We start from the raw sequence: 210,531 nt of genomic DNA on the forward strand, positions 1-210,531 counted from the left end.
GTGTGTCTGTATGTGTACGGCGTAACTTCGATAAGAAAGTAAGCCACACTTCTACTACGAGACCCAATAACCCACTGACATAATCGACAACACGATATAAAGCAGGAAACGGAAATGATTTCCATTTCTCTGCCTGGTTTGCGACGCGTCACGTGTACCTAATTTTAGAACCGAGTGACTTCGAATCGAGTTTATACCCCCCCTCCGAAATTACAAAGCCACTAAATTTCGTTTCAAATACCTTTATTTACAAACCATCAAAACACGGAACGAAACCAACAAGCTCGGGTGTGTATAAAACAAAAGGAATGTCATTCACAACACGAACTTTGACCCCCGTATCAGGCGCTCGTCGTCAGCTTCTCTCCATTAAAATTCAGCTCTCCCTCTTCATTAGCTGGATTGTCGGGTACAGTCAAGTAAGGAGTCTTTTTACGAGCGCTGACCCTTGAACCTATAGGTGGAAGAAGTATTTCGGTGTTAGGTGGCCTTAAAATCTCGTTATCCATCGAAGCGGTAGTTCTGGTGTCTCTGCTTATCTGTTCGCTGCTCTTGAAGAACTTGATGGTATCCCAACTGTCCGATAATTTACCCCTAGATTCCGATAAGCTTCTGCTTCCGGTGTCTAGGGGCCTGTACTTGTATCTTTGGGCCTTCCTTCTAGTGGAAGAACCCAGATCCCACTCCCACGAGTCTCCCGCTGTGAAAGACTTACCGACTTCACCAACGTGTTGTAGCGAGAGAAGAGGAAGGATTCGCGTTTTCGACTTGGGTTTCTCAATTTCTTTGTCTTCCACTTCCAGTCTTGGTGGCTCCGGTGTTTGTTCCAGTTTGGGCAAGTTGATCTCGGAATTTTCGGGTTGCAATACGGCTTTGTCCTCCAAAACGGGACTAGAAACGGAGACGTAATCTTCTATGACTATCTCCTGAAGGACCAGAGGGGTCTTCGTGTCCTTCCTGAGGAGTTCCACACAGTTTTCGTGGCCCGCCTCTTCTGCAGTTTCCAAGGCATTTCTACCTTCGTTGTTCTTCTGTTCGAGATTCAAATGCAACCCAAAATGGTGGGAAGTGTTGATGAAAACTCCAAAATGTCGTCGTATCCGTGTAGTGCTGCGTAGATGAGAGCAGTGTTACCATCGGGATCCTGAATACCCGTATCGATCGATTTCTAGAATTAAAAATTTAATTATTTTTTAAAGCAGCTATTATAATCACATACAATATTGTATGCAATGTTACTGATGGTATGCACTAACAGTTTGCGTGTTGCTTGTATATTTTATAAGCAGTATTTGCCGCTAGCGTAGCATTTCTGCCTATTGTTTTGCATATTTTGTACACACTAACATAATATATTTAAGTATTTATATACTAATGTGGAATTTCTGTGGTATATACACATTTTAATGCACTAAAAGAGCATATTCGTGCGCTGTTTGCGCGTTATACATACACAAACACAACGCATACATGTACTGTATTTTCGCTTTCTGCGTGCACTCGCATAACATATTTATATACTGTTTGCGTGTTTTAACCACTAATATGGCGTATTTATATATTTTATGCAGTTTTAATATACTAATGTAACATTTTTGAATCATCTACGTACTTGCAGGCTTGATTTATTCAATAATTTAGCATACCTGTATGCAATAATATTGAGATCCGTGTTACAGTAAGCACAACAGACGTCCCCTTTCGCAATACACTACAAAAAATGGTTCATACCATGCATACAAAACACGAATATAGATCGAAGTAAACAAATCGCAGCCATTTTTCTACTCTTTGTGACCTCATATCAAGCCTACGTGACGTTAAACTGTCGTTAAAGGGGGGTCAAAACGGCCTAAATTCCTTAAAAATCTCAGAGCACCTGCAAAAATTCGTTCTATTTAGTAGTATCCACAAGGTTAAACTCGTGAATTATTGATACAATATAGAATTTCCCAGAACAATTGGTTTATGACATCTCCCCGATGGACAATTAATCTAAAAAATAATATCGAGCCGTTCGGGGTGTTGTCGGGGTCACTCGAAAATTAATAATTAATTAATTTAAAGATCAGAAATGGTGTAAGGAGGCCTAATTTTTCGCTTTTTAAGCTCATTTTGCCGCTTAAAAGCTGGATAAATTCCTATTCTTTGTGTTCTTTAACGATTGTTTTGGCGCGGTTGCCAGGGTTGACAAGGCAACCTTCAGACTTGGCGGCCGCTTCCTATAAACAAAAGGTACAACTGTATAAAGTGTAGCGGGACCGAATCATTACTCCTGTAACGTAAAGAAGACCTAAGTGCAGTTTAGATGTTACAATAAATTACGCAACACAAAGCCCGGTGTTAAGGAGATTTATTGATATTATGTTCTTAAAATAAAAGTTTTAATAAATTACTTTTTGGTGTTGAAATATTTAATTAAGTTTAAATTTATGACGACTAAGCGAGAAGTAATTAATAATGTTCTTTTAAAATAGAAAATTGCGTAAATTCGGATAAAAATTTTGACGTCATGTTTATTTATTATTTTCTTCCGTTAGGTGGTATATTGATTAATCCGAAGCAAAAGTTTAACATTTATTTCTTTCGACAATTTATTATTTTTTATAAATAAATAATTGAAATTAATTTAATATACTTGAATATAATTAAACTTTATTCACTTGGATGAAATTAAATAAAGTCAAACACTGTTGCCAGATTAAATCGATTGATTTACGTCTGTTTTGCATAAAAAAATAATAAACTTTTTAAAAATAATGATCTGTGCTTTTTATTAATTTAAACAAGCAAAAAGTAATTTCAATTTGCTACAATCAGGGGGTCACAGACATAGTCTATCAATAATTTTGGTTTGATCACGTGATTCGTGTTTACTCCTATCACGTGATCCCATTTATTTACACAAAAAGACTCAAAATGGCGTCGTTGTCATGTGAGCAACTTAACAAATCGATTGCAATTTAATTCGTGCAGTCTTCTTTTATATAATTATTGTAAAACAAGATGAGCGAAATATAATGTATAGATCACTGTCGGGGTGGATAATATTAAAACGGCCTGCTTCAAAAATTTAAAAAAAAAAAAAAATTAGCGTTAATATGGCGGCATCATTAAACTATGCAAAAAAGTGAAATATGTATTAAAATGGGTCGGGAAAATTATGCAAATTAAATAAAGTTATAAATTAATTTTAATTACACATTGGTTAGTTAGTAGGTCGGAAATTCGTACAAACAAATCATCTTTTGCATAACTTTTTGACTGGTTTTCGTCATCCGCCGGGTTTCGGCAATGGTTTAATATTGTTCTGACGGGTTTAATAGTTCAATGACTCGGCTAAGTTCTCAGATAAGTTCAGAAATTTATGCAAATAGTTTTAAAAAGGGTCAATAATTTATGCTAAATGATAAAGCTATGCAAATACCCGAAAAATAAGTCAGAAATTCATGCGAACAGTAGAATGAAGAGTCAGTAATTTATGTACATTTGCATAGATGAAAACGATGCAGAAAGGTATGCAAATGAATCAAAAAAGAGTTAGTGGTTTAAGCAAATGAATTTATATTTATAAACCGACTTGGACTGTTGTATGGTTGAAAAGAATTTTCGAAGCTATACAATTGAAATTATGTTTCAGCAATTTATTCGGATTATATATATATATTATATATATAATATATAATTTAAAATAGGCCAAGAAAATTATGCAAATGAGAGCAAGCTTTCAACGAAATTCAACCATGTAATTGTTGCAAAAAGAATAGGAAAGTTACGCAAATAAAACTAAAGTAATTGAAATTGTGCAAATAAAATTATGCAGATAAGTTAAATTTTTAATCATTGTATGTCTCGCAAAAAGACCGCAACTTGACTTTCTTTTAATTTCCATAGCATGGCTGAAGTCTATCAGGGACTTCATAGCTCATGGGACTTCATAGCTCATGGGACTTCAGCCATGAAGTCCCATGAGCTATGCCATGTTATGGAATTTTAAAAAAAGCCTAGAAATTTGGATAAATGGAACTAAGGTCAGGTCAAGAACGTTATTTTGGGAGCGCAAAGGGGTAGATTTAATTTCCTATCGAGCGTTACATAAATGAATAAAATTCGATATTGTAGATGAAAGATAAAGCGTATTAAAGGGCCTTCTACGTAGGGCTGTTAAAAGAATAATTGTATAGAAAATGTCACGACAAACACCGATCGATGTTTGTTGACGTCAAAACGAAAGTGAAACATCGTCCGTCAATGCGGACAAGAAACTTTTTTTCCTATGGGATCGAATGTCCGTTTCGTTTTCATATGTCCGCAATCTTGGTTATTTTTAACATTTCTTCATTTTTAATTAATGCCGGGCGGATTGGGAAGTAATTAAAATAATTTAGGTACTGTATTTTTACTGTTCTTTTTTTCTCCTTCCGAAGCACTGGCTAACAATTGAAGGTTCCTCCTCTTTCGAATTAGACAATGGCTGTCATCACGTTTCTGCTGCAAAAATAGATAATGGTTATCAATGTAATAGTTTCTATGCCCTACTTTTAGGATTTCGTCTGTTGTAAGCTTTGTTAAATGATAGCTTTCGTAGAAAATTGTGCAATTGTGTGATTAAAAATAGAAAACCAAACGAACAACTTGAAGGATCTTCAGCAAAAAAGCGGTATCTTGTATCCTTATTTTTTATTTTTAAGTGTATTAAGCATTGTAAGGGCATTTTATTTATTTACTTATGAGGTAAACAATATTTTAATCGTTTATTGTTTAACAAGAAGTAGTTACTAAAGCCAAAATTTCACGTTTTTAGCTGCGAATTTTATGATTAAAAATATTGTCTTAAAATAGTTCGGGCGGTTTTAAAATGTCCTTTTTAAGAAAACTCGAGGAAAATGATTGTCTCTAAATATTTAAACGTTCGGAGGTTGTAGATCGTCATTAAATTCATTAATTCTGACATTTACGAGAAATCCTGAAGCATTTTAAGAGTATGGCGGTATCGAAGCTATTAAACAATTAGCAAATTATTGAGCAACTTAAAATATTCAAACTCAATCATGTTATAAGCGTTTTAGAAAGAATTTTAAAATATTTGCTAAATTAAAAGATTTATAGAAGTAGAAGCAAGAAGCAATGAAATTCTTCAAAAGCGTCGCCAAGCCTTACAAAGAAAAATAAAAATGGAATATTTAATGAGCAGCAAAACGTTTAAACAGTTAAAAATCAAGAAAAACAATACTTAAAACACTACTTACGCACTCTAATAGTATCAAAACCAAATCTGGTTGATCCTGTATAGCAGCATACATCAGAGCAGTTAATCCTCGATTATCCTGCAAATTAGGATTAGCTCCAGCATCTACGAACAACCTGGCGAATTTAATCCTAATTTTGACATCCTCCAGTTGTAGCGAAGTGCATATGAGGGGTGTTTCACCCTTTTCGTTTCTGCTATCGACGTTGACACCGGCCTCTACCAAAAGTTTCGCTTGGCGGTATCTCCTGTATTTGATCGCTTCGAAGAGGGAGAATTGCGCCGTTGTACGACCCTCCAAAAAATTATTCATGGGCTCGTTAAAGGGCACTATACCTGTCTCGGGATTTTTACCCGAGGCAGGTGGTTGCACGATCGACAGGTGCATCGACTAAACTAACTTTCATACCGAGTAGAACGAGATCACTGACCTTTTAAGTCCCTCCGCGTGTGTGTACAGCGTGTAACTTTGACAGCAGCTTACGTTCGACTGCTAAGCGTAACTACCAGGCGCTCATTGATTGGTGGGGAGGGGGAGGGATGGATTAGGTCACGTGACGCTCTTCCACCCCTCTTTTTTTATTACTAAGATGTGTTAAACTCATGTTTTTAATACGTTTCCAGCTGTAATGTACGGCTTTTTAGGGGGGTGCCAAAACAAATAAATGGACGTTTTAATTAGGTTGAAGGGGGTTCGCGATGATCTCTTTAAATTAATGAATTTACCTGATCCTATTTTGAGGAATAATACATTTTAAACGTAATTTTCAACAATAGTTAGGTGAACAAACAGTTCTATCGCGTGAAAGTAAGTCAAGTTTATTTTTTATTCTTATCCATGAGTCTGCTTACTTCTTCCATCAGAGATATATTCTCCTGAAATAATTATTTTATTATTCTTTTAAAAATAAATTCTAATTAATTTATAAAATTACATCATTTTAATTACCTTTCTTAAATGAGAACATTCTCTCTTATACCGTTTGCCCTGCCTTTCTAATTGCCTATTTAGAGTTTGGATGATGTTCTCTAATCTCTTTTCCTTTAAAGTGATATCCTTTGAAATTTAAGCTAATTAAAAATTAAAAAATTAATTAATTTTTTAATATTCTCAATGGATTTATGTACCTGTTCCTTCTTGGAATTGGTCTTCTTGAGATTTTTTCGATTTTGATTCGTTTTTTCACACTTAATCTAAGGAAAATTAATTAAAATTTTAATTTTATTCTAATTTTAACACAAATTTTATCTCGAAATAAGCATTACTGTATTTCTTCGTTATCTTCATTGGTAAGTAAACTCTCTTCTTCATCTCTTTGATGATGATCAAGGGCATTTAGGCCTATATCTTCACTGTCTGACTAAAATTATCATTTGTTGTTAATATTAAATTATTGAATAATTTACAGGAAAATCGATTTAAAATATTACGAGTATTGCTAGTTATTGGTATAATTTATTCGAAATGTTCTTATAAAATGTGGCACTAAAATTGAAAAACATATTCTTTTCCTTTACCTGTGCATCTTCATTCGTTACCACGTGTTCTTTGGCTTGTTTCTTATTAACAACTGCCACCGAAAGTTTATGTTCTAACTGAAACAAGCATTTTAACGTATACAACTTATTTACGCTTACATTTGTTACAATTTTTACCTCTTTGATTCTTTCTTCCAGCTGAATCTTCTCTTTTTTCAAAGGTTCCTGGCATTTTCTTTCTTCATTCAAACACTCCTCAAGAATATAATTTCGTTTTTCTAATTTTTCTATTGTTTTCTGTAATTTCAACAGCTTTTCTTCCTACGAACACAAAATTAAATGGTTAATTAATAAAATAAAATAAAATAAATTGAAAAACACTTTCATAAAAGCCACATTCAACGATGACTTTCAGGAAAGCCATACTGGCATATAATAAAGAACATGGAATATTTTGTAGTTTATAATCAGAACAAATGTGGGTGTTTGTTCTGAAGGAAAGTCCACCAGTGGTTGAGTAGATAAAGCCAGTAAACACTAGTCGTGGGTTAAGGTCTAACCACGTGGAGTTTTCCGGGTTTTCTTCACGTGTCTGACACCTGAATAAGGGTAAGTATCCGATAGAAAGTCCTTACTGGAATTACCTTCTTAGCAGATCGCTCACTTGTTGCGTTGCCTTATCTTATCAATTCTCCCAATCCATAGAATGTGCAAAGGATCCACAGAGTATCTTATCAAGCCACAGTTTCTGCAAAGAAAAATCATGCAATTTTCGTAGCTTCCGTGAAGAATTAAATGTGGCTTCGTTAGTGTTTATCAAAAAACAATATCTATATTAAATTACTCGTAATATGATACTCTTGTTTCTGTAATCGATTTCATTTTTATACACATCTTCCTTCTTAATCAGATCTTCAATGACGTCTTTTAAAGATCCTATTTCCTGTTCCTGTTTTTCGTTATGGATTCGATTATGTTCAATTTCGCTCTTGAGTGATGCAATCTAATCAAAACGACAAGAATAATCTCACAAATTAAGACCAAGAAAGCTGCAAATTTCGTAAAAAACCCGAATAGTGGCATTGTTCTAAGGGCCTAACTTACTCTGCTTTTCATAATATTAAGTTCAGTTCTATAAAGAAGTAAACTCTCTTTGCGTGTTTTCAATTGTTTGTCATAATCGGCCTTCATTTTGATGATTTCCTCGTTCAACTCCTGTTCCTTCTCGTCAATATACAGTTGCCACGTTCGCTCTTCTTCTTGTCGAATCTCCTTGATCTAAAGCAGAACAAATTGCGAATTACCGAGCTATGGATCCAAAAATTAATCTACTACTCACTTCTTTCAATTCTTCTTCGTATTTTTTCAGTTTCTTTTCATAATCTTCACACTTTCTTCTTGAAACTTCTTGCAGATCATTCATTGTTTTCTCAGATCTTTCTTTCACGTCTTGCAGCTCGTATTTGGATTGATTTTGGATCTTTTCTATTCTTTCATATTGAACTATCAACTTGCCACGATGTTCCTCCTCTAATCAAAACATTAAATGGTCGAGCTTCAAATTCCTTCTAATTTAAAATGCCATGGACTCACCTTGTTTTTCAAAATCTTTTCTGTGTTTCTCCTCCAAATCTACGATTTCTAATTCATGTTTCTTTTTCATCTCAGAGATTCCTTCAATTAGCTTCTGAACATTAAATAAATTATTAGCATAAATTGTAAGATTTTTGAAATTAATAGACTGAAAGATTTACCTCAATTTCTTTCTTCAGATTATCTATATCTTCAGTAAATTTCTTGGATAAGTTCGCGATATATTTATCATTTTGTTCGGATTTCTTCCTCAATTGGTAAGCTCTATCGATCCTCAGCTCTTCTATATAATTCTGAAGTTGATCAATCTTTTCTATCTAAAAATCGCACAAAAATAGACATCCTTGGACATCAGGATTAATGAAATGTGTTCTTGGTAGCTATTTCAGGCATCGGAATGACTTTAATTTATTAATTTTCCACAAAAATTTTCCAGAAGGCCTCAGAAGCTTCAGAAGACCAATTTAGAAGGCCTTCTGAATTTTCTACTATGGAGTTAGTAGATGGCACAGCTTCTACAAAGTCCAGTTTAGATAGTAATCAAATAATCTTAAGGAGAAATCAGCAGAATTTAGGACTGATTATGAATCTTTTATATCAATAATTACGTAATTAGTTTCAAAATTATTTCTTTATTCTTAAGTCTGATACCTAAATAAGGACCAGTTTTTCATAAAAATTATCCCGTGAGACATCTTCCCTTGGCAGATCGCCCGTGTGTTGCATTTCCTTATTCCATCAGCCTAAATACGATTCCAGATTTATGGGATAATCTGTGAAGGGACAGTTCTAACGCGAGACCCACTAAAATGTTTGCAAATCCTATAATCGTATACGACGACGTGTAGAAATTACGAAAATGTCTCTACATGTAATTATTGATCCGTGGCACCCGCCTGAGAGAACACTTAAAAAATCAATAAACGGTGAAGGTACAGGACAATAACATCCAAAAAAATCACTTTTTAAGATTTTTAAGGATACTTTCCAGGAGTCAATTATTAATCCTATACACGTTCACGTAAGATTAGATGTTTGAGAATTTATTTTTATCGCCTACGCTCATCAGTAACTAGAAAATTAATTGACGTATCAATATGACCCAATTCCTTCAACTTAAAAAAAACAAAGAGTAATAATAAATTCTGATATGAAAAGGCAGATTAAATGGATTTTTTGCAATCTAATTATAAAACTTATTGACTTTTTTTTAAATTTTAATTCTAAGAACGTCTCCGCTCTGAATGGAACCATGTAACTAGTTTTTTGGGGCGCGTTTTTTTTTCGATTAAATTCTGTAAATATGAGACTAGTAAAAGAGTTTAAGGCCATCTAATTTGCATCTCACGCACCCTAAAACCTAAAAATCTCAATTTCTTGTTTAAAAATTCAAAAATTTACATTAAATTTGTATACCCATTCGAGTATGGCCATTTTAAATCCTTAAATGGCCAAATTTTTAGCTTTCTAAACTTTTATAAACGATAAAAATTTTCAATTACCTGTTCCTGGACCTCTTCTTTTGTAGTGAAGGTAGCAGTGAAAAGAACTGTTTCTGGTTGAGCTTCGTGTTCTACCTGCCAGAAGCAAAGAGTTCCGTCGGCTCCTGATGAGGCAAGTAAAGTACCATCGTATGATAGCTTCATCTGAAAATTATCGGAAGCATCTTAATTTATCGTAATTGCCATTTTATTCGGTCGAGTATCATCATCTTTCTTCGTCCCTCATCAATCTATGTTTATTCCACCGCGGGCCAATCCCATTATATTAATCAATTTTGCCTCTCTGTATTCGAATCTTGTATCAATCTGGATTAATCAAGAGTAGTTCTAAATAGAGATGTCTTTCCTCGTCACTCATCATCTACGTACTTGACCCGTTGTGAACCATACCCAACAATAATAATATTATTCATAGAGTGTTTTATTTTCTTCATTATGCGTCTTGCGCCATTCCTTTTATAATTTCTTATTATATATCGAGAAACTCACCTTTGTTACTTCTCCCAAATGTGCCATATGCTCCTCACCCTCCAAAATCTCCTGAAGAGGTTGAGCTTCCATTCTTAAGTTACCTTCGCTCGTACCTAAATATATTTTTTTATTGCACAGACTTGGAATACAGCTGGTCACTAACGTATTGCACTCGATCGACCTCGAATTCTGCAAAGATCCAACATCAAATATACCCACTTCTAGATCTAGAAGTGGCCATTTTGGGGTTCTTACCTTAAAATTTTTCAGTTCTTTAATAGTTTTATCCGAACAAGTGATATAAACATTTCCATTTTCGGCAACGAACATGGCGTAATAGTTGCAACTCCTTTCCACGATATCCTGAACTCTTGTACCACTTTGTACGTTCCATTTATAGAATGCCCCGTCTTCTGCACAGGATAATATACTAGTATCTGCTTCTGTCCACAAAATGGATCTTACCTATATAATATATTATATTATAAGAACTTTATTTTACGCATAAAATATTTTTACTTTCATAATTTAGATTAAAATTTCTGAACTTTGAACAACACCCTCAGGAAGGATGATATATTGTACTATAATAGTGTCACGGAAATTAAGTTACTCTTGCTGTATCATCGTTAATTTGCATAATTACCGCTCCGAAATGTCCTTTAAGCTTAGCAATTATATCTAGAGTGATGGTTGAATAGATGCAGATCACGTAACCGGAAGTACAAGCGAACAGATGTCCACCCTCGCTGAATGAACACTGAAAATGGTTCTAAGTCAATATTCACAGGTGTTTTTTTTTTAATTAAAGAGAGTTTATTTTGTCATACCTGATCTGATTCTCTGATAGGATATTCTTTCAACGTTCTGAGTTCATTCAGAAACACTGCAAAGAAACGTAGTTTGTCACCACATCCTGCAACAACATAATTGCCTGAAGGATGAACGGACATGCTGAATAATTCTTGATGAATGAATTGTCTTAATTCTAACTTTCTGAAACACAAAAGAACATAAGGTAAAATAATCAGTTAACAGCATGTAGAATGCCATAAGGTAGAGCTTGGAAGTAAGATTTAATTTTGTTAAACATGAACTGGAACTAAACAGAAACTACGATTTCGTGCAATACTGTTTATTTCCTACTTACTGCTTTTTATAATCCCAAAAATGAAAGAAATTCGGGGTGCAGAAGGCTACTAACTGCTTCTGTATGCATACATCCAAATCACGGATGCCACCGACGAGATTCGGTTGTAGAAAGTTTAAAAATTTTTCACGAAAACACTAAAACATAAAGATTGAATTTCTATTCAAGAATTTATATTGTATAAAACCTCTGTCCTTACCTTTTCCCACTCTTCTGTTTCGAATGCAAAGCTGCATAAGCGTCCTTGATTAGTGTTAATTACTACTAACTTTCCCTTAGGATTAACGATCAGGTTCGTGATTTTTTCATCCTCATCCTCTTCCATTTCGTTCGATGGCAACTATTATGCAAAATTGTACCTTAAACTGTGTAATATTCTGCTAAATTTGCATATTACTCACCTCGATGACACCAAGAGGGATATGTTTGATAGTCGCTTTTTCAATTTCGTAAACCGCTACTAACCGATGCCCACAAAGAGCTAAGATTCTCTTATCTGTGGCAACAAGACGATTTATTGGATTTACATCATTAAGAACCCGTTCTAACAACTGGCGCCTTGCTAAACCACCTCTAAACAACATTCCTAATTAGGATTACAGTACATTTTAAAAAAATTTTTCTTTGTCTAATTGTAGACTTACTTGTTAGGATCCTGACAGTACTCGTCAGTGACAAGGATCTCATCGACTTCTTCATTGTTTTCTATTACCAGAATTCTTCCATCGTTACTTCCAATGGCGATTTTAGATTTAGAAAACCAAACGTGGCATAGATAATTCACTTCTTCTTCCTCGTAACGTTGGAAAATAAACTGCTTGAAGTTACCTCCACTTATACGATAAGTTCTGAGGGTCTTCTTCCCAACTGAGCACACTTGACTGAAGTCCTTTGGATGGAATGTTACCTAGAAGAAAACAACACATGAAATACAGCACTCGTTATGTTCACTAATAGTAAGGATTTTCTCACCTGGAAAATTTCGCAATCCTTTTTTAAATTTAAAGGTTCATAGACGCAGATAATGTCATTTTTATTCCAATCCCAAAGAATCATTTGCCAGTCAGGTGGCCCAGTTTGTGCCAGCACGTGCCTCCCATCGGGGGAAAAACAGAAGCAAACCATGGTTTTGGAGGTCATCCGGTCGTAACTAAGGCTGGCAACTCTCTCTAATGTTGAGAGGTTGAACAAGGCCACAAAGGCTCTCCTCTTGCCTGGGATGAGCAGGGCTAATAGCTTGGATTCCGAATCGAGAGCCGCGTAAAAAGCTTTGTTTAGTTTGTTGTCCTTCAGGAATTTTTGGGTGTTATTTTGAATATTGTGAAGAACATAGACATTTCCAGCAGGATACAACAAAGTATCCTCGGATAAGAAATGTATCGCATTTTCTATATCACAACGAAATCCAATAATAGAGTGCAATTTTGGGAGTGCCATCTGCAAAAATAATTTACACATCATTCCCTAATTACCCGAAACAGTAAAAAAAAATTCTAAATTAAGCATTCTTATACAAAGTCCTTTGACCTCAAACGTGCTAAAGATCGTAGGAATAATCCTCAGATTTCATACACGTGTTGAATTCAATATACTTACGCAACGGATAAAATAATAGAGCGTCAATGTCAAGGATACGTTGATATCCTATAATTATGATAAATCATGAACTATTATAATCGTGATGAAGTGTAACTTGGTTAGGACATGCAACCTGTTTATCTCGTAAACAGGTTACATTAATTCTGGAGATACTTGGCCACTTTACGATAAGTTCATGACTAGTATTAATCAGTAGTAATTGTATTTAATGAAAAATGCGTGAACAATTAGGAATTGAAGTAAATGTAGCCACCGTAATAGCATTTAGCTATGGGGGTTTCCTTTTGATATATTTGAGGGCGGATGGTCGAGGCAACTAAGGCGTCAACCTACCGTTCGGGGAGATCCGGAATCGAATCCGAGCGGTCGAAAAACCCCAGAAATTCTTCACGGGCGCTCTTGAATATATTGGGCCTCGTTCTTCATCACCCACCTGTCTCCATTGTGGCCCTGGCCGAACTCACCATGGGTACGGAAAAAATCTAGCAACGGCCTGCCTCCATCCAAATTGCTTAGTAATTATTTAGTCTTAATATTTCGATAAAGGAATCCGGCTGTTTGTTTGATGTTTAATGTTTTATAATTTACATTTAGTTAATAAATTTTTATAACAAAGTACTTTGTTATAAATATCCTCTATGATGCAATATCTGCGCAATGTTCAACCCCCCTTTTTTTCGTAGAATAAAGTTGGCAACTCTGCTCGTAGAGTTCTGTGGACCACGATTCTATTATAACACGTAATCGTATCGTTTTTCTAACCTTCTATAATATACGACTGAAGGTTTATCTTTAATGAGTAACGATAAATAAAAGAGTCGAGTTACCTTCTGAATGCTAATAAAGTTTATTGTGGACAAACGATCGAAAATTCATTAGAACAGAATTATTGAGCGTTTATTTATAGTTTCTCTTCGTGACCAAATATTCTAATAAACAGGAAATATTAAATCTTGTTTTCGTTTTTCCCAACCAATTAAATGTATTGAAAGTTAAAAAAAACTATTATCCCACTAAATTATGATAAATGTCAAATGTCGTGCCATTTAACAATGACGGAGGAAGCCGGTTTTGTGTTAAGGTTTAAAAATTGTGTAATTTTAAAGTTTACGTGACTTAAAAACTGCATCCATTAGATCTTTTCGGATTTGGGTGCGATTTTAATGATAACAAACTCTTTATAATCTGAAAATAACGCAAAAAAGTCGGGGTTCGTCCCCATTAAAGATCTAAAGTCGGTTCTTCTTAATGTAAGCAGACAATACCAATCGCTTAATAGTGCAAACTGATAATATTTACTAATTTAATTATTAATTTTAAAATATAATTAAACCTTTATGTCCCTATAAATTTTAATTTTAATAAATTTAAAATTAAATTTTGAAATATTTCACTAAAAAAATAAATAAAAATTTTTTCCAACTTGTGTCGCCAGAGGGCTTGTTAAAATTGTACCCTCTGGCGATGGAAATTATATAAATATTAATTTATAAAAAAGGAGGAATTTAATTCATTGTTATTTTATTAATTTATTAAATTGTGTGTTTTTAAATAAAATTTTATAGCAAAATCAAGAGATATTAAAAATAAAAAAAATTGCATGCGACATAACAAATTCAAAGTATAATAATAAAAAATATACTTTTTAACTTATATATCAAATTATTTTATACAAATTTGTCTTATTTAACTTTTTTAGTTAAAAAAAGTTTAAATTTTTAACATGTTATTTTATTTCGTATCAATCTTTGGGTGCTTCTATGTAGCAAGCAGCTAAGTAAACAAACCAATAGAATGAACCGTTTCACACGAAACGGAAACGGTTTGCCTATTAAGCTACTTCTCACTTATAAGCACGCAATCTTATTGGCTGTAACGGGTGACGTCTTTTGTCGAAAATTATATTATCAATTGACAATTTCAACGAGAATTTTACGAAATGGCAACATTGTTAACATATTTACTATTTATATTTATAATAAATTATTTTTTAAAATATATATAAATAACACGAAGTAAGAATTTAGTTTACTTTGCATTTTTAAGATCAATAAGTCACACAGAATATCATTATCATGTGCAAATTTTAAAGGGAAAAAAATCATAGCACGCCATCTTGTGTGACGGAAAGACAATCGTGCATTATTAATTTTCAGTAAATAGTTTATTATTGCACCTTTTGTTCATTAAATATTAATAATCACTATTTAAAAAACAAAGTGGTTAAGATTTTATAAGAAAATCTGCTTTTGTGAAAAATTTCTGTCGACACACGAAAAATTATTTCGATATCAAACCTTTTAATTCTATAAAAAAATTCGTTAAAAATTATATGCTTGTAATAAAAAGTTTTATAAATATTACAGAATTATTATATTAAAAAAAAAATTCTTTCTTTTGTAAATTTAAAAATTTAAATCGTAGTGACGTCATAAAACTTGATTAACAATGTTTTGTATTTTTAGCTACTTTGAATTCTTAATTATAAATACATAAATTATTCGATTTTTCTGGATCTAATAATTATGAAATTTTAAGAGTTATTAGTATTTATTTTAGTTTTACTAAAAGGAAAATCACTCACCTCCATTGTTTGTTTACGTTACCATGGTAACTGCGAATGATTTTAGCCCGAAAGGTGTCGCTTCGGTTTCCAAACCACGTGTTAATGTTGTGCTTCGTATTTGGTAACTTTAAAGATGCTTTTTAAGTTTTCAAAACTTTTATCGTGCAATTCTAGGATATTAAGTAGATATTTAATAAATTATAAAACGCAGAATTGTAAAAAATTATGTTGCATTGCTCCAGAAAAGCGCTCATCTACTACAGCATGCTTAGACTGTAGTGATGAAGACACTTTAAAGTTAATCCAAGATAATTTTAAAATTTATAATGAATTCTTAAGTGAGGAAGAAGAGAAATCTCTGGTAGAAGAAGCTGAGAAGCATTTAAAGAGACTGCGTTATCAATATGATCATTGGGACGACGTGAGTTCAACTATAATCTGTATTTTCTAGTTCGATAAATATACTAAAACTACACGTGCTCGTCACGTGCGACTAAAGAATTTTTGAATAGCTATTACCTTTTTATAACTAGAGATGGTGCAATATGCTTCAAACGTACGCTACCGTCATTTCGACGCCATGTTTGAAATGGGAAGCTCACCTACTTAAAGCGTTAGAGCCGATATCTCCATAATTGACAAAGCAAAATCAATTATGTTTATTGCTACGATTTTAAACGGCTATCTTATACATAATATGTATTTAAATTAATACATACAAGCTAAAATGTTAGCAGTAGCGTCTTGTATACTTGTGCTCTTCCTACTTCCAACATGGCGCCGACGCGATGGTAGAGCCATTTAAAACATTGCTCAATCTTTAATTATAAGAAGAGTAATAACATTTTGAGTTGTTATTAATCTTTATTTGCATGAGATAAACGTAAGAGTTGAAAAATATAGATTATTTTCCCTTAAAACTGCAGTCAGACATTACATTAACTTCAGTGACATAGTCCATTTCCCTCATGAGTTGAAGAACAGAATTGGTACCTTTCTTCACAATATTCCATATGCAACTCTTGCAGCAGTGACATGTGAAGTCCTGCAATATATACGACACTATGAACACAAAACAACACTTTGAGCGCAAGCATTGATGAATATTGTGTCATACTCACACTAGTCTCAACCTGACTGCATTAAACATCATTAAAGTCATTTACAATAAGTGATAGTTACCAATAACAATCATTATTGTGAAACAAAGAGGGGTGGTTTTTGTAATAATATAAGCACAAATAATGTGGTTGAGATTACTGGATGATCTCAATTTATTCTATAACCATTTACTGTTGAGACCTTGTGGATAATTATTGCTTTTAGAAAGATGCTTTTTACTCTACATATATACAAAGTAAGCAAATGAAATGAGAAGTTGTAAGTAGCGTAAGAGCCAAATGAATTGCCAAATTATCAGGATATAATATGGCTATGTAATTAATACTAAGCAATTTATTGTAGGGGTAGGCTGCCTACAGCAAGACAAATTATTTGGTACAGTAGACCCCCCTATAACATGGATTCGTATAATCGAGAAAATTGCGATTGTGTTTGTATAACACGCTAAGAGAGACTCGTATAACACGGTAAAACGTCATTGCCATCTCGTGTTGCGACAGGATTGGTCGAATCTGGACCAATAGCGGACATTGTACGAACTGTTGAGTTTAAATGAGCACTGGACCTACTAAAAACATTTATTATTCAATGGCCATAAAAATTATATTTTTATTAATTAATGATGTCTCCAAAGTTCAGGAAGCTGATCAGGAAGCATGTATCGCCGTTCAATGAGCCGCTTTGCAACGAAAACAAATTTAAGCAATGTGTCGTCGAATGGTGCACACTCAGTAAGTAATCCTACAATATTTTGTTTATAGCATAATTTATATGGATTATTCCCAAAAAATTATATGTGATTTGGAAATGTTGAGTCAAATTAGTCTAGAATCGATTAATTTTATGGAAGAAAACCTTTCAAACAGCCGTAGCCCCTAAACTACTTGTACAACACGAATTCATATAACGTGGAATGTATCTACTGTGTTATAGGGGGGTCTACTGTATTTAGTAATTAATTGCCCACCAGTGGCCGAGTGGTTCTGTCGCTAAACACTGGGAGTTCGGTCATGGGTTTGCGCCGCGCTCGGACAGGCTGGCCACGTGGAGTTTTCCAGGTTTTCTCCACATTTGTATCACCTGATTAGGGGCCAGTTTTTCTTACAAGATCTCCCAGAAGGCATTTTTCCTCCCGTAACATCGCGCACCAGAGAAGACAACAGGGAACCACTCTGGTTGTAACTTTCCCCAGGATACACCTTGGTGCCTTAACTAACCACTTATTAACCTGTGCCAGGTGCTTGCCGATGTCAGGATTTCTGATATGGCGCACACAGAGAGAGAGAGTAATTAATTACATAGCCATATTATAGCCCAAAATTCAGCAGTTCATTTGACTTTAAATATAAATCAAGTTTTAGAGTTGATATACATATATGTATAGTATAAGGAGTTTGATTATACCATAAGTCAAACTTTTGTTCGGCTGACAGAGCAGTTATGCCCATAACATCACCAAGCTCCATGCACTACTATTCATGAAGTTTTCTTTTATCACCTTGTATATATAAATATACAAAGTTTGTATTCTGTAACATGATCTTTAATGAAGATTGTGAAGAAAGTCAAACATAAATAAAGACGCTTATTCAGCTGAATTAATCAATTCTCTTTTAATAGTGGTGAAGTTTAAAGAATAGTGGTGTTTTGACCCTGTTAATGGGCTGTCTTCAGCTTAACTAAGATTGCATTGATTAATTCATCAAACTTAAAAGAAAATTGCAATGAGAAGGCCAAAGGGATGGCTAAGGTTGTCAAATAGGGAAGCTAGCTTCTCTGAGTCCAGAGAAATATTAAAGCAATGTAGTGGTTTCTACCCCCAGATAAAATTAATGTTACTTTTTACTAGCAGAAAATAAAATTTTTATTTCTTTAAGACTGTTTTTTATTAATATTCTATGTATTTCATTTGTTCAAAAAATGATACAGGTAGAGGCCTGCTAACACTCAAAAGGAGCCTGCTGTACTCCAATACAGGCTCTTGACAATCCTGCCAAAGCAACTAAGATATGTTACCTGCTATATCAACATCCCAATAACCCAACATATTAATAATCAACCAACCAACAGCCGAAATTATCCTACAAACATCTCTTGTATCCATGTTTATAGGATAATTTTGTCCATTGGTTGCTTGATTAGTAACCTGCCATTACTGAGGAAACTAGGTTCATGTCCAGATTGGATCCTCAGTAATTCTCATAAATAGGCTGGTCTAAATATGTTGGAGCCAAACCTTTCATTCATATAAAAATCCATCTTGGTGTCTGCAAGACAAGAAAAACAGATCTTCAAAGCTGAAAATTCAAATAACTTTATAAACAGAAATTTGTTACTATAATTGTGATAAGATACAAAGCCAAAGATGTGTAGTTTTGTTTGTATAAAGCAATGTAATACATGGGCAATCTGCTGAGATGATGGGAGGATTTTCTATGGGAAATTAACCACTGTTTAAATGTTACCAAACACAAAGAAAACCCAGAAAATGCCATATGACCAACTTTTTGGCAAGGTGTAAATCCACAACTGCCAGTCTTCAGAGGTGTTATCCATTTGTCCACTAGTGGGCACAAGGATTGCTTGCACAGTGTTGGATGATGAAATTATAACCATACACATCTATGGTACACTCGTCATCATCTGGCATTACTCTTGATATACATATGATCTTACTGGTCATGGGGGCAACTTAGCACCCATATCCCTCCATGATTTTCAATCAGCTTATGTTATATCCCAGCGTGGTGTGTGTATGGCCCTCCTCACTTAACAACTGCTCAGACTTATGACTGGTTCTCCAGTGCAGGGAATCCCCTTTCTTAAGTTAGTCGTAGTCTTATTCCCACAGTCAGTCAATCAGTATTTACTACTCAAAACATTTGCTTCTCCAAGATTACATATTTTGTTTTAAAATTGGTACTTTATTATGAACTTGCAAAGTAAAAGTTGTTGGTGAAAAGGAAGAAATGACTTCATCTGGAGAAAGCATCAAGAATTGAAGGAAGGGCAACAGAGTTGGAAGAGGAAAGAATGGAAGAAATACAAAAGCTTACTGTAAGAGTTAACTGGTGTGTTCTCAAAAGTTTCTTGAGCTATTAAGGCTAAATAATTACTAAATAATTTGGCAGGACGTGGGTGGTTAGGGTGTCTTCTTAAATTAATTATAAGGTCCAGGTAGCATAACCGGCAACATATCTGCATGGTAATGAAGTTACCATGCATTCGTTACCATGCAGATATGTTGCCATGAAGTGAACATATCAGAAGTTGTGGGTTAAAGTTCTGTTGTGGGCTATTCTTATCGTTTAGAATATCCTAAATTTTTTATAATCATTTGTAATGAACTTGGGAATTAATTGAATTACTTCGTATTTTAGGCCATACACGGTTACAGAGAAACAGAACAGAAGCATTGGAAAGAGAAGAACAAAGTAATTTTGCAGAGGGTGAGAGAATTAGCTTTTTGTCCAAACATCAATCACATAAACCAAGTACACATTTTGGACTTGGAGAAGACCGGTTACATAAAACCTCACATTGACAGTGTCAGATTCTGTGGCGACACCATTGCCGGTCTTAGCCTTCTTTCGGACTGCGTCATGAGACTGGTGCGAGAAGACGATCCCACTTCTCGGCTCGACGCTCTCTTGAAGAGACGATCGTTGTATGTGATGACGTGAGTAAATTTTCCATTTTACTACATAGAAATTAATGAAAACTGTTCTTCCAAGAGGATGAAAATGTTTCCTTAACCTGAACTTTCAACTAAACACACTATATATTCTTAATGTTAATTGCAGACTAAAGATAAATGCAATCAATTGAAATACTGTTTCACAAAAACAATTAATTTATTAATCACTAAATTCAATGTGAAATATAAATTGTCTCATATTAATGAGGTTAATGACTACAAAATTTCAGTTGTGCCACCACAAATTGTGATATAACTATAAAATTTTCAAGTAGAAACGTAACTTGCAAATTATCTAATTGGCTCTTCATCCCAAAGGTTTTCACACATAGTTTCTGCAGAAATGAGACCTATAATTTATTAATAAAGAGCGTAGGTATTTTGAACTCTATAATATTTTAGGACATCAAATATAGTTCAGTGGTTCCCTTTTCAATTCTTCCTATGGGCTATTGGTATTAATATATGTAGTTAAGGGCACAAAAGGCCACTGCCTTTCATGCCCTTAACAGGAGCAGTCATATGGTGCAGCCCAATGTATCTAGGTAAAACCACTGAAGGAAGACATTCAAACCTAGATTGTCTGTTGCACAGAAGATTCTTCCCCAGAAAGCAACAGATGTTTGTAACCCAAATCATTTTGAAAACATCTTCATAGCATTACAATACATTTTTAGTTAATTATAATAATGTAAATTGTATTTTCAGTGGCGTGGCCAGATACAAATATACCCATGAAGTGCTAAGTGAAGAAAACTCAATATTTAAAGATTTGCCTGTTCCCAGAGGTCGCCGGATATCCATTGTCTGTAGAAATGAACCGAACAATGAGGACATTCGATAGCATTTTGAAGAAGACAAAGCAATTTAGTGTATTGAACTGTAAATAGTATTTAATATAACTCTCTGATAATAAAGTTGTGATTCTTTATGAAATACAGTGGGTGATTGGTTAACGAACATAATCCATTCCAAGACTTTGTTTGTTAACTGATTATCAATTTACCATAGGTTTCTATGGGAATTTGATTAATTCATTCTGGAGACCCCAAAAAATAAGAAAGTATATATGTAATAATAAAAATACATATATATGCAGTCTTGCATTTTTATTAGTCATATTTTTCGTCTGTTTGTGGGGGCTAATTTAATCCTCTTTTTCAGAAGAAAACACATTTTGCCGAGTTTCTTGGTGTTCTTCTGTTGTCAGATCAGTTTCAGGTTCCATTATGAGCTCTCAAATGTGATTTTTGTTACTCCTTTAGCTGCTTGAGTCTTCTTGATTATACTGTATCTTTCTTAGATAAGATTGAACTGCAGCCTACTATAGACCTGTTCGAACCATACTGCCCAGCAACATCAGACATCTGTTCACTCTCTACCTTTGCTATTATACTCTCACCTTTCAAAAATAAAAACCGACACAAAACTTAACGAGTACCCGCACAACAGTCTCATGAATACTATAAAAGAATTGTTTTTGTCGGAAAAGTAAAGGCTGGAATTACAAGGGAGAGTTTCAAAGTTTGGAGGAATACTATCTGATCAGTATATACCGGGTCGATGTCGACGTCTCCCGTGCTCCAAAAAGTTTCAAATTGTTGCCTGAAGACAAGGGAAGACCAAATCGGTATTCATTATTTTATGTATTTGTTCCGTGAGGCGTTCGTTAAATATCACCCACTGTATATCGGTACAGAGGTATAACAATGTAACGATATTACTGACAGAGTTAAAAATCATTAAAGTTATTGATAAGTAACTGTCGGTGATTTTTTTTTCTCATTTTTCTATCTTAAAAGGTGTAGTTAGATAGATACCTACCATTTAGAGATTTAGAATCCTGCAAATTTTTGAGTTTCAACAGTGAGAGATGAAGCCCAGCATACAAGAGGGAAATACACATATTGAGCTATTTAACAGAATTTGGTCTGCCATTATAGGTAGACCAAATCCTGTTGAATCAGGCAAGAGAGGGGAAGTATAGTGTAATCCCCACGACCTGCTGTCCGTCCCCTTACAAGTCCACCATCCTGAATGAGCAAAGCCTGAACTCATGTCGATGCATTGTGAAAAAAATCCAGTCATTCTACTTACAATATCATTTTTGTATTATAAAACAAACAATTTTGTTACAAAAGTAAGTAAAAAATTTAATAAGAATTCATTACAGCTTCAAAATAATAAATTTTCAAAATTAAATGCTCTCTTTTATTGAGAATTTAAATCCTCTGATCAATTTCTTGGAATGTTCACAGAAGGAATGGAACAATTGCCTTTCTCTGCTTGGGATAGTCAGGAAAATCTTTTCGGTAATTTCGGTGTTTCTGCAGGGCCCACACGGCCATCTGGTAGAAACCGGCAAGAGCAAATAGAAATGCTGTGGAAGAAAACGTTAAGATTTAGTTCGTACGCAACATTTACATGCGGCAATTATTGTTCAATCGACGCCACTTACCAACAAGACACTGTGTCATTATAGAAAAAAAAATCCACGCGGAGACTTCGTAAAAATAATTTGGGCACGAGACATAATCAAAGGCAAGCGTAAATGGATTTGAAGTAGGTCTGGGTATTTTTCTTTCTCTAGAGCCTAAAATTTTTAAAGTTTTAAATAATTTGATACAGAAATAAGCAGGATAACGTATGGAAACCTTTACTTATACTTACCGGGAGGGCGCAAGTTTCTCAAAGCAATGTGAATGCTGAAATTTCCAATTTCACTAAGCTGCATTACAAAGAAGGTTATTAATATCAAAATTATGTCCCGACACTAATTTCCAACTTAACAATACAGTTACTTCACAAGTATAAACATTAATTTAAGAAATGTAGCATCAAATAACAAAGGAAAAAAATGGTACTTACAACAAATCCAATTAAACCAAAATGTACTTGAAGTTTTCCTAATGCTGGAAATGATAGTAAATTTTAAAATTTGAACAGATAAAATGTCTTGCATATTAAAAACACATCTGCCCAATTTGTCAATCTGCTTAATTTTGTTTAAACAAATTTATATCTAGTTTGTGATTTCTACAAAATACTCCCAACCTTATTACTCGGACAAGGGAGATGAAGAGCACATTGATCAAGAGCTGAGATGTGATGGCCAATCCGAATGCTTAGACCAGTGTTCCGCAACCGGTTGCCACGGCACACCAGTGTGCCGTCACAAGGTGAAAGCTGTGACGTGAACTTTTACATATTCTATTAATTGTCAAGTTTTATTTATATATTTTTATCATAGTTGCTGTGTTTCTTACGCTTGTATTTCATCCTCTGCCTCAGTACTCATGAAATAAGATGATGATCATTTATTATTTATTACAAGCCATGCATTCTTATGTATTCTAAGAAATTAAATGTAAAATAAATTTGCTCACAGGTGTTTTGTTACCCTTGCCAATTGTTTCCTCAACTTTATTATTCCGATTCACCGACCCATTGTTATACTTCCCTTTGAAGAATATAGGTCCTGCATCTTGCAAATATTTCAGTTCTATCTCAGCTGTGCTCTGAAGTAGTCCAAAAATTGTGATTGTTAGTCAATCTTATTGTTTTTCTATTATTACTACACAATTTAATCTTTTTCAAGATAGACAAATTCCTTGTACTCTGTCAATGAGTAGAAGTGGTGAAAGCATTGAGCCCGAAAAAAAGAAACAAAAATTAGTGCGCCAGCAGTATAGTGATAATTATTTATCTTATGGTTTTTTTTTTTTGTGTGGTGATAAAACATGCCCAATCCCCGAGTGTATTGTTTGTAGTGAAAACTTACTAATGCTGCTATGGTTCCAAGTAACTTGAAACGACATTTCTCAACAAAAACATTCTTCTCTGTCAAACAAAGATGTCAATTACTTTTGTCGGTTGTTGGAACAAAACAAAAAACAAAGCAAGCAGTATTCGTGACTACGACAATATGTGTTTCGGACAAAGTACAGGAAGCTAGCTATAAGATAGCCGAACTTATCGTAAATGCCAAAAAACCACATACAATAGCTGAAATGTTATTAATGCCTGCTTGTAAAGAGATGATGAAAATGGTCCTAGGTTCAGAAGCTGTTAGTGAAATATCAAAAATTCCCCTTTCTGCTGACACAATCAGTCGTCGAGTTTTTGAGATGTCCAGTGACATTGAAGACATTATGAAGGAGAAAATCAACAGCAGTCGAAAGTTCTCACTTCAGATCAACAAGTCTACTGATATTAGTGGCCATGCACAACTTGCTTATATTCAGTACATTGATGATAAGGGGCCATCCATAAATTATGTAAGGTATTTTGGGGTGGGTGGGGGTCAAGGATTTCTTACAATTTCTTACTCAAGGGTAGGGGGGTAATAGATCTCGTCTTACGTAATATTCTTATTTTTACCAATTAACTCTCTTGCCAAACCTTGTAACCGGTGCTGCCCAAAGTTCGTACGCTAACGTTTTCGGCCCCTCACTAGGTCCTTCTTCAAGCGAAAATTTATTCTATTTTCTTTTTTCGACCGTTAGATCGAAGAATATCCTCTTTCTGGATAAAAATTTGAACTGTCCGATTCCGTATCCATGGAAACCGCGTGCCATCAACATTCCAAACTTTACATAATACTATTGCGCGCTTATTTTAAACTATCAAAACGCAATCCAATCGCATTTTTATCCATGTCAGTTCCCTGTAATGGTCCCTCTAATCATTTTGCCTAAGTTGGTTCGAATCGCTGTCTTGAATTAGTGCCTGCCACGCCAAAGATAACTTCATCTCGTCCTTCGAATTGATTGGTTGGGTGTACTTGAAGGCTTTACATATCTCCATTTGCTCTAGCCATCGAAGGTGGTCCATGTGTCGTGTGGTGATGAGGAGTTTAGCGCTCGTGAAGTCCGCTGTTATTTCCTGATCTGATGTGTAAACCGCAAGCGCAGTGCTGTTTCTGTTACTTCTAATATCTTGCTGATGTTCTTTCCACCTAAACGTTAGCGTACGAACTTTGGGCAGCACCAGTTACAAGGTTTGGCAAGAGAGTTAATTGGTTTCACCCCGGTGTGTATAGGAGAATTGTATTCTTATTTTTATTTTTTTGATTTCATTGAGTAGTCTTCTTTTCAATTTGGTAGTTTCTATTAAGAACGCTCGTTGTACTAATGCCATCAAGTGTGACACAATATAATAATAACGCTAGCAGACACATTTTTTATCATGGGAGAAAGGTCGTGTAGTTGTCTCTCTCGTTTTTTTTATTTGAATAAGTACATTTCTCCTATGGGTGTATAACACTAAGAATACATAAACCAAAATACATGATACAAAGTAAACATAAATTAGTATTCAGTTTTTAGTGAAAACTAAAATGTAAAAAGCATCAAACAGTGGCTTCTGAACAAGCTTATCGAATGGATATGGCCTCCTGAAACCAAGCGTAAAGATTTCTAATTTCAGAATAAGTCTATCTTGATCGTAAATTGGAAAACAATAGATCATATGGTCGACGGTGTCTAGGTTTTCTGTAGAGCAAAAGCAAGAGGCAGTTTCTGCCCAGTTATACATGCTCAGTAAGTAGTTGAACAGTAGCAAACATTAAATCTCTGAGTGGTGATGAGAACCTGCATTCAACACTAGGAAAATAAAGTCTTCTAAAGTTATTCTACCAGTTTTACTGCTCAACTATTGTTGATTCCACCATTACACAGCATTGTAATAAATATAATTTTTAAGGCTGCTGCATGAGAGAGGGATGTGAGTGTGGTCCTTTGCAGCTGACATAGCCTCAATGTCGGCTTTTTCATTTCCTAGTATGCCAGTATGGCCACAAACAAACATAAAAATTATCTTATTTACAAGATTTTTAATATGGTGCTGGATATATGTGATTTTATTGCTATTGCAATTGGGATTTAATAGAGCTTTTAGGACAGACTAAGAATCATTGTAAATGTTGATAGACAAAGTTTTGTTTGGTAGTGAAGTGGCCCACTGAACAGCTTGGTAGTCAGCATCTTCTTCAGCTTAATATGTGGGGGTATCTGTACCTTCTAACATATTTTGGGCAAAATATGCCAGTTTTGAGGAGGATACAGATACTTGAGCATACACGAAGGGGGCTTTTGGACCCATCTGTGTGGTTATTAATGTCTGCATGGTTATCCATGGAGGAAGCAGATGACACCAAATGTACCCTGGGGATAACCTTGTTTACAGGGTGATGATCAGAGATAGGGTAATTGCAATATGGTAGCATGATCAGAGATAGGATAATTGAGTCTCGATGTTTGTAGTTTTAATGTAGAAGTTTAGAACCTTTTCTACAATACATAGTGGCAAAGGAAGGAGCTCTGCTAGAATCAGAGAGGCATTAGTACAAACAGTTCTACAGCATTTTGAAATTCTGATGGCAAACTGTCTTTGAAGAGAGAGTAATGTACTTGCTACTAAATTTTTACTAGTTACATGACCCCAGCTAGAGGTCGCATAGAGTAGCATTGGTTGTATTGCCCCATTATATAGAGTTTTATAAGCTTTATGATTTAGTCCCCTGGTGCCCCTAGCACATTTTATCAGCATGTAGTTTATTTTCTTGGCCTTAGCCAAAATGTAATTAATATGGCAATGGAATGTGGTTTCTATTCTCTCTTGTTTTATTTTGTATAACGTTTCTGTTTACATATGCTAGTCGATCTGTCAAAGTATTTTGCGTCATTTTGTGAAAATTAAAATTAATAAAAAAATGAATATTATGGTGTTGATTAATGATGATAATGATAAAAAGATTATTAATAATTAAAAAATAAAGTTCTTAAAATAAATTGTTCATTTGAATTCATTAAATTTTTATATTTTTAAATTTGTTCACATAAAGTCTTTTATAAATAATAGTACATATTAATTAACTAATTAATAATTATATATTTTGGACCTAAGATTTTTAGGGTTTCATTAAAAAATTTATTTTTGTTAAAATCTTTCTATAAAATTATGCCTAAATATTACGTGAGATAGGGAAGGGGAGGGGGGATCAAAAAAAATATTATGGTTTCTTACACGGGTGGGTGGGGGTCTAGAATGACCGAAATCACCCATACGCAATTTGTGGATGGCCCCTAATGTAATTGCAACTAATTTCCCAAGCGAGCCACTGGTGATGAAATATTTCGTGTGACTAACGAAAATGTGCTCCAAAATGAATTAAAATGAAAGGACTGTGTTAGTGTTTGTACAGATGGAGCCATAGCTATGACAGGCCGAATGAAAGAATTTGTGGCTCAAGTACGTGAAGTTAATCCTAACATACAATGCAATCATTATCTTATTCACCACGAAGCCATTGTTGCTAAATCTTTGCCACCTTCTCTGGAAGTTGTGCTGGATGTAGTAGTAAAAGTCGTAAACCTCGTCAAATAGCAACCCCTAAATTTGCGGCTATTTTCCATTTGGTGTCAGGAAGTGGGATCAGAACACACCACACTCCTGCTACATACAGAAGCATGGTGGTTATCACGAGGAAAAGTGTTAATGCGAATATTGGAACTTAAAGACAAGGTACATGCATTTTTGACTGTCAAGGAACATGAGTACATGGATGTATTTGCAGAAGATGAATGGATATGTAAGTTGGCATATCTTTCTGATATTTTCGTACACTTGAATGAGCTAAACAGAAAAATGCAAGGTAGGAATGAAAATATTCTTACTAGTAGGGATAAAATTCAAGGATTTGTGGATACAGAGAATTGAAAATGGTTTGTTTGAAATGTTCTGAACAGTATGGTCACTTACTTCTGGTAATAAAGTGATGATGGATCTAATTAAAGAACATTTACAAATCCTGCAGGGGTTCAAGAAGTATTTTGGAGACAGTGTTGAAGATATAGACTGGGTTTGTAATCCATTCGTTGCAATTTCACAATCTCTACCTATTAATTTACAAGAGGAACTCACGGAATTAAAAGCAGACAGAAAATTGAAATTAAAACTCCTCAAAGTGTCTTTGGATACATTTTAGTTGACAATAAGGAGTGAATAGCTAGCTATCTCTGAGATGACAGTTAATATGTTAATGCCATTTTAAGCCACATATTTGTGTGAACTGGGTTTCTCAATGTTGACTGAAATTAAAACATCAAAGAGGGAGAGACTCATATCTGTCAATGAAGAAATGAGTCTAGCATTGTCAACGATTCCACCACAGATCAGCCACTTGTGTGCAGCTAAGCAGGTGCAAATATCACATTGAAAAGATATGAGTAGAATTATTTATTTTAGTAGTAATAGAAAAGTGTATTTTCTACACTGTACACTCTACAGTGAATTAAAGTTCAAGAGTTTTAATAAATGAATGAGTTGATGTCTTTTTAATAATAATGATAATAATATTAATAAAACCGTTCCATGTAAAGATGGTGGGCGTGGCTTGATTGACATAGTTAACCTTCACTACAAACAAATACAGTCACTGTGAGAGTTTTTCTACAAAAAGCAAGAAACATCACAGTTACATAAAGCAGTAACTCTAGCAGATTCAAATAACACACCATTAAACTTACACTCACATCATATGGACACAACCAGTGGCGTAGTGTGGGTGTCAGCTGCTCGGGGTGAAGGAAAATTTCACCGCCCCCTTATTCAGGTATTATTATTATTTATTGTGAAATTTTGCCGTGCCCTTAAAGTGCCGCCCAAGGCGAGCCGCCTCCACTACGCTATGCCACTGGACACAACACAACATATAAAAAGCATAGACACCATTAAGTCATCATGGGCTTGAAAGGCACTCCATGGCAGGCATCCCTATGACTGGCCCAGGATTTTGTTGACAAAACTGCATCAAACAGCTGGTTAGCTCGAGGATGCCTCTTTGGGGAGACAGAAGGATTCACGATTGCCATACAGGATCAGATCATAAATACTAAAAACTACAGAAAACACATACTCAGAGATACAACACTCACAAATGATGCATGCAGAAAATGTCACATCATGCCAGAAACTATACAACACACCACTTCTGGTTGCAAGCTCTTGGCACAGACAGATTATTTACACAGGCATAATCAAGTAGCAAATATAATACACCAAGAGCTTGCAAACAAATACAAATTATTAGACATTTACGAACCATACTACAAATACATTCCACAGACAGTATTGGGAAACAACACGCACAAAATGTGCTATGACAGAGCCTTAATCACAGATAAAACAATTTACCACAACAGACTAGACATCACACTCATTGACAAACACAATAAAATCACATACCTTATAGACATATCCATTCCAAACACTCACAATATACAAAACACATGCACTGAAAAAAATTAGCAAGTACACAGAATTTGCACAGGAAATAAGGCATCTGTGGAGGATGGATAAAGTGCTTATTGTACCTGTTGTTCTCTCCTCTACAGGTGTGATACCATACACACTAAAGCCTGGGAACATAACAATTGAATAGAAATACATACATCACAGAAGGCCACTATATTGAATACATGCCACATTGTTAGGAAATTCCTGAATACAGACACTTGACACTGACACACTTATTTAATTTTAGTTTTGTTTTGGTTGTTATGCCCTGACTCTGGTCCAGCATAGTACACAGCCACTAGTGTCAACTGAGTATAACCCACTAAACCCAACATAATAATAATAGGTTAGTAGCAATACATAATTCTATTAATAGTATCATATACATTTTTGAGGGGAATAACATTTTGGTGTGCCGTATTGAGCCATGTTGAGTCATGGGTGTGCTGCAAGTAGAAAAAAGTTGCAGAACACTGGTTTAGACAATCTGATTTACAACATCCACTTTAAAAATAATCCGACATAATTGGAAACAAGAACCAAATATCATCGCTGTCAAACCGTAAAGCATTGTGATAAAGCAGGCAGATGCATTTTTTGCTACTACTTGATTACACTAGTAAAAACATTAATGACAATACTCACATGGTGGAGTGTACAGAGGATGATTAATGTAGTAGCCAATAAAAAATGCAAACATCCAATAATAGCTGCAGTTCTGAAAGTAGATAAGATTAATTAATTAGTTAATGCACGGAATGGTAATGCTATGATAGCTACAATCATAGCTGCAAAAGACAAGTAAGACCTACAACGGGGACAAGACAGCATCGAAAAGAAATGCAGAACAATGATCCGACCCATGCTACATTTCACAAATCACGGAATCTGAACTGAATTTGAACCGGGATCTCTAGATTACAGTGAACTTTCCTAAAATCTTAGGAGAGTTCACTGATTCGTAAAAGTCAAAATTAAAACTGATTTAAATCTGGAATGAAGCAAGACCGGGGTAGATCCAGATTTTATTAATGACGATAGCATCATTAACCTCGAGGTTGTACATAGCATATAAATCGAACTCACTTGTGCCTATTGACCGGTGTGAAATAAATAACTTCAATTCAACGAACGTTTTCTGGACGCCTTCCGTGTCCTTCTTCAGGTTAACTGCTGGATTCTATTATTTTTAAAAAACTGCGTTCCGATCTTTTAAGAACAAATTCAAATTTCTCTTGCATGTGTTCAGGAAATCCAGCCTTTCTCTTGCCTTAATAATAAAATAATAGGAATCCAGCAGTTAATCTGTGTAAAAATAATAGAATCCAGCAGTTAACCTGAAGAAGGACACGGAAGGCGTCCAGAAAACGTTCGTTGAATTGAAGTTATTTATTTCACACCGGTCAATAGGACAGCAAGACCGGGGTAGATCCAGATTTTATTAATGACGATAGCATCATTAACCTCGAGGTTGTACATAGCTTTATTAAAAGCTACCGTCAACCTCGATATTTATAACAGACTTCAATCCTTGGCCATTACTTTGTGAATCGGTCAATGGGACAGCCACATGTAGAAAAATTGCTATCCTTTTAAGAATTTATGGTTGGCATTATCTTCTTTATGAAATATTTGTACTTTTAAAATATAAAATCTGATTTGTCACTTAGAAATTTACTATAAAATGCCTGACTGTTCTATAGTCTCATATTCTCTGCAGTCCAGCATTTGTTCAGTTCCAAGAGTGTCAGATTGGTTACTACAGGTCAGATCTTTTTAATCAAAAGCAATGAATTATTGAGTATTAATGTTCAAAGGGTTTATCTGCATTTAACGTGATGGTATTCCAGTTAACTATTTTAATTTGATCTGGAAAAACTATTCGTTGACAACTCTTGACGATATTAATTTTATAAAAAAAAGCATTAAAATTTGAAAGAATGCTGTCTCAAACTATCATCGCCACACTTCCAACATACAGGAACTTTAACAATACTTAACTAGAACCTCAATGATTTTTGAAGTTTGAAAATGAACTATACATTTGATCTTAGAAGTTTCTGTATTCTTACTTATTCTAGAAATTTTTAAATCTAAAAAATAGTTTCAATTAATTCTCACCCTGAATAAGTTACGAATGGGCATGGTACCGTGAGAAAATCGATGTATGAAGAATGTCTCCAGAATTCTTTTGACGTAATGAACTGTCCAACACACAGCAGCTATTCTAAAAAGAAAAAAAATTTGGTTAACTTTGCCGAATAAATAACAAATGTTTTATTTGAAGCATGTGATCTTTATCGTGAAAACTTATAGGAAAACAAGCAATTATTTACTGTGACATCATCACAATGCCGAGCTGCAATTTTAATCATATTCTTAATTTATTTATTTTAAAATGTATGATCTCCATCTCAGATTAGTGTCTTACCTCTGTACTGTACATTGTACTATTCCTGTTACCAGTACAATTCTATTGCTAATTCCTTTCAGGAAAAGAAGTTCAAATTGAAATAATGTGACTTTCGTTGCAAACCAGAAGTTTGTATATAGTTAACCAGGGCCTCCTGCCCCTAAGCTTTCAATATCTGGTATTTGACTTTCAACTGTCTAACACTGTTCTGAAGATTAAGGAAGGACAGGTGGATGACAGTGGGAGATTATGGGTCTACAATTTTTTCAAATTGCAGCCTGATCAGTCTTTTGTGAAATGCTATTAATTTAAATTATAAAAGTTTAGAAATTCTTAATCGATTGGTTAATGCAAGATATTAGCACTTTAAGGTCATGTGGCTGGTGCAATTACACCAGTTACTGCAAGGCCCAAAACATGTGGAGTACCACGATAAATTATGTCTTTCTCCAATTCATAGTAAGATTCCCACAATGGTAAGTTGCATCTTTAAATGAAACTGTCTACCAGGTTAAAGTTTACCTAGGGAACCCCAATGGCCACGCTTCCGGTAATCTCGACAGCATGTGATATTAGAAATTCATTGTAGGTGGCACAATTTTCAAATTACACTATCATATGTAAATTTTTTTTTTTGCATGGCAGTAAGACTCCTGTGTGTGTTATTTTGACTAGTTAAACATTTATGAAGAAAAAGTGTTACTTTCTGTTATTTTTAATAGTAAATAGGTAAGTTTCTATTCGTTCTAGTTCTAATGTTGAAATGTGAAGCAAATTTAATAATTTTCTCATAATAATATCTGTTCATAGAAGTATTTTTTTGTGAGATAATGGCTACTGCTGACATTAATTTGGAAAAATTTTGGAATAATTGTACCTCTGGACAATTCTCTTGATTAATGTACTCTGGATTCGATGATTTAGCGACAGATAAGAAAATACCGAGTGATGTGAAATTTGTAATATTCTTGAATTTGCAACATGTAGAAGAAGAATTGTCCGAATCCTATTTGTATTCTTTTATGTATAAAAAATATCACAAATGGCAATTGAAATCAGCAGGGGAACGTTTTGAAATTTGGTTAATGTTACCTTAGGTGCCAAGATGGCGACTCGTCTGATTTCAGTAAGGAAACAGTGGGACACACGTTCTAACCTAACCTATTCTAATAATTTGGTTGCTAATAATTATGGTAATTTATTAGAATAGGTTAGGTCAGGTTAGGTTAGAACGTGCATCCCCACTGTTTCCTTGCTGGAATCAGAGACGAACTGCCATCTTGGCACCTAAGGTAACATTAACCTCAAATTTTTATAAAACATTTGAGCTTTATTTATCTCGGGTCTGGAATTGAGCCGAAATGGAAAGAACCGGAGTCTGTTCCAGCTGCTCCACAAAGAGATGAGTGTAAGAAGGTAAAAAAACAAAAGTAGATTCATGTGTTGAAATTAAAAAACGTGTAAAAATATCATGTAAAAAGAGAAAAATTAGTGATAAGGATTGTAAATCCAATAAAAGTGAGAAAAAATGAAAAGGAAATGTAAAAAAGCGTCAAACATGTGAGTAAAGATTTGTTTCATTTTATAGTTAGTGAAACTTGTAAAATAATCTTGAAACATTTATTATTTACTAATGTAATAATAATTTTTTCAATAAATTCTAAATACTAACTAATTTGCATAAGTTTTTAAACATAGTACGCGTGCATAGTACAGTAAACAAAATGGCGACCGGAAGCGTGGCCATTGGGGTTCCCTAGGTAAACTTTAACCGTCTACCAACCTCAGATAAAGTGAAATTATATATAAGGATGGAAAGAGTATGTTTGAATCGTTCATAAGCCCGCTATGTGAAGAAAATTAGTATGCCCGAGTGTTTTTATGGACCCCAAATGCCCAAATACTAGTTAAAAAGTGGATGAGAGTCTTCAAAGTTGAATTGGGTGTATGTGTGCATTAAGAAAAATTCAAATCTGCATCTTTTGATACAAGAAGTGAATGCAACACCATACACTTGAGTTGTAACTATATTTTCAAACCATCCAATATCAGATTTACATGAATGTGAGTGTGAAAAAGATCGAGAGGTGTTAGATTAATTTGGTTCCTTAAACTAATCTATCAGTCTACCTTTCTGTACATTTTTTTGTTGTTATAATACCACATCAGACAAACTAACTTGCGAGCATCGTGTGGCTCTTCCAAACCCTTATTGCGGCTCCCATAAAGCTATACAATTTCTTTTTTATAACTTGAGATTTTCTACTTACATGTACAGGTATACCTCAACTTACGTCGGTAATTGGTTCCAGGAGAGGCAACGTAAGTCGAATTTACTTGTGTAGGTACGATGTAAGTCGAAACTACGACTTACGTCGTAACTAAATGCCAATAATGGAGGAAACGCCAATAATGAGCACTTAAAGACCACTAAATAAGACGACAACACAGGAACACAGATGTTTTCATGTTTCATTCTCTAGAATTTATGATGATTATATTAACATTTACTGTAAATATACATATTTTAATATGATTTTATGTGCTTTTAACGCTTTTCTAGTGATATTACGACTTCAATGTTTGTGGCGGACGGATTTAAAGCTGAATAAAATGATTTAAACTTGATTTTTATTTTTCCATATACTTTTTTGACAAACGACGTAAAATCGGGAACGACGTAACTCGAGAGGGACGTAAATCGAGGTATACCTGTATGTTATATTGTATATTGTATTGTTATATGCAATACGGGAGCTGCACTAAGGATCCAGAAGAGCCATGTGCAGCTCATGAGCTGCAGTTTGGTCACCATGTTAGGTTATAACAGATCACAAATTCTATATATGCCAATTAAGACAACAAAATCTTACTTTACAACAGTTTCCATTTTCCTGGAGGCATCCTCTCCATACAGAAATCGAGGTCGAAAGTAACAGAGAAGATACATTAGAAGGGGTCCAAAATATTCCCAAAAGAACACCTTAAACAACACATCAAAAAGTTCAGCATATAAAAGCATATTGAAGGTTCTGGTTAATTTAATAATTTAATGAATCTACTTACAGTAGTCCATCCTATCTGAGGACCGAGGTCTTTGAAGTATAGCTCGCAATCACTCTTTAGATCCAACACCTGAAGTGAAATGCTATCTCCGAGTGACTTTCCCTCTGAAACAACATTTAGAGATTAAAACTTGGAATATTAAACTATTTAATAAATAAATTTACAACTAATACTCACTCGGTTCTAATCGTAGAGACTGGCGTTCGACATATAGATGAGGTTCTGTTTAAATAAAATGATTAATTAAACTACAATCAAATTTATAAAAAATTGTTTTGGGATACGAATGTATAGTTTAGATTGGATATTATAAAATACAAGTGTAATCATGAGCCTCCAAATATAAATACAAATAATGCAAATGGCAGCATTCACAATAGGCTTTCATTTTTTCTCATGGTGCAGGTATCATTCAAAGCAGATTTGCCCCTTCTTGGAAAACCAAATGACAACAATCTGGTGGTAAAGTTAGGTGTCTTGTTTCTAGTTTCCAAGGGCACAAGTATGCTTTTGGATGGAGTTTTTGTTGTTAGACTATAATAGAAATTTCTCTATGAAGAGCAAACTATACAACTGTGATTTAAGCATTGCCTTTATTCTACTCTATTATCACTAGATACATATGAACCCAAATTAGAATGCAAGAAATGAAAACAATAATTCAATTAATCAGTTTGGCTCCATTCACTGGCTGGATGACTGAGGTTAAGACTAAATTACTTAACAATTTACTGAACAGACAGAAAATATTCTTACTTTCTGTAGCCTACTGCTCTGGAGAGTCCAGGGCTAAAGTCTTAATTACTTTTGATGTTATCAAAGGTTTGTTATTCTACACATTCAAACACCAAGTGGGTCAGAAAATCCTGGGAATTTTTTGGGGGTGATCTGTCCAGACATGTTGGGCTCCATTCCCCACCATCCAGGTGTACTTTTAAAGCAAATTTAGTTTCTTTCCAATGAACTTAACATATAGCATACACCTCTTTACTTTCTTGAAGCTCAAAAACAAACTCACTCTCGGTCTCATCCCAAAAACTTTTGGACCTCTCAGTTCACTTTTTATCTATTAGAATTTGTTATGCATCCATCAGAAGGTGGATGCATAACAAATTATATCACTGAGGATGGACTGATAAGCTGGTAAAGTACTCTGATTAATAGGTAGATTTCATTTTTTAGTCTGTAAATTAGCTAAGAAGTGCACATGCAAATTAAAAAAGTAAATACTATCATATTAGAGGTTTTATATTTGTATTATGATAATATGTAACACCATATACCAATGTACCAAGAACTCTGATGCATTGAGAAAACACATTTGTGTATTTTATAAGCCTATTATTTTTTCATATTTATGTTTTTATTCTGCATTTATATCCTTAAACATACAATGCATCAAAACACAATTCATTTTATATTTTACTCTCATGGATCAGTAATTATATGTAACTATGAATTACACGTATTTATTAACTATGAATTATGCTTATGTACTTATCTAGAATGACTAGAGTAACTGTATTAGTAACAGATTAGTTTAAATGTCACCCGTGATCAACTGCACCAGTGTCAATACATTCAAATGTATTTTTCCAGACCAGCAATTGGGAAGTACTAGTATAGTCTATTATTCGTATATACTATATGTAACACAATTGTAATGTGATAACTATTTATGTATCTAAAACATATTTATACACAGAAAAGGTTAAGAAACATGGACCTAACTTGTCTAAATCCAGTTGGGAAGCCTTGGATAACCTACAAAGCCAATCATTAGCTACCTATTAGATAAATTATATGACTATATATGCTGCTTAATAGGATCTCATGTGCATTTTCTATTACATACAGGGACATGCTAGAATAGTAAAAGTTGTAATAAAATCTAATGAGACCTAGCTCTATTTGTTGGAGAACAATGGCAGCATAACTTGAAGCTGGAAAATTTTACATTTGTAACATCTTTTTTATGTTTTTATTATTATTACAAAATAGGACTTCTGATAATAACTCTTTATCCACTTTCTCTACTCTCTTATCATACATATAATGTATCATTACGACTAGTGACGACTAGTGTTGAGAAAAATGAGTTGCGCGTGTTATTCAAATGCATCTCAGAATTCATATTTGATGGAGTAGATTTTTCTCCATTATTATTATTATTATGTTGGGTTAAGTGAGATATACTCGGTTAACACCGGTGGCTGTGTACTATGCTGGACCAAAGACAAGGCATAGTAACCAAAACAGAAATTAAAGAAGTGTATCAGTGTGTGTGTCTGTATTCAGGAATTTTCTCACAATATGACATGTATTCAATATAGTGGCCTTCTGTAGTGTGATGTATGTGTTTCTATTCAATTCTAATGTGCCCAGGCTTTTGTGTAGTGTGTGTGGTATGACACCTGTAGAGGAGAGAACAACAGGTACAATAAGCACCCTATCCATCCTCCACAGATGCCTTATTTCCTGGGTGAGTTCTGTGTACTTGCTAATTTTTTCAGTGCATGCGTTTTGTATATTGTGAGTGTTAGGAACGGATATGTCTATAATGTATGCAATTTTATTGTGTTTGTCAATGAGTGTGATGTCTGGTCTGTTGTGGTAAATTGTTTTATCTGTGATTATGGCTCTGTCGTAGTACATTTTGTGCGTGTTGTTTTCCAATACTGTCTGTGGAATGTATTTGTAGTATGGTTTGTGGATGTCTACTAATTTGTGTTTCTTTGCAAGCTCTTGGTGTATTATATTTGCTACTTGATTATGTCTGTGTAAATAATCTGTCTGTGCCAAGAGCTTGCAACCAGAGGTGATGTGTTGTATAGTTTCTGGCATGATGTGACATTTTCTGCATGTGTCATTTGTGAGTGTTGCATCTTTGAGTATGTGTTTTCTGTAGTTTTTAGTATTTATGACCTGATCCTGTATGGCGATCATGAATCCTTCCGTCTCCCCAAAGAGGAATCCCCGAACTAACCAGCTGTTTGACGCAGTTTTGTCAACAAAATTCTGGGCCAGATCATAAGGATGCCTGCCATGGAGTGCCTTTCGAGCCCACGATTGCTTAATGGTGTCTATGCTTTTTATATGTTGTGTTGTGTCCATATGATGTGAGTGTAGGTTTAATGGTGTGTTATTCGAGTCTGCTAGAGTTACTGCTTTATGTAATTGTGATGTTTCTTGTTTTTTGTAGAAAAACTCTCGCAGTGACTGTATTTGTTTGTAGTGAAGGTTAACTGTGTCAATCAGGCCATGTCTTCCATCTTTACGTGAAAGGGTTAATCTTTCTGTGGCAGATTTAGGATGATGTTGTTTATGCTTAGTAAGTGTTGTTCTTGTTTTCCTTTGGAGTTGCTCAAGATCTATGTGAGTCCAATGTATAACTCCAAAAGAATATGTAAGTACTGGGATGACATATGTGTTTATTGCTTTGACTGTATGTTTTGCATTTAACTGTGTTCTGAGAATAGCATTTAACCTACTTTGGTATTCTTTAATTAATCTTTGCTTTATTTGTGTATGTTCTGTTAGTTTGGCCTGTTGGAATCCTAAATACTTGTAGAACTCGCCCTCTTCCATGGATTCAATAATGTCTCCATTTCCAAGTGCAAAATCTTCTTTCTTCAGGATTCCTTTTTCTATGTGAAGTGTTTTGCATTTATCTAGGCCAAATTCCATTTGTATGTCCTTGGTGTATGAATGTGTGATTTGTAGGAGTTGATGAAGTTGTTTTTGTGTGGATGCATAAAGTTTTATGTCATCCATGTACATGAGATGCGACAGTGTAAACTGTGTTGTTTTTTCATGTCTGATATTGTAACCATATTGCGTGTTGTTTAACATGTTGGATAATGGATTCAGAGCTAAGCAGAACCAGAGAGGACTCAAGGAATCTCCTTGAAAAATTCCTCGCCTAATAAAAATCTGGTTTGTTTGTATGGAAGTGTTATGAACCCTGAGATGTAGTGTTGTTCTCCAGTGCTGCATAGTGTTTTGAAAGAATGCAATGAGTGATGGATGTATTTTGTACATGTGTAGGATATGTAGCAGCCAACTGTGTGGAACACTGTCGAATGCTTTTCTGTAGTCTATATATGCCATGTGTATGTTTCTGTGTTGTTTGTGTGCTTGCCGTAGAATGACTGAATCTATGAGTAACTGTTCTTTGCATTCCCTGTGATTTCTACAACAACCTTTTTGTTGTTCTGTTAGAATGTCGTGTTCTTCAATATGTTTGTATATTTTGTTTGCAATACAGGATGTCAATAATTTGTAGAGTGTTGGAAGACAGGTAATTGGTCTGTATTGTGTGGGGTCTGTGGTATTGTTGTTTTTGGGTTTCATGTAGGTGATGCCCTGAGTAAGAAAATTTGGCATGTCTTGTGGATTGATGATGATGTGTGTTAGATGTTTAGCTAGTTCCTGGTGCAGTGATGTAAACTTTTTGTACCAGAAATTGTGAATGTTGTCTACACCAGCTGTCTTCCAGTTGTGTGCTCTGTTAACAGTGTATTGGAAATCATGTATGTTTATTTCAGCACAGGGCATAGTTGGTATGTTGTGCAAGTTTCTGTTCTCCTCCTCGATCCAGCCTGCATCAGCATTGTGCGTGACAGCACTGGACCAAAGAGAAGACCAATATGTTGTGAGTTCTTCTTCTGTTGGTGTGCCACTGTGCTGTGTATCAGTGTTTGCTTTGTTATTAATTTGTCTGTAAAAGAGTTTTTCATTGTTTGTAAATAATTTATTTTGTTGTTTTCGTAGTGTACATATTTTGTAGACGTTTAGTCTACAAAATATGTACACTATACACATTATAGACGTTTGAGTCTATGTGCTTTAGCAGCAAGTTTTTGTTTTAGTGTATCAATGTATTCTGTGATGCGTGTGTTGTGATGTTCGTGTTTTGTGTGTGTTTTTATTTTCTTGAAAATGTTTTTGAGCTGTTTCCTTAATTTGGGTGTTATGTTGCTTTTAGTGTATTGTGTCAGCCTGCCTAATTGCTGTCTAATGTCATTTATTTGTGTTTCTATTCTTCTCTGCCAGGCAGGCTTGTGATAGAATTGTGTTTTCTGTGTATTTGTCTGTGATTGTACTTTCAGTCCATGGTGTGTCACTACTGTGACTGCCCCAGCATAAACTAATGTATGAATGTCTGCGAGTGTAGAAATTGAATGAATGTAGTGTGGTATTAAGTGAGTGTTTACATAATTTAGTGTTTTTCCTACTTCCTTTGATGTGTTGATTTTTGGTATTCGTGGTCGTTGTGTGGGATCTGTGTCCTGTATATTTAGTGAGTGTTTCCTGAAATATATGTGAGAGCGTATTAACTAAATCCATGTCTATGTTATCAGTGATGGATGAGGAAGTGTCTATAGTATCATTAGTGGTAATTGTTGTATGTGTGTTATTATCAATGCTTGTTGCTGGATTATCCTGACAGGTTACATGATCTTCATTAATGTTAGATGTTTCTGTCTGTTGATGTATTTGATCAGCAACCTGTTGTTTGATAAGTTCAAGTGTTGTTTGTGGAATAAGGTTGTTGTGTATAATTGTTCTTTTTTGATCAACAACCCTTTGTTCGGTGACAGTGAGATGAGGATATTGTTGTGTGAATTTATGGTGTAGTTGTTGTCTGTATGCTGTCATGTTTGTTTCGAGTTTTGTGATCGTGTAATAAGTACGGATGATAAACTCGTTCATTTCTACTGTCCATTTCATCCGTTGGCGTGGTTTTCCAGCCTTTGTGGTCTGTGGATGCATTGCCACAGAAACACCAAGGCTGGGTTGGTTCCTCACATCTGTTGAGGGCATTGCAGTAGCCATGCTTGGGCCGGTGCTGCTTTCGCCACCGGTAACCAAGGGAGACTGTGGCCTATTTTTCGAACGTGAGCCTCTGCCTAACCCACGAACGCGGACCTTGTTAACCCGGGCGACGTCCGAGCCGGTATCACACTTTGATCTAGTTATTACCATAATAAATATCTCCACAGAATGTGGGTGTGGTCACTCTTAGCTTCATTTCTCCCCATAGACCTTACTGGCATGGGTGTCCCTACCAGGAGCTTGTGCTCCAGCCTGCATTGCCCTATGGATCAGTAAAATTACTGGGCTCTCCCACCACGACCAGGTGGTGACCACGGGAGAGTTATTATTATTATTATTATTATTATTATTATTATTATTTAATTTGTGAACACAAACCCTAATTATATTATTTTCTTATAAAAATAACCCTGTAATTTAGGAGTCATTCAAGTATTATATTGGTGGAAACTTGTCTTTTTTCGATCCCTTCCTCATCACCAATAATAATCAAAATTCAAGGTAATTCCTTCCCCTAATTATAGAATCACACCAGAGATATTATTTTCTGAAAGGTTTGTGATGACTGGGGAAAAAAATAAATGAGTGCAATCTTACATCATCAAAGACACCGTCCACATCGTCCTCAATCGTCGGATAAAAGTGACTCCCCTTCCTCCATAAACTGCTTAGTTAATTACTCAAATGATCCCTTGTAAGAAAATGGCTTATATAACTTATATACATTGCAATCTTATTTGTTATATCATGTTTTATGTTATCTTGTTACATGCTTTCTCAATGTTTCTTCAATACATTTTCAGTTCTTTATATTTTTAATTAGAAATAACCAAATAAATTAAAAGCAAGACACCTCCATTTATATGAGAATGTTAAGACCAAATTACTTAACAATTTACTGAACAGACATAGAAAATATTCTTACTTTCTTTAGCAATCAGCTTTTTGAGTTCTTCTATTGTCGAGGTTGGTTCAGCCTGTTCAAAATAAACATAATTTACCAATTAATTTACAAAAATAATTTAGATTACAAAAATTATCCTCGAACTCTTAATGCATTACAACATAAAATATAATTGCCGTAACGTATATTTTATTTATAAACTAGAGCATTCTGGTTTGCGTCACAACCTAAAAAAAAAACCCACAAAATATACATATCTGACCATAAGAAACATGTTTAGCAAATTATTTTATAATTTTCCTGGTACGAAAGGGCAAAATGTAGATAAATCTATACAAAAATGGCCGGAATTAAAATATATAACATGTTTTCCTGAAAATTTTACACACCAATGATTTTCTATATTAAATTCCTTTGACTCAATTTACAGAATTGTGTATATAACTTTTTTTTTTTTGTCGAACAGAAGCTATTTTTGTTTGGTTTTTCCTCTTTCGGTCAGAGTATGTGTATTTCCCACTTTCCTTTTCCTAAATTCTGCAATAGTTTTTAGCTTCGGAAAGGGATAAATTGCGACACGCGGCTTGCCTCCACCGCCGGAACGTCCAAAATTTGCTTACGTTAAGGACCACCAGCACCTTCTTGCTCGCCCCGCTCAATATTTGGACCTGGAAATAATAAATTATTATTAAAATACATACAATTATCTAGAATATTATGAAAAAACACTGATCTAGACTAAAGTAGTTCACCTAATTTGATGTCTTTTGCTTGTTTAAATGTTTAATAATGTATTTTAAAGCCTGTTAATTGAGTTTATACACATAAATCGTACTTAATTGGGTTTATAAGTGTTTAATATAGTTTTAAAGTTAATAAAAATAGGTACTTACCTTCATTTGCTGAGTAAATTGGAAGGGAAAATGAGGAGTAATGTACTGTACCACTGCAATGGAAACTAGTTTATTACTGTGGTGAGGAAAGTGTTGTGCAGTAAGCTGATCACGTGTTATTAGGAAACATTACACAAACAAAAAAAAATTAATTAATTTCAACAATAACTGGGAAAATTTATTGTATTTATTTATTCAAAACATAAATAATTAGCTTACAAATTTAAGGTTAAAATTATTTACTTTATAAACGAATTTTCTGAATTAAGAATGGTTCTTTTTTTATTTTTATCGATTACAAAAATTTAAATTCTCAAAATTAATCAATTCGCGCGTGACGTGTAACGTGGCCTTGAACTCTAACTCTCGTTGAAAACGGGAAAAATTTTCGCTTCGAAAGACTAAATCTCGGAACACCTCACTTTACGTCATCAATTTTATTATTTTAAAATTTTTAATGTTAATTAATGTATAATAATTTTTATGTTGTAAAATTAGTTTATAATTAAATTCGTAAACAATTTTTTATATATATCGATGTCGATGGACGAGCGGAGGAAACCGGAATACATCCCGGACGAGTCGAAAAATAGCCGGGAATTTTTCGGGGGTGGTCCATCCCGATGTGTAAGGCCGAACTCATAACGGGCATGCCAAAAAGATACCTTTGGGGCGGAAAGAGATTTTAAAAAATCGATGTCTATGAAAGCCGTGTACCTTCACAAAACATAAATGAAAGAAAATGTTTTTTAAATTAAATGATTAATCGTTTCTTTTCTCATTATAATTCAGAAAACAGGTTTTGGAGATTTTATACGTTTGGCTTTCAGGAAATATTTAATAAAAATTTTTATGGAGCATTTCGTAACTTTAAAAAAACATATATATAGTAGTGAATTGCCGGTATATTGCTACTGTAAAAAATACTATAATTTATTTTTTATTTCTTAACCAAAACACTCGATTTAAAGCTAAATTTGGAAGTACAGTATATGATACAAAACAATAAGCCACGGCGCTTTTAAGCGTTGAAATTAATGCGCTAAAACGTGAAAACCCCATTTTTCATGATTCGTATGAAATATGAAATATTTAAAAAATGGCGTAAATGTAGAGAAAAATTTGTTTTCAAAAAAATATAAGCTTTGTGTAATAATTTTATAAGTAAAAATAATCTTTTATAAAAAAAAAATAAATTTAAAATTTACTCAATTTATTTTAAGAATTTAATGCCGAATCCCTAAAGTAACGCATTCTTTTAAGCCGCGTGTCCGCCATATTTAGTCCAGTTGTTTATACTGTATTTAAAAAACAGTACAAGTTGTGATACTTCGTATCAAACAACCGTATCACTGCACCGTTATACAATAAATCCACAAATAAAACGTTATGATCAAACAGAACCTGTAAACGTTAGCAATACTAAAAGGGAATAAATATGGCTTTTTAAGATTTCTTTGCTTTTTATCAGTGGCGTGCCGTCATTGGAAGCGATGCAAGCGCCGATTCCACCTTCCAATGACCTTTTATTGTATTTTATAAAATATAAATTTTCATATTTTAACGTACTTTGCATTAATTAAAATTAATATTTTATTATAACTGCATTATGTATCTTTTACAAATTTCTATACTACATGTGAAAAAAACGATAAGATTGCTATTGTATATTCGAATAATTCGGTGGCGGAAGGAATGTCGAAACCGGGTCAGTTTCCAATCAGCCAGATTATATAGGCATTGGCACATGCGGTTTACAGAGCACCAACGTCACCCGGTTTAGCTGGTAGAAGCGACACACGCATAAAGAGTCCTACTTTATATCCCGGAGCGGTTGTGGGCTGTTAGCCGCCTGCTAGATATTCGGCCACCCTCGCCCTGATTATGTGAATCATGAGCAGACTAGATCAACGGCGGACAACCCCCGGCCCGCGGCCAGGACCATATAATGAAAAAGAAAACATTGTTAAAAAAAGAAAGACCAATGCCTAAATTAAATATAAATACGTCAACAAAAAATTTCGACATTTTGACGATAAAATTTATGACGAATGACGATTCTTTCGTAAAATTGAAGCAATTTGGAAATCAAAGCGGAATAGAATTTAACATTGGTAGACAATATAAAATAAATATTGAAAATTATAACGAGATAATTACGATTAATAGATATATCTAAATTAATAGATGTTTTATGTTTTTTCTCAAAGCGAGAATTGGCATTTAGAGGGCATAGGAAATTTATTGAATCTAATAACGGAGGTAATTACATTGAACTTTTTTATTAAGTACGTCAGATAATCTATTAAAAATACATTTAAAGAAGTATACGGTTTTTACTGGCTTATCGAACAAACGAATACGAACGGGCCCTGACGCGCAATTAATTGATTGCCCCTGTAAGTCGGCTTCTTACAGAAACACAGCTTCCCTATCATCAAATGTCACGGCACGCCACTGCTTTTTATGTAATCTGGTTAGCAGGCTTCGAGGCGATCCGCCATAATTCATAATTCCTTACATCTGCAAATGTAATAACAGAACGAGTGCTACCAACTTACGAAAGAGAAATTGCCATTAATTATCCCGTAATAAGAAAAAACAAATAAAAACAAAGTTATTAATAATTTCCTCCATTCAACTGTATTTATTACATTCTGAAAAATTATTTATTAAATAATAATATTATTATTACTTCTGTGATATTATCATCGAATTGCTGTGATTTATGCAAACGAAAACATTATTTTAGTGTAGATGTCAACAAAATATAACAATGTTTAAGCAGTCGACAGAATAAAACGGCAATTTGTCGGGCCTGGCGGCAATTTGCGGATTTTTCTCACAGATCGGCGCTGCTGTACGGCCTATTGCCTGCAATGAGACATGCGTCATACGAGTGAAAATTACTAATTTTTTCCCATTTTTTTGCGCCACTTTGTACCTAGAATAAATGAAAAATGTGCCAACCAACGAGCTAGAATATCTTACTCGTTGGTGTCAACTGATGAAATTAGAGGTATCAAAGAGATATGAAGGCAATTGAATCATAAATGAAACTGCTTGCAATCAGACCTTATAACATTATGCAGAACAATATTTGTTCTGTAACAATGGCCTACATTGGTGGGTACTCAGGGTTACAGTAGAGCATATTGATCGTTCTGGCTGCTCGGATATGATTGAATCAGTGAAGACTCCAGTTCCTTCTATAAATCTAAAAATCCCCGTTGTTGATTTTTTCGGACAGAAATTTTTTTCATTTGCAGAATATAAGTAGTGTTTTTGTGTTTTTATTATAGTTATAGTTTGAAAATTTTGGTTCCAACTTTTGAAAATATTTACAATGAAAAACTACATTATGAACTTTGTCATATTATGTGAATCACATTGTTGAATTTAAAATCCTTCTAAGAAGTAATAAGGAACTAACATTTGTGAAAAATGGAAGAAGTGTTGCATTTTCCCATCAAAAATAGATAAATAAAACATGTTAGTAAGTCAGACTGATATGTAGAAACTTCACTATATTAAGATGTGTACAAATTGTGCATTATATGCACCATTCTGGATAACAAAAGTATATTAACATAAACTAATCTTTTGTTTGTTATATTGTAGACAACAACCTGAACAATACTGAAGCCAAGAACCTGAAGAGGGATTGGAAAATTACCAACCCGAAATGCATTGTTAAATAGGCAAAATAAAGTGAACTATTTAAAAATCTTAGTCTTTGTTGAAACTCTTTTTTTCCTTCGGACACTTTTACACAACGAGCTAGAACATTCTAGCTCGTTTGTCTTTACACAACACAAATGGCACGTCTCTTTGACTAAAAAGAAAATGGCTGACGTGTATTCAATTCTTTTTAAACATGGCGTCGTTACAGCCATTCTATATATTATATTCTAACTCGTTGGAACATCAGATTCTAAGATGGGAACCACCATTTTTTTTATTGCATATTAACGATAAATAATACGTGAAAAACTTTTCCTGAAAGATGAAATTATCAGAAGTTTAGAGCATCTAAACTTTTAAAACGCTGTAACACTATGCATGCGTATATGAATATCTGCAAAGTCCATTTCATAGAAGAGAAATGACATAAATCAAAACAATGGCCCGTACGATCGCCGGACTCCATTTTGTCTGCCTTTTATTTTTATATTTAAAAAATTAACCAACTACTAAGATATAGTATGGAGAATTCGAACAGCTTATGAATAAAATATCATGCGTTTAATTGCTTAATTTAAATTTTCGTTAAGTTTAACTGATAAATGGAGGGAAAAACTAGAATTAACTTTTTCATATGGAATATTCCCTAGAGCAGAGATTTTTTAACAGAAAAAAGTTTTACTGTAGGGAATAATCCCCATTATTTTAATTAGAGCGTGATATGGAGAGAATGTAAAAAAATGCGTTTTATTGTGATCGTAAATTATCGATTTATTTACATAAAGCAATAATTCTGCTTAAGAAATTAAAAATGATTACAAATTAACAGTTTTTCGCCAAATATTTTCGTTTAAATTTTCAAATTCGTCATATTTATTATCATGATTAGCAAAATAGCGTATTATTTTGCTCATAACTTATGAAATCAACTTCAAATCATACTTATAAAAATTAAATTAATATTTTAGAATTAATTTCGGTTGTTTATAAGCCTTAAATGACGATTTACACCATAACATTAAAAAATCGCAATATTTAAATAATTAAGCAACAAAATTAATATTTTCTAAGAATTTCGTTGTAAAATTCCATACTTTATAACTATGCAATATAAAGTTTGTAAAATTCTTATAATTTATTGAAATAATCGTACATTTTATACAAATTCCACGCACATTTACCACATCGGGAGTGAATCACCGATAACCAAAGTTTATTTTTGTGTTCTTATATTTAAATAAATATTTAGAATGTTCTAAACGAGCAATTTGTATAAAAATATTTACGCAAAAATTAATTTTGTTGTAAATATTTTGAGTCGCAAATATTATTTTAGGTGAACCAATTCGCTTTCTAAATACTAAACAACTGTTCGAAGTTTTCAAATAATATTTTTTACTTGATTTAAAAATAAACAGTAATAAACAGACCATAAAAATAATATTAATTATTTTAAGATAAATGTAAGAAAAATTCCCTTTTTTAATTTAAACAATTTCTGTTTTTTTTTTTTTAAAGTATTTTCCTAACTATTCGGGAAAATTCAAAGCTATTAGGGAAATTTAATAAAATTGAATAATTGAAAAATTATTTAATAACAATAATTTATTACTATTATAAAATTATAAATTTAAAATATCAGTAATAATTCCGAAATTGCCCGTTAGCAGATAGCGCATTGAAGGACAATAAAATTGTTATTATTAATATTATTATTATATTCTGTTTAAATTATTTTCTTCCTTTATTCAGAGAATAATTTTTATTTTTTTATTTTTCTTTGAAGGAAGTAATAAATTAATTTCTTCAAAGATTTTTCAGTTAAAAAGGTTTATAATTAACTAAATTATTAAATGGAAGGCACTAGCGAAACTGATAAAAGTTCTCAGCTTTCTGACGTAATTCCTTATTTTAATTAATAAAATAATTAATTTAATAACAAATTCTGAAATTAATGACAATTTAAAATTATTTCGTGTTGCGATTTAACAAAGTGTAATTAAATAATTATTAATTTTAATGTGTACCAACAGATGGAAGCACAGGTAAAATTTGTTTAAAATTTAAAATAATTATAGCACAGGAAAAGTAAATATAAAAAGAACTTTCTAATGTTTAATTATGTATAAATTTAAACTAATTTTTAAAACAAATATTAACTCCAGACAAATTAAGTTACAAAAAAAAAATTCATTTTATTTCTTAGATTGGCTAGTAGATGGCACTACAATAATTCTTAAAATAACTGATAAAAAACATTTTAAAGGTTTGTTTTTTAAAATAGTTTTAAACACATTTATTTTATAATAAACTTATAAGAAATTAAATTTACTGGTTAAAAATTGAAACATTTATAAACATTTCAATTCGAAGCTTATAAAATTACGCGACAGATGGCGATGCGTCGAACTCGACATTTACGCACGGATAAAAATTATAACACTTATTCAATAAATTCCATTTACTATGTATTCGGCGATTATTTAAAGTCGTGTCGTAATTCCCGCGATAAAAAATACAAAAAAAAACTTATTGCTGGTAAGCCGATACGAAAATATATAATATTATCTATTATCAAAAGATGGCACCACCCATTACGGCTGGCGATGACGTCAATGTCGTCTCGTCATTTCTGGAACATTCGATGGCGATGTTATATATTTGATTGCGAGCGGTTCCGCCCGAGTTTATATTACGAATTTTAAGCGGTAAGAACGGACTATTCAACCCGAAATCGAATTAATTAAGCAAAGAAGACGACGGTAAGTGTCTTCCGCCTTAATTACTCCAGATATTTGTTGTTTTTGGATGTCGTTTGCTGTTTATTTAGTGGCCATACTTAATAAGGAAAACGACGACGTTCGAATGAACTAAATACCGCTTTTTTACCAACGTCGTAACACTTACCGTTTCGGTCTTCGTTTCTTGCTGTTACTTAACATATTTTCCGTCGGTCTCCTTAAATACTCGAGGAAATTTTTAAGAATTTGTTTAAAATGGCGTTTCTTTAATACGACACCCTCTCGAGTTATTTAGCGTCGACTCGGCCGATCCATGTTTTACTTAATTGCGATTATTGAATTGTTAATCCAGCGATTTGATTGCGTTTAGATGGTAAACTTACTACCTCGGCCTTTGCAGATTGTGAAGCTGAAGGGTGAGCATAAAAGTGTTTTGTGGCACTCTGCAGCATCACAAAGCATGCTTTCATCCATCAATTTCCATGGATTCAGCTTCACCCTTCTGTTTTCGTAGATCTATGGAAATTAATATCTTCTAACCTGATAACCGGTGTTAATAAACACTCAGATAAAGGTTCATTGAGTGGGAGTATCTATGGAAATAGATCCAGATTAACCCTTCACACCCATAGATCCAGCTTCACCCTTCAATTTCCTTAGGTCTAGCTTCACCTTCCAGCTTCATAAAGCCAACTTTCACAGATCCAGTTTCAAAAAGCCCTTTTTTACACGCCCATTTTGCCTTTCTTTTTGATCCGGCTTCATAAAGCCATCTTTCAGTAGTTAATTTTGCTATGATCATTCAAGTTTAAGGCTTATTTTAGCATTAAAATTGCTGTATTTGTGATTTGGGAAGTCAGCCGATTAAAGCATTCGAAAAGACAGCACCAAACAAAGAGAATTGGCAATAGATTAACTAAAGATCTCTACATTCACCGTTAAGGCAGCCCGATCGATAATTATTTAGTTTAAAGTCGTGTGGCATTTGATGGTTGATATATAAATATCGCCGCTTAAAATAGAATGTTTGTAGGTAAAGATCTGGATCTGTGGAGGTTCTCTCACCTGGTGTAACTTGGGATCTGTGCCATGTGTGACCAATCGTTTGGATATTATGAGTTACTTTAAGGTGGAAGCTAGTTAGTTTTCACTGTTTTGATATTATTAGGTTTCCTGGATGTAGACAGAGTGCAAAAAGTTAATGGCAGAAGGTATTTACTACTAACAAATGGAAATGTGTGTTTGGCTGTGACATTATGTAGTCTACCTGCACGCTAATGCATAAGTGGCCTGTAATTTGTGAAAGAAACACACAAGATGTTAACCGATGTCTGTTTTAAAGCCTCTTAATTGTATTCGTAGCTTATAGTACCTTCCCAAGCAGATATTTATTGCTTGGACTAACAGTACACGCGCCAACTGCATTTGTTTCTAAATAATACACGTGCTGTCGGAGAATATTTTAAAAAAATTCTTGGTATTGTTTATGTTACGTAGTCATATGGAAGTCTGTTTATTCTACGAATTGGTGTTTCGCTTTGTACATACTGCTTTGTGGATTGCCGTTTAAGGCAAATGATATTTCCAAAGCAACACTAATTTTGCTGTTTAGAATAGGTTTATAATAAATTAGAGAGATTTATCATCTCTAATTGTAATTAACAAGTTAACTTTTTTCGACTATTTTTAAAGGGAGTTAAGTCATTTTTCTTCCTCAAATTTGGAGTTGGAGGTTTATTTTTAGAACTTTAATAAGATAACTTAACAAAACTCGCAACACATTTCTAATTCATTTCTTAGGAATTTCTTGAAGTTCCAAAGGAAACTGTATCATTGCTTTAGTCATGAACTTCAAAATAATAAAGGTTAGAGGTCATTTGGTTGACTATTGTCTTCTCATAAATACTTTTTTAAAATTTAAGCTTGATGTTGGAGTGGTTTACATTTAGATTCAAGGACAGATAGTTTCAAGGTTAATGATATTTGTGACTTGTTTACAAAAAGTGGTGTGGAATTGGTTTTTTTTTGTTTCAATTATTACAATTGTTAATATTGAATTTTTTGTTTTGTTTTTGTTTAGAAACTGGTGATATCACAGAATGGGGAAAGATTATTATAAGATTCTTGGTTTGAGTAAAAATGCCAGCGAGGAAGACATCAAGAAGGCATACAAGAAGCTGGCACTGAAGTATCATCCCGACAAGAATAAGTCTCCGGAAGCAGAGGAGAAGTTCAAGGAGATTGCGGAAGCGTATGAGGTTCTTAGCGACAAAAAGAAGAGGGATGTTTACGATCAGTTCGGCGAAGAGGGTCTGAAAGGAGGTACTCCCGGTGGAGGAGGAATGGGAGGAGGACACGGATTCACTTACACTTTCCATGGCGATCCGAGAGCGACATTCGCGCAGTTCTTTGGCACGGACAATCCCTTTGAGTCTTTCTTCATGGGAGGGATAGGAGGACACGGTCAGGGAGGCAACATTTTCTTCATGGATGATGACATGGAAGTCGACACGGATCCTTTTGCCTCTCATTTCGGCACCAGGGCCAATCCGTTCAGGTCTCAGAGTTTTACGGCCGGCAGTCCGCACATGACGCGATCCAAACCGCAGAAACAGGATCCGCCTGTGGAACACGATCTTTACGTTTCTCTAGAAGACATATTTAAAGGATGCACTAAAAAGATGAAAATCAATCGTAAGGTTCTCAATCCGGATGGAAGGACCACCCGCAGGGAAGAGAAAGTATTAACCATCAACATCAAGCCGGGTTGGAAGGCGGGAACCAAAATCACCTTTCAGAAGGAAGGTGACCAGAGTCCAAATGCCATTCCTGCGGACATCGTGTTCGTCGTCAGAGACAAACCCCATCCCACCTTTAAACGAGAGGGCAGCGACATTAGATACATAGTCAAATTAACGCTCAGAGAGGTAAGTGTTGGATCTCAAACATACATTTCAGGCACACTCCTCTTTCTTGTACAAAATTCTAAGATTTTCTCATTACTTGCAGGCTCTCTGCGGAACCAAGGTGGACATCCCCACATTGACAGGAGAAAGGATAAGCCTCCGCCTGACTGACATAGTGAAACCGAACACTGTGAAGAGAGTGGCGGGACAGGGACTGCCGTACCCCAAGGATATAACCAAGCGGGGGGACCTCATAGTGGCCTTCGACATCAAGTTCCCGGACTACCTGAATGAACCCACCAAACAGATACTTTCAGATTGTCTTCCGTGAGAGATCGGACCACGTTTAACTTATTGTCATCAGTAGTATCTACGGATAGCTTGGCCGGTGGGGATCCGCAGACCCGAAGCAGGCGGCGAGGACCTGTCCGGCCGTGACTGTGCAAGAGGCACTCGCGACGCGAACTTTACTAATAGCTTGGCTCAAACTGTATATAAATTTGTGTAAATAAACGAGGGTGAAGTTTTTTAAACCTTGTGTGTGTATGGTTTTAACACGTCTCCAATGTTGCCAAATCTGTTAAAATACTACAGTTAAATATAGAACACCCCAGTTTTTCTCTAGTACACCAGCGGGGGGGGAAACGAAGGGTCAGTCACGTGTCGACCCACACAAACGGGCAAGGTCGAACCCACATCCTTATAAAAAACCCACGTTGACATCCAATCACGGTCGGGTCAAGGTATTTATTTAAAAGCAAGGATACGTTAACCCACGAATTTCTCGCGACGAAATCGAACCCGTTTGCTGTAGAAAGTAAAACGAGTTTTCGAGATTAGGTCAAGTCACGTGGGAGGAAAGATGTGGAATGGCACGTTCTAAATACGGAACGTGACGTCGCGGGCGCGTGGGTGGCCGGGGAAGTAAACCGACACCGCCTCGAGCTTACTCCACTTTTGAGTATCGACCCGCTTTTTATTTTTCCCCCTCCCTTTTTGAATCGAGATTTACGGATTAGACGACGTCAATCTTCTAAATATGGACGAGTCGCCCGTTCTTTTTTTGAGATGGCGCTGTTGACGGAAGTTTCCGTCTGCGTTTCTAATTTTAACGCGTGGCAATTATTATCGTTATTTTAACGGATATTTGCACGTTGAAGTTGCGAACGCCTGACGTATTTTACCGAGTGACGTAAGAGCGACGCCATTTCTAATCGGTCGGATGTTGCCAATTCTCGCAAACGGTGACATCACACAGAAAATAAGCCTCGCTAGGTAAGAATTTTTATTTCATATTACAGGGAATCCACTACAGTTTTGTTTGAGAGTATTTTTTTTCATTCCCAAACCAATAAAAACATAGTTCTGTACAAACAAACTTTTTCTTTTTAAAATAATTCTCTACTCAGAATACAACAAATTTATTATTCTTTTTTTTTTATTTTCCCAATTGTACTTCTGCATAATTTCAACAGTCACACCATTGGCCAATATAATAAGATGCTTCAACTTTTTTTTTATTGTTGTGCATTCCCATATCTGTCTGTGAATATAGTAGGAAAAACTTAACACGTATACAAAAATTTGTTTTTTTTTATACCTGTACTAATATAATCCCACAATCATTCTATCAGATATTCCAAAAATTTATACACAATATTAGTATTTTTTTTTCTTCACAAAATAAACAGTCCTAACTGTGTTTATAAAGGCAGGAGAGAGAAAAATCTATTAAATCTATATAACGCGGGCGGTACGTGTGTGTGTGTGTGTCGCCACCCGCTATATATTTCTTATATAAAAATTTTTTTTATCATATAATAATTTTTTCCATAAATACACAAACATTCCATTACAGAAAATAAAGAGCGTCGACGTCTTTACGGCACTGACCAAAAGAATGGGCTAAAATCAGGTGACCGAAATTAAGTATTTTGTACGTGTACGTGCGTGTGAGTGTTTCTGTGTTTGCGTGTGTCGTCTCGTGAGCCGGCGGATGAACGGGAGCACAGTGAGGTGCACCCGTCTCCGCCGGCCCTCTGCGGGTGCGTCCCGCCCGTCCGGAGATGTCTTGCCTGCAGAAGAAAGAGATCACGTGCAGCGTCTGAATGACGAGATACCGAAAGAGGACTCGTCGATTAAAAAATATCCGAATATAAAAATTGTCGTGGTGTTTTTGTGTGTGTGTATGTGTGTGTATGTTTGTGTGTTACGCTACTACTCAAATTAAATTTTCCTTTTTTTATTTTTTTTCCAGTTTTTGTTTTTCTTAGAAATTGAATAAAAACGCACCTGGTGGGTTCCGCGCGTGCCCGCCCATTAACGTCGGGAAGGGCACGACGCGAGGTTCTCGACACGAAAAGGCTACTTCTACGATTAACGTGTCGTCGTTTTTACTTTTTTTTCAATGGAGGATTAAAAAACACGCAGAAACATTTGGGAATTCTTAATGCCGTAGCTAAGAATTAGAGGGAAAAAGAGTTATAGATAGATAGAGATAGATAGAGAGAGAGAAAAAGAGAGAGCGTGTAAAATTCTCCCCCTGTTATGCATAAAAATCTAATTAATATATATATATATATATATATATATTTATGTGTGTGTGTGTATATATATATATATATATATATATATATTATTTATATATACTGGGGTTTGTTTTTCCTTAAGAAGTTCTAAAAAGCTGAAATTGGACTAGTGAAAAGTTTGTTTTTTTTTCTTAATAAGGCTAGGCCTGGGAAAAATCACAGCATGAAGAAAAATGACTGTACAATCCTAGAATCTTTTCCTATCCAAAGGAAAATTCATTTATTATTTGGCTCATATTTTTTATTTTATATATATATATATATATATATAAGTGTATGAATGTATATGTATATATATAATATGGGTATTTATATTATTTTTTCTTATGTATGTATCCAAATATGTTGTGCTTCCAAGCTATATCCTACAAAAGAGATTTGAAAAATGATTTTCACCTACTTCTATAAGAATGCATGCTCAATATATATATATATATATTTTATATATATATATATATATATATATATATATATATAATCCTGAGTATTGAAGGGAAAAAGGATTATCTTCCAGCGTTTGTAAACTTGGCTTCGTTGTTCCAACGGGTAAGGCCATTTCCCCGGAGGGTGACGAACGTTCACCTTGAATCTACGTGACTATAATTGGGGAGGAAAAAGATATACATATATATATATATATATATATATATACATACATACATATACACATATTTAAAAACAAAATTGTAATAACAAACTTGAACCGCATGCTGTTCCGCTTCGTCTCTTAAATGCCACGTTATATATATAAATAGATGATGACGATGATAATAATAATAATAATAAAATCTTAAGATTGTGGCAGATTCAAGAGACTATGCTACGTCTAAACTAATTAAAAAGACCAATTAAATTATTGGTAATGTTGGAGCCACGTCCAGTGGACAGTACCCTTTCAGCCTCAAAATAATAATAATAATAGAATATATATATATATTAAATCTAAACCTGTACAGGATCAAAAATTTGTTTGGTATTTTTCTTTTTTATATATACAAAATACATACAATTTAAATTAAATATTGTCGGAATCTCTATTTTCCTAGCAAAAATTTCACTTGTTTTCCATGATTTTCTTTACCTCTGTGACTATCATCTTATCTACATTACTTTTTATTATTATTATTTTATTTCTTTTACTTTTTAGGAAGACTGGAATATGAGAAAACATTATAGAAGAATGAAAAGCATAAAGCTGTGAATAGGAAGATTTTCAAAGTGTTTTATTATTATTATTATATTAATTATTAACTTTCACAAGAATTTTGATGGATTAATCTTTTATATATATATATATATATATATATATATGTGTATGTGTGTATATATATATGTATTATATATATATGTGTGTATATATGTAGGTATGGTATGGAGGTTTAGTAAAATGGCCTTGCATAGCTTATTATGAATCTAAGTTTTCAGCTACATGAAGAGAATTTATCTAGATGCAGTGTTGGCAAATAGTTTGTATTTTGAGCTATAAAAGTTAATTCTTACTATGCAAAAATGTTTTAACTATCTAAGTTCTCTATGTTTTTATTCTTTTTTTTTAAATCTAATCTTATGAGGATACATGCTGAACACAATCGGAAGATTTCGCTCTTTTTGCCTTCACGAGTCGTTCCGCTTCTATTTTGCCCGTTTGTTTCCTTTCGGCTGCAGTTGCTCCGAGACAGGGTCCGACGGAAATGAGGACCGGAAGCAAGAGAGAGAAAGGGGAGAGGATGCCCTCTGGAGGTTCGATCTGCATTGCCGTCGGAGAGAGAGAGAGAGAGACCCCGTCTCGTGCGCCGTGAGAGAAAAAGGAGAAGAAAAATTGTTCTAATAAATATTTTAAAAAATTTTCTTGCATCACAGAATTATTAAAAATCTCTCCTCTCTTTCCTCGTTTCTTTTCCTACCAATTGCAATGAATATAACAATTATGTTACAATATATATTCGATTATTGCTTTTTGTAATAATGACGAGCTATCCACCTGCGCTAACACTCGAGACTTAGGAGGAACAAACTGAGGTATTAACAGGAACTATCGCTTACTAAAGAACAGTAAATAGATTATATTTAAATTTAACATCTGTCTGATAACGTAGCAATAAGAATAAAATAATAATAATAAATCTACAAGGAACAAAAAAAAAATAATAATAATATAAACCGGAAAATCAAAATCTGCAATAAAATTACATTAATAACATGATTTCTATATATAATTTTTTTCTCTCTTAACATAGAAATAAAATTATTCCTGAGAATTAATAGTTTACCTAAAATTTCATATTAGGTATACTCTAACTTAGTAACCCTATGCTCTGACCAGAGAATATTTTCAATTAGGAGAACAACATGCTCATAACAATAACATGAATTAATTTACATTGCAATGAATTAAGTGAAATGATGATCGAATAAAAACAAAATACGTTGTTTTGTTTTTCTTTCTTTTTTTTAAAATCCTATCTTTTATCCCGAGCAGCCGATCGATTCTTGTCATTGCTGCCACACTTCTTCCCATTGCACTCTCCGTCGGTCCTTCGATGTTCTCAATACCCCGACATGGTCGACGATCGAAAGCAAACTATGAACTGTAAACTGTCAATATGACTTAATGAGAAAGCACTTGTATATTGCTCATAGGACAGCAGTAATTTTTATATTACACCATCTCTAGTAGTTGGCATGTCTTGAGCAAATGGACAAAGCAGAGTTTCCTTCCCACCTAAGAAGGCGGAGATTTATTTGGTGTAGAGGGTGCACTCCCGGTTTGGCTGCTGGCATCTATTGCTTCGCTGGTGTGAACGACTGAGAAGAATCGTTCTGCAGAATGAAAAATGAAGTGAGACGGATGAATGGGAAAGACCAAACAAAATTCTTAAAGATTTCTTACCGTCGGCACCAATGATGTGAGGAGGATCAGAATCTGGATTGGTACCGGGTATAAGGCCAGCCATCATGTTGTAATCTATATTTATGTTCTCATCCAGGGTCATGAAAGGACCGCTCCACCGTGGAATCGGTGTCGTTCGGGGAGTGGAACGGGGTGTCGTCACCGGTGACGTGAACATACTGAGGTTGGTGGGGCTGATGACTCCGCTCATGGCACTCACTGGACTAATGTTGGGGTAAGAGAACAGCTGAAACGAAAACAACTGATTGTTGGATTAAAACGAGGCAGTTCTAGGTTAACATCCTTGAATTTTATTTTGAACATAAAAAAAAAAAATTATCCGAAATTAATGCAAAAGAAATGAATAACTTTAAAATTTACCTGTGGAGCTTGAGGATGAATATGGGCAAATGTGTGTTCAGGTCGTGATAATGTCGTGAAGGGGCTACTCATGACCGATCTATTCACGGGTGAAGATTCTGCTGCACTGCTGACGTTTGAACCAACTGAAATATCGATAAAATTGCCAGATTTATTACAAAGTATAAATAAATCATTAGTTAAAACCTTAGAAAGGAATATATACTTTAGAATATTCATTTTTTCTATGTTATTTAAGTAGAAATAAACTGAATTCTAAGGTTAAACTGTCTTACTTTTCCACTTATTCTGATCCAAAAAATTATTTTTCCAACTCCATACTGACCTGTCACTACTACAGGTGGAGATGGAACTTGATCTCTGACATCCTGGCCTATTGTACTAGGTACAGATGTGTCTGGACCAGGAGTACCACTACTTCCGGTGGGTGTCGTCGTACCGGTAGGAGGACTAGGAGTGGAAGAGCTAAGATCTGATTAAAAAAAAAAAAAAACAGAAAATAACTCTTATGTTAAATTAACAGTTAGGAGGATTTGTGTGGAGATTGTTTCCTACCTGTTGACCTAATTATGGCAACGGGACGAGCCATTGGAGCGGGAGGTGGAGGCGGAAGCATGGAGCTCGTATAAAAGTGAGGCAATTTTGTCGGACTGCGTACTCCAGACTCCGAGCTCGACTGAAAACGTAATGACAAAACATGAGCAACTGAAAAATCCCTGCTTAGCTACAAAAAAAAAAGAAAACATTGACGATACCTGTGAATTCGTCCCTGAATTTTGAGCTTCCTGACAGACTAAGTTGACAAAATCAGACAAAGTGTCTCCATTTTCTTGATATTTTCCGGGCGAGATGTAGTATGGGCTGGAAGAAGATATCTGACTGGCAAGATTAGAAGTCGATGTTATAGTTATAGGCCCATGCTGCGGTAAACCTGTAGAATGTGGTTAACATTTACACAAGAATTTAAATATAGAAAATGCATCATTAAATGAATGTCTTAAAATAAGTTTTATATATTTTCTTAATGTGGTAGAATCTTGATTTGGAAACTTGGATAATATAAAATCTTGGTTAAACAAGGCAAACAGGAAGAATACAGTTAATAAACATAAAAGAATGGAGTATAGTGCAATTTATTTCACTAAAAACAAAACAAAGTAATGGAACAAAAACAAAGTAATTGTTCCAACAATATTTAGTTACATCTTTCTCTGAACGGTTTACTGATTGATTCTACACATTGTTTTATAAAAAGAATAATGTAATTTGCATTATTCTATAAAAAATTAGATAAATATTATATAGGACAACTATATTATAAAAATTCCTTCCTTATGTAAACAATCTCACTTCCTGCCAACACATTTTCCCACAGGTAGATCGACTACTCGACGCTCTCATTAACTTTACACACATTCCAGTTTCAGTTTCTCAGACTATGTCAAGGTTGATCTCTATTTCTGATAATATAGATTCGTATTCTGCCTATGAAAGTTCTTTAGAAATTCAGATAGTCCAGAAATTTTTAATAATTGTCACTGAAATATTGAAAGAAATACACAAAAAATTGTTTATACAGTTAGATTAATATTGGAGTACCACGAAGAAAGCTTAATTTTGAGGATAGGAATGGGTTTTATAAAAAAACTTGTAAGTGATAATAGCAAGGTTGAGGCTGAAGTTTTAAACATGAAAACGTGTACGTTGGACATTCAGTGCTGCTTTCCTGTAAGCCTAGAAGTTTGGCAATGGCATTTGGAAAGTCAGTGGAATCATGCTCAACATTCCAAAGGCCATTGAGAAACTTCTAGGCTTACAGGAAAGCGGTGCCGAACGTCTGACATACACATTTTCGCGTTTCAAACTTCAGCCCCAACCTCGCTAATAACCAGAAAAATTGTCATTAAGTCCAACTCTACTTGAGATACGACACACAACCCTCCTCATCTCCCTATGCTCTCAACCTTTAACTGCCAAAATTTTATAGCATCGATCCCTAACAGACAAACCTCCCTGCAAAATTTCAGAAATTTTTGACGAAAAGCACAGGAGTTCTTAAGCTTCAAAGAGGGTGAACAAAAGCAGGTTCCCCCACACACACTGATATTCATGTAATATATACAGAAAAAACTCCCCAAATTTTTTAATATTTTGATGCTTCAAGATGCCCAAAGTCCAAAATTTTAAAAATCTTCAAGGTTCGTTTTTTGACCGATTGCCATACTTTCTCTCTGTTATATATAACAGAGCCGAGAAAGTAAAAATATACAGGTGGTTTGTGTGTATGGTGGCCAAACTGTGGCTTATGGTGGTTCTTCTAGACCAGTGATTCTCAAAGTGGGGGTCGCGAAAAATATTTCGGGGGTCGCTGAAAAATTGATTCTAGATCAATTTTTTTCAAATATTTTATAAATTTACTATGGATTCATGTTTAGAAATAATAGAAATAACAACTATATAAAATAATTTTTACTTAAATAAATTGCACATATAAATAAAAAGAATATAAATATTTAAATACGAGCCTAACCCCCTCCATCCGGGATGTTTTTCGACACACTCATTCTTCGGGGGTCCTTTGAAATTTTTAAGTGCAGAAGGGGGGGTCGCGGTTGAAAAAGTTTGAGAAACACTGTTCTAGACCACTATATGGTGGACTTGTATAAAATACAGTTTCAATAGAGAGTGAGGCTTACGTATTTCTGATAAGTGATATGTGGCACCTGCTGTGACAAGATTTGATCAGCCCTGGGATATATCCTGTTTATATTCTCAATAAATATTATAAGATCTTCACACCATTTAGTTTATGTACTCGTCTACATAGACATATATCAGTTTATGGTTAGTTTTATATACAGTATATTAAGAAATTATTTCGGCAATTACAGGATATATTAATTATCAATTGCATCAAACTTGAGTCCACAGAGCAGTATCACCTGTTATTCAATGAACTATGGTTCAAATTCAGGTTGTCCGCCAATGACCAAGTGGATAAAACTACCGAATGTTAGTAGTTGGACAGTTTGTGCCCAACCAACACGCTGGTCGTGTGAAGTTTTGTATTTTCTTTGATATCTAACACTTAAGTAGTTGCCAGTTTCCCAAAGAAACTCCTCCCAGGAGGCACTTATTCCTTGCCAGATTGCTCACGTGTTGCATTGTCTTATTCTATCAATTAAATTCGAGTTGGGCCTTGGTAATTTTTGTGACTGTTTGACTCTCAATTAATCATATCCTAATGATTTTAAACACAAAAAAGATTAAAAATTATAAATGTACAGATGAAAGTGAATCACCAAAAAGTACAGCTTCATTATTAAATATTTTAATATTCTCTGAAATAATCAGTTATTTATATATTAGAGCTATCTCAAGTTAAGATGCAGGTAATTCTTATTTATTTATATCCATTATATCAGTCATGCAATTACTGTAATACATTTCCACTGATTCTATTTCTGATATTATAACAAATTACTCTTTCTGAGGGAGAGATGAATCAGGTGAGAGATGATACTACTAATCAGCACTTATTTTTAGGTAATACTGAGGTAAGATAAATGACTCAAGCTAGAAGAGTAAATACATGCAATGTGTTTTTGCTCTAGAATTGGTTAAAATGTACGACTGAAACACTTTCACGATAAAGTGCCGACAAAAGACGAACTCCATTTCTTCAAACTGGAAATTAAGTTGATTCCGAACTGACTGAAGATCAGTGGAAGTACTATTGTTGTATTTAGTGAAATTAATGCTTCGATAATGATGAAGGGAACAGAAATTTGAGACACTAACTGTGAGGTCCATTCTGTAAATTCACGATAAATACTTTTAGGCTGAACTTTCTAAAGAAAAATAGAAACTTCTAAAAAGGGAATGTGATAAATATCATTGGATTAAAAAAAAACAATGAGTAAAAAACAACAAGGTGAGTAAGACTGATAGAACAAAGCAGTACACACAAATGAAACAGGAAACTCTCCTTTGCCAGCCGAATCTCTATCTTTAATAAACAGTTTCAAAATAGAAGCAAAACTTCTACTCGTTACAATGTAACATTCATTCAAAGGATTGACATTACGTAAGGTAACTTTTTTGACTTGCATTTTTGTTTTTTATTTATGCCCGAAACAATTTCTTTAAGGATCTAGCAAAATTCTGGTAAGTCTCTTTAGCTCAATCTCTCTATTGTCTAATGAGATATACAAGTAAAAAATACACCACATGTCTAAGAACAACCATATCAAAATACTATCAACAAACAAATGACATATTGGATAGGAGTTTAAATGCTTTGCTGTTTTGTAGATAGTAAAATCCAGGAGATTTGTAAATGTCAAACTTTGTTGTTCTAATTCTAACTTGATACCCAATTTGATTTTATTTAAAAAATATAATTAAAACATGCCAGGACAAAATTTATACATTACAATATTAAATGCACAGAAGTAATCACAAAAGTGTCTTCTTTTAAATTTTAACGTCCTTTTCACTCTTTGGGAACTGTCTGTCTCTATGGCGGAGTTGACCTTCTTTTGTAGACTACTCTTCCGCCTCAATATGTAAAACACATTATAATTTAAAAGAAGACGCTTTTGTGATTACTTCTGTGCATTTAATATTGTAATGTTGATTTTATTTATTTATCTTTAAATCTTCCAACAACCCCTTTTCATGCCTATAATGATTATGATCCTGTATCTGTACTCATGTTGATGTAATATTTTAACAAATGTTTGAAAATTGCTTTTACCTAAAGAAATTCTCTTTGTCTTTCAGTCTCATTTCCCAAATCAAATTGTATTGATAGACATGTTGTCGATTTTTAAATATTACACAAATGTATTTTTTATTTATATTTTCTCTCTTTAATAATTAAATGTAAGGAGTTAACATCAGACAAATAGTATTTCAAAGTCCATGTCAAACTGCTTATAATACTAGATGTATACACTGTCGGACGGCATTAAAACCATTTTTTATAATGCAAGTACTTTCAACGATATAAAATGATCATTATCGGGCTAATGAATGTAGAATAGAATGCCACTGTATGCAATAGACCTATAACATTCTCAAAACTTAATAGGAAGTTAACATCAATGTCAATTCACTTTGTCGGCTCACAATGGATGTTCTCAATAATGCAAAAGCACTCAAACAGATTATTTCTAAATTTTTATAATTTTTCTTCATTAAAGTATCATTTGTTGAGCAGTTTTTTAAATAATTAAAAAATCTTGTAATGTAACCTGTTTTAGTAGCGACATAAAAATAGTCAATACATCATCTGAAATATTTTTCTGTACTTTCTTCTGATACACGTACTGCACCATCTCCTGTTTGAGACTGAGAAAAAACCAAAAATCAGTAATGTGCAGAATACAATAAACAGAAGTATTAAATGTACTACAGTGTAGCAGTTTAAAAAAAATATAGTTAATATAGTATTATATTTATAATATTGGAATTTCATTTTCAAGTGTCATAATTATATTTTTCAGAACTAGGGTCGGCAGAAGATGGAGAGGTGTACGTTTTCGAGGTCCTGGTACATTGAAAAAAAATCCAACAAGCTGTATAACTTTCGAGACAAAATAATTTAAATTTCATGTGGCACCACCCACTAAGCTTTTTGCCATTTTATAAAATAAAACATCATAATGGTAGAGACAAGTTACATAATAAAATTGTAAATGCTAATAATGAGTAAGTACGTCCTCACTTGAGATACGACACGTGATTTTCCACTCCCCCAACCTTTAACTGCCAAAATTTAATAGCATAGATCCCCCTAATGCACAAACTTCCCTGCAAAATTTTAGACATTTTCGACAAAAGGCACAAGAGTTGTTAAGTTTCAAACTGGGTAAACAAAATTGTGCCCCACCCACAAAAAGAAACAAACACAAAAACATCCATACATAAAGAAAAAAATTCCCAAATTTCTTTTGCATTTTACAGTTTGAGGTCTTCAAAGTCCAAAAATCACAGGAAACAACAATCAGCTTTTGCCACAACCACACTGCATATAAATTATTACATAATGGGAAAGATGATATAGATATATTGAAAGCACCCAGCATATACTACCCTTGTCACATGTGTGAGAGAGAGAGAGAGAGAGAGAGAGAGACCTCTCAGCTGTGACAGGGATCTAGTATACCAGTCTAGTATGCATTTGATTCATTAATAAATCACTAGCAAATAGTTTAAAAGATTGTTGATGTAACTAGTGACGAGACGATTAATCGGAATCGGAATATCTCGTCGTGATTTCTGATTCTTAAAACTATTCTTCTGCATTTTATAAGAATATGAATTATTTGTTTCAGTCAAAGATTAAAAATTTTTTTAAGTTATGATATTAACAATTAAATATTAGTTTATTGGAAAGCAGAGAGTATGCAATGTCCCTACATGAGGTGATGCCTGTTGTGGTGGACTTTTCTTTTGTATAGTCAGAGTGATGAGAGATCGGTCAGTACTAACCATGCTAATTTACTAACGAATGCATTCAAAAACGGTTAACTTGTGATGATAATATTTATTTATTCAGCTCATTGCATCATTTGCTGAACCTCATTTAGTATTACATACAATGGAGTTAAATCATTTATGAGACATGCCCATTGCAAGAAGCACGAAAAAAGTGCATCGCATCAGCCAACAAAGCAATTTCCAGAGACGGTAACCCTGCACGACACAATGGAATAGTTTGTTGAGTAAAAGGGTATTAACTGTAATTTCTTTTGGAGTAGTGTTGCAATATTAACCTTATCTGAAATAAGAATACAAATTTATTTTGTAGTATGCAACAAAAGCATGCATATCCACATATAAACGGAGAATTTTAATGTTTCTTTCGAGAGATCGATTCTGGATTTCCCAATTGTTTTTCATTCTTAAACTCAATATTTATTAATTAATGAATGTACTGAGTTTTTAATGTAAATCATTAATTTTTCTAAACTAAAATAAACTTTAGACGGTATCAAAAAGAATTGGAATCAAGAACAATTTTGGTGTCGTCCCATCACTAGATATAACATTAAAAAACCTGTCACTGCCTTAGCCACATTTTCCACAGAACTGGAAATAAAAGCAAATCTCAAAGAGTTGGAATTAATTTGTCGTAACTTTGACAAAGAACAGGCCATATCCTTATAAACTGGAGATATTCAAAGAGACATAAAAGAAGCACTTCCTCAATTTCATGGAGTGCGAAATGTTATTGGCAGCATGGTGATCATTTTACGATAACTACCGGACGATGCATAAACACAGTGGCCGGATACATTCGTATCTATATCCAGCCACCACTTTTAGGAAGAATTAATGTAATGTTCGGTTTGTTAATTTTAATATCTGTAGATGCCTTATGTTATTTTTGTTTAGACTCAATACTGGCTTGATAAAGTAGGCTAAAAATGTATCAGTGTACTGAATTTTTGCTGGAAAATAGAAATAAGGTTGTTTGTTGTAATGCGAGACCTTGTGACTTTCTTGGGCTTTCACAACAAGGCCTAATCAAACTTATTCTGTATGAAAATGTACATAAACTAAATTAATTTTTATATAGATATTCCCATATATTTGCTCACACATTATCCATTAATTTAATTAAAAATTTCCACTTGATAATCAAACTATGGTAAAATCTTGATAAATTAGACATTAAATTAGGTCTTAAGCAAAATAATAAGTTTTTAATAATTATAGCCATTGTAATATATTCTCAACAAACACGCAAGATCATGCAACAATATGAAATGTTAAAAATGTGTTTTATTTTTTAAAAAAATTAAATATATGTTTATTTTTACAACTCGCAGAAGCATAAATGGATTAAATACCAACATTTAAAAATAAATAAACAAACTTACATTTTCAAAAAACACAAAAAAGAGTATCAGAAAAAGCAAACTAACACTCACTATCTCTTGACCCCATAATTGTTTTTGGGGTGTGAGCAGTGTCGGGAGAAGCGATCATACCAACATCTTTGGGAGAGTGTGGCCCTAAATGACCTCCGCTCACGGGAATGAAACTACTCGGCGCTTCCGACTTTACTTTTGTCTGCTGTGAAATGTGCGGCGAGTGGATTGGACATGGATTTCCACTACCTGAAATCGAAAAATGAATTCATTTTAAAATTATAATGTTAATATTTGCTTAAATATAGTGTAGTAAACGATCGTAAAATGGAATCCAGTCAAACCTCGATTTAGCATTAACTTTTATTTGCCTCTGAGATTGGCACTAAATAAAATGCGGTGTTAAACATAAATACCTCAAACAATAGAAATTACATGTAGCAACGAGGTCTATGTCCAAGTTTGAATGTCACGTGACTTGGTAATAATGCCCTTTGTAATGCATAATTGTAATTTAATGACGTACAGTTCTTTATTTAATATTTACAGTAAAGATTTGTTTGCAAATATTCATTGGTACTTTATGAGGACAGAACGTCGAGATTTGACTGTATTTATTAAAATTTTCACATCCTTTTAATAAGTTTTTTAAAATATATGCTTCTTTAAAAGAATTCGTCAAGACATATTTAATAGAAATTTAATACAAATGAATGATCAAAATAAAGAAAAAAATTGTATATTTTTTAAAAACAAGCACTAGTCTTGGTAACATTGCAGTTCTGGATGAAGGATTTAAACCTCCCCTAGATGACCAATCAATTAAATAAACCTTATATCTAATTATGACTTATGGCAAGATATTCATCTCCAAAATTTTCTTAATCCAACCAGAAGTAGCTGATATAATGGATTTTCTTGTGTTTTATGAGCTTTTAGTTATCTCTAGTAAAGTGGAAAACAATTCATTCTAATTATTGTTTTAAGAAATGATTTTAGAATTTTTTTTTGCTTTTAACTCTTTAAGCTGGTTTAAGGTCTTAAATCTCTCTCTGTATGTGGAGATGAAACTGTTTTTACCCCTCAGGCTACAGGGGAAACTTGTATAGCAAAATTTTGGCTAATTTCAGGGCTACATCTTGCAAAGAGTTGTGCGAAGACTGTCAGTTTCTTTGACCTTTTCAGCCCGTAGGCACGGTCTGCGGCTCTGGTGAGGTCCCAACTGCTTCATTCAGAATTGCATTTGTATCCCAGTCTTTCATTGCAATCTACATGCTGATGACATTTTGAATGCAAAGTAAAAAAAATATATAATAGTAAAATTAATATTAAATGAAGTATAGTACTAGTGTAAAGATGAAAAAGAACTAAATCCCTGGTTCACTTGACTATCATGAAAACTAAAAATACAGTAAAACCTGTCTATGGCAACCACCCACGGTTCCTTCAAAAAGTGGTCTTTTAGACAGGTGGTCGTCCAACACAGGTGGTGCTGTAATACCGCATTTCCGTACGTATTTTGCGCACTTTTTAGCCATTTCCACTAAGCAAAACTCTGATGTGGGCAAAAATAAGCAAATTTTTTCAACAATAGAGCTATATTAGTATTGTATTTTATTCTTGTCGGATAACTCAATTTACAGGAGCCGTCGTAATTTTATAAGATAAATTTAATACCAATATTTTAAAGATTAATACAGTATTCACATTTTCTCGATTATAATACAAACTCTTTTTTCCGACTTAATTAATTCGACTTGGTTCTTTTCGTTTGCTCCTCAGTTACATGTATTACGACATCGATATACAAGCGCGTCATATCTTTCCATCACTTGGTTTTGGTTTTCGTTAGTTTAATCATATAAGATTAAACTAACGAAAACTAAACGAGTTATCGACAAGAATAAAATTAACTTCAAAAATACTGTATTTTTTAAATATTTAATATTTTCTTAAGTACAACAAGAAAAATTAATTAATTAATAATAAAATGATTTTATTATTTTTCTCATAATACAATTTCATTACATTCCGAATCGAAAAAGGAAGGTTGCCTGTAAAACTGATTTTTGCGTTAATGTGTTTATTGTTTCTTGAATATTTTGCGTGCGAAAGTTACTTGGATATTATTTCTCTAAAAATAAAGTGGAAATAAAGTAGGTTGATACACAAACTATTTATCGCACGCGTACTGTATATGAGCTTCAAAATAAATAAATATATAAATAAAATAAATTTTATCAAACGATGAGATCAGTTGATTAATTGTATCGAGTACAATATTTTATACTCAAGGAAAATACTGTAGGTGTATGGTAGAATAAATTTCATTTTCCCAGTTCCCTAATTGCCATCGTGATAAACCATTTTCACTTTCTCTGATAACTTTAACACGATCTTCTAACGACAGCACTTTGCATTTCTTTCGTTTTTCGGACAATTTCGAACAAACTGAAATAAATTTCCTTTGTTGCTAGACTAATTCATTAATACCTGCACCTAATTTCAAGGGTGGGAGAGTGGGTTCCAATAAGAGTTTAGACTAATTCATTATGTTAGGAGGGGGAAACGTTGTTCAGATGGGTTCGAACAATAGTTTAGACCAGATATATTCGCGGAAGTGGTCGCTTATTACAGTTGTGGTATGTTGTTTTAGACCAAAAATCGATGCCCACAGTCGCGTCACACAGGTGGTCGTTTAATACCGGTAACTTATACGAAGACTCTATGTATAAACTATTCTGTGCCAGAAATTTTTGCCTGTTTTGACAGGTGCCCGTTGAATGCAGGTGGTCGCCTAAGCAGTTTTTACTGTGTCTGTTTCATATTGTATCGTTAACCATTTCTAATGCATCAAATGCTTCACTAGGTGTAGACACTGAAACATCAGATGCATTAGAAATCTGTGATTCATTAGCAAGGTTGAGGCCGAAGTTTTAAATGCAAAAATGTGTACGTCAGATGTTCAGCTCCGCTTTCCTGTAAGCCTAGAAGTTTGACAATGGTGTTTGGAAAGTCAGTGGAATCATGCTCCACATTCCAAACTCCATTGTCAAACTTCTAGGCTTACAGGAAAGTAGCACTGAACGTCCGACGTACATGTTTTTGCGTTTAAAACTTCAGCCTCAACCTTGCTATTAATCATTGTTTTCTACTTGTAATACACAAAACATAAATACTAGCTCAATAGTGGGCCTACAGGACACTGACAATCATTATTATGTAAAAACTTTGTAATTTCTGCAGTTAGTAATTTTTGAATAACAATTCACAAGAAAATTTTAATGTAACTGTCTCAATATAACATGTGATAGATATAGAACAGTTATTAATAATAAAATTCTATATTATATTCTTTTGCTTGTATGAAGAGAATTAAGCATTATCATTTGAAAACAATAACCTTAAATTTAGTTGTATGTCTTCTACAAAGATAATATTAGGCAAAAGAAATGTGAGTTACATCAAAGAAAATATAATTTTTTAAATTAAATTAATAAAGTTCAAACTTTTTTGATACATGGCTAATGGTTATAGTAAAGTAGAATTTTAAAATACACTAAAAATGAACAATTATTGAAGGTCAAGTGGCTATAAATGGCTGGCAAAGTAGTAAGGATGAAGACTTACATCATTCATTAATAATACGGGATGTACAAAAAGTTACTGTGCAGTGGAAAAGGTTTAAGTAAAGTTTTACGCTTCTCCCATGACAAATGCCAGAAATGTCCTCGGAAACCTCAGAATTCAAGGGAGTGGGAGGCCAGATTCTGTGAAAAATTATACAATCAACAAAGAAGTCTTCTATAAACTCTAGTTCAAAAACTGGGATGTACGTGAGCGAGCAGTAATGCCAACTATTGCAAAATGGAAATGCAAGAAGTACGACTTATGGATCTCTAATGTAATGTTACAAATTTTTAAACTGCATAATAACTTTTCAGATACCCTGTATTATTCTACTAAAACTTTCAAGAGGAATCCGATACAAGTAACCACAGCATTCTTTTTCAGCATATAAGCTATATAACATTTTTTAAAATTCATACCAAACGTCAATTATATCAAAAATAAAGTACCATGTTCAATATCGCTGCCCCAAGAAGCTTGACTATGTAAACTAGCCGGACTGTGTCCATAATATCCACTGACGTCACCAGCCGACTTATCAACGTCATCTTCAGGCGACGATATTCGACGTAACCTTTTATTGCGTGGTTCGGGAGAAGAACTGGCGGAACAGTGCTGCGAAGGATGCGTGCTGTGGGTGGGCACCGAAGTTATGGATCCTCCTTGTGCCGAACTCAGCACCCTGTGATCTGGCGGAGATGAATAATTATTACAGTAGTAAGGGGGTGACTCCATCTTGATCAGATTGACAGGAGGCTGAGTACCATTGGAAGGCTGCATAATTGATGCTAGACAATTCAAAATATAATTTTTTATGATTAATTATACATAGTAATGAATATTTTTTCTTCGAAACAATTCATGAGGATTTAGCATTATTTAATAAAAATTGATAATCACTACATTAATTAACTCTTAATATATAATTTTCATATTTATTATATATAATATAGACAGGACGACTACAAATTAGTAGACAATTGGAAAACTTATAATTATATACTCTCAAATACATAAATGCAAACTTGTATTATAAAAATACAAGGTTTATTGTATAGATCAAAGTAGTATTTATTAGATTTTAGACATTCTCCTCTTCGGTTATTGGCTTTACAACACATCTAAATATGCCGTAGAGCAGAAAATCGAAATTAACTGGATTAACTAGTTCATAACTAGGCTAATTCTGTACGTAAATATATAGTAGTTTGGACTAAAGGTAGGCACCTTTAGTCCAAACTACTTTATACCTATATATTTAATTAGCTGAGTTATGACCCGAAGAATCCTGCAGTATTACTCGATTAATTTACGATTTCAAACTTAGTTTGCCATGTAATTCGATCCATACAATATTAAAAATAGAATACAAATTTACATATATAAGAAGTAATTAAATATAAAACTGCTTTTTTGAGTTTATTGTCATTTGAGTAAGTGCTTTTGAGCAATGCACTCAAGTACCGATTGAAAGCACTTGAATACGTGCTTTTATATCATAGAAGCTGTCTCCAAAAGTAAGTGATGCTATTGAAAATGAGTATCACACACTTAAGGGTAGCTAAGATTCTTGAACCCAAAAGAACAGTTTAATCTTTAGTTTAAACAGTTTACTTCTACAATACATTAAAAAAGTAACATGAACTATCTATTTGTAAATAGTGAGGTTGAGGCCGAAGTTTTAAACGCGAAAACGTGTACATCAGATGTTCGGCGCCGCTTCCTGTACACGTTTTCGCGTTTAAAACTTCGGCCTCAACCTCACTATTATACTTCTATCTATTACATATAATGAAAGTCAAACATTCTGAAAGTTATGAAAAAACAGTTTATTTAATATTTCAATTTTAAAAATCCAAATTAAAAATGCAATCTAAAAGCTCGTTCAGATGCATTTGGTAGTTTACTTGAGTGGCAAGTAATTTAGAACATAGTGTACAAACTGCAAAATTTAATCAAATAGTTTAGTACAAACATTTAATTCTATTTTTCTGGTTAAGTAGTTGTCCTACTGCTGTAAACAATTGAACATGTCTGGACAGAAAGTTTTGGTCAAGTTCATTAGTTCAATACTCCCCATAGCATTATTTGATGCCGTACAAATACGTCTACGTCTGTCCGTCTCGAAGCATGCCTGCACACACAAGTGTACTCAAGTCTGGGAACTTTTTATGAATTTGGTGCATCGACTAGCTTTTTTCATATATGAAATTGCTAATTCATTAGAAGTCTCTTTATTTAAATGTATTAAATGTTTTTTGTGCTTAATTCGGCTCACTTTCAGTTACATACTTAAAAACTCAACAGAACATTAGAGAATTTTTACTGGAAATTTGGAAAATATTCAAAAACTAATGTTCTGTTGAATTTTTAAGTATCTATCTGATCATGAGTCGAATTAAGCCCAAAAAAAATTTAACACAGTTAAATAAAAAGACCTCTGTAATTAATTATTCATTTTATATATGTGTAAAGATAGTTGTATAAGTTTTGTCGTGCCCTGTGCGAGATTTGATTGTTGACTCCTCTTTTTTTAGAGGTGAAAAAAGCAAATATGATAGAAACAATTGATAATTTTTTTTACTTCAGCCAAAAATGTTACGGAATTTGCCCCATGGCAGTAAAATTTTAAAATAAAAATATACTGATAATTTTTAACATAGCATTTTCAGGCCTCCATTCCAGACCATCTGCTCGTACACCTTGTTAAATTAAACTAAACATGGCTATTAAACACTCAACTAAATTACTAGACGTGTCCAAGTGGAACTTAACGCCAAGTCAAAATTTTGTTTAACAAAGTTGGAAGAAAATAAAACTAATAATACTGTTTTAGGAATCAAAAACTCAAGCCGAACGATCGCCCTAATTAATTAAGCTATTAATATGCTATAATTAATAATTAGGAACTAAGTAATTTGGCATTAGGCATCATCTCTTATCTAAATTAATAACGTAAGTAACCATGAATGATTATATCTGAATTTAAATACATCTGGAAGTGATTTGCTCGGGGTCTGGATGGCATAATTGGTAAGCAGAAGTTGTAAACCGCGGGTTTGAGTCCTGTTCCGGGCGAGTTCTTTTCTTCCAGAATGTTCTAAATTAATTAATAACTTATTTTATTTGTGAATTTATATAAGTAAAATAAAATAAGTTATTAATTAATTTAGAACATTCTGGAAGAAAAGAACTCGCCCGGAACAGGACTCGAACCCGCGGTCTGCAACTTCTGCTTACCAATTATGCCATCCAGACCCCGAGCAAATCGCTTCCAGATGTATTTAAATTCAGATGTAATCATTCATGGTTACTTACGTTATTAATTTAGATAAGAGATGATGCCTAATGCCAAATTACTTAGTTTCTAATTATTAATTACGGAAATCATTTAGCTTAGTATTGATACGTCAGGTTCGGGGAAGTCAATATATATCAAAAACCTAAACTATTAAATACACAGAACTCGTTTATCTGATTCTGTGTTAAAAAAGTATAAGCGGAAGACTTTTAGAGAAGGTCGCGATTGCACTAGGAACGAAGCAAGTACATTCAAAGCAAGATCTTAAGTGGCATTTATGCTCGCAAGTAACTTGTACACCAATGCTCTACTTGTACGTGTAAACATCATTTGTACATACAAATTACTTGTAATTGTAAACGGTGCTTTAATTGACCAATCTGCAAAAAATTTCAGAAGTAGCATAAGAACTTTATTTATAGTTATATTTGATTGCATTATTTTCCTTTTTATTTCTGTTACATTAATTCTGTTAAATCTCAACACTTCCCAGTTTATTAGCTCATTTGCATAATTGTGTTAATATAATATTGGAACTTCATTTCATGAGAGTATTTTTTATTTTTAATCAGCATTATTTTAATAAATAATTTATTTATTATTTGTACAAATTTACTTATTTATTATTAATACAGATTGATAAGATTTTTACAATGTTGTAAGACTATGTAAATTAGTATTATGTCATTAAAGTGCATAAATGCTTTTAAAGCTAACAATAGCATCATTTAACTCAGCTGATAAGAGCTTGGAGCTTTGTATTATAAGTTTATAAATTCTTAATTTCAGGAGAAGGAAAAACCCTTAATCAAGATTAGCTGTAATTTTTGTATTCTATTCTAATTATTGAATTTTGTATAGCAGTAATTATCAAAGTCCGAACTGGCAAGTAATTAGTTTTAGTAGTACTTTTCTCTAAGGATCCTCTAGTACAGTGATTCCCAACCAGTGGTTCGCGAACCCCTGGGGGTTCGCAAAAATAATATTGTAATGGCGGATTTTTTAAAACGCCATTAAAATCAAAAGCAAAAAAAAAAAAAACAAAACAAAAACACAAAAATTAAAGAACACACCCACTGTAAAACAGATTGTTTGCTGCCTGTTTGTTAAGAAATATATAATAAATTTCAATATTTTCATTTCTTTTTTCCTTATTTGTTTTTCAAAATTACTTCATCAATATCAAATTATATCAACAATTTTATACATTATAATTTATTCCTCTTATTCAAGTAATCAAATACTATTCTCTTTTTATTACAAACATTTGATAAAATGTTTTAAATATAAATAATGTGATTAGTATCATGTTCTGCTTTATATTTAAAATCATTGCAGCAGTTTTCCCTTCTATGTAATATTTTTTTACAATACAATTGGAAATAAATATCAAATTAAGGCAGTTTACTACAGATTTTAGAATTAGATACTTGTTCACAACCGGAAACTGGGAGAGTAGTGTTGTATTAACCGACGTTCATACATAGGCTTAGCACTTGTAAAGTTTGAGTGATAGTGATACTGTGACTGTCAAGTTCTCGTGTAAATGATTTAATAATTATTAATTTAATTATTATTATAGCTTATTTTTATTATGGATCGATGGTTAAAAACGGGTCGTTTAGAAACGAGACATGATAATCGAGATGATAGTACTGAAAGCTGTAGTGAGGTACCGTTTCACCAGACGAAAAACAAAGGAAATGAAAAGAAACCTTCTTCAGGCTTCGTCGAATAGGCCGGCCTATTCGACGAAGCCTGAAGAAGAGCCCAGGAGGGGCTATGAAAACGTTTGCTAATCTGTAAATAGAACGAAGCGATTCTAAAAATAGAACCACACCGGGTAAAAAAGGTTAGAAGGGTTTCTTTTATTATTACAAGTTCCGGTGAATAGAGAGATTATATAACAAAGGAAATGATGATAGAAAAGGGAAAAAGCGAAAATATGACAGGGACTATCTACAATTGGGTTTTCATTTTACTGGGGATGAGTCAGAACCTAAACCGCTTTGTGTTATATGTAACGAAGTTCTTGCCAATAGCAGTTTAAAACCATCACTCCTTCGTAGACATATTGAAACAAAACATCCGACACACAAAGATAAACCTCTTGAATATTTCAAAAGAAAATTAGCAGATATCAAAAAGTGTAGCCTTTCTTCTTTCTTGACTTCAAACGAAGATAGTAAAATGGCCCTTGAAGCATCATTTCAAGTAAGTTATAGAATTGCAAGATCTGGACAAGCGCATACAATAGCAGAAAATTTAATTGGACCATGTGCGAAAGATATTGCCAAATGTATGCTTCGGGAAAAGGCAGCAAAGAAAATTGAGCTAGTTCCCTTATCAAACAACATGGTGTCGCGTAGAATTAATGACTTGGCTAATTGTACTATTTGCAAGATGTACTATTTGCAAAACCTTTGAAAACCTACACAACTGGAGAAGCGATTTTCGATATGATCAATGGGTATTTTGAAAAGAATGGAATAAGCTGGTTTTATTGTGTGGGTGTGTGTACAGATGGTGCAAAATCAATGACAGGAAAATTTTCTGGTTTTGTGGCAAGGGTGAAGAAGATCAACGAGAAAATTCAATGGACTCATTGTTGTATTCATAGACAAGCTTTAGTATGTAAGCGTATTCCTGCAGAGTTATCTACTACTTTAAGTGATGCTGTGAAAATTGTGAACTTTATAAAATCGCGTGCTACAAATTGCCGTCCATTCCGTACGCTTTGTGAGGATTTTGGAAGTTTCCACGTTTCTTTACTACTTCACACAGAAGTTAGATGGCTTTCCCGTGGTAAAGTTTTGACGTGTTTGTTTGAATTGAAGTCTGAAGTTCAAGCATTTTTTATTGATCATCCGTTTCATTTGTCTTCTTGTATATCTGATGTTCTTTGGCTGCAAAAGCTTGCATATTTAGCTGACATTTTTTGTAAACTGAATGAATTAAATATGTCTTTACAAGGCGAGGGTGTCATCATTTTCAGTGTACATGATAGAATTGAGGCTATGTTGAAAAAGATCAATTTTTGGATTCAATGCCTGCAGATGAATGAGTATGGATGTTTTGATTCTGTCAGCACTTTTTTATCAGAAAATTCAATTAAACTTGACGAAAACATTACAAGGAGTATATGTGAACATCTGAACTATCTTCGATTAACTTTCGATGACTATTTTCCCAACAGATGCAAAATATCCATCTCAAACAACTGGATACGTAATCCATTTCAAGGAAATGTAAGTTCAGAAACCTCTCTAAATATACTAGAAAAAGAAAAACTCATACAGTTATCTTGTGACAGTTCTCTAGAAGCAATTTTTAAAGATCAATCTTTAATTGACTTCTGGCTCAGTATACAAAATGAATATCCTGTTCTGTCAAAAAAAGCCATTGAAGTTCTACTACCATTTTGCACAACAAATCTATGCGAGAAAGGATTTTCAACATATACTTATCTGAAAGATAAATACAGAAACAGGTTAAATGCAGAACCTGATCTAAGACTGAAATTGTCAGATATTGAGCCTAACTTTGAATTGCTTTGTTCTATCAAACGGCCACAAATATCCCATTAAGAGTTTTTCCAAATGTAAAACATAAGAACCAGTTTGTTAAATTTATCTTGTTTTCAACTTTTATAGCCATCATTTTAGTCTTATTAATGTTTTATTTAAATGTTTCACGATTAATATAATCAATTATTCTGCAATATGTAAAATATATATATTCTATCAAATTTTATTGCTTTTTTTTTACCTGTCATTAACAACTACATAGGGGGTTCGTCAAATTTTTTTGGACCTTTCTTTTGGTTCGCGAGGAAAAAAAGGTTGGGAAACACTGCTCTAGTACAATGATCCCCAAAAAATGTTTTTAATTCTTGCAAGTTTCTATGATATAAATTTTGGGTTTTAAGAGCTAATTTTGGATTAAGAAAAACAATTATATATTATTATCTTCCATTTATGTATCTCAAGTTAAACTTAAAAGTTTTTCTAAACTCACAATGTAAGACAAGCCAATTTTATAGTAATGCATCAAAGCTTACTCTATCATCGTAACGGTAAATAACAATTTTGATTAGCAAGATTTTACTCTAACTAAAGCTGTCTACGGGTTCCTGGCACAGTATGTAGCATTCTCCTTTTAATAGATCTGTAAGTCAATACTGTCAATACTTCTTAACTTATTTTCCCGTGTACTCTCCATCCTTTGATGGGCCCTTGATCTTCATTTTCTTATCTTGTCTGAATAGGGACAATTTAAAATAAACACCAAGACTCTGCCATTACAACCTTGTGTCGGCATCCTTTTACTGACACTACGTCTCTGGCATTCTGATTGGGACACAAGGGGGTGCCTTGAAAACCCATTCAAGTGTTCTATTGTATACAATTTTATAATCACTCTATAAATAGATTCACGAGAAAAACATGTTAACTCAGGTCTTCTTTGGCCTTTTTAAACTGATTCGACAAGGTTTTACTGTAAGAGATGATAATACTTAGTTCATAAAAATTAGATAAAGTCAATATTAGGATCCTCAATCTAGTCTTTTGTTCATCTCTCCATGTAATTTTGTTGATTCTCTTGTTTTCGAAGATAACAGTTGATTTTACCCCCCTTTTTTGTTAAATCATCATTATACAAGGTTACCTTATACTTAGCAAGACCTTCAGAAGTATCATCTGAATGTTTTTTTCTCATAACTGGAAGTGCAATTTAGAATATATGTTTTTCTTTTATTGGAAGCAAGTGTTTAATATCTGATAATTTGGAAATCGATAAAGATTCTACTCCTAGTATGATCAGGTTAAACAAACACGCTTTGCCTACATAGCAGTGGCGTGCCGTCTGCAATGGAAGCACCGCATCCACCTTCCAATGACCTACCCTTGTATTTTCTAAAATACAAATTTTGATATTTTAACATACTTTGAATTAATTAAAATTAATATTTTATTATAACTGCATTATGTATCTTATTAAAAAATTCTATACTATATGTGAAAAAAACGATAAGATTGCTATTATATATTCGAATGTCAGTGGCGGAATGGAAGCGCTTTTGAGACAGCTTTCATGGCGAGAATAACTGAATGGTTTAAGCAGCCAGAGGGCATTGTTGCATGCACTTTACAGAGCACCAACCTTACCCGGTTTAGCTGGTGGAAACTACACACATGTAATGCTTCCAACGATTCTATCCCTTAACCACTGGTAGAGAGCTATCTGACTAAGTGAATTGTTTAAGATTTAAAAAAATAGAGTATTCAATGTTATTTTTATGTACTTTTTATTGCAAAGTTATATTTAATTACAGTATAATTAAAAGAAAATTATAATTATATTGACAGATTTTCAGACATAAAATCTTTAGAATTTTTATCACTTTTAGATGTTTTTCATAATATTAAAATTATTAACAACTTTTCCGAGTGTGTTTTAATTCTTTAAATTTTGGGGAAATTTTTTGATTTATCTAAATTACGTAGCAAATCGCAATATTTATATTCGTGTCTGGACTATATTGACAAGTAATTCTTGGACGTAAAACATATAATTAATGTCGATCTGAACAAAGATGTACTAAAAGAATTATATAATTTAATATCATTAATTTTTACGGTACCAACTACCGGTGGGTCTGCTGAGCGCAGTTTTTCGACCATGAAGCAAATTCATACATTGGCCAGGAACACTCAGTGGGAGGAAAAATTGTCGTCGCTAGCGTTGCTTTCGATACAAAAAGTGCTTTTAAATACGTTGATGGAGTCGACGACCAGCGACTTTTATGATAAAGTAATTAACGACTTGGCAGAAAAAATTGCCGAATAGAGTTAGTTTATAAAAAAATTTAACAAGTTTTTCCATCATTGTTTGTATCGTATCAATTTATATTATGTATGTATTATTTGTATTTTAGAACAAAAATACATAAATTGTTTATTTTTGTCATTTCCGGTATTTGTTTAAAACTTTATGGAAATGTCATGTACCGGCCAGGTCTGACCCGTCATGAAAGATGCAAAAAAACGATTAATTTAGAGAAAAATTTATTAGTTAAAAAGAAAAAAAAGGGTAAAAGTCGTTTGTAGTCAAACACCCATTGTTTATATCAAACTGCCAGGCAGAAACCATAAATCGCAAAAGGAAGTTGTCCAATGATCAATGGAAGATCGAATTCATCTTAGATTTTGACTCTTCTCACTCTCCGGATAAGAGTCTCGTTACGTTTAGTAACCAGGGACCGACCACTCGGGAAGCGTGATTGAGGAAGAACGACCAATCAAAATGGATGAAAGAAAGAACGGAGATTGATATAATCTCCAACAATCGAGGACACCTGACACTCGGTTAATGTTCTGAATAACCAAAACGCCGCGTGTCAACGCGAAAAAAAAAAAAAAAAAAAAAAAAAAAAAAACAATTTCTCATCTATTTTGCTAACCCGTAACTCGTGCCACTTTGGACTAAGACAGTGTCCCCGACTCCAACAGACAAAGTCTCCCCATGCCTTACAGACTCCTCAACGCCACTGTCCCAGGGCCACCTTCGATCGACCATCAAAGAACCACATCGATGTTCAGGACGTTCAAACAGCCGATTGTCCTAAAGCAAACTATTTTGTACATAGTGTATGTTTATTTTATGTTAAAATAAACGGTTTTTGTCAGATACTTGTCGTCTTTGTCTCTACAGCCACCACCCATGTACGAATGGACCCTAGACCATTACTGACGTGCGATTAACTGATTGCACCTGGAAGTCGGCTTCTTACAGAAACACAGCTTCCCTATCATCAAATGTCACGGCACGCCACTGCTACATAGTTATTTAGTTGACTATTACTTTATTTTTCCAGTTAGTTGACTGGTTTTGTTTTACGTAACAACAAGATGTTCTTATTCTCAAATCTGTTTTGATGGGCTGCAATTTGAAAAAAATTATAGATTTATAAATTTCCACCATTAACCGTCTGTGTTTCTTTAATCTCAAGAATGCAGTCAGATAGACGAAATCTGAGACTGGATATGGAAAGCCTAGTGGCGGGAGGCCTCGATTAACTCTTAACTCTTATATGAACTACTTTTGATGCAAATCTGAAGTCACGTTAGTTCAATTTAAAAAACTTTCCCTCGTAAGGAGTTATAGGTGACAACATGACTGTTGCTAACAGGATGATTATTATATACAGGGGCAACACACTAACTTTTTTAATGTATAAGATTTCCATTCTAGTACTGTTCCACTCTATTTTAAGATTGCCATTCTATTTGACCATTATTATTAATAGCATAACCATCCCCCTCTGGGACTAAATTCCAGTACAGTCAAACCTGTTTTTGTGCGGTCTTTTTCTGTGCGATTTTTATTTGTGCGATTTTTTTTGTGCGGTATATGAAAATTTCAATCAAATTGGAACATAATTGACTCCTGTAAAATTTTTAAAAAAACTCTATTGGTTGTTTTCTATGACATCAGCAGGTCACATCAGCATTTTCATTTTTTATTCAGTAAAATTTTTTTCTCATACGTTTATTTCGGTCCCCTCTTATTTTAATAGCATAAAAACCATAAATATTATGTTATATTTGAACAGATGCCATAAGTTAGCTCCCCTCCAGCTTTAGACTGCAGGTGTGAAATTTCACACCTTGTTAAATGAAATAACACTTCCTGCAGCTATATTTATCAAATAAAATCATTATTTAACGATTATTTTTAACTTTTTAATGTTAGATTCGTATTTAAGTGGAAATAATTAATTAATATAAAAATTAAAATTCTTAGAGGATTTCTTCCCCATTAGGTGTTGCAGAAAAAGGCCCAAGGAGTTAAAAAAGCAATTCCTAGTTATTTCGTACGGTTTCGAGTTATTTTCTACGTGAGACTTTTTTTATGCGGTCCCTATTCACCGCATAAAAAAAAATATTTTTTTAATTGTGTTGCGAAAACTATTTTTTATAGCCACTCGTAAAGTTTTGCGCGATTTTTTTTAATGCATTTTTTCTTTTATGCGGTCCCTATCCCCCGCATAAAAACAGGTTTGACTGTATTTAATACCTAATTATGATGTCTAGTGCCGCAACTCTCGTAGCAATATTTTCTATAATGTAGTTTTCTTAATTTGACAGATTGAGAACCATTTTGCACGAAGACACTTTAAATCAAGATTATTAGACAAAAGTTAACTGTTCCATTCAACAAAAGTTAAATTTGTGAAATTGAAGGAAATTTTTCTTAGACAAAAGTAGATTAACTGTCCAAGGGGAAAGAAAATCCCTAATAGAGTAATTTACTGTACTCGTGACAATCTTTAAGGTATTTTATGGTTGTGTGGCAAGTTTGTAATCGGTCGGGTTAATAGTTTTCTTAATATCCAGTTGCAGACTCTGTGCATCTAATCTTCACGGAATTCTTTTTGATGGCGTAACTAATTTCATTCATTATAGGTTTTTTACTCACTAGAAATGGATAATCCGATCAAAAGTAAATAAGTTTAGATTAAAAAAATGCAGAGGCATATGGAATTCCTAATGTATAATTAACCTGTGGGAATATCAAAGAATGATTGCCATGCATTAGGTAGGGATTCTGAGTCTTTGTATTAAGTATAATTATATTTTCAATATGAAAACCGGGACTGTGGAATTGGAGTCGGAAAAAATGCGTCGACTCTGATTCCCACATTTTAAATTTACTTTAATGTTTTTTTTTTTTTTAAATGAAAGAAAAATTATATATTTATTAATTTTTAAAAATATCTTTTTGTATTTTGTTATAATTCATTTATTTTAAATACAAAATGCATCAATTTAATAAATTAAATATGTAGTATTTGTGTTTAGTAGTTAAATTATTTTGACCCAATTGAATTTGAATATTTTTGAATCATTCCTTTATTATCCCTGCTCTGAATGAGTACTCTATTTTTCTGAATGAGCCAGACTAATTGATCAGAGTACATATTTTTCTTTTCTGAACAAGGGGCTGAAGTAGCTAGCTGGATTGCACACTTTTTAGTTGGACTAATTCTTCTGGAAGGATGAAATATTAGACAGCATTTTCACTTCAATATGTAGATGTAAAATTTTATCACCTCCTTTTTCCTCTTATTAAATGTTTGTTAAAAATTAATTTTTTTTATACAAATAAATAATATTTTTAATATTTAACTTACATTAATAACTATAAAAATATTTGGGTAAATGCCCCAGGCTCCTTTTCAGAGTTCAGAGTAGGGTACCCTCCTACGAGTGCCTCTGCCCCATAAAATGACTTGGTATTTAATTTTACCAGAGTTGGAGTCGGCCTACTAAAATTATCAGGAGTCTGAGTCGAGTGTTTTTTTACCAACTCCGCAAACCTGGTGGAAACATCACCAAACGAAATAATCAGGCTATAACTCTGCTAATTTAATGATTGATACTAAGTAATTTGCTACAAGAGGTAACGTTAGGTGCCATCTCTTAACTAAATTAATAATTATAATTTAGAACCATCTGGAAGAAAAGAACTGACCCGGGACAAGGTTTGAACCCGCAACCTCCGCTTGCCGTGCGGTGCTCTTGCCAGTTGCACCACTTGGACCCCAAGCAAGCCTTCGCTTCCAGATGTACTTAAATTTTAGATATAACCTTGTGGTTAATCACTGTGCCAGCTGGGGACGATTCCTACACCACAAGTCCCTATTCTGTACTGTACACGCATTGTTTTGCTTTTACTCTTTTCTAATTGTTCTACAATCCAAAGGTTTTATTCAATACTAAGCACCAGGTGTTTTCATTTGAAATTTACCATTTTAACATTAACATTTTTTAGCCTTTTTTGTACAGCAGCGATTGTCTCGATAAATTGTCTATATTAAAATTTAAACAGAGAAAGCAAGTGAAACATTACAAGTGGACTTTCCAGCAAATGTAAGATACATCAAAAAGTATGGAATTTGAACATATCTCTGTTAATTGGCACGATCTGCTCCTAAAAAATCACATGCTTCTCTACAGGTATTCATTTTACCATTCTAATAACTGGTAATATTAACGTGGTACCAGCCCATAACTGTGAAATGAATTACAACAATAGAACTTCACTTTTAAATAAAAAAATAACTTGTTGGTTGTTTTGACCCTGCTTTTGTGTCTGTCAAATTCTGATTAACCAAAAACTAAATTACAAAAAATTTTTTTTTAAGATTTTATTATAATTTGCTTACAAATTTTTATTAATTTTTACTTTATTTATTAATTCTTTTGTTCTTTGGCAAATACTGTTGCTGCAATTACAAAAAGAACCAGGCTGTTTTGAAAATTAAATAATTCTTTTTCTTCCTTTGCCAGCTAAAACACAAAATATATTTTTTTTAATTATAATGCAATTATGTAAGTTCTTACATAAAATAGCTTTTTGTAGTAAGACAAAATTAATTTTGCTATAAAATATGAAATTCAGGCATTGTATAGAATTACCTGGGTAATCTACAGAACTTATAAAGTCAGTTAGCAGAGTATGAAATAAATACAATTATTACTTTTACTAGTCATTTTTTAGAAAGGCCAGACGCACTGCTGTAAAAGTAAGAGTACGAGAAGACTATTCATTTTATTCTTCCATCTTTTAATCAATTCATAAATACCTATCAATGACTGAAATTAATGCATTAAAATGTTATTGTTGAAATAACAGTAACTCTCACAAAAATTTACAAGAGGCTACAAAAAAGGGATTGGATTTTTAGATGGATACCGTGTGAAATAATTGCAAAAACATTATGAAGCGAATGTTTTACAGAGAGTTAAGAGTAGACGTATCTGCAAAGAACGGCATTTGTCTCGCAGATTACGAAACTAGTAAGAGAAGTGAATAACGGGGAAAAAATAACCAATGATGAAGAGATTCCTAATGTAAGTACAGCATATTAAGGGTGCAAAAAAAACTAAGCGAATAGAAGTAAAAACAGAGCAGTCAGATTCTACATTTCAGATGGCGAGTTATTCAATATACTTTACGACTCTTGCTTCTATTGCCAAAATTATGACAATAGAATACCATACTCGGTCTATCAACTGAGTGTAGTAAGAATATTTGGCTTGATATAGAACTTTTCTTTACAGCTCTGTGAACCCTGTCAACAGAAACAAACGTTGCAAAAAAGGTATTACAGTGAAATCATTGATTTTATAAGAATTTAATTCTTGCAGTCGAGTGAGTAGATAAAACTACCTAACACTGGTAACTGGTTATATTCTCACTTGGAAAACTTCAAACAACCAGACTGTTGGCAAAGTTCTCTTCATGTGTCTAGCACCTAATTTAGTAGATTGCCCAAGTATTGCATTGCCTTGTTCAACTAACCAATATAAAGTTTGAAAATTGTAGGTCCAACTTATCCTTATGGCAAATTTAAGTATATCTTTGATTAGAAAGAAAATCTAACAAGTGTGGTGTTACTCCTTATGTTTTATTGTTTTTTGTAAACTCTTTTGTCTACCCCTATATTTCTGATCTTGGATACCTGTTTCTTTCACTTCTAGGGTTATCCTCATTCTTCCTGTCTGATTGTGAAGAACTGGTTGGGTGAGTTTTGGAAAGTAGTTTCCAGGAAACGGAAGTGAAGCAAGGAGACTTAAACTTCTGGATGAAGGAAGAGTGACTACTTTTGGCTGAGAGAAAAGCCAGGTCAGACAGCAGTTCTCTCTTTTAGTAAGAGAAAAATTCTGTGGACTAGTGAAGGTGGTCATCAAAGGAAAGCATGTGGCGTCGAGGTCTTTGGGTCAAACCGACACATGGAGAACAAAGACCATGCTTTGTCTTCGAAGAGTGGATAGTTGAAATCATACCAGTAGATGCTACCTTACTGCATGGTATTCTATATTGGAATGTCTTTTTTTACAATTATACTTTTGACTTCTAGAACATTTTCTATCTCTAATTGTCCAGGACTGCTCTAATAGTGCTCATGTTGCCATCTCTTGGTACCAGTTGATTTTTTTGTAATAAATTGTTTGGGCATATTATCGTTTGGTGGAAATCCCTACTGGTTGATTATCCCGAGTCTAGTAGAGAAGTTTTCTTTATTAAAGACAATAAAACACATGTAAACAAAATACAAGAAGTTTGTGAGGGTATATTAATAGTTTGTTCAGGTCATGGACAAAGAATCTTAACATTTCACAAAGGTTTGTGGCATTAAGAGCTTTAAATTCAAGAAACTGAGGAAGTAGCATCATATTCTTGATACACTTACTCTTCTTGGTGCTCCATTAATACTTCAGATAACAGAAGAGTTGGAAAACAATATCAGTAGTTTGAAGAATTACTGATCAACTGAAAACTGTGCATAGAAAACCTGACAAGAAAACATGAAATGAATAAAACAAGATGTAAAGAACAATCACAACATGAATGCAGGGTAATCTTCATTGGAGTGAACATATATTTTTCATTCAGTCAATAAGGAATAGGGTCTATCATTCAGGTATTAAACCATCTCTAAGAGAGACATGCAAAATAAAAGTTGATTTGAACACTTCATATTTGCCAAAAGAAGTGTTGAACATTACAAAACAAGAACTGGAAGACATTTTAGATTCTATTAATGCTAAAAGGAACAATGAGTATAAAGGGAGAGTGAATTCACAGCTGCACATGAATATACAGTTGAAAATGCAGCAGTTTGAAGGCACAATTCTTAGTTTCTACTTTGATCCAAGGATTTGAAGTTCAAGACTTTATTTGCTGCAACTGTTTCTAAAATCAACTAGTAATGTCAATCGGTATCAAAAACGGACAAAGCATTCATGCCACGTGCGGAAATCATGTGTGAAAAGGGATTTGGTGTACCTCTTACTTGTCCTCTTTGTTTCAAAACTAAAAAATCTTAGTTCACAAACTAAAATCTAGAATTTCAGACAAAGAAACTCAGAGACTTAAAACAAGTTCCAACCTGCTGAACAATGTAGTTGCATTCCAGTCCCAGAAGTAGATCAGGATACAGGAGAAACTCACATCATCTTGGCTATTGTAATGTATGTGACTAATGATGGATGGATTTTATCAACTGGAAACAAAACAAGGTCTCTTGAAACAGTTATACTTGAAGATTGTAATTCATTATAGTGCTACATTCTGTGATAAACCTTTTGAAACAATGAACAAAATTAGCAGTACAATTAGCATTAGTTCATGCCTGCTTTTACATATAATAATCTCATCAAAAATAAAATGTTAGTATACACTATATAATAAAGTGTCTCAAACATCTCAAAAATCAGAATTATTTTATAGAATTCCTAGATTTTATGGAATGCCCAAGCAAAATGGAAAATAAAACTTTAGCTATATTAGACAATCTATAAAAACATTCATTCTATACAACATTTGAATTTCATACTTTGTCGGTAAAATATAAATAAAGTGAAAGATAAAATTTAAGTAATTATATCAAAAAATAAAGAGAACAATGATTTTGACCAGACGAGGGTTTGATAGTTATTATTTGCTTTATATTTGTGGTGTTACGTCAACATAAACACAGTGCAGTATTTGTTTTCTCTCTGCCTTCCTGTGTTGATATATGTATATATTTGTTTTGCTTTTCTTTTATTCCCTGGCTTGTCTTTTACATTTCTCCCTTCTGTACCACCAGTTGGCGTACCCTGGATGTGCATTTGGTCAATATAACAATGGCCTGGCAGGGGGCAAGGTCCAGATTGGTCAGGATGACAAAAGAAAGGACACGATGATGAGATAAATCTTTTTTTTCCCGGCAGAGTTCGTGTGCGTGCAGGGTCATATGTTTGTATATTTGTAATAGAACTTTTGTTATATATATGTATATATCTAGCTATAGTTAAGCATAACAGCAGTGCATATAAACTGTTTACTTGTTCCATTCGTGTGAGGAACTACATATTTTATACTCGTGCAAAACTACTTTATCAAAGTTTTTTTATTAGAAAAAACAACTCAAACCGATTATTAATCAAAGCCCAAGTACTTTTGAGCTCAGCAGCTGAAAGACAACAGCTTTGTGGGTCTGTAAAAGGGACCACATATCTGTGGTCCCTTTTACAGACCCACAAAGACCAGGATTTTTTCAGGCCAATTTAATAGAATAATGCAGTTCTACATACAGTATAAAACTGACAAAGCCCTAACTAAAATGATTGAGAAACTAAAGACAAGTTATTCTTGGCAGTTCATGTTCTATAGGCTTAGTTTGTATCTGTTTTCTTTGAAACTTGCTCTTTTAAGCATTACAAAGGGATGGAAGAACACAAAAAGGGATATACAAAAGGAATGCTTTGAAGAATTTTATATATCATTTGATTCATCTGTACCTGCATGAGATGAATATAGATACAGAAAGGTGATCTTTGAGATTGAATATATGATAAAATGCCTTTTTTTTTTTTATGAAAGTAGGAATTTCTAAAGGCCAAATTAAAACTCAGATGAATTGGCAAATCATGAGAATTATAAACCTCAAGTAATAAATGCACCAAATACTGATAATATACAAAATATTTACACAAACAAAAATCCAGATCATAAAATGCAAAATGATGGACAAAAATGAATGTTTTCAATTGTTTTCAGCAATCGTCATCAAGCTAAAAAACTTATTCGGAAACAAATATCAGAATACAGCGAGTTATGGAATGTAATAATTTAAAATATAAAAATGAACATTTGACTTCCAGTTGGATGTTCATTTTTATATTTTAAATTATTACATTTACATTCCTGACATTTACATCCCGACACAAACAGAAGATGCAGAAGTAATATTAAATATCCAATATCTGTTCATTTTTCTCTGTCATTTGATGTTTTACAAGCTGGATTATTGGTTGTGTAAGTTTTTTATAAACCTCGGAGGTTATGACAAAAAAGGTGTCTTTTTACATTGCAGACTCATGGGGCTTAAGCTTTTACCAAGCCTTAGAGATGACAAGATGATGATCGTACTTAAGAGGAACCTCCAAACTTTGTCTTAGAAAAAGAAAAGCAAAATCCAATAGAGAAATCCGGAGTATACATTGCCTGCTGAGAACATTAGTGACTTACTTCAGAAATTGTCGACGGTGAGAGTCTCATGGTATACACAACTCAATCATTTACAGTAGAATGTATATGTCATGTCAGTATTCCATCACAAAATCTTTCAATATCATTAAAATTTGAATTAGTTTTGGTGATGTAATTAAAATAGTGAGGTTGAGGACTTCAACCTCGCTATTTAATGCAAAAATGTGTATGTTGGACATTCGGCATCGTCTTCCTGTAAGTGAAGAAGTTTGACAATGGTGTTTGGAACATCAGTGGAATCATGCTAGACAGGAACGTCCGACGTACACATTGAAAACTTTGGCCTCAATCTCACTAATAAAAAAGAACTAGCTTTTTTTTTCCTTCCTCTTTCAAGTTCATACCTACCCCATGTTACTTGAAGGTGATCTAGCTACAAAGAAAAAAATCAATTTGATAACTTGAATAATTGAGAAGGAACGAAATATACATAATCGATTTTGAACTTTGACAAAAATTATCTCAAAATGGCAGTTTTGGAGTTATGTTACTAATGTTCTCAGCAGGCAATATGGTAATGATAGAAGAAAAATCAGGAAAACAAATGTTTTATGTCCGATCAATAAAGTGGCTTGTGTCTATCACGAGACATAGCTTGTACGTCAAAACACGCCCCCACATAGCTGCTAATAAGTCCACTTCTTTAAAATTAATTGCTATTCCCCTCCTAAATGCTTGACGTACAATAGATCTTGGTCAAGTTTGGTTTTTATATTTGACATAGCTTGTTGCTCATAGAACCATCACATATTCTTTTAGTGGTATATCTTTGTAGTATAACTTCAAATTTTTTGTGAAGTTCAATTTTGAAAGTTGAGATTCGGAAATTGGAACCTCAAATGCCAGTTAAGATATTCAGGTTCTAGAATTTGATCTGTAAAGACCCAGAGAAAGGCATTAAAACATGTAATCATCTGTATTGTGAATAAATTTGCCAACTTTAAGGTGTAATGACTGTTTTCGTTAATATAATCCAATTGAAAGTTAAGGTTTAACTTTTATCCCAATGCGACTTCACACAAACTTAGTTCCGTGACCTAACAGAAAATGGATAATCCCATCTATTTGAATGTATAAGCTGAAATAGCAGTGACATTACAATATAAAATTAACACAGTATTTGGGCCTGTACTAATTTATTATCAATAAAAATAATTTTAAAATAAAATATTCAATATTTTAAATACCAAATGTGTTAAACTGAAGTGCTACTGTGTAGAAAAATGCAGCAAAATTTGTTTTCAACAGTGTCAATCTGAAATTGTGCATTTAAAAATTATACCAGATAAACTGAGGTTCAGTGTACATTAAACGTAATTCTCTCTTTATAGAAATAATTATAGAATTTAAAATTCAATTTGAAGTGATTTTATAAACTGTTGTTAAAAATGTTAAAATAATTATTAATTTTAAAATTTAATTTTGGTTATTTAGAAGTACAAATAAGTTTTTACTTACTTTTCTCTGGTCTAAATCGATACGTAGGAGCAAACAACTCTGTTAATCATCTCACAATTCTTCCCGTAAAACTTTTAAGATTTGATTCTGTGAAATTATCATCCAATTTTTGTACATTCCTTTGCTTTCTGTTCTACGGTGATAACATTTAAAATTGTAAACACAATTTTTTCCTTTACATTTTCCTTTTTCAATGTTCAATTTAAATTTCCAGGTATCAGATGAATAGCTTTTTTATGTAAATAAAATCTCAGACCTAATAGTCAATTGATATGTCTATAATGTAAGTTTAAGAAGCCATTTGTATTTTGTGCACACACTATTCACATATTCGACGTGTTAGAATTTAACACAAGTTTGTATAATTAATTTTAAATTTGCTGGTGTAAAATTCAAAACACTGCTTGGTTCTTATGGCAAATTTGAGGCAATACGACATAGTAAAACTTCAGAATAAACAACTCTGATTGTTTGTGGCCACGAGAAATTCATATTCTTGTGTTGGACTGAAGTGCACAACTGGTTACAATGTAGAATAATGTACTGGTACAAGCTCCTCTAGTCAATGGTATTTTATGCATTCTAGAAGTTCCATAAACCCAAAGAATATTTGTTTGAAATTAATGTTTTGTGCAACAAAAGTGGAAAATTGATGACTACTTTCAAAGAAAAATGCTTCATGTTTACATTATGTTTACATCAGAAGAGAATGTGGACTGATTTATATCTTCAAAAGCAATGCAAAAACCAGAGGTAACGTCTATTGAATTTACTATTAATAAATATAATTATATAAAAGTTCTCATTCTATTTAACAGATCTACACAGGTTAACAAAAATGAAGTTTAGATAGCATTAGCTTTTGCAGCTATTTTGATAATTCTAAACAACTCAAGCTATAAATAATGAATATTCATCATTAATAAATTATTTGTGAATTCTGGAGGAAAAAAGAATAAAACTGATGAGGCATGCTTTGCGCTGGAGGGAAAGGCTACACAATAGCCTAAAAAGAATATAGTAATGTATGCCTTTATATGTGTTGTCAGCAATGAGAAATTTTAAAACTTTATGGTAGGAAAAATTTAATGTAAGGCTAATACTTTTGTTGAACATTTTTAATTAAATTTACAAAAGAAATACATTTAGCAATGAGAAAAGTGCACTCTAGTGCTGGCAAGCAAATAGTTCTAATAAAAAAAGCCTCGCATTAGAGGTCTTAATATTTTTTGAAATCTCTTATTTGGCAATATTTTGAATATACTGTAACGTAAAACTATCTGTTAAACAAGTCTGCTCATCAATTATTTTAAATCCTTTTGATTGGCACGTTCGACTATCATTACAGGAGTGTAGATAAGCGTATCAAAAGAGATGTACTGTTGCTGCATAGGCCTATATTGAAAAGATGTGGATGATAGGATATAAGATGTTTTAATTTTTCTCTCATTAACTGTGAGATCACTAATGTTAGTGCAAATTAACTAAGTAATGTTTAGGAAACCATTTAAATATCTGATTTTTGAATTAGAGAACAGGCTTTGTTCTCCAATTCTTTAGCATACATAGAAAATAAATGTATACATTTATTTTCTATGTATGCTAAAGAATTGGAGAAATAATTAGATATAAAAGAACAAAAAATTAGTTTTATAATTTTATACTAAATAGGTATTGGTATGAAGAATAAAACTTCTTCAGAACATTAAACAAAGCAATGTTATTTAACTCAATCACACAGAACCTTGAATAGCAGCAAAAAATGTTTATTCAACTGAATAAAAATACTCGACAATTCTTCAGGCTAGCGTACACACACAGTAGTAAAGTACTTAGTAGAACCAAAAATACTCAGTAAGTAATCCACGAAAAGAAACAAAAACATTAGTCCTTGTGATTATTTACTGGAGATTTTTTGGTTCTACAAGATGTTTTACTACTGGAAAAAACTAATGTTTTTTGATCACTTTTAAAGACTGTTAGCTATAAACATCACAAAGCCCAAGGTTTTTAATAATAAGCCAAAGGTGTAAAGTAGCCAAATTAATATGGCAATTGTTTGGCTTATTATTAAAGATTGTGTATTTACAAACATCAACCTGACAAACATTCAAGTTTTGAAGCAGATCCATTAAAAATAATCAAAGATGTTAGCTGTTATAAGGTCGTGTGTGATTGAGATATACTGAAGCAGTTACTTTACTAACATTATTTTATTTGGAGGTCCTTATTACTCGTAACAAAAACTTTTCATTATGAATTTGTAACAGATTCTTTACTTTAACATAAAATAATTAAGCAAGCTGTTTGATTATTTTAAATTATCTTACTGTAAAGATGAACAGAGAAGCACTTACTAACTTGATTCTGATTACAATACTTCAAAATAATGCTTTAATTGAGTTTAAGGGGAATTATATAAACATTTTAAGTTTTCACTTCTTAAAATTTAGTAAGTAAATGCAAAAATAAATAAAATGAGCAATTAAGCTTTCTGTATCTGGTCTTGAATTTTGTTTATCTAACACAGTTTGAGATTAAAGAAAGACGAACGGACGGAACATCAAAAACACACATACAAACATTTTAAACTTTGAACTAGTTTCTGAACATTTGTGTTATAAATACTTTTAGTCATTTTGATTTATTAAAAATATTATATAATAATTATAGTATTAATTTGATTCAATAGTTCATCCAATATTAATTATTTTTTCAAATTTAAAATCAAATTTTACTTTCAATAATTTATTGAAAACAAAAGTACCTATATTGACACTAAGGACATTTAGTAGTATAATTTGATTGTGCGCACACTATTGTGTGAAGTGGCTCAACATTATTATTATCCTAAAAGATCATCTTGCTTCGAATGTTTTGTATACTATCGTAATATTTGTATATATTCTCTTCTGTCCATTTTAAGTTAAGTTTTTATTAATAAAAATATAATAAACTTTGACGAACTTAAAATAAAGATATTTACAGGTAGTTTTTCTGATATGACAAAGAACATATTGTGTAAAGACTAGCCTATCTATATATATTCATTATACAAGGGTGTCCTGAAAGTTACTGCACAGTGAGAAATTTGTAATGGCATTAAAGTTATTAGTCTCTTTTGCAATATCATATGTATTATCCTGCATTCACACTTTGTGGTAAGTGCTCTCTCACAGGTGTTTTGGTTTTCAGAAGACTTTGCCAATCACACAGTCCCCATGGAATCTGGTCCACTAGGTCTCTGCACCTCACGCCCCCAAATTTTAAGACCTTCAATGACATTTCTGGCATTTTACATAAGAGAAACTGCAATGTCATATGTAAAACTTCACTTTTCATACTCTTAAGTTTTTTCCACTACACAATAATTTTTCGGACACTTTGTATAACTCTACATAGAAATAATAAATCATAGATTTTACAATTTTAGTGTTTCACTTGTCTCGTTTCGACGACTGCTTATACTTTTGGCATAATGTACTGTACCTGCGATTGAGTTAATTAATATTTTCAAAGTCTTAGTATTTCAAATTTTCTAAAATCTTTTATTAATCTACAGTCTTAAAGATGACTTATTTGAACAAAATCACTGAAAAACTAATTTATTTAAGATTGACTTTCCAAACTTCTGTACAGTTTTCTGTGTACAAAAGCAAAACAAAATTTATGATATAAAATAGTGTATTGAAAACTAAAAATTTCATTCATTTAATTTCAGTTCAATTTCTAAAAAGAGAAACATGATAGAAAGTAGTTTTTGGAAAGATCGTATCATTTGAAAATTATCGAGAATAGAAATATACATCCATAAGCCCAATTCTTAGATTAACGCTAAACAATTGCCGGGTTACATTGGCTATATTAATGCTACTAATTACTAATTAAATGTCAAGTAATTTGGCCTAGAGATAGATGTTATGCACTGTCTCCTAATAAATTTAATAATTAATTAATTTAGAAGGTTCTGGAAGAAAACAATCGGCACAAATTGGGACTTGAACTCAGGACTCCCACTTGCCACGTGGATGCATTGGCAGTAATGCTACCCAGACATCTGTCCGATCTATGCTTCCGGTTATAAGCCGTAGGCTCCATAATTGTTCCCAGTCGGCACCATGAATCCCGAGTACAGTTATATCTAAATTAATAGTTCTGGAAACAAAGATCAGACAGAAGTTTGGGTAGCACAACTGGCAATGCATCTACCTGCACAGCAAGTAAGAGTTACAGGCTTCGGTCCTGCTTCGGGCCTATATTTTTCTTCCAGCACCTTATAATTAATTAATTTAAAATTAAATTAATATTAAATTTATTAACCAATGGCTCCTAATACTTACCTCTAGGCCAAATTACTTAATGTTAATTAGTAATTAGTAGCATTAATATAGCTCGATGTAATCTGGCAATCATTTGGCATTCATCGAGAATAATTAGTCTATTTGTAACTCTTAACATAAAGCTAAGAAAAGTGTATGTTTCATACCTAGATTGTGTTTCCTTCATCGTCCATTAACTGTAACATTATTTTTCCCAATACTTATTTGCATGCTCTTTGTGACAAATGACTGTTAATTTGTAAACAATGCCTTGTAGAAATCTCCACAAACTTATAAATTTTGCCTTTATTTGCTCAAGAGCCCCAAGTTTAATAGCTCAACTTATCTCAACTTCACTGTAGAATAAACTACCATACTTTCCGGCGTATAAGACGACCCCTCTTCCAACGTACACCAAATAAAAGTAAAAAAGAAAAAAATCAGATTTGATTTCAATATGGTAATTTTAATTCAAATGCTTATGACATGCAGGTACTTGGGTTAAAAAGTCATCTTATATGCTGGAAAATACAGTAGATGACTTACTTTTCTAAAACTTATTTTATTGAATTCATGTTCTGGGATTATACAAAATAGTAACTAAGAAATGATGCTTATTCCGACACAAAATCAGAGTAAGAAATGATGTGGTCAGTACTACATCCTAGCTGCCTTTTACACTTCTGGGATCCACTTCAAATAATCTTTTTTAAATTGAAACCAAGTCTAAGCCACGCAGAGGCAGATTCTGAGGAAAAATTAGGCCTCTACCGAGATGTTTTTAATGCTTAAGGCAGGCAACCTTTATACAACTAATTGTTAAAAGACTTAATTTTAATAAATTAAAGAATTGTTTGAATAATTTATTGAAGTTATCCCAATTTTGTTGAATTTTATTTTTACTTCTTTAATACTTTCTGAACAGGTTCTCCTGTGATATAGTAGAACTATAATGTTAAATGTTTGTTAGTGCAAAGTAACAGTACACCGCGAATTAAATGCTGTGCTCCAACTATTTCTATTGTAGAACTGAAACGTAATAGAATCAACTACACAAGAAATATAGAATGATGCTAGTCTTTACTATGAAAAATAAGGAAAGAATCAAAACCTGGGGAGTAGGGGGTAGTCTTGCTCCCAATGTCAGCAATAATTATATATACAGGGTGTCCATAAAGTCAGTGTGCAATTTAAAAAAAATTTACAACTTTATTAGTATTTGTGATAAAAAAAACTTTAAGCTTTCTAATACTTCTTACAATGTTTCTAAAGTTTTTTCTATCACAAATACTAATAAAGTTGTAAATTTTTAAAGTTGCAGATGGACTTTATGGACACCCTGTACAAGGGTACTTTTGGAATTTAGAGAAATACAGAAGTACAAAGGAGGAGCACAAGGAATAAGCAGAATATGGAGGAGAGCCAGCATTCTTCTTGACTGGCATTTTGTGTGAACAATTGTTAGCAACCATAGTTATCAGTCGGCAAAATTAGTCTTGATGATAAATGTCTTTATATTAATTCTATGTGACTAGGTGGCTAATAATAATATTAAAGAATAAAGTAAGTGCTCTGATTATAAATCTTTAGAAAATTATATCAATTATATATATACACAATACACACACAATAAAAATTAAAAGCTTTGTTTAGATCTAATAAAGTGTTTTACATTCTTATCAAAATTTACAATATAATATACAAGTTGTAATTTCAAGTGAAATATCAAATTAATTGTCAAAAATCTTATTAAGTTTATCTTTTTCTAGTTCTAATTCTTCCACATTGTTTACTTGATCAAAAAGTAAGTTATTTTAATCATTTATTAGAATATAATTTTTAGAATAATTAATATTGGATGAACCATCAGGCAGTTTGGCCTTTCAAATATTTTATTTTAAAATACAACATGCAGGAATTTAATGAAACATTTCATCTTACGGCACAAAATATTTTGTATCCTCATTTTCTGAAATAAGTTAGTTGCATCTTTTGTAAACGCTTCATATAGATTTGAATGTAATCGCACGTAATGATCTAAAAAACATACCTCTGTTAAATATTATTAATTTTATAATCTAATGTCTCATTACGAGTGCGTCTCGAAAGAAAAAGATGCAAGTTCTCGTTCTCTTCTTACCGAAAGACGAAAAGTTCCCCCAATTCCTGTTCGTCCATCGACGGCTTTCACCAAGATGGCTCCAAATTATTAATTAACGTTTTGAAATATATATATCTATCCATTAACAACTTAGTAATAACAGTTAATTAAGAACATTTTTCAAGAATTTCACGGCTTAGTTTTTGTTAGTGGGAGGTATATTTACCTTTGGACAACCTGTACAGCTCTGTAGATGTGAATACACCAGTGGCTAGAATGGTATTGTTATCTGTAATGTATAAATATCAGCTCACAGTATTATGAGAGTTGAAAGTTGATACATTACAAATTACATGCTTTGCAATAGATATTTTATGTGAAAGGGGGGAAAATACCAATTGCAGAGCATACACTCAAGAACTACTTAAACATTGAAATGCTAGAAAGTTATATTGAAATTTAATGATAATTAATGCATGCATATGTTAAACAAGTTTTTAGTAGGTTATATACATGCTATACATTAACAGAATGTTATATTAAATTTATATAAATTTATCCAACATCTTCACAACAGACAAATACTACATAACATTTTACACAGAGAAAGATTTTTTCAATCAGTATGATGGAGCTCTCGACACTTCAGGAGACTTAATTGAAATATTTTCCCAGATAAAGTACAGGTTTGCATTTTATTGTATATAAACAATTATATACAATAACATGTATATACAGTACATTTTAAATAGCACATGTTATGAGTCTGTATTTGATGTTAATGTTGACAAATTTTATAAAATGTAATTTGTAAATATTTTCATAATACAGGGTGTTTGTAATTAAAGTTTACATTTCAGATGTGTATAACTTGAACTAATCGGTAGAATAATTTTACACTTCACAAGATGTCTGCGGTTGTGGAATTCTATTTGAAAATTAAAAAAATTAATTACAAAAATGTCCACTTGAGTGGTAAATGGTGATGCAATACCATTGTGACTATCTCAAAATGTCTCAAAACATCCCGAAGCCTGATGTTTTAGTAATATATGCCTACCTCTAGTACGAAATTATTTACAGCTATTATCTGTAAGCCCACCAGTGGCAGAGCAGTTCTGTCACTAAACACTGGGAGTTTGGTCGCGGGTTTGTGCCGTGCTTGGACGGGGCTGGCCACGTGGAGTTTTCTCCATGTTTGTAACACCTGAACAGGGGCCAGTTTCCCTTATAAGACCTCCCAGAAAGCATTTCCCCTCACGTAACATCGCACCCCAGAGAAGGCAATGGGAAACCACTCTGGCTGTAACTTTCCCTAGAAACACCTCGGCATATTACTAACTTACTAACCTATGCCAGGTGTTGCCGACATCAGGAATCTGATATGGCGTACACAGAAGAAGAATTATCTGTAAATAAATTTACAGATAATAGCTGTAAAAGTAGCTCGATTTAATCCAGCAATTATCTAGTATACAGTATGATGTGTTGTTAAGCATCAGCGTCAGCTCGATATGCCAAGAGTCCCCAGACTTTAAATTCTTAATTTCTACCTGTGGACACACGCATGCATAATTGAATCCATTGAAAGTGTGTAATATCTGATGTGTTAACAAAAATTCAGCTCAAACGAGAGAGACGTATCCATACGTACAATGCCTTAACTAGCTTTACATGCATCCTGTATATGATTTTATTTTGACTCCCTTCTTTTTTGGGGAAAAATACAATAGAAATTGTATGATTAAAGTTAACCCAACCATGTTATCCAGACCATGTGGCAGCAAAATTTAAAACTAAAAATATAATACTGATCCAAGTTTTTTGATACCCCATTTCAGGTCCTCCCTTTGTTCTGGATGCCATACCTGCACACCTGCCTAGTTACAACACTGCATATATATTTAGAAGAATGAATTATCTATACATGTTGGATTTCTGAGATTATAATGTCACATTTTTCAAGTAAGTGTTAAATATTCCAGTGTATTGCAACATTTAGAACACCCCGTATATGTACCGTATAAAAATTTCGACATGAATCCGAATCTAAAATACAAATCAGTAGTGCATAATGCAAATTTAAAATTTTGAAATTATCACAAATACATCTAGATACTTAGAAATCTTTAAATAATCACAAATTAATTTGCATTAAGATTTCTTCATTGTAACATTTCCTTTTTATGTATACAAGTACTTTATCCAGAAGAATATTTTGATTATCACTAGGAAAACTATGTATTATGGGATCATTCTTCACTGTTTGACCTTTATTGAGCAAATAAGTGACACTTTCCAAACATTTGACATTCTGAAAAGTTCATTTACATGTGATGTAAGAAGCAAATTAGAAACTTATTTATGTAATGTTTGGCACTGTAGAAAAAAGAACATTAAAAACAGTTTTAACATGACCATATCAAAATGCTTTTAACTTCTACTTATTTTTAAACTGTACTCCAATTGATATTGGCAAATGAGAAAAAGCATTTGGTTTTATGCTACTAGTTTAAGCAGTTCAGTTTATGTACTTAATTATAATATTTAATTAAAAAATATAATTAACTTTTTAATTTACATAAATGGAACATCTATATAAAATAAAATAGACTTTTCACAAGTGAACTTTTGCACAAAACAAGAAAATATAAAAGATAAATTGTCAAGAACTTGAGTAAAGTTTCTAAAATAGTAAAAGGCAAATTCTTTAAATCACTAGATTTTGGTGTAAATATTCTAATGGGACTGTATTAGAGTATTTTGAAAATAATTTATTCATTATATATTTTAATGTAAATATGCTATCAAGCATCTGTAAGCTCAATTATATTTGAGCTAGAATTAAAAAAATTATTAATCATTAGCCAATTAAATTGCAAAATTTATCTGGTTCTGAAATATTTGACTATTGGAAATTTTGTTGTTTACATTGTACACTCCCCAAAAGTGAAATCGCAACACAACGAAGAAATGTGCATAGCCAGATGCCAGATGCAAATTGCAGGATTGGTAGAAATGACAGATGTACAAATGATTACATTTGCACACACATCGGGTGATGATGTACCCAGTTTTGGACTATAAAGACCAACAGTTGGGTCAGGCCATAAATGTGATTATGGCAGATTAACTTTCAAAGAAACATTGAAAATGCCTTGGAGATGACAGCAAGCTAACTACCACCAATTAACAATGGGGTTAGAAACTGCACAACCTGAGTTTGTCAATGAGCACAGTTGCCACATCTGTTGGGCATAACATGAATATGATCAACAGTAATGCATGACAATGGATGCAGGAACATCTGTGAACATACTGAAGGAGGAGTGATTGCACTGACTGGCAGATTTGCCAAATGGCCTATCAGGACTCATTCTCCACAATACCTGACATCCAAAGCCACCCATTGCTGTCAACAGGTGCATCTGCGTCCATTTAAGCCATTTGCAACAGGTTTTATAAAGTCAGGCTGCATGCATGGCAACCATCAACTGGTGCCATTAACCACTCAACACAGGGCTGCATGCTTGGCATGTTGTTCAGTAGTCCAGTTGTGATGATAAACTGGACTACTGAATGGCATCCAGTATTGTTTACAGATGAATCCTGCTTCTGTTTGTGGAGAAATAATGGCCATGGACAACTGTGATGGTATCCTGGGGAATGTTCCCCAAGACCTTTTCACCTAGCCCTTTTCACCAAGTGCCACACTGATCGCACACCAGGCATCATGGTTTGGGAAGCATCGTGTTCAATCAGCAAATAGCCCCAGTGCACATTTCTGGTATTCTGATAGCAGACCAGCACATTAAAAGACTTGTGGGGCCTGTGGTTTGGCTACAGGTGCAGTACAATGGAAATACAACGCCCAACTGCATGTCACGCAGCAAACTGTCACCAACATGAATGGAATTCACATTCTTCTCTTATCAGCAGTTTCTACAGATCTCTCTTCCATCAAAACACCCGTGGGACGTCATCTGACATGAGGTGCCCTGGGGATCACCGTCACATACCATAGAGTCTATGGTATGTGACGGTGATCACCAGGGCACCTCATCTAATACGACGTATATATCGTCTATGGCATAGACAATATATACACCATATTAGATGCAGCTTGGCAAAAGAAATCTAAGGCAATCATTAATTGCCTCATTGATAGTATTCCTTCCCATATAGCAGCTTGTGGGGGCCTTATTCATTACTGAATAAACAGGTGTCTGTTGCATATCTTTGTTCTTTTAATCATTTCCATATCTCTGTCACCACTATTAATCTCGCAATGTACAGTACATATGGCTACATGTACATATGGCACATTGTGTGACAATATTCTTTCGTGGGGTTGCCATTTCACTTTTTAGTAGTGTATTTTAAGTAAGAAAATGTAGCAACAGACTGAATAAAACTTATTATATTGCATTTATCATTCATAAATCTGTGATAATAAAAACTAATATGTTCTACAAAATTATTGAAACAGAATTTATTTTATTTTTTCTTTTTTACTAGAAACCAAAAATTTCAGAGCATATGCTCCAATATTGCTGCCAGCTAAGAACTTATATCTTTGGGAAAACTATAATATAAAAAAAAATTGAAAAAAGCAGTAAAAATTCTTAAGAATTTTAACATTTCTCAAATCATTCTTATAAAAACAAAAGAGAAATTTAAAAATTTTTCTATTATGATGTAAATTTCCTGAAGATAAATGGAAAAATCTAAAAAAACACTGAGTTATTTTGACTATTTTACACAAATAAAACAATATGTTGATTAAATATGAATAAATTTCATTTGGAACTAGGACAGTTCACACATTAATGCCAGCTTGCCATGCGGGACAGCAGCTTTTATACTCTTATTGCGTATAAGCTTGACTTTTTTCGAAGCCCGCTTTGGATCTGTTTGAGTCTAAATGGAACCTTTTCTACAAATGACAGTGACTGATCCCAACAGAAAAAAGCAGCCAAGATGTGGTATTAGCCAAACTATGTTTCGTACCAGCATACAGTTGAGTACGTATGCTGGTCTGAGCACCTCTTGGAATAAAGGATTAAAATTTGCTAGAAATTTAAATGAATTCGGAATGATCTTAGAAGAAATGACCGATTCCGTGTCGTAGAAATGTTGAGCGATAATTGACCAATTACGGAAATTAAAAATAATTATTTGTAGAAAATAATATTACAATAATTTGTAATTTAAGATAAAATAAATATTTGTCATAATCTTAATAATAATATATTAGACAATTTTTTTAATATTGACTATAATAATAATTTTAAAAGATTTATGAACTTTTTCCTGTTTCAATGTGAAGAGTACACTTGTGAAATTTATTAAATAAGTTAAGTTTCGTCTATACAGAGAGTCAATATCATACTCATATAAAAACATTTAGAAAATCTGATAATTTAAATCAATGTTCCTATTTTTGCAGTTTAGATTTCTTGTTAATAAAGTGCAATATAAAACTTAGATGGAAAAGAAGGTTATATTCAAGTTATAAACTTAATTGAAGTAAATTCTCTTTCAAGTAATATAGTTGCAATTGCTTTTGATACTGTGGCATTTTGAAATAATTCTATACAGCTTAGACTTTACACTGAATCAGTGCTTTAAAATCTTTTCATGTCAAATACACCAAAACATTATTCTTACCATTGATAGCATTAATAATGTTTAAAGTAAAGATTGGTTCTCTTGCTAGAAAACTCAATAACCCACATACAAAAAATTGCTTGGATGTTGGAGGGCCATTTTCAACATCTGCTTTAAGGAGACCTTGTTTTATGAGAAGGTAAGTGCATGTAAATTTTCATAGAAAACCATTAAGCAATAAGGAGTAATAGAAGAATGTTTGGATTCCTAGCAAGAGAATCATCCCGTATTCCTACCAGTGGACTTAAGATGACATTCTTTGGGGAGCAGCTTGATGAACATCAGATATGATTAAAGTTGATTATAAAATGAAAAATTTTTAATAAATTTTTGCCAAATTTCTGCTTATCTTTGTGTTTTTAAAAGAAATGTAATAGTAGTATTAATGATTGATACATTCATAAAAATCCAAAAGAAGAATATAGAATGGAATGACACTCAAAAATACAATTATTTGTGAGTTAGGTACGAAATATTCCTATTTACACCAGGTTTTCTGAACAGAAAAGCCAATTTTTATAACACACCGTTCATTCAATTCATTCTGCTTCTGTTATTCTTTCCTCCTTTAAAATTCTAAATTACTCAAAACTGATATCCGAAATTACATTCTTTAATAAACACACACTATTTAAGTCTTTTGAGTTTTCTTCTACTTTTAAAAGAAGAGCTTGTCTCTAAATTTTTGAATGTAAGTAACAACTAAAGTGATTTCAATCTTATCAAATGTTAATAGTTTTGGAAGAAATGTGTAAAAAATAATTTTTGGATTGTTCTATCATCTCTTCTATTCTACTATCTGTTTTATTTGTTTAAAAAAGTTAGTGCATATTTCTTCGTTAAGAAAGATGAATTTAGATCATGGTACATCTACTTATTAAAAATTTCCCTCTACAACAGTAATTAATTATCTCATAAAACTGATAATTACTTTCCATAAAATACAAAGTGTTAAGCACTGTTGCTTTGGAGTCAACAAAAACTATACAGATAAATTTAATGCGATCATTTGGCTATGTATCAATAAATTTAACTATGCTACATGTATGGATGTCTTGAAAGATATAAACAGAATCCTTGCTATGCTATATATTGTAAGTAAAGTCTAAAAACATGCCATAACTTGTCTGCAACTTATGATATCCAGTAGAAATGAATTACATGTTGCATTTTGTGAGTCTTTATATGGTATTACTAAAATTATCATTTTAAAAGAGTCCTTCTACTATGAAGAAAAACTATTATTACAAATGAAATTACAAACTGCACAAATAGATTTATATAGAATGAAAAATTAAAACCAATAGTCCTGATCAGTGGTGGACCCAGGGAGTAGGTCAAGGGGTCCTGGCACAAAAAGAAAAAAAAAAAAAAGGAAAAGAAACACTAGTATATTTTTCAGAAATAGTTTCCTAATTAAAATTCATTTTTTTTATTAATATTGTGTTGTGTGTTCTATTTCTATATTACTTATTACTTAGCAATCACATAAGGTGGGAATTTTATTGAGTTCACATTAAAAACTTTATCCATTCAACTCAGCTTTCCAAGATTAAATCTCGAGTGTGGCATCAGTTCAGATATCGATAATCCTGGGTGACACTGGCTCCGTGATATTAAGAAAATATCCAAGAATGATTAATTCAGGGAGCCAATGGCCTGAATTGAGTATTTTTGGATACATTCTTAGTCCTAATATTTTGATTAATTAAAACTCTGTTTTAATTAACTACACCAGTATAATAAGTCCTATTTATAAATAAGGCCTACGCAGACAATATAAAAACAAAATATGAAATATTATGGGTCTAGAGAGACAAAGAATTAATGATCAAACCATGGTTTGGAAGCCATAAGTGGCTCTTCTAGACACTTATTGTGGCTCCTGTAAGCCTACTTATATATATATAAAAAAGAAATTGTATAAGTTTAAATTTATAAAAAGTTTAAGGGCTGTCACCTATTTCTAATAAGTGATATAAGACTTATTGTGACAAGCTTTGGCCACTCACAATATATAGAAAATAGAAATAGCCCAAATTAAAACGCCTACAATTAAAAATTATCACAAAAAAAAAAATCATGATTTAAGCCTGTTATTTGTCTCTCCATTTTTCCATTAAGAAGAAACTTGCAACTAATAATGTGTGCCAAACTTATCGGAAAATCAATTACAGTAAGCAGAATAGTAATTTGAAATGATCACTGTTTTGTTTTGATGCAAACACTATGCTTGGTATCATTGTTAGTCTCTCAAAATTAAAGTAAATTAGATATTTTATTAACTAAAATGTTACTCACAAAAAACCTTTAACTGGTGCATAACACACAACATCAGTCACTACAAACATTTTCAAAACCCCTCCTGGGTTCTTCTTCAGGTAAAAAATTGACTGGAACGATTTTCGAAGACGAAAACGAACCAAATCATGTGCCGAACAGCATTGAACATTGAAGTTTTACGTATGGCCGAATGTCATTTTAAAAATATCAATGTCACAAGGCATGATGAGAAACAAATCGTCAAATCCCTAACATAAGATCGAATGTTATTTTAAAATATCGATGTCACAAGGCATCCAAGGCATTTATTTTATACACCTGGTGTGCAGTTGTTAATAAAATAATGATGAACATTAAAAGGAAGGCTAGTTTTCGACTTGGACCTCATGAGAAAATTCTTTAATTTGATATATTCCTTTTCCTTCTACTCGCGCGGAAAGGGATGTATCATTACCGGCTAAATTCCGGTGGGTCCGAATTCTCACAATAGTCTTTCTTAGAATGGCTTAACACAGCATTTCTCAAATGTCTTGCTTGTGCAACTGTGAGAATCGGAATTATATCATTTATTTAGCGTGAGAAAGTGTATTTATTTTTCCCTATTGTTTACTTTAACGGAAGACAGAAGTGACACTGTTGTGCTAGAAAGGAAAATCCACTTCCCTTCACAAGTTCTTATCTCCAATTTTGACAACCATCTGCATATCTAAATCCCTGTACATCCCATTAGCAGACATAAATCCATTAATTCTATTGATCGAGAGATACGATAAAAAGGGCAATTTTCCACCATTTGAGGCAGTCAATAGAAATCCAACATTGCCATATAGACGGGCAGATTTTCAAAAGTGTCACATAGGAGACACGCTGTTACGTAATTGATGACCTGTTTTTGTGCTGAGAAGTAAGCATCTAGTTCCCTCACTCATGTCCTCCTCCTTGAGCCTCGACCTCCTCAATGATTCTCCGCCTATCGTCATTCAGAATAAGAAGACTGTACATGATGAAACGATGGATATAAAGTGACAATTAAACAACTTAACAGTTTTATTATAAACTCTCTCTCGCACAATTAGATAGGGGTCTAGTATCAATTTATTATTTTCTTTTATATTTTGTTTCGTTTGTTTTAAATGGTCTCGTTATTGAGCTCAACTCAACACCAAAGTCTTAACACGGGTCCACAATCCCTCCCTCTCAGAAAGGTATTTAAAATTTAGTCATTAGCGTGTCTAACGCTCTAATTAGGCTGGTGTTAGGAAAAAGTGACAGGTAGCTCGTAAGAACTTCCTGTCTCCCAAATCAAATACTAAAAGCCCATCCTAGTGACAACGCAGGCAGATCTTTCTGATCTGAGGCCGAACAAGAGTGAGAAACATGCTTTCTCAACTCCGGATTTCCACACAACCCAATATATATCTTTGTAATGGTTCCATGACCCAAATGTTTATAATATAAAATTTGCTATTTAATGTTGTTAAAAATTTTCAGTATATAACAGATGCATATATTGTTCTTAGTTCTTAGAAAATATTTCATTAATACAAAAATTATAAATATTTCTGCAAAAGGTAGTATTGTTTTGCAATGCATTAAAATTTTAACGCAACCCAATATTGTGTCACAATCCATAGTTTGAGAAAAGCTGGTCTAACAGATGATAACACAAATTACAGTAGAGCTACTTTATAATAAAACTGTTAAGTTGTTTAATTGTCACTTTATATCCATCGTTTCATCAAATTTATAAATCCTTCTGTGAATAACTGAATTTTAGCTTCACAGATATGGGGAAAAAACAGTTGCAAATATGTAATTAACGAATAGATGAATATGGAGCATCTACTGTATGCTAAATCCTCAATTCAGTACAGTCAAACCTGTTTTTATGCGATCTTTCTTTGTGCGATTTTTATTTGTGCAGTGTAGTTGACGACTAGTCTCGTGCAATTTGTCATGTCTCATGTTGACTTATTATAACTGAATAAACTTATTATAGAAATGAACTTATTATAGTAATATTATTGCATGAATATGCGAAAAATGAAATAATTTATTTTTTAAGTCAACAAAACATCACCTGGACAAAAATATGTAAAACAGATGATAGACGAGACGATGCAGTCAAGTGCTGACATCTGTTGTCAATAAATTCTATTTCGTACGGTTTTGAGTTATTTTCTATGTGAGACTTTTTTTTATGCGGTCCCTATTGACCGCATAAAAAAAATATTTTTTAAATTGTGTTGCGAAAACTATTTTTTACAGCCATTCGTGAAGTTTCGTGCGATTTTTTTATGCGTTTTTTTTATGCGGTCCCTATCCACCGCATAAAAACAGGTTTGACTGTATTTTTTATTCAACATACAAACATATGAGGGACATTCGTAAAAAGTTTCCAGAAAATAAATAAAAAGACTGCAAAAGCCCTTCCGATAGAAGTCCGATGGGTCTTTAATTCTAGCCGCCACACTACTAAACATTTCACTTGATCTATCAACTGCCAGCAAATGCCTTTCATCTCTTCTTTTTAGATTTGGGAATAAAGAAAGTCTTACAAGGCTAAGTATAAATACCCAAAGAAACTGGTCTCAACAAGTTTGTTTGCATCAATTATAAATATAGCAATCTGTTACAAATAATAACTGCTTGAATGCACCACACATTAATATTTCAAAATAATTTTTAGTTTGCTATAAAAATAACGTTCATAGTCATCATTTTACAAGAAAACAGCAATTAGTTTATGCCAGTAATGAAGAACTAATAAACAGTATACAGTTCCTATTAAAAAGAGATCAGAAACCTCAAATATATAGACCCACCAGTGGCCAAGTTGTTCTATTACCCGAACACCGGGAGTTCGATTGTGGGTTCGCACCTCACCGCGACAAACTGGCATGTGGAGTTTTCCAGGTCTTCTCTACCTCTGAATAGAGGCCAGTTACCCTTAAAAAGACCTCCTGGAAAGCATCCCCCAGGAAGATCACCCAAGTGTTGCATTGCCGTAACTTAATAAAACAAACAAACTCAAGAATACAATTTAATATCCACAAAACAGAGGAGGAATAATTGAAACTTATTTAATGCGTGTTAAGTGTTTGTAAAAATGGTGTGAAAATTCATGACAAAAGCATCAAAAAATCAGTTTAATAAATATTTTCATATGAGTATTAGTTATAAATTTGTAAATAACTTATGATAATTTGAAAACATTAACTGTACTTTGCACCACACATTTCAATGGTAAAAAAAAACAATTATATATTTCTAAAATAAAATATAAAATAATAAAAGTATTTAAGATAAACTGCATAAAATTTGAGAGAATTTTAAAACGGTGTGGTTATAATTAATTCGTAATAAAATAATACAGAATGACCCCATACTAAGCTGAACACAACATTGCCATAGTATATGGAATTTTTAAAATTTCACGTAAAATTAAACATTTAATTCATAATAAGTACAAACAAACTAATTACATCTAAAACAATTTATACATAATATATTTTTTTTGAAACTACAAGCAAATCAAACAAGGTTGGCAATCAAAGTTTAATTTCATTTAATAAATTTTCACTAAGATAAAGAAACAGAAATACCATGCCATTTTTTGTCCTTTTTTCAATTCTTAAATCATCGGGAAGACAGCCTCTACAATGGAATGAAGGTTTTGTCTCTGTGCAACCATTCCATTATAGTTCCCTATAAAGATTTTGATATAAGAAAGTATAGGAGTATCGAGTCACTTGAACCTTAATAAGGCACTTTCTTACATTTGTATTTTCTATTAATTACATATAAAATGTAAAAAAGGAAATACCGATCTCTACATGGATCATTATTCCACTTTAACAAATGACTTCTTTTATTTTCCATCTACGTTTCCACGAACATGTTTTGGGAGTTCTATCGGTATGGCACAGGCATCTTTTTTTGAAAACGTCCTCGTGCTCAAGGTCTTTCGAAAGTTTTTAGCCACTTTCTTCTGCTTATTAGCTGTTAACAAAACTTCTGTTATTTGTATACTGATATTTGATTAAATCGAACATTCATTTTGGTAACAGAATCATTTAACACTTTAGGTATTTTACAGAGTTTTTAAAAATTTTTGTAAACGTATTAAAAGCTATTAAAGATATTTCTTTCTAATTTGAACACAATGTACAAACTGTACTCTCGATCTGCTTTACAAATGTGAATCATCGTCGAGATAATTCTCACAGCTTTTAATTCCAGTTTGTATTGCAAAGGACTGGCAAATTTTGCAGCTTATCTGCCTATACTGCAAGATTATTTTTGTTAATATTGAAATAAAACTGTACTATATTAGCTAAAAGAACATAACCTACAAATAAAACTGAGTTTCACAGCATTTAAATCATTAAAAAGTATTGGAGGTTATACTATGAAAGTCTGTAATGTTGTTTTTAATATATGAAATTCATAGATATTTAACTGTATTGTAAGAGAGTGTATGCAAGTGTTCCTACATATCATCAATTGCATTCAATAGCACAATACTATTGAAATACAAAAAAATTTTAATGGCTATTTTCATGTCATTACAGAAACTGCTTGAAATAACTTTAAAATAGCATATAATTTTTGTTGATTTATACATTGCATTACACTAAAATGAAATGCCTGCATAGACAACAAAACATTGGCACTTGAAATTAAATTAGAGCTAAAAATGCTTTAACAGTACAGAAGATTTTATAAAAAAGGAAAGTTTAAGCATTTTCAAGTGCTAAATACTTATCTATTTTCCAATACTCGAAAGTGCTTGAACCTTTTATTGTAAGGTCAGCCATTCCCTTTGAAACATCTCTCTTTTGTTATAACAGAAACAGAACCAAAATATGCTGTTTTTAATGGATAATCTTGAAAATAAACAAAAATTATCTCTCTACAAATCACAATTGCTTAAGTATACAATTCGTCAGTTAACACTTAACTAAATTTCCACCAGATGTTACAAATAATGGAAGACTACAAGCAATTGTATTCAATATAATTTTGCAACTATCAATTTAATCTCTAAATAAATTTAAAATATTAAACAAAACAACTTTTCAACACTTTGTTTTATTTTATAATTGATGCCATAATATTCATTTGTTATAGATTTAGTATATATTTTTCAATGATTTCATTAAAAGATTAAACTTATCATTGCACAACCTTGATGTATACAGTATATATACACCTAAATCGATTAACAAATATGTAAAATAACAAAAATATATCTGTAAAACTTACTTTGGTTATCATCTTTATCATTATCACACATTTCCCTTACACCACTCAATGTTTCTGTAAAGAACAAAATAACTTTTAAATAATTTTAATAAAAGTTGCCAATATTAATAACAATACTGCAAAGCATCGAAAATCTAAATATCAGAAGTCCAGATTCGGCCATCAAAAAATGATATTAATTTACATAAATATTTGAGAATCCAAACAGGTCCAGTCCCAATTACTCCGGATGTTTGACACTATCGTACTTAGGAGGTTCTATAAATTATGTCCACATTTTCTTGAAATTTTTACCCCCCCCTCTTGTCCCAGTTTGTCCAAGTTTCCTTAACCTCCTCTCCTCTTTGAATGTCCAACTCCCCTTAAAACCTTCATTACTTTATGAATGATACATACAATAGGTAGAAATGAAATATAAAAGTAATTTTGAAATATACAGTAGTACCTTGACATACGAGTGTCCCGACTTACATGGTTTTCAAGATACGAGCCCTTTCTCGATCAATTTTTTGCTTTGAGTCAAGAGCTAAAATTTGGGTTATGAGCCAGTCTCAAATACCCCACCACTGATTGGTGCAGCAAATGTTACAGTAAGCGATAAATTAAAAAGAAAAAAAATGGAAAACTGCCATAATTTCATTATTTTCATTACTCTTCCAATGTCTGACAGGCTAGCTTATATAAGAACGAAATTGAGTGACACAGGAATTACGTCACTTCCATGTTGTATGCAGCGCCACTGTCTTTATTCTTGAATTTTCCATCTTTTCTTCCTTTTCTATGTAACAAATGCTGCAACATCCGCAAAACCAGTTTATTGTAGTACATTCTGTTGTGTTTTTATACGCTACTCATTATTTATAAGTACATTTTTCTTTTTTAAAAATGTATAACAAAAAAATTGTAGTGTTTTGGGGTATGGAATGGATTAATGGCATTTCAATTGATTTCAATGGGGAAAATTGATTTGACATATGAATAATTTGAGTTATGAGTTCCATTGTGGAATGAATTAAACTCATAAGTCAAGGAAGGCATCATTGTATAATAAAATGCATAAAATTTAATGAAATAAACAGACGTCCACTGAAGTTCGACCTCTCTCCTCTCCCTTGTCCGATTTTGTCAGACTTGTCTTAATCTTTGTATTTACAAATGTACTTCAAATAAATTTGTAAAAATTCAGAAGTCATGCTACCGAAAATGAAAAGTAAGTAAAGACACTGTTCTGACGTTTCATTTGTTTTCAGTAGTACCGTATCTGCATTTGACTTGTAGTCGTGCAGTTTAGTAGTTTTTATTCGAAATTCCAATGCCATTTTAAAAGCTTATTGTTAACAGTTTGTTACAGTAGGTTCTCCAGTTATATGTGCACTGTAATTATTAAATGGCAGCAGTGAGTTAACTGTAGCTTGTGACCTATCACTGGCTGACAAATCCTAATTTCAGAAACACTGTACAGTCTGTTACAAAAGTATAGGAACACCACTTAAAAGTCTCTTAAAAATTAATTTATCATAATAATAATTAAAAATATTACCACTACATTAGATGTCATTATTTTTAATTGTCCTGTTGGCTTTTTTGAATGTTTCGAATGTTTTATTTTTGAATGTTTTATTTATATAAACATTTTCAACAATGCCTCATGGAACTGTACTTCGGGAGCAAGAAATACGTAAAATTTATTATTTGAGTGGTTCAGACAAGTCTCTGAGGCAAATTGCTACAGCTGTAAATAGATCTACGAATGCTATTCTAAACGTTTTGAAACAAGGTGAAAATTACAGCTAAAAAAAGGAAGTCAGGATGGCCGAAATGCTTAACATTCACGAACGAGAGACAAGTTTTGAACCTTATAACTAATAAAAACATGTCAACAAGGCAAGCTGCTGCTGACTTACCAGTAGATATATCTCATGTGACTGCTTGGCATTTTTTTTGAAATTCTCCAATGTAAAATATTTAAAATTGAAATTGAAACCACCTTTAACAAATTAATGCATTTAAACTGGGCCAAAAACAAGATGGGATGGACTGTAGAATGGCAAGAAATGTTTAGGGATGAGAAGAAGTTTAATTTAGATTGCCCTGACGGGTTTTCATATTATTGGCATGATTTAAGAAGAGAAAGGAGGGTTAAAATAAGCTGACAACAAGGGGATGGGTCTGTAATGATTTGGGGTGGTAAAACTAATTTAGTATTTGTTGACAAAAATATGAGCTCAGAAAAGTATCAAGAATTATTGTATAATAATATGATTACATTTGGTGCATTAATTGGGAGGTCATAAATGGAAGTTTCAACGAGATAAAGCTCTCATTCATGCCTCAATGTCAACTAAAAATTGGTTTAAAAAAGAAAATATTGATGTAATTCACTGGCCTTCGTGTAGTCCAGATTTAAATCCCATTGAAAATTTATAGGATGTAGACTGTTTATCAAAATAGAAAACAATATGTATCTGTAAATCAATTGAAAATTGCAATAATAGATGCATGGGATGAAATTAAGGATGAACAATTAAAAAAAGATTATTAAACTCCATGACTAACAGAATTTTTTAAGTAATTGTAGCCAAAGGGGGTGAAACCAAATATTAAAAGTGTATAAAATAATTTTAAATATATCTTAGAAAATAAACCTATACCTTTGTAACACAAAAATGAATATGCTGCTTTACAAAATGTAAAAAACACTTGATAAAATAATCAAAATAATGATAAAAAAATAATTAATAATATTTTCAAAATAAATTTTGAAAAAACTTTGGTGGGTTCCTATACTTTTGTAACAGACCATAGTAGTATACATATTATAGTATAGGTCAAGTGTTTATAAAATACAAAATAATTAGTCTTTGAAAGTTTAAACATAAAAATAAGGTTCAATAATTCAACAAACACTCATCCTGCAAGACAAGTTTTCTAAAAAACAATCTAGAAGAGATGACGATATGTGATAATTTATTACTCGGTAATAAATTATAATTAATCTTTAATGACAAACTTCATTATTATGAATTACGTTAACTAACATTGTCAAAGATTCAAATTAAAATGTCAATATTCTGCATTCCCTCACAAGCTTAAAATAAATCACACCGTTAAGTGCTGTAGATAAAAAGCAGCTCAAGAAAAAGACTATGCACAATTAAGATGCATCCATACTAAATTTTTATATTTCAATTATTTCTAGATAAGAGTAAAATAATTATGTAAAAAGGTTACAAAATAGTAGTCTCATAGAATTCAATTAGATTCCTTATACCATATTATAAAACTAGATGTTTTAAAAACAAATAATAGCAGCTAATTACCATGACTGAGAATGAAGTTGGCCAGGTAGAGGTCTAGCTCACGGACGGAGACATTGATGTGGTAAGGGTTGACACATAAATTGGGGTGGAGGCACTCGGGTGACTTCTCCAGACGTTCTCCATCTGTACTTTCTAACGGTATAGCTTTAAACAAGATCACCATTACTAGATCTAAACGCCATACCTGGTTAAATAATAAAATCAATATATAAATATGTGCAATAAATTTAATCTATAGATTGTTAATTACTAATAATATTGAAGTACATTCGGGGTCTTCCAAGAAAATTACAATAATTTAAAATGGTACCAATATTAATTATTATTACCTGAGAAGTACGTGTTATACGGTTACTCTGTCAATTAGTGTACGAGTTTTGTCTTCCAACTGCCAAAATGTCTTTTTGTCTACTGCATTTAGGAAATGCTGTAAACAAAAATGGCTCCTCCACAAAAAAAGTGTTTCGTGTTCTTCAATTCACAAGGTTGTGCAATGATAACTGATTCTAATCAGTTATCATTGCACAGAAAAATGCAAAATACCTTCTCTGTTGCAAAGTTGCCATTTTCATTTATATTACTTCCTAGAGGCAGTAGACAAAAACGTTTGAATGAAGACAGGAAATGAAATTTGGACAGTTATTCTGTTGACTGGCATACAACGCATACTTCTCAGATAATTATTAACGTGATTAATTTAAAATGGCAGTATTCTTTTTGGAAGGCCCCGTATAACTCCAAATTTTATACATGTACTGTACTTTCGTTACATACAAGTTCCCAATTACAGCAGAAACACATTTTTCCGACTGAATGATTTCAAAAAATCTGACGTTTTAACAATCCGCCTGCATAAAGAAGATTTAAGATTGAAAATTACTAGAAGTATAAGTAATATACTTTTATACATGAAAATCTTTTTAGTAGATAGAAATATATCCTGCACTTCTTGAATTTTAAAACACCATCAAATTTTATGAATGAAAACTTAATGAAATTGACTGTTTTAAGGTACAGGCACCCATTATTTAACACAGGATTTAATTAATGTGGCTTTACCAGCTGTGTTTACTTAATGTAGATACTGTATTTGATTAATGCCTTTGATATACATGGTAGCACCGAGGGATTAATTAACCAAGTTAATCAAAGAATACCTGTAATAACAATTTACAAAAGCAATACAGTAGACCCCCTTATAACACGGGTTCATATAACACGAATTTGTATAACACGGCGAAAAAATTGCGATTGTGTTCATGTAACACGTTAGAAGAGACTCTTATAACACAGTAAAACATCATCGCCGACTCGTGTTGCAACAGGATTGGTCGAATCTGCACCAATAGCGGACACTGCACAAACCGTTGAGTTTAAACGAGCAGCAGACCTACTACAAACCATTTATTATTTAACGGCCATAAAAATTGTATTTAAATTAATGATGTCTCTAAAGTTCAGCTAATTTTTCTCAGAAAAATAACTTATCAGGAAACATGCGCCCGCCGTTCGATGAGCCACTCTGTGACGAAAACAAGCTTAAGCAATGGCATCGTCGAACGGTGCACACTCGGTAAGTAATCCTACAATTTTTTGTTTATAGCATAGTTTATATGGATTATTCCCAAAAAATTATATGTGATTTGGAAATGTTGAGTCAAACTAGTCTAGAATCAATAATCAATTAATTTTATGGAAGTAAACCTTTCAAACAGCTGTAGCCCCTAAACTGCACACGGACCAGGCTGTGATTGGCTCATGTATTTAAGTGACTCATACAACACAGAATTCATATAACACGGAACGTATCTACCGTGTTATAGGGGTCTACTGTACAAATAACGTAAAATAGATACTGGCAGCTTCATTTCTACACTCATGCATATATAATAACTTAGTTTTAATGCCATATCGAAAAGTTGCTTTAAATGTTAAGGGTGTAAATTAAAATGGCCTTTTACCTTCTCATCTGAACTAATGCAATCACTGTAAAGCAAAGCTGAAAATGTATCATTGATACATAATTTATCATATTTCTGCAATGAATATCAATTGTTATGTTGTATTGTGATTGTAAGATACCATTGATTTTAAGGTGCATCTCTATTCCAGACAAGTAAAAATGATTGAAATAGCATGTCATAGAATAGGCTGGCCAAACTTTGTCACAACAGGAGTCATACGTCACCCATCAGAAATACAAGAGTCGGCTTCTCTATTAAAACTGTATTTTGTATAATGGATATGTATGTGGCTCTCTTATACAATTAATTATTCGATGCTATAGGGTAGATGTACCAGTTTTGGCCAGTGTACCAGTTCTGGCCAGAAAACAAATTTAACTTAAAAATATAATCACAAATGAAACAAACTTTTATTGTTAACTGTGTGAACAGTTAACAATAAAAGTTTGTTTCATTTGTGATTATATTTTTAAGTTAAATTTGTTTTCTGGCCAGAACTGGTACATCTACCCTAGCATATATCAAAACCACACTAATCAAATACAGTGATACCTGGGTCCTCAACCAAACAATCACAACCCACTAGAAAATAATATATTTAACTGAAAATTTGATTTTAACTTCAAATTTTATCATCTGTAAAAAGTTTTCTATGATAAAATGACTACCAGTAACTAATTTTAAAATAAAATGAAACCTTACAGCTGTCTGCCTTCATTAAACAAAATTATACTCAATCTAGTTCACTCTCTGGAACTTGTAACTGGTGCGTAAAGCGCATAAATTCTATATCGCAGGTGACAAACATTTTCAAACAACTGAGAAGAAGCTGACCTGAAGAGCGACGTGCTTGTTTGAAAATGTTTGTCACCTGCGATATAGACTATATGCGCATTACGCACCGGTTACAGGTTCCAGAGAGTGTAGATTTCACACCCTGGTGCTCAAGTTGGAATCATTTCTGTGTCAATCTAGTTCATTTGTGTCATTTGTCAACATGCACTAAATGAAAAATTGTTTTTCATTTAATGCATGTTGACAAATGACCACTTAGAAAATGTTGACATTTAGAAATGTTGACCACTTAAAAAATGTTGACAAAAGCAGTTATGACCACTTAGAATGTCCACAACAGTGTTTTAACAATACGTATCTGTGACACATTAAGATTTGCTGCAAGTTTGTGAGTTGTTATTAGTCAATTTTTAACAATTCTTCCTGCAATTTTTTCTTGTCAACAGTGTTTGTGCATCCCATACATTTTTGTATCCTTTAGTTCAAAATTTCCCGAAGGAAACTTTTAAGTATAAATTTCGCACATTTGAAGTTTAGGAGTATCTTCCCCATATACACTGAGTAGTTTTTATTGTTTGTACAACATTACATCCTTTATAAAACAAAAAGTATAATATACCTATTATGCTTTTTGTTTTATAAAGGATAATAGCATAATATACCTATCATGCATTTTATCTCGGACAGTTCAACCTGATTTTATGCAAACAAATTGTGAAGTAAAAGCTTTAAAACAAGCTATACAAGTTAATTGTAGCACTGACCAGAGACACATTATAGTCTACAACCCTCCAGCAGACTTATAATTAAAAACTATACAATAAAAAGTCTTCTCTTGTCATTTCTCACATCAAGAAAATAACAGTCTTACTGCAGAGTTGACCTTTTATTACAGGCTGCTCGTCTGCTTTACAATTCAAAACATTAAAAAAGAAACTTTCTTTTGGTGGTTTTCTTTACATTTTGAATTAAATCACTTCTTTAATTAAAAAATTAACTTGTTAATTTTACAATTACTGTCAATTTTTATAAAATGTATTATAATAACGTATTTTGAAATTTTAGGCCAAATCATACGTGGATGAAATAGTGAAATATGTTACATAATGATGACTACAGCTCATTATTGTCAAAATGTCCACTTCAAAGAGCTTTTTTAAATCCAAAAACGAAGAATAGTCTGATGGGACCTGATCTGGGTTGTAAAGTGAGTATTTGAGCTGCTCAAAGCCACAGTACCAAATGGCAGCTTAGCAAAGGCTACCATTCAGGATGGGTGCATTCTCGTGCAATAAGTGTCCTTCTCTTGTTAATTTTACTTGTTATTTTTCACATCTCTCTGCAGACAACTGATGTAAGAACATTGAAAAATACTACTGTAAATGAAAAATATTATTCTTTTTATTAAAGTCCACCATCAATACACCCTCACAGTCCCAAAAACAGTGGCCATGATCTTAGTTGATGATAATACTTAGCCTTTTCTGGATCTCTCTCCCATGGTCTTCGTTTCGCCATTGATTCCATTTTAGAAAAGGAGTCATAACACAGTACAGGGAACTAAACTGTAGTTCTAACAGATTTCAAAAAATATCAACTCCACCCGTTTCATAGCAGTCCAAAGCCAACAGCTCACTTTGTACCATTGGACAGCAGAAAGATGCTTGGAAACCCATCTTGAGATGACTTTGTTCATGCCTAGATCAGGAAGTATATTCTGAAAACTTGTATCTAATAGATTGATCGTTGTTGCTATTTCTTTCACTTCCAACCAGCATTCCAAAAGAACCAGCTCTTCCACCACATCAATTTTTTCCAAGATTGCCACATCTACTGGACAACCAAAACTCGTGTTCAAGGGATTCTTGTCCCAATCAAAAACATTTCACCCATTCTTTGATGATGGTATATGACCACGAAGCTTCTCTAGACAAAGGCTTGATTTTCATGAGTGTTTGGCCTTCTTTTGTAAGAAACTCTACTGCCTGCACTCTAATTTAAAATTTGCTGTCATGTCATATACAGAGGTCCACTATAAATCATTTTTTAGTACTACAGCTACTAAATTATACATTTGTCTTGACATGTCTTTTAGTAATGTGCAATAGGTTAGGTCAAAAGAACTTATATAGATAAGAAGTGCCATATGTATAGTATTAATTGAAGACCTTAGTGCAAGTTATGGGGATACTATAGATTACTACCTATGAAATTTTGGGACTGAGTATATTTCTGAACTCAGGGGACCGAGACAAGTTCAACGATACCCTACTTTTGGACCGGAGACAAAAAATAAGAAAGTTATCATACTTTTTTCCGGCGATCGCTCAATGATTGGGAGTCGTGTCCACTAAGCCTATCGCATGTTTAACAGACAGTCCGGCAAGTCGGCCATATATACCAGGGGTGGCCAACTTTTGTGCACATAAGATCTACTTTTTATCGTAAAAATGTGTCGCGATCGACTTGTTGTCATAGGCATAGTCTAAGTGGGGAGGGGAAAGTGTGAAATACATACTATGTTTATACACTGTTTCAGTACGAAGTGCACTCATTGCTTATGAGTCGAGTCATAACTGCATGCATACAGTTGCGTTCGGTTACAAATATAATACATTAAGTCAAGACATCGCTAGCGATCGACCAAAATTGGCATGGCGATCGACTGGTCAATCGCGATTGACTTGTTGGCCACCCCTGATATATACCTTCAACAGAGGCAGATGTTGATCCACGAGCACACCAATCGCTTGCAGTTGGAGTTAAGTTTTTTTCACACACCCTCGCGCTCCTTGACCTCGGGGCCTACAGCCCCTCAGTCACTGACACACTCTTTATCGCTCGTGGTCGGCTAGTAGTAACATGCCGCTATCACGGCTTGTCCAACAAACCTAACCTATCCCTCCAGGAGATGACAGTCACCGCTAGGTGGCAGAAAAATCTGAAATGGCATGGAATGCACTGTGAAAGGCAAGAAATTGTAAATATTATAACTTTCTTATTTTTCGTCTCCAGTCCGTAAGTAGGGTATCGTTGAACTCAAGTGTGGACTTAATATTTCTAAATGTTTACAAGTATACACGTCAAGAATGCCTGATCTTGTACTTTTAAAAATCATTTTTCAAGTTAATAGGCATAAACCTACAGACATAAAAACAAGTTTGAAGCTCTTATGAAAAGTTTCAAAAAACGCAGTTTAAAAACAAAACAAAGCAACATTAGGTCATTTTCGTAGTTCCAGTGGTTGTCTATTCCCTTTCCCCTTATCACTTGTTAGATTCTGATAGAACTGACATTTTGCTACCTCATTATCAACATATTGAAGAAGCTTGACAAATAGTTCAGATTTCTTCATTGGTAAGCTTATCCTTACATTCATACCTGCAATCAGATATCTCTTGTGGACCCTTCACTATTGCTTGTATAAGCAAAACATGGATAATGACAATTATTATTAAATACAGTTTGTTAAAGATAACAATAAGATTATTTCATAAAGTAATACTGGTTGCATTAGTGCAGGAATGGCAAACCTTTCTGAATCCTCATGCCATATTGTGAGCATACTTAGCTTTAAAGATGTTAATGTGTGCCAATGTCTTAAACTTCGAATAATGATATTTAAAGAAATTAAACAAATATGCTTTAATTCGAATAAATGTAAAAAAATCTGATTGAAAAAAAAAAGATCAGGTGATAAACAGAAAGGATGATTGAAAAAGACAGAAATCATATGATACGTTACATGCCAGATGATTTCTATTACATGCCACTTTGGGCACACGTGCCATAGGTTCACCATCCCTGCATTAGTGTAAAGAATAAGGTATATCACACATTTAGGAGAAGGAGATTTGAATGTTAGGACATAATACATGAAGCAAATGATAAAGTTTTATGAAAAAGAGGAAAGGGAATCAAAACTCATTTAAAATGTGACATGTTTTATGGTTGTCTCCATATGGAGTGGGTATTTAGCTACAAAATATAACCCAGTATTTTAGTAGATTTTTCTGCTATAGTATCAAATAATAGCTTAATTTATTGATATGATGTGCACTACAGCACTGTGGCCGTCGGCCATATTACCGTATTTTGTAATTAATAATTTTATAAATTTAAGTTAGGCTTAAGGTTTCTTTTGTTTTCCTCCCTTTCCTGTCGACTAAGAAAAAAAACTTCTTTCTTAATTGCTTTACTATCTGGTGGGGAGTGATGCCTCTGACAAAAGAAACAACATTGTAAAAAACAGAATAATAAAAAGAAAGAAAGGAGAGAAGAGATCTCCGCTCTCGACAAGGAAGGTCGAGGGGAACGGGCTCTGAGTCAGAACAAGGGAAGTTAGGAAGTGAAACTCGACGAGGGAGGTCGAGGAGAAGAAGCCATCTGGTCCAGTAAAGGAGGCCAAGAACTTTCTACTGGACTGTCAATTTTATCGAATGGATTGGACACCGACAATATTGAGGAAAGTGGATCATTGATGAAGTGAACGGGAGTGGTCTACTAAAAATGAAAAGGAAGAGCCAAGACAGATCTCGTCGATAGGAGTAGATGATCAGAGACAACAGTAACCCCACCCAGTATCACAGAGCCAAGGCCGGATTATCGAATAGGCAAAGTAGGCAAATGTCTAGGGCCTGTAATTCAGAGGGGCCCGGCTTCAGTGCAGAAGATTTCTCTGTTTCAAAACGAGTTAAAAATTATGTAAGAAATTCGATAGGACAGAAAAGGCTGTATTTAACAATTCCTACTAAGCTCCGCTCGACTGGCCATTGCCTAAAAGAAAAAAAAAAGGTCAACAGTCACCCGAGCCACCCATCAGAAGTAATGTACACCACGAGATCTCTCGCACCATCCAGAAATATTTCTAGGGCCGCCTCTCGTAATAGTACTAATGTATGGTTATGATTTATTTTCTAAATCTAAACTTATACTTTGTGACATCACATATTCGATATAGCGTTCGAGTTGCTCGAGTGCGAAGATATTACAATTCAATAGTGTTTTATAGAAGAGTTAAAAAGGGTGACACTACGGTGTGACTTGGGGTGACACCACGATATCCGCACCGGGTGTCACCCATGCTAGCTACGCTAATGTCACATTATATAAGATTTGTTTAGAAGCAACTTATTTAAATGGGGCCCCCAATTTAAATTTTGTCTAGGGCCCGCTAGAGGCTTAATCCGGCGCTGCACAGAGCATCCAGAGCAAAAACCCGGGTATTTCCACCTTCCCCTTATTCTGTCCTTATATTCTCTCTTTCTTCCTTCTTATAGTTTGTAAGTAGATTGAGTATAGATATAGACACTTGTAATAATAATTGTTTTATGTATACTGGATCTTGTATTCTCACCGTCTACATGTTGGGATCCAATGTACAAAGAACCTGATAATACAGCAAATTAAAGAACAGTTTGTAAATTAACAAGAAAGTGTTTGTTAATCCTCATTTTGTTCGCAAAAAACGAAACTAATAACTTTTCATTCGCTGTTGGTTATCACAGCACTATACTTACATAATTTCAATGTTAATAACCTGTACACTAAAGAATTTTAGTCAAAATAATAACAGTTATAATCAACAAAAGTAAAATATCAGTAAAATATGCACATAACACAATCATCCTTTCCAATCATAACCCATAATCTTACTAATACTAATAAAAAGCACTTATGACATTGTTTATTAGTCTTTTTAACATTCATTTTCCAATTACACTCATATCTTTTTTCTCCTTTATTTTCAATTACTCCCACAAAATCCATGGATGCCACTCTTCTTTACAGTAAGTGATGTAAACATCATGTGATCTAAAGCTGCCAGTTAATTGGTACAATGACTTGTGCACTTTTGCATTACAACCAAAAACTAACAATAAATGTCTGAATGAGACTTAAATACCATTTTCAACTAACTTTTTTATTTTAAACATGAAGTTTATATGATTTTGATGTATCTGTATCAAAAAGTACTTCTGAACTTTTTGCACTGGGGTCTTCAATTAAAATATTTATTATGTAATGATTCCTGTGTAATAATTTTTTGTAATTTTAAAATCTCTAGAAAAATCCAAGTACTTTTTGCAAGATTTTCTGGAAAGTTTAAATTACAGCATCTGGTGATGCTGGCTATACAAAAAAACCTTATAACTGGCAGCACAATTGCATGGTACACAAGACACAAGATCCACGTCGCCAACTTCTTAATAAGCTTCTCCTACACCTAAACTATTTTCTCATCATATTAGGCCAATATTTCCAAACAATTTTAGTGATCAAAATTTCCTGTTCTCTGGTTTAATAATCTTATTCTCTATTATAATGTTATGGGATCGAGGCTGTATATGCAATCGGACATTGCTCGAATGTATGTTATACAGTGCTGACTGCTGTACAGTAATTCCTCTGTTTTCGTTGACTTTGGTTATCGTCAGTTTGTTTTCGTTGAATTTTTCGCGAAAAATTTGTCTCAGTTTTCGTCAATTGCCTTGGATTTTGTTGGAGTGCCCAAGTGATCTCGCTGCTAATTTTGCAAAAACAAAGGGCGACCCATGCATTTTCCGGCTCAATGCGGCGTTATTTCTCATTCTGTGAGCATTACCCCAGGATGGCCCACCATTGGCCAATGTTTCCGTTCCCTGAACACTGGGAGTTCGGTCATGGGTTTGTGCTTCGCCAGGATGGGCTGATCATGTGGAGTTTCCGGGTTTTCTCCACATCTGTAACGCCTGAAACACCTGACCATTTACCCTTAAATGGACCTCCTGAAAAGCGTTATTCCCCACGATATGACCATCATAAATGCATACAACTACTATTACATGACAATTACATCACACTTTACCACGGAGTGATATAGACTAGAAGCTCATGTCTTGTCTTGTAGAAATTAGTTGGACATTACCCTGTGCATCTAGCCAAACAATTCCATTGTTCCTTTAGATTAGTTTTTTTATATTAATTTCTTATTGCTTTTAGTATTTAATGCTATATTAATTATCTATAAAATGTGTTTTTGGTATGTATTTTGAAGTGTCTAGAACAAATTAATTGGATTTACATTGATTCATATAGAAATAATTGCCTCAGTTTACGTCAGTTTCTAATTTTGTTGATTGTTTTTGGATGAATTATCGACAAAAACAGAGGTATCACTGTATTTCTTTTATACTATTTTAGTGTGATAATGGGAATTAAATCTCAATTTATGACACAAGATATATAAGAAAACAGTCTGATTAACAATGGTTTGATTAATGACAGTTGTTAAGAAACTAATTAGATCGTAAAAGTAAGATGTGTATGTTTACACGTATACACAAAAAGAATAAATTTTGACAGCATTTTGCACACTTGATAGAAACATACTATTTAAATAGATTTTAAAGTTCTCTATAACGAAAGAAGTGTGTTAAGTGAATCTAGACAATTGGCATATTGTCAACAAAGCATATTGTTTAGACAGGTTTAGAGACAGTGTCTTGTCTACACTGTTACTCTAATTAGACCTCTACTACCTTACTGTACCCTGAGAGATGGAATTAAATTTTTAGCTGGATGGTCTAAAGCTTTTACACTGGAGCAATTCAATCTATTTTTAGATTAGATTTTAAAATAAGCTAATCCCATCCTCTGAATAGATTAAGACAAAACCTAACGATACTTGATTTTTAATCTGATATTAATTCTAAGGTTAACTGATGTAATTACGTACAAAATATGTAATTAAAAGAGCTAGATACCTTAATTTCTGCTTGGTTCGAGATTTTGAATTTGTTTTTTTTTAATTACGAAACAAAACACTTACTTTGTCAGCTTGTCGGAGACAATCGATGCGTCTCATTTTCCCTTTTTGATCTGGATTACTTAAGACACATGTTGCTCTCTTTTTTCCTGTAATACCAAGCACAAAATCTTCTCTATATTCTTGAGTAATATCTTTCCTTAATTTACCTAGCAAGCGTGATGCCCATTTCTGTTTAACTTCCAATCTTTCAGTCTAATAAAATTAAAATTCGACAACTAAATTTTACGGCATTTTGCAAACCTAACTAATGCATGATAAGTTTGCTAAAATTTACCAAAAATTAGAATCTTGAAAACACAAATAAACATTATTTTGATAATTTTAAAGTAAAATTACTTACCTCTAATTCTTCTTTACACCTTCTTTCCTCGTCTAAGCTCATTCGTTTCTCATGTTTCTTAAAATATTTTCGTTTTGCAGCTTGTAAATTAAACCATGTGTAAGAAAAGGCCTTGACGTGAGGCAGAAGGGCCTCAATAAATGGATGGAATTCATCCTAAGTAAAAATAGAAAATTTTAAATATTTAAAATCTGTTCAAATTTTTATTTAAAGTGGAATTTCTTAGCCAATCATTTATCTGTATCTTTAATAATATAATAATAATAATAATAATAATAATAATAATATAATAACAATCAAACAAAAAGTTTACTTGTGAGAAGTAGATTTGCTGACATTGTGAACTAGTTTGTTACTGCCTTGTTGTGTCATGAGAAATCTTGAACATTTATTCACTATAGACTTTAGGAATTACATTTAAAACTCCTTGTCAATGTTGCAAAGTCTATTCTTTGCAAGCAAACTTCTCATTTGATTACCATATATATGTTACATAGATCTTCATCAAAGAACACTGATTCAAATGTTTAAAATTTGTAGTGTCATTATGCATGGTATTGTAAATTCATTTGGTCATATGACACTTCCTGTAATTAGTCATTATGAACATAACAAGTTTTTACTAAACAAAAATTACTTTAAGATCCATGGTGATGAGAAGTTTGTTGCATGCCCAATGCAATTGACAATGAAAATCTCTAGTTACATATAAAAAATAAAAGTTAATTTAATTACAAAAATTTATTTAGTGAATGTATGTTTTTGCCGCTGGCAGATTACTAAATGTGCAGACTGTGCAAGTGTACAGGGCTCCCAATTTAATGAACTCTAGACCCTAGCTATGTCCCATGTAACTTATTTTCTGCTAAAATAAATGCTTCAATAAAAGAAAAATACTATTTTTTCTTTATCTGTCTAATTTGGCATTCTCTCATCTGTAGTTTCTACTTCAAGTTTCTTTTGCTGTCTTCCTTATGTGTTGGCTGCAAGGTGTGTAGGACCCAAAGGTCAGCTACATCTATTCTGTGAAGAATGTCTTATTTTACATTTCAGTAGATCTAACATCCCTAGTTTTATGTTGGACCATGTCCCTTGCCATCTGGCTGCTCTACTGTGAGCTTGACCAAATGTCGGACTTGGTAAAAAGGCATTTTTAATGCCCTAACAATGAGGAAGAAAGAAGTGCTCCACACAAAACAGCAAACTCGTCAAAAGTCTTGTCCCTTTTCGCTTTTTTGAGAAATCCAGTAATAGTGTTGCTTGAAAACTGAGTACCTGTAAAAGCCGGTTTACACAATATGACTACCTTTGGCATTCTGGTTGTCTCCTGAAACCACAATACATACAGATTTGCTTTGTTTGAATAAACTTGTCAAACCAAAATTGCAAATAAGTCACAAGTCACAATGTTGTTGTAGAAAATCTAATCCATCAGATTTTTCTCATTGTCATATCATTGAATCAATCTGACAAAATCAGAACTGCATTATATCATGTTCTTACCATATTTGAGAAAAACAAATGCTGTCATTCAGGTTTGTGAGTCAGAATATTCCAGTGCATCATGTAAAACATCAGAATCACCAACAAATCATGTAGACATACTTTTTGGTGCGAGAAAATGTCAGTGGTAGTAATATTGTGTAATCTGGTCTTAAAAATGGGTTCATTCTTTTGCCCACTAGACCAGCGATCGCCAATTGGTGGTCTGTGGAGAAATTTGGACGTTGATCGACTCGAGGTTATGCAAAGTAATACGAAAAAAAAATGCAAAACGATTGGTTGCTTTTTCTCATTCATTGGGATTTTTTTATTCAAATCTAAAATCAAATACAAAATGATTTATCAATAAATAATGTTGTAATGTTGTAAATGCAATTACAGTCCTTGGAAGAGAGCCAAGAATCCCATAAACTTACTTTGAACAAGCAGCAACAAACTTCACAATAATTTGTTATTATTAATATGAAATTCACTTGTTTAATTAAGTAAAATGGAACTTTTATGATCATTACTCTATAGATGTTTGTATCATTTAAAAAAATTTGCAATAGTGATTCGCAGGATTCGAAATTGAGTTTAGTGGTCCGCAAGGTCAGAATGCTTGGCGACCGCTGCACTAGACCAATAGGACTGATTCTATGCCAAATTTCTAAACAACCATTAATGTTTTGAAAATATGGCATAGAATCATAAACCTACTACTCCTTCAGCTTCGTGCACAGGACCCCAAAACTTCTTAATCCATCATTGATCCTTCACAAAAAATTGATAATAAAAAGCATTTATCATTATAACAGAATCATGTAACTGAGTAGAATTATTGTGAATTGAAAAATGTAAAAGTGTGTACAATGAAATGTCAAATGAACTCCATTTATGTGATACATTCTGACAGCGGTTTTCCACAATAATTGCATGATTGAACTGTTTCATATTATCTGAATCTCATTTCTTTTCTATTCTGGTGTATGCGCACTAGGAGAGCCTTTTAGCCATACCCATCATGGATTCAACTAGGTTGACAATGGGGTAGGGCACAACATGTCTGGGACAAACTGCATAAATTCAATTCCCGGTTCCTCGGAATCTAGCATCTTAACCTCTTCAGCCCTCTGGCCAACACACTTTTCTACTAGGACTGACAAGATATCACTTGTTCAAACATTTTGAGATTATCATCTCTCATTGTTAGCTCTACACCTAATAACTTTAAAATCAAATATAGATTCATAGAACAACAAACAATCAAACAGAAACATTTAAAGGAATGCTTAATATCATCTTTTGACAATTTAGTAATATAATTTACATTACTTTAATGGATACATTTTGAGTTGTTTACACCATTTATAAGAAAAAAATTAAATTCTGGATTTGTTTATGAACAATAATATTATTTTACTTTTCAAGTCTTATTAAAATTCAAATAGATTCAGTTAATGAACATATTGTATATTACTATAATAAGAAAAACCCACATTTCTCGTCACTTTGTCCGCATCGTGGCCACCCAGTACCACTAGTAATGTTCTTCGGAACTTTGTACTTTGGGGTCGTCGCCATGGTCATCCGCTACCATCTAGCGAATTCTCTGCAAACTAACTGAGGAGAGAATTTTTATGAAGAATGTGGTGTACAAGGAAAGTATCACAATGGATAGATTTGAAGTATAATTCATTAAGTTTTGTTCTTACATTTAAATGTAAAAAAATAGATAAAAAATTGACAAATTATTTAGCTTAACATTCCAATTTACAATTTTGTATAGCCCGACAGCATACACCAGTGGTTGGCTTTAGTAACATGTGTTTGGTTTTTGTAGAGTTGTTTAACCTGCAGTAGTGTTGTGCAAGATCAAAAACATTCATTAAATTTACATTAAATTATTTACTGGAACTATCAAAGCTTTGATTGGCATACTTAGTTATTGTGTAATGATTTTATAGTACTGTTGAGCATAAAGGACAAGCACTATATATATTATTCTATATTACTAATATGTATTTAAAAACTTGTTAAATTACATCTTTATGGTGTTAAAAATGAAGCCAAGTATAAAAACACAAAATATATTTAGAAGTACTTTCAATGATAAAACAATCATGAAAAGTATTCTTTATATATATTTCTGTTTCATACTCATTTTATTTTTATCATCATAGTAACAGAATTTTTTTCTATTTGATTTGTTTTGGTGAACACCTAGATGTATAAACAAGTTAAAATTCAGTATATTACATAATGTTAAACATAAATTGAATACTGATACTTGTTTCATAACAAACATTCCATTTTCAAATGATTAAAATTTCAAGCTGATGCTAATCTACAATAGATCAAAAACATTTCTGATGTAATAAACAAATTTGGATTCCCAATCATAGTTAAAATAAGAATCATACACCGAAGTGCCACTGAATTAGGGATCGGAGACGGTATGCAAATTGGGACAACTCTGTAATAATATATAATAATAATAGCAAGGTTGAGGTCAAAGTTTTAAACGCGAAAACGTGTATATCGGACATTCAGCGCCACTTTCCTGTAATCCTAGAAATTTGACAATGGCATTTGGAATGTCTAGCATGATTCCACTGACTATCCAAACACCATTGTCAAACTTCTAGGCTTACAGGAAAGCAGCACTGAACGTCCGACGTACACGTTTTCACGTTTAAAACTTTGGCCTCAACCTCACTAACAGAGAGCTTTTCCTTCTCCAAATATTTGTTTTGAGAAGCATAATGGGGAAAGTGTTTACATGCATTTGATCATGATCATTTATTGAGCACCTACTGTATGGACTGCTTGATATGTAATTGTTATAGAATTAAGACCTTTTTGTACAATTGCTTACAGAGTGTTTCAGGAATGTGCGAATAATATACAAAAAAAAAAAATACAAAAAAAAGGAACAAGGCAAAGTGTCAAGGGCCACTAGCCTTGAATTTGAGCCTGGGCTTTAGTGGATAGCCCATATTGTAAGAACCCGTAAGATCAGACATCTCAAAATCATCTACAGATGCAAAATTGCATCCTTTGTCAACTAACTTGAACATCACCACATTGTGAGAGTAGTAGATTTATTTTTCCTCAATCAAAAATGATAATATGAATAATAAAAAAAATACATTATACTTCCATGTTTTCTGCACACCCCATGTTAAGATGTCAAAGTTATCTGCAGGTGGTTTGCTCTACTGTGATAGAAATTGTACTTGTGATTGTCAGTTTACTTTGCTAGATCAGAACATCACTTTCCCTATTGTGATCTTTGACAAAGATTTTAAAAAAAAAATCACATGTTTGCAAAGAATATAAAAGTTGATGGTCAAAAAGAATGCTCACACTGGATGACAAATAAATCACACTATAAACCTATTGTAATACGTACACTGCATGACCATTTTTGGGCTCCTCCCAAGTCCTGCTTCAGATGAATCTTGTTTCATTGACAGAACACAATCTCAGTAAAGAAAAATTTTGAATGTCCATTAAAAATACAAAGACCAATGTCTGTTAAAAATCGAAACGATTTAAATAAAGTAATGAATTGAAGCACCTGCTTTAACAGTATGAAAAACAGAAAAAAAAATGCCATGCATTAGTATGGGCATGTGCAAGAAGTCCTTCAACAACTAAAAAACTACAGCTCTGGTTTGTAAACAACCTGTCAAGCTGCATATACAAAAAGTTCCTCCCTGAGATTGATACACATGCTGTTTATGCTTACTTTAAAAATTTCTAAGGCTTCTAAATACCTAAGCCGGTCAGTTTGGCATGTTGCTATTAGGATGCTAGTTTGTTGTAAGTGTACCTCTATATCCAGGTCAGCTGCATATAATGACAGGGCCATAGAGAGCCTTGATTGCCATATGTCAGCAGTCTGCTCTTGAGTCACTTTTCCACCAATCTTTTTTGAAGCTTATGTACACCTATATACATGAGGTTCCTATCAAATCTCCTATCTTTCAATAGCATGCAATACACACCCCTTATGGGGACAAGTCCTTGGCATTTCTAAGGAAAGCAAAATTTTCGCTTTACGTTTGTAATGGCTATAGTAAAGCTTTATGCGTTCTATTCTGCATTGGATTTGCTCCTTTTTAAAGTTTTTCCGCAAATTTATGCACTTGCCTGAAGACAACGACAGTAAGGTTCGTCGAAAGTACTTGCGACAAGCAAATGTGGATATAACGCTGAACTCAGTGAACTTTTTGCAATGTTTATACAGTGTTTGGTGTGAAAATTGTCGTACCGATATTTAAGCAAAAGTAGTAGGACATCTCCCATAAGTAATATTTATGTCCCTTTTTCTGGCTGTTGTATTAAATACTGACCTAAAGAAAAGGTGAAAGGTCATCACACAATGCTCCTCTCTAACCTGGCAATCACTACATAGCCCATTTAGCCCTTCTGGTGGTTTGGGGAGGTCAAGAGCAACCTTAGTGGCTATCCTATGCACTAATGATCATTATATCCATGGGCTATGGCTAAGCTTTCTATCTGCACCAACTCATCATCATGTAACCATGGAGAGGAAGAGTGAGTATATGCACATCTAATGAGAGCTCTATAACCAGTAATTTTATATAGGTAGGAATTACACGATTCAGCCAAGTTGTAGCACAGAATGAAAGTTGGGTTATGATAGACCGAGGTCACCCTTGTGCTTGGATGTTGATATCCAAGAAATGCACTTCATCCTTGCTTGCTTGATCCAGCTCAAGTAGCAACCCATAGGGATTGTGATTGATAAAAATCAAGAAATGCCCTTAAATCAGGAACCTCCTTCAATAAAATGAGGATATCATCCACATATCTCTTGTATAAAAGAATGTTGGAGTGAAATACTGGGAGAACCTTTTATTATAACTGGCAAATCACTATTTCACACAGGTCTCCCAAAATTGGGCTACCCGTCAAGACCTTACCTTTGAACTGGAAGATGGGACTGTGGCAAATCAGATGTGGCAATTCCACCAACATTCTTTTATACAGGAGATATGTGGATGATATTTTCATTTTATGGAAGAAGGTCTCTGATTTAAAGACATTTCTTGATTCCATCAATTGCAACTCCTATGGGCTGCAACCGATAGTATCAAGTACACTGGTAGAAGCAACAGCCAAAAAAGTATTACATGCTGCACTATCTCGTGCACTATTTTATGCTTAATGTTATGCAGTAGTTTTCTATTATCATTTAATGAATTATTAGTTTTGTCACCAGAAGTAAAGGTTATTTTATTGTTATTATAACAAAAACACCATGCAAATCCATATTGCAGACCTTTTCAATAGAGTCTCATATCACAGAGCAGGATCACTGGCACTACAGAGTACAACGAGACTATCTTAATCATAGGCAGCCAGGCACCCAGGAATCACTGAGGTTTCTGAACAAGACTGAGAAGTCAGACTGAGTTATATGATTGGGACATGTTTGAGCTGATTATTGGTGAAATTGAACAGAATAGTATTCCCATTGTCATTGGTTACTTTATGCAACACTGCAAGTAGAATGTAGAACTTCAAACTTTAAAATGACAGACTGGATGGCCGGATAATATCAAACAAGTTCCAGCTTCAATTACTAAATATTAAACATTTAGAAATGAAGCTGAACTATCTATATATGAAGGTTTGGTATTTAAAAGCAGTCATCTAATTTTTCTCTTAGTTTATGCAATATATTTAACATTAATTCATTGGGGCCATTTGGGAGTCACTTTGGTCTTACAACATGCTTGATAAATTAGCTATTGGTATGCTATGACCAAAGATATATACTAGTTCATACGATACCATGTTCGAAAGCAAACTGCTAGATCACAAAATAGTGAACCAATATTCACAAAATCTTCCTCAAATTACCCATTGCAACATGTGGCTACTGATTTGTTTTTTTCATTAATTTCAAAACCTATCTATCTATCTATTGTGGATAACTACTCAGGTTTTTTAAAAATCCAAAAATTAACTCATGCTACTTATGAACCTGAAATTAAAGTTTCAAAAACTTTGTTTGCCACTTATGGAATCCCTAACATTTTGGAATCAAATAATGGTCTGCAGTTTACATCTCAGCTGTTTTGTAGTTTGGCCAAAAGCCGGTATTCGGTCATCCACATCACATTATCTGAAGTGTAACAAACTAGCAGAAAGACATGTTAAGATAGCAAATCACTTCTAAAACATTGCACTAAGGATAGTACTGATGTTTACCTGGCTTTATTAAACTGGTATAATACATCATGCCAGGGATTATAATTGCCAACATGAGCTCTGTTAGGTCAGCCAACATGTTCACTGATTCCATTGCATGGAAAACTGAGTCTAGAAACATAGTGGTGGAATATGACAAGAGGCTGAAACCAATATACAAAGAAATTATAATGGAAGAAAAAAGCTGGCATACAAAACGGCAATACTATGTATCAAATGCTAAAAAGTAGTAGATATAGATAGGACCAGAGCTCCTGGAATTTATAGTGTACCATTAAAGGACGACAGATTTGACAAGGATTTAATTTACGTAGGCACCACAAATTGATCTCTTAGAAGCAGGATTAAAGAACACAAGTATGATATTGAAAGAGAAAACAACTATGCTATCCATATATGCCTCAGAACCAGAAGTTGAAGATAAAAAACAGCAAGCAGCATTAATTAGAGAAGAAACAAAATTTCTAGATATGTTAGATATATTTAAAACAGCCTTGAAGAGAGAGAGTGCATTAATATATAAGATGCAGATTCATTATCATGTGCTTGGAAAGCTTTTTATAATTGAAAATTTTGAATCCAGTTGGAATGTATTATGCTACAGAACAAGCATTATAAATGGAACACACAACTGACCTGAAGCAGGATACTAAATTTCGGTAGTCACCATTAATTATATTATGGGTAATTTTTTGTACTTTTTATGAGTTGAAAGTGTATGTAAAATATAAATAACTATTTAATGTGTTCTGTAATTTCTTATGTAGTTTTATATACTATACATAACAAGGACTGAAAAGGAGCATATAACCCAAAATGCATTTCCTTTTATTAAAAAAGAAAATAAAAAATAAAATCTTTTTCCATTGAAAAAAAAGACAGTTTGGATTGGCAAGAGTGCACCATATATAGAAAATTTGAAGTTTTCCAAAATTATATGAACTTCAAAACAATATTTGATAAGCAATATTTGATAAGCTATTCATGCGATACATAGCTAATAAAGTTATAATGTCTTGATAATGAGCACTGAGTTCAGCATTAATACAATATTTCTTATATTGCAAGTACTTTCAACGAGTATAAATTTGTCGAAAGTACTTGCGATATAAGAAATATTGTATTAATGCTGAACTTGGTGCTCGTTATCAAGACATTATACAACTTTGGGCGCGAGTTTTTAAATTTTCCTAACTTTGCTAATAAAGTTTCTAAAAGGAATAAAATATCATCAATTTATGTTATCCATAAAAAGTTTAGCAATTATTTTTATAGAAGTTGATGAATTAACCTTTAAAAGTCATCATCTGGCCAAACTTTCTCAGCAACGGAATTTATTTATTATCATTTCTCAACAATCTTTATCTGTTGCATAATTATGGATTGGGTTATAATATTAATTCATCCAGACTACTTCATAAATAAAAAATTACATTTTTAATTTATGAAGTAAATTTATGAAAATAATTAGTCCATTTTTCTGATGTAAACAGCAACTGTTTACATCAGAAAAATGGACTAATTATTTTTTATCTGAATGTAGTTTTATAAGTTTTACTTGATTCTTTTAACATTGTGTATATATTAGTCTTAAGTTTATATAGAGAGGTAAAATCATTTCTATCAACTGTCAAGGTCAAAAGATGATTCACAAAACCAGTCATTTAGGTTGAGTATTGTTTTAATTTTGTCATCTTATGCAATGGGTTTTAAATATAAATATATTGTACAGAATTTATTAGATGTTTTAAATAGCTGTAATATAATTAACAACATGCAAGTCTTTGAATATACAAGATTTGCTAATAAGTATTTAGATAATGAATGAAATAAGTGTTTATTTTAACTGTATTTATTTAAATTTTAATAAGATTTCAAAAGCAAAGTATTGTTATTTGGATTATAAACAAATTCCAAATTTAATTTCTTGCTGATGAGAAGCTTAAGTAACTCAAAATGTATCTATTAACCTGATGTAAATTATATTATTGAATTGTCAACGATGACATTCGGTTTATTACTTGATAGTTGGCTAATAACAGATGTAGAAAATGATTAAATCTTCTGTTGATTAAGCTAACTTGATAATTAAAAGCAGAAGTGCAAGTGATACTGTAAAGAATCATGCTTAACCGACGTTAAAAAAACACGTATTTGTTAAAAACTATACTTTTGAAGACATACTTTTATGTTTGATTTTGCCTGATAATGAAGGCTGTAACATCTTTACACTTGGGTATATTTTCGTCGAGAATTTCACACATTTTCATTAATCGTTCAAAATTTTTATTGACTATTTAATATTCAAATCTCATGCCTTAACTGAATTTAAAAAAACAAACTTTAAACATAAAAGTAATGTTTGTTCACAATTTTGTCCAATGACAAAGGCTGTATGTCTTTGAAAGTGCTCACAATTTTTAACAAATACATGGTTTTCTTCTTAACTGGTTAATTGTGATTTCTCTCCCATATAAAACATTCCTGGCATAAAGTGAATATTGTTTCTGTGAGATACAAAAATTTGGCTAACATTGACGGTAAGTTTGCATTAAAAAGTAAATGAAGGTGCTGGAAGCAGTGTTATAAGCATAAGTTTGCTCTAAGATAAATTCACAACAGAAGCTGGACCCTTGTAAAAAGTAATTTGTTACTTCTTAATTTGAATTTCCTTGATGTAAGAAACATAAAACTATTATCATTTTGATGTTTTTATTGCTGTTATGTATCAGACTCTAATAACATTCCTCCACAAAGAGATAAATGCATAAATTCTGTATTAACTTATGAATTTTTCATTCCGAGTGTGGCATTTAGTGATATACCTTCAAAGAAGCATAATTTTATTCTTCTTGTGCAAATATAAAAAGTATTTTTTTTTTTTGTATAAAAAGTTATCATTTATAAATCAATTATAATTAAATATAAAACTAGTTAGACAAATATTTTTAAAATTATTCTGAAAAAGTTAACATTTTCTCAAGTTAATTAACCTGGAAAAAATTATTGTTATTATATGATCATACAATAAATATTTATACATTTAAAATAATATTAAATCAAAAATGTTACTTACAAAACATGCTTATTTAGTAGTAGTGGCAATATTTTACAAATAAATAAAATGCTATAATATATGATCAGACGAAGATTAAATGCAGAATAATAAAATTTTGCAATTATATTATATATATAAAACAGGACCATGCTGTATGGTGTAGAGCAAGGATTCTCAACCATTTTTTTACCCATGGACCCCTTTTCCTCTTAATTCTTTTTTGCAGACCCCCCCATAGACATTGCAGGAAAGAAACCTTTATTTTTTTCATTACATTGTTTCAAATTGGAAAAATATTTTAATACTGAAGCTTTTAAGGTTTATAGCCTCCCTCCCTAATCTTCAAGATCTGGAACAAACAGATCCAAAACGTTCAGAAATGTCACTGTCAAGTGACATGATGCTGATGGTATAAGATTCTCCTAACAGACCCCAGTTTTATAATCTCTCCTTGACCTTCTTCAATGAGATATATATGTCGTATACGTATTCAATATTTTAACCCTTATGCAAAAAATGAGTAATAAAGAAATTGACAACATATATACTGTAGAAATTTAATTCTCAGTAAAACAATTGTTTTGAAGTAGAATTACCCTATAGACCACTGAAATATCACTGTAAACCTCCCAATTTGGTATTATTATTCTGTGGACCACCAGTAATGTTACTTTGACCCCTAGGGACACCAGTGGACCCCAGTTGAGAACCACTAGTGTAGAGGAAAAATTTCAGAGGGGAAATGTCCCAGCAATGCAACAACATGACTGAAGAGGGTCTTTTTTTTTCTGTCTTTGTGACCTGTATATTCAATCCAATTTTTTATTATAATGTTTTTTGAGTTTACATTCTAGCTTGAGAGTCATATTTATGAGTAAAATGCAAGGTTGATGCATGTTATAAAATGTTAACTCAAGAAATAATACAACAAAAAATTGGACTGGATATACAGGTCACAAAGACTGAAGAAAGAAGAGACCTATTGCACCGTCGATTGCTGGGAACGACATTCCTCCACTGGACTTTTTCCTCCATACCATATAGCACAATCCTATGTTTGAACCAAAAGTAACCAATCATAATCCAGACAATGACTCCTTACATTGAAAAACTCATTACTAGAATGAACGAGTGTATACAAAATCTACCATATTTTCATAGATTATCCAGCATGTTGGTCTATCCAGGGAGATCATGGATCCAATATTTTCATATTGTATAATCTGGCATGCCGGTTTATCCTGGGGAAATTCCAGCATGCCAGTTTAAGTGAGGTTACTCCAGAGAGTGTACAAAACTCGCATATTGCTCTGTAAAGGAAAACTCTCTTCCATCAGTCAAATTACAATATTGTTATTTTGCTGTAGTTAAATAAATGTTAAAGAAAATATTCTTCTATCAACTAGTTTTGTTAGATCTGATTAATTTTATTTTTTAGTTGAAGTTTAACCAGCATGCCGGTCTCCCAATTATATGCGGCATGCCGGTCGGTCAACAAAAATACAGTATGAAACAGAAGTTTATAAAATGAATTTGTATAATCAAATAGCACTGATGTGGAAGAAGATATTGGTCTTGTTTTGCTACTGAATTCCTTTTACTGTCATAAAAAGGTACAGGATTCAATAATTTATTACATCAGAAATATTTTCAAACATGTACATCTGACACTACATGCTTTTCACATTGATTTGACAATTATTTCATTGGAAAACAGATGTTGGACCCCAAAATTCTAGGTGTTTCTGGTATATAAAGTCATAATTTCTTTAAAAAATAAATTTAAACAGAAGTCAACAATACAAAACAAGAACAATTTATTTAAAAAAAGAGCACTTCACCTAATTTCTTAAAGCATGATTAGTACTTTAGACGGCATCTTAAGTGTAATTAGGCAAAATGCTTTCTTTTAAAATAAACTGTGAGAGGAGAAATCTCACAATAGTAGTAGTTGAGATATAACAAAACACAAGATACTGAGTGTCCAAAAGTTACTGTAGGGTGAGAAATTTGTAAATGGCATTAAAGTGATACAGGTTTAATACGCAGTGCCATATTTAACTTGTATGTCCTGCAAACATACAACTTACAGGTCACTACCACGAAGTGGAAACCAAGATGTACAGTACAACTTACAGTATTGCATACAAGACCTGTATGTCCTGCATTTCCACTCTGCAGTAGAGTTTGTTTGTTTATTAAGCTATGGCAATGCAATGGCTATAGCAATGCAATGGTTTATTAAGCTATGGCAATGGTAGTCTGCCTAGGGGAATGCCTCCTGGGAGGTCTTTTCAAGGGTAACTGGCCCTTATTCAGGCATTACAGATGTAAAGAATACCTGGAAAACTCCATGTAGCCAGCCCATCCTGGCAAGCCACAAACCCATGAATGAACTCTGTGTTCGGAGAACAGAACCATTTGGCCATTGGTGGGCCTCTCTGCAGTAGGGACCTGAAATTGTATACGAGGTCTAAGTTGTGTGCATAAGCACACAACTTAGACCTCGCCGTATAAAATGCCATATGTATAACTTTAATATCATAACAAGTTTCTCACTCAACAGTAACTTTTCAGACACTCCATATAAACTGAGTTTCATACATTATAAATTCCTTTCCATTTTCTTCAAAAGCATTTCATAATATTTGTAAAACAGTAGCGAGATTGAGGCCGAAGTTTTCAATGCAAAAACATGTACGTCGGATGTTCGGCGCTGCTTTCCTGTAAGCCTAAAAGTTTGACAATGGCATTTGGAACGTCGAGCACGATTCCACTGACTTTCCAAACACCATTGGCAAACTTCTTCAATACTTACAGGAAAGCGACGTCGAACATCTGACTTACACGTTGTCGTGTTGAAAACTTCGGCCTCAACCTCACTAGTACCGACTACTTCAAAACTGTAGTTTTGTAAGTAGCATTTTAATCGTGACAATACGGACAAACCAAGTTTCTCTCCTCTTGTTAAAAACAAAAGGCTTTTATTTCTGAAAGAAATTAATTAAAAATAAAAAAAATAATAAATACTTACTATAATAATTAGCTATATAAATTAATTTCTACATTATAAATTTACATGCTTTTATTAAAAAAAGTGATTAGCTGTCAAAACAACCTGCAAATGTTACTTCTTCGTCTATACCAATAAAAGGCAAATCACAAGCAAAGGCATTTTTCGGGAAACCTACCAGAGGCATGCAGTCTTGTCTAGAGGTGGGAGAGCTATTGCTGAGCAGGATCCCACAGGCTACCATAAGCAGCAATGGCAGTGAACCGGAGGTCTGAGGCAGCCTGAGCAAGACAAAGTGCTACTATTAGCATTCAATGACAGCATCAGTTCTGTATTTTTTTTTTCCTTTAAATCAATCATTAATTGTCTGCTTTCAATTAATTAAAATACTTATATTTTATCATACAAAATGCAAAAAAAGTTTAAAAAACTAGGTTCTCATATAAAAATTCAAATGCTAATTAAATCTTAATTGTTTTTTTTTAATTTAAAAATGATATTATATAAATATATAATTAATTTTTCAAACTAATCAAACTATGATTAAGAAAATCTTAAAACCATGCCAGCAAAAAATCTAAAAATTAGTATTATTAATTGCAAAAAATTCATTACAAAATTCAAACCATGGCAGCATTCCTTTAGCAAATATCTGCAAAATTTTTATTATATATATGTTTTTCCTTTTATTTTGTTTCTTTTATAAAAAAATTACATGCTTAAATCATGCTCTAATTTAAGAAAATACTTACTGTAATTAATCATTTCATATTCTTCAATTATCAAATATTTTAACATTAGCGAGGTCGAGGCTGAAGTTTTAAATGCGAAAATGTGTATGTTGGACGTTCAGTGCCGCTTTCCTGTAAGCTTAAAGTTTGACAATGGTGTTTGGAATGTTGAGCATAATTCCACTGACATTCCAAATGCCATTTTCAAACTTCTAGGCTTACAGGAAAGTGGTGCCGAATGTCTGACGTACACGTTTTTGCACTTAAAACTTCGGCCTCAACCTCACTATTAAAATTTAAAGTTTAATTATAAAAAATTTTATGTGTTATCTAATAAACTATTAAATTTCTAATTAAAGTAATACATTATAAAAGTAATTTATAAATTCGGAGAGAAAACACAGAGCAAACAACACACTAACACCAGAAAACAGCAAATAGTCTGCTGGTTTCTGGTTTAAGTGTAGTTGTTTGTATTGAATACTTGTATGCTGAAAACACAAAACACATTAAGATTTTTTAATTCTTATTTATTTCTATAAATCTTATTTAAAATCTAAATGTTAAACTATAAGAAATTGTTTCATTTGTCGTCTTCATTTGTAATAACCCAAAGTGAAGATGTCTGTTAACCTGATCCTTAAGATTAATGCTGAACAATTGCTGGATTTAATCATATTATATTAATGCCTATCTCTGGGACAAATTATTTAACATTTAATTATTAATAGTAGCATTAATATAACTCGATACGATCCAGCAATTGTTTTATGTTAATCACGATGACAAGGAATGAAACAAAACATTTCAGAATTAAAATAAACTGAAGAGTCCACGGATCGAATACGTGGTTTATGTGAATAATGCATTTTGGAAAAAATAAAACAAAATTTGAAATTGACTTGCTTCATTTACAATCACTTCACCATTCAATTGATTACAGCTAAGATTGGTTTATAATAACTAAAATATAAAATATCAAAAACAATGTTCGACTGTGTATCTGGAATATACTGTGCTATCGTACTGCAAGTGCATAAAACTTGGCTTTTTTATTGCATTATCTTCATTGATCACCACCGTTTGTACTAATAACTAATTGGTGCACACTGAAAAGTACTATCAAGCACAGGACAACTCATTGCTCCCACTGCAGACAGTATTATATTACAGTACATACCGTACATAAACTTTAAATTGCAATCTCTGAAATTATTAATGATGATATTTTAATTCTTATCTGAAGAACCTCTTATTTTATTTTTCAATTATCTTTCCAATAATGCCTACATCATCTTTGTATGACCATTTGCTGCAGAGTTACAAAGCATTACACTATCTGCCAAGTGCACCCGTAGATATTGTTACAAAGAAAACAAAAGTACTAAGTATTTTTAAAAAATGTAGTGCTTTAAATTTTAGACAAATACACCAACAATTGCCATAAATGATCAGCTAAATTTTGGATAAATGATTATAGATTAGAAATAAATTTGGCAGCGTTATGCACCATCTCTTATTAAAATTAATAATTATAATATTTAATTAATTAATTAATTTAGATTAAACTGGAAGAAAAGAATCGGCTCGAAGCGGGACTCGAACCCACAACTCCCGTTTACCGTGCGGACACGTTGCCAATTATGCTACCCAGACCTTCGGTCCGATCTCCTCTTCCAGCATATATAAGACTAAAGATAGAACCATCCTTGAGTGGATGTTTCTGGCCATGGGCACAGATGTGTCCCCAGTCGGCACCGTAATAACCATGGATGGTTATATCTTAGTCTTTCTGTCTTAGTCCTTAGGAAGACTAAGAAGGGACTGTCTTAAAGAAAAAGCCAACGGAAGAGGGGGTATATGCCCAAAACATGTATCAGCATGCAAGATATTCCCGAATAAAGAGTGATGTTAAAGATGCCCAGTGTCTACTTATGCACCCAGTTGTAAAGTAAAGTATAATTAAAAGAAGACAAGGTTTCAGAATAAGTCAATAAACATCTAAATATTTACAATGAAACAGTATCCCAAAGCATCATTGTCAACATATGTCTAGTTTCATTAATATCAAAATGTGTGTGTTCATTTGTAATTATATCAAAGATCCATTAAAACTGGGATAACTGTAATTATGTATTTTATACACAGATACAGACAAATGAGGATTCTCTCTCTCTCTCTGTGTCTGTGTGTGTGTCAAAACTGTCTTAACATCCTTTATAGCCTACTAAAAGAGCATTGTTATAATTCTACATTGGTAGCTTTAACCCACACAGCTTTCAAAATATCTTTTAAACACAGACAGCCCATAAATATACACACAAAAATATAGTAGCAGCACTTTTTTGAAGAAATAAAAAAAGTATCATTTGAAAAATCAATGGATCTTTTAGATCAAGTTGCAGTTAACTTGTTGGCTCTTGCCTACAGAATAAAAACAACAATTTTAAATCCAGAAACTTTTTTTAGAATTTTTAATAAACAATTGATTGAACAATCTTGATTAAAGTCTTGCATTAGCTTGCTTTATGATTAAATTCAGAATAAATATAGCAAAAGCAGCTAGAATTGTTCAACCTCAATGTCAAATTAAATGGTCTGTTTGTAAGAATAGATGCAAAATAGCCATAAAACCAGAAATTCCTTTGTATATTAAAGAACTATATAATATTTTAAGTTTATGAAATGAGTAATCACATATCTTAATTTATTAAAAGTAATTTTTTTTTATTAATAAACCAAAAAAACGCCTAAATAATCAGGCTAATGTTCTAAATTATTTATTAAAATTATTAAAAATTATAATTATTAATTTTAGATAAGAGATGGAACCTAACACTTACCTCTATACCAAATTCATTTGTATTTATTATTTAATTACAGCCATATAATAGCCCAATTATTTAGGAGTTTGTTGGTTTATTAATATATCATCAGGCTTTGAGATGTATTATATTTAATTTCTTTTATAAAAAGTTACATTATAAACTTATAGCATTCCATTTACTCTCTCTCCATTCTCACAATATTTATTATAAGTCGTGTAAGGCCTTCTGTTAAATTAACTCACAATCATTCAGCAGAGTGTTCAAACACCCAATTATTATAAAAGAATAGATGTATAAATATGATGCAGTACATAACAATGCGGTAAAACTACAGTGTGTCCACTTAAATATCTATCTAGGGACAAAAAGATCTTTCCAGCATTGCTTAAGTGTATGTATGTGATGCATGCTTATTTGGATGCTAAAATAGCAAGAGAATCAATTTAAGATTATAATTATAAATCAATATCAATTATAATTATAAATAATAAAAGATTAAGCCATGGTGTGGGGGAACTTAAAGACTGTGTGTTCAAGCTGTCTCGTGACAAGTTCTGCTAACACAACTGACAGTGGCGAACGCATCGGCACCCACTGCTTTTGTAGGTAAACTCTTCCATTGAAGTGGTAGTAGTTATGCTCTGTAATGAAGAGCACACAAGATACGTCTCAGACTTGGGCATGGGGCTATGGGTAAGCGAAAGCCATATTGCCTAAAAATCTAGGCTGTGAGGCAGCCACAGTATGGGAGGGAGGGACGGAGTGTCCTCCAATCCCTTGGTCTGCACAAGGTAGTAGCAGGGAAGAGAGACTGTTTAACACTTTTTGACATGATTGTATTTAAAAGATTAATTCAATATTGCAGAAACTCATACAAAAAAAGTAAACTTTTTAATGTATTTACTGTAACTAAATAATGACCAACTTTCAGAAACAATATGAGACAGCCGAGCATTTTATCCTATCCAGTTACCAAATTGCTGGATACTGATGGACACAATGGTACCTGCCATAGATGCACCAATGGCAAGTCACCAAGCCATCAAGTTCAGATATCAGTCATTGTTTGGTCTGTCGTCAATGGATATAAGACTAAAAAGCAGTTTACCCAAACTTCCACGCAAATTGTTTATGGTAAAATACACTTAGTGTCGCATATGTCTCGTGCATTGACAGAGCAATCTTCTTGTCTAGTGATGCACAATGTGATGGTTATACACTATTCTGGAAAAAATAGCACCTTGTCAATTCATAAAATGTGATGAAGTTGTGGTTTGTTATAGTGTAAATTTAACATCATATTACACCATTCAAATCACTGTGTAGCATCCTCTTCAGGTTGTGCTGGTTACAGGTTGCTAGCAGAAGAATAAGTGCATGTGATAGTGATACATATAATATCTGGCATAGTTTTGTCCACTGCATCCATGTCCTAACCTATTGAACTTTTAAGTCTAACGAACCACACCATTTACTTTCAAAACTGTTTCAATTTGTGCTTATGTTCCTTCTCACAAAACTCAATTTTTTTCTAATCTAATTAAATAAAGACAAATTTTCCCAAAAATATTTATTCTCTAAACCTCAATTGTCAATTTCACTTCACAACATCCAAAACCTTAAGTCCAATTCACTATATTGTTCCTTGATGATTACAAAATCTAGAAAGTTTATATTATCTGAGCTGATCTAATGATTAAGATAGCAAGTCAAAAAACATACAATAGCATTATCAAAATTTACAACCGATAATAAAGGGCCTAAACAGAATTCAGTAAAAAATGTTAGAACAAACATAGATTCCAATTGATCCCAGCAAAAAAGTTACATGCAATGCAAATATACGCATAATTAAATCAGTTCACTAAATGAGAAATAAATCTTATGGAATAAGAAGATATTTTTAAATCTAAAACTTAATTGATTAACTGGAAAAAAGAATAGCTGAAAAACTCAGTTTGATGGCAATAAACTACTAAAAAAAACAAATTTAATAAACTACTTCAACATTTTTGACATTAGTATGTTGAAAACATTCAAGTAGTTTATTAAATGTAATTTCTCTTAAGAACTTAACACCAACAAATTGTTTCTTAACAGATTGTTTTTACACCAGTGTACATCAATATTCTGTATAAAATTCAACAAAATTATGAGTTAAACATGTTGATTATCATTATTACAATCTAAACAGTTTTTTAAATATATAATTTAATTTTATACTGAAAAAGATGGACACATTAAGTTATAATTAAAAGCAAGAAAAATCTTTGTCACTTTGATATTATTTAAGTGTAAAGACGACGATCGGAAGTATAAGAATTTCAACAGCAAAAAATATTCTCTGTGTGTCTTAATTTCTGCTGACTCATACCACAAACAAAAAAACATCCAACCAAAACTTATATATATCTTAATGATGATCTAACTAGACATAAATGAACTTATAAAAATAATCTCTCTACTAAAATTATACATAAAAGTGGAATATCACAAATAAAATTAAAAATTCAAACAAGTTTTCTTTTAATATTTATTTAAGCGGAATTAATTAAGGTTTAATGAAAGTTCCATAAATATCCTAGAATTAGACAAGAGATTAAATGTTACTAATATAGCTAAAGGAAGTTTTGTCCTAGATAACGGTTCGAGTAACAGTTGATGTTGATGTTTCTCGGCATTTATTAGTAGCAATCAAACTATTTTTACAACCAGTTACCTAATAGTTCTGCATATTCAATTTGCATGTAGTCGACTATACATCTGTAGCAATACGTTAAGTTACACTTTCGTACACATTAAATATATCTCAAATCTATATTTAGAATAAAGGATGCTTAATAATTAACTTAAACCTATTTAAATTTTTACCAAATCAAATATATTATCATTTATCCTGTAATATATTTTTGCTTATAAAAGTATTTTTGTATGAAAATACATTAAGATATAGAGTTAGATTTGATCTGTAGTTTAAGAGTTAAGCAACCAGCTGTCTTCGGTATAAATTACCAACCGGGAGTCAAAAACAGTCGGTTGACAATGCTATTAATAGATGCACCAATTTATATACATATATGCAACATATATTTTCTAGCAGAGTTGTATTTCTTGATTTATTCTACTAGTTATTGAAAGAGAACTATAGAATTATTATATTATTTTCAGAACAGAATCTACAATATCAAATACCTAGAATGAAGTGGGAAGTTATGTTAAAGTCCATTTAATTCTATTAAAAAGTTCAAATATATTTGAAAACTTTATAATAAATTTCAAAACATGCGCACACAAACTGGAACTATGTAATGGCGAGACTACCCATTTGCATAAAGTCTTTGAATGACACAATGTACGGTCATTGGAAGTCTTTTGTTACTTGTTTGCTGGAAATTACATTTAGGTGTTATTTATTAAAACATTATAAATTTCAGTCAATCATTCACTAACATTTGAAAACAAACATTTCACAAAAGAAACCATTAAATGTTTGACTTATATAGGGTGTCCAAAAAGTTACTGTGCAGTGAGAAGCTTATAGCAATGTTACAGTTATACATATGGCATCACATACGAGACTCGTAAGTTGCACATCCCATGTTTCCACGCTCTGCCGTATTACCACTCGCTCACAGACATTCCAGTATTTGAAAGATTTCTTTGCCAATAGTGTGCCAGATTCTGCAGAAGATTACAGAAGGTTTCTGGACCTCTGCCTTGATTATAGGGCCTCTAGGAGACACTTCTGGCATTTATTATAGTAGAAACTGTAATATCATACATATAATTTCACTTTTATTAAAACTTTAAACCTTTTCCACTGCACAGTAACTTTTCAGACACACCCTACACATATATTTTTGTGATTTTGAACACTTGCATTATTTAAGTATTAAATACAAAAGCAAGTTAGGAATGTCAAAGATTTGTGTTAGAAAAAACAAGTCAAGGACTTCTCGCCTTGGAATTTGGCCTAAAAGGCAGCAGATTAAAAATCTTTGTACAAGATGATGGCATAAACTATTTAATTTCTAATTATTAAATTTTTGGAAATAAACAATGAACTCGAATGAAACTAACGCCGAACTGCAAATTACCAGTTACACTTTCTAAAAGCTTAATTTTCAGAAACTGATAATTTGAACTAGTTTTTTTTTTGTTACTAAGCCAAACAATCACCATAATTAATAATTAGAAACTAAGTAATTTGGTACTAGACATAGATTGGCAAGTGCACAACTGGTAAGCAGAGGTTGCAGGTTCAAGTCTTGCTCCAGGCTAGTTCTTTTCTTCCAAAGTGTTCTAAATTATTATAACTATTAAATTAGATAAGAGATGGCACCTAATATCTACCTCTAGTACCAAATTACTTAATTATGGCATAATAATAGCCTAATTAATTAAGGCGATCATTTGGCTTAGTATCAAGACATCAGGCTTCACAATGTTATATTGAGAGTTTCTTGTATTAAAATAATAAGAAATACCAATTGATTGAATATATATTCAGTCTATTTTCTCTTCATTTTTTTTTTTTAAATCACTTCAACTTCTTATGCTTAAAAGACAAACTTGTTTACGTTCCACACAGCATTATAAAAATCATAGCTAAACAACTCAGGTGCAAATGACAAACCAAAAATGTGACAATTTCAAAATTATATGCTGCAAAAGCTTGAAATATTCAGAGTAAACAATACAACACATCATACATACATATTCTAGTTTTGTTTTTGTATACAAACAAAACAATCTCATAGAATTTTCAAAACAGTTTAATAACCTGAAGCAGGCTCCTGAAAGTAGCCAGAAATGTTTGATTTTTTCAATTACTGCACTGCTCAGAGATTAAAAACACTGTACATAGAATGGTGTTGTGACAATTTCAACTGTGTCCAGAGGTTTATAGAACATTTGCAATTCAGGGATTGCATGCATTCTATAAAATCAAAGCCAGATTATATTAGGCTATATTTTACTATTACTATTACAGTAGAACCTCTATTATCCGGACTAATTGGGGATGAAGGGAGTCCGAATGAGGAAAAATCCGGATAATCGAAACAAAATAATAATTGACAGTGACATGTACATACAGTATGAATAATTTTTATTTGTCTAGTTTTATATATAGCTTCAATATTAAATTATTTTTTTATTAAGAAATTCAATTATCGATTTTTGTTTAAAGCTAGCTGTTCTTTTTGAAGCTGCTAAATTGCAAATACTTTTAAGGCATATAAGTTGTCCTGAGATATGCTCTTCTTAGCTCTCAAACCACTTCATGGTGACATCTAAGCACTGAAAAGCTTCAGAATGTGTAGGACCAATATCTCTTACTTTGCAAATCTCTTCTTCGTCTTCTTGATCCTGTTCACCTGAGGCAGATATTTCTTTAATTATTTCCTCATCATTCAAAATTTGGAATCCAGGATCGTTTGCATCCCAACTTAACCACTTGGTTACATCTTCTTCGTCACATTCAGCAAATATTGAAATTTGTGCTATTGCTTCCACAATGTCTCCTATACTACTTTCTACTGTGTTACTGGAATTTACTAATAGTCTTTTCAAATTTTGTTCCATGCATTCCATCACGTACATACAACAGTGTTGCAATTCGCCAAGTGCAAATCAGCAAATTTGTACAATTTTTGTTTATTTTGAACAATCCGGGTAATCGAGGTTCTACTGTATTAATTAAATGCTAATTAACTTGGAACCAAAAGCAGGAATTAAGTACCAGCTCTTGCAAAATTTAATACAGTAATTATAATTTAAATTAATATTTTAATATTAAACAACTTACTACAACACCTTGTGAACGTGCAGCCCAATTTTATTACTTCCAAACGTTTTCGTTCATATTCAATGAACTTTCTCAAGAAAAATAAAAAACAAACAAAAATAGAAAACAAAAATCAAACTCTTAGTACAAATGCAAAAAACGAACAGGCTTTTCGAATTTTTTGAAATACGTTCCGTTGCAGCTTATGTATGTCATCTATAACCTTGCAACCGGAATTACCGTATTGCCCGAATATAACGCGACCCAAATTTAACGCGACTCCGAAATTTTCATAAAGATATTTAGAAAAAAAATAATACTCATAAAAGAATTCAAAGAAAGTAAAATTCAATCAGATAAGCATTTATTTAGGTAATTATAGCTAATAATACAGGTTACATTCATGTCAATAAAATTAAGTAATGTAAATAAATTAACGACTAACCCGTTACAAAGCTATACATCCACAAGAGCCGAATTATCGGGCTAGAGTTGGCTATAATAAATAAATAATTAATAAGACAATTTGGCACTAGAGCTTGGCGTTAGGCGCCATCTCTTACTAAACTTAATAATTATAATTAAATTAAATAAATAATTTTAATAATTTGGAACTGGAGGAAAAGAAATCGGCCCGAAGCGGGACTCGAACCCGCAACTTCTGCTATCCGTGCAGACACGTTACCAGTTACGCTACCCGGACCTTCAGTCCGATCGCCTCCTCCAGTATATATAAGCTAACACGACGACCATCGACGTCATTACATTTTATTTAATTTAATTATAATTATTAAGTTCAGTAAGAGATGGCGCCTAACGCCAAGCTCTAGTGCCAAATTGTCTTATTAATTATTTATTTATTATAGCCAACTCTAGCCCGATAATTCGGCTCTTGTGGATGTATAATTAAGTAATGTAAAACAAAATTAATATTACGTAAGTAACAACAAAAACCGGAAATGTTTATTCAGAATCTGAACTGTTTTCAGAATGCGAACTCATTGATGTCACATTGGTATCATCAGTATTTTCATTCATGCTTTCAGTCTCCCACAAAATGTCATCTTCCATCCCATTTAAATCATTGGAAATGCAGCATTTCTTGAAACCTTTAACTATCGATTCAGGTTCGATCTTCTGCCAGGCAGTCGCAATCCATTCTCCTAAAAGAGAGACTGAGGGTTTTTTTATTTTTCCTGAAGGTGTCAATGGATGATTGCCCGATAATAGCCAATTGTTGTATTCTTTTCGAAAATTCTCTTTAAATGGTTTATTAACCACCACATCCAAGACTTGCAACTGAGAAGTCATACCACCCGGTATTATTACAAGATCGGAATTCAATGCCTCAATTTTTTCCTTAACACTTGTCGTAAGGTGGCCTCGAAATGCATCAAGGACTAGCATGGAGCGGGAGTTTCTCAGAGAACCTGGCCGTTTCCCCCATATCACATTAAACCAGTCTAATACCAACTCCTCTGTCATCCAACCTTTTTCTTGGACCCGAAAAACAATTCCTGGACACAGCTTTTCTTTCGGCATTGTTTTACGTTTCAATATAACGTAAGGTCGAAGCTTTTGTCCGTCAGCAGTAACAGCAAGCATAACAGTAATTCTGGACTTTTCATAACCAGCTGACTTCAATAAGACAGTTTTTTCACCTTTCTTATTTACCGTAAGGTCAGAAGGCATGTCAAAATAGACTGGTGTTTGGTCTGCATTTCCCATATTTCCAAGACTGTAGTTGTGCTTTTTGCGTAATGATATAACATGGCGCTGATAAGCCAACAATTTTTCATTAAAGTCGTCAGGAAGTTTTTGCGCGAGAGTTGTCCGCCGTCGTAGTGATAAACCGTTCCTTTTCATCATTCTTCTACACCAACCCATACTTGCCTTAAAGTCCTTTCTAGGAATGTTTAAATTAGCAGCCTCTTCTAACGCTTTAAATCTTATGACTTCACGGGATATTGGGCACCCTTCATTTCGCTTTTCTATTACGAATTTTAACACTCGCTGCTCAACTTCATTAAACCTTCCTTTTTTAGGTCCACTAAAAGATTTTCTTGAAGAATTTGCATTCTTATATTTCCTTAAATCTTTTCTCCATAGGCGGATGTTTACTTCTGGAACTCCGTATTTCCTCGAAGCTCTCAAGTTGTTCGTTCTTTCTGCCTCGTTTGCAACCATAATTTTAAAATTCATATCGTAGGTTCTCCTGGTACCTTTATTTATTTGACTCTTTGATGAGCCTTTTTTCTCAACACTACTTTTATTACTCACACTCATTTTTTGTGGGCAATAAAGAAAAGCCTCCGAGAAAAAGCCCAAAAAGCTTCTTTCCCGCCGAGAACTGCGGATTAAATAGCGGCCAACATTCAAATCCTCCGCCAATCAAGATCGAGGTTTCGTAACGTCCGTTCAACGGCCATTCTTCTTCAGCCAATCGGCTGTCGAGTGCTGATTCAAATAAACGGCGGTTTCCCCAACGGATCTTTTACGACGGTCCTGACTTGAATCATACAAGTTTCCGTTACGTTACAAGGGCAGGAATCGCTCGCTTAGGCGATTCCATACATTACAGTAGCGCTATGCAAACAAAAGTGCAGGCCTACTAACTAAATCATATGGTTGTTTTGAAGTGGTCGGTCGAGCTAGGAATTGGTCGGACGTTCAGTCGCGTTTCAACCTCTGTAGGAAAATGTCCTTGTTTATATTACATTCCATTACTTAAACCCCGAATTTAGCGCGAGTCAATTTTTTAACAGAAAATAAATGGTCGAAAAATATCGCGTTATATTTGAGCTAATACGGTATACAAAGCATAAACTTACAGAAAATTAAAATACCGAAAAATAATACGTGCCGAGTTATGACCCCTGATTATCTTTTTCATATAAATGCATTGTTTAATAATGCATATTATCTTTCTAATAATACGGTTTATATCAGGCTAGAGGACCATGCTGCCGACACTTTTGTAGACTCTCGAAAATTGATTGAGAGGCCTTTATGGTTCCCTTTACAAATTTGCCAAGCTTCTGCATAGTGTCGGTGTTTACGGTCTCAGACTATCTGCAGTAAAGCGAACCATAAATGCCTCTCAATCAATTTTCGAGAGTCTACAAAAGTGTCGGCAGCATGGTCCTCTAGCCTGATATAAACCGTATTATTAGAAAGATAATATGCATTATTAAACAATGCATTTATATGAAAAAGATAATCAGGGGTCATAACTCGGCACGTATTATTTTTCGGTATTTTAATTTTCTGTAAGTTTATGCTTTGTATAATTCCGGTTGCAAGGTTATAGATGACATACATAAGCTGCAATGGAACGTATTTCAAAAAATTCGAAAAGCCTGTTCGTTTTTTGCATTTGTACTAAGAGTTTGATTTTTGTTTTCTATTTTTGTTTGTTTTTTCTTTTTCTTGAGAAAGTTCATTGAATATGAACGAAAACGTTTGGAAGTAATAAAATTGGGTTGCACGTTCACAAGGTGTTGTAGTAAGTTGTTTAATATTGAATAATATGCAGTCTCAAATAAATTAATATTTTAATAGTTAATTTAGAAGAGTCTGGAAAAAAGAATTGGCCCAAAGAGGGATTCAAACCTGAAACTTCCACTTACTGTGCAGTTGCATTGCCAGTCATGGAAACCTTCCGTTAAGCAAGAATCGGATAAAAGTCCGGTAGTGTAACTGGAAATGTGACTGCACAATAAGCAGGAATTGCAGATTTAAGTCCCCTCTTTGGGCCAATTCTTTTCTTCCAGAATCTTTTAAATTAATTATAAAAATAGTAATTTAAATTATAATTCCTGTATTAAATTTTGCAAGAAATGGCACCAAAAGCAGGAGTTAGGTGCCAAGTTAATTAGCATTTAATTAATAATAGTAGGTAGTAATATAGCCTAATAAAATCTGGGAATCGTTTGGCTTTAATATATCGTATTTAAGGTGTAATTTGGTAGTTGTTTGTCTTACACTGGGCTAATTTTTGTGATTATTTTTAATTATAATTATTGCAAAAAACTAGCCAATGTAATCTGGTAGTTGTTTGGCATATTAATAATACTATTGAGTTTTGAAATGTTTGTATTATATATAGATTTAAGATGTTTATATTTCTATAAAAGAATTATTATATGCTACTTTCTCTTTTTTGAGTTTAACTTTTGAAAGTATGAGGAGATTTATACTAAACAAACTAACATATTTGGATAATTCAAAGAGTCAAAGTCAACTGTCTTTTTTAATGCATTATAAGTGTGAAATGTTTGTCTATTATTTCCATGCTCTTCTGTATTTGCAGTAACTTTAAATGTTGCATCACAGTGTTGTCTTGAGGGCATTTTAAATTCTAACAAGGGAACTAGAATTACCTGCATTTTACCTAAAAACTGAACTAAACTTATACAAATATTGTACAGTATAGCTCAGAGATTAAAAATCTATTTTAATACTGAGAAACCCACAAAATACTTATCAAACCTACCAAGGAACCTGTTCGTTTGCTGTTCCTATCAAAATTTGGCTGAAACGTTCCTGGTTTCAACCTTAAATTTTTCTTAACATAGTAAGTATGGTTGCTATATATTCTAATTCTGTGTGTACTGTCCTTGTAATCCAAAAAAATTGATTCTGGTAGACGATCATACAGCAATGATTAGGAACTTTACGGTTTATTTACAGGCTTATAGAGAATGGTTATACACCTGTGTTAAAATATAGAAATATAATTTTAAGATGTACCATATTTTAACACAGGTGTATAACCATTCTCTATAAGCCTGTAAATAAACCGTAAAGTTCTTAACCATTGCTGTATGATCGTCTACCAGAATCAATTTTTTTGGATTACAAGGACTGTACACAGAACTTAAATTTTTCATTTGTAGATCAAAAATAGAATGAAACATCAGCAATCATTTAACTTTAAAAGACTCCTACAGTAAAGCAGCAATGGATTGTCCACATGCTATCAGTGAATGAATGATTAATGTCGAATGCCATACATACAAATTTAGGATTATTGATAAATTCTTTCTGCTATTATACATTTTCAAATAGCAGAACTTCCTTATATTCTTCACAAAATCTCAAGATTCCATAAAATCTACTTTAAGATACCTGATATATTGCTGAAAACATTATTGGTACACGTGGCCTGCTTTTGACCACTGCTAATTGTTGTTTGATTATAATGCTATTGATTGGAAAATACTACACTACTAAATGAATAATAAAGTGCATTTTACAATTAAGGAAATATAGTATTAAAAAAAAAAATAAGTCTGATATACTCTTGAGAAGCTGGAAAACTTTAGCATCTTTTTGTACACTTTTTGTACTCTTTTCAGCAAAAATTTCTTTAATAGTGCAAATGTTTTCATCTCTGAAAACCTGATGCAGGCCCCCTAAGAGGAGAAAACATTTGCCCTATTAAAGAAATTTTTGCCAAAAAGAGTACAGAAGATGTGAAGTTGCTTTGTACATACAAAAACCTCGCACAAGTATTTCGCATAACGAGCAAAATAAATTGTAAAATTTTACCTCGCTTAATTAACAAGCGATGTTTCGCATAACGAGTGATGAGAAGGTGGAAATCCCGAATTGTGCGCATGCGGCATGCTCCATCAGTCTGTGCTTAGCAGTTGTTCCGCTAGCATCTTAGCGTCGCTTGCGATCACACATTTTTCCAAACTTGTGTTCACACACATTACTTATATAACAGGCTATGGTTGTTGATGTTCATAATAAACATGCCAATCGATATGCCAAATTCTTGGGTCATTAAATTCAATGACCGATTCCAAATTAAATTTTAGAAATGTCTGAATTAAAAATTAACTATTTATAATTATTAAATTTAATACGAGATGGAAACATAACTGCCTACCTCTAGTCAAATTAATTAATTTCTAATATTTAATTACAGCCTTTACATAACCCAAGAATTTGGCATATTGTTTGGAGTGTTTATCAAACATAGCTGTGATTTTTTTTTTCCTTTTGTTTCTGCAAATCGAATTCTCATTCTAGGATGGTTCATTCCGCGCTAGAAGAAAAGATGGTGATGATTCACGCTCCTTAACAGTGTATATTGTACAATTTTTTTTTGAATAAACGTTATACATAGAACATTTGATCATTTTTTCAGTGTGGAATGCATTATCGTATTTTGCATTAATTTCTATGGAAAAAACTGTTTCGCTTAACGAGTGTTTCGCATTACAAGTAAGACTCTGGAACGAATTATGCTTGTTAAGTGAGGTTCCACTGTATATAGTTATTATATATAAGTCAAAATATGTATATCTGTTAGGTAAAGGTTTCTATACAGTATAATGTATCTGAACCAAATTTAGCATTAATATTCTTCAACATCTTAGATAAAATACTGTTGGATCTCCACCCTCAACCACCCCTCAAAAGTCCAAGCAACATCAGGTACATGCAACTATTTATGTATAAAACTCAATATATTATTTTTATGACAGCTGCATTGAAAAATCAGAAATACTTTAAAAATTTATATGAAACTTTCTTTTATAAAAACAAACTTTTTCTACAAGACTATTTTAAGATTAAGAAAAATTATACCGTATGTATTTGATTATAAGCCGACCCAGAAATCGAAAACAAAAATAAAAATTTATTAAATCAAGCATAAAGAATAAATTCTACACTATTTAATTGTTCAGTTGCTTTAATTAAATGACTCAGATTCATCTAAAGCCAGCAACTGATTATTTCTCGATTCTTTCTCACCGTCTTCGTACAGAGTATCTTTGGTACCGTCGAGCGCATTTGAGATCTAACACCTTTTAAATGCACTTCTCTAGAAATACTTTTCCATATGTTAATCCAAAATTTGCAGAAACTTAGCTGTGGTGGCTTCTGGCGATAATTTCCAAACTTTTGACTACGTCGTTAAAGGGTGTCGCCAACTTTACCAACCGTAATAATGGTACCGATTCTAAGTCAAGAGACATTTTTTGAACCACAAAAAATTTTTATGGTTGGCTTGCAATTGGGTAAATAATATAAAATTTAAATTAATTAGTCATGATATTAAAAAAATTACTACTTCATACATAATTTTTTTAACTTAAATTTCCATCAGTAATTTTTGTTTTATTAAACAGAAAATAAACAAGAATTAAACATTAAATAAAAATATTTTTTTGCATTATTTTGAAAATTTATTATTATTATTATTATTAAATTTTATTTTAAGATAATATTCTGAATTTTATTGTTATTGTTTAACTACTCACAAAAACTAATTTAAAGAAAAATGCCTATAATCTTTAATGTTCAATGATAAAAAATATTTTTAGGATTATAGTTTGAAGAAACCTTTCAGAATTTCATTTTCAATTAAAAAAAACAGAAAAATCTACTTTATAAAAATATTTTCAGTTTAATTAAATTGGCTTTAAAATAAATTAAGAAACAACATAAAAATATCCGAATTCTCGGCAAACGTCTCCTTGCACTTGATGACATTCTGATAAGGAGAATTTATTTTTAAATGAGTTTAAAATCAGAATTATTTCCTAAGGAGTCATTATTTAAATATTGAAAAATCTCTTTGACTTTTAGTTTTTTATAAAAAGACTAATTTTAAAACAAAAATTCGATAAGGTCATTTAACAAAAACACAAGAAATTTTCTGTAAAACAGCAATAAAATTTTGGATATCTCCCAGGCTATAAACAGTCAGGCAGTGTTATATCAATGCATACCAGATCACAAAACCTGTAAAAATATTTAATGTAGGCGTTGGCATGCTCTCAAATATGTTCCGCCTTCATCAATTACGTACGATAAAAGAACAATTTTTCTAAAAAAAAAAAGATATCCAGACATCAACACACAATTATACTAAGTTACTTAAAATCTCTATTAAATTTTGTATACATTTCTTTTTTAAATTTAAATGTTTTAATTTTTGTTCTATAAAGAATGACTGTCAAGGCTTACAGCAGCAATACATAAAGTAACTCTTAAATAAATATATTGAGCAAATGGAACATGTGCCCTGGGATCAAGTGAAACCTTTCACAAATTATAAACATTAAAAGTGATTGAGAAAGGTAACCTTACATCCTTGGCCACAGGACACTGTCGTTTTGTATTGATATAATAGCGAGGTCGAGGCTGAAGTTTTAAACACTAAAACGTGTATGTTGGACGTTCGGCACCGCTTTCCTGTAAGCCTAGAAGTTTGACAATGGTGTTTGGAAAGTCAGTGGAATTGTGCTCGACATTCCAAATGCCATTGTCAAACTTCTAGGCTTATGAGAAAGCGGCACCAAACGTCCGACATACACGTTTAAAACTTCGGCCTCAACCTCACTAATACCGTATTCTATTCTACAATCTACTTGTGGGGGGGGGGAATCGATTAAAAAAACAATTAATTACATAAAAATTTATTGATGTAAGTATTTGTCTCCAAGCTTTACTCCCTAGAAAGTTTTCTGTGGATGCCATGATATTGCGGTACATTGAGTGTGTATTTCAATTTATTCATTAAAACAAAATTGATAAAAGGAAAGGTTTTAATTTTAGAATATTCTTTATTCCTTATAAAAATTATCTGCACAGAAGAAAGTAATGCTTAAATTTAAAATAATATATGGAGACTATAGAAGAAATTTTCTAATAAATTATGAAGATTTTGAACATTAACTGTAAAATTTCAAATACAAGAACCCATGGGCACCAGAATTTTTAATCTAATCAACAAAAACATTGTTATTTTCCAAGATCTTTTACTGTTATAAATCATGTAATTGGGACTAAAGGTAAGCCATTGCTATCACCATTTTGTAAATGACATAAAGTAGAATTTTTTATTTAATAATTTTTGAAAAATTCATAAAGAATCTGAATTGGGGTTCGAATACATACCCCGCAACTGCTGTAAATAATTGGGCTATATTTTGGAAATAATGATTATGGATTACAAATGAATTTGGCACTAGAGGGAGGCATTAGGTGCCATCTCGTATTAAAATTAATAATTATATAGCCTGATTATTTACAGCAGTTGTGGGTGTCTATTTGCTAAGCATCAGGTTTTGGTTGGTGTTTATATTTGGGGTTCAAACTCAACATTTGCAAACCAACTAGGTATACTACTAAAGTTTGCAAGTGTAAAATAGTGTAAAACAAAGTTTAAACAATGTCAGATGATATACCATCAAACTTATAGGTATTTAGAAGCAAGCACAAAATTTCTACAGAGAACTTATTATACAGGAACACAACTAATTGGTTATATAGACTTATTATATAAAGTTTACATAACCAAATCAACTGATCAGTTCTCCATAGCAATACTTAGAAGTCTAAAGACCTAAATAAAGATGATAATAAGCAATCAAGTGTCAAAAAGTTATATAATAAAACAGAAAACACTGATCTCAGTGTTTTCTCTGTTTTATTTTAGTATTTGGCCTGAAAATCAACCCATTGTTCGTCAAAGTTATGTATCATTTAAGCGTCCCACTTCAATTAACATTGTTTCTTTTCCCTATCATTACCTTGACTGCTGACAGAGTAACTTTTGTTTACAGGATTAAAGTAATTTAACCAATTAATTAATTGTAATATAAGCTCAGTTATCGGTGCTTTTGGAATGCCTTTGTGGCACCCACTGCCAAAGTGCCATTAGAGGCCAACAGGTTGCACTTTTCCACACAGAGGATATTAAGGGATGAGAAGACGACTCCCGAATTTTCACTTTTCTCTTGGAAGTGCCCGACTCGACAACACTCCTAAAGTGCCCACGCAACTTAGAGCAACGATTGTCCATCCACCTCAGCAATTCTGTAATTCTATGTGTACTCAATTAAACTTAAAAGGATTTCTACGTTCGACACATTTATTGTTTTTTCCTACTTGATTGGTAGCCGCAGCTGACTACCACAACTTGAAATACACCACTGTTGAGAAGAATTCCAGACCTTAATAAAAGGAAATTGCTTTGCCTAAGCAAAAATAGTAGAAACCATGACTGACAGGATTACATTTAATTGAAAATTAGAAATGGTGCTGATAACTGAGCTTGTCCTTTAATTGGCTAATCTAAATATATAAAATTACTTGTCCTGACTGACGACTTATCACCCAGAGCAAAGCACCAAACCTAGAGGTGAAATTTGGAACACAGTTAGGGTACGTCACGAAAGCGCACACTAAGAAGGGATTTTTCGAATTTCTCCCGCAGGGGAGAGGGAAAGCATTAACCTAAAGAACAGTTTCTACTGTACTATTTTAGACGTAATTTTTTGTTTTCAACTACATTTAGTCTTAATTTAATACACCTAAGTACTCAATGGATAACATTTCAGACATTGTTATAAAAATTTTTATATATTTTGATTTTTTAACCAAATGTTCAAACAGTTTTAAATTCAAATTTGTTATTGCATATTGGTTCAATTATAAAATGATTGCAAACATTCCAGAAAATTGATCAAATCGAAAACAGTTCATTTGATTCTCAACAATTCTCATCATTCTCAGCGGTAGGTGTTATATAACAATTACTATGGTTGTTGAAATACTGAATATAAATGGTGTTTTCTTGCAAAATCCACATAGGCGAAGTCATGGGTAACAGCTAGTTGTAGTATAAGATGATTAAGCATAAATAATTTAAATTAAAATGGATGATAGTGTTTTTTAAAAATAAAAAAAATCTGAAGAATATAAGTTGTTTTCCTTTCCATCATGTCCAATCACCAGGAAATGTTTGTGTTCCTGGTAATTAGTTATGACAGAAAAGAAGACAACTTATTTCTTTGGATTTTTAATGAATAATTTAACCAGGTTTAATCACTAGAAATATACCACCTACATCAGTCACCAAATATAACAACTCTTGGCAAATTTCCATCTAAACATGCTTCTACTCAAAAGCATCAGAAGTTAGGAAACCATCTGAGAATAAATGCACTTCTTGTGCAAATGGTTACAGAAAATTGTATAGGCACTCCTATGGAAAATTTTCAACATATTGACAAGTTGATTGATTGTATCCTAATGATCTCAGACAATGATATTAACAGCGTGACAGATAGGATGTAGAAACTGGTATAGTGAAGACTTTCATTATACACATCTGTTTTTACAAGCAGAAGAAAAATTTGAACACTGCTACTTGTCATGATCAACCTGCAATTTCTTTTAGGCAGGCAGCAGACATTTGCTCTGCATGCTCTAGTAGCCAAAGCATCATACTTTCACACAATTTTTGAATAGATGTATTAATTAATAACTGTCTTTATAATGATTCAGATCCACAATTTGTTAGTGCTATATTTTCAACAGGTGAGAGAAATCAATTTTAATTTTTTTTCATTTACCCTTTATATATATATATATATATATATATACATACATACATACATACATACACACATACACACACATACATATATTTGTAAAAAACACTTTATTGGCAGAAAGACATGATATATACAGGGTGGGCCAGCGAAAACGAAACGGCAGAGTGTTCGTGTTCGTCCAAGCAAAGCACTCGGACAGGTCGATTTTACTTTCGAGGGGACATCTTTTGCAATAAAGTTTTTGCGATTCTGAATATTAACTAAACAAACATTTTTTTCGAAATAAATGTTTGTTTAGTTAATACAAAATAAATGAGTTTTTAAAATTTTTTGTTGTCTGTTGTATTCAGAATCGCAAAAACTTTATTGCAAAAGATGTCCCCTCGAGCAAAAAATCGACCTGTCCGAGCGCTTTGCTTGGACGAACACGAACACTCTGCCGTTTCGTTTTCGCTGGCCCACCCTGTATATATAAAAACTGGGTAGGATTTTTCTATAAGAGTGAAACAATTTGATTCATATCACGTGATTTTCATTATTTTATGCTGGGTGAGTCACTCAGGACCAAACACTTATTATGTGAAATACCTTTGTATAAAATGAAAAGATAAAGAATCATTCAGTTTGTGCTCATTTCTTGCCAAAGCAGTGAACCAAGATACGTTTTATGTTTTACATTACATGTCATGCAAATGTGACTACAAAATCATGAGGTATTGAACAAGTTCAGTCACAAGAGAATCACCCCTTTCAAAAGTCCAATAAATGAAAATAGTGCCAGATCCAGACTGTATTTTGGATGTTTCATCACCCCAAATTTCAGCTCACTAGTGTATCTACTGTACAGCCATACGAAGCCAGGCATTGTCATGCAGCAAAACTCCTTTGGAAAAAAATCCCTAACATTACAATCATATTGATGGTTCAACTTTTTCACCAGCATATCACTGTATTAAGCATTAGTCACAGTTTGACCCTTTTCCTGAAAGTATACAGATATAAATGCCATGCAAACTAGTCTCCTATTCCAGTGTTCATCACTAACATTTTGTCTTCTGCACACTTCAAAGAATACAAATAGCCATACATAAGCAAATGTCAGACAAGTAGTTCAAATCAGTTCTACCTTCCTGGGGTGCATTTGGAAATTTTAACCGATGTTACCGGTAACTGCTGGTAGCTACCAGAGCATTTTAGGATATGTAACTTAAATAACCAACTGCATTTAAAAATCATTTATGATGTCATCGGTTGTCCTGCTGTACTTACCGAAGTAACCACAGTGACAAAATGGTTACGGCAGTTCTATTAAATTACAAGATGGCAGACACATTGTATCGTGTAACAAATGTGGCCGCAATTTTAAAAATTTAGAAAAAATAAATCAACATTTCATTTCTGTGACACAAAGACAAAGATCAGAAAACCACGTTGTCCCAAATTCAAAAATTATTATTGTGTGCTATTTTTATAAAATATATTATAGTTACATCCGTCAATTAACCAAGCAAAATTCTTTAAATTTATCTTATTGTTAGTGCGCCACCACATTTTTAAATTATTAAAAGTGTACCGTGACAAAAAAAGTTGAGAATCACCAATTTAGAACCTTATCAAAACTGTAAACCAGGTCCATAGGAGTAAAAATAAAAACAAAGTCAAAAGAAAACAATTGCCTACATATGATCCTTCGTAAGGTATAGATAGCCCCTCCAATATCAGACAATAAACATGCAATAGACTTAGCAGAATGCATAGCACAACTCCAATTGCATTCCAGAAGTAGTTGATGCAATGGCTTTTCTCATGTTTTATACGAGCTTTTATTCATCACTAGTAAAGTGCACTGTCAATTTTTAGCATTGTTCAGAGAAATAGTTCCAGAATTTTTCTCCTTTAAATTTTACTCCATTTTTGAGGGTCTTCAAATTCCACATAGAGCATTCATATTATATTTGAATCAGCCTAAGCCAGTAATTGATGATATTAAATTATAATAATGTTAATCCTGTGTGAACCGTCTTTGTAAGCCAAGTAATAAAATTGGTAGACGCTCCAACAGCATACGGTTAGGGAAACTTAGTTTATTTATTCATATGCATTTCGGGTTGGTTTATTTCCCAACCCCTCTTCAGTGCTGTTAAGGAAATTACAAAAACGTTGAGGTTTCTGACAGTATTTAGGATCACGTAAATTGGAAAATAATAAACACAGAAGCTTACATATTATAAAGTTGATGCGTTATTATAAGTTGATACAATTTTTATAAATTTTTTTCCGTATTTTTAACAGGAGTGTTACATTCACTACAACAAAAAATCTGTGATTTAATACAATATAAACAAATTTGTGATTTAATACAATTGTTAAATATATATATATTTATATACAGTTATACATTTTATATTATTTAAATAAAAACTTACATTTGCAGTGCAGGTGTTATGTTCAAGATGAGAGTGAAGATGGGTAAAGACCGGTGTTTAACAGGACATGACTGCATACTGACATGTGTTGTAAGGTTACCGAAAGCCAAGGCAATCTGAACAGTGGGGTGTGCTGTAAATGATGTTTAACGGATGGAGGTGTCTTTTATTAGTTGGTACCATTGGGGGTTTATTGTCATACCCTCGGAAATATTAATGAGTTGCTCTTTAGGGTGTTTTTCGATTTCAATATGTTCTTTAAATCTCCATTTGTAAGGATCTTTTTCAGAATGTAAAATTTTGATATTGTTTCTATTAATTTGGCAGTTATTTTCAATTGTGTGGGTGTACCAAGAGGAAGTGTTATGTTTAAGGCGGATAGCCTTAAACATAACACTCCTGTTAAAAATACGGAAAAAAAATTATAAAAATTGTACCAACTTATAATAACGCATCAGCTTTATAATATGTAAGTTTCTATGTTTATTATTTTCCAATTTACGTGATCCTAAATACTGTCGGAAACCTCAACGTTTTTTGTAATTTCCTTAACAGCACTGAAGAGGGGTTGGGAAATAAACCAACCCGAAATGCATATGAATAAATAAACTAAGTTTCCCTAACCGTATGCTGTTGGAGCGTCTACCAATTTCATTACTTGACTCACAAAGACGGTTCACACAGGATTAATATTCACAGCATCCACACCTACTACGTATAATAATGTTCTTTATATAATAAGACATTTTAATTTTATATAAAGGTAACTTCAGAACAATTATAAAGCCTTCTGAAAGTAAAGCTTCAAAGGGATTTTGTTGCAAAAAAATAATTTAACTACAAATGTTTAGAATTCTAATCCCAAAATTAAAATCAAAATTATTTTAAATTATAATTTTAAAATCTTAAGAATAGTAAAAAAAAAAACATTAAAAATACACTATAAAAACCCTTTAACACACAATATAGTTAATTGATAATTTAATTTCTTATACATTATAATTAATCATTAATGTATTTTGAAATTTATGTATAATTAATTGTTTAATGTTATTTTTTAGAACATTAATGTTATTTTCATTTAAAATTACAAAAATTAATATTAAAAAAGAAAAAGAAAGCAAGCATTAGTCCACCAGCTTAGTCATTAAAATAAAAATTTCTATCAATGCATTGTATCAAAATACAACCTTGTATATGAAAATAAATTTACGTCACAACAATCATTCTATAGAAAATTTGAAATGCTATTCATAAAAAAAACTTATTCATTTAGATCATATCTAAAACATACTGTATAGTTCTGTTACAATATTAATGATAAGATTCAAGGTCAATTTAACTGTAGATAACTACACTTCCTATTTGTGTCATTGATTTTCCTTAATTGGCAAAACAAAATACACACTACCAAGAACAAGAATTCGGGCACAATTTGAACAGTCTAGAATTATTTAGAAACAAATTTGAAAATGGATAAAATCTTAACTATTGTCAGAGGGAACTTTCTACTAAACAGATTTATATAAAAGTGACAGAAAAACAAAATCTTTAAAAAAATTTGAACAACTATATAACGGTAATTAATAAAAATGCATTCGACCGAGTGTCGATTAACAAATAGACTTGTTTGACGCATTCCAAACGAATACCTAACAAGCCACGTTATTCAATTAATGAGATAAACTTCATAATGTTTAATAATGTTATAGAAGTATTTGCATTTATGTTGATAGTACATGTGATAATAGCTAGTTATCTGGAAGAACTGATTAGCAAAATTACTACAAAAAATTAAATATTTATTCAATCTGAGCCTAGTGCAGTTAACTTTTTTTAATTACTGATATTATATATCAAATTTTTTATTTAAAAAAAGGAATAAAATTAATGTATTAGGGAGCTAAAGATTTTATTTTAAAAAGTAGAAAACTTATGAATGAATATACATATGTGAACAAGTTACAATGGTCTCACTCACTCACGTAAAATTGTTTTAAGTAGAAGCAAACAAATGTAACAAATAACTACATGAAATATTAATTATACCATAAGATAATTTAGTGATACATTTAAATAACCTTCATACATTGGATAATCTTAGAATCCCTGATTTATAAAACCTTCTTTTATAATGAATTTATAGATCTCCAGTATTTCTGAGCCAATACTTTTCACACATAAAAGGCATAAGTTAACTATGTTTTATAGATAGGAAAAAAAGAATGTGGGTTATTTATTTTAAATTGCAATGACAAACTTACTTGTATGGAGCAATGGATACTTCTACAGGTGTAAGATATATGGCAGTTTGGGGTTATACAAAATGTTTTTTTGGGGTGAAATTTGAAAAAATTGCAGACGTATAAATTTCCACTGTTGTACGTTCGTCTTTCCTTAATTAATCTCGAGAATGGAGTTAGATAGACAAAAGACGAGACCAGATATGGAAACTTGGGCAGGAGGCCCCAATTAACTATATACAAACGTCCGATGCAAACTGGAAGTCACATTATTTCAATTCAAAAGTCCTCCCCCCAAAAGGCTGTTAAAAGAAAAGTATGATTTATGGGGCAAGCCACTACTAATTTGAGATGAATTGCATATTCATCAGGCAAATGCAGCTCTTGCTGAAAGTGTAAGAATAATAATAAAAAACAAAGTGTTCTGTTTTTTATTATTATTTTTACAATTTTATTTTTATAATTTTGTGAAAATATTTTTTTTAAAAAACATCAATATTTGTTTTATATTATATTTTTATTATGTAATAAAATCACGCGCCTTACCATACTATCCACCACGACAGTACAGAACTATGCATTTTGCAAAACCTACATTTTGGCTCCCACTGAACTCTTGCTTGCCCATCCCTGGCATATATTTTAAGTTAAATAAATTTAAAATATGATTAAAAATTTACAGCCCAGCATTGTGGCAATGTCACAATAAGTAATTGTCCATTTTTGTTTAGTAATTTTCTATGGGGTTTATGCCATTGTGGGTTATATACATGAAACTACAGTATTTAGCTAATGCCGGATTGCAGACTTGCTTAATTGTGGAAATATTATCTTAAAGGATAACATCATACTATGCAGCAATTGCTCAAAGGGGAGCTAGAAACAACTTTTCTGGAGTCATACCGATGTTTTTTGACTCTCGCATTCAGAAGATGGAAAGTAGAACCAATACAGAAACTATGAATCTGAGACACTTTATTTAAATTAACGTAATGCGTATAAAAATATGACTGTAAAGATGGCAAGATATGATCACCTCCATACAAATGGAAGAAAAAATTTGATGCCTTTAGCTGTGCTGGTGTAACTATACATCAGGTCAGTAACTTGCAGTGATACAGTAGTAGCCATAAGAACACTATTGCATCAATCAAGATCCTACAAAAAAAAGTGTGTTACAACATTTACACAAAGTTGCTACTTGTAGTTGCATAGTAGATAACTGAACATTTTAAAAAATTAGTCAATAATTTTGTTCTAAATATTTTTGTTCGATTTTTGTTAGTAGTGCCATTTGCTTCCACCATCTTGTTGGTTGCCAGACATTATTAAACTGTTCACTGGTGCAGATATTGTGGTTAAGTGTGATAGTTACTGAAATGTACCATTATCTAGCATGTTTATGTAAAATATAAGCTTGCACATCTTTTATACACTTAATTAAGTCTTTTAAAATGTTGTAATTCTTTTCATTTTAAATTGTTGTTCAATGGTCGGTCTCAAGGAAAACAGCACTGCATTCAAGCAAAATTTGACCATTTTCACTCCCTTTAGCAATGCGAAGGACCCATTAAATAAGAATAAAGTCCCTGGAGTATATGCCATTCCCCTTAGGACAGGTCTAGAATGGTCTATCTGATCTACATCAACTCCACAAAACAATCACTATCCAAACATCTTAAAGGAGCATAAATATAGCATTCAGAACAAAAAATCACCAATGCTCTCTCAGTCTACACGTCTGAAGCAGGGATTGTCTCTTAACTTCAAGAAGCTTCCACGTTAAAAACATCTGTATGTGGGGAACATATTAGAGAGATGGAGGATCTTAAAATTTCTAAGGCAAAAAGAGCAGGAAATTGCATTAACAACAAGAATGAAAGGGCAATCTCAATAGCTAGGCAGACATGCTTTGACAATATTTAAGAACTGCCTATCCATGCATTGCATAACATGTGCACAACAGCAGATTTAAAAATGTATTCAATTCGAAAGTAAATTTTCCTGTTCAAAAATTCAACAAACACTCCATTATTTTAATTTCCTGATGAAGATCTTTGGAGTTGGTCAAAAAGATTAGAAAGGTAATAATTTTGACAACTGCCAGACTAATTTTTGAGGTTAACAAGATTTTATGTACCAATAAGCCGCCCAGTTAAAATTTGAAGAATTAATGGACAACACTTGTTACTGGATCAGTATTGTATATAGCGAACGTAGTCATTAGAAGTGACGTATTTAGGTTTCAGCAATAATTAAAAGAAACTCAGCTTCAAAATCCTAGAACGTTAAATTTAATTAAAAAGAATGATTAAAAACAAACAATCATCACACTCATCCTTCATTTTACCATATTAAATCTCATATAATCTACTGTGAGGCAATGATCAGCCTTTCCTAAACAAACTGCTTAACATCAGTGATTAACAAAAACTAGTGAGAAACTGAGACATTACTCTGGTCATAGATAACAAAACTGACAATGTTATTGTCTAACCCCACCCAGAGCCTAGCAATTAGGGCTACTCCAACGTTCAAATTGAAGACAGAAGGTTGATGACAGTTTTTGATTATAAATCAGGAAAAGCAGTAACCATAAAAAGTAAAACTAATACTGCTAAAGAATAGAAGACATCCTTGTATTAACACCAGACAAGGGCTAGATTATATCAGGCTATATTAATGCTACTATTAATACAGTTGACTCTGCATAAGTCGACACCCGGATAACTCGACACTTGTTGATTATGTAGTCAATTTTTTGTGGTCCTGGCCGACTTACATAGGCATTAATGTTATTAACCTTAAAAAACTTGGTTTACTCGACATCGTTTAACTCATCATCGCCTGGATAAATCAACACACTTTTTCTGTTTCACACTTTTTAGACGTCTGATAAGTCAACTCCCTCTGAAAAATGAGTTTACACCGTACAATAAGCTGTGTGGTGTGAACTCATTTTTCAGGGGAGTTGACTTATCAGACGTCTAAAAAGTGTGAAACAGAAAAAGTGTGTTGATTTATCCAGGCGATGATGAGTTAAACGATGTCGAGTAAACCAAGTTTTTTAAGGTTAATAACATTAATGCCTATGTAAGTTGGATGAGACCACAGAAAACTAACAATTAACCTATGGTGTCGAGTTATCCGGGCGTCTACTTATGCGGAGTCGACTGTAATTAAAATGTTAAGTAATTTGACAATTGTTTGGCATTTAATATTAAAAGTTCAGGTTAAACAATATTTATATTTGAAAGACAATGTTGTGTTAAAACAAATTAAATTTCATTAAGAAATTCTTAGCTTCTTTAGAAAAATTATTCAAATATACATTAACAAATATGTGAATAACTTTACAAACTTATTCACATATTTGTCAACTGAAAGACAGTTTTCAATTGCCTTTCAATTGACAACTGCCAATCAGACACCATTCTTTTCACATTTTAAATTATATCATTCCATTTCTCGTTTCGTTTTCAAGTCCGTTCTTTTAACCCAAATACAGTTGCTCAAAGCAATTGAAAAAAAGTTTGTTTTTCTTTCAGGTTTTTGATTTAAGAACTGGATTTTTAGTTTTGTAAGGTGATTGTATACTGGATGAAAAGTATAAATATGTGTATCACTTATAACAATTACTATTAAAATGCCCACCACCAATTACCGTATATCACTGGGCTATTACCAAATTATAGCCTGATGATATACGGCAATTGAAGGTGGGTATTACAATGTATCGGGCATAGCTAAAATGTTTATATTTACTATTAAAAAGGTAGCATTCAATGAAGAAAGCATAATAAATCTGATGATGATGATAGATTATACAAAACATTATGATAAAAGAAAATAATAGCTTTGATAAATTCAGTAATAATCCAGTGAAGTTATCTATATATATAGAAGCCTTTGTAGTGGCTGGCAATACAACGCCAACCATAACTCGACTCGAGGAACATTGAGGCAGAGTCCATCCTCTTCCTCTATCACCAATACACTGGTGCTAGCAAGGTCACATACCCCACTTCACGATGTAGTATATTTGTTTTGTATGTAATTAGTAAATGTGGAGCAGTAAATATCTGCAATTCACCCAAAGAATGTACTCAACACTCAACTGTTTGTCTTTATTCCTACAATTGGGATAACACACGTGGATGGGAACAGACTGATTGACACACATCCAAATATAGGCTTGTCACTTTAATGCTTTACCTAGTATATATAACAATCTTAAAAGTCAAATATTGTGGTCATTTTTGTAACAGTGATGATTGTGTGTAAGCTAGAGAAAGCATGACTTAGGGCATCACCTTAAAGTTTTCTATTGGCAATAATTTTTGAAAGAGCCTTCTCAATTTTGTTTTAAAATCACAGTATATTTAAATCTGGTTCGACTGAAAGGTGTTGGGTTGTTCAGAAAGTAATTTCATTTTTTCATGGAAAAAACAATTTTCTTATAATATTATTGAATTAGATATTGATCATTTTGGTCCAATACCTTTTACCATCTTTCTGGTAATAGCACGATTCCACGCTCAAAAGTTCTGATCTTTGCTTACAAAAAACTGATCAAATGAGGATGTCAAAAATCACTTGTAAGTAAATGTTTTACCATTTAAAAAATTTTGTAAAGACATACAAGTAATAATCCAAGGGTGCCAGATCTAGTGAATATGGTGGGTATGGTAGCAAATCCCATCCAAGCTGTAATAGCTTCTGACGAGTTACCAAACTTACCAAACTGGCATTATCATGGTGAAACACTACACCTTTTCAGTCGATCAATTCTGGCCTTTTGTTTGATGGTATCGCTCAATTTGTCCAGTTGACAAAGTACACTTCAGAGTCAATTGTGGAATTGCCTGGTGAAAGCTTATATATTATATATATATAAAAAAAAAAAAAAAAAAAACCACCAAACAGAAAGCATTGCATTTTTGATAAATATGAGCTTTTGAAGTGCTTTGAACCAGCTCATCTCTTCTACTCTGACTGCTTGTGTTTCACATTGTTATAAACAATTTATTTTTCATTGCCAGTTACAATTCGCTTCAAAAATGGATCATTTTCTTGACATTTGAGAAGCAAATAACAGATGTCAACTGTGATGGAGCAAATCTCTTTCTTTAAAAACGTGTGGAACCCACATGTCAAGATTTGAAACGAAACTAAGTCATTTCAAGTGATCATAAATGGTTGAATTCAACAAATTTAATATCTTAATAATTTCTCACTTTGTTATTCAGCAGTTTGCTTCAGTCAAAACCTTTATTCTGTCTTCACCAGCTTCAACTGGCGTTCCAGAATGTGATGCATCTTCAATATCGAAATTGCCGGAACGTAGTTTTGCAAACCAGTTTTGGCACTGTTGTTCTGTCAACACAGCTTTTCCACACACGTCACACAATTTTTTTCTTGCTTGAACAGCTTATTCTTTTGGTAATAAAGCAAAATATGCCGATAATGCTACTTTTCATCTTCCACATTTGATGGGACACAAAGAAAACAAACAATTGCAAAGAATCAAACAAAATTTTTTACAAATAAGCATTGAAATGTCAGCTGTCAATATATATGATGACAATATGATTTAAAATGAAATTGACAGGTAAAAATATAACTAATTCCTTCTGGTGGCAAAAAAATGAAATTAAAATCCATCTTATAAACAAAGTGTTGACAAATAACCTTATGTTAAAAATATTTGCAAAGCTTCATACCGTATTTCCTCGAAAATAAGACCTAGTAGAGGTTTTGCTGAATAAGGCCTTCCCGGAAAGTAAGACCTGGAAAAGTTTTCATTTGAAAGCATGCCTGCCGAACAGAACACCAGAGCATGCAGCTGCGATTCTTTTTAGCCTGCTGCCGTTATCCCCTACCTTTACCGTCTGTTGCAGAGCAGCTGCATGCAGGTCATGAAGACCATCACCTACCAACAACCCCGATGTTCCCTTCCACAGCTGTCACTTGTAAATGTGCAGGCAAGGCATCAAGAGGCCCGTCGCCTGCCACCATACTGTATGCTGTCCCTGCTGTACTGTATGAGTGTGCTGTGGCGAGCTCCCCTGGTGGCCAGAAGCCACCATACCATACAAAAAACAAGACATCCCCTGAAAATAAGACCTAGCGCATCTTTGGGAGCAAAAATTAATATAAGACACTGTCTTATATTTGGGGAAACAGGATATCACGTTACTGAAATTACTCTCCGAACAACCCAATAAAATGTGGTAGAAGTTTGAATTTCAAGACCTTTATAGGAATTGTTTCTAATGTTTAAATCTTAAATATTATTGCTCAATATAAATTTGTCATAAATTTAAAAATACTATAAATATTAATATAGCTAAAATGTCATCACATATTGTCAGTATTTTGCAGAAAAACAAGCACTAAAATTATTTTTAAAAATCTGAAGTAGACCATGTAATTTTCTGTATCCAATTTCTTTTCTTGGAACAAAAATTTCTCTTGTTCATGCTCATACTTTTGACTGTTACTATGGTTGCTAGATTTGTACGACTGGATTAAACTGACACTTAAAAATAATTAACCACTCTCCCAATCAAACCCTGCAAATATGCAAAACTACACAACTTACTAAGAATACAATCCTTGCATTATTTGAGAACCCACTTTATTTATGCATCAAACACCCCAAAAACCTTAATACAGTGGTTATTAACCAGTGTTCCACAAAACAAAAAAATTTTAAAGTTTTTATTCAAATTTATTCCCATTGCTATATTTGTAGAGAATTCCATGTTTTTATTTTATTCAATATATTATCGAAGTTTATTAGTTTATTGCTTCATTATTTCCTGAGAATAGTAAACATGGAATTGTTTATCAATTTTTGAATATATTGACAATTTATATAGATTAAACTGGAACGTAGCCACACAGTAAGCGGCAGTTGCAGGTGTAGGGTCGATTCTTTTCTTCCAGTTTAATCTAATTATTTAATTAAAATTATAATTATTAAATTTATTAAGAGATGGCACCTAACGCCTTCGTGTAGTATCATATTGTTTGGTAATTTATTAATATTATAGCTATTATATAGTGCGATAGCATACGGCAGTAGTTGGCTTCAGTAAAAGAGTTTTACATATTTTATTTAATATTCTAAAAATAGTGAAATATAATAAACATAAGTAAATAACAATTGTTAACAATACACTGTACTAAAAGAAACAAACAGAGTCAAAAGTAATATTTGAGCTATTTTAAATTGATTTTCAAAGATTTTAAAATATAAAGTGCTCGTATAAATTTATAATAATTTTTCTTCTTTGAATGAAAACATTTAAAAACACATTCAAGCTTTGTATACATCTGTAAAAAACACATTTTAAGAGTACAACTGGAAGGATAAAACTTCAGTTTTATTTGAATTGCATAAAAATGTCAACCATTTAGAAAACAAGTGCCTAAGGACACACCCTTCACCAGGAGTCATGAAAAGATTAAAAAGATGTTACATTACTACTAACAAAATCCCCATACCAGAAGAAAAATAAATAAAAACAAGAAAGTTTTCCTGAGATTGCTACTCCACAACACAAACAGAAAAGTTAATGCTCACAACAAGCATTTTACATCTGTAATACTTTCATTTTTATATAATATAAAGATAAGGAAAAACCCCAAAACATGCTATCTTTTGATTTTTTAAAATTACATAAAAAGGTTATCATGCATTTGTTTTTATTATTATATACAGGAAATTATTAATTGAAAATAATTAATTCTTCCATACTTTCAAAATATTCATGGAAAATATATATATATGCACATATATATATATTAAACAAAACCCAGTAACATAAGCAAATACACCAATAACTGCCGCAATTGATCGGGTTAAATTTTGAACCAGAATTTAACCCAATCATTTATGGCAGTTATTGGTGTATTTGCTTATATAGGCACATTTTTTCACTTTCATTTAATCATTATTTTTACAAGTTTTGTTTGTGTTCTGTATAAAAAAAAGAGTTATTTTTATCAGCAATCACAAATATTGTATATAAGCATACACTTGCTCAAACTAACATTTTTATTAATTTCTTCTAACAGGAAAAATTAGACATCTTTTTATTTGAGATCGATAGTAAAACACCTCAAACTGAACTGCTATATTTTCATGCATAGAACCTGTAAACACAGCTAACTCACAGGTTCTATGCACAAAAATACAGCAACTTTTCAACTTTTCAGACAATTTAAAAAGAAGTGCAGATTCTATACCGATTTTAAACTGCAATTACAAACTGGCACCTACAAAGCAGCTGTATTCCATAAGATGGAATGTAGTACCATAGCATAAGTAATAAAGTTTTATTTTTGTTCTGGCAATTTTCTATATGCTCTCACAGGTTAGATGCACAGAAAACACAGTCTGCTAGGAGTAAGAAATATTGAAGTTCAAGTAATACATTGTACTTTTGCCTTGTTTTCAGGTTTAAAAAATTTTTTCGGACAACATGCTTTTTGATTAATTCGGGCAACATAAAATAAAGCAATGTGTTTAAGCTTTTTCTATTGGTTACCTAGTGCTAAATGATAAGTGTGCAGCATTCAAAATGAGAATTTGTCTAGCAGTAGTAATGCAGGCTGACAAGTATCACCTCTAAGGGCTGTTTCACACTATGACCAACTCGACCGACCGGTCTTATCCGACTGGTCCTATAATCGAACCGACTAGTAGTAAAAGCATTCACACTGAGTACGATTATATGTCAATGGCCAATTTGTAAGGACCAATTGGAACGGGTGTTAAAAATCATTTTAACTTTTTCTAATTTTTTAAAACTTTTTTGTAATCTACCTGATTAAACTTTGCAGAATATGATCTTACTTTGTTTATAAATTCTTACAAAAACTCTATTGACGTAATGAGAAAAGATGGTATTAATGTTTTTTAATATATATATTAAAATCATGTGTGTTCCTATATAAAATTTAAGCAGTTATGAAAGGAATAAGGTACAAGGAAAAATTTAAATAAATCAGAAATATATATAAAGTAAAATAATGTTTGATTCAATAGTTTTCATATATCCAAAGTCTGATTGGTTGTAGTTTTGAAGCTCTCATTGGTTGTAGCTCACCGACTGATCCAACCCGACTACAAATATTTAACTTTTTAAATCTGTCCGACTGGAACAACTGGTCAGTCAGCTGACTGCTGTTGCCATAGCAACACAACTTGGAGTCAGACCAGTCGGTCCAGTCGGTCATAGTGTGAAACAGCCCTAAGCCTTTAGATTTCTGGTACAGTTTGAATATATTAGATGAACGAACGTTTTTGAAGAATCGAAAACAATACTTATTTGTACCAGTATTTTCTCTAGAAAGTGCTAGACAGATCCTGGTTTATCCAAACCATTATTAAATCTACATGTTATTTACAGTATATCGTAGTTTCACATGGATAAATAATGATTATGAAGTTAATTAGCACTTTAAATGTTAAACGTTAAGACTAATAATTAGTGCATGTTGTCAATCACACATTGACACTGATAGCACAGAAAGACATCTTCACTTAAACAGCAAAATTGATAGTTTAAAAAAATGCCTATAAGAATTTGGTTATAGTTAAGACAAATCATAAAAAGTTCACTTATGTTTTACGGCTTACTAATTCAGATACACCTTTGTTTCTTCAAACATTTACTTCAAGAATATTATGGCAGTTATAATTCAATTTACATTTTGGGATCTTTAATAACAATTACATTGCCTATAAAATATTATTCATAAAGAATTTGCATATTAAATGCAAATATAAAACATTCTCTACTGTCTCTCACAAGTCAGATACCTTTTGCATATAGTTAACCACAATAATTCATATTGTGATTAATTACAGACAGAACTATTAAAGAAAGGAAGATAATTTCATCATAAATGAGTTACTTACAATGTCTACAATCTATTAAAAATCAGAAATATATTTTTAACTTAATACTTCAAGTCAATTTAAACTTTATTCCTATTATATTTTAAAAATTAAATATTTAATCCAAAATTTCAAACAGAAAATCTGTAATAGGTTAGCAAATGCCAATCTATCCGAACAATATGTTTCTAAGCGATTGACTGACTCAATTTACTAACAATAAAATCAAATAGCTAACTACCAGATTGATCAGGCTATGCCAAAGTAAGCAAACATGACCTGATAAATCTGGCAATTAGATATTTGACATTTTTACAATCAAAAATCACTTTTAAAAAAAATCAAGGAAAAACCTTTATTCGGCAGAAGACTGAATAGATCTCTGGAAAAAGTATCTCTCTTACATCATTTTCGAATAATCCAATAAACTAAAAGATCTAAGACAAAAAGAAATTTGCAAAACTTCCAAAAACAAAAATTCGGCCAATTGTTTTAATTAAATAATTAATGGCAAATGCGGTAAATTTTAAAATCCATAAAATTCATATCCTATAACATGACTTATAAAATATTCTTCTATAGTAATTACCATTCAACAATAACAAAACTTCTGAACCATAATGTATAGGGTAAAAAAAAAATTATGATGATAATTTTGAATTTATAATTATAAAAATAAACCAGATATAACATTCCTTTCTGTTCAGAAATAAAAATCTCTGTACAATTTCTTTTAATTAAGAAATGTTTTTTTCAGATTTAGGATGAATTGAAAGATTCTAAAAGGTAGTAAGAAATAATTTCAAATCAGTATGGTGCCCACCAGTGACCAAGCAGTTCCGTTCCCCAAATGCTGGAAGTTTGGTTCGCGCCTCTCCAGGATAAGCCAACCATAGAGTTTTCTGGGTTTTCTCCACACCTGAATAGGGGCCGGTTACCCTTAAAAGACCTCCCAGGCAGATCACCCAAGTGTTGCATTGCCATAACTTAATAAAACAAAACAAACAAAAATAGTATGGCACTGAACATCAGAATAATTAACTTCAATAGGCAGGGTTTGTTTTAACTTTAATCGTAGCAAAATTATTAAGACTCGTACACTTCATAAGTACTTTCGACAGGTTACACCAGTCATCTTAATGTTATTTGTGAAATTTTACCCATTGAATGAAGAATTGAAGAATCTTATCTTCTACACAGCAAGCTCTGCAACCGAAGCTAAAGCTTACGCAGCAAGTAGCATCGAAGCACGGGTACAGAAAGCTGGTGCGCAAATTAATACTTTGATACCAAAGCACAGCTCAAAACCTACCACAAAGGGAAGACAGACTGGATAAGAACAAGATCATCCCGATCACATATAATCCGTATGTTGTAAGGCTGTATGGCAAGATAGCGAGAAAGAAACACATATGCATCGCCTACAGAAGATGCGCGACATTATTTAACATCTTAACCAATGGAAAGGATGAACCGAATAGGGATAAGCTGGCCAGAGTCTACACCGTTCCAGTTATAGATATCAGATGGGACAGAAACCTTCTATATGTGGGCTCCACCAAACGATCTCTAGAGATTAGACTTAAAGAGCATGCCACGGATATTCAGAGGCAAAGAAACATGACAGCACTGGCAATGTATGCATCCAATCCTGATGTTCACTCTGAATTAGATAAGGCCAGAATTATCCGCACCACACGGCACACGCAACATAACGGATGGCGGGAGGTGGCCACCATATACCTAGCCGGCCTTAAAGAAGACCGGTGCATTAATTATAAGGACGAGATTACGCTTTCACTAGCATGACAGGCCCTTATGAATGATAATTTACGTTAGCCGAGTTGTTCAACTAATGTGCATGCGTCAGTATTACGTAAACGAAAACATGAATTTGAGCATAATTTCGACAAATTTGAAGTGATTCGAATGGCAGTTCCAACGAAATTCGTATAGCCTGAGGAAGAACCAACATTTGTGGTTCGAAAACGTTTGTACACACCTATTTTTTGGAGTTACAAGAGTTTGGATGAAGAGAAAATACACACCAGTATAAGGTTAAGAGGTAGTTATTATTATTTTCCGGTGTTGAGATGGAGTTTTGTAATCTTATCTTCATCTACTTACTTTAAAGATAGTTGTAATCTGTCAAAAGTTCTTATGAAATATACAGTAGACCCCTCCCTATAACACAGTAGATATGTTCCATGTTGTTCAAGCCCTTAAATATATGAGCCAATCACAGTCCAGCATGTGTGCAGTTTAGGGGCTACGGCTGTTTGAAAGGTTTTCTTCCATAAAATTAAATCGATTCTAGAATAATTTGACTCAACATTTCCAAATCATATATAATTTTTTGGGAATAATCCCTATAAATTATGCTAAAAACAAAAAATTGTTGGATTATTTACCGAGTGTGCACCGTTTGAAGGTGCTATTGCCTAAGCTTGTTTTTGTCGCAAAGCAACTCATTGAACGGCGGATGCGTTTCCTGATAAGTTATTCTTTCTGCAAAGAATTTGCTGAACTTTGGAGACATCATTAACAGAAATATAATTTTTATGGCCGTTGAATAATACTGTAAATGTTGTTTTCACAAGAACTGTATAAAAATTTATCAATACTTTCCTGCCTAAACTCTCCGTATACACTCAAACCTGTTTTTATGCGGTCTTTTTTTGTGCGATTTTTTATACGTGCAATGTGTTTTGTGCAATTATTTTTGTGCAGTATACCAATTTGATTGAAATTCATATACCACACACAAAAATCACACAAAACAAATCGCACAAATAAAAAAAATCACACAAAAATAGACCGCACAAAAACAGGTTTGAGTGTATACGCATGGCGCTGGATGGCGACAAGTAGTTTGGCTGCTAGTCCACTATTGGTCCAGATTCGACCAATCTTGTCACGAGCCAAGTCAGCGATGACGTTTTACAGTGTTATATGAGTATCTTTTAGCATGTTATACAAAACTGATTGTTTCCTATAACACGGCGAAAAAATTGCAGTGTTATATGAACCCGTGTTATAGGGGGGGTCTACTATACAAACCTTCATAATTATGGTACGATTAAAGTTAATTAATTTTGTTTGACGGCATTTTGTTTTATTTACGTTTCTTATTAAAAAACAATAAATAAAAGCCTGCTAAATGTCTGAATTTTATTTAAATATCATCAAACGTAACTCAAACTCACATATGATAAACAGAAAAAAAATGTATATACAAAATGTAAACATAAACCATAACTTAATTCGGATATGTTTAGTTATAGAAAAATTAATTAATTAATTAATTATTATATAATATATAATATATAATAATTATAAATAGAAAAATTAATTAATTAATTAATTTTTCTATTTTCTATTAAGTTTTCCAATTTATTATTTTCGGACTAGAATCCGAAAATAAATTATGGAATCTAGAGTAAAGACGGGTGGTTAAACTGCCATCTTGTGCCAAGATTATTAATCAGAAATCGATTTCTGATTATTTTTTTTTTAATTATGCAAGTTTAAAAATTCTGGAAGAAAAGAAAGTCTAAGAGCAGAACTCAAACCTAAAACATCTTTTCTGTTCTGTCTAAAGTTTGTTCTAATGTTAATCTCAAAAAATATTTTAAAATAAATTTCTAAAAAATTGAAATTGGATCATTCAAATACTTAGAATAATAGAACAATTTATTGAAAGATTCAAAGTATTTAATTCTTAATCCAAAGACGAATCATAACAAATTTTAAAAATGTGGTTTTACAATGAAAATACCCAAAAAAAAATTTTGCCACAAATTTACAAAAAAAAAACAGAAAAACATCTTTAATGAAATTTAAACTTAATTCCGAGAACTCTTATCATAAAATTCAAGCTCGTTCGGCATTCTACGATCCTTTAAGCAATTCCTGACGATGAATCTAAATATGAAAGTACTCAGACTTATGTCTTCACTTTCTAAATTTATTTTTTAAACTTCATTACAGTAAATATTGAATGTTTATCTCAACATATTTTATAAAGAGCTTCAAATCTTTTGATTCAAGTTCTAAATTTATAAAAATTTCTTCCTCAAGCATCTACATAAGAATATAATACTGTCTTATACAAAATTAAGCAATTATTTCAATTGAAAATAGTCTTGGGTTGTATCGTCTTTGCCTGCATAAAAATTGTGCATTATTTGCATAATCATTTATTGTGACATCATCACAATGCCGGGCTGCAATTTTTAATTTATTTAATTTAATATATGGTCGCCACCTGAAATTAGTAGTAGTGTCTTGCCCCATACATCATACTTTTCCTTTAATAATAGAGTCGTGTCGGTCATCTATTAACTGCTCACGGGAAAGTTTTGAATTGAAATAACGTGACTTCCAGTTTGCATTATAAGTTCACATATAGTTAATCGGGGCCTCTTGCCCATAAGGTTTCCATATCTGGTCTTGAATTTTGTCTATCTGACTCTGTTCTTGAGATTAAGGAAAGACAGATGGACAGACGACAGTGGGAATTTATATGTCTATAATTTTTTCAAATTGCAGCCAAACAATGAGGTGGAAAATTATTACTGGAAATTGTAAACACAATTCAATAATAATAATATTAACTGAATTATATCTTGCTTATGTCACTTAGCCTATAGAACAATTGATTTTGTTATCCATTTTATTTGTTTTTGATTAGCATTGTAGTTTCTAAGAACCTATCTATGATGTCTAAGTGAGGATTGCTGTATTTATATATTCTTATACAGAAGCAAATGGCTTTTAATTTAAATCATTTACTGTCATTAACAGAATTATTCTTAACTGGTGTTCATATCTATATATATATATATATATATAAACATTTCAACAGCACTTAATTATACAAAGCAAACATTTTCAGCTGTTCTCATGACCATATAGAATGTTCCAATATCCCAATAATGGCTACAAGAACAGCTGAAAAGTTTACTTTCAATAGTTAACTGTCATTGTTAAAGGTTTTTTTCTGTACATTACTCTCATTGAGTTCAAGTATTTTTATGAATTTATAAAACAAGTTATTTCAATATAATCCATTAAACTTTATTCTCAAATAATGCATAAAAAGGAACAACCTTTAGACGGGAATCAAAAACATTTATTGGTTATAGAAAAATATGTTTATAATCGAAAAACATTAATATTTAAAATGCTTTCTTAAAGAATTAATAGATATATTTCCATTAATTTTTGCAGATTAATATAATCTGCAAACAGAGCCATCAAGAGGAAGGAAATGCTGGCAATTTTTTTCCCCAGTCTAAAGAAAACTTAGCAGTCCGTATTGGTTACCACTCCTATAGAATTAATGTTATTTTTTGCTAACTGAAAACAGAATGCTTAAGACTACATTTTATTAATAAAAAAAATAATACTGGAAATGAGAAGAGGGGAAGAAGAGGAGCAGGAGGCCCATTCTACCGTTGAGCCCCATACAAACTTTTGGTAGCCCTGTATCCAAATTAAATTCAAAACAATTGAATTTTTAATCCAAAACTTAATTTTAATTTAAGATTGCAGTTTGAAACTTCGTTACAGATCATAATGTCATAAGTTACTAGAATAATATACTTGTTAAAGATTTATCAATAGATTAAAGAAAAGTGGAAAACATTTAGATTCCAGCTCAAGATAAATAATTTTTTTCTCTTGCAAGTCATTGAGAAGTTAATTCACTTTAACTATAATTAAAACTCATGTAATGTAAAGATTACACAGTATATTCACTTCTTTTATATCTTGTGTTTATTGCTGAATATTAGAAGTATTTTAAGCTGCTGTAAACAGTTATCTTTGATTATTAAAGAGGTTTTATTTATATAAAATTGGATAGAAATATACATACAAGATTTTTAAACCTGAAAAACAATTATGAAGCAATGAACCTGTAAAATGTGACAAAATTTATCACCATTTACCATTAAATTTGTCATTTATAAATAAATATTTTCAACCATCTTTAAATGGCTAACTTCGTATTCTACAAAACAAAAGCTTAAGAAAAATACTTTGATGAAGAGTACACAATATAAGAACTATAAAACAATTACAAATATATATGTATAAATATATTTGTAATTGCTTGCATATATAATACAAGCAATTATTTATTGTGACATCGTCACAGTGCTGGACTGCAATTTTTAATATTTTTAATTTATATAATTTAAAATATATGGTCTCCACCTCAGGTTAGTAATGGCTTGCATCACACTTTTCCTTTAACAATAGAGTCATGCCAGTCATCTATTAACTGCTCTTGGGGGAAGTTTTGAATTGAAATAACATGACTTCTGGTTTGCATTGGAAGTTCATATATAGTTAGCGTAGGGACAGGAGACCTTGATTTTCTATATCTGGCCTTGGATTTCATCTATCTAACTCCGTTCTAGAGATTAAGGAAAGACGAACGGACAACAGTGGGAATTTATAGGTCTATGATTTTTTCAAATTGCAGCCCAATAATGTAATAATACATTTATAATAATTATAATTGTATGAGATGATATTGTAAGTATACAAGAAGCATTCAAAAAAAATCCCCCAAAAAAAAAAAAAAAAATTATATACAGTCAAACCTGTTTTTATGCGGTGGATAGAGACCGCATTAAAAAAAAAAAAAAAAAAAAAAAAAAATTGCACGAAACTTCACGAATGGCTGTAAAAAATAGTTTTCGCAACACAATTAAAAAAATATTTTTTTATGCGGTCAATAGGGACCGCATAAAAAAAGTCTCACATAGAAAATAACTCAAAACCGTACGAAATAGAATTTATTGACAACAGATGTCAGCACTTGACTGCATCGTCTGGTCTATCGTCTGTTTTACATATTTTTGTCCAGGTGGTGTTTTGTTGACTTAAAAAGTAAATTATTTCATTTTTCGCATATTCATGCAATAATATTACTATAATAAGTGCATTTATGCTATAATAAGTTTATTTAGCTTTAATAAGTCAACGTGAGACATGACGAATCGCACGAGACTAGTCGCCAACTATACCGCACAAATTAAAAATTCGCATTAAAAAAATCGCACAAATAAAAATCGCACATAAAAAGAGCGCATAAAAACAGGTTTGACTGTATATATTATATATTGCTAAACTTGATTTATTTACATCAACTTTCAGTGAACACTAATTCTGTGTTTACCGTCCTTGTAATCCAAATAATGATTCTGGTAGATGATCATACAACAATGGTTAGGAAAATTTTTACGTGATTGGAAAAATGGTTAGGAAAAATTTACGTGATGTTTAATATTGTCGGAAACCTTACCATATTTTGTATTCTTTAACAGCACTGAAGAGCGGTTGGGAGATAAACCAACCCGAAATGCATTTGATCAAATAAACGAAAATTTTCCTAACAATTGCTGTATGATCGTCTACCAGAATCATTATTTGGATTACAAGGACGGTACACACAAAATTAGTATACACAGCAACCATACTTACTACGTTTCAGTGAACACTTTTAATGACTTTTTTTTAAAAATTGGGAATAAAACAAAAAGTCTAACAGAGTTAGACACAAATACACAATAAAAGAACAAAAAGTTTACGCTTGCATCAATTATAAATATAGCTTTCTATTTGTGAATAATAATCACGCTCCAGGAATTTTTCGAATGTCCCACACGTATTTTGATTGATTAATCTCCCTAAAATCCAATGCATCATCTCTCTTCCAATCTGTGAATCGAACTAATTTTATGTAGATCCATTACTTTATAAAAATTTATTTACACGAATAATACACAATATAATGAATTGTAAAAAATATCAAAATTTAATTCATAAACTATTTACTCATCAACTATTTGTTTACAAATTATCCAACTGAACTCTTGTTACATTTTTAGAATGAATAATGCTTTTTTAAATACCCAGCACAAATGATTTGCTAACTTTTATTACACAAGCAAAATACTTTTAAATATATTAAATCATTCTTATTTGAAAAAAAAAGTAACACCGTAATTGTTTTAATTCATCTTCAGCTAAGAACATAATTTAATTAACATATAGACAAATCTATACGTTTTCTAAATTTAATTTAATTCATTGATCAGAGGGAAAAACCCTATAATCACGAGGTTTAAGATGTGAAACAACAAACATTTAAATGAAATAAATAAATAAATACTTTATATAAACATAATTCTAAAAAAGTAAAGTAATTCAACATTTTTAATAGCTAACACAACAAAAAACCATGCATTTTCTTCAAAATTTCCATCATAAAATTATTTTACTACAGAATCTATATAAATAAAATGGAATTTTAGGATCACAGAACCTCACTTTATTTTATATTTAATTTAATATTATTTTCTTTTATTTTATATCTCAAGATATTCTATAGATTCTCCGTTAAAAATACTTTTACATATCGAATATTGTTACATTAACTTCTATATAAATGTTTTAGTTAGATATTAGTCTTCATCAGATACAATAATTAAATCTGGAACGGAACAAGAGTCGATTCTACATTCGGTTATTGTATCTGTCAAAAGCCAATATCCAGCCTAAATATATTAATATAGCAATAAATAGAATGGTGTCTTATTTAAGTTTAGCACATTTCTTCTTGTAAAAACAGAAATTTTTGATATCGAAACATTCTTACGGACTACAGAACAATGTATTAAAAAAATCCATACATTTTCTAAATTTAATTTACTGATAGAAAGGAGATAAGTCTTTCATTATCACAGTTTAATGCCCGTATACACAATGTTTATACATACACGCCAATTAAATTGTATACATGTATGATGTGCATATTTAATATAATAATAAATTTAATTTTTTATATGCAAGTAATCATTACGACACGTAAAATTACCCAAAAATTCTGAAGTTTTATATTATAACACTGAATTACTCTTGTATACAAGTTGCTCAGCAGACAAAAGGAAGAGAGCAAAATATGTTTCATTGATAACGATCTTATATTAAAAATAAATAAACTTTGGAATAAAAAGAAACGAGAAAATTAATAATAATAATAAAGAAGAAAAAAGTTTTACGAAAGATGCAAGAACTAAAATACAATTTTTAAATATGTAATTTATAGAATAATGCCATTGGCCATTACTTTCTATTACTTGGTATATTAAACTAATAAATTCAAATAAAATTTTTAGATGACAACAATAAAATAATACAACTTGACATTAAAAATAAAATATTTTGAATAAAATATAATTGAATTCTTAAATGATAAAAAGTATTTACAGGAATTTTTCACCGAATCTTAAGTTATAATAGTCAATTAATATTATGACAGGAGATTTTTAATAATTAGAGAGAGAGAAATCATTTCTCGTTCAATTCCCGATAACAAAATAATCAATGAACATTTACAATATTAAAAAATGGATTTGAATCAATCAAAAATACACAAAGAATGGAAAATTAATTAAATATACTTTTGATTATCTTAAATTGTATTATACAGTCAAACCTGTTTTTATGCGGGGGATAGGGATCTTTCCCAGAGTTTGCAGGAAACGCCGAATCTTCTTCTCGGAGGTGACCAAAAATCAAATTTCTCTCCCCCTCCCGAAATTCTTTCATAAATTGGAATTTCTCGCCATCCGAAAAATTTGCAGATATAGAGAACGAAAGCAAAACAAGAAATTCTTTTGATAAAATTGACTTGTATGTCATATTTGATAGAAATTGATTGAATGACATGAATTAAATTATACACCAGCATTTATTTTACATATAATCTCATTACCTATGCAAAACTTCCCCTCGTATTATTGAAAAAGTAATAAACATTAGTTCAATCAAGTATAACGACTTAAATATTGATGTTTATGTTTTTTACGTTAATGTTTGAGCTTAAAATCCAGTTCTAAGTATAAGTCGTGCTTGTTTACACGTGCAACAATTTAAAAATTACACTAGAATTATATAAAATAAAAAGAAAAAACTGTACCTATCAAATTTAGCTTGGTTTACTTTTTCTATTTTTATACATTCATTAAATTATTGCAGAAATGGATATCAAACTTACACTAACTCCATTCATTTAACTACACAATTAGAAACAAAAATAAAGCTTCAGACCTTCCGCATCTCGACAAGTTACTAAAAATCATGCTTTTAGATATGGAATGATATAACGAAGTAAATAAGGACTAACCAAATATCAAACTCTGCCTTTTTAAACCCTTAACAAACCATCCAAACACCTCGTATTGCTGAGAAATGTTTATTACATAAAACACTAACGTTTTCGACCTAATAGAATAGGCCATCTTCAGTGTAACCAAATTCGAACGTATTTTTAAAATATAAAATTCTAATAAGTTTTAAAACACCTCTCTCTCTCTTTTTTTCTAGCAAATTCTTTAATTAAATCAAAAGAACTAACATTTTTGGCTATGATTTAATTAAAAGGTTTACTAGAAAAAAGAGAGAAAGGCATTTAAAAAAACTTACAGAATTTAAAGAATTAAAAAGCTATTGGCTATTCAGTAACACATAACACAAGGAGTCGCGACAATTCTATAAAGACTACGAAACCGGTAACAGAAACCTAATTATTTACCAAAGTTCTAGCTTTCTGCACGTAGAATTTAAAATTCCAATAAGGACCGACAAGAATCCATAATACAAGAGCACAAATGGATGAAATATGGCACCACCTAAAATAAGCCACGATAGATTCTTCTCCTTTAAGATAGATTTGGCAAGACCGAACCGTAACGGCCGTAAACGTCCGAAAACTCGAGGACAGTTTGGCAGGAGGACGTTGGCAGGAGGAAGACAACACGAGAAGATCTTTGCCCGACGGGACGAGTCTGGTTGGGCCATGCCACCGAAAACCCCATCACATGTGCACGCCAAAGTAGAAAGTATTGATCAGAAGAGAGTTAAATTTTACTCCACGTTAAAACTGCACACCAGCAGTGTAGTCAAGAGGGCATTAATAACGAGTGTTAATAGGTAAGGAGGAGAACATGTGGACTAGGAGTGAAGTGGAAGATGTAAAAGTGGAAGAGCTAGCTAGCTCCATCTTTTCGATGCTCCGCCGCCCACCCGGTTCGACCCACACACACACGCACACACAACACACGGCAACACACACAACCCAACACACACAAGAGCACACAAAACAACTGATTTTAGCCACGTAAAGAACGAATATTACGCGTCAAGAACGTTATTTAAAACGTCATTACCGCACACGATACGGTTAGGCCTAACTACCTACCATGTTCAGAGTCTCGTCGTCACCACTTTCGTCTTCATTTTGCACCTCGTGACATTCGCCAACACCCAACACACTACAGTTTCACGACTTATAGTGTTGTAGTAGACTATACCAACCGTTATATATCGATCCAAGCCTCATGGATACCTCGTGGAAATCAATGCACTTTGGGATCTTCAGCTGTGGCGTAGTAGCTTCGCTGTTGGGATTCACCTCTTTTTTTTATATTTTATTTTCTTCTTTCTATTTTATTTATTTATTTATTTATTTTTACTTCCTTTTTCTGGCGGGATGACGTCAATCAACCCCTACTACGTCCAATGGCTCGGCAAGCCGCTGTGACGTCACCGACGGGCGTGGCTTACTCCGTTTCAGCCTCTTAACATCTTCTGCATCTTCGTCTTCTGCTTCGGTTTGGCGATTATTTAAAACTCCAACCGATCGACTCTTACTCTTTATATTAATAATCGCAGGCGGATTTAATGCTTAATAAAATTACTCCCGTTCGTATCGGTTGTTTCTGTATTTTATTTTATTTTATTATTATTTTTTTTTATATGTAGAAATGGTACCGTTATTGTAGCTAATGATAGATGTTAGATAACGGTCGGATGTTCTTGCTACAAACTCTCTGCAGGGGTGAATGACATGTTATTGCTGATAGAATGGGAAATGCTCTTTTTTTAAAAAATAAAAAATAAAAAAAATATGCGAGAAATGAGTTTTAAAAAGTTTTCTTTCTAATCGATGATAAGTGAAGTATTTAATAAAATTTTATCATTATTCCTTTTATGAAAAGTAATAATATGTTATCTCTCCTGTTTAAAACGTTATAAAAAATAATAATTATTATTATAAAAATGTCGATGTTTTAGAAATCGTCTCTGTGACGTAATTCGAGCACGCGCTTAATTAAAATACGTATATATAAATGTGCTGTACGTTTATTTGTTATTTTTATCACGTGATTAATTAGTTTTTGAAAAGTTAATTAATTTTTTTTAATTATTTCATTAATTTCTGGTTATAATTTTTATCAATAATGCTCGAGAATTGATAATAAGTGCATCGATTTCTTTACTTTTATTTAAATTGTACTTTTAATGTATTTTTTAAAATTGGTTTATATAATTAAACTTTTTAGTAATTTTTAATTTGTTTTAGTTTTAAATTAAATAAAATAAACAAAAAAAAGATCTTCTGTACTTTTAACCAATTATGTTCGAGTCACGTGGTTAAATTAATAAGTGTCACGTGAATGATAGCTACCGTTATTTAAAATTTAAATTTTGTATTAACGATGTTTAACGATCTTACAATTTTTTAAAAGTGCTAAACCTATTAGCGGCATTAATATTAATATTCGAAGGAGAAGGATTGTTTACCGAAAATTTAAAACCTAATTTTAAATAATTGTACTGGCAATGCAAATGGGTCGCTTCAGTAAAAATTTCAGCTTAAATGGCTTAAGCTAATATTTCTATTATAATTTTACAACATAAAACGAACTTTTATGTAATAAAATATTTAGTTTAAAGTCACGTGAATTAGTTCGACCAATCAACGTTAATCTTTCAACGTAAAATTCTCATTTATCATTGGCTAGTTCGATCACGTGCTAGCCGCCATTTTGATTTTTTTCATACTTTTTTCAACTACTTTGAAAGAGTATTTGTAGCGTTTTTAGCCATTTAATATTCGAGAATTACACGAAATATAAATTATTCTTAAAGCTATTAAGTATACAAGATATATTATACAGATATTTTAAGTAAATATTAAAGGAATTGCGCCATTGGTATGTTATAAAGCTAGGCTTAAGTAGTGTCAGGACTCTTTCATATTTATAACTTATTTAATTAATTATGGATGCGAATTATTTATATTTATCTCGTAAATAATGAGTTTTATTAGCTTTAAAATGGCTCAGTAGACACGAATTTCGTTCTATTCAGGTATGACTCGAAATTCTTGTCTAACAAGCCATTTGCCTAAAGCTTTGGGTTAGTATAGGCTTTATATCATGGACCCAAAACGACTTTTGAACTCGTTAATCTTAGATCCTTGAACCCACAGGGAGCAGGAAGACGTGTCAGAGGCACGAGCCTCTGACACGTGCAGTGGTGCGTTATCTTATGGGCAAAAAGGGAAATTGCTTAGGGCCCAAACCAATCTTTAATAAGAAAAAGGGCTGTACGTGGGGCCCCCTCGTTGTGAGGTCCACCTGTATACAGGCGGGCCCAGAATCGCTCATGACCTTGCCTGAACATAGAACGAGTGTTCAAAAGTATATGATCTTGCTTGGTATATTAATTCACCTTAAAAAAATGAATTAAAATACCATCTTATCTTAAAGATCATTTTTTAATGATAATTTAATAAATGATCACACAAATTGCATTAATTAAAAAAGTATTTATTTCAATATTTTATATCATCTTGACACTGATATATGTAACTCTATCAAACTAAAATTTTAATATGCATACGTATGTAATTTTATACAATGCAATAAATGCAACTCATCCAACTTGCAATTTGGACTCTTAGAATTATTTTACACATTTTAATGTACAGTAGTTAAAATCTACTACAGTAATTATAAATCCTTTTTGATCCAATTGAATTTCATTTTATGTCTTTGAAAATTGAGCTTTCTAAGGTAACTTATAAGCATTTAATTACTAAACTTTCTTTTAAATTTCGCTTAATAAGCTGACATTTTATGATTAGATTTAGAAAAATCTAAATCTTAGATCATGACTTGTTAAATGTTTTAGTGTATGAATATAATAGGAAATAACTTGTTTTTAGATACTATAAATTAAATTTTCAAACAATTTATTTGCAAAAAATGCATTAGAATGAATGAAAATTTTAATTCTCGTTTACTTTTTTAAACTTTTTTTTAGTTATTTCAATAGAACAATGAAGATTTCATAAGGTAAATATTTTGTTTTATTTATAATGTATATCATCCACATGATATTATCAATATAAAATGTAGTAATATATTGAAATATTTTCGTGATACTGCCTTTATATACATTCACTGGCATGAGTAAGGGGGTATAACACCCCCAGAAAATAAAAATTCAATTTACATACAGATTTTTAAAGTATTTCTATGCTCTAAAATCATTTGTATTAGTAAAATATAAGAAGATATCTGCCCCTACACAGCTACTTCACTGTATACAGGACTATGTTCTGTCTTAGAAAGTGCAAATATAAGCTTTGATTTTTGTTGTAATATCTTATATAATGTTTGAAAAAAGACTAGAATGTTATTTATGTTTTAAATTTATTTCATAATAACTAAAATACGCTTGGAATTTCATCAAATATCAATTGATATCTCTTATCAAACTGCTGATAGGAGAGGGGAAATCTGCCAAGTATAAGTAGATACAACTCAGTTTTTACCTATAAATTTACATTACTTAACAATTATTATATGAATATTAGTTTGTCTAGTTGAGTTTCAAGATTTACAGTTCAGGAAAGTTGTTCTGTATATTTAGCTATTATTTTACATTTAATCGTTATATACACGGCGTTTCTTGTTTCTTCTACCTTTTGACTTGGTGAAGTGTAGCCTTTGTAGCCTTTGTGCTTTACATAGCTAAACAAATCATTAATTATAAGCACATGAAAGCTGTTCATTCAAGTGATATACGAGTAAGGTTTCTTTGTTATGCTTCTATCCTTACAGAATTTGTTAGTAATATTCATAATTTTTAAATTAATAGAATTGACTTCAACCTTTAGATATGCTTATTTTGATCATAACTTTATACATTATTTTGCTTATATTTTTGTGTAATTACTTTGACAGCCGAATAATGTGGATTGACTACAATGAATAAGTGAAATCTGTGTAGAACGAACATTTATATCCGTTTAGAAGTAAATTTTTTTTTAACAATTTTGAAAAATTTCGTTCGAATTATGTTAAACATTTCAAGAAATCTTATATAAATTAACTACTTACTTACTAACTCTAAAGTTTGGGAGTGGCATTAAAATTAAACTACAGTTTTGTTTGAAAATAATAATAATAATAATTTAATGTGGCTCCATTACTCGAGAATCCCGAAAATAACGTAAGCTCTACAGTATAATGTTGATTTATTTTCGATGAAGTTTTCATAATAAATTGCTTTGCTGTCTAATAAAGTAGATAAATTTAGCGAAAATTCACTTTAAACGGGTACACGACGCAATAGACAGGTGATTCAGATAGTTTACTTAAGATGTGATTACACAAAAACCTTTCTTACGCGGAAAGGAGTATCGCCATCCAGAGTAAATTAAAATAATAAATCTCCTCAGTAACGGGAATTTCTTTATGTGCGGATGATGTTTTCGCCTTATACAGGTTTCACTGTATCTATAAATAAATTTATCCAGTTTAATCTTTATATAGATATAATTTTTTCCCTTCAAAACTTCGGAAATACCGAGAAGGAAGCGGAAAGAAAAAAAAAATAATAAAAAGCATAGGACTATCATCAGTCGCAACTGTGCTTCTCATAACTGGACCTAAAAATTGTTTTCTGTCACTACTCGACAGAAGGTAGGGAGAAAAATGTATAGGTTGCTTTTTTCTTCTACTCTCTTAGATAAAAATAATAAATTTAAAATATAAATTTGGATCCACTCCGGGTGGGATCTGAATCCAAGAAACAATATTCTTTTGCAAGAAGCGATTTTAAAAAGGTTGTTTCGAGTTCTAACTCATACTTTCTTTCTTCCTTCCTCCCTTTTTTATCTCGAGAATCAAAGTAGCAGATGGTACAAGGCGCATTATACTGCTGAATCTAAGTGCAATAACTACAGTAAAAAGGAAAAAACTATATATATACAGATATATTTCCTAAGGATTTATTGAGAGGGAAGAAGTGGTTTATCAATAATAAATTGAAAATCAATGTAGATAAAACTGATTATTCTGTTTTGTCGTATAAAGTCAAGTTTGCTCTCATTTGATAGGAAATATTATTGGTTTAACAGAATTTATATATATAAAAACCTCCCTTCAATAAATTGAAGATAGTAAAATGTCAGGGTATTCTTCTACGAAATGGCCAGATGTTTATTGATATATATTTGCATAAAAATATGCTGGAAAGTCTACGATTTCTACCATGTTAACATAAATAATATTCAGTGGCGGATTTCCCAATAGGCGCACTAGGGCCTCGTCGTCTAGAGAGGCCCCAAAAAGTAAGCGAACGTTTAAAAAGTATAACGCCCCGGAAAGAACAGTGACATAACTCCTAAATTATATATTTAAAAAAACACTTTTACATCAGGGGCCTATAAAAAAATTACGTCTAGGGCCTCATAACTAATAGATAAAACCTCCACGTATAGGGTCCACTGTAGAAAATAACGCTGCATTCTTATGTTGGATAACCTTTAATTTGATTACTAACGATTACAAAAATGTTATTTTTATTGACCTTACGATAATCCAAATGACACAAAACTAAAAATAAGACGAATAAAATTAGTTTCTGGTCCTCCCCCCTACATTTAGATGCATATTTTAATGTTAAAATTCTAAACGACGATATCAAAGTTCGTTCTTAATGACAGAGAACTCACATTTATTTTTCTCTGCTTCCAGTTTATGTATCAATAAAGCTGTGAAGATAACGAAACGGTGAGTTTTATTTTTAATTCAATTTTTATATTTTTATTTTTTAAATTTTAATAAGGGACAAATACACTTTTTCTTCTTCTTTTTCTTCCTCTTCTTCTTCTTCGCTGCACCAAAAGCCGTCTGGCTCCATATTCAATCAATAACAATTCTACGCTTTTTAACACAACTGTAAAATTTTAAAAAAAGCCGTTTTACTGTAGTTTCATTCCCTAATTAATTCTCTATTGGGTTATTAATAGTTTCCTAAGAATTGCGGTTTCTAGAGGGGGGAAGAATGAATTAATTGGCACGCGCTTAACTTCCCCCATAACAGTTTTATGCGGGGTTTAGCATTTGGAACGGTGCTGGAAGGAGAAAGGGGGATGTTTTATTTAATTTTTACGATTTTTTTTTTTTTGGTGGTTTTTTGAAAAATTTTAACTCGAAATTGCGATAAAGAAAGCGTGGAACTTGATTTCTATATTGGTGTCCTACTTTGAAATCATCGAATGCATTAAGAGACACTAAAAACATCCTTCGTCCCTAGTGTATTGATCACAGTGAAAATCCAATTTTTGTACTTTAGTTGAAAATAAATTTATGACCGTTTTCTTCCTACGCCTTTAAACACTACGTTGGCAATTCTTCTATCTTTTACCAAAAGATTCGAAGCACCGGGAGATAAAAATTGTTATTATTATGTCAACAAAAAGACGGAAAACAAGACAAAAAAATAATAATAATAATAATAATCTTAGGGAAAAAGTCGTAAAATATTTTAAAATAATATTTAAAACATCAAAAGGAAAGTGTAAAATTTAATGCCATAGAAAGTATCTCTTTTAATTTTATAAGTAAGAGTGGACATTGTTTTCATAAATTTAATCTTTTAGAATGTCAGGATGCGCTGTTAGCTTTTAAGAGGGGGAGTATTCTCTTTTTGTTAAAGCTTATTTTCTTGCTTCTACGACGTTTTTAAATGCAAATATTCCACTTTACAAGCGCGAATTAACTGTTTATCATCGTTCCGGAGCCTTGTTTAGTAAGACATAAAGATAAATTACAATTATTTTATTGAAAATTGTAATAAAAAAAGAACACATATTTTAACTTCATAAAGCTCAGAATATAACTCGTGTTAATCAAGTTTATATATTTTGGGGATTTTAATTCGTCGCTTAAGCTTTGGAGTGTCGAAATGAGAGAAAAAAATTCCCGCAAGATGGCAGCATTACGTCAATATTTTGATTCGAATTGCGTTACTTCTTCATTGCGAAAGCTTTATTAGAGTTTTTAAAAGCGTATTCGAGTTGATAGAAATGTTGTTGTTTGGCTTTAAAACACCGCCTTAACACCTTCCCTCTATAAATCTCGTTATTCACTTCTTTCAAGCCCAAGGTGTAACTCAAATTTACCTCAACCCGCCCTAGTAACTAATTTCACACCTGAGGTCAATATACGCCTGTATTGTTTAATGAAATTCACACGCATCTTTATTGTTTTCACGCCGTAAATTCATTAAACACATTGCTTTCTGTTGCTATTTCATTCTTCCGTCGTACGCAGGTTCGAGGTTTTTCTCTAAATTCCACGTTTGTGGGGGATACATTTCTATTCTGTACGTATATTTCTTTCGTAATATGTTTATAAACACAGCTGACGTCATTTGTTCTTTGTCTCCTCTGTAGGTCAAGCAGAAAAAAATCTGTGACATTAAAAAAAAAACATTTTTTTCTTTTCTGTCGGCATCTAAAAACGCATTTCTACTCAAAATATGTTTAAAAATGGCTAAATTCTTGACGAAATTTACGTTTTATCAGCGCTAAACCCTCAAGAATCTATAGAACTGTGTTTTAATAAATATTAATGTTGTTTTGTGTTACATAAAATCAATATAAAATAAGATAAACTTAAGAAAATACTTAATAAAAACCTATCGGGTTTGTTTCCCCTCTTTAAATTATTTATATAACGATTTATTCTTAAATTATTTATGGTCTTTCTGTACGAATTTTCCGACTCGTTTTATGTTCAAATTAATGCAGTTTCAACATCTTCGCTTGCGAAATTCACTGCTTCGATAGGCCTACTCTTTATCACCGTAGAGAAGGGAATTGTTGTGGATTAAAAGCTGGCAACGTCTGTTTTCGTTACCATTATTTTTAAGTCTTCAGATTTGTTCGGAAGATATTAAGGGGGTGGGCCATATCTCCCGAATCAACGGTCCGATTTTCCTGAAAATTTCCAGAAACATTTCCCCCTAACACACAAACTTCCCTGCAGACTTTCAAAAATTTTCGACGAAAGGCGTGGGAGTTACTAAGCTTTAAATTGGATGAAAGAAACCGTAATCCCCACAAATATACACTAACATCAGTATATAGAGAGAAACCCCCAATTTTTACAGTTTTATTGTAAAAATTGGGGGTCATTTCATTGACCGATGGCTATACTTCCCCTCTGTTACGTGAAAGTAGAAGTGTAGAATCCCGTAACAAACGTTACGAAGTTATAAACGATGTTGACCTCATTACGCAATGATTATTATAATATTACATTTCTAAATTTACAGTTTGTAAATTTACACTACGTCTGACTAATTTGTTGCATTCAAAAATACAGTTAAATTACTTTTCATTTAGATAGTATGGCCCTCGGCATCGAAGCTCACACTCGACTCAGCTGTTGAACCTGTTTTTTTTTCGTGGAAAAAAAGAAAGAAGGAAGGAAAAAAAAACAGTATAAAATAGCCGAGTCGAGCTGCTATTTTTACGAATTTGATCCTAGTGTTACTAAGAAAAACCTATTTATAATAGCGTATAGAATAATTAAACCGCACACCAGTTGTATTAAATTTGCGGCAGGAGCATTAGCTGGAGTTCGTTACCAAATTAGCAGCAAAATAGGGCCTGTAAATTTAATCATTGGTGGGGTCTAAAAGCCACAAAGACGAGTCGCACGTGTGGGATAAACATAACCCAGGAGACACACATCTTTGTCTGGTGTGTTAGTGCAGTTTCTAACAATGCCAAACACAAGGACAGTGCGTGCGGGACAAAATTTTCTTTTTCTTCAAAACGCACTTATTGTTCGAAGATACTTATCATTTTCGGGTCGAAAGTTTTAATGTTTATCACCAAGTCTAAAAGCAAAAGACAATTACTTTATTATCTCCATGTTTGGAAACCATCATCGAGTGAAACTTAATGATGCTAAAACCCTTAAAGGGCGCTGAAAAAGAGCTTAATTATAAACCATCCAAAATCGATTATATCAACTCTACTCGCCACCATTGTATCGATTCGAGTTTGCAAGGTTTATGAATAAAAGGATTGTTATTTACCAAAACAAATTACGGTTCGATACGTCACGTGCTCTCGTGGGGTCGACGGAAAATCGCCCAAGCCACCAAATTGGCACGTGGACAAAATCGTCACTCTCTCTTTCAACGTGTAGTTTGGTAGATAGGAATCGACTCGCCAGGCGAAAAAGAAATGGGAAGAAAGAGGGTGGTACTATAAAAGTTTTCGGGGGTGTGTAAAAGTTGCCGGGAAAGTTCGAAAATTGTCTTGTTTCCTTTTAAAAGGTAATCGTTCATCGATTTTCCCTTGTAAGGAAAGGTTTTCCCCCTTCCTACCTCCCTCCCTCCCTTCCTTCTCCCCCTTTGAAAAATGTTAAAGAATTCTCTAAGTTAAATTTATCAAAAGTTTGCATTTTTAAGTATTGTACTGGGTTTGTGCGTGATTAATCGTTGCAAACGTCAGAAATTGGAGATAAAATGGATACTTGGGTTTTAAAAAATAGGATTTTCCGGGATTTTTCCTTTTCTCGTTGTCGAAGATTTTCTTTGCAGAGAAGAGAAAAATTGCGGGAGGGGATCCGCTCTCCGTGACTAAAAATAGTTCTTTTTGTTTTTCTTGTTTTGTTTCTCTTTTTATTACCCCGTTTTATGGCTTATTTTCGAGCGAAGAATATATTAACAACACCTTAAGCAATATTAAGAAATTAGGTTTATATACCTTATATGTAGAAAAGGAGTCAGTATGAAGAATCTTTTGGAAATATTGTGGTGGGATGTTTAGAGAATTGGAAAAATGTTTCGAAATCTTTAGAAGTGAGAATCTTTGGAGAGAAAAAACAATAGCAGAGTCTTTAGAGAGGGAAAAACAGTAGTAGAGTCTTTAGAGAGGGAAAACTCTGATTATAATCTTCAGAAGTGGGAAAAATCAGGAAATTTTACAGGTGAGAATCCTTTACAGAAGTAGTTTCGTTTTATTTCATGAATATAATCACATCTACTTATATTCGCCTACAAATGCGATATTGTTCTTTCTGTTCTACGCCGGAGAAGAGGGAAATTCTCGTATGAACACACAATGTAGGTTAGTGTGCGTGTTGTCGACTCGGTGTGAAATTTAAAGATTATGTAATCATCGCAAGGAATAAATCAAGAAAAAGATAGCACTCTATCCAATCTAACAGATAAAATTCACTTAAAAATTCAAATTCGAGTGAAATAAAAGTAACTTTAATGTTTATATAATTGAATGGGAGTGCTTTAATTTATTTTTTTTTACTCGCTGATACATTTTAAAAAACCACCCCTTTTACAAACTTCTTTAAAGTATCCTAAGATATTCGGTGTTGTATACATCTTGTAAATCAATAACTCCAGATCCAACACGCTTCCATGTTGTCGCCTGTCCTTTTTTTTAAATCAAAATTTAACTTATTTTCCTTTAAAATTAATTCCTTTTAAGGCATTAAAGATTAAACACGCGTTCTCAATTAGATGAGACACTTATCGCTACGTTTAGTCACAGAATAATTTCAGAAAACATAAAAACAAGAGGGAGAAGAAAGTGTCATAAGTCGCTTTATCTTGTTAAACGTAACTTAAAAGACAAAATGAAATTATCGTTTAATTGAAGCGCTTATAAAAGATTATTAAAGGCAATTTACACTTCTGAGAAAATGTATTTAACTATTATTATCCTTAATTATTTATTCATACACGAACGTCATCCCTACGTGACACAATTAGAGAGAGAGACAAAACTGCTCGATTGGTAATTTAATTCCCTTCTTTCGACATCAGAAACAATTACATAAGCTAATAGATAACAATCCCTTGTCAAATGCTGTTATAAGAACGTTTTTACTGTTCTGTTAAGCACATTGAACACACATCAGAGCACCTGAAACATATAAGGTCTTATTAGGGCACCTAAAACATGTATAACACTTAACAGGGCATCTAGAGGCACCTTAGAACACTTCAGGGCGTCTAGAACACTTATAAGGGCATTTCGATCATGGCATCTAGAACACTTATGGTATCTAGACTTCTTATCAGTGTATATACAGTAGAACGCTTATCAGGGCATCTAGAGGTCTTATCAGGACACCCAGAACTTTATCAAGGTATTCAGAACTCTTATAAGTGTATATATAACACCTATCAGGTCATGTAGAACACTTTTCAAGGTATCTAGAACCTTATCAGGACGTACAGAACACTTATCAGAGAACCTTATAATACTTATCGGGGCATCTAGAATACCAGGTACCTACAACACCTATCTACTACACTTAGAAAGTCTATCAGAACACCTAGAAAGGGCACACACTTGGCTACCGCCCTACCTCAGCAGCAATCTGCGTTAAGCCCTCGGCCACGTCAGTTAATTGCCGTTACGTACGACACATGACCGCGCGCGAGAGGGGAAAACGTGTGGGGGGACTCGAAAAGTGTCGGATATTATCAGCCATAACAAATTGTTTCATCCATATACCCGCTTCTTTTTATCCGAATTCAATTCGCTCAATTATCGAAATCTGGTAAATAGATGGTCGGAAATTGTCATCACGTTGCCGAACATTAATGACATTTCATCAATGACACTACAGCCAAGAAAAAGGGGGGTAATGCCTCTAACGTATATAGGCTCGTAAATAGGGGGAAAGCCTCGCCTACCCCTTCAATTAAACTATCTTATCTTCAATGGACGTCATGCTAAGTGTTTTTAACAGTTATACAGTTAGTTACCGCGCTATCGACAATCAATGGTATTATCTGTCGTCAGAAGCAGTTGTGAAAAATCGATTCATTCGTTTTCAAAAGAAGAAAACAATAAAATAAAAAAATACGGGGGAGCGAATTTCCAGCTAGTACATTTTGTAATGGTTCGGAACAAGATAATATTGTAAGATTAAAATTAATTGTAGAGAATTAACATTTGTATAATGAAATCATTCCACCTAGTCATCGACACTATTCCTCCCCCCTCCGTTTTTTTTGTTTCCTCCTCCAACAACGATTTAGATAAGTCGAAAGAGAAGCACTAAGAGAACGTTTTTGATTGGTTGATTCTATCGTGCAAAAATTTCTATTCTTTCGCGTCCAGATTCAATTTTATATTGCAGAAATTTTAATGATTTAACGATAATGATTCTGCTCTGTCTTTAAATGATGATGCCGTAAATTATTGGAATTGTGACGTCTTTTTTCTCGTGTTTTCCCTCTTCCTCCTCCTCCTCCTCCTCCTTTCCCCCTTGCCAAACTTTAAAGTTTATTATGGATTTATTTAGCCGTTGAATTTTCTCTTCGGTTTTATGTTAATTTGAGTGTTTAAGTGGATTTGTAAATGGCTTCCACGTCGCAATGCCTGGGAGAGGAGGCTTAACTTAAGCTTACTGCTACTTAAAACCAAGTTCGAATATCTATAATGCCTATAAGCTAGAGTTAAATTGCATCTTTTATAACTGCTCCTTGCTTAATGTTCTGTTCCGTGTCTGAGAATGTGTAAAAGATTCTTAACTTGGGCTTAATGTTGTTGTTTTTTTAATGCGTTCGAAGTACGCGTGAATAGTCGTTTTTTTTTCCTCTTTCTTTGCTCCGTTTACTCACTTTCTGTAGTTTTTTAAAAAATAAATCAGCCTGCCAGAGATTTATTTAAATAGCTTTTTAATGAAAATCATCGGTAAAGTGTAAAAATTTTTGTTGTAGATTGCACGTTTCAACCAACCATTACTTTACTTGACAATTATTTACTCTACTCTGACGTTAAATCTTAAAATTCGATCGTTAACAAGCATGTAGAACACTTTAGGACATTTGGAACACTTATAAGGGCATCTAAAACACTTCACAGGACATCTAGAGCACTTATCAGGGCTTCTAAAGCACTTATCGGGACATCTAGAGCACTTATCAGGGAATCAAAAGCACTTATCGGAACATATAGAGCACTTATCAGGGCTTCTAAAGCACTTTTCAGGACATCTTACAACACTTAAAATGGCGTTAAAATTTAAAATTCCTATCTTAATTAAAAATTAAGTTTTTTAATACTGTTTAAGATTAGTAAATATATATAATTGAATTCCTACTATATGTAACTTAATTAAAATTAAGTAAAGACATTAAAAAATCCTAATATCTATACTATAATCCAGGGGTCCCCAACCTTTTTGTACCTAAGAGCACATTCCAAAATACCGGCTGGACGACGGGCACCATTTATTTTTTCAAGGTGAATTTATATTTGGACATAGTTAACAGCGCCGGATTAAGCCTCTAGCGGGCCCTAGACAAAATTTAAATTGGGGCCCCATTTAAATAAGTTGCTTCTAAACAAATCTTATATAATGTGACATTAGCATGGGTGACACCCGGTGCGGATATCGTGGTGTCACCCAGGAATATTTCTAGATGGTGCAAGAGATATCGTGGCGGAGATTACTTCTGACACACGGATGGCTGTTGGCCTTTTTTTTTTTTAGTTAACGACTGCTGAAATTTCTAGGTCACTCCAAGTTACGGGCCGTACACGTTTCCCTACTTTGATTTTACGGTATTCAGAACGGACCGTTTTACTTCATTTCAGGTATGGGAAATTGAATTGGTGCAGATTTGGCGGAGGGGAAAAAGAGATCGGTCGCATTTCGCTTTGTGCTTTCATCTGTGTTGGACGCCATTTCTACTTTTGAATGGTTAATCATTCAAAGTGAAAAAACTTTTACATAGCATTTTATTGAAAACCGAAATATTTTTATTTTTATCATGGTGCCCGCGGGCATAGGGTTGGGGACCACTGCTATAATCCCATATATAAAGGCTCACCAATAGGTTATATTTATGTTAATCTTTAAACACCATTCGAATTCTTAATACTAATATCTTTAATACATCAAATTAAACAAAGTATTAAGATACACAGACGGATTTACAAAAACCTTTACTAAAGAAAAAGGTAATTTGTGTTGTATAACTCGGTATTTAGCATGCGTCAATACCTGAAAGATGTATTCAATACTGTGGAAAGACATCGTAACATTTTGTATATCTCAGTATTGAGACGTACAAAAGACGTATTGAGATATATTCAATAACATGCAACCACATTAAACTTTTGCCTGATACTTGTATGAGTTTACTGTAAAGACTATAAACTCGTGCAAAAGATATACAAGAGTAAACTTTTGTATATCTTTTGTTGTAGATTGCACGTTCCGACCTCCCATTACTTTATTTAACAATTATTTACGCTATTCTGACGTAAAATTTCGAGAGTTAACAAGCATTTAGAACACTTTAGGACATTTAGAACACCTATCAGGGCATCTATAACATTTATCGGGGCATCTAGAGCACGTATCAGGGCATATGGAGCACTTACAAGGGCATATAGAACACTTATCAGGGCATCTAGAGTAAACTTTTGTATAACTTTGTACTCGTATAATTTGATACAAAGATCTTTATACGGATACAAAGTACAATGATCTTTTTATCGATACTGAGTGATATCGAAATTTTACTGTCTTCTATAGTAAAGATACAGAGTACAGTATTGTACATCTCAATATTTTATACAAGGCTATACACGGGTTTATTGTCTTTTTATGGTGAACTTTTACTGTATAAAGATAGAAGTTCATTGCGGACAGTAAACGCTCGAACATCTCTGTATACGCCACTACACCGTTCACAGTAAAATTATACAGTCAAACCTGTTTTTGTGCGGTCTTTTTCTGTGCGATTTTTATTTGTGCGATTTGTTTTGTGCGATTTTTTTGTGCGGTATATGAAAATTTCAATCAAGTTGGAACATAGTTGACTCCTGTAAAATTTTTAAAAACTCTATTGGTTGTTTTCTATGACATCAGCAGGTTTTTTCATTTTTTATTCAGAAAAATTTTTTTCTCATACGTTTATTTCGGTCTCCCTCTTATTTTAATAGCATAAAAACCATAAATATTATGTTATATTTGAACAGATGCGGTAAGTTAGCTCCCCTCCAGCTTTAGACTGCAGGTGTGAAATTTCACGCCTTGTTAAATGAAATAACACTTTCTGCAGCTATATTTATCAAATAAAATCATTATTTAACGATTATTTTTAACTTTTTAATGTTAGATTCGTATTTAAGTGGAAATAATTAATTAATATAAAAATTAAAATTCTTAGAGGATTTTTTCCCCATTAGGTGTTGCAGAAAAAGGCCCGAGGAGTTAAAAAAGCAATTCCTAGTTATTTCGTACGGTTTCGAGTTATTTTCTACGTGAGACTTTTTTAATGCGGTCCCTATTCACCGCATAAAAAAATATTTTTTTAATTGTGTTGCGAAAACTATTTTTTATAGCCACTCGTGAAGTTTCGCGCGATTTTTTTATGCATTTTCTTTTATGCGGTCCCTATCCCCCGCATAAAAACAAGTTTGACTGTATTTAAAAAAATATAGCGTATAGTACTGTACTGTACATATCAACAGAAGAGTAAAGGCAAAAAGCCATTTTTGTAAGTCCTACTTCTATTTTATTTAAATATAGGCCCTAATCAAAAATTATAACACAAATTGCAATTAAAATCCTTAGAAAACACAACTTGGGTGATAAATCTCATTAAAATCCTTAAAATAAACTACGCTAATCATATTTAAAGTCGTTTTAATTGTTAAATTATTCCTCTTAACAGAAGGATTGAGTGTCAAAGTTCCATTTAAAACTATTATATTAAGCATTTAATGTCGGCTTGCACGTCGCTTTACGTTAGCAGGTGTGGCCGGACGGCGCAAACAAAACGCGGTTAACGGACTTTTGCGCGCCACCCCGTAGAGTAATTTCAATATCGAAACTATTATAAATTGTAGGTTGAGACGCTTAACCTTCGACCTTTCAACGTGATATTTAAAGACGAAATTCTAATTAGAATCTATCCATTCTTAAGAAGGTAAGAATTCTAACCTGTTTAAAACGTCCTTTTCCGCTACGTTCTAAGCTATTGTGACCTCATTTAAAATTAAAATACGGCAGTAACAATACTGCAACAATTACGTTTAGGATATAAACACGTTCTTTAAACTCGAGAGAGAAAAAAAAAATGCATAAATCTCTCCCGTTGTCTGTCCGTTCCTTTCAATAATTTCTGCATGACAACCAGTACGCGGACGTAAACAAATAAGCTAAACAGATTATTATTATTATTATTAATTTCTTCGGGTTTTTTTTTTTCGCTCGTGCAGACTGGCTTCCGTGCGCAAGTTCCGTCTTGCGAAGGTTGAAGAGATTCGGGAACTTTTCCCGGGTTTTTTCTCCCTCCCTCTTCTCGTTCTCCCACACGTTCGGGTGATGGTTTCGCCCCGTTTTAGTCGGCAGTGCTTTAATTAAAAGCAGAGGGAAACCTCTCTACGGCGCTTCGCTTTAATGTAGGTCAAGGCAGTTTTAATTTTTCCCGCACTAAATCGTTATAACGAACAACAGGTGTGCAGATGCACATACTGTAACCATGACCCAATAATTACCGAACACGAGAGAAAGTCGCGAGCTAACGAGAACGAATCGCCATAAATCTTTCACGAATGCTATGAAAATGCTATATATTTAAATCCCCCGGCCGCTGGCCGCCTTATACAGGTTGTCGGATTATTGTTTAAAAGCCAGCTGGACGATTTTAAAGCGTTTCGGTTCGGATAAAATGGGAATGCATTTTTAATTTTACTTACCGTCGATCGCCTTGTCACTCAATTTTTTAAATGCAGGTTCTGCGTGCGTTGTATGCTTCGAAATTTTCCATAAATCTTATACGAAAGACCTTCCTAAATGCTGTGAAAATGTGATACATTCAAATCCTATGGCCGCCTTATGCAGGTTATCAAATAATTGCTTAAAGTGTTTTGATTCGGATGAAAAGAGAAAAGTTTGCTTAAAGCGAGAAGTGATGGAGTGTGTTTTAATTTTTCTTATCGTCGAAAGTCGCCTTATACAGGTTGTCATTCAACAATTTAAGCTTGATTTTACGTGCTCTATGTAGTATGTTTCAGTTTGGGTAAAATGGAAGAAAACTTCACGTAAATCTTATCTAAAAGTCCTTCCTGAATACTATTAAAATGTGACGTATTTAAATCCTCTGGCCGTTGTTCGCCTTCTACAGGTTATCAAATAATTGTCATCTTCGACGAGTTTAAAGCGTTTCGATTTGGATAAATTGGAAAATGAAACTTACTTAAATCCGGAGAAATCCGAAAATATATATTAATTTTCTGTAATGTCGGTCGCCTTATTCAGGTTTTACAGACTTTGATTTAGGTAGAATGAAAGAAAATTTGTTTAAAACGGAAGAATTAAAAGAAAAATTGGCGATTTCGTCTTCATCCTTCTCGAGAAGGATGCAAATAAAAGATGAAAGGAAACTTGTAGAAGATGTATGATAGATAAATTACGAGAGAAAACTTGTGTAAAACGTCTCACTTTCGTTTTTCTTAAGAACGTTAAAGATTAGAGAAAATCTTTTAAGGAATACACAGGAAGGAAAACGAATACAAAAAAAATACGTTAAAGAAATGCGAAAAGACTTGTTTATGATGGACGAAAATGAAGCGGTATGGAACGAAGGAACCTGTTTAGAAAGGAAATAAAACCCTTTCAACACGAATAAATTTAGAAGAACTCGTTTGATGAGGATGGAAATGAGATAAAATTGTGTTTAAGGACAGGTAATTAACAGAAACAAACAGGTTTAATAGGGTAAAAGTAGGGGAAAAACACAGTAATTTAGACGGGAAAACTAAGACAGGTTAAAGAAAATCGAGAATTAACTTCTATAATAAGTACGAAAATAAGACAAAATCAAGAGGGAATTTGTACAAGACGTACAAAAGTAAGAGAAAATTACGAATGAACTTGTATAAGGCGTACTAAAATAAGAGAAAATCACGAACTTGTTAGGCGTATGAAAGTAAGAAAGTTACGAAAGAACTTGTATAAGGCGTGTGAAAATAAAGAAAAAATTCATAAAAGGAAACTTATACGAGGCACACGAAAAAGATAAAACACTTGCGTAAGGCATATATAAAATTAGAATAAATCTTTTAAAACGGAAGCAAAACACCGTTTAAAGTGGACAAAAACGGGAGAAAATCATTTAAAAATTAAATTAAATCGGCGTAAACCTTTCTAAGTCGTATAAAAGTGAGGGAGGAAATTTTTTTAAATATGGCTGACGAAAACTGTCTAAGGCGAATTAAAATTTAAAAAAAAATTAAACTTCTTATTTTAGTTAACAGATGGAGCAACCTGTACTTTTATATTTAAAAAATAATAATAATAAAGCTTTTTAAATCTGAAACTTCAACTAATGTTAAATAAATACGAAAATTTATCTAAAATTTTAAATTTTAATTGTATTTTTTTTTAAATTTAAAACATTAAAAATAATAATAATTAAATTGAATTTAAAAATATATTTATTTAAAATTTCTTTTACTTTCTCACCATCAGATGGAGACAGTATCTTTACAAGTGTTGGTGTTATAATATTTAAATAATATAGAAACGTATGTTTCTTTTATTTATTTGTTTTTAAAAATATTTAAATATTTGTTTAATTAATTGCGAAGTTTTTCTGTTTTATTTTACTTCTTTTAAACGTTTTAAAGTATTTTTTAAAATAATTTTATTCTGGTCTGTGCCGGAGAATGGAGTTGGACGCTTTTATTAATTCGTACTTGATAGCTTCCAATTCTCGGTTTTTTTTCCTTCTTTAACTGTAAATAATTGTATTATTAGTAACAGTAATTTAAGTAATTTTCCTGCTAAATTTAGCCATCTAATTTAACGCCATCTGTCGAGCGCAGAGTTAAACACACAATGATTTTTCTATCCTTTCTAACATGCAATTATTTGAATTTAAAAAAAAAATAAAATCTATTAAATATATTTTGATCTAATTATTTAAACATGTAAAAAGTTATATAATTTTTATTTTAATTTTCAGGATTCTATTAAAAATAAAAGTAAAAATTATTTAAATTACGTGTTCTTTAATTTTTTTCATATCTTTCAGGTACATTTTTGCACTTCTTACGGATTGACGAGCTTCTTATGATTTTGCCACAGACTCCTTTGAAAAGAACAGCAACGAGTTGCGTGACTTTTCAGGTAAAAATAGTTAAAACTGTATGTGACGCCATCTGTTATGAGTTTTATGTAAAAATATTGTAAATGCCAATAGCGAGTAAAGTATTCATTAAATCCGACTCCACTTGAGATGTGACACACGACCCTCTTTATATCCCCACCCCCTCGACCTTTAACCTTTAACCATCAAAATTTAATGGCATCGATCCCCCTAATAAACAAACCTCCGTGGAAAATTTCAGAAATTTTTGACAAAAGACACGGGATTTATTAAGCTTCGAAATGGGTGAACAAAATCGCTCCCCCACACACACATCCATACAAACAGAACCCCCCATTTTTTTGATCGATGGACCTTCTGTGCCGGGAAGTAGTGAAATTTTACACTGAGTTTAACTTTAAAATTCACTCGTTATACGTAGAGATTCTTCAGGTAAGCGATTGTTATCCATGGATTATAGTTTTCGTTACACGCAGCAACTTCTTGCGTTTGGTCTCATTTCAGTTTAATAACGCGAGCCTTGTTGCCCATGAAATACTTGCTTTATTAAACGGAAGTTAAACAAACCATAGAACATTACCGATCTGACGATATAACTTGCAATTATCATTCTGTTTATCGTAGTTAAATTTCTGTGCAGTTGCGTGGTTTCACACATTTACTACAGAAGTACCTCATTTGTTAAATTTATCTGCTTTTACTGATCTTAAAGACATACCAGAGCTTTATTGCTTTACATTCTCTTTGTGTTATGCATGTTGTGTCCATCCTCTTCATGTCCAGCACCCTCTTCGTGTTATGTTATGTACATTACACACAGCCTCTTCGTATTAAAGAACTTTACATTCTTGCTAGCAAAATTATCATTTATCTTTGTTATTTTTACATACTTATTATGAGGTTTATTAATGGAGACTTATTCCTATTGCTCTAAAATTACGGAATTTAAGGCTTTAGAATCATATTTTCTTGCTTGGATTGATGATAAAGGCCGAAAATGTTACCAATATTCTGTTCTGGAAGAGGTTTGCATTTAAATTTGTTCTCACTAAAACCAGATGTACTTTTTGATTTCACTTTCCTCGCTGTTAGGCATACAACACAGGAAAGTATTGTAATTGTGTCATATTTGACCCTCCGGGTTTTTCACAAATTCCACGTTTTGAGACCCATGAACCCAAAAAACATCAAAAAACACGGGAGAGAGAATTTCCTGTGTGTGTTGGAGTTTATTTTATTTAATATCTCAGGATGGGTTAAAGATTAAGAAACGAAATTTGGCATGGTAACTTGTATATAAGGCATATCGGCGCTATTAAATTTTGGTGGGTTAAAGATGGAGAAGGTCACGTGTTGTATCTCGAGGGGAGTCGGACTTGATGCAGATTCTATTTGTTACTAGCATCTACAATGTTTTTATAAAACCCATATCTACTCTCAAAATCAAGCTTTTTGTCTTTTTACAATAATTAATAATATAAAAGTTATTTTTTGATAAACTCTCCTAACAGATGGCGCCACACACAATTTTAACTTGGTGCTATTGTGTCTTTGTGTTGTATCACTGTAAATGATTTTATTGAAGAGATAAATTAAATAAATACACATTTTCTTAGGAAAAACATGAGAAAAAAGCGCACGAAAGTCGAGTTATTCCAGTTTCCTGCAAGTCTATAACCAGTTACACGAAACATCAATGACGCAAAGTGTTATTTGTTAACACCGCAAATTATACGTCACACACAGGAAACTTCTAGTTCAAATTTTCCTAAAAAAACGTTCCCGTTATCTCGGTCAATTGACCATAAACAATAAAACTCTTACAAGAAAATACAAGTAAATGAGATCACTCGTTGATACAGTATTATGAATATAACCCGTCTAAGACAGGTTTTGACTTTTGAATATTCGATACTTTTCTAGTTTTAAAGGTTATAATTTTCCATTATAACCTGCAGCAAAAAAGGAAAGAAAAATACAGCAACGAGTTATGTAACTTTCCTGGCAAGTATTAAAATTTTGTATGGCGCCATCTGTTGCGAGATTTTATTTTAAAAACTTTTTGTATTATTATTATAAAATGGCAAAAGACTTCATTTTTAGGGTTTTATAAAATATTATAAATGCTAATAACGAGTAAAACCGTTATTAAATCCGACCCTACAAGATACGACACGTGACCTTCTATCCTTTAACCGCCAAAATTTAACAGCATCAATGCCCCTTATAACTCCCCTGCAAAATTTCAGAAATTTTCGACAAAAGGCACAGGAGTTAAAGCTTCAAGTTAGGTAGACAAAATCGTACCCCCCACACACAAACATCCATATATACAGGTAATACGCCCAACTTTTTGCGTTTCTTGACCTTTCAAGTCCCTCCTGTCCAAAAATGGGAGGGGGTCATTTTTGACCGATCGCCATACTTTCCCTCTGTTATATATATAACAATTGGGAAAGTAAAAACTGTTTGAAATCTTGATAATATTTCGTATTTGATACTTTCCAAGGGAATGAACGCTTACAAAAGCTTCTCACAGGGCCTTTCATGGGGTCTGATTTAGAGCGGGCTTCCTTCTCTTCCTTCATAGTATCTAACCGTTCATTGCCTTGTCAAGTGACTTCTCTCGACAATATAACTTATGCCCAGTCCTTGATTCATGCCCTGCCAAATTCTCTTCTATTCTTTTACAAAATCTCTCACTAGGGCCTTCTTAGAAGTCTTCTCAGCTCAATTTATGCCCTGCTCAAAAGAAAAGTTCTCTCAGAAGTCTCCCGAGTAAGGCATTCCAGCCTTCAGTTTATTCTATTCGTCTGCCAAAGAGCATCTCAGCCCAGGCTATCGTTTAGGGCCCTCGAAAACACTCGTTAGAAATTCCAGTGCGTATTAAGGAAAAGAACCCCTTTATTTTCGTGAAATTTTACAATTTTCAACCATGTTTTTTTTTTAATACGTTGGGGCCTCAGAAGGTTAAATGGCTCTCCCTCTGTCGACGTCTGAAGGCCCTAAGGTTACGCTGTATGCTGGAATATCCTCTTTCTTTCTTCCTGTCAGTGAGAAAAACCACTGATCTAATTTATTAATGGAGGCTAAATTAGGTGTTGGCAAAATAATCTTCAGGGAAATTATTAACTTGTGAGAGAATCCCTATTAGCGTTACACTTATTATATCATTGCCGCTTATTATAATTAACAAACCTTACTTAATAATTTAACAATAAATTTTTAAATTAGCCAATGAAATAAAAAATCTGTAATGACGTAACAATTAAATTTAGACGATAAAAGGCCTTTTTTTCTTGGATAGATTTTGCTTAAAAACCTGAAGAAATTGGGTTTAAGACTACGTTGTAACGCCTCAAATAACGTCGTTCCTGATTGGCCTGACGTAACGTGACCTAACGTTGCTTAAATTGCCGTTCGAAGAATTCGAACCAATTAACAAATCGAATTATACGTTTTTTCAAATTTTAAATCTGGCCAATCAGATGAAACTTGCGCGTTCAACCAATAGGAAACGGTTTTAGAACTTGATATAAATTCGAATAAATTTATAGTAATCAACGGGATTTCGAAGAACGCATTTAGTAAGGTTATTTTCTAATACAGTCAAACCTCTATATAGCGCCACCATTAACAAATGATGGCGCTATATAGAGATGAAGCTTTTGAAATTGGCAGTAATTGTATGTTTGACACTAAACCGAAGAATCTCACTCTTTTTATGAGAAAGATTTGTTCACGAGTATCGATCGTCGCTCTACAAGGGTGGCGCTATATCGAGGTTTTTTGATTGTATGTACTGTACTTAAGACGTTATACATCTAAATTTCAGAGAATAAGCAGAGAATTATGAGTTATATGTGATATACATACACAGGACCTATGAGGGGTAATAATCGTGCTACGCACATTATTACTATGCTATATGTGGTCAGTCATAAGCGTGGGGCCCCTCTTTTCTAATAGCCAGAAAAAATACGGATAAAATTAATAAAATAGACTTTGCTACACTTATCAAAAGAGAAATGAAATTCTGGAGGCCCTTCATGTCCGGGGCCCGATCCACTCGGCCCTGCTGACGCTTTATACAAGTCGGTATTTTTTAAAGTGTATTTTTCGAATAAAAGTTAAGTTTGAGGCCTTTTTATCCGGTGCCAGATTATTATTATATCGGGGTCTCCCGGATATAATAATAATCAGTCTATAAAATATAAAATAAATTATATTTTAATTTCGTTTAATTATATGTAACGCCTTTAGACAGATTATATCATTCATATGTAAGCTTACATTTTAAAAACTGTAAGGTAATATTAATTAATCTGTAATATAGTAAAACCTATCCAAGACGGAAAAAAATATTCAGGAACGTTTCCTTTCGAATTGCGTACAAGATAACCTCCCAACAACGGCCAGCTTTATCTTCCCGTCAGTGGCCGTTTTTCAGAGGTTTGACTGTAATATATACTGTAGACCCCCTATAACACGGTAGTACGTTCCATGTTATATGAATCCGTGTTGTACGAGTCACTTAAATACATGAGCCAATCACAGCCTGGTCTGTGTGCAGTTTAGGGGCTACAGCTGTTTGAAAGGTTTACTTCCATAAAATTAATTGATTATTGATTCTAGACTAGTTTGACTCAACATTTCCAAATCACATATAATTTTTTGGGAATAATCCATATAAACTATGCTATAAACAAAAAATTGTAGGATTACTTACCGAGTGTGCACCATTCGACGATGCCATTGCTTAAGCTTGTTTTCGTCACAGAGTGGCTCATCAAACGGCGGGCGCATGTTTCCTGATAAGTTATTTTTCTGAGAAAAATTAGCTGAACTTTAGAGACATCATTAATTTAAATACAATTTTTATGGCCGTTAAATAATAAATGGTTTGTAGTAGGTCTGCTGCTCGTTTAAACTCAACGGTTTGTGCAGTGTCCGCTATTGGTGCAGATTCGACCAATCCTGTTGCAACACGAGTCGGCGATGATGTTTTACTGTGTTATAAGAGTCTCTTCTAACGTGTTACATGAACACAATCGTAATTTTTTCGCCGTGTTATACAAATTCGTGTTATATGAACCCGTGTTATAAGGGGGTCTACTGTATTATATACGGTTTATATATAATACATATACATATGAGTGTGTGTGTGTGTGTGTGTGTGTGTTGCTATTTTAATCAATATTTTACTAATTTTAATAGAACATTTTAAATTATAAATATTTATTAATAAATTTTAATCAAAATATTTTTATTTTTTCACTTCTCGGAAGGATGTAAATCCAAATCTATCGATTTAAAAGGAAACGTGACGTTTTTCAGTGCAACCAATTAAAGTTTAAATACATTTTAAAATAACCAATAGGTGAGCGGAAATTTAAATTTCGTCATACAACCGTTAAAACTTAAATTCCCGATCGACTATTGACCAATTTTAAGTTTATTGAATATATAATTATCAATTAAAACACTTCCGAGTCAATGTGAACGTTTCCTTGACTGACTTTCTAAATATTGCAGCGTGACCCAAAACTCGGTTAACCGAAGCAAAGAATCTAAATTACTGCAAAAACAGTTCGCGAATTAGAGGGTGTTCTTTTAACTTCTACACAGATTACTCGCGTTACCATTTTTTTTCCTAATATCAATTTATTTCTATTTCCTTTAGATCGGAATTATATGCGAGACCGGATTCGTAATCAATTTTTCACCCTTATCAAGATACAGTAGAATGTAAGTAGAATTCACACTTATTTATTTTCCTGGTAGGGTGAACGCTCTACCTAAGTAATTACCTATGTAAATCAATCTTATTTAAAGTTTAAAAAAGGGGGAACATCTTTCCGGATTCATAATAGGCCAAATCTAACAGACGACATCAAGGGAAGCCGGCATAATTAGTTAAGTTTTATCTCCCCTCTTATCTAAACTAGTCATTCTACTGTAGAAAAAGCGCATAACTAACTTTCCCTCGCCTAAAAAAAATTGGAGAGAAAAAAATAAATAAATTACACGCATATACGGGGTGGCCCAAAAGTCGGTTAACCGCCAGCAACTTGGCAATTTCTTCTGTGGGCGGTGAGGCATCCGAACGGAGGCATCTCGGTTTTTGCGGCGGGTTAACAGACTTCTGGTCCACCCCGCGCGAAAAGAAAATAAATGAAAATTAAAATCATTAGTGTATCATAATGCTGTCGCCAAGGGTGATTTTCGTTTATTACGCTCATTAGGGTCAAGTAGATGATTTCCTTTTATCATTTTCGTCGTACAGAGACTTCATTAACTTAATTAATTAATTAAAAATTATATTTGAGAAATTTCTTTCTTTGTTTTTGTTTTTATAATTAAATTTTCTTCTAATCGTCGGGGGAATCGTATTTTAATAAGTGCTAGCTTGCTAGGTATCAAGGTCTTACATACACGATCTGTGATCCGAAGTTATTCTCGTGTTCTAAATTAATTCGTAATTAAAAAAAAAAAAAAAAAAAAAAAAAATTCAGCAAGTTGCGTTACTTTCCCGACCAAAAAAAAAAAGTTAAAATTGCACGTGGCTCCATCTGTTACGAGATTTTATTTTTAAAGATTTTTTTATATTATAAAATGGCAAAAAGATCAATTTTGAGGGTAGAGAGGAGTTTTATAAAAATGTAAGTGCTAATAAATATAAAAATTTTCATTAAGTCCGATCCCACGTCATATGAACTCCTCCTCTATTTCCCCACCCCATCGGCCTTTAACCACCAAACTTCAGTAGCATTAACCTCTCCAAAACACAAACCTACCAGCAAAATTTCAGAAATTTTCGACCAAAGACACGGGAGTTATTAAGATTCAAAGTGGTGTACAATCTCGAGTCTCCCCTCAAATACATGCGCGACACTAACATCCATGAATTGAGTCCCTGTTTGTTCTAAAGTTTTGATTTAATCTTAATCTAATGAAATATTTCCATATTTGAAGGCTTTCATTCGAATTATATTAGAATTGAATGAAATTCTCTTATTGGTAGGCATATCTTTCAATTTGAATATTCATCTCTGATTGGTTTATTCAAAATTCTTCCATTCGAATTGTCCAATAGAAAGTAAGTTAACTGAGAATTTCTTAATTAATTAACCTACCAAAGGCAAGCTTATTAAATTTGACCGGGGCGATTAAGGCCTACCCTCTAGGGGGGGCTCGGGATTGAATCCTGATGAACCATCCTAGGAATTTTTCTTGGGCCCACCCTTCAGCATCCGGTCGTCCCCGTTGTGGATGCGGAAAAGAAAGGGGCAGAGATAATTAAATGATAATTTTTGAAAGCAAAATTATAAAAAAAAGAATATTCTTTAACCTCCTGACAAAATAATAATTAACCTTCTTGTTTGTTGCAGAAACCTATTGATCCATTATAATTAATTAACCCAATAAATAAGCAATTAAAATGGGCACTTCCTTTATGAATTCCTCGTGAATAATTTAAATTTAAAAAATCCCTGCACCCACATTAAAATGAAATTTCGTGGCTAACTTTACCGTGAAATGTTTACTTTAAAATCGAATTTTCAGCCTGTGTGCAGAGAATGGGGGAATTAAACCAAAAAACTCTATAAATTATTTATAGAAAATATAAAATTTCCATTGTTTACACACACGCGACAACCAAAATTTTAATATATTTGTCTCTGTTTATTTATATCGAGGGGGGCATTCTATTTAAGTTGTTGAATGGACGAGGGGGGACTTTTAAGATGGAGTGATCAATGACTCTGTTGTGTCTTTTTTAACCTTATAGTATTATTATTTTAACT

General features: G+C 32.6%; 6 protein-coding genes and 1 long non-coding RNA gene across 13 annotated transcripts; 3 read left to right on the forward strand and 4 right to left on the reverse strand.

Moving 5' to 3' along the window:
* Positions 1–226: 226 nt before the first annotated feature.
* LOC136969106 (ankyrin repeat domain-containing protein 34B-like) lies at positions 227–6,442 on the reverse strand. The gene is given in 5 exon segments (XM_067263208.1): positions 227–1,084; positions 1,087–1,168; positions 5,250–6,124; positions 6,198–6,305; positions 6,377–6,442. Coding segments are annotated over 3 exon segments (1,212 nt in total). The 5' UTR covers positions 5,637–6,124; positions 6,198–6,305; positions 6,377–6,442; the 3' UTR covers positions 227–341.
* A 994-nt stretch (positions 6,443–7,436) lies between these two features.
* On the reverse strand, positions 7,437–15,716 carry LOC136969065 (cilia- and flagella-associated protein 57-like). The gene is made up of 16 exons (XM_067263152.1): positions 15,627–15,716; positions 12,416–12,880; positions 12,088–12,350; positions 11,845–12,016; positions 11,643–11,783; positions 11,444–11,580; positions 11,124–11,289; positions 10,940–11,053; positions 10,549–10,758; positions 10,312–10,482; positions 9,823–9,966; positions 8,482–8,637; positions 8,321–8,414; positions 8,067–8,257; positions 7,832–8,005; positions 7,437–7,730 (listed from the first exon to the last, which is right to left on the reverse strand). The coding sequence occupies exons 1-16, from the start codon at positions 15,630–15,632 to the stop codon at positions 7,563–7,565; spliced, it is 2,772 nt and encodes a 923-aa protein (XP_067119253.1). The 5' UTR covers positions 15,633–15,716; the 3' UTR covers positions 7,437–7,562.
* LOC136969076 (alpha-ketoglutarate-dependent dioxygenase alkB homolog 7, mitochondrial) lies at positions 15,672–21,359 on the forward strand. Of its 2 annotated transcripts, none has more exons than XM_067263173.1 (3): positions 15,672–16,029; positions 20,111–20,413; positions 21,136–21,260. In XM_067263173.1, the coding sequence occupies exons 1-2, from the start codon at positions 15,742–15,744 to the stop codon at positions 20,411–20,413; spliced, it is 591 nt and encodes a 196-aa protein (XP_067119274.1). In that variant the 5' UTR covers positions 15,672–15,741; the 3' UTR covers positions 21,136–21,260. The 2 variants fall into 2 exon arrangements, with proteins under 2 accessions (XP_067119274.1, XP_067119273.1); XM_067263172.1 differs by having other exon boundaries at positions 15,673–16,029; positions 20,111–20,409; positions 21,136–21,359.
* A 1,195-nt stretch (positions 21,360–22,554) lies between these two features.
* On the reverse strand, positions 22,555–42,973 carry LOC136969075 (very-long-chain enoyl-CoA reductase-like). Its single transcript, XM_067263171.1, has 12 exons — positions 42,839–42,973; positions 42,566–42,613; positions 41,967–42,018; positions 35,381–35,425; positions 35,204–35,307; positions 35,011–35,120; positions 31,846–31,951; positions 30,370–30,442; positions 23,296–23,339; positions 23,098–23,155; positions 22,886–23,020; positions 22,555–22,807 (listed from the first exon to the last, which is right to left on the reverse strand). Exons 1-12 carry the CDS (start codon positions 42,842–42,844, stop codon positions 22,680–22,682), a joined length of 909 nt encoding a protein of 302 aa, XP_067119272.1. The 5' UTR covers positions 42,845–42,973; the 3' UTR covers positions 22,555–22,679.
* Positions 42,974–49,111: 6,138 nt separating this feature from the next.
* On the forward strand, positions 49,112–52,702 carry LOC136969073 (dnaJ homolog subfamily B member 4). The gene is made up of 3 exons (XM_067263167.1): positions 49,112–49,284; positions 51,344–52,190; positions 52,273–52,702. The coding sequence occupies exons 2-3, from the start codon at positions 51,363–51,365 to the stop codon at positions 52,498–52,500; spliced, it is 1,056 nt and encodes a 351-aa protein (XP_067119268.1). The 5' UTR covers positions 49,112–49,284; positions 51,344–51,362; the 3' UTR covers positions 52,501–52,702.
* Positions 52,703–56,224: 3,522 nt separating this feature from the next.
* LOC136969066 (nuclear factor 1 A-type-like) lies at positions 56,225–183,923 on the reverse strand. 5 transcript variants are annotated; one of them, XM_067263154.1, is made up of 15 exons: positions 183,654–183,923; positions 137,259–137,361; positions 123,279–123,434; positions 122,939–123,130; positions 112,370–112,553; positions 109,050–109,103; positions 96,055–96,117; positions 69,991–70,329; positions 65,972–66,160; positions 58,784–58,959; positions 58,584–58,704; positions 58,354–58,500; positions 58,029–58,153; positions 57,648–57,909; positions 56,225–57,577 (listed from the first exon to the last, which is right to left on the reverse strand). In XM_067263154.1, exons 2-15 carry the CDS (start codon positions 137,322–137,324, stop codon positions 57,480–57,482), a joined length of 2,172 nt encoding a protein of 723 aa, XP_067119255.1. In that variant the 5' UTR covers positions 137,325–137,361; positions 183,654–183,923; the 3' UTR covers positions 56,225–57,479. The 5 variants fall into 5 exon arrangements, with proteins under 5 accessions (XP_067119255.1, XP_067119254.1, XP_067119257.1 ...); XM_067263153.1 differs by having other exon boundaries at positions 65,966–66,160; positions 183,654–183,922; XM_067263156.1 differs by having other exon boundaries at positions 57,648–57,894; positions 65,966–66,160; positions 183,654–183,920.
* Positions 183,924–185,323: 1,400 nt separating this feature from the next.
* LOC136969083 (uncharacterized) lies at positions 185,324–202,147 on the forward strand. 2 transcript variants are annotated; one of them, XR_010879756.1, is made up of 4 exons: positions 185,324–185,451; positions 186,566–186,597; positions 189,289–189,324; positions 202,084–202,147. It is a non-coding gene; the product is annotated as an uncharacterized lncRNA (long non-coding RNA). The 2 variants fall into 2 exon arrangements; XR_010879757.1 differs by lacking the exon at positions 185,324–185,451 and adding an exon at positions 186,248–186,315.
* The last annotated feature ends 8,384 nt before the right edge of the window (positions 202,148–210,531 follow it).

The sequence above is a fragment of the Centruroides vittatus genome, unplaced genomic scaffold (genome assembly GCF_030686945.1).
Source record: "Centruroides vittatus isolate TY-2023 unplaced genomic scaffold, ASM3068694v2 contig_17, whole genome shotgun sequence".
In the NCBI taxonomy this organism is placed as follows: domain Eukaryota; kingdom Metazoa; phylum Arthropoda; class Arachnida; order Scorpiones; family Buthidae; genus Centruroides; species Centruroides vittatus.

Bases quoted from the DNA above. Each gene is read 5' to 3' on its own strand.
- LOC136969076 (XM_067263172.1), top strand. From the start codon at position 15,742: ATGCTTTTTAAGTTTTCAAAACTTTTATCGTGCAATTCTAGGATATTA. The intron at 16,030-20,110 runs GTGAGTTCAACT...TTCGTATTTTAG, and splicing joins AATATGATCATTGGGACGAC to GCCATACACGGTTACAGAGA. The intron at 20,410-21,135 runs GTGAGTAAATTT...TTGTATTTTCAG, and splicing joins CGATCGTTGTATGTGATGAC to TGGCGTGGCCAGATACAAAT.
- LOC136969066 (XM_067263153.1), bottom strand. From the start codon at position 137,324: ATGGTAGCCTGTGGGATCCTGCTCAGCAATAGCTCTCCCACCTCTAGA. The intron at 109,104-112,369 runs GTAATTAGCTGC...TGTTCTTTACAG, and splicing joins CAACTTCATTCTCAGTCATG to AAACATTGAGTGGTGTAAGG. The intron at 96,118-109,049 runs GTAAGTTTTACA...TATACATTACAG, and splicing joins TGATAAAGATGATAACCAAA to ATAACAATACCATTCTAGCC.
- LOC136969073 (XM_067263167.1), top strand. From the start codon at position 51,363: ATGGGGAAAGATTATTATAAGATTCTTGGTTTGAGTAAAAATGCCAGC. The intron at 52,191-52,272 runs GTAAGTGTTGGA...CATTACTTGCAG, and splicing joins TCAAATTAACGCTCAGAGAG to GCTCTCTGCGGAACCAAGGT.
- LOC136969065 (XM_067263152.1), bottom strand. The intron at 11,054-11,123 runs GTATGACAAAAT...AACCATTTTCAG, and splicing joins CTATCAGAGAATCAGATCAG to TGTTCATTCAGCGAGGGTGG. The intron at 10,759-10,939 runs GTAATTATGCAA...TATATTATATAG, and splicing joins TTAAAGGACATTTCGGAGCG to GTAAGATCCATTTTGTGGAC.
- LOC136969075 (XM_067263171.1), bottom strand. The intron at 42,019-42,565 runs GTAAGCAAATTT...TATTTTGAACAG, and splicing joins AGGTGCTGGTGGTCCTTAAC to GCTGAACCAACCTCGACAAT. The intron at 35,121-35,203 runs GTAAGTAGATTC...GTGTTGTTTAAG, and splicing joins CTCAGATAGGATGGACTACT to GTGTTCTTTTGGGAATATTT.